Source organism: Anomalospiza imberbis, chromosome 16 (assembly GCF_031753505.1).
Source record: "Anomalospiza imberbis isolate Cuckoo-Finch-1a 21T00152 chromosome 16, ASM3175350v1, whole genome shotgun sequence".
NCBI lineage: Eukaryota > Metazoa > Chordata > Aves > Passeriformes > Viduidae > Anomalospiza > Anomalospiza imberbis.
In genome coordinates, this window is record NC_089696.1 from 1031580 (window position 1) to 1316606 (window position 285027).

Below are 285027 nucleotides of genomic sequence, written 5' to 3' on the forward strand. Positions count from 1 at the left end.
GAGGAGCAGAACAGCCCATGTTAATTTTATTATCTGTGTAGAAATGTGAAAGTTTGCACATGCCAGCTGGAGGTTTGCATGCCAGATTTGTGGCCAGGAGGAGAGGCAGTGATGACAGGACAGAGAGGGCTACCAGTGGTCAGGAGAACCTGCTCTGAGAGCAGGGAAGTGAGCACGTGCCCCACTGCTCTGCACGAGCTGCTCAGGCAATTAATCTCCCTTGCCTTGGGACACTGGAGCAGAGAAGCAGCAGATTGGTGGCTGTGTCCTGTGATTTACAATACATCTGATAGTTCTAGCCCATTAATAAAGCATGCAGTTGGCCATGAAAGGCACATCTGCCTATTTTAAAGACTATAATAATGGATAAAGCTCTGACACATGGATTTCTGTAAGAAAACTAGCACTGTAAATAGCATTCCAAAATTATGTATTCGATCAAATTCAATGGGACAGTTACGCTAATTAAATACTACTGAACTATTTGGCATTTGGATGGTGAATAGAGACACAATTTCAGAAATGCACAGTCTCTCAGAACACCCACAGACTCTCAAGACTATACTGTTGTTCCCAGCCTGCAATCCGTTCTGATAATGGGCTGCAGGCAGGACAGGGATTCACAGTTCAAGTGACCTGTCTATAAGGAGCTCTGGCAACATGGAGACATGGTTCAGTGGTGGACTTGGCAGTGCTGGGTTGAGGGTTGGACTTGATCTTAGAGGGCTTTTCCCATCTTAGCACTATGATTCTTTGAACACAGATCTAGTTCACTGTCCAGGTGGGTAATGATGGTGAACAAAGATTACTCATCCTGTCTCCTGGAATCAGACCAGGCCAGAGCTAAACCTGCTCCACTGCTGCTCTTTGTCCCTGGAGAGAAAGGCTCCACATGCTACTCACTGATGACTCTTCCCCCTTCCTGATAAGATTTCCTGACCACACTGCTTTCTGAGACTTCCTTCCCTTTAATTCACCTGGGTCTGTTGGTCTGTCCTGTGCCCTCCACGCAGTGCAGACCCATTTCCGTTTGGGTTACAAACCAGCAAAGGCATGTCTGCTGTTTGCAATGGAAAGAGAAGCTGGATGAAAGAAACGGGTCTTTTGCCAGCTCTAAACTGACCTGCTCCAGGCTTGAGGTGTTCCCTGGCAGGGATGGAGAAGCTGGGGGGATTTCCAGGAGTGATGTCATGCTCCATGATCCCACGGAAGACCCTTGTCCAAAATCCTGGGCTATAGCACATCACCTCTCACCCACCTCCTGCTGGTGGGGTTTCCTCCCCTTCCTCCTCCCCATCTCTTTCCAGAAACAGCCAGACCAGAAGCTGATGAAGCAGAGACAGACAGAGAGACTTACAAATCTTCACTGATGCCTCACATTATAGCCCAAAACTTGAGATCTGAAGAGGATCTTGTTCCACCCAGTCCCTTGGTCTGGGAGCTTTTGCATGACCCAGGACTGCCAAGCTCTCTGCACCAGAGCTGGGTATTGATAAAGCCTGTGGACACTTTCAAGTCTGCTAAAAAAAATGTTCCAAGGTGACAGATCTTAAGCAACACAGAGAGCTGAGCGCTGCTCTGCTCTCCACACCCTCCGCCGCTGCAAGGGAAAAGCAGCCACTATCAGTGATAGCTGGATCCAATTTATTAGGCGCTTCGAGGAGACATTCATCAGGCAGGGAGATAAATAATCTTCAGATGGAACAATTAAATTTAATTGCCTGAAGATTATTTGTCTCCTTCCCTGATGATTGTCTCTGCTGAGCGCCTTATAAATTGGATCCAGCTATCAGCAATATTAAAGGCACTTCCCCTCAGGACTGGCCCAGCTGCCCAGACCAAAACATTGGGCTCAGAATGAACTTTCACTGTTACAGACTGTCACTGTTATCGAAACTGAGGCTGCCTCAAGACTCATGGGTGTTTTTTCCTTGCAGTTAGACAGGGCTGTGCTCAAGGTGTCTGGGTTTTCTGGTCCCTGGTGGTGCATCCTGAATTCAATAGAACTGCTCCAACTCTGGTGGCCCTGTGGCAGTGATGTCCTGCTTGGCAAAGGCTTGAGGAGGGATGTGGTGAGGCCCAAGGTGGATCATGCAAGGTTTCAGTGTGTTAGATTTTGTTGTGGCTGCAGAAATGAGGAACTGAAGTTGTGGGGTCCATAGCACACCATGGAGCAGCGATGGCATTTTGTGCTGGCCATGCTTGTGCTAGCCATGAGAGAAATGGTGACAGAGCCACATCTCCAACTGAAGAGACCTTCAGGATGTGTGAGCTCACTAATTCCTGCCCAGCCAGTCTGCCAGCTCAAGGGCCAGCACACCACAGGAGCAAGGTTTTCTATGCAGAGACAGAGCCAGGGTAGCCACCTTATTCTTGTTACTCCAGGCCAGGACCAAAGCTGGAACCTCTTCAACAACCCAGGAGCCATCAACTCACTCCTCTGTATATGTCTGAAGTCTGGAAAATATCTTAAATATGGGAGAGGAAAGGGAGGGGTTTGATTCTCAGCTGGTGTAAATCATCGGAGCTCCATTGACGTTGTTGGACGCTTACTGAGACTTATGTCCTCTGACCCCAAAAATTTCTAGGGAGGGAGGTAATGACTGCAGAGCATTCCAGTGTTGCAAGAGATCTTCCTTCAGCCTGGCTTGAGAGGCTCCAGGGGCTGGGAAGCACAGGGATACGTGTCAGGGTGAAAGAAAGGGTGAAGGAAAGCCCCAAGGTACCCAGCTGAGTAGTACCAGCCGGAAGGCAAGCTGGAATCCAGAGATGCTGGGCTGTACGCACCATACACCATGGGGACATCTCATCCTCCTGCACCTTTCTGAGTGTGGATGGCTCTGGATACGAACACCATGGTGTTCTCAGCCCCTTCTGGGCAGTGGTAGAGCCTAATGCTTCTGGTCCAGCCTCACTGGTGCCCACCCTGCACCCAGGGTACCCCAGAGCAGTCAATGGCTCACCCCACACCGTCCACCCTGCCTGCCTTGGGAAAGATTTCGGCTGTTGGCAATTGCCAAGAGCCACAGTAACACACCCTCCACTCCAACACTGCCAATCCCCTGACAGATGAGCTGTGTGCAGGCATCCCCATGAGCGAGAGGCAGCATTTGGAGGTGCAGGCTGAGTGCCAGCGCTGTGCTCCTTCCTGCAAGCAGCACCGAAAAGACCCTGGAATCAACATGTTTACTGACAGACTCCTGCACTATTGGCCTGCTTTTCTAAGGAAATGAAGCTTGTGCAATCACATTGTCTGGGGGTGTCTGTTCCTAATAACTTCTCAGTCCACCAGCCAATTCCAATCCAATTTGTCAGATGGTGAGAGGTCTCAAAATATTGCATACTGCCCAGTCTCCCTGCAGTGTGCTGGGTGGCAAAATGGGGGGTAGGAAACTTGGACCAGGTGAGGAATAAGAGCACCTTCAACACAAAGACATGGAGAAAAGCAGCAGGGTCACAGTCGGTGGCCAGTAGGCAGCCCCAGCCCTGTTGGGAAGAGGACCTCTCCAGCTGTGGCCAGAGCTGGATGCACACCCTCAGCTGAGAGAAAATGCATATTGGGAAGGACAGATGGAGCTCCGGCTCCTTCGCACTCGTCTGGGCAGAGAAGACTGAGTCTGCACAAGCCATGGCTGCCAGAATGCCTGAGGCTGAGCGCCGAACTACCTCCAGCTCCCCAAAGTGCCGGGGCTGAGGGTCCTCAGCTGGGAGGCAAGGGCTCCCAGTGGGCAGAAGTCGCCCTTCCACTGGGGATGGACATTTCCAGGACCGGGCCCCTGGCCAAGCAGAGCAGGACCTGCAGCTGCTGGGCGTCGTGCTGTGTCTTGCTGCAGTCTGGACAGGATCTGGACAGCAGTGCCTTGTTTCTCCTTTGGACACTGGTTTAATTTGGTGAAGGCATTCAATGACCCACATGGTCTCTCCAGTTCAGCCCTGCCAGTAACATGAGCTTAACAGAGCTGGAGAGGACTATTTTTTTAAGTGCCTATACAAACACGATTTGTTTTGTAATAACTCTTCTTCTGTTCTGTTTTGAAGGGGATGATGGCTCTGGGATCTGAGGAGCTCTGAGACAGCTCAGAGCAGCTCAAATTCCTCCCCACGTGCTTTCAATTAACATCTTCATTAAACACCCGTTCAAAGCCACTTCCAGCCAGAGCATGACAGCACAACAGAGCTTGGCTTTGTGAAGTCTCCCAGAATCGATGACAAATCAAAAAGGGCTTGGTTTGTCCTGTACCAGCCACACGTGCAAATGGGAGATAGCTGCCAATGGAGGGAGTGAGTGTCCCTGCTCAGCTCCTCATCACCATCCAGACCTGAAAACAGCACCCAAGCCATGGGAGGGACCTGCTGCCTGTGCACTTGCTGGGAGAGGAATTGGCTGCAGTGGTAAATCACCTCACCTGGCCTGGCAGCCTGCTCCCAGGCCAAACCCCTGATCCCACCAGTGCCAAGGGCAGCTCTCCAGTTGACTTCAATGAGACCTGGCCTTCAGTTAACCCAGCAAGGCAGGAAGGTTGGGAAAGCCATCTGGAAGGAAACATCACTACAAAATTGTCCAGACTGGTGTTTCTTAGAGACTCTCCGTTGTATCTTTTCCCTCTAATTTACTTAAACTGTAGGCATCCAGGAATCCCAGCCCCCGGCAGTGTACAAACTGCCTGTCTGCATCGTCATGAACAGCCTTGTGTCCTCAGGGGTGACCACAAGGGACCACAGCCTTCTGCTAGTAGAATTCCATCTCGGCTTGCATGGCAGTAATGGCACCAGTTGGCTCTGAGCCAGCCAATCCCACATCCCAGACCTGGTACAAATATTTGTATTTCAGCCTAGGCAAAAAGGTATGTTTCCATTTTCAGTCAAATCAATGAACCCTGGGATTGAAATCCCTGTGAGAACTTGGGTGCACCGATAATCCATGTTGAGTGCTCAGCCATCCTCCTTCCTGGTCAGGGTGTACTGGGCACCGCCACCTCACCAAGGGTTTCTTACTTGGTGCTTGCAACAGCCAGGATGGCAGGACCAGGCAGCTCCTGCAAGAGGATAAATTGGGAATGGCCAGGGGCCGTCTGCCAGCCTGGGAGTGGGATCCACAGTCATGTTTTACAAGGATAACTGTGGGACCTTGGAGTATTCTCCTTCCCTTGGTTCTGTGCCCAAACACATATGGTATGTGGGGCTGTTCTACTAAATGTCACCCAAGGGACCTATTCTTTAAAGATACTATAAAATCATGGAACCACAGATTGGTTGGTTCCATGATTTTATGGTATCTTGGTTGGGGTTGGAAGGGACCTTAAAACTCATTTTGTTCCACCCCCTGCCACAGGCAGGGACACCTTCCACTGTCCCAGGTGGGATAGTCTTGTCCAACCCAGCCTTGGGCACTTCCAGGGATGGGGCAGCCACTGCTTCTGTGGGCACCCTCTGCCAGGGCCTCACCACAGATCCAGATACATGGATCTATAATCAACAGCTCATTTCCCACATCCTTTAAGGTAAATTTAGCAGACTTTGGCACCTGGTTCCAGTTTGATGGTGACATTGCAGGGCAAACCTTTACAAGAGTGACAATCCAGCACGGACTTCATCTCCGCCGTGCTCTTGTACAGAAACCTCCAACCATGACCTGCTGAGCTTTGCATCAGTGGATGGCACCAGGCCAGATTTCTTCTTAATACAGATCATTTACTGAGTGTGCTGCTCATGGAGGAGCAGGAACAGCAGTGGGAGTAAGGAATATCAGAGCACTTGGGGCCATAACACCTCCCAGTACTCTGTCCCACCACATCACTTGCCTGTGAACAACAGCACACACTCTAATCCTTTCCAGGATACTTCACCTTTCTCTGCCTCCTTCTCCATGCAGTGTGGCCAGGTGCTCAGCGGGATGTATTTCCATGACCTGGCACCCGGTGCATTTGTTTTCCAATGTTGAGGCATTTTTGGAAATCAGCTGTGTTAAAGGAAACCACCAGGAGTCACATTAACTGATACCAGCATGGTGACAGGTCCTGCTCAACTGCAAGCAAGAGCCATGACATTGGTTTGCAGAGTGCTCTGATGTGGTTTGGCTGTGGCTGGCTCCACACAGGGCTTTGGTGGAGAGAGGAATGTGGCTGGGTCCAGAGCAATGTGCACAGAATGTGGCTGGGTCCAGAGCAAACAGCACCTTGATGGAGGAGATGCCGTGATCCTCAGCAGGCCAGGCAGCCAGGTCCAACCTGAGATGTCCTGGGGGCTGAGACAAGTGGAAGGTGGGGAAACTGGTGAATGAGAGGCTGGACATGTGCTCACAGCCCAGAAAGTCAGGTGTGTCCTGGGCTGCATCTTCAGCTCTACAGAACTGCCTCCAAATCTGGGTTCCTTGGCATAAGAAGGGCATGGAACTGCTGGAACAGCTCCAGAGGAGGCCACAGAGATGCCCCAAGGGCTGGAGCTCCTCTGCTCTGGAGCCAGGGTGGGAGAGCTGGGGGGGATTCACACAGAGAAGGCTCTGGGGAGACTTCAGAGCCCCTTCCAGGACTTAAAGTGGGTCCAGGAGAGCTGGAGAGGGAGTGGGGACAAGGGATGGAGGGACAGGACAAGGGATGGATGGGATATTGGGAAGGAATTGTTCCCTGGGAGGCTGGGGAGGCCCTGGCACAGGGTGCCCAGAGAAGCTGTAGTTTCCCCTGGATCCGTGGAAGTGTCCACGGTCAGGTTGGACACTGGGGCTTGGAGCAACCAGGAATAGTGGGAGGTGTCCCTGTCCATGGCAGGGGTTGGAAGGAAGTGAACTTGCAGTTTCCTTCCAACCCAAACCATTCTATGAGTCTGTGAAGTTGAGGACTGCAGTCTATCCATTTAAAAACTATCAAAGAAAGAAGAGTGGAACCATATTGTGTTGCTATCTTCATGTGCAGATCAAATTAAACTACTTTAGGACAAGCACATTTGCATCTTCAAATGTTCTTTGAAGCCCATGACAGCAAAGTGCACACTCAGCTTTGAGCATGTGGTTTATGATCGATGGCATTAAGCTGGGGCTTGAGTGAATACTGATATAAAAACATTGTCTTAACACATTATCTCTTGGGTTTTCTTTTTTCTTCCCACCAAAAAATGCGATTTTATATGTAGTATAAATGTTCATAAAGGATTTTTGATTTCAACAGAAGGTATCTTCCAAAATTCTTGAGTTAAAATAAACTTGTAGATAGTCGCTGGTTTGTTTCTTTGTTTTGGTTTTTTCAGTGAAAGTGAGTTTGGTTAAAAAAAACACTCTGGTTTGCTTCTCCTTTTGAAATGGAAATAAAATAAAATAATGCACTATGCACTACTGCTTCCTCATGAATTTGTGTCTTTGTATTCTCAGTTCCTGTTTTCACATTTTAGAAGAGGACTTCCCTGTGTCCCAGGAATTTTCTTGGGATGGAAAGAGCTGTTTCCTGCCTGGTCAGTACATGGGTTTGGAGAACCTCAAGCCAAAAAATCCTAGACACACCAAAGTCATACGAAGCTTTCCGATGGTGCTAGTGTTACCCGGACTCTCATTTCCTCCAGACCAAGTGTCTTTGTGGTTGAGAAATTGCAGTCTTGCTCTAAGATCCATGCTGTCCAGCCCGGTTCCACATGGGAAGTGGTTTTGCCCACAGTGCACAGAGCAGACCAGTGTGGTTTCCCAGGGAAGACTGGGATCCTGAGCAAAGGCCCCTGGACACGAGCCTCAGGCCAAAAGGGTTCTGCTCAGCAGAGCTGCATCTTCTGTGGGCATCTGGGCAGGACATGAAAAGTCTGGGCACCCTGCAGCCCCTCATTCACCAGCATGAATCCCATCAGACCACCTTGCAATTATACAGCACAGCTATTCATAAGCTCCATGGGTAAACAGTCCCTGGCACTGCACAGGGAGGTACGGAGTTCCCACAGATGATAAGGAACTAATTAACTTACTAATTGCATGTGCTGGGACAGCCCTGGAACTTCCATGCTGTTTTGGATGGCTGGGATGGGTCTTGCTCGTGTTCTCGCCTCCTGTTTGAGGGGAGAAAGTCTTTCACTGCCTTCAATGGGGCAGGCTCAGAGCATCTCATCTCTGTGGCCATTGCAGCAGCTTCTCAGCCATCCCCTATAACCAGAATTAAGGAGAGAAGAAGTGCCCCAGGCAAAAAAAAAAAAAAAAAAAAAAAAAAAAAAAAAAACCCAAACAAACAAAACAAAAAAAAACCCCACTAAACAAAATACTCCCATGTCTCAGACTCAGAGAGCAAACTTTGGGAAGCACAAACCTGAATTCAAGTCTGATAAACGGAGCAACTCCCTATGGACAGCAGAAAAGCAAATCAGATACTACAGAATTGATGCCAACAAGCTCCTGATTTTGGGTAGAAAATTCAGTGTCACAATTTGGGTTTATTTCTCTGAATTCATACGATGTGAGCAGAATACCACTGAGGCACAACTCATTTGGGAGTGGAAATGAACACATTCCCATTAAGCTGTATGGAAGTACTCTGGTTTTCCCCGCTGTGCTTCTGGCCCTGGGCCTACCTCCAAGTGAAGGGAGAAGACCTGTTTGTCCACCCGGACAGGTTTCATACTTTGCTTCACTGTGCCCAGGAGCAAAACCCAATACATTGATCTACATTTTTGTGTCGTTAGTGATGAAATAACAATGACAAAGAGACAAAAAATCCTCCAAAAGTACAAATTGTTCTGCAGCATCATCTCTTGGTGCTCCACAGCACCTGGAAGAATAGAATGTCAGCTGCCTCCAAGGGAAGCTGAGAAATGCATCCCCCTGTGGGGTCCACTGCTGCCCTCAAATCCTGCTTCTTCCCACCTCCCAGATGAGCACTGCTTATACCCACCCTGGCCTGGATGGGATTTTTAAGGACACACATCTCCAGGATATGGGATTGTCCAGGGACAGTTGGTACCAAACTCAGGGATGGGGTGCAGGGTGTTGGGGTGGTGTCAGTGTGTCCAGTGGGACCCAGGCAGGGACAGTGCCTCTGTGCTGGGGCACTGGTGGGACCACAACCCAATCAATCCTGGGGTCAGTTCTGGGCCCCTCATGACAGGAAAGACATTGAGGGGCCGGAGCATGTCCAGGGAAGGGAACAGAGCTGGGGAAGAGGCTGGAGCACCAGGAGCAGCTGAGGGAACTGAGAGCAGCAGCTGAGGGAGCTCGGGGCTCAGGCTGGAGAAAAGGAGGCTCAGGGGGGACCTTCTCACCACCACAACTCCCTGACAGGAGGGGACAGCCAGGTGGGGGTCAGGCTCTGCTCCCAGAGAAACAAAGGACAAGAGGAGAGAAAATGGCTTCAATTTGCAGCAAGGGAGTTTCAGATTGGATCTTGGAAAAATTTCCTCATGGAAAAGTGGTCAGGCACTGGCACAGGCTGCCCAGAGGAGTGGTGGAGTCACCCCCCTTGGAGAGATTTAAAAGCCATGTGGATGTGGCACTTGGGAGCATGGCTTAGTGGTGGCTTTGGCAGTGCTGGATTTAATGGTTGGACTCCATGATCTTAGAGCGATTTTCCAACCTGGATGAGTCCCTGATTCTATGATACCAGTGCAGAGGGGCTAGCAAGCACTGAAGGTGCTCACCTGGATTCAGGTGGGTGCATGGCGCAAAGGTGGGGTGCACGGACAGGTACAGGGGTGTCTGAGCCTGGATACTGGCCGTGTCCCTGTCTGGCAGTGCTGGGGACACAGGGGCTGCAGGGACAATAGTGTCTGTGCCAGGTGACACAGCTCTGTGCAGGTACAGTGTCCCAGCCCTCCAGGATTCTCATCTGCTTTGCTCATTAAATACTGAGAAAAGAGACGCTACAAAGCCTCCATGGCAGGACACAGCAGGGCTGAGCTCAGGTGCTTTGGGGATTCTCCTCCCTAGCCTGTGCCATGGTGCACATGCCAGAGCGAGTGCCAGGTCCCCGTGGAGAAAACCCCTTCACCAACCCTCTACACCAGTGCAAGGAGACCTACAGGGCTAACTCTGAATCCTGGTGCTGCCAGGGCTTAGCGCCCTGGCTGCCCCTCACCCAACACCTCTTCACACCACCCCAAAGAGCCACCACAGCCCCAGCACTGAGATGGCAGCTTTAAAAACTGCCACAGACAGAGCCTGCTGCCTTCTGTTCCCAGTCCTTGACTGTGGGGAATGGCAGGAGAGTGTCTGAAGGCTCAGCAACCTGTTCAGAAAGAAAACATTGGTATGTGCCCATGAAACCATTGAGGGAGAAAAATACGAAAAGAGACAACCACCTTGCAAGAGCCACTGTTCAAGGAATGCTGTGCAGTAGGGGCCACAGAGAAAATGAAGGGTCTGGAGCACCTCTTTATGAGGAGAGACTGAGAGGGTTGGGCCTGGTTAGTCTGGAGAAGAGAAGACTGAGAGGGGATCCCATCAATCCATACAAATATCTCCAAGGCAGGTGCCAAGAAGATGGTGCCAGAGTCTTTTTAGTGGAGCTCAGCAACAGGAGAAGGAATAATGACCATAAACGAAAACACACAAAGTTCCACCTCAACATTAGGAAGAAGTTCTTTCCAAGAAGGGTGGCAGAGCACTGGAACAGATGCCCAGGGAGGGTGTGGAGTTTCCCCTCTCTCAAGAAATTCAAAAGCCATCTGGACACATTCCTGTGTCACCTGCTCCAAGTGACCCTGCCTGGGCAAGGGTTTGGACTGCGTGATGGCTAGAGGTCACTCCCAACCCCAAAACTTTTGTCATTCTGTGAGGAGTGTGTTGCATCAGGACATCACACATCCCCATGTCCCTGGTTGTGGGGCTTCCCACTAAGAAGCCGTGCAACTCCCGCTCTTCCCACTTTGCATTCAACTCTGCTCCTACCCAGGGCCTGGCTCCTTCTCCCTTCCTCTCCCAGGCAAGGAGAGGAGGTCCCGTAGTGTTCCCTGCAGCCAAGTGATCCAAGCTGCTGTGTGGCCAGAGCAGCTCCTGCAGAAAAGCTGTGCACAGCCAGCGAGACCCTTCCACAGGCAGAGCTCTGCACAGGGGGGTGGGCAGCAGCTCCAGCTGCAGACATTGTCCCAGGCCCACCTCAAAGAGCAGCACGGGGCTTGGGGTCATGGCTCCGTCTCTCTTGAGGGAACTGGGCTTCTAGGAAGGGAGAACAAACTCTTAAGGCAAGGGGAGGACTTTTTCCCTTCTGGGGTCAAATGAAAAGGCATCAGGATTGCATGGCTCCATGCTGAGGAGCATCAGGGACACAGATGTAGCTTTCTGTACATAGCCTTGATCTAACACTGAATTCACTCTGTGACTTCCAAAAAGGCACTTAGTTTTTCACCAGTTGTGCCTTCTCTCTGCCTCGCCTCAGGCTCTGAGCATCAATAGGTGACACATGCAAAGGGAAGGGCCACCCTGCAGCTCCTGCCTCTTTGGGATGTCAATGCCTGTGGATGCCCAACAATGGCAAACACCATGGGAACCTCTGCACTCACCAACCCACGTCTTCCTTGACCTGGGAGAGTGGGGTTGGTTTTAACTTGAGGCAGAAGACAAGCAAAGGAGAGAGGAGATGGGAGAAGTGCCTTTTAAAAAGTTCCTTTGTCACTTGCCTCCACATCCCATGGCGGTGCCTGCTCTGACGTCAATGTGGTGCTGGTTGATTTGCACCAGCTGAGGGGCTGGCCCAGGATCCTCCCCTCCACAAGTGGCTCTGACGTGGGGCAGGACGGGTTCATGCTGGGATATATTCCTGCCCCTGCCACACTGGTGGCCACAAGGTGAGGAATGAGGAACCTCTGCAGAGTGACAGCCAACCCTTATGGCTGCCCACAGAGCCCCTCCTGCATGCTGGCACCCAGTGACAGGGGCTGCTGCCCAGCCCTGATTCCTCCATGCCAAGGGAAGGACAGTGAGGCGGCTGCTGCAGGGACATCAGCATCAGGGGCCTCGCCTTGCCAAGGGATGCCAGACTGGCACCTTCTTCACGGTGTTTGTGCCAGCTGTGACACAGCTGTGAGCTCTAGCTGCCATCCCTGCTCCTCTCCAGGTGTTCTTCCCTCAGTGGAGGCTGCAGGACTTGACCTAGGCATCCAGCCCTACAGCTCTGGGGTTTCACCAGCCCATGGAGGTGATGCCTTGGCATGCCCAAGTTTATCTTGCTGCCTTACAGAGCAACAAATCGCAGAAGAGCATTTTTGGCTAGTACTTTGCTCCCACACATGTGATTTGTGTGTTAATGTAATGCTGCACAGCATGGAAAGCATCCCACTAAACACTCCTGGAGAAGAGGAGCCCAGCCCTTGGAATCAGAGCTGGTTTGGGAGATGGATGATGGAATGCTACACACCCAGCCACAAGAAGGACAAGTGATATGCAGTCAGCAGCAGCCGTCTTTACTATGGACCACAGGAGATCAGAAAAGTAACCTTGTTAACAGGAGACCTAGTGGCTAACAAAATGTCATGCTGTAGGACGTACTAGAGAAGCACAATCACCAGAACAAAACAGCACCCAGGGGGACAGGGAAGGCCAGGGGGTTGCAGGAGATGCCCTATAGCAAATCTCTAGTGTGGTATTGACACGTCTGTGAGTGCAGGGGGCTGGCTGCATGGGTTCCTTTAGTCTTGGACACAAGTCAAAGGGTCTTCACCTTTACCCAACTCCAGTGGCTCTAGCACAATGATTATTGACTTTTTTCAGAATAAAAATACTAACATAATTTTGTTCCAAGAACTTTGTGCAAGAATCATTTCTCCAGGTGCAGTGAAAGGAGGGCAGATAGGAAAACCCCCTTCCCAGGGTTGTTTTTGTGGCTCCTGCCCTCTCCTCACTGACACCACAGCCCTCCCTAGCAATCTTCATGGTTTTGCCTTCAGTGAATCCCAAACAAGGTTTTTCAGAAAAAAAAGGGAAAAAAAAAAGTATTGCTGCTTCTTCTTGTAATATTTTTCCTCTCTCTCTCTCACCCCTGTTTCTCCTTAAAAATGTTTACTTTCAAAAATTCCATTCCCGCAGAGATTCCTCCTGAGCTCTGAGGTCTCTGGACTCCACCCTCCTCTTCTCCAGTCAGAAAAACTGAGTCTCGATGTCTCTTTGGTTAAAAAAAAAAAAAAAAATTTAAAAAATAGCACAAACAAATAACACACAACCCAGTATGATCCCATTCCACCCCGCGGACGCCTGATGAGAGGGTGTCTGTGGAAGAAGGAAGCATCAGAGACGAGCTGTCTGCTCACTGGAAGCCGAGGTCTCCGCTCAGTCCCGCCGGCTCTCCTCCTCTCATACGGTGGTCGCTGGCCCGTACTGCAGCACCAGAGGGGATGTCTCCTTGATGCGGACGTAGAACCGCCCCTCAGGCTGGCTGGTGTGCAGGGACAGAGGCAGGAAGTCATCGGGGAGCCACCGCTCGCTCTCGTTGGCAGCGAACACCAGTCCGAAGTGCTCCAGCTGATCCTCGCCGTAGCAGACGGCGGCCAAGCTGCCCAGCACGTCCCGCGAGATGTCGTTCATCTCCAGCACCACCAGCTTCACCACCTCCCTGGCAGGCGTCTGGCTGGTGATGTGCAGCTGTGGAGAGATGGGAGAGATGAGAGAGATGGATGGTAAGGGGGAGGAATGAGGAGGAACAGGGACCAGAGGCAGCAAACGGCGTGGAGGAATGGTGAGGGTGGAGGAACAGCTGCCAAGTGGTGCCTGTGAGCAGGTGGCAGCAGCCTGGCACAGAGCCATGGGCACAGCATGCCCAAGGAATGCCCAAGGGGTGCCCTAGCATGCCACGGCCCAAACTTATGGACAATTCTCCTGCCTCCACTCCTGTCTCCAAGCCCTTGCCACTCAACCCTTGCATGTGCCACCTACATCTCTGCTGAGGCTGCCCCACTATCTCATCACCTGGAGCTGGAGAGGGACAGTCTCTGCCCTGCTCCTGGTACCATGGTACCCTCAGACCAGCTGGACTACAACAGCTCTGCCAAACTACAACTGAAACCTCTTTGGAACAGGGCAGTAAATTTCATCCTTACACAAGCTTGGAGTTCTCCCACCAACAGCTGCCCTTGCCCTCTGCTTCCCTGGGGACAACCCTGTGAATCCCAAATCCTGTCAAGAAAATGAGCTCATCAGGACCCTGGCTGCTAACACCAGGAGCCACTGATTGGCTTCAAAGGCTCAAAGGCAGGACATCCATCCTCGCCCAGGCAAGGCAACGTTTCCTTTGGCACATCTGTGAGGGCTTGTGGAGCGCCAGGAGTGCTGCCTCGGCAGGGTGGTCCCAGCCCTGGGCCCACGTGAGCACTTCCAGCCCTGAACAGCTGTGGCAGGGCTCAGCTGATTTACACCAGCCAAGGAGCCGTGCCTTTGAACTCGCCTTTCTTCGAGGAGAACATCGTAAAATGCTTGCAAGCAGGCGTGTCCAAAGCTTTGCAACTTCAAAAGCCACATGGGCAGCCCGCCAAGAACCTGAGGGCTACGCTTCAGTTCCATAGAAATCTATGGGCATTCCTCAAATGGAAAATAATCCAGCGAGGCACAGTTGTCTCGGCTAGGATGTCCTGGCTGGATGCAGAGACACTGGCTATCAAACCTCCCCAGCAATAAACCAATCAGCCTGTTGGTGCTGTTCTTCCTCTGCCATTACTTTAGGGTTGCTTTCAACCCATACCAGTCCATGATTTAATGATTTTCTGCTCCATCATCCTCAGTCCTGGGCACCAGGAATGTCTTGGAAAGGAAATTTCAATAGGGGAAGGATCTCCATGGCTGGGACCAAAGGAAGCCACAAAGCCAGAGGGGGACCTGCCCAAGATGTGCATCCTGGGGGATGGTCCTCTATGGGGGACCCCACCTGGGGCAGGTGTGAGTGATCAGAGCTGGTGGGGCCAGCTCTTGGCAGCAAAGCCCTCATGGAGAGGAGTCAGGTCACACAGCTGCTCCAGCACAGTCTGAAGGAGCATGGAAGGAGCTCTGCCTGCTGTGCCAGCTGGAACTGGAGTGGGCTCTACCACTGGAGTTGCCACAGGCTGGAGACAAAAGGCTCCTGCTCTCCCCTCCCTAATGGGGAAAGCTGGAGCAGAGACCACACACCTGGGAAGAGGAGGCTGTAGGAGAAGCATGGCCAGGGGAGGGGTGACAGCTGAATTTTGGCCTGGAAGGATGCTATGTTTGAACTCCAGGACGTGGCAAGGATGTGGCAAGGACACCATCTTAAACAATGGATTCAGTTATTATATCAGTAGCTCAGATATATCAAGGAAGATTTGGATTTCTGCTAATACACTCATCTACTATTTTGGTTGTTTCCCCCCTATTAGAACAGTCAGGTTTTTCTTCTCTCTTTATTTTAAACAAAACAACAAAAAAAAAGACCAAAAAAAAAAAACCAAAAACAAACAAAAAAATGTCCTTTGCTCTGCCTGCCCACTCTGGGTGGCACCAACCTCCTGTCACCTGCTGAACCACAGACTAAGAACTGAACTTCAGCCCCACTGCCTTGTCCCCAGCATTCGCTACGTGTGGCCCTGGCTCACCCCTTCAGCAGCAGTAGCCATCGCTCCTGCAGAGACACCCTGTCCTACCAGCAGCCTCATCTACAGCAGGGACAGACGGAGTCAGGGCAGGAGTGCTGCGGGTCTCCAGGGGACCTCACCCCGGGACGGTGGAGGATGGGGAGGGCAGTGCCAGGAGTGGGACACATGAGCCCTGCTGTCTCTGTCCCCATCCTGCCAGCCCTGTCCCTCCGGGCACAGCAGAGCCACTGCGCCACCCATTATAGGCTCTGGTACCTTGACACTGGTCTCTTTGGAGAGTCCCGTTTCGTACTGAGGGCAGACCCTCAAGGTGACAGAGCCCGGCTTCTTCCCTTGGTCGGCCAAGCCCCCAGGCTGCTCTGGCTGCTGCTCTGTCAAGTCCTGAGTCCGCTCATCTGAGCACGTCCGGCAGTCAGGCTCGGAGCCCTGGCCGCCCTGGCGGCGCTCGGGGCTGGGTGTCGAGCCAGTCCCCAGCCTGAGCTGGCCGCAGTGGCCCGTGGTCCTGCTCTCGGCCGGGGAGCTGTCCACGGAGCCGGGGCAGGACTTTCTCGGAGCGGGGAAGTGGGGCTTGGGGAAGTCCAGGCTGCTGGTCCGAACGCAGTATGCCTGTCGCTTCTCCGTGATGCGCAGCAGCTCGATCTGCCGGCTGGGCAGGACAAAGTCACTGTCATAGAGCTTGGGCGGTGGCCGGGGCTCCTCTGGCGGTGGCGGCACTGGGGGTGGGGTCTTGAGCTCGTGGCTCTGCAGGACGTCTGGGGCACTGTCCCGCAGGGTGCGGGCCACCCTCCGGCTGCAGCACTCGGGCCCCGAGGTGGAGTACACCAGGTCGAGTTCCTTCGGGCTCTGCGCCTGGCTGGAGTCGTAGTCGCTGTCGGTGGCCAGGAACACCTCCGAGGAGCCCTCCTCGTCCGACAGGCCGTGAGAGTCTGCAAGGGGTGAGAGAAAAAAAGAGCGGCTCAGCCTGAGTGTGGACAAACCCCGCTGAGGTGGAATCCAGGGAGGCCTCTGAGTTTACCCCCTTGTCGCACACCTGAGCTGCCCACGGCACAGGCAGGGCGGGTCCCGCCCCGGCTGAGACCGACTGCCCTGCACGGACCCGGCTCCAGCCCCCACGACCCACCGAGCACGGGCAGCCCCTGCACAGCCGGGTCCTTACCAGAGTTAAGCTTGCGGCTGGTCTCTGGTGAGAGCACTGGGGATGGAAGGTAGTCAATGTGGGATGAGGAGGATCGGATTTTCTCCTTCACTGTCCCCCCGGCCTCGCTGAGGAAGCCGCTGAGAGAGATCCCACAGGAGGGCTGCTTGTAGCGGGCGTGCTGCAGGACATCCATGATCCAGCGCATCTCTCGCCAGATCTCCTCCATTTGCTGCCAACAGAGGAAATGGAGGAGCCCTTTCACACAGCAAACGACAGCAACAAGAAAGTCCCATGGCAAAACATGGAGTCTGTACACACACGTCTCTCCAGAGCTTTGGGGGAATCCCTGGGCCAGGAAACGCAAAGGAAGTGCTCTCAGGTAGGAGGAGGACACAGCTGCTGGTTCAGCAGGGGTGCTGGGGACAGGGGTAGTGTGGGATGCTCTTTTGCAAGTCCATCCTAAAATGCACTTGCAGGCCTTTTCCTAGCAAGCAGGGCATGTGCACTTTGTGTCTCTCCCTGGGATTTTTAATGTGATCATTGCAGTAAGAAGTTGCTTGATAAAGCAACTGCAGCCTGGAGAAGAGGAGGCTCCAGGGACACCTCAGAGCCTAAAGGGGCTCCAGGGAGAGCTGGAGAGGGACTTGGGACATGGAGGGAGGGGACAAGGGCCTGGATGGACAGGACAAGGGTGAATGGCTTCCCACTGCCAGAGGGCAGGGTTAGATGGGAAATTGGAAAGGAATTCTTGGCTGTGAGGGTGCTGAGGCCCTGGCACAGATTGCCCAGAGAAGCTGTGCCTGCCCCTGGATCCCTGGCAGTGTCCAAGGCCAGGTTGGACATGGCTTGGAGCAACCTGGGATAGTGGAAGGTGGAACTGGATGAGGTTTAATGTCTGTTCTAACTCAAACTATTCTATGAATCTATGAAAGACCAGCCTGCAGCTGCCAATCAGCCACATCAGAGAAATCCCCTGAGGCCAAGACCAGGGAACAGCCCAGATGCAGATGCTGCTGCCTGAGTCCTGGCAGGTTAGGGGCACTGTCGAGCCTGGCTCCCACGCCATACCTGGATGTAGTCCTGAACCTGCTGGTGCCTCTGCTTGGCGGTGGAGAGCTCGGCATCGGAGAAAGCCTCCCTGAGGCTCTGCTGGGAGAGGAGTGACTCCAGCTCCAGCAGGGCGGACACCTGGCAGTACTGTGTGATGAACTCCCGGTTGTACGTGAAGAAGTGGACTGGGAGAGGAAACAAGAGGGGAGGGGATGAAAAACGTGAGGTCCCATGCTGTGGATGCCCTACAGCCTCCTTCCTATCACCCGAGATGAGGAGGCAACACTGTCCATTAGTCCACCTGGACAGCCCTCAGTACACCCCTCCATCCCTCCTCCCCAGGGAGTGAGGGAAGTCTAGGCACACCACTGCCCAGCCCAGCTCTCAGGAGGCCTCAGAGGACAAGGGGATCAGCAGAGTTGAGTTTTGGCATTCCTTCTCCTCACCCAGCTCGAAGATCTGCAGCGGCAGTGTGAGGAAGCCAGAGCGAGGGGTATAGGGGTTGTTCTGGCCTGGAGCAGTGCAGACATCATCTGATGGAGGCAGCAGCAGCAGGAAGGAGACCTGATCCCCAAAGTCCAGCACCTCTTGGCTGTACAAACGGAAGTCTTTGGCCTGCAAGAAGACAGTGCAGGTAACAGCTGCACACATCACCTGGTGGGGCCTCTGCCCAGTCCTCCTGCACAATTAGTCCTCAGGGACCACCTGCAGCCAGGGGCCACTGCAGCTTCAGCACACAACCAGAGGCCCCTTGCTTCTGGCATAATCTGCATAATCTCATCACTTCTTCTCTAATTTTTCCTAAAGTTTTTGAAACTTCTGGTCAAAGTCACCGTGGCAGGGTGTTGAAAACGTGTCACCAGTGATGGCTCAGCGATGAGCAGGGAGGTGCCCTCCCAGCTACCCAGCCAGAAGCACATACCTGTCACTGGGGCTGCTGGGTTGTTTCCCAGCAGATACTTGGCATGGTGGAAGAAGGTTTTTCCCCATGCAGTCTGGCCCCAGGGGCTGAAGCTCCAGCCCAGCACTGGCCAGGGACCAGCCTGCTTTGGAGGGGCAGAGTTGGGCTGGTCTCGTGCTGCCCAGGACCAAACCATTGGCAGCAGTAACAAACCCAGATCTGCCCTTGTTGCTTTGGGGTACAGTGTGGGAAGGACAAACAGCTCCTGTGGACACTGTCCCTGGGCAGGGCAGACTCACCACTCACCTTCTGCTTGCACAGCACTAAAACCTGGGTGCTCCAGCCCCACAAGGAGGGCCAGCCATGCAGTTCCCCACCTGCTGCAACCACCAGCACTGTGCTCACAGCCCCATCCCCTCCCTCTGCCCAGACCTTGGCTCCAGCCTCTACCTCTTGAAATGGGATGTTCACCAGGGTCATCAGTTCCTTGATGGCCACTTGGAGCTCCTGAAACAAGGGGTTCTGGGATCTGTCAGTCTCTGGCTCTGTGGGAACAGGCTCCTCCATGCTGGCCATCTTCTGCAGCCACTCCCACTCCTCCCTGCAGAAGGCCAGAGACAGACAGGTGAAGGAGGGAACAGTTCGTGTGGACGTGGACACAATTTCTCTGAGAGCTGTGTTTGCTTGGCTGTTCCTCTCCCAGACAGTGCAGCATCCCCAGAGGTATGGGAGAGGTGGAGGTAGACAGGGAACTTGATTTGCTCTAGGCTGAATCAGATCACAGAATATACTGAGCTGTATGGGACCCACACGCACTGTCAAGTTCAGCCCTGACCCCACACAGGACACCCTAACAACCCCACCCTGTGCCTGAGAGCACTGCATGGCAGGGACAAGAGGGAATATTATGCTGCTGCTGAAGCAGGAGGTGATGGATGCGGTTAGCCTGGGTGGGACAGAGCAGCCCTGGCTGAGCAGCCCTGCAAATCCCACCTGGAGATGTTGGGGTTGGAGCGAATCTTGACGTGGCACAGGATGTTGGGGAGCTGCTCTGGCACCAGCACTCGGATCTGATCCACGGCACTGCACAGCTTCAAGTAGCCCAGGTAGAGGCCCGGGGAGAGGGCATGGCTGCTCCGCTGGTGATAAGCCAGCTTGTCCTGGGAACAAAGCACTGCTGGACTGAGCAAGTCCTCACAGCAAGGCTGATGCTGCAGCACAGCCAGTCCAGCTGGAGAAGGGGAGCGGCACAGGAAGACAAGCCGGTGCTGCCAGGTTGCATCTGGCACCAACTTGATGCCTCCTCTTGAAACAACAGGACTTTTGGAGGCTGGCTGGGCTCTGCTCCCCCTCTGCTGTGACCTTTCCAGGCCGAGGGGGAGCAGGGAGCACTGGTGTTTCCAGGGGAGCCCACTGCCATCCTTGCCCCAGCACACACCTGGACGGAGATGAGCAGCGTGTCCAGAGCAGTGGGCTCCTCGGGGGAGGACACGGACTTGCGGCTGGTCTGCAGCTTGCAAATGGGGACCCAGCGGACGCTCTCGAAGGTCTGGTTGGTCTTCACCTCCTTCAGGGTGACGATGAGGATGTTGCCCTGTTTGTCTTTGATGGGCTCAAAGAAGACCTGCCCCAGGTCCTGGATGCCCAGCAGCCCCTGTGCGACAGGGTGGGAAGGCAGGAGAAAGCAGAGGGTCAGGGGACATCCCGGAGGCACGGTGGGTCTGGGCAGCTGAGATGTGCCTGCAGCTGCCTGCTGGAAACCAGTCTGCCCAGAAAAGCACCCTGATAGTCTCCAGCCCCTCTGCAGGAGAGTGCCATGACACCCGACACCTCACTGTCCCATGGCTGGAGTCCTGCCAGGGAGGACGAGGCAGGGACACACAAGTCATGGCCAGCAGATCCTGGGTTTATCCTGACTGTGGTACATCTGCATGCTGCTCCCAAGGGAGCTCAGCCCACAGCATCTCACTTAAAGTGTTTGATCCCTGCCCAGGCTGACCCTCACCTGCATCTGCGAGATGGCCAGCAGCATCTTGAAGCGCGTCTGCAGGATGCAGGAGCAGGAGGACTGGGACACGGTGACACACTGCCGCAGCCACAGAATCTCGTCCCACATACATGACACCTGCACACACCGAAGAGTGTTACTGCAGCTGCAGCTGGGTCACACCAGGGTTTTGGGGAAACTGTTTGCCTCTCTGAGTCAGGTTAGGAATGTGCATGGGCATGCAGCACCTCTCAGCAGGGGTGCAAATAAACCCCTGTGCCACAGGCACTGAGATGCCTCCAGAGTCTGTACCCGAGGGCAGCCCTGAGCCATGTCCACTCAGACATCTATCTTCATCTAGGACTGAAACCTTAAGTTTGAATACAAGTTGGCCAAGGTGGGGAGGGAGAAGAAAGCACTCTCCATCAGTAGATAAGGATCACCCAGCAAATTATTTTGACCCTGAGCTGCCCACATGCCCTTTCCTTAAGTCTGCTGACATCAGAGAAGCTGCCAGCAGCTCCCTGTGCATCCTACAGCAGAGGCAGAGATGCCTTGGCAGGATGCTGAGGGGAAACAGTTCAACAGCCACTGACATCCCTGTGGAGAGGCAGTGCCCACCCACCCTGGCACACAGCCTGCCCAGTGAGGCTCTGGTCTGTCACCCATCTTTGGGCCTCTAGGGGTTGGGATGAAATGCCATTCCCTGGAAGTTTCCTGGTCCATGCTGAACCCCAGCAAGAAGCAAGTCCACGGGCTGCCTGCACTGCCAAGCCCCAGTGTCCGGACCGGAGAGGCAGAAGTGTTGCCTGATGCCTGCCTGGGTCACCTTGGTACTCCTGGCCCTCTGCCCAAGCGCAGGGTCCCTCAGCCACCCACCTTGGTGAGCCAGAGGAAATCCTGCATGAGCAGGCAGGAGTAGGTGTCATCAATCTCCACCACGGGGATCTGGTCTTCGTGGGTCACCAGGATGTTGTCGTCCTTGTAGAAGATGGCTGTCAGGTAGAGGCCCCTGCATGGGAGCGAAGACAGACTTCAGTGCCACCCCCAGCTGCCAGCTCCATCTCCCAAAGGGTGTCTTTCCTGAGGGAAGAGGAGATGCCCTGCCCCAGGTCCCCACTTCTCTCCAACAGCCCGTGGCAGAAGAGGCTTGTGGCTGGTACGGGAACCCAACGTGTCCCAGCAGATACCACGGCCCATGACCCTGCAGCGCACGGGACAGAGATGGGCCAGGCTGTGCAGGGGACACTCTGGGTCTGGACAAGTTGGAGTGCCAGGTGAGCCCCAGAGGTGATGCAGGGATCTGGGCACCAGCACAGCTTGGCCAGTCTAAATGGAGACACCAAGAGAACCTCTGATCTCTGGGCCATGGGACTCATCTCCACGGACAGCACCAGCTCACTCCCGGTGCAGACCCTCCTCTGAGCACCCCCAGCCCCCAGTGTGCAGGCACAGCTCTCAGGATGGGCAGCTCTGCAGCCCTGCTGGGACAGGGGTTCTCACCAACCCCGTGCACCAGCCTCTCACCGCTTCAGTGTCTTGAGAAACTTGCTGCCAGGGTGGAAGAGGTGCTTGAGGCTCTTGGAGACTGAATGCTTTCTGCTCTGGGGCTGGTTCTTGCAGGGCTCTGTGGAGCAGAGAGCAGAGGGTGCTGCAGCAGGAGATGAAGAACTGATACCAACCCATTGGGAAGGCTGAGGTCTCCACTGCTTGAGCATTGGCAGTGAGGTCTCCACTGCCTGACCTGTCTCCCTGCTCTTCTCATCCATGGCACAGACCTGTTCCTGCACCACCCCAGCTCTGTGGATCACACCACAACCCTGGGGACTCAGCTGCCCCTGCCTCAGCCTCCCTGGAGCACTGTGCTGTGGGCTCACCGTGGCAAATGCAGTGCTGGTGGACGGTCTTCACCTGGCCCAGGAGATGGTCCAGAGCTTCAGCCTGTCCCCTCCGCCGTGGCGCCCGGCCGTCATACTCCCTCCAGTCTGTGGGGACAAACCAGCATCACCCCAGCACCCCTTTGCCTGGGGCAAAAAGGGTTTCCATCCCCTCCTCCCACATCATCTGGGTGTCCCCCCCACACCACAGCATGGCAGCAGTTGTGGGTGCCGGGCACTTCTGGGTGGGCTGGGAGATCCCCAGCTTTGTGCCACTCTTCCCAGGAACACCCAGCTCTGCACAGCACCCCGTGGCCACCCGCCTCCCCACAGCGTGGCAGGGACACACCAGGGGGAAGGAACAAGGTCTGTCTGTTGCTGCTGCACTTCACTGGCCTTAAAAAATAAAATTCTTTCCAGTCTCTTCCTCCAGGTCTTCCCCAGTTACTCCAGATGAGTGCTGGAAGCTGGGTTTACCTCGACAAGCACATAAATAAACTCCCGCCAGCTCCACCCGCTGTGGGCCAGCAGCAGGACCATGAGCAGAGCTGGGGACCTGCTGGCTCTTCTCCCTCAACTTTATATTAATTGCTTTAAACACCCCATGTCCTGCCCGCTGCTGTTTTCCATGGAAAGTTCAGCTCTGTTAACTTTGGCTAGAACTTGCCGCTATTTTTAGTACCTTTAAAAACACCCAGGGAGGTGCCTGACTATATTCTGCTGGGCCAGGGAAGGATCTCTACTGAAGGGAGAAATATTACTGGTAATAAAAATAAATAAACCCCACTCCTGTCTGATTCCCTTCAGCTACACTCAATTGCTGCCACCTGGATCTTGGTCACAGGGAATGTGACCTGTGTGAGGTGGCAAATGGGCTTTAAAGTGGGTGCAAATATGACAGGGACAAGACAAAGCCACGGTAGTAGACTGCTGTGCCCTTGCTATGTGCATTCCTAGACATGCAAATGGATTTTTGGTGATTTTGGTGCTCTGTCGATCTGCAGCCAGAGCTGTGCATGGTGCTGCACATCTCTGACCCATTACTGCTCACCTCCACCTGTTCCCAGTGCCCTCACTGCTCCCAGGAGCAGCAGCCCTGCTCCCTGGGTGCCTGCAGCATGGTGGGACAGGATGGGCTTCCATGGCCTGACCCTTGGGACGAGCTCAGCCTTCCATGGGGCTGTTCCTTACTCACACACACAGCACCAGTCCCATGGGACACCACACAGGCACCTGTTTTGGGACTGGTGACAAGTGGCAGAGGCCATTCTGGAGCCGCCTTAGTCCTGAGCTTCACCTTTGGGCTGCTCCTTCCAGCTCAGTCCTCCCGGCCCTTCTCCACCCAGCACCCCGGGGTGCCTTGTATGACATTGGGTGGCTGTTTCCTGACACTTTTCCTGGGGCCAGCATGGGGAGGAGAGTGCTAACAGCCCAGAGCTGGTCTCTGTTGGGGCTCATGTCCCCCATCCCAGCTCCATGCTGGGGAATGCAGGTCCTTGGGTCTGGGCTGGATGGGAGAGACCATGTGGTGGCACAGAGTGGGAGGCCACTGCCACCCAGGACCACTTTGAGTCCTGGCTCTTTGCCACCTAATAGCTTCCTCCATGGGATGAGCTGATCCAGGTGGCCTGAAATGGCTCAGCCTTTCCCAGGCAGCAAGGGTAATTCAAGGCTGAAAACTCACTCTTTGGCAAAGCACTTGTTGGCTGGAGGCAGCATCCCAGAACCCCAGGCACAGCCTCCCTGCCTGGCCTGAGACTCCAAATTCTGCTTCTGCCCCTGGCTCCACTCGCTCCCATCCCAGCAGTGAGAGGGACCTCTGGATGGCACAGGGAGCTGTCCTGTCCCCCCCCAGCATTGTGGGAGTGTTCCCAGGGGTACTCACTGGAAGGGATGGCGAAGGGGGGCGTGGAGGCTTGCGGGGGACCCCAGCCCTTCATGTTGTAGGCAGACACGCGGACGTGGTACGCCGTGCCCTGCGAGGAGAGCAGCACACTCAGCACGGCCCCACCTCTCCCGGCTTGGCAGGTGAGGCAAGGAGCATTCCCCCCAGCCCACTGCTCCAGTACACCATGAGGAGCGCTCAGCTAGGAGCCCACAGCCTGGGTCACTGGCTCTCACTTCCCCCCCTGTACAAAGTCCTTGTTATAAGGCACTAGAGAATCCCTGTGCCCCTGCTGGGTGGGTTTGGGGCACACAGAGGCAGGACTGGACATTGCAAATGCCCCTTGTCAGAGGTGCTCCAGCCTGAAAGACTCAGTGCTTCTGTGGATTGGGGTGCTGGTGATCCCCTGGGACATGTAAGGATCCAGCCCCTGGAGACAGGGAGCTGGCCCAGCACTGTCAAGGGCTTGTAGCACAGTGACAGTGATTAAAGTCTCTGATTAAAGCCCAGTCAAGCTGCCAGATGTTGCCAGGCCTCCAGGCACTCATGAAGGCGACAGGAGCCTATGAAGCAGCTCTGAGAGGGTGATTGATGGGCTTGGAGCCGTTCCTTGCAGCGATGCTGCTCCAGCCGCCGCTTGAGCCCCTCCTGCCACACTGCGGGCAGCTCCCACCCTGACAGCGCTCCTGGGCTTGGAACTGCTGCTGGGCCTAAGCCCCTCTCACCTCACCAAGGGGGTTCTCTGCTCCTCAAATCACTGCACCCCGGCTAAGGGTGAGCCCATTTATCCCAGCATCTGCCCGTGCTCCCATCCTGAGCTCCATCCCACCGCAGTCCCTGTGTCCCCAGTGTCGGCCCAGGCATGGCTCTTGTGGTTCTCAGGGAGATAAAAGAGCAAGGAGCCACAGTCCCACCAGCCATGACCTTGCCGAGCTCCCAAAGATGAAGATGGAGCTGGTCCCTCCTCTCGGTGACATCAGGGCTGGGGCGAGGGGTTGGACTGTGCAGGTAGCAGAGGACTGAGCCACTGATTTGCTGCCCAGGAAGAGCCTGGGTGGAGACAGGAGTGGGGAGGGGACAGAGGGTAAATCAGGCATTGGGTGAATGGGCCCATTCTGCCTGTCACTGCCCAGTCCCCAGGCACCCTGTCAGGGAGGTTCTTCTGTCAGTGGCTGCAGCCATGGGGGGACAGACAGATGCTTCTCCCAGCCCCACACTCTCAGCTCTGCCCAGGCTGTGCCCATGGCATGCAGTGTGGCACAATCCTATAGTTCCTGCTCAGAACCATCATAGAAACAAAGAACCATTAAGGTTGGAAAAGGCGTCGAAGATCACCGAGTCCAGCCATTGCCAAGGCCATCACTAAACCATGTCCCGAAATAGCAAATACACGTCTTTTGAACATTTCCAGGGATGATGACTCCACCACTGCCCTGGGCAGCCTGATCCCCTCCTCATGGGCTGCACTATGGCCTGTGGCCTTTCCCAGCTGTGGGCTCTCCCTTCCGAGCCCTGCCGGCTGTGGGCACCCCCGGCACTCACGGACACCAGCCCCTGGATGGAGAAGTGCAGGTCCTTCAGCTTGTCGATCACGGCTTCTCCCAGCAGTGGTGAGAAGGTGGGGGAGCAGCTCCATTCCACTGCAAGGAGAGAGACCCCAAGGTGCCATGAGGCCCTGGAGTGGGGACAGGCCACCAGGGCTGGGGCAGCATGTCACAGACAGCAGCTGCAGGGGGACTGCAGACAGCACAGGAGATGGAGGCAGCGGAGGGCAGGCATGGAAAAGGTGATTCATAGTGGGGGGAAGGTCATGGGGAGCTGCTGACGTCACCAAGCCACATAAGATGGGGTCAGCACCTTTAATTGGTGGCCCAGAAGTGGGGGGTGGAAGAAATTCTTCCAGAAGCCAAAAAGATCTGGTTTAAGTGGTTGAGGCGTGCATAACAACAAAGTATTCCCAGTGTGCAGGATGAGGGGACAGCCAACAAGTGACATTCCAAATTTTGCCTTGGTGCAGGATGATGTTTGGTCTAGCTCAGAGCATCTGGATGGTGGCCAGGCTGTCCAGCAGCTGTGGCTTCCTCTGTCCTCCAGTATAAAAGTGGCCTCACTGGGGCTGGGCAGCACTGGCCATGGCTGTGTTGTGTTGACACAGGGTACAAGGCACCTGCTGTGGCTGTGTGACCCTGCCCTGCTGCAGGGATCCTCATCCTTACCTTTGTACTTGGTGACAACAGCTGAGTTGACACTCAGGGGCTCCCAGAAGGTCACCTGCAATGAGGAGCTGCTGGCCACAGAGAGGTGGACGCTGCTGGGGGCATCCGGCACTCCTGGGGACAGAGAGTGCAGAAACTGCTACAGCAATGACGGTCGCTCTGAACCTCCCCGTGTCCCTCTTGGGCCCCGCCCCGGACCCAGGGACATATTCCCTGATGGAACATAGTCTCCCCACCATGCACCCACACTGCAAGTTCTGGTCACAGGGTACAGGTGATGGATGCTGGTGCCACGCACAGCCCCACTCCTTCCCCTGGAGCAGGGACAGCCCCCCAGCCCTCCTGTGGTCACTCACGGGCATGCTCAAACCCTGCCTTCATGCGCTTGTAAAGCCGGAATCGCCACTCCCAGGCCTTGAGCTGCTTCTCCTTCTCGGAGCAGTCAGCATTGGGCGCCTCGTTCACCACCTGTGCCATCAGCTCGTTGACACGTTGCTCCGCTTCCCGCACCAGCGTGGAGAGGTGCAGCGAGCGGCTTTCCAGGCTCACAACTGTGGGAAGGTGCACATGGCCACGGGCCCAGGAGGAAAGGGAGGAGAAGGTGGTTAGGGCAAGCTCTGCCTCTGCCCAGTGATCACCGCCCCACCTGCATCCAATGCCTGGGGTGCTCCACTGCACCACGCTGGAGACACAGGTGATGGGCACAGCACGACTCCCCGTCCCAACTTACAGTGTGGACTCTCCTTCGCTCCCGCCTGCAGCAGGGCCCTGGCAATGGGAGCGTTGTTGGTCATGATGGCGATGTCCAGGGGCAGGAGCCCCTCGCTGTTGGGGGTGTTGAGGTCCAGCTCCTCAGGGCTGTAGTGCTTCAGCATCTCCTGCACCCTGTCAAGATCCTGCAGTTCCACGGCCTCAAAGAGCGCAGCATTGCTCTGGAACTGGGTGAAAGGAGAAATGCAGCTGGGCTGAGCACAGGGCACCCTCCTCCATCCCACCACATACCCTGGACCCTCACTAACACCCCATGAACCCAATTAGGGAGAGGGTGCCCTCATGCCAAGGGCTTGGGAGCATCAGCTCTTTGCAGACACATCTGGATGATGCCAAGCAAACTCCTGGACCAGCTCCAAGTGAACTTGCTACAGCTTCACTTAACGCACTCTTGTGCTCCCACCCAGGTTCCAGCACCACCCACACAGGGACCCTCTGTCCCCATCTGGATGGAGCCAGCAGGCACTGACCAGGTAGGACTTGCGGAGCTTCTCCTTCTCGCCCCGTCCCACCAGGCTGCCCTCGTCAAAGGAGGTGTAGTTCACGCGGAATTTCCCGGACAGGTTTCGGTAGAGCCTCTTGGCCGCGTTTGGTGAGGAAGGGCCTGGTGGCTTCCTGGCCTGCGCCAGCTGCAGGTCCCGCATCTGCTGCGTCATTTTAGGGGAGGATGACCTGGGAAAAAGCCAGGAGGGAAATAAGGCATGGAGGATGTGCCAGAAAGGCAGAGGCACATGTGCATTGTCAGGACCAAGACAGGAATCGGAGAGCCAGAGCACTCCCAAGCAGCACCAATGTGAGTGGCTGCAAGGTGAATGCCAGCGCCAGCAATGCTCTCACCCATCTGTTTTCAGCTATGGCAGATCTATTCCTCCTCCTCACCACTGCTGCTGGCCCTGCAGGGGTGCCAAGGGGCTCATATGATCCCTGCAGGTAAGAGATTTCCTTCCAGACACAAGCTGGGATGCCCAAAGCAACCTCAGGCTGCTCAGCTCTACAACTGGTCTGGATCCATCCCACCAGGGCAATGTCTCCACATGCCCAGTCTCCACCATCCAGCTCCTACAGAGATGGGCTGCCCCACCAGGGATGCCCAGCCCCCTGAGCAGTGGAGGCTGCAGGGTCCGGCAGCCCCCAGACCCATGCTGGGTGATTGCTTCCATCACCACTGGCCTGGGATAGCCTCATGTACCCTCTCCACACCCACCCTTCTACAGGAACACGTGTCCTGCACTTACCACCATCCCTCAGCCCTTTTTGGGACATGACTTTTCTTGGAGTTGTTATTCCAGCAAAGGGCACTCTCTGGAAGTGGGAGCAGGGAACATTAAGGGCCATGTCTAAGGGCATCCAGACAATGCCAGGTCCTGACAGGGACCAGTAACCCTAGTCTTCTGCTCACCAAGAGATCCAGGCTTCACAGCTGCTCCTTACCTTTTCCATACATTAACCTACAAAATCTTTTCTCCTCTCTGATTATAGAATCGCATACTGGTTTGGATTGGAAGGGACCTTGAAGACCATCTAGTTCCAAAGCCCTGCCATTGGGACATGATTTTCATTCTTATTTTCAAGATCTACCAGTCACAAGGAAAGCTGGTGTCTTTTCTGGGGCTCTCCAGAGTGGGAGCTGTTCCTCTCCCTGCAGTCAGGACCCTCCTGTCTCCATGAAGACCTCATCTCACCAGTCAAAATCCCCTGCTTTGGCATGAGTGTGGCCTTGTTGCTGTGTGGGGCTTTTGCCCATGAGTCATCCCCTATGGCATGGAGGGTTTCCACTGCGTCAAACATCTGATCCCCTTCTTGCTGGAGCTCTGGCACAGCTCCCAGAGAGGAGCATCAAGTTTTAGGAGCATTTAGCAGGGATACACTTAACAGAGCTTCTCTCAGTTTTGACCCCATCCCCCGGTGTATAAGGTCAGATATTTAGGGGCAAAGTCTTCCTCCTCTTGCTTTATTGGTTAAATATCAAGTGTGATAAAAGCATGGCATTTGGCTGAAGGTCATGCCAGAACACCCCAGCGAGGCTGTGCCTGCGGTAAGGATGTTTATAAAGCCATCATCGTGAGACAGGATATTAATAACCCCTTGCTCTGCACTCTTTGTCGTTCTCATTTCAGATGAGGCTGCCGAAGGACTTTAATGGTTTTACCTTTTATTACTGTGATATTTAAGAGTGGAAAATGCTGCGAAGGCTGGCTCCTGGCAATCATTCATCTCATCAGTTTCAGCCTGTGGATTTAGAGGTCTCCAGTGTGGCCCAAGTCACAGTGTCAAGTTGCTGCCCTGGGTTGCTCCAGAAATGGACATTATCTGAACACAGGGCTTCATGGATCAGACACTGAGCACCAGCCACACCAATCAAAGGCCCCTTTGCAAAAGCAGACAGGTGTTTTGTCACTTCAGGTGGCAAAATACTCCTGAGCAGCCACGTGGGAGTGGGTGAGTTTTGAGCAGCAGAGTCCTGCTGGTTCTGATGGGGAGGAAGGGATCAGCACCCAGGAGTGTGTCACCATGGTGGAAGAGATCTGCACAATGCAAGGAAGGGCTGGAAAAACAGTCCTACGGTCTTCAGGACCCGCCTGGCTCTGGACACGGTGTCCTCAGCCTGTGCACACCACGTGTCATCATGGACAGGGAGTAGCTCCTGTCACAGCCTCTCCTGAGGGCTCACACACAGCACACACAGCCTCTGCAGAGGGCAGGGCACAGGAGTGGAGCAGCAGCACAGCTCTGCTGTCACTGGTGCACAGAGATGAGAGAAAAGCCAACTGTACCTAAGCAGGCAGAGCTGTTCTGGCAGGAAGAGACAGAAAGGCAGGTTCTGATGCTCAGGAGAAGCCTGAGATGCAAAGCACTGCCTGGCATATTTAGGAAAGAGAACTGACTTGAGAGGTTCTCCAGCAAAACCTTGCCCTTTCTCTTGTGTTTAAGAGTTCCCTGCTGCCCAAGTTATTCTCTCTCTTCTCTACTTCTAGCTGCTGCTCAGAGGTGAAGGTGGCTCTTTCAGCAGGCTCATCAACAAGATGTGTAAATTCCACTCTGGCTCCCCTTCTTCAAAAGAGGCAACAATGCTGTCCCACACAGAATGCTCTTCCCTCTACAGAAGCTGGAGCAGACCCTGTTGGAACAGATCCTGCTCCATTCGTGCCTGCAGCATCAGGGTTTGAAATGGAGTGGTGCTTTGGAGAGAAAGTCATTTGTTCTGCCAATTAAAATATACAGCAAATGACCCAGTGCAGGCAGACTGCACAGCTGGGAGGAAGCTCTCTCAGAGATGGCAGAAACAGAGACAGAGAGAAATTTCTCATTGTTTTCCCTCCTCTGATTTGCTTTTAATGAGAAGTAAAGAGATGGAAATTATTCAGGGCTCAGGAGTGAACATCTATGTATATTAAACCAGGTGCCCCCAAGATAAAAGAGTTTCCTGCCCTGTGGTTATGAGTCATCTGGACTCAGTGAAATGGTCTTGATTTATCTACAGCTAAACTTTGCCCTGGAGCAACTGATAGCTGAAAACAACACCTGCAGATGTCCTGCCCTCAGGGGCCAACCAGCCAACACCAGCTCACCCATGGCAAAGCCCCATCCTGCAGGGAGATGTGGGAGGAGATCCCACCTTCTCTGCCTGAAGGGTCTCAGTGCAGCCAAACTAAATTTATCTCAGGCACAATTGGTTCTTGTTGCTAATTATTTTCCTACAGTCTGCAAGCAGACTTTGCCTGCTTTGCCTGCCCCAGCAGTTCAGCTCTCTGGCCATGGGGGATGTGTCTGTGTCCATCAGGGAGGTGATGTGGACATCAGGTTTGCAGTGCCATAAACCCACACACAAGCACACTCCATCACTCTCTCCATAGAAGAGGCTGAGGTTCTGTGGAAGGATGAACTGGAGTTGGTCACATGTGTCTGAGGTCAGTTCTGGGCCTCTCATGGCAAGAAAAACCTTGAGGGGCTGGAGCATGTCCAGAGAAGGAACAGAGCTGGGAAGGGGCTGGAGCACCAGGAGCAGCTGAGGGAGCTGGGAAAGGGGCTCAGCCTGGAGAAAAGGAGGCTCGGGGGGACGTGGTGGCTCTGCACAACTCCTGACAGGAGGGGACAGCCAGGGGGGTCGGGCTCTGCTCCCAGGGGAAACAGCCTTGAGTTCTGCCAGGAGAGGTTTGGATGGGATATCAGGAAAACTTCTTCCCTGAAAGGATGGTCAGGCACTGGCACAGCTGCACAGGGCAGTGGTGCAGTCACCATCCCTTCAGGGGTTTAAAAGCTGTGTAGATGTGGCATTTGGGGACATTATTTAGTGGTGGCCTTGGCAGTGCTGGGTTAATTGTTGCATTTGATGAACTTAAATTTTTTTTCCAACCTTAGTGATTCTAACTATGATTCTGTCTCAGAAAACCAGTGCAATAGAGATGGTTTTCTTTTTTTAAAAAAGCACATGAGGATGCATGAGCATAAGGCATCTTCATTTTTTCCCTTCCTCCAGCATCAAACACAAGCAAATCGACTGGGTAGTTCACAATGTGGTTTATGGATACTCTGAATGTTAATGTTTGCAACACTGCAAATCTTGGCCTAGTAAAAAGTGTTAATAATTGTTGCAATTCCTTGATTTTGAGTGTGTTGTGGAAGGGCGTAGCCCCTCCGAGTCTCCAGCTGAGAACCAGTCCCTGACAGACACGGCTGCTGTGCCCCAGGACAGAGCCCAGAGCCCGGGCGGGCTGGGACAGCCCTGCCCACTCCGAGCCCAGCGGGTACCTGGCCAGGCAGGGAACGACCACCCTGCCCACAGGTCACCAGGACAGACATAAGGAAGACATTTTTCATCATGAAGGTGGGCAGGCCCTGGCACAGGGTGCCCAGAGAATCTGTGGCTACCCCTGGATTGCTGGAAGTGTGCCCAAGGCCAGGCTGGACAGGGCTTGGAGCAACCTGGGATAGTGGAAGGTGTCCCTGCCCATGGCAGGGGGTGGGATGAGATAAACAATCTTTAAGGTCCCTTCCAACCCAGAGGAGTCCATGATTCTATGATGTGGCTGGTGGGGGCCATGGTGGCCATCCCACAGCCCTCTCAGCACCAGGAGCCTGCTGTGAACAGCTCATGTGCCAGCGGCGCTGCTGCTGGGGCAGTGACCTTCCAGCCACATCCCGAGCCTCCGGGTCCCTGCTGCCCCCAGGCTGGCTGCGGGAAGGAAAAGCTCCCGGGTGCCTGCCCAAGGTGGCAGTGAGAGGCAGGCTCCGGGCACAGCAGCTGACATGAGCTCAGCTCTACACTCCAGTGCCTGGGGTCAGTGTGGGTGGCCGTCACTCCAGGGAGCTGCTCCCACCATTCCCAGCCTGATGCAGCTAACGGGGAAGCAGCAGAGCTCTGTGCATGAGAAAAATGGGGCCTGAAGGATGGGGGATGAAAGGTGCTGACGGCTTTCAAAGGACAAGGGTTGGTATTGGGAGCAGAAGAGGGACTGGGCCCTTGCAGAGTTTGCTGAAGCCTCACGGCCACGTGGATGTCAGTAGTGTGTTAGCACAGATGCCAGGGATACTCTCCTGAACCATGCTCCAATTCAGTCCACAGGGGTAGCCAAGGATGGAACAGGCAAAGGACAGAAGCAGCCTAAAAACCAGTTACCAGGGAGAGACAACCCAATGCAGCCAAGCTCACCCCAACAGGGAGCTCACAGCAAGAGGTGACCAGCACCAAGCGTGGGCAGCAGGGAAAGGGGGCAAATCTGCCCCTCTGCCCCACTCAGGAGAGACCCCACCTGCAGAGCTGCCTCCAGCCCTGGGTCCCCAGCAAAGAAAAATGAGTCCAGAGGAGGCCATGGAGATGCTTCAAAGACTAGAGCCCCTCTGCTCTGGAGCCAGGCTGGGAGAGCTGGGGGTGCTCACCTGGAGAGGAGAAGGCTCCAGGGAGAGCTCAGAGCCCCTTGCAGGGCCTAAAGGGGCTACAGGAGAGCTGGAGAGGGACTGGGGACAAGGGGTGGAGGGACAGGACACAGGGAATGGCTTCCCACTGCCAGAGGGCAGGGATAGATGGGATATTGGGAAGGAATTGTTCCCTGGGAGGTGGGGAGGCCCTTGCACAGGGTGCCCAGAGCAGCTGTGGCTGCTCCTGGATCCCTGGCAGTGCCCAAGGCCAGGATGGACAGGGCTTGGAGCAGCCTGGGATGGTGGAAGGTGTCCCTGGACATGGCAGGGGGTGGAACTGGATGGTCTTTAAGGTCCCTTCCAACCTGAGCTGTTCCATGGCTGTATGATCTTATGAGATCAAGTGGGAAGATCAACATACAGGTGTTTCCTGAGAGAAAAATCTGAGTGTGAGAGGTCTCTCCACACCTGAGCACACTTGGTCTGACCCACGCCCAGGGCTGTGCTCACCCCTGTGCAGCAGGAATTCACAACTATGGCCATGGACACTTGGACACCAACACTCTACAGCAGAGACCAACACTCAGAGCAGCTCCCCCACAGCCAGGGGGACAGGAACAAGAGGTGCTCTGTCCAGCATGAAGAGGAGCTGCTGATGTGTTTGCATTTTCCACTCTTTTTGCCCAAGCATAAGCAATTTTTCATGACTGGCAAAATAGAAGCTGGATTAAAAATGGAACATGAGTAGCAGAGCCCTTCCAAAGAGTGGGATTTCATAACCCACCAAAAAGCATGCTCAGAACTAGGAGCAAATGCCATGATCAGCATCCCTGCAAGGCAGCAGGGCTCATGGAGCAGCAGGCACAGCAGTTACCCACCCTGGCCTGTGCAGACCACCAAGGCATTTAGGTGCTGTGCAATGACTTGGCCATGTAGACATGGAGCAAAACACTCCTGCTCCATGGAAACATCTGTGTGCCTAGAAAATGCACTTGCCTGGGTCCAGGGAAAGGCACCAAAGCAGACTTTGTTTGTTTGTTTGTTTGTGTTTCCTCCAGCTTTTCTCTTTTCTCCCCACTTGGCAAACCTGCTGGGTTTTGTTTTGAGTGGAGCTGAAGCGAGCATGCCTCTTTTGTTTAGCAATAACAACTAACTTATATAGATGCTCTCCTGCCACGACATTTTTGTTGGAGCTGCAGAAGCCCAGTGCTGTTAGACCCCAATGCCTGGAGGAATTCAGCGTGGTGTCAGGCCCCTGGGTCAGTGCAGAACTTCCTGAGCACCAATGGCAGCACATGGTCCCTGCTGTCCCCAGGCCGGGCACACTGTGGTGTGTCTGTGCTGCCCGAGGAGCTCATGGCCTGTGGTAGCAGAGAACACCTCCATGGACACACAGCCCACCCTGGCACAACAGGGCTCTGGAGGGGAAAGTTGACTCCCAGCAGCTCAGTACCCAAATGAAAAGCACATCCTGGATGAGAGCTGCAATACCCAGCAGTGCCCAGCACCCTGCACCTCTCCAGGAGATGAAGAGCAGCATTCCCCCTTGGAGCACTTCCCCTCCGAGCATTCCCCCTGTGCCATCCAGGCTCCTCCCCAAATCAGAAGGTTTTTTTGCATCCTTTGAGGAACACTTGCACTGGGAGCACATGGCAAGGACACCCCCCCTCACCCCCCGGGGCCAGTCCTCATTCAGTTGTGGCAGAAGGGACTCACACGGGGCTGGACACATGAGATCCCACACCACAGAGCCAGCTGGGGGTCAGCAGTGTCCTCCTGAGGTACAGCCATGTCCCCTGGCACAGCACGAAAGAGCTTGCCCAAATGTCTCATCCCCACTTAAATCACAGGCTGAATTTGGGAAAGTCAGAGACTTCAGGGCTCCGAGAGAGGTCTGGAGCCAACCAAGTAGATCACTTGCTGACAGTGTCCCATAAAACACCCCACTGCTGCAGGCCCAGCAGTGCCTTTGGGAGGAAGGGAGTGGAGACGCTTGAGCAAACTCTGCTGCAACACAATAATGCTGCTGCTTCTTGCTTTTCTTTATTTTTTAAATTAGACCTCCTGATCGCTGCCTAAAAGTGAGACCAAAAGGATCTTGTGGTTCAACGGCCATTAAAATGCAGCCCAAATCAGACTTTGATTTGCAGTGTCCCTGTGACATCTGTCATCAGGGTCAGGACTGCTGTCAGGCAGGGCTGCCACCACAAAGTGCTACTGTCCCGGCCGTGCCATGCAGGGCACCCTCCTGCACACTGCCAGGGCATGGGGCCACCTCTCCCTGGGGACTGTGCTGAGGGACACGGCACAATGACTGGCTCATCAGCCAAGGCAGGTGATGCTGCCAACACCAACAGCCCATAAGCAACACCTTGGGCTGCAGTGAACGGGGCACTGGTGGGCACAGCAAGGCTCCAGACACCCCAAACCATCCCTTGAGGGAGGAAATTCAACATTTCAGAGCCTCACACAGTCTCCATCCACAGATCTGGCTCAGGAAGGAGATGCTGGAAGCTTCTACACCTAGCCCAGTTCTGCTGATTTTACTGTTTTCACAAGGATTTACCCAGCAAGAGCTGCTGTGTGTCCTGCCCAGAGGTTCCTACCTAGAAAATCCACAGCAAATCCACTTTTCTGCTTCTGCGCTGCCAAACTTTTGTGGGGATGGAGCTGAGTGGGTCTGTGCATTACAGGTTGAGGCCATCTCTGACTGGAGGGGTTCGGGAGCTGCTGCTCGGGATGCAGCATCCCTGTGTGACCCGCACGTGTCCCTGGGGCATCTCCCAGTGCCCAACGCCGCCGGTCCCTCCCCACCGGCACGGGCACGGGGGGCGGCTCAGGCTCAGCCCTGGGCTCCTATCTCCCGGCCAGGGCAAACCTTTCTCGCTGCCTCGCCACACAGCCTGCCTTTAATTGCTGCTTGACATTAAGTATCTGAGCAAGGAAGTCTTGGGTAAATGTTCTTGCTATGGGAACACACAGTGCTGAGTCTCTTTAATTACATTGTTTTTGTTTGGCTTTTTTTATTAGTTGTGCTGCGGCTTCCCCTCCCTGACAGGCCAGCGAGGCTCACGCTAAATATGGCCGGGTTTAGAGTCCGCCGTGAAACCCGAACCGCGGCACCAGACTGGCTGGACGCGGTGCAAGCCAGGGTTACGCGGGACACGCATTCCAGCCGCCGGGTCCCCGCGCTCCCCCCGCCCTGCTCACACATCGAAGCCTCCCCGAGAACAACCACCACGCTCCAAACCACCTCTACATCTTCCTCTTCCTTGCCCTGTGAACGGCCCAACCCTGGGCCCCAGGCTGCCCCATTTCTGTCGTGCTCATCACTTCCACACTGACCCACATCTCCACGGTACCCATCGAGCCCGTCCCCATCACAGCTGTCACTTCCTGTGCTCTCCCCATCCCAAACTGTCCTGCCCCACACCTGCTCAGCCCACCTCCAAGCTGCCCCTCAGGGCCAAAGAGCCTTCTTCCCACTGGCCACACTGCTTTCATCTTCCTCTGCCCTCCTTGTTATTTTAAAGGCATTCCAGAGGATGCTGTCAGGCTTGGATGTGGTTTGGTTGGGTTGTTTGTTTTCGTACTGGAGGTTTTATGATCGCATTGGGAACAAGCCCTAATTGAGCTGCAATTCGAATTGCAGTCCATGGGTATTTGTTTCATTTTTGGAAGGGCTCAAATGGCTCTGCAGCTTAGGCTGGAGAAGGCATTTGGTTTTAACTGGAACCTGATGGAGACAGGACAGAGCAGGACAAGCTGCCCCGAGTCATGATCAAAGTTCCTGGGGAAGTGCAGAGTGGTCAGCCCGGTGCCAGGTACCCACGACACAACAGGCAGTGCTGGTTGTGATCGCAGCCCTGTGACCACCCAAAAACCCTGGCACTGTCAGGGAGGAGGCAGACAGAGCCAGAACTCTGGTGCCAAGAGCCAAGCGCACAGCCCTGGGGCCTGGCTCGGTGGGAGCTTGCAGCCACCCTGCAATTCCCTGTCCCCTGCAACCTTCTTCTCCCTGTGAAGTCCTGCCCCTGCAAATCCCTGCAAATCCTTGTCCCCTGCAAACCTCTGTCCCCTGAAAACCCCTGTCCCCTGAAAAATGCTGTCCCCTGACAGCCCATGTTCTACAAATATCTGTGCCCAGCAAATCCCTGCACTCTGTAAACCCCTGTTCCCTGCAAACCTCTGCAGGTGTTTGTGGCTTGTGCTCGCCTGGCCCCCTAAGCAAGAGAGCTCAGCACCCCAGAGGGAGCTCAGCACCACTGCTGGCTGGTCCTTGCTGAGTCAGGAGCTGCTCCAGACCAGAGCTGCTCACAGGGAACAGGCAGCAAGAAAGGGCAGCACCTAAATGTCAGTGCCCAGGCTGCCCTTCATGGGAACTGCGTAGTGTCACCTTCCAGTGACTGTGTCCCACACCCACTGCCAGAACCAGTATTCAGCCCCACACCCAAATGATGCTTCCAGCACCAGCAACCAGCCAGACCTTTGCAGGTAGGGATGGGCAGACAGAGGGACCAGAGAGCACCTGCTCTGCTCCACTCCCATCCTGCCAGGATCTCAGCCTAGATGCTGGAGCAGGTCAGCAGAGCTCTAGGAGACACCTCCAAGCCACTGACACCATCTTAGTTAAATCAGACTTCCACATGGGGAAGCAGATGAGCCGTGGGGACTCGCTGCCCCTCTGTCAGGAGGAAACCCTATCCCAGCCTGGCCTGCCAGGAACAAGCAACACTCCTGCCACAGCTGCATGTATGCAAACCCTGCTCCAGGGGATCAAATGCAGGAGCTGAGTCATACTATGACTGAAATCAAAGACCACTAAAGGCAAAAGAAGGGAGAAAAAGGATCCCTGTGGGTTCTCAGGAGCCCACTTTGGATCCAACAAGAGCAGGAGGTAGATGCTCAGCATGGAGACACCCAAGGCACAGCTGGCATGCTGGGAAGAGTGAGAAGGGATGTAAGGTCACACTTATCCAAGCCTGGTCCTGTCTCCTTCCTTGGGTCCTGACACACACTTTTGGGGAGGGAGCAGGGCAGGGGGCTGGCAGAGCTCATGGAGCCAGAGGCTGCTCTAATGGGAGAAGGAAGGGGGCTGGGAGGGCAGTGTCCCAGCTGCTCTGAGAGCTGCTGCCATGTACCTGCACCCCACTAAAGAGCCCAGGACCTTCCAGGAGCCAGGAAGAAGCACTCACCTGTCTGTGCCCAAGATAGCTTGAGCTTATGCCAGAGGATGTCATGTGTTTTGTCATGGCCTCGCCCCAGGGTAATGTTCCAGTGTCTCCTCACTCCCCTGACACCACCAGGGCTCTCCCCTGGGTGTGGTCCCTCGGCATCACTGTGCCTTTCCTGGCATGGTGGGGTCCCCACGCAGACTCCCCACTACGGTTCAAAGGTTGGGTCAGCTCCTGGTTCTGCTGGAACGGGGCTCCAGAGAGCCCCCTCCCCACTGCCTCGCCCTGGGGCTGAGGCTGGCCTGGCACGGGGGCACAGCTCCACGTGCTGGGGGCTGAGACCTGCAGACTCATCACAGCAGTGGGAGGCAATCCATTTGCACCCAGACCTGCAGAGAACCAAATCCTTTAACCTCCTGCGCCACCTGGTGCCACCGGGATGCACCTCCCGGCGGGAACCACATCCTCTCCAGAACCATCAAATGGTAGAAAAATGGCCCAAGAAGGTCTTCTGGAGGTCCCCTGAGCTCACTTCCCCATGCCTATGGCTGGCCTTCATCGTCAGCCACCTACATCCCACGTGTACTTCCCAGTCCTCCAGTCCATCACTGGGATGTTCCTTCTGGTGGAAACCCACCTCCATTCCATTATCCCACCCAAGACATCCAGCCAGATGGGACCAGCATTCTGACCGAAACCAGGCTGAAGACTTCCAGAGCTGCACCCAAAGGGGTTACAAAAGGGAGCCCAGAGCCACTGATCTCAGTGGGGAGGAGGAGACATCGGCCAAGTCACAATGGAAGAGCAGACAAACGCACACACCCAGCTCCAGAGCTGTCCCAGCTGGTAAATGTTACTGGAGTCAGAAACCCGCTTCCCGCTGGAAGGCACACAGCAGGAGCCAGCCAGCAGTGCTGGGCACACTGGCCACTGCCCACAGACTGGCCCTGGCACGGCTACCAACAACAGCCACTTCCACTGGGCTCTCCCTGGACCAGCATGTCCCAGGCTGGCAAACCTGCCTGGCACAGCTTGCTCCAGATCAGCTCCCTGCCCAGCACCCACTGGGACTTTCTCTGACCACCCCACCACCTTGCCCTGGGGCTGGTCTCATGCCAGCACCACCCAACTCATGAGCAACACCAGAGGGGCTGGGTGACTGCCACCCAACTACAACAGCATTTCCATGGAATCAGGGTCCAAAGCCTGCAGTCCAAGAGAAGAAGCCAATTTTTTCCACCATTTTGCTAGAAAACATCCTGCAAGTGCCCGAGAACTGTTGTAACTGCACTAACTGGGGACAGTAACCACTAGCAGGGCCTCCTTCCAGCTGGGGCTTGTCTGCTCCTTCATCAGACCAGAGCTTTCCCAGCTCATGTGTCATTCCTCCCTCTGCAGAAAGCTCTGAGATACCATCAAGTAGAGAAACCCCAGATGAAGATAACAGAGTCTGTGGAGGAATTTACAAAGCCCCCAGGACAGCAATTAGAAAAAGTTTCCACTCAAATATAAAAGAACAACTTTGAAAACCATAGGGATCACCAGATCAAACCTCCACCTACCAGGACCTGCTCAGCCTGGACTTGATGGCCTTGAAGGTCTTTCCCAGCTGTAACGGTTCTGGGATTCCGTCCTTCCATGCATGGATGTGATGCTGCTGAGCTCACCCATGGGGCAGGCAGGTCTACAAACACCGTTTCCCAGGTCTAGCATGACAGGAGCATTTCCTCGGCTTCTCCTCCCCTCACCTGGCACAGCCCAAGCTGGCCTGAGCTCTGCTCCTTCTCTCTGTCGAGGGTGAGAGGCAGGTGATACCCACAGCCAGTGCCACGCATGGGAAATGGGGACAAAGACAACGTTGTCTTGGGTAAACTGCTTTTGAGACTTGTTAATTGGAAACGGCTCCTTCAGCCACTGCTCCTGACCTGGACTTGTCTGGGCAAGGAGGTGTCCCTAGAGAAAAGGACAGGAGGACACAGAGTGGCCAGAGTCCCTTTGCAAATGGGGGACAGCAGCTGGCCCCTGAAGAGCTCCTCAGGCATGCCCAGCCATTCTTTCCAGTGGCTAACCATTTGACCAAATCCATGCTGACTTCCAGCAGGAATGCATCATCCCTGCCAAATTTCAAGTCTCTTTTTCAATGAGTGGAGACACCAGAAGCTCTCAAACAAAGAGACAGCAGGAAAAAAAAAAAAGATAAATTGGCAAAGCTACCATTTTCCCCCAACCTTCTGCTTAAAATTGAGAAAAATAGAGGGAAAAAAAAGGAGAAAGTATAGCCTGAGGCAGAAAAACATGGAATAATCCAGCTCAAACAGTTAAAGCCTGGCAAAGGTAAGAGCAAACAAACTTCCACTGGGAAGTGCTGTACCCTTGGCCCTTCCAAGGGTAAGCTGTAGTGCCCTCCTCGTCCCTCCATGCAGCTCCCAGGGATGACTTCTCTGCAGCTGAAAAGAGCAAGGGTGGCAGGGGCCAACGGCTGCAGGTGGCCCTGGAGATGGGAGGTGGCAGGGGAGCAGGAGGAGACAGCACCTCCAAGATCTCCCAAAGCCCTTGGAACATCCCTGCTCACACAGTTACACCAAGCAGGACCTCTGAGCCACACACAGCCATCACCAAGAGGCTGGTGACCCCAACACATGGTGAGTGCTGCTGCCTCCTTCCTCCCCCTCTTCATCCCCTGAGCAGTGAGGTGAGGGGATACCCTCATGCTCCTCAGACACCCAGTTCTCCCCACCATGCTCCTCACCCTGCTTTTCACATGTGCTGCAAGAGCTTTTTCAGGACCAGGATGCTCAGAGATCTGGAAAACCCCACTGTGCCCTGCCACATGCTGGCCTAGGACGCCACAGCTTGTCCCCGTGTTCACACGGGTGGCTCACGCTGCAATCACACCTTCCCATCACTGATCCAACAAGTTCTAAGCCCTGAGGGCCTCCCTGGCTCCACTACCCCAATTTTTCTGTGGTCTGAATGCAGACAAGGGAGGTAGCAAGAGTGAACTCCAGGTGAAGTGTGGGAGCATCATGAGGAGGGGGATTTAACTCTCTCACAGACCATGTGGGTGACCCTGAGCATGCCACTAAAACCCTGGTGCTGCAGTGGGGTGCCCACCATCCCCTGGGACCAGGGAGAGCAAAAGTTACAGCAGCACAGTCCCAGTGTAACACGGGAAGAGCTCCATCTGTCTCCACAAAGGTCACAAGTCCAGCTCCTGGCCCTGCACAGACACCCCAACAATCCCACCCTGGGCATCCCTGAGAGCGTTGTCCAAACCCTCCTGCAGCTCTGGCAGCCTCGGGGCTGTGCCCATTCCCTGGGGAGCCTGGGCAGTGCCCAGCACCCTCTGGGGGAAGAAGCTTTTTGAAAGATCCAGCCTGACCCTGCCCTGGCACAGCTCCAGCTGTTCTGTGGGCCTGTCCCCGGTCACAGAGAGCAGAGATTGAAGCTGCCCTTGTGCTTCAGAAGGATGAGGTGATTGTGCTGGCGCACGAGGAAGGCAGCCTTGGGTCCCTGTGCAGTGCATGATCCTCATCCTGACCTGCTGGCATCATCAGGAAAGAAAATGGCCAAAGAAACTTTGAGTTCATGTGAAGTTCACCCGAGTTGAGCTCTGCTCCACAAGCAAAACTTTCCTGCCTGACATGAGCCTTCCAGAGCTCATGACCGGGGCAGAGCAGGGCCAGGACTGCACTGGGAGGATGGGATTGCTTGGCAGAATCCTTCTTCCACTTGCAAAGAAATCAGGCAGGATTCCACCGGGAATTCCACCTCCAGGCTCATGGAGCTCCAGGACTGTGCTCACTGCTGAGGTTCCTCAGACCCCAGCTGGACAGCAGCAGTACACCAGACACAGGCAGGGAAAGCAGGAACACTGACTAAACAACACAGCAGCTTATCTGTGTCCAGAAGCAGCCTTCTTGCTTCCCAGGATTTGGCCCGGTGCTTTGCAGGATTTCAGGGCACAGGAAACCCAATCCAGGTCCCCTGCCCGTACAGACTCGTGGGCACAGCAGGACTTGGCTCTGGAGCCCGACTCGGGCAGGGAGGATGGAGCAGGAGGATGGGGCACAGGACAGAACCTGCACAGCAAACCCTGGCCTTTGCCCAGTCCCACTTCCCAAGGGGATCCGGAGGCAGAGCGGCCCCTCCCGGGACCACAACCCAGCCCAGGTGCCTCTGCCCTTGGGGCTGGTGCCTGGCACGGGACAGCAGGGACTGATCCCCCAGGAGCCTCTGATGGGTCACTCCTTCAGGACTTGTGTTCCCTGACACAGGCCAGGCTTACAGAGGGTGATGCCTCCAGCACACAGGGGGAGTGAGCTCTCTACGACTCCAGGCCTGGCGCACAGTGACATCTTTAAACCCAAACGAATTTGGGCTAAGATTATACCTGCCTGGATCTCCCTAGATTATCTCTGCTCCTGTCACTGCCTCTGATCACAGTCACTGCCTCCTCCTCCCTAGTGAAGATGCTCAGGAATGAGAACACTGGGGATGAAAAAAGGACACTTTTTTTAGACCGTGCTCCCTGGGCAGAAGTTTAAACGTCTCTGGACACCACTTCCAGCGCAGAAATCTTGACCTTGGTGCTCTTAGCTACAGTGCCAGCACAAGCTGATGTACAAAGCCTACCGGGAAAACTTGACCTGCCAGCCTGGAGCTCAGAGCAAGCCCACAAGTCAGCCACGGGTCTGGGGCATGGCCAGCACAAGACCCAGATGCCAGGAGTCCTAGAGCAGCTCCTCCACCAGCAGCTCTCATAGAATCAGAGAATCCTGGAATGGTTTGGGTTGGAAAGGAGCTGAAAGATCATCTTGTTTCCAGTGCGTCTTTATGGGCAGGAATGCCAAAGTGCCTGAAAAAGGAGGTCAACATTGCCAAGCACCTTTTAAAGAGTGAGAAGCTGAGGGACAATGAGGGCCAGCTCTTGTCCTCTGCTGCTCAGTGGGCCAGGAGAAGCCACAGGTGCCACAGGTACCACAGGAACCCCAGTCCTCTCTGCAGTGGGTGAAGGTCAGAAGCTCTGGTAAGTCAGTTTGGGTTCTGACCTTAAATGTGGAGTCTGGGGGTGGAGAGGAGAAGCAAGACCAGAGGAAGAGGTGAGTAACCATGGTGCCAGGTCATCCTGCAGTCCCTGCCCTCTCAGGGGCCTCAACAAGCCCACACTCAGAAACCTGCAGGGCTCGTATGGGGACCACAGCTCAACAAGCCAGAGTCCCACCCAAGGTAATGGTGGCTCCTTTTGGGGCAGCGGGTCAATGCCCATCCTGATAACACCGAGATGTTCCTCACAGCTCTGCTCATCTCAGCAGCCGTTCCGTGGCCATGCTTAACAAATCCTATGTAATGTCTTATGTTCATTTTTCAAAGCTCATAAAATCCAGATTTTTACTGCAAATTAAGAACGCGACACAAGAAAAATGTAGACTTGTTGGAGAGATTCCAAAGGAGCCATGAAGATGCTCCAAGGGGTGAAGCCCCTCTGCCCTAGAGACAGACTGAGAAAGCTGGAGAAGACTCCTGGGAGACCTCAGAGCCCCTTCCAGTGCCTAAAGGGAGCCTGCAAGAAGGCTGCAGAGGCAATTTTTGGAAGGGCAGACAGTAATAGGACAAGGGGGAATGGCTTTAGGCTGAAGAAGGGCAAATTTAGATAGGGTATTAGAAAGAATTTCTTTCCTGCAAGGGAAGTGAGGCTCTGGCACAGGGTGCCCAGAGAAGCTGTGGCTGCCCCTGGATCCCTGGAAGTGTCCAAGGTCAGGTTGGACGGGGCTTGGAGCAGCCCGGGACAGTGGAAGGTGTCCCTGCCCATAGCAGGGGGTTGGAATGAGGTGATTATGAAGGTCCCTTCCAACTGAATCATTCCATGATTCTATGATTGAAAGCTAAGGAGAGCTCAGACCTCTCCAGTGCAGGGGTAGGCAAAACAAAGCCCACTCCATGATTCTGTGACTGTATGAAACCATTAGTAAGAACCCTGCCCTGACCACAGGCAGGAGATTTGTCTTCCAGTTACTGCCTGATGAGCCCTGGCAGGCCCTGTTGGGACACTTCTTGGATGGAAACCAGATTCTGAACAGACCTGGAGGGGGCTCAGGTAGAACCTCTGCACTGTGGGCAGGGTGAAGACCACATGCAAGTTCTCAGGGTGACACTGGCAGCTGCTGCCAAGTGTCCAGTTCCACCTTGGACACAGCCAGGCATGATCCTTGCCTTTTCCTGGCCTGAAATCTATCAGATCTGCACTATCTGGCACTGCCTACATGGAAAATTCTCCTCCACATTGCCCAACAGTTCCTTGTGGCAGAAGATCTTCATCCCTGTCTGACTTTCCCTGTTACCAGAGAAATAAAGGCAACAAAGGCAAAGTGAGACAGGGAAAGGAATGTTCCTGGGGCGGAAACTGCTGGGGTAGATGGATGAATAGTTTAATTTTGAGGAGAAAGGGAGGAAATGTGGAAGTCAGGAGTGGAAGGGAACATAAGTTCCCTCTCTGACCTCCACCAGGCATAAGGCTTAGCAGATGTGGAGGCTACTTGGGCTCACAACTTCCCTGAAAAGCATCCAGCCCACACAGGAAGGGTGAGTACGAGGGATGGGGAAGAGTTAGTGTGCAGTAAGACTCCATCAAAGGTGGAAAGAGGGCCTAGCACATCCAAGGACATGGTCCTCCTTGTCCCAATGTCCTGGGCTGGGGCTGACTCCTCCCTCCCATTTGGCCTCCCCACAGAGCGCTGCCCATCCTGCCAGCATCCAAGCCAGTAGATCCAATATCAACCTGGCACTGTGAGATACTCTTCAGGAAGATAAACAGGAGGAGTCTGAAGCCCTGGCAGGCAGAATTGTCTCTGCCAGAGGAAACTATCTAAGAGCAGAGGAAACCTGCCCAACAGTGACTGCCACTGCTCAAGGGACAAGGAAGTACTGGAATACCTTGGAAGTGCCAGCTGTCAGGACTATCTGGATATGTCCATGTGTTTCCTGACCCAATGTCTCCAGAAGCATCAGCAGTGGGACCAGTGATCCCTTCTGCTCCCAGGGATGGAGGGAGCCTGGCATTCCAGAACTGGAGTGTGCTGCTGCTCTAGACATGCAACTCCTCCACACTGCCCTTCCCCAAGTCCAAACTGGCTCATGGAGAAGGAGGTTTATGGCTGGAGATCTGAAGACCTGACCAGTAGTAGGAAACAAGGACTATTATGAATATTCCCATTAAAAGAAACATACTGAGATACTTTTGTGTGCTGGATAAGGGGACTGGGAGAGCAAAGACCTTTCAAATTCAGTGCACTGGCACCATGTAGTGATGAATAAGGGGGAATGGCTTCAGACCAAAAGGTTTATGCTGGATATTGGGAAGGAATTGTTCCCTGGGAGGGTGGGCAGGCCCTGGCACAGGGTGCCCAGAGAAGCTGTGGCTGCCCCTGGATCCCTGGAAGTGCCCAAGGCCAGGTTGGACACTGGGGCTTGGAGCAACCTGGGATAGTGGAAGGTGTCCCTGCCATGGCAGGGGTTGGAACGAGATGGGCTTTAAGGTCTCTTCCAACCCAAACCATTCTGGGATTCCACAGGGATAGCAGGTGGTGTGGAAAGGCTTGACTTGCACTGAGATTTAGATAGCCAGGAGGCTTGCCTTTCACACCAAGGATTGTGACATCTCTGCAATTCCCCCAGTATATCCATGGGGCTTGGGTTGCCTGCTGTGGAAATCCACTGGCACCTTCCAGGCAGAGGCACACTCATGGAGAAGAACCAGTGGAGATTCTGCAGGATAAAGAGCATCCTCCACACTCTTCAGCAGGGACCAAGGCATCCATCCTGCTTTGCCGATCCTGGCCACAGGAAATGGCAGAGGGATGATGACAATAGAAGAAAACAAATCAGGCAATTGGGCTACTTGAGAGAAATTAAAGTGTGCTGAGGGTATTGGACAGAGAAATAATCTTATTGGAGGTATCAGCTACCAGCAGAGGGAAGCGGCCAGAGCACCAAATCAGCACAATATTTTATATTTGTCTTTTAAATGTTATTTGTTGCCTGTGCTCTCAGAGAGGAAGGGATCTGGCTGAGGGCTCTGGTCCCAGACAGGGAGAACCTGGACATCAGTCTTCCCTGAACATTTTCCTTCTGTTGCTTCCCCAGAGGATGCAATTTCTCCCACTGCAGTGGCATGAGAAACAAATAGAGAAGAGAGTGATGGACCTGCTGGAGCCTGTGGCAGCACAGAGAGGCTCCACGCCTCGCTCTGCTCCCAACCTCTCCAGCCTTATTGTAATCACAAGCTGAGCTGCCTCTCCTGAAAAGAGGAGGAAAACTGGGCTCCCAGAGGCTTGTGGCACCAGGAGGGGAGGCAGAAGATCTCTCCTTTCCCATCTGCACCCATCTGTAGGTCAGGATACTCCCGGCTCCCTGCTGGCAGCATGAGGCAGCAGGAGTGGAGCTGCAGGGACTGTGGCTCCTCTGCCAAAGCTGCCTCTGGGTAAGGACTGGCTGCAGCACCATGCCGGTCCCACCGGGACCAGCAGTTGCCCTCCAGCCTCTGCCTGCCTGCAAGAAACTCAGAAAATGAGGATAAAAAATGATCGTTCTCAAGTAAATTATTCCTTTGCAATGCTTTCCTGAGGGTAATCTGACTTTCGGGGATGTTCGGAGGGCTCGCTCCTCCCCACACCATCAGGATGTCCCTCACAGTCACTGTTAAATCATTGTGCCTCCCGCTCTGGGGAGGGGGATGTGAACCCCTGCTCCCCCAGTACATCCAGAGGCACTGGCCATGGCCATTCTCAGGATGCTAGGGACACAGCCAAGCTCTTGAACCACATTGTCCTACGTGCAGTTCAAGAGCAGGAACTCTGGGGCTCCCTAACCAGCATCCACCTCACTCCCAGAGAGGTGAGGTGGGGAATGGCACACCAGGACAGCAAGCAGAGCCCCTGGCACTTGAGTGTCTCTGCACACAGAGTCCTCCTTGTTCGCTGGGGCTGCAGCTTCTCTTGACCATATTTATTGCCTCTAAACCAACTTTGCAGCGTCCTGCTGATGGCAACGTCCATCTGCCACGTGGGGGAAGCTCTGGCTGCACAGAGCCCCGGGCGAGGGGCCCTGCCTCCCTGGGAGCCCGGACACCCCAGCAGAGCCCGGTGCAGTGTGGAAGTCCAGCTCCCACCCGGCTAATTCAATAAGTCACAGATACCATGACTTCATAAGGCACAGAGGCTCCACAGCTATTAGGGGAATTGGGAGCAGGGGGAGGAGGAGTTGAAATGGAGAAGGGATGGAGACGGGGAGGGTGGAGAGGGGGAAGCTAAGACAAGCAGCAGAACAAAACATCCCATAAATCATGAGGAGCTGCTGAAATACCAGAACAAATGACCCCATAGCTTGGCCATTGTTCCCGAGCGAGGGCTTAAAGCGCTCCCAGTTGAGACAAAGCGCCTCGCGTTTCTTTCACCACCACGCCGGCCCGGTCGGACCTGTGCCGAGCTGTGCTGTGTGTCACCTCAGACCTGTGCTGTGTGTCACCTCAGACCCGTGCTGTGTGTCACCTCAGACCTGTGCTGAGCTGTGCTGTGTGTCACCTCAGACCTGTGCTGTGTGTCACCTCAGACCTGTGCTGAGCTGGGGGCTGTGTGTCACCTCAGACCCGTGCTGTGTGTCACCTCAGACCTGTGCTGTGTGTCACCTCAGACCTGTGCTGAGCTGGGGGCTGTGTGTCACCTCAGACCCGTGCCGAGCTGTGCTGAGTGTCACCTCAGACCCGTGCTGTGTGTCACCTCAGACCCGTGCTGTGTGTCACCTCAGACCTGTGCTGTGTGTCACCTCAGACCTGTGCTGTGTGTCACCTCAGACCTGTGCCGAGCTGTGCTGTGTGTCACCTCAGACCTGTGCTGTGTGTCACCTCAGACCTGTGCTGTGTGTCACCTCAGACCTGTGCCGAGCTGTGCTGTGTGTCACCTCAGACCTGTGCTGTGTGTCACCTCAGACCTGTGCTGTGTGTCACCTCAGACCCGTGCTGTGTGTCACCTCAGACCTGTGCTGTGTGTCACCTCAGACCTGTGCCGAGCTGTGCTGTGTGTCACCTCAGACCTGTGCTGTGTGTCACCTCAGACCCGTGCCGAGCTGGGGGCTGTGTGTCACCTCGGACCCGGCTGGCACCGTGGGATGGTTGTGGTGACACTCTCCAAGGTTGTCTCCCCCACAGAAAGCGCTGCCAATGCGGTGCCCGCAGCTCAGCCTACCCAAAGCATCTCCTTGCTCCCACATGCCCCCACAGCTCCCAGGCTCTTACATTCCTTCCCTTCCACTGCAAGGCTCAGGGCTTCATTTCCCTTGTTCTTCCTCACTCAGGCTAAGAGCTTCCTGGTCTGGGAAGAGAAAGAGCTCCAAGACTTTTCTGGAGTGAGACAGCTCGAGTAGGGCTGTGAAACCTGGAGGAGCTCTGAGCCCACCATCTTCTGCTGCTACTCTTTGCCTCCCAAAAAGTTGATGACAACTCACTTTGTGCTGGCTTACTTGGCAAAGGGACAAATGTCACACAGGGAATCCTGGGGACAGCCCCAGACGACTGTGGACAGCTGTGGGAACAGCACCAGGCTCTCAGGGATCTGTGCAATAGCAGCACTCCCATGCACTGGATCAGGAACGGTGGGATGGATCAGTCTGCAGCTCAGCACTTCCTCCAAGCCCTGCAGCTCCACCAGGACCGTGGCACTTGGTGCCAGGAGGAGAGGACCCCGTGGATGGGAACAGGTCACCTGGCTGCTTGCCCACAGCAGCAACAGCACCAGTGCTGGAGGCATTTCCACAGCAGAGATTCCATACCCAGCCATACAGGGAGAACCTCTGCACCACTCGAGACCACTCAGAGGGAAATATTACACTTTAAATAACTTCCATGAAAACAGTTCCCTTATAAAACTTCTCTACCACCAAACCGAAGCACAAGGCAGAGTGCAGCAGCAGTCATGTGCCACCTCCACCAACCAGATGGTGCCAGCAAGGTTCCCATGTCTGGGGGCTCCCGCTCACTTGGCACCCTCCACCCAGGCCTGTGTGGTCTGCACGGTGGCCACTGGGCAGGCAGCTCCCCGAGCATCCCAGCTGTTGGCAGCAAGGAGCTGGGATCCAGCGCCGAGCCAAGGGTCAGGCAGGAACACGAGCTGCAGCAGGGCTGAGCCCAAGGCAGGCGCCTGTCACCAGGAACTGACACGCTGCTGCCAGCAGGGCTCAGCCCCGTGGTGGGCAGCCAAGGAGCAGAACCGAGATAACGGCACGGGGGCAGACAGGAATGTGCTGCATTTTTCCTGACACCATGGGAATAGGCTATTCCAACCATGGATCACAGAGAGGCTGTCTGACAGGGAAAATGCGAGGAGCCCGGAGAGAAAAAGCAGCGAGTAAGCAATGAAGAAGAAAACAGAGGGAAATCAGTGTGAACAAGCGGTGAGTATGGGAAAAGGAGTGTGGGGGGAAAGCAAACCCAGGAACAAACAGAAGAAGGAAAACCAGAGCTAGAGCTAGAACTGAAAAGGAAGGGACAAAAGGATTTCAGAAGGACAAACCTGCAGGGCTGAAACTCCCAATGAGCAATGGAGCTGAGAAGATGAGAGAGGGAACAGAGGCTCCCAGCTCTGCTCACACAAGAGTAAACCAGGGATCACAGCCCTTCCACTGGATTAATCCTCACTTAAGAGGGAAGATGTATATGGAGCATATCTCAGGTAACTGGCACTGGAGGAGAGAAAGCCTCTGCTCACTCTAAGTGGGGAGAACAGGGATTGTTGGAGTTTTGGCATTGCTGTGGGACAGTGTGAGGCCTCCATGGGAATCACCAGCTTTCACCTTCTTCGCCCCAACAGCAGAATGTGGTGGGCTTCAAGTCAAGAGTGCTTTAGTAACCTTGTGCTGTTTAGGCTTGGGAGCTACATTAGGACCAGAGACCACAGAAAACAGAGCTTTAATAAACAAAATCCCAATTCCTTCCTTGTCTAAGTTACTTTTGCCTCATTTGGAGCATGAGCTGCCTTAGTGACCCAGAACACACCATCCAGCAAAGAGAAGAAGGGAATCAGCAAACATGGGCAAAACCAGACATGTGCAGCCCCAAGGTTTCTCCCAAAGACTGGGAAAGCTCCTCTCCAGCACCTATGAGCAGCAGGACACTGGCTCAGGGAGCCATGGGCTGAGGTGATCCAGCATATTCACAGGCCTGAACACTGGGGACTTTGTGGCACTGACTTTAAAAAAAATACCCTAAAAAACGCCTAATAATGAAGTATTTATTGCAGCAAACAACATATGAATGAAAGAAGTGTTTTCTCAGTACTTCACTTTTTCTCTGCCTTCTCTCCCTTCCCCCCAGCAATTTTGTTTTTAATAAGTGGAACTAACAGGGGCTTGCTGCTGGCCGGGCTGGAGAGCTGGCCGTGCTCTGCTGGCCTGGTGCAGCACAGGAACCTGTGCTGTGGGAATAGAGCTGCCTTGTGCCTGGGGGAGCACGGCCCATCAGGGTGTCCACTGAGCCAGGGAGATGTGCTCTGATGGACACACACACTGTGAGACCTGCCTCGGGAGCATCCCTGGGCTCGGCAGCAGCACAGGACATCCAGCCCCTCACTTACTGTGGCAGCAAGGAACTGCACCTCCAGGCCCAGGGCTCACTGGAGAAGGGCCAAGTGGAGGTGAAGGCATCTGTGTCCTGTCCTACCTGGCTGTGCTCAGTGCAGAAACAGTGTTAGGCTCCATGCAGCTCCTTCTCTTCTACCTCAGCTCCATCCACCCCTACCTGAGCATCTGAGTAATTGGGAACAGTGGAAAACTGGCTCAGCTTGCCCTGTGTGGGGATGGGTTGTACTGACAATGCTTTGGTAGGCATTTCAAGCAGGAAACTCTAATCCCTGCCCTAGACTGACACCCAGCTTTTCAAAGCAAAGAGCACAGATGATGTCATGCTTTTCTACCTCCTCCTTGGCAACAGGCAACAGCAGGTCGAGAAGCTGTCCTTTGCCTTCAAGCCTTGGGGTCAAGACAGGCGGGACTCTCAGAAGCTGCTGATTTGGGAAAACATGGTCCATTGCTTTTCCATGCCACTCCTACCCATGTGGGATGAGCTGAACCCATCACACTCAGTGTGGGTGTTCACCTCTGTGCAGAGGCAGGTGAAAAGATGAAGTGGTAACCCTGGGTTGTAAATACAGGCAGATTTGATGCAGGTAGTTATTTGCTCTGAAAGACAAATTAGGCATCTGTAGATTTGCCAGGATATGAGCCAAGTTTCCCATCAGCCAGAGCACTGAGGAGCAGCCTCACGTGCAGCCCAGGATGGTTTGGAGAGACTAACTGAGGGTGCTGATCCTGCTGTGATGAGCAGAGATCCCTGGTGATGTACAGGAAACACAGAGAAAAGCTGTTTCACACCAAGGAAAAGGCCAGGAGATCCCTTAGCAGGTCATGGCTGCAGAGAAGGCTGGAAAAATCTCCGAATGCCTCTCTGAGGTCCTGTGCTCGTGAGATGGATGGGAGCAGGCAGCGGGCAGGGTCCTCAGCCCACTGCCACCCTTCATCATTTTGACCCTCTGGGGTGACCCCTCCTCTGTGCTCTGCCAGCCCCTGAGCTCCAGCAGCCTGACCCACCTGATCCTGGCTGCTAGGATGATGTCTGATCCAGCCCAAGATGTCTCCAAGCCACGGGTAAAAGCTCAGTACAGGGTGAGAGTCCTGCCTGGCTGTGCCCGTGTCCCTGCAGAATGGGGACATCAGGGCTGTCTCCCTCAGCCTCGCAGCCCCGAGCTGCAGCATGACAGCACATGGTAAACCAAAGGCAAAGGCAGCCCCTCCTCACCCAGAGCTCCTTTCCAGGCTGCTCCACAGAATCCCTCTAAAAGAGCATCGTCTACCACTGCTGCGAGTCCTCGCTGCACAAGGTGGTTTGCCAAATGCAAGACAGATGGTTTCCCCCAGGAAAACGCTATGGAGTGGGGGAAAACGTACCAGAAATATCCCCCGACAGGGCTAAACTGGGACCCGGGGGCTTCAAAGACACATTTAGAGAGAAAAGAGATTTGCTGGCTTCTTGTGCTTCTTTGTTCTGAATAAAGACAAACTCTGATTGTTTTTAATGAGCTCTGTTGCTTCCCTATTTGCTACATTACAAATTCACATATTTGTCTCTTTGGGAGATTGAGAGTAATTGCAGACCAGGTTTTCTCATGACATCCTCTTAGCAAAGTGAAGAAAGTTGTGTAAGTGGAGAAGAAAGCAGTCTGTCCCCAAATATCCTGAATTCTTTGGTTCATTAATACCTGGTGAGCTTTGATGCTCAAGGAACCTCACAGATAAAAGAAGCCTTTGAGGAGGGTTCCACACTGAAGTGTTAGAAGACACAATAAATGCCAGAAAGATCTCCAAAAAAAGCAGGGAAATTGAAAACCAAATTCAACATTCTTGCAATTTCTAAGCATTTTTCTTTTTTATTTTTCTTTTTTTTTTTAAGTTTTTCCCTCCTTTATCCATCTAAGGAAGCAGAAAGCAATGGAATTTCCAGCTCTTTTAAGTATCCTTAGCAGGCCACCTCTAACACTGGGATGGCTGGCTGTGATCTGCTTCCAAGACTGTTGCATCAGAGCTCAGAAACCCAGGATGAATGACTCCCTGCCCGAGTGGGGACAGCTCTCTGAGACCTGTGCTCACACGAGGGGCCCCAGGCAGCACAGCAGCAGGAAGGACTGGGCATGGTGACAGAGGGCAGCCTCTGAAAGTGTCCCTGCAGATCCCAGAGCTCCCACAGCGGCTGAGGCCACCCCGCTGTGGCTGTCAGCTCCAGCTGATCCAACAGAGGAGCACTGGGCAGTGAGGGACCACGGCATGCATCCTCCAGCAGTTCCATTCCCTGTGTGTCCTTACTGCTCCTCCTGGGGGAAAGAAGGGAAGGGAAGGGAAGGGAAGGGAAGGGAAGGGAAGGGAAGGGAAGGGAAGGGAAGGGAAGGGAAGGGAAGGGAAGGGAAGGGAAGGGAAGGGAAGGGAAGGGAAGGGAAGGGAAGGGAAGGGAAGGGAAGGGAAGGGAAGGGAAGGGAAGGGAAGGGAAGGGAAGGGAAGGGAAGGGAAGGGAAGGGAAGGGAAGGGAAGGGAAGGGAAGGGAAGGGAAGGGAAGGGAAGGGAAGGGAAGGGAAGGGAAGGGAAGGGAAGGGAAGGGAAGGGAAGGGAAGGGAAGGGAAGGGAAGGGAAGGGAAGGGAAGGGAAGGGAAGGGAAGGGAAGGGAAGGGAAGGGAAGGGAAGGGAAGGCAGTGGTGGGGGTTGCCAGAGTCTGTGTGCTCATGTGCCCCAGCTCAGCAGACACTCCCATGACACACGTGAGCCCTGACAGATCTTCTGCTGGGGGATGGTTCTCGTTTGATACCTTGGGGGAGCCTCTGCAGCAGGTGGAGGGCTTTGGAGGGCTGCTGTCCCATGGGACATCGCTTCGACCATGGCAGCAGTGGGAAAAGGGGACAGGAGGGCGAATGGAGAGGCAGAAGTTTCTCCCCCCAGCCCTGTCCTGCAGCTCTTACCATTCAATGCTCAGAGACCTGGGCCGGAAGGCAGACAGCTCGGCCGAGCCATACTCAGCTTTCCTTCTCTTCTCCTGCTTCTGCTTCACCGACAAGCGGTGGGCAAACCTAGCGAGGCTGCTCTCTGACCTGGGGAGGGGAGAGGAAAGGCGTTAATGGCACTGCAGCCCTGGCCCCAGGGCACACCCGGGGCACAGCGCCAGGAGGTGCTCAGTGCTGAAAGGAGGGGGCTCCCAGCGGGGCAGTGGCACCAGCCCTGGGGGTGGGAAGTGGAGGAACAGCAGCAAGTTTGGTATTGCTCAGCAGGCCAGGACCAGCACTGGTCCACGTTAGCCAAACTGGAGCTGCAGTCTGGCAGGCTGAGAGAGCCAGGTCCTGCTCCCTGTGCAGCAAAATCACCTCTCCAGGCTGTGCACTCCTCCCCAAACTCCAACGGGTGACAGCCAGCACCGCAGAAACAGCCAGGGACGTGTAAGTGGAGAGAACCAAAGCAGACTGAATCAAAAGGCCACACACTCCTTCAGAGAGACCCTGGAGCCCCTGTGGCCTCCCAAGCACCAGAACAGCTTCCCTGAGGAGGACTGACATGGAAATCAGCCCACATTGGACAGGTTTTGGAGACAGAAAAAGAAATGTGTGGGAGCAAATGGATTCCACTGAAGGACCCATCTGTGCTGACAAAGCCCCTTCCCACCAGGTAGGGTGCTCCAGCATGGCTCTCAGCCCCTGGGACCTGGGAAAAGCACATCAGCAGGTTCCAGCACGCTGCACATCCCAATCTATCCCAGCCCTGCCCAGGGAGAGCTGCTGGCACAGGGCACACCTGCCCTGTCTCCAAGCCCAGTGGCTCACAGGATCACAGGCTGAGACTGGCTAAGGAGGCGCCTGCCCCACAGAGACCCTCGGCCCTCTGCCTCCCTCTGGCACACGGAGCCCCCAGAGCCCCCCGTGCCAAGGGTGGCACCCCCAGCCCGGGGCTGGACACGGCAGCACAGCTTATCCCTGCTGCCAGCGCGAGAGCAAGGCAGGACAAGCCCGGGGAGCTGAGACACCCAGACTTGGGCACAGGACCAGGCACTGGGGCTGTGTGCCAGCCCTGCCACACACGCTGTCACAGCCACTGCCTCCTGTCCTCCTTTAATGTGCCAGCACAACCTGCTCCCACCACTCAGCCAGCGCCGGGCTGGGCAGGGAAGGGGACAGGAGTGATTTGACAGAGGTCCCAGGGGATGAAGGACAGAGCTGGGGGGAACTTTGAGCCTACACACATTGCTAAAGCCAATCCTCTCCCTCTCCCTCTCCCTCTCCCTCTCCCTCTCCCTCTCACTCTCCTTCTCCTCTCCTCTCTCAACCAAACAAAATACCTCCAAAGAAAGAGAAAACGAGAAGCTGTTTCTCAGAACTGAGAGCTCCCTGCCTTTCCTCACAGTAATTAGGCCAGCCCCCACCAGCTAACAGTTTTTTCCCTGATACATTTTAAACACAGACATCTTCAATTCATTAGCTGGTTATTGATTTATTTTTCAGCTTATGAATTGCTGTTGCTGGGGATCGGGTGGAGACAGCTTTCTGGAGAGGGCTCTTGTCTCTCCGGTCCCCGCCGGCAAAGAGCTGTTCAAACCTTCCAGGGCAATTCTTTACATTCTTGAGGAAAAATCCTACTTTGATGTAAAGGATGAGGTTTGCCTTAAAAGAAACCCAACAAGAAACCCAAACCCTAGCTTTCCCCTGCTCATAGCCAGAGAAAGAGGCAATGAAGAGGAGTGATCCTGGTGCTCACAGAGCAGAGCCTGGCACCAACACCATCCCCACCACCTCAGTCTCCTTTGATCTGGTGTCAAAGCTCAGCTGGAATGATGACCCCATTTAGGGAGGAGTGAGAGGTGGGCATTGACAGCCAACCAGGCACGGTGTTGACACCAGGATGAGCAGGACTGACCCAGGAATGGGGCTGGGCAGTGGGAACAGGTGCTGCTCGTTCCCTATAGCCCCTCCTCAGTGGCATTTGGCTGTTCCTGCCCCTTCCGACCTGCCCAGGAGGAGCTCCTGCCACCCTGCAGGGATGAGGGCTCCAGCCCCAGCTGAAAGAATGCTGGGAGTGTTTATCTGCTGAGATCTGGGGACTGCCTGCAGAATCCTGACCTGTCTGCTGTGCTGACCCCACCTCCACCACACTCCCTGCACCATTACAGCCACCCCTCCAAACTGGTCATCAGCAGGGATGAGGGGCTGGGAAATCCCAGGTATCTGGGAACTCCCAGATACCCTGCACAGATGCAGGAAGGCAGCAGCCCCTGTCACAGGTGCCTCTGTGGTGCCGGTACATGGCCCTTCCAATGACTACCACAGGAACAACTCCACACCCAGGAGCTTTACCTGGATGAATCCACCTGCCCAAGCACAGCAGGAGCAGCCACTGCATCCTTCAGACTGGATAAAACCAACAGCATGAGTCAAGAAGAGCTGGTGGGCAAAAACAGGGCAATGTGTCACATGTCATCAGGGTTAGGGATGAAGGAGAGTTAGTCCTGGGGGAAGGGTGGGCTGGTGGGGCTGGAGAAGCCACCTGGGTGCTCAGGAACATGTGGCCTTGCTGTGAGTCCCCAGTCATGGCATCAAGGGGAAGGCAGAGGGAGACAGGGAATGGATGGTCTCCATTCCAGGGCAGGTGCTGCCCAGATCTGCCTGATGCAGGACAGATAAGCCAGTCCATGTATGAGTCAGAAGCTGACCAAGAACCTTGGGGTGCTGATTTCACCCCCCAGATCTGCTGGCCACCACCTCCAGCTGCTACAGCCCAGGTAAAGGAATGGCTGTGACAGCTCTGACAGCCCAACACCTCCCCACTGGGAGCTGTCAGCAACTCATCCAGCCATGAACCAGCCTCCCTCCCCTCTGCCAGACCCCAAAGCTTCAGCAGAAGCATCACTAATTAGAAGCCAGAAGCACATTACAGATCATCTGGCAATTTATACAGAGCTGCTTTACATAAACCATGCTGCAGAAGGGGAATGAATCATACCTGCTCTGCCAGGGCCCTGCTGGTGGGTCAGCTCCTCCCAGCTCCTGTGCTGAGCTGCCCCGGTCCCCTGGGGTCAGAGTGCTCCCGGGGCCAGGATGGTGTGCCCAGGGCTGGGATGCTCCCACAGCACTGGGTACTGTGCCAGGTCTGGGCTCTGTGGGGGGCAGAGGGGGTGAGCCTCCAGCACAGGGAGAGGGATGCTGTGGAGACCACAACGTTACTTCTCAAGTGCTTTCCAAACATTAACAGATGTCCCTGTCCCTTAATAAGGATCGGTGTTAGGGATCTTATGGTAGAAGCAGGGAAACTGAGGCAGGGAGAGGGCATGCAGGTAAGGCAGACTCCCTTTGGCTGTCAGCATCCTTCCCCTTGTGCGCTTATCTGATGGTCAAGATTTCAGTGCCTTCCCCCACCAGGACCACACTCAGGCCCACAATTGCTGGTCTGGGGAACAGGCAGCCCCAGGTGCCACTGTCATCCTGAGCCAGCTTCATCTCAGCCATGGGATGGGGACAAGGCCAGCACTGCTCCCCCAGCTCTGCCACTGCACAGCACTGCTCCAGGTCCATCCGGGCAAGATCCGGGCTCACCTGCCCAGCCCTCCCTCAGAGGCAGCATCTCTGCAGCAGCTCAGCACTGGAGCAGCAGGGCTGACACGGCAGACACAGCTGGCACCTGCCGAGGAGTCCCCTCACACCAAGGGGACACGTGGGAAAAGCCATCAATCGGAGCGTCAACCGCAGCACCGGGAAGAATTGTCTCCTAACAACCAGAGAAGGTTGTTCAGCTACTGTGCTGTATCATAAATCACACCTCTGTGACTTTGCCATCTGTCAGCCAGATTACACGTGTTCAGAGTCCCATGTCAGCATTTAAGTCAGAACACGGCATCTTTTTCCAGAAATAATTATCAGTGCTGAAGGCTCTTGCACCAATATCCGTTCTCAGCCCTTCCCTCCAAAGCTCTGGACAGAAGAGAGCTGGCATTCCCAGAGGGCAGGACCACTGTGGCACAGCGATGCACAGCGTCCATGTGACATGTCCCCCCTAAACCCACTGCTTCAGACACAGGGAGGGGCAGGGTCTGGCACGGCAAACTCCCCCCTGGCATCAGCCATGGCACCCAGCACCTTGAACAGAGCAGGCAGGGACAGGCAGAGGCAGAGGCTGCTGCTAAAGGGAGACAGGGACAGTGCTGTCCCCAGCCTGGTGAGTGCTGAGAGCCCGGGAGTGTCCAACCGGGATGAGCAGAGTGCCCAGAGCAGCACCTGGACACCAGCCTGGCCAAGGGGGGAGAGTCCAGCTAAGCACAGGGCACAGCTCTCAGTGCCCCAGTGTGCTGTGTGACACGAGCCTGTACCCATCCCTTCACCCCACAGGTTTTCTGGGAGCCCAGCCCCACAGAGGTGACTGCCAAAGCCCTCAGCCTGCCAAGGCAGTGGGAAGGCAGGCAGAACACGGACAGGGAGGGCTGGCAGCCTGTCCCCATCCTGTCTGTGCCTCCAGCAGCTTGCTGAGCCAGCACCGGACACGGCACCCCAGCGCACAAATCCCTCAGCTGCCTTGGGATGAGGACAAGGGGCTGAAGCGCCGTCCTCCGCCCCCTCGCTGGCCAGGCAGGCGGATGAGCAGTGACATTTCCCAAAGCTCAGTACAGAAATACTTGGGCACAGGATCCATCCTCCGGCTTCACCCGCCACACACAGGCGTGAATCCGGCCGGGGGTTCACAATCACCACCGCATTCCCCACGCCACAACTGGGAAGTGATGACAAGCAAAATCCTGATCCCTCAGCTCCGCATCCCTCCCACCCTCCCCTGTGGTGATCCGCTAAAAGCCTTTTGGCAGCTCACAGCCGCCGGGGTGAGCGTGTGCCCACAGGAGCCCGGGTGCCTCAGCGCCTGCTGGCACAGCAGCACTCTGCCATGGCCGGAGCTGCAGGGACACCAGGGGCCATGCAGGCACAGCTGCACCGAGTGAGGGATGCCCGAGATCACGGGAGAGCCAGCCCCGGCACTGGCACAGGATGACCAGCACCAGCAACACCTGTGCTCCACCACACAGCCAGCCAAAGCCCTCACCACCACATGCATACCAGCCATCCATCCCACAAGACAGCACATCCAGGCAGGAAAAGCTCCCACTTGTTGCACAGTCCTTAGCCTGAGACTCAGGAGCCAGCACGTGCCTGTGGCTCTGAACTAACCCAGATGTGGGCAGGCAGCTCCCAGCCTCTTCCATGAGCACAGGCAACAGTCCCGGGATGAGCCATGGGCTGCCGGCAGCATTTCAGCTGGTCCTCCCTCCTTGGGGAGCAGCCCCTGCACTAACAGCTTTGAGCTGGGCTTATCCCCACCAGCACCCTGGCTGCAGCTGGTCTGGGGAAGGTGGCTGTGCCCGGGGTGAGCAGTGCTGCGAGCACACAGCCCTGCACTCCCTGTGCTGTGGGGCTTGGCTGCTGTCAGTAGCTTATTTGAACAGGTACAGTCAGGATAAAATAGAAGGAAAATAACCAAAGCAGGAAAGGTTCTTCCCAAGCAGGGAGCAGTCTTTTGGGAGAGAGAGGGTTTGGAAACCCTCATGGCCACGAACACACAGTCAGCCTCCAGGCAAGTGCTGGCTGTGCACACCGCTCTGGCAAGCCCCGCTCACCGGTGGCATGCTTCCCACTGACCACGGTCCCGGTGACGAGAGTGTCTCCAAAGCAGCAGCCAGGGCCAGGACCCCAGTGAGCCATGCCCAGCTGTGCCCTGCAGGGACAGGGACAGGGACAGGGGCAGATGCCCACGAGCCGCGCAAGCGATGCTCACTCACCTGCACAGCCTCTGCTCCCTTTGCTCCTGGTGCTTGGCTCACCCACTGCCAGAGCAGCAGCTCATCCCAGGGCGTCTCTTCGGGAGAGTCCCTGTCCCCTCTATGCACGCTCCCATCCTGAGCGCGGTCCCCGCTCCCATCCGTGCCGCCCGACCTCCTCAGCTGCCACCTCCGCTTCCCTCACCCATCACCTCAGGTTTCTCATTTGCTCTGTGCTTGGCTCCTTTTTTCTTTTATTTTTTTTCCTCCCAATCTTGTTTCTATAGAAACGAGATTAGCAGAGGGGGAAATAAAACAGCCCCATGTGACTCAGATTCCGACACTGAAGAATCTCCTGGTTGCGCTTGCCGTGGCTTTACATAACCAGGAGCCTGTGTGGGCTCAGATGGGGGTACCGGGCTGGGACGAGGGACACAGGGCCCAGCCAAAGAGAACCAGGCTCAGGTGAGCGGCATCAGGCTCAGGTGAGGAGTACCAGGCTCAGCTGTGGAGGGACTACCAGGCAGAAGGCAGCGATGCCTCACCTCCACTTGCTTTGGGTTTGCTGTGACACCCCTGATGCAATTACATGTCTCCAAACCCTGCTGGCACCCCCATGAGCCCCTCTCACCCTGCATGGCCCTGCCTCACTACCTGTTCCCATTGAGAAGGGGAGAAAACAGAGACAGGGATGCTGGAAACTACTCTCGAGTCCCACCAAAACCTCTGGGGTCCCCAGGTGAGCTTTGGAGGAGGAAGCCCCAAGACTCCCCCATGCTGCCAGGCTGTCCTGCCCCTACCCTCAGCACTCAGCAAAGTGCTTTGGGCCACGGGCTCCAACCTTCATGGACTCATGGGTGACCATGCAGGCAGTCTGGTGAGCTGCAGACAGGCACATATTCCACTCTGCTGACATTCCTTTGCCTCAATCTCCCAAATCTATGAGCAGTGCCCATGCCTGGGGCACGCAAACCATGGACTGAGCTCTTCCATCACTCTTTTGTGGACCGACACAGAACACTGCCCACAGGGACTTCCCAAGCCCAATCCTTAGCTCCCAGTGAGCTGGGAAGTGCTGAGGATCCTGCCTGAGGACCCCCATGTGTTTCCTTAGCTTGGGGACAGATGCTGATTGCACATGACCTGTGCTGCCTGCCAGGGTCACCCACCCACCGCTTCTGCTGATGAACTGCCTTGTCTGTATGGCACACTGCTCTTCTGCTGCACCTCTGGAAGCTCAACCCCCCTCACCCCCCACTCCCCAGATACTGCCCAGGACTGAAAAAGAGGCAGCATGCCCTTTTACTTGGGTGCTTTTTATAGTGATAGGACAAGGAGAAACAATTTTAAAGAGGGGAGATTTAGATTAGATGTTCGGAAGAAATCCTTTGCTTATAGTGTGGTGAGACCCTACACAGAGTGCCCAGAGAAGCTGTGGCTGTCCCTGGATCCCTGGAAGTGTCCAAGGCCAGGTTGGATGGGGCTTGGAGCAACCTGGGATAGTGGGAGGTGACCCTGCCAACAGAAGAGGGGTGGAACAAGATTATCATGAAGGCCCCTTCCAACCCAAACCATTCCATGATTTCTAGGATTCTGTGAAAGGGCAGTCTAGGATGATGTCCTGCCAGAACACAGCAGTGAGGTGCCTTCCCCATGGAACAGCACAGGAGCTTGGCTGGGCAAGCAAGGCAGCAGAACATCTCAGGAGGTTTGGCTCCAACCCAAAGGATGGGGCATTGGCTTATCCAGTTCCTCCAAGTCCCTGGTTTTCCTTTGGGATTTCAGTGTCCCACTTCTCAGGCTGACTCAGCCATGATTAGCTGGTGAGCTCTGCTGCTGTGACAGCCCCAGGCCTGCCTGCAGGATATGACATTAGGAAACCTCTCCCCCCCTAGGGCACACTGGTGTTCAAGGGGGTCTCGGTTCCCTCCTTGACAAGCTCAGGACAGATCAGGCAGAATGTCAGAGCAACTGTGGGCAGCCATACTGAGAGCAAGTGATAAATCCGGGCATATCCACTTAACCAAACTTTTCCATGAGTTATCCCAGAGGGCTGGGGATCTGATGTGCAGGTTGGGTGGTGCTGCAGAGAAGGAGCCAAAGGCTCATGCAGTGCTGAGGGGATGAGCTCTGTGAGGGCCCTGGCTCACCCACCTGCTGAGGACACAGCTGCACACCCAAACCACCCTGTCTGGTGGGACAGAGCTGGGGATGCCTGTTCTGACCCAGCAAGGAGGGTGCTCAAGGGCAGGACAGCTGGACAGCAACCTGAGGCTTCCCAAGGCCAGGGAGAGGGACCCCGGGGATGCTGCAGATGGGGAAAGAGTGACAGAACTTGCATGCGAGGGTAAAGAATGAATGTAGAGGGCTCATCAAAAGGGAATAAAAAGAGATGTCTGACAGCCCTGGGATATGAGGCTGCAGCTCTAGACAAGTTGATCCTGAGACCCTGAACCATTCCTCCCCCTGCCACAGCTCACCTCAACATGAGCCATTGTTTTGATTACCCTAAAACAGTAAAGAAAAGATGGGTCAAAGTGCAACCCCCTGAAAACCACAGCCCAGGGCAGCCCCTTTCATTGCCCCAACACAGCTGTGGTCACTGGGTAGTTGGGAAGGGATTTTTGTAACAACAAAAGTCTCCGTGGTCACTGACATTTGCAGATATTGGGGGCCATAATCAGTGCTTAAAGCCTGTCAGTGAGCGCTGCTGTGCCAAGCCTGACTCTTCACAAGCTGAGCAGATGCAGGCACCAGGACTGATGCTAGGCTGGATTCCCTAGAAAGGACCAAGTTGGACTCTGCAGGTCCTGGCTCTGCAGCTAGAAGCCAGGCAGAGCAGACGGGATTCTCTATTTAAAGTATGCTAACAAGGTCACAGAAACGTCTGCCAGCAAAAGGACTTGGATACCTTGATCTAATTATAGCTGGCATTATCAGGCTGCATTACAATTAGCAAGTCAGTGGCCAGTCTCTATTTCTGGTCTGCAACACGAGGCAGGTTGGTATTCCAAGGAAGAAGGAGAAGGGAAGCAGGGGGAGCAGGACGGAGATACCTCACAGTGTGTTTAAATAAGCGGCACAGCTGCTTCCGAGTGCTGTGGACAGGCGAGTTTTATTTGGAGGGTGTTTATATGGAAAGCCAAGGAGAGAAACACAACCCATCCCTTCTGCACAGCCTCCGTCAGTCACCTGCCAGCAGCTCCTGACCCTGCACCCGCTCCTTCCCCCCGATGGCAAGGGCTGTCCGCCCCCTCCAGGAGAGCTCGGGGTCCCACCAGGCCTGTAGGGTCCTTTGCCTCAGAGCAGAACCCTAGCCCAGCTTTTCATGGAATTGTTGAGGTTGGAAAAGTCCTCTCAGGTCATCCAATCTGACCATTCCCCCAGCACCACCAAGGCAACCACTGAGCCATGTCCCCAGGTGACACAGCCACACAATTTTAAATCCTTCCGGGGACAGTGATTCCACCCCTGCCCTGGGGCAGCCTCTTCCAATGCCTGAGCACCCTTCCAATGCCTGAGCACCCTTCCAGTGCCTGAGCACCCTTCTGCTTCTTCCAGTGAAGAAATTTTCTTTAACATCCAAACTTTTCTAAGCTATTTAGAAGCCAAATTGAAGCAGCATCCAGGAAGGAACCCAACCACATGTCCTATTTGAACCCCACAAAGCCTACTCCCACCGGCCCGTCCAGTGTTCAGCACCAGACCAGTCACTTAAGGACAGCTGACAGCAGCCAGAATCCCTGGCATTTTTAGAACATCTTTTTGTTTTCTTTGAAAACCAGAGTTTTTTCAAACTTAGAGCATTTGATGAAAAGTATATGATGCTAATCCAACCATCTGATGAGTCCCAAATTAAAATGTTCCTTTATTTTGGCTTTCAAACATTGCATTTTAATACTAATGCACAATCAGAATGGAAGGTAAATTTGCATGTCCTTCCCCTAAAAATTCTCTCTCAAAACAATAATTTTACTCATTTGCATTTTGACAATAACAACTGTCCCCTCTCTGACCAACATCTGTGCTGTGACAGAGATGCTGGGCACATGTGCCACAGCCTGCTGACTCATCCTGCACCCCAGCATGACTGTGCCACTGGGGAGACTGGACCTGCATCGGTATCATCTCCCCCCAAGCAGACATCTTCCAGCTGGAAACCCACCCCCCACAGGAAGCATCCCAAGGGTGGACATTGCAAGGAGGCAGCAGGATGTGCTGCTGAGAGCCCAGGAGTATGACTGTGGTCTGAAAAGGGGCTACAGGACCTTGCAAGAGGTGGGATCCTGGAGACAATGTAAGACGATCAGGAAGTTTCCTCTCTCTCCAGATTCTAAGCAATATTTAAGCTGGGATCTGCACACCTGTACCATTGTCATATTAAGATCCCGTTGTTGCAATTTGGTGCTGTAAAACAGCTGAAAAGAAGAGAAGGGTTTGGGGGTGCTGCTGGCTGAGAGCTGGACCTGCCCCGGCCGTGTGCACCCAGAACCCCCCTGGGCTGGGCTGAGCCCCGGTGTGGGCAGCAGGGGAGGGGGGATTCTGCCCCTCTGGCCCCTCAGGTGAGACCCCACCTGCAGAGCTGCCCCAGCCCTGGAGTCCCAGCCCAGGAATGACATGGAGCTGCTGCAGTGAAATCCAGAGGAGGTCACGGAGATACTCTGGGGGCTGGAGCCCCTCTGCTCTGGAGCCAGGCTGGGAGAGCTGGGGGTGCTCACCTGGAGAGGAGAAGGCTCCAGGGAGAGCTCAGAGCCCCTTGCAGGGCCTGAAGGGGCTCCAGGAGAGCTGGAGAGGGACTGGGGACAAGGCATGGAGGGACAGGACACAGGGAATGGCTTCCCACTGCCAGAGGGCAGGGATGGATGGGATATTGGGAAGGAATTGTTCCCTGGGAGGGTGGAGAGGCCCTGGCACAGGGTGCCCAGAGCAGCTGTGGCTGCCCCTGGATCCCTGGCAGTGCCCAAGGCCAGGATGGACAGGGCTTGGAGCAGCCTGGGATGGTGGAAGGTGTCCCTGGACATGGCAGGGGCTGGAACTGGATGGTCTTTAAGGTCCTTTTCAATGCAAACCGTTCCATGATCCTATGACTGTGCGTAAGCAAAGATCTTTTACTGACTCCCAACCATGAACCAGATCATTAACAAGGACCATTTCATGACTGGCACATACCAGTTTGCTTCACTCTCAAAATTAACACTCTAAATCCAAAAATCCATCCATGTACAGACCACAAATAAATAAAACCTACAAAATAACATGGTCAAAAATTCCTTTCCTTGGGCAAAATTCCCATCATTTTGCTTGTTTTTAAGAATCCTATCATTTCCCTCTGTGACTGTTTTTAATGAAGATATCTCTCACTCCTTCCTGAGCAGCAGGACGGAGCACTAGGGCTCTTCTAAGCAGGCTGTGTGAGCATGATGGATTGTCCATGTGCCAAGTCAGAGGAACGTGCAGACTTGCTCCTGTCTTGCCAGGAGCCAGGTTTTCAGAATTCCCCTACTACCAATTACAGCTTTTATCCTAATTAAAAAGACAGCAGGGAAAATAAAGAAAAGGACAAAATCCAACCAATGTTTTTGTTCATGCTCCCTCAGCAACGATGAGTGAGGAGGTTCCTGAGGGGCTCAGTCCTCTGGGACCTTCCCTCCACTCCTGCCAGCTGAGCCCACACATGGAGAGGCAGCACTGTGGCATGCTGGCAGTCCTGCCGTGCCGTGCCGTGCCATGCTGTGCCGTGCCGTGCCGTGCCGTGCCCAGCCTGTGCCTGCAGCCTGCCCTCCCGGTGCGGTGCGGGGACAGACGCCCTGGGGGATGTGCCATTGTTTAGTCTGTGCGCAGCCCTGGCGCTGGAGCCGCCTCTTGTTTTCCATGGCCCCGCGTCCCACGCTGCGCACAGGAATGGAAAAGCTTGTTATTCTGGGCTGCTGGGCGGCCGGGCCCTTCCAGGAGCGAGGAGCAGGGATGTGGTTAGGGCGAGCCGGCCACAGCCTCCATGGATCAGCTCCGGGCTGGCACCCATCTCCTCCAGACCACACTGCCTGCCACCAGCGCCTGCCGCCGGGACAGGCAGGTGACAGGAGCTGGCTGTGCCGGGCACAAGGATGCGCTCGTGCGTCCAGGTGTGCTTGCACAGGCCTGGAGGGAGGGTGAAGGATGGGAGAAGGGTGGCAGAGAACAAGCCCAGACCCCAGAGGCACCAGACAGCTGCTCATAAATGAACCCCTCAGAATCCCACTGGCCTCAGTGCTCAGGAACAGTACCAAGCAGGGCGAGGACACGTCCCTTTGGGTGATGGAGCACTGAAACAGGCTGCCCAGAGGGGCTGGGGAGTCTCCTTCCCCAAATATGTTAAAAACACACCTGGGCACGACCCTGTGTAACCTGCTGTAGGTGACACTGTGACACTGTGCTTTAGCAGGAGTTGGACAAGATGATCTCCAGAGATGCCTTCCAACCCCAACCATTCCCTGATCCCATGGCACACACAGCCTGACCCATGGTTCTGCTGCCTCTGCACCATCTGGGTAGTTGGGGGTTCTGATGACCCCCAAGGGCACCCAGTACCTCTCTGTTTCACTCACAAAGTTCCTCAAACTGGTAAAGAACTATCAAAGAAGTTAAGACCTATAAAATCCCAACCTATGGAGGGGCCTGGGCAACCAAAGGGAAAAAGGAGAATGGCAAAATACCACAAGTCTGATAATGAGATGTAATACTGATGCTCACCAGCACCAAACAGGAAAAACTCCCTGAAGGACTTTAATGGTCAGAAGAACGTGACCATAAAATGCCACCGTGCTACCATAGCCCTATTCTGCCCTCTGCAGTTCCTCTCCTGCAGAGAGTAAGTGATTCTTAGGGACAGCTGGGCCCACACCACCATCACTGCCAGCACCTCCTGGTCCCAGGATGGGCTGCAGGAAGATGCAGGGCTGCAGGGGCACCTGTAGAACTTGTGTCCTGGCCCCTAGGTGGATGTGGCTGGGGGCTGGGGGTGGAGACCCTCCAGGCTGCAGCTCCAACCACATCTGTCCACGCTAAACAAAAACATCCCTCTCTGGCTTTCCCTTAGGATGTGTCAGATTTAAACTCCAGTCTCCTGGGCTTATTGCATTGGTGCAAGAATCTGCATCTTTTTCTCTTCCCTGTGTCCCAGTTCTTCCCAGCTCAGTGAAAATCCCTCCTCACCTTGCCCAAGGAACTTCAATATCCACAGGGATGCAGGACGCTCTTAAGCAGCCCTTGAAATGATGGGGAGCAGGAGAATGGGAAACACATCCCTCCCCACAGGCAAACCATGGCTTCTTCAAACTTCCTCCTAGTCCAAAATTTCCCTTGAAAAGGCATGACAGGGAGTTACAAAGGTCCCTCTTGCAAGAAGGGGAAAAATGCAGGAGAGAAAAGCCCTTGGCGCGCCTCCCGCACAGCCGGCTCCGGCCCCCGCGGCTGCCATGGAGGTTTGAGGGACTTGAAGGGATTTGCGATGCAATAAAAACATTCCTGCTTGCAAAGCATGAAACCCCAAAAGTTTATGGGAAACCACTGTCTTCGGGATGTCTGCATATCTTCAGGCATCCTGGGAGCTGTAGTTCAAAGAAACTAAGAAAAAGCAAGCAGCCGATAATGACGGTTTCTGGATGGAGGTTGTGTGACTATTGGCTCCCGCATGAAAGCCTGAATTTCTGGGATGCTGAGCCCATTTCTGCAGCCAAGTGAGAGGAGAGCTCCTTGGCGCCTGGGGCAGGAGGGACTCCAGCTCCACAGCGAGGGAGAGTGAGAGGCACCCAGAGAAGGCAACCCAAAAACCAGGTGTTGATGACTGGGAAGAGGGATGCACTGCAGCAGAGGCCAAGAGAGACAGGCCAAAGCCATTTCCAGGGCTGGGAACCTGGCTGGAACACGGCCTCCCCTGTGAGCTAAAACCTCCGTGCCTCAGTTTCCCCACAAACTCTTATTATCCCCCTATTCCCAAGGGCTGCAAGGATTGGCCTTTGCTGTTTGAACACCCATGGGGAGCTGAATTCCTCAGAAGGCAGCTGTTCACACTGCACCAGCACCATTAAATCACCTCCAGGCCCATTTCCTCTGAGCACACGAAGGACAGCTGTGCCAGCCAGGCTGCTGAAAGGCAGCCGACATGAGACGCCCTGCATGCAAGAGTCACCTCCCAGCAGGAGAACCAGTGGCATGTGATGTGACACCCTCCAGATGAGGCACTGCCCATCAGCAGAACTGCCCTAGCTGAAATGCCCAGGGGTGCAGGGGCAGTGGTGAGGGGACAGAGATGTGAGAGGCTCTGCATCATCCTGGACTGAGCGCGGAATGATGCAGGAGTATTACTTTCATTTCCAGCCAAGGAATTCAGCAGCAAAGACCACAATCAGGGTGAAGTCAGCACTGGAAACATGAGCCAGACAGGTGGCCTCCTCACTATCTGTTTTGTATTGTGGGCTTGGGCTTCACAGGCCAGAGCACGAGAGTGCCCCATGGCTGTGCAAGGCCCTGTGTGACACGGGACAACACCTGCCCACCAACACGCCAAGACACAGAACCACGGGGACAAACCCACAGCGTCAGACCTGGCATCAGCCGACACAACCAACCCCAGCACGGTGTGCTCTGCTGGCTGCTGTCAGCCTGAAGGCCTCACAAGGGGTTTCTGACACTTGGAAAGCAAAGATAAACCACAGAAGAATTTGTCTTTGTAGAAAAACGGTGGCCCTGAAGAACAAAGAAGAGGTGGAGCATTCACACTGGCAATAGCAGCATGGATGCTATTCCATGGATGGTCTCCAGCTGTGGCATCGTCCGGCTCCAGAGCAGAATATCTTGCACATTGCTGCCAAAACCACATGTTGGCGCTCACCAAACACTGCCCACAGGGTGGGAACACCACATGAGGCAGGTCCCCAGGACACAGCACTCTTCACACCTCACTGCCACTGGCCTTTCAACTCCTCAGCACCACTCTGGTGTGATGAGGCAGCCTGTCCACATGAACACTGCAGCCCAAAGCTGAGTTTCTGGAGGTTCTGCAGACAAACACCTTGGTTTTGCAGAGCTGAGCCCTCTGCTCTGAAGGAGACTGGCTAGAATGTTTCTGGGCCAGCTGTGCCTTCACAGATAGTGGAAAGGGCACCCTGAAATGGTAAAGGCCAGGGCACGTAAGCTGAAGACCTACCAAGATTTAGGACATCATGCTGGTGCCTCTTGCTTCCTTTTCCTTGACTGCCAAACTCACACAGCAATCCTGATTTCTCCCGGAACTAAATCCAGATTGACTGAAACCATGCAGTGGAGACAGCCAGCAGCCTGTTCTGAGGCTCCCAAACTCCAGGAAATACCCACAGGCCATGGGCCAAGCGTCTGGGGTGAATGCCAGCACTGCTCCACCTCTCCCAGGGCAGGAGGTCTGCCCTGTGGCCTTGCAATGGTTGTCCCTGCTCACTTCAAACCTCAGTTTGGAGCCCTTGTTCTGTACCTCAGAGATGATAAAACCCAGCTGATGAAGATGGTGGAGGCTTCAGCAGCAGAGCAGATGCTCAGAAACCAGGACTACCTCCCAGCCAAGCCCAGCCAAAGCACAGCATGTGCCTCTTGTACTGGAGGTCTTCTCCAGCACTGCCCGACCCTGACAGAGCATTTTCATGGCACCACAAGCCTCAGGAATGGACATCTTCAAAGCAGAACCTCAGGGAGAGAAGGGAGGAGCAGGAAGCTGCTGTTACAGGCCATTTCTGAAAGGCAAAGCAACCATGTGGGTTCAGAGAACCTCTCAGCAGCTGGGGGAACACACAGGCACTGCCATGGTTTGAGACAGGTTGGCTCAATGCCCCCCAACAGGTACTCTGGGCCTTCTGCAGTCATTTCCCTTTGAATTAATGCTGGTCTTCAGATCTGACTGACAATGCTGACGTCTGGCTATTACACCAGGAGTCGTTCCCAAAGCTCCTGTACCTTTTTCCAAAAGAGCCAAAGCAGTAATGGGTTATTAACCAGGGAGACAGCAAGCACAGGGAAGGAACGTGCTGTTCTTTGACAGGAACTGTGCTAATGAATGTTATAAAATTAAAGATCAGGAAAACCTCAATGACAATTCTACCCTAGAAAAGCTGCCATTCAACCCCAAGGAAAACAGCCAAGAATGAAAAATGTTCACTGTAGATTCTGGGTCCACATTCCACAACATTCACCTCCAGCACCAGGCTACTCCATTAAAGCAGAGTCTGGCTGTAGCCTCATCACAGAAGTATTAGCAGGTCCTCTGCTAATTCTGGGTATGATTTCAGCCAGCCACCACCTGATCCTGATGGAAAGCAGTTAGGTAATAGCTGAACCAGGACTTTGCAAGCAACTAAGAGCACCATGCAGACACAGATTCCTATCTTGAGGACGAGTGGCCCTGGTGTCCTCTCTCCTCACACCTCCTTGGAGCTGGTTAATCCACAGAGAAGAAGAGGAGCTGCCACACCATGATGTCGGTGGCCTTGCAAGTGGCTTTCAGGTTTGCTTGAATGGTTTGCTTGAAAAGTTGAGTGGTTTTCAGGCTTCATCTCCTTGGTCACTGCAGGGACTGCTTTAACAGGAGCAATTCCAATGAAACACTTCAGCATGTGCTCATGTCCCAGGTAAGAGCAGCCTGTGGAGATCAGTGCTCCACAAAAACACTTTCCTGGATGTGAAGGAGATGCCACCACCAATGCCCTACCTGAGTAAGACCTCCCAGGGCTGCTTCTCCCCAGGAAAAACAGCAAACCTATACTGAGTATCAACCTATTCTTCAGGCGTTTAAAAACAAGCACAACTCACTCCGCTCTACAAAGTAACAAAAATCCTGGAAAAAACAGAGCACAAACTGTACCTTCACGTGTGCCCCACCAAGCATCAATCCAGGGTGAGCAGAAGCAGCTGAGTCCAAAGAGAGTCACATTTTCTAGGGAACATTAATGCAGCCCTGGAGCTGGTGGTGACAGGTGAGCTCCGGGCTCCTGGCTGTGCTGGGCTCAGTGGGAGATGGGGCTGGAGCCCCATGGGATGGACGCTCTAAATTAGGAATGAAAACATTGCCCCCCTGCTCAGCAGAAGGCTACACTCAAAGTGAGCCCTTGTCTGGGACAGCCAGCGGGCGAAGTGAGGCGATAACAACAGCTCTGCCAGAGTCCAAAATATACCCGCAACTTGTTTTGAATTACTTTGTGCTGGGCTTTAAAATATGCTGAAAAATTTCCATCCAGCCTGGCTATGGAGCTGCAGGAGGAGCCTGGGGTTTGTTTCCACGTACAGTGATGCTGATCTGAATTTCTTCCCATGGGCAGTGAAAAGAGAGAACTCTCAGGGAGGGCAGTGCTGAGAGGAGCAAGGGGACAAGGAGCCACCCAGGGTGCTCTGGCAGTGATTTTGGGTGGGGCCTGCACAGGACCCACACCAGTGGCTGTAGGGGGGAGCGATGCTCCTTCCCAGCCCAGGGAAGCACCCCATGGACACATCAAGCCGAGTTAAACCACAGAGGGAGATCTGCTCTCTGAGCCAGCAGCACAGTCCCCTCCGGTGCTGGAACCTCTAGTTTGTGGCTCAAATCAAGGCAGCTCCATTACAAACAAACCTGTGGGAGGGAGAGGCAAAGAAAGAATCCCTCGAGGAATCTGCAAGGCACTGGAGGAGCTAAAAATAACCACCACCACCAAATCAATCTAGAAACAGAAAGCTAAAATCCCTAATAATAGAGGGTTGCCAGGTGGAGGAGGGAGGTGCCTGGCATCCTGCGCCCTGGGTCTGCCCACCAAGGATCCTGCAGAGAGTGGGGGGCACAGGAATGTGGGACTGAGGGGGCATCACTGCCTCTGCCTCCAACACACACCAGCTCCCATACAGGGAAGTGTGGCATTGTTTCCCTGTTGTTTCTTACCTTTATGGTTTCAGATTGTCTCTCAAGATGGGCTGGCTGACTCCAAGGACCCAAGGTGTTTCAGCCAAACTGCCCAATCCCTCCTCCACTCCATTCCAAGCTCTAGAAATGGAGCCAAATCTTGTGTCCTTTCCAGTTCTGGTCACCATCTTTCCCACATCCCTCTGGTAAGATCAGTCTGATCTTAGGACTCATCTCTGTATCTGTCAGTGCTCGGGTCTGATATTTCCCCCCACCCCAGACCCCTCCAAGGATGCATATCCCAATCCAGGCCTTCCACCCCTGAACATGTGCTATCACAGACAGAAACCCCAGAGTGCAGTCACCTTGAACTCACAACTGGAAAGTAACAGAAACACTCTTGGAAAGTGGATAAAAGGCTCTGGATGGCAACTCAATAGCAAAGTGAAATTCAGATGTGAATTTTAGGACTTCACAGGACCAGAAGAATCTGTCCTGTATGTGATAAGTCAGCAGGGTGGAGGAGCCCTGGGTTTGTTCACCAGGCACACGAGAATTCCCAGCCCGCCAGAAAGTCCCAGCACAGGGTCAGAGAGCTGCTCCTGTCCTCCACATCCCCTAGGCCAGCAGGGAAGAATGCATCCCAGGGGATTGGGAGAACCCCCACGCTCATGCCATGCCCACCCCGCAGGCTGCCATCTACACACGATGGCACGTCCACAGCCAAGCAGAGATGTGCCACGGGGGACTGCACCCATCCCCGGCTGTCCCCACCCCAGCCACGGCACAGCCCCCCTGGATCCGAAGGGCAGAACCGCAGGGACATGAGGCAAGGACAGGCCACCCAGGAGCAGGGACAAGAGCCGGGGAGGAGGCGGTAATTCGATGTGTTGCCCTTGCCTCCCCCAGCACAGCTCAGCTCAGCTCAGCTCGGGTAACGAGTGCTGCAGGCAAGGGGACGCTGCTCTCCTGACACCATACACGCTGCTAATCCCACGGCTTTATCTGTCACTTTATCTGTCACTTCATCTGTCACTTTATCTGTCACTTTATCTGTCATTTTATCTGTCACTTCCGCGCCGGCTGCGGGCCCAGCCCCGTCCTGCCTGGCTCCCGGGGGGCTGCACGACCCCCGGCTCCCCGGGCTCTGCTCCCTGCCTGCCTCCCGGCTGCCATAAAAACTCCAGGAGGGGAAAAAGGGTGTTTGACAGCGTGGTGGTTGAATCAAATGAGCTGGGAATGATGGGAGCCTCATCAGGCAGCGCTCCCAACTCTCCTGCCACAAAGCCCTTCCCTGGGCTGGGACGGGAGAACAGGCCCGGCGTGGGGCTGGGGACCCGCCCGTGGGGTCGGGGCTGACACGGGGCGCCCCTGCGAGGGTCTGTGTAGTAGGTTTAGCGCTGGGCAACGAACTGTGGGAGCACAGGAGCAAAGTTCCCCGTGGCCACCAGCCCCTGCTGCGTGCTTCCCTGCCCGCCGCTCCCTGCAGGGACCCCCACATCCCTCCAGGGTCCAGCAGCTGACCCTGACATTCCCATCCAGCACCTCCTTTCTGGCTGTGAAGCAAGAGCCCTGGACATGCCTGGAGGGATCTACCCAGGGACACAGACCCCAGCCCGGGGGTCTCCATGGCAGCGCCCACCCGGGCCAGTGCCAGCTCTCTGCCCAGGAGCCCCAGAGCAGATAACCTGCACTGTGCAAGTGCTGGGGCATGCAGCTCGGCAATAGCCCAGCTCTCCAGCTCAGGAATGTCCAAATAAATACAGAAATACATAAAAAGGCCATAAATAAGGTTGCCTGAGATGGCTGTTTGTCTCTCGCCTGGCCAGGACCCCTGCTCCCCCGCTGCTGTTTGCCTTGGCAGATGACAGCTGGGTAATTTGTTTCCATTGCAATGAAGTCCCAATTAACTGGAATAAACTTTTTACACTAAGTGTGTTTGTTTAACAAACTGGCTCTTTCAGAGCCTCACCGAGACCTGATTGATGCATTTGAGGGGAGTGGAAACACGCTGGGTGCTTGGACATTAAAGCAGCAGTGTCTGAGCAGGCTGGGGCTGAAAGGGCTCTCTCTGTGTTTGGGAAATCAAAACTGACACCTCAGCTGTCTGGACTGGGATAGGGATTTCAGCGTGGCCTTTGTGTACAAATATTGACAGTTTCTCATTCGCTGTGGCTGACACCCCTCCGGTGTCCCCACGGGCCGGAGATCGCCCAGGGCCACGCTCCGCTCTGCTGGGAGAACGTGGGATCCATCACTGCTAGGATGCACGTGGTCCCTCCTGGAGACAGCACTGGGGGCTCCAGCCAGCCATCTCAATCCCAAAGAAAGGTGGGATTGACTCCGCAGGGCACCCTCAATGAAGCAGAGCCAATGTCTGCAGAAGCAGCCACGCTCCTCCTCCCAGCCTTCTGAGATCAGCTTCATTGATTTACAGCAGCAAGGCCAAGATGGTGAGAGACCAGTCTGAGATGGCTAGAAACTGGTTGGGAGTCCGAGTCTGGTTTCTGGTTCACACCAGAGTTTTCAGCAACACGCTCCAGCTGAGGGGAGGTGAGAGAACAGAGAAATGTGATAAAAGCCCAAAAGCAGAGTCCTCAGAACCATCCAGTTGGGATGGAAATGGCAAAGCCAAGTGGACAAACTGCACAGTAGGCGTCTGGCACAGCTGGGAGCCAAGGCAGGCCATGAAGATGCTATGCAGGCAGAGGCACTGTCTGGACACCTCTGGAGACAGCAGCTCTCGTGCTGCGCCTCCTTTGGGAACATTGCTGCTGGGAGCACCCTTGGGACAAGCAAAACGAAGCCCCACAGCTGCCAGACGGTGGCCTAGGATGCAGAGGGACAAAAGAGGAACACCGCGGGGAAAAGATGACCCAACCACCCCTGGCAGTGGTGCCAAAGGCAGGCACCAAGCACCACTGCTGGCTCTGGTGGGATGTCCCACGAGGAGGGAAAAGCCATGGCACAGCTCCATGGCAGAGCCCACGCCAGGACCAACCCCACCCTGGAGTTGTGTTCCAGCTGCCTGGTGAGACACTGCATGGGTAGGTAATAAGCACTTCTGGAAAACAAAGCACTTCTGACATCCGAGGGGACAACGAATGCAGCTGAGCTTTCTCTCCCTCGGTGCTTTTTCCTTCCTACCTCCAACTGCATAGGAAAACCTCCAACAGACCCTGCTTGAGAACTGTCAGCTCCAGAGGTGTTCTTGAAGCATTCACTGGGAAGACTTTTCTATTTCTAATCTAAAAATGGGAATTTGCAGGTCCCAGAGCTCCTTTCTTCTGCTTCTCCAGCTCAAGCAATTTCCTCAAAGCAACACACACATTTCCATTTACTGTGGGACAAGGTGGTGTTTTCCTGTGGCTGGGGGTTGAGCTGATCTCCCACAATCCATCAGTAAAATGCTCCAAAGTCTGTCTGAAGTCAGCCTGCCACAGCTGTCCACAGCTTGATTCAGTCAAGTCTTTAATTTAGGTGTAAATACCATTATTCATTGTTCCAGGCCCTGGCACAGGGTGCCCAGAGAAGCTGTGGCTACCCCTTGATCCCTGGAAGTGCCCAAGGCCAGGTTGGACATCGGGGCTTGGAGCAAGCTAGGCTAGTGGAAGGTGTCCCTGTCCATGGCAGGGGCTGGAACGAGATGAGCTTTAAGGTCCCTTCCAACCCAAACCATTCTGGGATTCCATGATTCTTCAGTGATTATTATCAGCTCATCCTACATTCAGGATGTGTTGAAGCCACCAGAGGCAGCACTGATGGCAGAGCTCTGCACTGTCTGCCCAGGCTCCCTGTGCAGTCCATGGGGAGATAAGAATTCATTTCCCCATAAATTAGATGGAATGCTGGTCATGATGCCCTTTCACATGATGTCCTAAGCTTGAAGAGACAAATAAGCACCCTCATCCCTTCCCACTGCACAGCCACCACACTACCCTAAATGCTGTGTCTGCCAATGCCAGAAACCTGCAGAAAGCTGAAATCCTTGGATCACCCTCCATGCACACAGCTCTGCCAGGATGCAGGAAAGACAGTGTGTTTCCTCCTTTAACACCCTTAGTCACACTTTTCCCTGAGCAAATGAGCACTAGTTCCATGTCTCCCTGCAGCCTGCCAAGCACAGCCTGGTCCCACCTGATTATCCCTCCCAGAGAAGAGCTCTGGGATCCGGCTGATTGCTCACACAACCTGTGACATCCCTGGAAGTGTTCCAAGAATGGGGTTTGGAGATGCCTGGGACAGTGGAAGGTGTCCCTGCCCATGGTAGAGATGATCCTTAAGGTCCCTTCCAACCCAAACCCTTGTGTGACTCTCCAGCCCAGCTGTCAATCTGGCAGTGCAGGTGGGAGCATGGAGAGAAAATGCCACAATGGTATTTGAATAAACACCCAGATTAATCTGTGGCTGTTCCAATAAACTGTATCAGAGCCCGCCCATGCTGTGCTGAGGGCAAAGCTCTTGAGATGATGTGAGGCAGCAAGGTGGAGAACGGAGAATGAGGAAAGGGAGATTTTCTCTCATGAGCAGAAATTGAAAGCATTCAACACACCTGGAGCTGCTACGCTGCTGAACGTGATCACAGTGCCTGCGTGGGAGGGTGGCAGGGAGTGAAGAGGAGGGCACTGCACACTTACAGTACACACCATTATACATTTTTCTTTGGAATTACAGACCTTTTAGCAGTTGGTGCTTGAATAAACACATATTTACCTTCTCACCAAGGACTGGGGCGAGGCACAGCACATCATACCTAAGGCAGCTGCAGGAGCTCATCCCTAAATGCATGTTCCCAATGGATAAGAAATAATGTGTTAGCACACTGGGACACTCGCAGAGCCAACAGTAAAATCATGGAATCATGGGAGGGTTTGGGTTCCATCTAGCTCCAACCTCCTGCCATGGAGTACAGAATACAGTGGTCAATACAAATGAAATATTACAATATATAGGAAAATTATTAGGGAAACTAAAGAAAGGGAAAATGTGTGTCTGGACATGGAAAATCTGATATTGGGAGCCAAACAAAGACTAGCAATAGGTCTGGTTTTAAGGGTCACTGGGGCTACTTTAAAGCAGAGTCTGTAGGAGTGCTCAAATGATGCAGAAAAGGAAAACATAGTCCATATTTATTCTGTGTTTGGGAAAAAAAAACGTGAGTAAACTAATTCCTAGGAGAGATGAAGCACTCCTGAATCATTAGCGTCCATGTGTATCAAATGTGGCCAAAGAGCACCAAGCAGCCAGCACAGCCAACACATACCCAAAAGCTGGGGAGAGGTTTTTGGGCTCTGCTGCTTGTTTTGAGCCAAGTTCAGGCTAACACATCCAGATGGAAATGGCTCCTTCCCCCCAGCATTCCCACCCGGCAGTAAGGGTGACCTAGTTACCAAGCAAACGGTCAGCCTGATATAGGACCCAGAAGGCAGGGCTCATCTGGAATTAAATTAAGAAATAATTAAAGGATGTAAGTTCTAATTAAAGTCAGTCGGTGTGTCTTGGTGGAAGAGATCTTGTCAAATGAGCCTGATGTCACTCTGTAATGAACACTCGCTTGCAGGAAAGGCCTTGTGCACATCCTGGCTGCGCAGGCAGAGCTCTCAGTGCTCCTTGACATTCTCATTTCAGAAGATGGGGCTGTGCAGCCCAAATCAAGCACTTTAAATAGATTTAGAGCCGGCTGACAGGTCTCACACAGGAGGTGTCAATGGGGAATCGTTAGCGAGGCTCCACAGGGAACACACCGGTCGATATTTCCATTGATGATCACGATGGAAATACAAAATCCTCACTCAAAAAATTAGCGGATGACAGGAAGATTGATGGAATGGTAAATATTGATGAGGAGAGAGGGAAATGCCTGGTAATGCTGAGCCCATTCAAACACTGTACATGATAATGCAGCCCAGCCCGGGATAAGAGAGCTTCAGAGAGGGATTTCAGGCCGTATTTTTGAACAGGGACTGGATCCCAGACAAGAGGGAGCCTCCAGAAAGGGTCAGGGGTCACCACGGGTGAGCAGCCCAGCACAAGGCTCTAATGTGAGGCTGTGATGAAAAAAGCTGATGCAGTTCTTGGGGGAGAGCAGGAGAGCTGCACATACTGCACTGCTGGGACTGCCACTGCCACTCCTGCAATTAAGGTGTCCATGCTTAAAGGGGACACTAAAACAGCACAGCCTGGAGGGATGAGTCACAAAATTGATCTGACGGCTGGAGAAAATACCTTGCTGAAAAAGATTTCAGCTATATTGAGTCTATTGATAAAAATCTGCCACCCACCAAAATCCAGAGTGGTGCCAACTGCTTTTATCAGCAAGACATGCCAGGAGGCAGGGACTGGGAAGTGGAGCCCAGCAAATTCTAGCAAGTTTTGGGTCAGGATTAAATGCATCTCAGGGACACTCAGAGAATTAGATAACTCTCAGAAGGCAACCAAAACCTCTACATGAGCTTGTGGGCAATTCATATCCCTGCAACACATGGGAGGCCAAAGAATTGATGTAATCTACCTAAATCCCACCCAAATGAATCCCAGCAGACAACTGGAGCTCCAGGGCTGACTCCTGCTGTGCACAGGATGAAGGCTCAGGAGGGCTGTTTAATGGCTTTACACTGACAGAGAGCAGGTTTGGAGTGAATGCTATGAAGAAATTGTTCCCTGGCAGGGTGGGCAGGCCCTGGCACAGGGTGCCCAGAGCAGCTGTGGCTGCCCCTGGATCCCTGGAAATGTCCAAGGCCAGGTTGGATGGGGCTTGGAGCAACCTGGGACAGTGGAAGGTGTCCCTGGCATGGCAGGGAGTGGGACTGGATGATTTTTCAAGCTCCTTCCAACCCAAACCATTCTGGGATCCTATGAGATAGTCCTGGCCTTGGAGCCATGAGGAGCTGGGGTGGCACTGAGCTCCTCAAAGCAGAAGTTCTGAGCTGCAAGTCCAGCTACCTCTGAGGAGTCCCCATCAAGTCTTGTGCCAGCAGCAAAGCATAAGGAAAAGGATCCCTCTGTCTTGGAGAAAGCCCAGCAGGGATGGCTGGCTAAGCAGCTCAGGAAACTCCTCTCCCCACTTGTCCCTTTTGTACCTGGCTGTCTTGGGGACCAATGGCTGCTGTGGGTGGCAGCGGTGCCTCCCATGGCGAAAGCATCTCCGTGTTGACTCAGTGCAGCAAACATTTTGCTCTCTTGCTTAGGGGAGAAAGCAGGCTTGGTTATTTGTTAAAAATGCCCATCTTCCTACGCTCAATTCCCTTTCCATGATTAATGCCAGGCGCTGCAATCGTGGCAGGGCTGCAGCTGGTGCTTAGGTGGCTCCTGTGCCAGGCTGAGTGCTGAGCTGGCAGCATTGTCCTCCCAGCACCAGAGGGGAAGGCAGCCCCGGGCCCAGAGCAGCAGGGCAGGCAGATGCCATCCTCATGGTCCCACCAGTGGCCCGGGGAGCCCCAGTGCCCAGGCACGGAGGGGCCATGCCCACTCTGCTCCCTCCTTCTGGAAAAAGCAGCGAGGAGAGGGACTCCCATGGTGAGCAAGGAGTCTTGTGCTGCCCAAGGGCTGAGCCCCAGTCCCTGCTGGCATTTCACAGGGACAGAATCCCCTCAAAGAAGTGCAGGGGAACACACACCCTTCAGCTGGGACAACAGGAAGCACAACAGAAAGAATTTGAGTCTTTGTGTGGCAGTGCTGGAGACAGGGAATCAGGCCGGCAGGTTTTTAATTGGAATAGGATTGAAAGTACAGGGGAGACAAAATCCAACCCTGCTTCGGTGTAAAGAAAGGGGCTGGGGGAACAGGCAAAAAGCCCTGCAAGTTTCTATGACAACTGCCACTTTAAGAGCCTACACTGCAACCTCACTTAACACATCAAAAGCTGCAGGGAAACAATGAAACCCTAAACTTTATTTTATACCAGGTGCAGGAAGGCCATTCCCAGGGGAGAGCAGGCACAGGGCCTGGGGTTGGTCCAGTGCTCCATGGCCTGTGCAGCCAGTGCCGGGTGAAATGAGTTCAGCCAGCCCTAGCAACTCCTCCTGCTGTCCCCTGGGCTCCAGGGACCACTAAAACCAAATCCTTGTTCAAACCTTTCTTGGGCCAACCTATTTAATTCTGGTTATCAAGAGTCCTGATGCCATCCTGAAAAACCATGGATCCAGAATAGTTTGGGCTGGAAGGAACCTTAAAGCCCATCTCGTTCCAACGCCCTGACATGGGCAGGGACACCTCCCACTGTCCCAGCTTGCTCCAAGCCCTGTCCAGCCTGGCCCTGGGCACTGCCAGGGATCCAGGGGCAGCCACAGCTGCTCTGGGCACCCTGTGCCTGGGCCTCACCACCCTTGCAGGAAAGAATTTCTCCCTGATACCGAATTTAAATCTCTTCTCTTTTAATTTAAAACCATTCCCATTTGTCCTATCACTCTCTGTCCATGTAAACAAGACACTCTTCCTCTCTTTAATAAGCTCCTTTAAGTACTGGAAGGCTGAAATGAGGTGCCACTGAAGCCTTTTCGTCTCCAGGCTGAACACCCTCAGCTCTCCCAGCCTGGCTCCAGAGCAGAGGGCCCAGCCCTGGAAGCATCTTTGTGGCCTCCTCTGGACCCATTCTGTGTGCAGAGCATCCCACCATGACCCTCCAGGCCCAGTGGGCACAGGAGCCCAGGGTGGGCACTCTGTCCCAAGGAGCAATAAAGAAGAAAATGAGTAAGAGCAGTGTTCATCCAGACTTCACCAGAGCCACGGTCCTCAGCAGGACCCCCAGGCACATAATGCAGTGCTGCCCTCCCAGGCTGCAGTGGGGAGGGGACCAGAGCAGGACAGCCAGGCCTTTCGCAGGGGGCCCTGCCCTCATCCCCAGGTACAAACTGGTACCAGTTTCCAGCTTCCCAAGCAAACAGCAATGTTAGCCTGGGCAGGCAGCCCAGAGGCCACAGTGCAAAGCAGCAGGGTGATGGCTCCTCCACGCCTGAGCTCCTGGCGGATCCCTGCCAGCACCACTCCTCCTCGGGGCCCTGTCCCAGCTCCCTCCACAGCCCAGAGGAACAGCCTGGATCTGCCTGTTCTGAACTGGCAGGAGATCAGCTGAACTCCTGCACCCCCTGCAAAGGTCCAGGGCAACCCTCTGCCATGCCATGAGGTACCCCTCAGTTCATTCCCACTCCTGCTAATCCCCAGCTCCCTGCTGCTCCCCACTGCTCATGCCTGCTTCTCCTAACTCCCTGCTCCCAGGCTGCTCAGGGTCAGCTCTGCTCTCCATTCCCAGACTGGCATTTGTTGAATGACTACATTTCTCCAAAGTGCCTTTGCAGGATTCTCTTCCTTTCTCTGCACTCCAAAGTATTAAAGCCCCTCCACCTGCCTGGAGCTCAGACTGAATCCACTGGCCAAACTCCAGGGGGAATATTTTATAAGTATGCTATACAGTTTCAGTGACTCAGCCCCACTGCCAGGATATCCCAAACCAGCTCCAGAACCTTCCTTAAATATGTTGTGTGTAAAGGGATCATGCCTCATCTCTCCAGAGATCTGCCTTGGCTAGGATTTGGGGTTGGAAGTGAGCACACTGTGTTCATGATCCCTTCTGGAGGGCTACATTCCCCTTCAGCTTCCAACCTGCACCCGCCTGAAGAGCACCCACCCCACAGACCCCAACATTTCTCTTTCACCCTCCACAGCTCTGCCATCCCACTGCCACCAGAGATGTTGGTGATGGTGCTTCATCCTTTCCTACAACCAAAGCTGGGAGCATTCTCCAAACCTGTGCAGGTGATTTTAGGACAGTTTCTTGCATCACTGAGTATCCCAATGAGTATCCTTTATGGAGAGGTAGTCTTGGCATTGCTTCTCCTACCCCACAGCTCCCTGGTGTCACTGGCACCATCTCTTTCTCCCCACTTCCCATGTGTGTCCTCCCCTCTCTGCTCAGCACTTGGAACCTGAGCTCCCAGCTGAACAACTCTCAGCCACCACAGAAGAAGTCAAACATTGCCTATATGTGTGTGATTATCATCGTTACTACAGCAATAATGTCTGAGGGAAGGAGGCACTGAAATGAAAACCCGGCTTAGGAACACATCACGCTTATTATGATGGTCCTTAATGCTTCCAAGATGTAAATACTGATTTCTAGAGCCTTAAAACCACTAATGTTTTATGAGATAATGATTCAGCAAGGAAACACTTTCATCTAAGTGCTGGCATGGCAAGATTGGAGTCTGGGAGATGAAATGTTCTGCTGTAAGGGCCAGGTGACAAAGAATTAGCTGTGGAGACAGCTCCATGTAATGACTTTGAGGCAAAACAAACAGGAGCTGCTGCTTTCTGGGAGGTGGTTTCAAAGGTTCCTCATGTGTTTGCACATCTGAGGCTGGAGGACAGAGGGCCAGGGCAGCCTTTAATCCAAGATGGAGACAGAGCCATGAGGTGCCTGCCCGAAAGGGCTGTGGGATCCTGCTGCTGCAGGGCGGGCTCCGAGACAGCCGCTCTCTTCTGCACGGCCACCATCCCAGGGGACGGAGGAGCGGATCAGCGGAGGACATTTTGTCACTACAGCTGTGTCCCTCCTGACACCTCAGAGTGCCTAGCAGATATTCCCTGCTCTTGAGTGACGGCTCCCTGACAGCTGAGCATCGCCAGGGGGATGAGGGCAGCTCCCACTGCAAAGCAGTGACACTTTATTAAGCCCAGGTGTTTCAGTCTGCATTTGCTAGGGGGTTTATGAGTGTCATTACTACCAACAATTCTTTCTGCTTTAAAGAAAATGAGTTCCTGACACTGAAGAGCAAATATGTGCCGGGGCAATTAGCAAACACACCGGACAACCTCCTGTCAAGAGACTTCCACCCAGCCCTGCCAGGAGAGTTTTTACCTCCTGTCCCAGGAGAGCCTATTCCTGTCTTAGAGCATGGTCTCCTTGCCCCTGGGTCCTCAGCCAGTGGCTCCCTGCTGCCTTGACAGAGAAGTCAGGGCCCTGTGTTAGAAATTTGGAAAGACCTCTGGAAGCCTGGATACTCTCACAGCATTACAGCTGTATCAGCGCTTTCCAAAAGTGGCGTGGCAAAGGAGTGAGCAGCTCAGGGGCTGGACTGATACCACCCCATGTTTCTTCCCCAGTCCCTACGAACTCTGGTCAGAGCAGAGTTGCAGCCAGGGCTGCACCAGGGGAGGCATGGGCCCAGACAGCATCAGATGAGAGTTGTTAGGTCAGGATAAACCATTCTGACAGCTGAACACACTGTTTTGGAAACAGAGGAAGGCACCTGTACCTGTTCATGTGGGATGGCTGGAGCAGTCAGTGCAGGTGAGGATACCTGTGCACATGTTGACTAACAACTGGACTTGTGGCCACTCCCAACATGCCAGGTTCCTCTCTCAGGTATTTCAGCTGCAGGAGCTCTTTATGTGCCAGTGCTGGTCCTTCCTTGGTGGTCTCTACCCCTGTCAGTTCTCAGCTGATGTAACTTCACCTAAGATTAATGCTTCAGCGTTCCTGACTCAGGCTGCATCCCTCCATTTACCATGGAAGAGGGAACATTACCTCCCAGACTAAAAATCAGGAGACCCAGCTCCTGACATGGGCCAGCTCTTACAGGAATATCCATAAGCACCACCACTGAAGCCCTTGCAAGCAGAAGGGCATCTCCCAGAGCACGCAGCAGCTCCAACAGCTCCATTCTGGGCACCTCTGACTTCCTATAGCCAAGATCCACCTGCACTACACCTCCCTGTGTGCTTTCCACTGCATCTTGAGGCAATCCAGTGGGAGATCTGTACCTCATGGATGGACTGGGAGGAGGGGAAGGGCCATCAGAGGCTGATGGGCGAGGGTGGACATGTCTCCATGCCCTTGATCAGCACTGGCATGTTCCAGGAGCTCAGGAAACACCTGCCTGCTGGCTAAGGCAGACTGACAGGAACTGTGAGGTGAGGACACATTTCCATTTCTGAAGGGAAGAGGCAACAAAGGAATGAAAGGAGTCACTCCAGGAGACACAAGGAAATTCAACAGATGGAATAGCTGATGTCCATAGAGGAAGAGGGCACCCGATCAGAGAAGGCTGAACATGGCAGGAACAGAGCAGGAGTCACTCCCAGGACAAGCAGCGACAAAACTCACTGCTGAGATTTCTGGCATGTGTGTCTCCTTTTTCTGCTTTCAGGACCAACATCTGCTGTGGGAGAGCCCCAAAGCCTGACACAAGAGCAGGGTGGCTCCGACCCTGCTCCCACAGCTCAGGGCTTTGGTGGCAAGTGAGCCAATGCCTCAGAAGCCAGAAAAGGAAAAGCAGAAGCACAGTCAAATTTGCTCTGGCACATGGGAGCTGCAGGACCAGCTACACACTGCCAGATTTCTCTCAGCTCATCACCCTCATTGCACAGATGTGTCCAGGAACCACCACAGCTGGGCTCAGCTCTTCCCATGCTCTGGCTGCTCGCCACTGCCTTGCCCAGGGCTCGGGGAACTGTGAATCTGGGCTGTGGAACTGCTGCAGATGAGCTGAGCTGTCTCAAGTCCTCAGCAGGTCCACCCAACCCCTGGCATTTTCCAGCAACCTTTCTCTGCTGAGGAAGACGAGCTCCAGCCCCGCCTGAAACTGAAGGGCTCCATAGAGAGCACCTGGTCCAGCCTTGCAGAGGGGTTCCAACAGGCACACTGTGGCATCAGCTGGTGGATCAAAAAGCCAGATGGGATGGGGGCAGTGGCACCAAGCCACATCAGGCCACACACTTATCCATCACAACCCCTAAACAGCCACTGAGGACTGTAAATGGGCTGGGCATTAACCAAAGTCACAGTGTTATGACCTGGCACATCACAGCTGCTCAGCCAAACCATGCAGGTCCCGTGGCCTCGTGGCAGAGAGAAACAAACTCCCATGAAACATCCTCTATCTACAAGAGCACCTGCACCCCACTCTGACCCAGCAGCTCCACATCTTTAGCAAGATGGGAAGCCCATGTTCTCCCATTCAAGGTAGAGAAACATTCCTCATTTCTCAGAGGAGATTGGTTATAAATGCAGCACCACAAATTATTGCTACCAACCGCCAAAACCATAGGAAATCTGAACACTAAGAGCTCTTTAAAGATTTCTTCCAAATCTCCTACTTCAAGCCTCCCCAAAGCTTCAGCTGGAACTGAGACATAGGAGATGCTTCAATCTGCTCTAAACCTGCTTGTCAGACTCCTCACAAACACAGCACTACACTCAGGAGCACCAAAATCTTGGACAGCTGTTGGGAGAGGTCACAAAAACACAACCACTAGCTCTTTGCCAAATGTGTATTCACGTTGTTGTGGCATCCACAATGACTCCATAACCTCCTGTGATATTCCTCTGATCTCCCAGAAAGCCATGCAGGATTAAGCAGATACTCTGTATTTCCAGAAGTCTTTATCTGCCTGAGGTCTTGGAAAGCTGATGAGCCACACTGCCTTGGAGTGAACAGGCAGAGGAGCTCCCTCAAAGCAGACTTTCAGTATGGACCTAGAAACCAGCACCGAGTTTTAAAAGCTCTTGGTGGCACAAAGAGGAATCAGCAGGCAACTGAAGAGCATACACACACCCCACACTTGCTCTCCCAGGACAGACAGCGAGCAGGCAGATCTGTACAACATTCCCTGACACAGCCTGTCACCCCTGGACCTGCTCCCTGCGAGGCCAAGCTTGACTCAGACCAAGAATTCTGCCACACTGCTTGCACTGCTGGGAAAGCAGCAAAGAGTGAGCAAGAGCAGAGGGACAGTGAGCTTTGGAGGAGAAATCCTCAACCCAATTCCTTCTGAATTGTCCAAAGCCATGCTCCTCTGACAATCCTGCCCATCAGAGCATTGTCCCACAACTTCAAATCCACCTATGTTTTTTGGTTTGTTTGTTTTTTCAGAAGGAAGGTGATAACCTGAAGACCTTCACTTCCCCAAGCAAAGCAGGAGCAACACAAGGTCCCACAGGCAACATGCTCAGCAGCACAACACGTAATGCAGTGCCAGGGCAGAACCCAACCTCCCAGCAGGGCTTTTAACAGATTGCCATTATCCAAATGATGATGGGAACAAACCTGTCCATCCAGCAAGCACAACCTTCTTACCTGGAAGGTGCCATGCTGTGGCGAGGTTCTGTTACCTAATCCACACACCAAGCAGCCAACTGCTTGTGTTGGTGGAGTAGTTTGCAGTAACTTTCTCATGTCCATAGCTCTAAAAGCCCCTTGCCCCCCTCTCCCCCTGCAGCTCACAGAGCTGCACCAAGCACAGCGGGTGAAGACAGTGGGCACCAGCGTGGATACACAGCTGTGGGAGATGCACTGCGAGATCCGCCCGCTGTGACACGCAGCGAAATCCTTCGATTCTCCAAGGCAGCTCGGCTGTGCAAACCAGGAGCAGAAGGAGCCAGAGGTGGGAAAGGTCACCAGTGCACTCCCCTCTCCCGGCTCTGTCCCCCAGGCTCAGTCGAGCTGTCATGGTTCCTTCTGACCTGATGGAAGGATTTGCATATGCCCTGAAGCCAGCATGACTGACAGCCCTTCCACTGTTATCCTCACTTTTGTAATTGCAGCAGCTATTCTTGTACACCGAAATGTCTAATCTTAGCAAGCCATGGAGCTGCTGGGTAATATGGACCAGCCGGGAATTTCCATGCAATTACTCACCACTGCTACTGGCACTTACTTTGGCTGGTAAAAGTCCTTCTTGTCTGCCGACCCCAGGCTCTGCAAGACACAAAAGACAGATGTATTTATTTTTTTAACCCTTTGCCAAGCAAGTATCGCTGATGAGGATGTGTGGGGAAGCACTGAAAGGCAGTGCCTGTCATTTTCTGCCCGAAGGGTCTTAGTGGACTGGCTGGACAGGACAGATTGGCCCTCCAGCCATAGGCAATGCCCACAGCACCAAAGATGCAAAAATAGGGAGTTAAACTAGAGGTGAGAGAATGCATTAGATGTGAATTCAATGTACTTAGGCATGTCTGTGTCTTCTGCAGAAATGTGGCACCTTGTGTCAGGAGGGGACTCAAATCCTGTCAAGTCCACCCAGCTGGAAAGAGGACAAAGTGCAGGATTTGGTGGAGGGGCTGAGCCACCACCGCTGCAAAGACCCTCTGGCAGGTCAGGGGCTGAGCCCAAGGCCCCCATTTCCTGCCAGGAGCAGGACAACAAAATTCTTCTGCCAAGAAAACCACATCAGGTCTCAAGCACATGCAAAACTGGGAAGCAGAGACAGCCCTGATGCTCGCTCAGGTTCCTGTCCCTCCAACTCCACCCCCAGCATGATGGAGTATAAGTGTGAGAGCACCACAGATGGGCTGTGCCATGGTCCCCTGTGAGACCCCAGTGAGGCCAAGCCTCCCCATGGGGCCCCTGGGCACTGCACAGACCCCACCTGGGGTGCAGGGCCAGGTGTGTGCATGGCACACAGAGAGCGTGTGTGCAGCTCCTCACACCGTGAGGATGGGGCCGTGTACCCCACACACATCCCAGTCTCTCCCCCAACACACCTTGTCCCAGAGGCACCCACAGCAGGGACTGGCCCCCAGCCCTGCTCTGAGGCCCCAGTGCATGACACGAGCTCCCTGGGCACAGAATGGTACCTGCACCGAGGGATGAGCAGGGCAGGCTGTGCCCAACGCAGCGGGATGCTCATGGCAGGTGGCACCGGGACAGATAGACACAGACCCACCAGACCTGGGTGTCACCAAAGCTGTTGCACCGCCACAGCCCTCTCCTCCTGCTCCTCCTCCTCGTCCTGGGGATGATCCTTGTCTGTGCACCTTGTGGGGTGGAGGGCAGGGAGCAGCAGCGCAGGGTGGCCCCACCACCGTCCCTGTCCCCGTGTGTCGCTGCATGCAGGCTCGCGGGAGCCGCTTGGGCTCCAGGGCAGCTGTTGTAGTTTTGCTCTGTGGTTGCCAGGCAATGGTGAGCTCCAGCTCGGGGAGCGGCAGGGCCGAATGCTAATCAGGCCCACAATAGCAATCCCAAAGCTTCTCCTTGCCAGCCAAAGCCAAAGAGAGCTCCCACCAAAGCCAGCAGGGAGAGGAGGACCCCAGTTTTTAAGCAGGCAGGGATCCACTGTCACCAAAACATAACCAAAAGGGAGCTCTGGAACCAGCAAGATGGGGATGTGGTTCTGTGGTGGGTGACCCTTTCCATGGCACAGAGATGTTGGTTGGTCACCAACATCTGGTGGCTGCAGCCACCCCACGGCACAGGGTACGACAGTCTGCGTGTGTGAGGTCCTGCTGCTCAGCCCAGGGCACACAGAGGTCTGTGGGCAGAGCTGGGAGCACACAGGAGCAGCTTCCATTTGGGGTGAGAAGCTCATTGGGAATGGCTGGAGCTGTGCCAGGGCAGGGTAAGGTTGGAGATCAGGAAAGGTTCTTCCCCCAGAGGGTGCTGGGCACTGCCCAGGCTCCCCAGGGAATGGGCACGGCCCCGAGGCTGCCAGAGCTCCAGGAGTGCTTGGACAACACTGTCAGGGACAGGGTGGGATTGTTGGGGTGTCTGTGCAGGGCCAGGGGTTGGACTGGATGGTCCTTGTGCATCCCTTCCAACTCACGAGATTTTGTGGTTCTGTGGTTCTAAGATGTCACCTGCCCTGGTGCTGATTGTCAACATGCAAGAGCTCTGAGCAGCCCTGCCAGGTGGAGATGGGGACAGCCCTGGCTGTCCCTGCTGCTCCTCTGACCCCACAGCAGCAAGGAGCTGCACCAAAGCCCCATGAATAAATGGCCAGACACCAAATTGGGCTGATCCAACACTGGCACAACCTGCCCAGATAGGTGGTGGATTCTCCATCCTTGGAGACATCCAAGACCCGCTGGGCATGGACCTGGGTGTCCAGGATAATCCAGACTAGGTGATCCTGCACTGAGCAGGGGGTTGGGTTGAGAGATCTCCAGGATATCCCCAGGTCCCCCAAACCACCCCATGCATTCCTGAGGCAGCAGAAAAATGAGCACAGCAGTAACTGCTCAGAGTGAGTGATGGGACCTGAGCAATGGGAGCTGTCCTGCAAGCCCAGAGCACACCCAGGAACGGCTCCACTCCTTCCAGCATAGCATTCCCATATGATATTTCCTTACTTCCTTAAACTTGCACCCAAACCCCAAAGTGGTACTTCCCAAACTATGGATCAGTTTCAATGAAATTCATGAGCCATGACAAATTCAGTTCTTTCTGCTCTCTGTGCAAGTGGGGATCATGGAGAACTGCTGATATTTAAGGACAAATCACCCACAAACAGTGTTCTCAATGCCACTGAAACAACATCTGTATAACCTGCACCTCACATAGCCAGACCCTCCACCCAGCCACAGCGGAGGTCCATGGGAAAAGCTCCCATCAATGCCATAGCCAGTGAAAACTAAGATTTTAGATATCTGGGATAAAACAATGAGGAACTAACTTAGCAGAGAGAATAAAAAAAAACCCCACCAATAAACTGGGCAGTGATTACAGCAATGATGAGCCAAAATTACTAATTTTAACACTCATGAAGAAAATCGCCAATAAGGAGGAAAAGCAGAATTTCAGCAACATGTCCAAGGAATTGGGCCTGGAGCAAGACCAGGAGCTTTGAATCAGCTGGTGGTGGTACCACCATCCCAAAGTCTGACCTTGAGCTATTTCTTCCCACTTTGTGTCTCAGTTTCCCCATATTGCTCAGGCACAGCCCTTTGCCTCCTTACACTCTTTCCAGAAGAGAACAGGACCATGCCCAATAGGCAGATGGAGTTGCACAGGTCAATCCCACCATGCTGCATTTCTCTTTCCTAAGCAAGCACAAAACCAAGGTGGCCATGGATGCAGAGGGCTCTGGGAGAGTGTCCAGGAAAGCACAATAACCACCAGTGAATGGAGCAGAGCTTGCTGGAGGCCTTTCCAAGGGCAGGGACATCACAACGTCCTGGTAGGAGCTGAAGCACTGCCTGGGAAGATTCTCCTCACGGGGGGATTGGTGATGGCCTGAAGAGGTTAATGAGAGATCACACAGGGAATGGGGGAGGCTGTGGGCAGGACTGGCCATGGGCACTGCCCACTGTATGTCACACACAAAGGGACAGCAGCAGCAGGACTGGGACAGTGCCACCAGTGCCACCTCGGGACCACTGGGTATCGCAGCCTCAGCCACATCCACAGGAGGGGAAGATAAGGGAAAAGTGGCCGAGGCAAGGGTGGGACGTAAGGAAGCAGGGTCAGGCAAAGAGAACACACATCCTGGATCTTAGGAAAAAATGTCCTGTCACTGGGCTTGAGCAGAGTTTCAACACCTCCAAGCGGGAGGGACAGAGCAGGTTTTACAGCACTCACTAAACAAACCAGTGTAGATGGGACAGGTCCTGACCTTACTGGGAACTGGGACTGGCTTTTCTTTTCCTGCCTGCTTCTGAAGCCCGGTAACTGAAAGAGGCAGAGGAGCAAAAGGTGGCCTGGTGTTTTCCTGTGCCTTCTGGGAGGAAAGATCAATTCCTCCTGGACTGAGAGGGGATCTGCAGGCTTCTATCAACGCAGATAGACAATGAAAGCTCAAATGCTGGCCTGTGGGCATGCTCTGCTCCTGGATGGTCTCCAGGCTTCTGGAGGAGTGACTGCTCATGGCTCCTGTGCATCAAGGCACAGCTGCGGACGGCAGAGAGGTGCAACTACAGTGTGGCTCAGCTCCCAAAACAATCTGGGAGCCTCACAGACTCCCAGACACCTCCTGCTGCTGCTCAGGGTGCTGGGAGCCCCCAGCCATCCTGACAGAGGGAGAGAAGCATCACCCAGCTCCGAGTCCCTGTGAGCCCCACGCTGCAGCGTGAGTCACCCTCCGGTGGGACCCACTGCTGCTCCTCACTTGCTCACTTCACTGATGACTCAGGGCTGAGGAAGCACAGTTTAAGTCCCTTAATTAAATAATTTTTATCAGCTTGTCTTTCTAAAACAAACACCTCAAGCGAGGCTTGCACGCATCTCCACCCTTTCATCCTGAGACACCAAGGCAAGGGACTGTGGGCATGGGCAGCACAGAGGCACCTGTGGGGGCAAGAGCAGCCCCTGCTGCCCCGGCACGTGGCACTGGGCAGGGCAGCCACCAAAACTTCCCAGAACATGTGCTCCATCCCTCCAGTGCCCCAGCAAGGCCAGGAGAGGAAGGTGGGATACAAGGGTGCTGTCCCAGATGATGAATGCCCCATCCCTGGAAGTCTCCAAGGCCAGGCTGGATGGGACTTGGAGAAACCAGGGATAGTGGAAGGTGCCCATGGCAAGGGGTGGGAGAGAAGGAGCTTTAAAGTCCTTTCCAACCCAAACCACTCCTTGATTCTATGAATCTGGGCCAACAGGAATGCTTGAATTTGCTCGTTCGACTTCAGGTTTCAGGCACTAACTAAATAATTTTGTGAGTTACACAGGGTAGGTAAGAAAGCAGCCCAGATTCCCCAGGCCAGCTCATCTCCAGAGCCAGCCCTGCTGGTCCCTAGTCAGAATTAGCACAACATGCTGCAGACAGAAATGATGAGTGACTTAAAGGAGTGTGCTGAATTTCAGAATTCAGCCATGCTAGGAAGATTACAGACCTGGGGATGGAAACAAGGATGTTCATGGAGGGGCTAAGACAGAGGTATTGTTTTATTTATTTCTTCCTGCCAGCAGACATCAATCCTGTTGTACTTTTTCCTCCTGTAAATGTTGCCAAGCATAATCTTGGCTCATCTTTTTTTCTAGGCAGTGTCCCTGTGAGAACAAAGTTATTAGCAAGGCTGAAGAAGCCTCATGCAATTATTTAGCAACTACACCAAAATAATCCCCAAAGACCAGTGGCTGCTCACAGGTGGCAGCTTTCTAAGTCACTCCAATAAAATCTGGCTCAGTAACTCCCAGTGTAATCAATGCCCACACAAACAAACCAGAGGAAAACTGAGGGATGGCTGATTTTTCCATGCTAGAAGAGGTTTCTGCAAAACAAACTCACAAGCCATTGCTGGCTTCAGGCTGTGCTGCCACACTGCCACTGTCACCTGCTCACCTGCCGGGACCTCAGCGTCCCTGAGCTGCACTTGGAGCAGGGCTGGACAGACTCCAGGGGGATTTGGGCACAGTCAGGAGGTGCTTGGCCCCCAGGGCAGGGCAGGGTTTGGGGACCATGGCTGCACAGCCTGTCCCCCCCAGTCCCTCCTGGCTGTCACCCTGGATCCTGGTGGTTCTGCTCCCAGGCACAGCCATTCCCCAGGCTCTGTGTATCCGCAACATGCTGCAGTTATGAGTAATCAGGAGGTGATGCCTGACTGTTGGGAGGGGAATAAAATTCAGAGCCTGGGATATGAGTGGTTGTTCGGGAGGAGGAGGAGGAGGAAGGAGATGGCAGCCCCCACCCCAGCTCACAGCATCCCCCCAAGCAAGGGCTGGAGCAGGGCCAGGCTGGGTCCTCCATGGACCCGATCTCCCTCCAGCGCTCTGGCAAGGGCTGGCTCAGGAGCCAAAGGGCTCTGGGAATGCTGCCTCCCTTCTGTGGACTCCAGCACCCGTCCCACCTGCCACCTGCTCCCAACACTGCACTCCTCAAACAGCCCCAGCACTGCCAGGGCCCCCAGCTAATACAGCCCCAAGCAGGCTCAAAACATCAGCTCAGGCCAGATGAACCCTCAAATCCTGAAACTTGAATTTCAGGCTGGACGAACCAGATTGCTGAGCTGAAAATCACAGAGGTAACTCCTGCCTCCAGTGTGGGTGCCAGCCTGGAGGGAGCTCCAGGCCACCAAGCTGGGGACAGCCCACATTCCCAAAGGCCATCCTGGATGGAGAGCAGATCCTGCCTGTGTGCTGCAGTATGGAGCACAAGGAATGGAGACCTGGGGTGTCTTAATAAAGCGTGGATGACCCAGCAAAATGAATCTGGTGGCAGCGGAAGGGTCGGGGCGGGCAGGCAGTGCTGCCCAGATGAGAATGGCTGGCTCAAGGGAAGGAGGGAAGAGGACACAACCCCTGGCAATTACAGAAGGGTCTTTGACCCTTGGCTTGAAGATGGTATTTTGGCAAGGCCAAAGCACCCACGGGACCACAGGGAGGGGTGTGAGCCCTCAGCCCCAGCCTCTCACCATCGTGACCCTGCCTCTTCCTGCCTTGAATGCAAAGGATCTGAGGAGAGGGTGGAGATCCCCCCCAGACCCGACCCAGCGAGGGAGGATGCCAATGGCTCCAGCACGTTCATTCTTCCACAGCTATCTCATCCCAGCCAGCTCAGAGCGGGAGCCTGACCTGGCTCTCACACTCGCCTGCAGACAGCCCTGACCCCATGCGTGCGCCCAGGGCTGTGATGCACATCCAAGTTGGGCTTTGAGTCCAATAGAAGGTGAAAAACAAGCTGGAAACCAGAGAAAAGGGGGTTTGGACCACTGAGGGGGGAAGGAGGGAAACACGGCTATGCACATATGGTACACTGAAGCAATCCAGAGAACAGAACCAAGGCCCTGCAGCCACCCGCCTGCAGAGCAGCAAAGCCCACACTCGGGCGCTGGGGAGCTCGTGGTGTCCTCCAGACACCTGCCCAAGACACAGAGGCAGCAGGGAACAGGGGCTGTGCTTCAGTGTCTCCCTGATGCCACAGCCTCGCTCAGACACCAACCTGCCCCAGCCCCTCACAATGCCAGGACGTGTGAGCAGGTGAGCACCACCCTGCTCCAGCTCAGCTCAGCAGAGGGCCAGTGGCCATTCTGATTGCTCACCCACCCTCACAGCTGGGACCCAGGAGGGGAGGCCTTGGTGTTTTTCTAGGGCCTGAAATACAAACATAAACCTGGTTCTTCGGAAAATGGGGTGACCAGCAGAAGGTGGTAGGGCACTGCCCAGGCTCCCCAGGGAATGGGCACGGCCCCGAGGCTGCCAGAGCTCCAGGAGAGCTTGGACAATGATCTCAGGGATGTACAGGGTGGGATTGCTGAGGGATCTGTGCAGGGACAGGACTTGGACTTGGGTCCAGCTCTTAGGTTCAACTTGGGTCCAATCCCTGTGGGGCCGTTCCAGGGTATTCCATGATTCTGTGATCTCCACCCAGCCTCTCCCTGAGCCCCAGGGCAGTGATGGCATGGGCTCTCTGGGACAGCAGCCACATCACCAGCCCCTCACTCCAAAGCATGTCTCTGTAGCTCAGCCTGACCCTGCCAGCAGGTTGTACACTCTTCAGGGACAGACCGACCAGAACAGTGTCAAATTTCCCAACATCATGAATTATGTTTCCTCTTCCTTCTCCTCCAGCTTGGAGCTCATCCCTACAGGTGCACTGCACAGTGGAGCAGGGATCTGTGTTGAAGCAGGAGGAAGGTGCCAGGCCCTGGTTCCACACATCATGCCAGCATGGCTCCAGGGACCCCCCACCAATTACACCCACAAAACTGGGCTGGCTGCAGCACAGACTCTCACAGTGACTTGGGGCTCCTTGTCAGCTGTGAAGGGAGGACCAACTCCATCCCAGCCTGCCTTCCTGCGGGAGGAAAAGCGAGTCTGCTCATGAGCATCTGCTAGCTCCCTCATTAAACATGTCCATTTGCACTCCCTCCTTGCCTTCCCACCCCTTGCAGCATCTCCCCAGCCCTGCTTTCCCCAGCTGAGCCTCTTCCCAGCCACGCTCCCGGTGCCAAGGGGAGCTCACCCGCAAACCCCTCGCAGCTCGCAGCTCACACCACACTAAGGCTGACCCAAGCTTCAAAGCATTTCTTTACTGCGAGCTCATCCAGGAAACTTTGTTTTCTCCACTCCTATTGTACTGCTGCATGCCTGTAGGAATTCATTCATGCACAGACAGCCACGCAGGCACGCACAGGCTCTGTGCTGGAGTCTCCCTGTGGAAGGAGCTCCCGGAGCCCTGCCGGGGCTGCCACAGCCAGACCCTGCACTTGCTGCTTCTCCGGATGGAAGAACTTGTCAAATTGCTGGCAAAGCCACGGGAGCTTGTAAACCTGCCAGCTCCACAGCACCCAGAGTGACACGCACGCACAGGCCTGGCACCTTGGCTCCGTGCTGTCGTTCACCCAGCCCTCCGGAGGGACAGGGAGGGTGCAGGCTGTGCCAGGGGAGCTGCAGGCACGGGGCTGCAGTCACCATGGCCAGTACCGCCGGTGGGCTGCACACCTCCCTTCTCCACCTTATTTTTCCTTCTTTTTCATGATTAGAGCCTGCAAACTATTACAGCAGCTTGGAGCACATCGGGAAGGAGCTGTGCTGGGCTTAAGTGTTTGCAGGATCAGGGCTGAGCTGTGGAGCTGAACTTGCTGCTATTTATAGCAGGAAGCCCTGAGCACAGCACGTGCTAGAGGGGAGCGTGGCCGGGCCTGTGTTCCTGCTAAAACCTGGTGGGTTTTTTATTTTGCCTCATTTTGGGGATGTCAGCCACCTGATCTCATAATTGCATTCATGTGCTGCCTGGTATTTACAAATGGTTTTATTGTTTTTTAATCTTTGGGCACACCAGGTCATAATATCCCAGATTGGTTTGGGTTGGAAGAGACCTTAAAGCTCATTCTATTCCACCCCTTGCCATGGGCAGGGACACCTTCCACTAGGCCAGATTGCTCCAAGCCCCATCTACCCTGGCCTTGAACACTTGCATCCTCCTACATGTTTACACTGGTTTATAGGTGAAGTTCTATCTTTCATCACTGGTTAAAAAAAATTAAAAAGCAGGAAAATAAGCTGGATCCGAGTAGTAAACTCGCAGCTCCCAGAACCTGCAGCTAATTAATCACACCCTGTCCTATCACACCCTGTCCTGCAGCGTGCACTTCACACGCAGCCCTGCGTGCCCGCAGCCTGGCTGTATGTCAGCAGCCTGACAGCAGCTCTGCCCGCCAGCCCAGCTAATTATAGTGTGGGGAGCAAACGAGGGTGCCCTCCCTGCCCTCCTCTTCCCTCCCTTCCCCTCCTGTCCCCTCCCTTGCCCTCCCCTCCCTGCTGGCTGCTCCCCTGTCGCTGCAGCCTCTGAGGAAGAGGACACAGGGCCTCTGAGGAAGAGGACACAGCCCCCTTCCCTGAGGCTCCCAGGGGCACCAGTGAGGCGCACAAGGATGAGAGTCCCCAGGAGACTGTGTCAGGGGATGTCCAAGGGCCCTGACCGCCCCCAGGGGTACCTGGGCAGGGAGCAGGCCTGCCACCATAGCCCCACCACGACCTGACCCCAGTGCAGAGCCAGGCTGCCGGTCCCATGCCATCCCTGCTGTCCTTCCAGCCACCCCACCTCTCCTTGGACAGAGCTCTGCTTTTCCCTTGTCTGTCCCACTGCCTTCATACACCCCCAACACTGGGTCTGGGGGAAGCCCTCCAGTCTGCCTGGAAAACCAAATTCATGGGCAAGTCTCTCTCCCCCGGCAGCCTCAGCCCCCTGAGAGGGACAAGGCACAGATGTAAGAGGACCACAGTGGGGTGTCCCACCTCCACTGCCTGGGGTTTGCTGCCCCACAGGGGAGCCTTGCAGCACAGACCCCCCAGCAGGCAGCAATGCTGTCATCTCAGTGAGCAAGACCAGGACCAACAAAGCACAGCCCCCTCAGGAAGTGTCCTCTGTCATCAAACCACTCCTGGGGTAACACACGTGGAAAATGGGGAGGATCTGAGCAGAGCAGGGATCCAGGGGACCTGGCTGGTCACCCACCACAAGTTATAAACAACCACAGCACACACGAGACCTGCAGGGACGTGAACAGAACCCGGCCCTCGCACGAGACACAGAATTCTACAGAGCTGGAATGGGTTGGAAGCGACCTTAAATCTCATCTCATCTCATCTCATTCCACCCCCTGCCATGGGGACACCTCCCACTATCCCAGGTTGCTCCAAGTCCTGTCCTACCTGGCCTAGAACACTCCCAGGAATCCAGAGGCAACCACGGCTTCTCTGGACAACAGTATCCACCCAGAGTTCAAAACACCATTGGAGAGCAGTTCTCTCATGCTTTTGGCCCTGAAGGTGGCTCCCCAAAGTCACACAACATCTGACTCAATCAGTGTAAATGTGAATCCCCACTCCCAGGAATGTGGCTGCCACCACAAAATGACCTTAACTGCTCCTGGCCCTGGAGGAAGAGCAGGGCTGTTGGCAGAATGACAAGCCTACCACAAAACAAGGATGCTCCTGACAGCTGACCTCTTCATCATACTCGTCTTCCTCCTCAGCACCCAGCACTGAGCCCAGTGCACGGGAAGCCTGCTCCTCCTGCACTGCTCATCCCCGGGGAGCTGATGGGGCTGGGCAAGCTGGGTGCTACAGAAGGCTACAATATGCTCCTGGGATGCTGCCTCAGCTTTATCTCAAGGCAACAAGAGCTAAAATATGGTTTGGTCAGGACTGGGACAGATGTGCCTCAGAGGGAGCACCTGAGCTCCACAATACAGAGCAAATCCACTGCTCAGACATAGCAGGAACCATTTCCCTACCTGGGTAACAATGAAAGGCCTGTTCTGAGCACCCTTTGCCACCATCACTGGCCCAAGGTAACTCCTCTAGGCCTAAAAATTCACTTTTACTCTCAAGTTAGAAGTGTTTGTTTGTTTTTTTGAATAGGGCTTATAACATATCAACTGACCCATTTTGGAGCAGCAAGCTCTCTGAAATTCATATGAAGCTGTGGGTGCCTCATCCCTGGAACTGCCAGGTTGGGTGGGGCTTGGAGCAACCTCGGATCATGGAAGGTGTCCCTGGCCATGGCAGGGGGTGGAATGAGATGAGCTTTAAGGTCCCTTCAAGACCAGTCCCTTCCATTCCAAACCACTCCATGATTTTAGGATAATATGCCACAGGTTTTGGGGAGCATCACCAATGTAAGCAGAGAAAAATCTACAATAACTTTGTCTATTTTGGTTGCAGGTGAAGCTTTAAGAAGAAAGAGCCCCTAGAGCTTTGCACGTTTCTCTTGGAACAGACTTTCCTGAGGGATGGAGGCACTGGTTCAGTCCTGGCCACCCATTTCTCATCCAGACAGGAGGGAAGAAGGAGCCAGGGGATGAGGATACCCCTCCATCTCCACAGAGCACGCGGCTTCCCACAAAGCCACCCCATCTGGTAGTAAGACTGAGGTCAGCAGTATGGTGGGGACAATGATGACCTTGCTATGTCCCCAAGTCCACCTTCTTAAGTGGAAAGGGACCAGGACAGCCAGTCCCTCACTGCTCCTACAGCTGCATCCGTACCCTGAGCACTGACACAGGCTCCAGCCAGCCAACCACCACCAAATATTTAGGAATCAAACTCCATAAAGGACGCATAAGACACACTACAGAATAAATTGAGTACATTAGAAAAAGCTCAGAGAGGAAAAATAGATTTTTGGAACGTGTTCTCAATCTCATTAATTGGGAAGACAGCCTTGGAGGGGGAAAAAAATGATTATATCCTCCCCAAACCATTATCCGCTCTTCAGAGTGTATCATATGAAAACAGTTATATAAAAGAATAAATTATATTTGGAATGGCAAGAACCCCAGAATAAAGCTAGGAACTCTGATGTTCCCATATAAAGATAGGAGACAGTTATCTGTTCCAAATTTTCCAGTTTTCTGCTGCGCCAATTCAAATTCACTACATACCAGCATGGCCATATAAAGGGGACTCCACCCATGTGAGCTTGGAAAGAGCAGTAATCCCCCAAACTATCAATTTAATGTATGGGGATAGAAAATGAGGGAAGAATGTACTCCCAGAAGGAGCGCTCTGTTAATGACATGGCACAGGGCTCCAGAACGTGCACACAGGAATATCATTTACAGGGACTTCTGCCTTGTGAGATCCAAGCTGAAATCGAGATTTCTGCACGCAGACACCATCGATGCTGCAAATTAAATGTCCGTTTCCAGATCCAATGGGAACTTTATTTTTGTTTTATTTTCTACTATTTGCTCAGTGTCACGTTTCTTGGCCGACACTAGGAAATCATCTCTTCCTTGGGGGTTTTTTAATTAATCTTCAGCCCATCTTGCCCGGGCTCTTCTGAACAGCAGAGGAGTGAGGATGTCTCAGGCCAGGGCTAGCACCAGGCAGAGTGCTCTCAGCCTGACCCCTGTCGAGGTGCTCCAGCCCCAGCCTGGGACGTGGGTGCTGACCACAGCACCCAACCACGCAGGAACCCCTACATGGGCAGCCTCAAGCTTCCCCTTATCCTGCACTGGCTCTGAGGTGACTAAAAATCCTCCTTTTTCCTGGATTTCTGCAGATGTAACACAACACTGGGAATGCTGTTAGCATGGGCCCGTGGCACTGGTGTGGGCTGGGGCACAGCAGCAAGGGGCTGGTGACACAAACATGGGAGGCAGGATATGACCCTGAATCTGGCCACACACTCCCGAGCCCCCAGGAATGAGTTGTCATGTTTGAAACCTCAAAACAAGCTGGTTCCTCACCTGAACTACACAAACAATACACAAAGTGCAGGTGGTATCTTTCCAAGTTTTCTTTCCTGTTTGGAATTCCTGCGCAGAAGACCCAGCTCCATATTCCTCCCACCAGACCCGTGGAGCCACTGCTCACAGCAGGAGGTGAGCAGATAGGAAGGATGGCTAGGAGATGGAAATCTGGGCCAGGAGATGAAAATTAGGGCTACAGCCCATCTTTCATCAGTTTTTAAACCAGTCAAGGGCCAGGCACAGAGACCCCTTGTCACTGGTCTGAAGCTCCCAGGGCCCCCTCCCTGGAAGTGTTCATGGCCAGGTTGTACAGGAGGGCTTGGAGAAACCTGGTATGGTGGAAAGTGTCCCTGCCCATGGCAGGGAGTTGGTACAATAAAAGCTTTAAGTATCCTTCCAACCCAAACCATTCCATGATTCTATGGAGAAGCAGCCTGAAGAAGAAAATATTTTCTCCATCTCTACCAATCTTATAAAAGTCCTTATAAAATTAAAAAAAAAAAAAACAAAAACAAAAACAAAAAAACAACATTAAGAACCTTCTAGAAAGCACCTCTTCTCATGCCCTGAGACCCTGATGAGGACCAGCAGCTCCACGTCCGAGCTCCCCCCGCACCATCGGCACCGCGCGGCGCTGGCGCCGGAGCCGGCAGCGCCCTGGGAAGGAGCTGGCAGCCAACAGTGAGCCCTGTCCAAGCCATCAGGATGGATATGCAGATAAACCAGGTCAGAGAAGTGTTTCCATCCTGGCCAGACAGTGACTAAGAGACGGCATTAATTTGTTACTCAGCCCAAGTTTAACTTTTCAGACCAAGAAGAGCCAAATGGTCGTTCCAAGTGAAAAAATACTGCAGGATGCATTCCTTTGCCCTGTCCCAGGAATACCCAGGGATTCATGATTTCAAGATGGAGTTGACAGCTCTTTCATATATCACTAAGAATAACAAACCAACCTTTCTGTTTTTCTTTTCATTCCCCAAATGCTATTTACTGGTCACAAGAAGCCACACGTCATGTTCACAGAGCGCTCTGGGAAGGTGGGGCTGGACGAGCTCCACATGCTCTTAGTGCAGCACATCAAACCACCACAGACAACACAAAGCTGTTTTATTGGCGCTCCTGCTGTCAGCAAGGAGAATGAAGTGTGTATGAGGGAGCATCCACCTTCCACCCCTTTCTGGACTCAACGTGAAAGCTCCTGGGAGCTTTACCAAGGATGTGAGACTGAGAACACAACTGACAAACCCTTTGGAACTTGAAAGCCCTTCTAAATTTATTCAGAATTTGATAACCTGCTACAGCACTTGTGTCTGTTGCATTGTCTGGTTCGGACAGTCCCCACATCACAGCAAGTACAGGGCAGCACCTCTGTGCCAGGGTGCAGGAAGAGACCCACATGCCCAAGTGAAGGGACAGCAACCCAGTGCCTCACTGCAGGGCCCAGTGACCCCAGCACCTCACAGAGGGATGGGTATCACCAGAACGTGTCACACAACAGCTTTTATTTAAATTTTTGCCTTTTAGGGCCTCCAGAAAATGGTGTTTTCAATGACTGGGCTCAGAGACTCATCCAACATCATGCCAAGATGGTGGCAATTTTGCCCAGGGAGAGGCATCCCAGCCCCACCGGTGCCCTCCTGTCCCTGGGCTGAAGCTGCAGGGCGTGAGGCACCACAGGGTTCCTGGGATGCTTCACACCACTACAAAGTATTTGTTTCTGCAGGCAGAGATTTGATGCTGTCAGCCTGGCCAAGTGCAGCACAGCAGAGCTCTAAACAAACACTGCCACGGCACTCACATCCAACTGCGTCCGCAGATGGAGCAGAAGGGATGCCCATGACATGATACAACCTCAGTAAATCCTGCCAGAGAGCTCAGACCACGCCATACCCACATCTTGTTTTATAAAACCATGTACTATCTCACAGTAGGTAAGGTCAGAGCTGTGCAGAGCTTTCAGCCCCAGCAACCCTCTCCTGAAAAATTCCCAACCAGCTCTGCCAAAGGGCCATGATCCACGGATCCAAATCCACCTCCTTGGGGCCACCCAGCACAAGAGCTGGTAACACACACTGCTGCCTGGCCCCTCTGGAACCCAAACAGTCCCTTCTCCTCCACCACTCAGGACCTGAGAACCATTTTTAGTCCATAGCCAAACAAGCCTAAGGAATGCCTGTGGGACAGTGGCGTGCTGGGAGAGTCCACAGAGACCCAGCCCCACGAAGCACCTCGGTGGCAGCATGCTGTCACTTGAGGGACAGCACGGCGACAGTTCTCACGCCCCCTGGACATGGAAACCAGGAGACAGGACCCACCTGGTCTCCAGCAAAACCCCAGCCAGCTCCAGCTGAGCTGGGCTGCTGTAGGAAGGCAGCCCAGCCCAGCATCCCCGGGCAAGGCAACGCGCACGGACGGAGCGCTCTTACACTGAGGCACGGCATCCTCCCGCGGCAGCAGAGGCGAGCTGGAAGGGCTGTGCTGAAATGCAGCAGACACTCGGGAGGCAGGTGACACATCCTGCGTGCGAAAGGCACATCTCCAACCCGCTGGGGCGCTCAGGGCTGGGCAGGGCTCCTGCTCTTCCCCGTGCCACCCACAGCCCTTCCTTGTGGCACCTACTCGCGGTCCCACCCTGCAGCTCCTGCCATGTCCTCATGCTCACCCCATCCCACCGGCTCCTGCCCAGCTCCAGCTCGGAGGGCATGGGAATCCTGCAAAACTGGGGTAAGGATTGGGCCAAACCCACACCCCACTGAGCCGTGGCTCAGAGCCACGGCAGCTCAGGGCTGGCTGCTGCAATGCCACTGGAGAGGTCCCTTTTCTGATGTGTCCCTTGTTAGGCACAGCCCCTCCTCTGGCACATCCTCCCACACGCAGGGGTCCGGGCAGAGCTCACCTCTGCACTCCACAGGGCAGCAGTCTTCCAGGATGCTTGCTGAGCCCATCTGGCCTTCCCCATAGCCAGAAACACACAGTGTCTATGAACCTCGTGAAAAAAACAACTGCCTTGAATGCATTTTAGCTTTTTCCTGGTAAATCTCTTTGGTTCCCCCCTAGTCTGATGTGAAATCACTCACCATCTCTACAGCACTCAGAGCTGCACAGAGCTCCCTGCTTCTTCCCTATCTTGTCTTCTTGCCTCTCTATCTCTGTTTCTTCGTTCTCGTCTTCTTCTTCTGTCTTCTCTCCTTGTCTTCCTCCTCTCCCTCCTGGGTGGCCAGGCTCTCCCTGCCAGGAGGGCAGCAGCCTATTCCAAGATTCCTATCCGGCCGCCCACAGCCTCTCCCAACAATTACAGGCCTCTGCAGCTGTCCCAGGTAAGCAGCAATGACAGACCTCGAGGCAACTTCATGGAAATCTGTTCAGAGGCAGGGTTACCTGTCCCTGCCAACTCCTGCCTGGAAAGGAGCATCCTGCACACCCTGGCAGCATGATGATCCCAAACAACTGGATGGAGGGAAATGAAATGACACCAACCTGTCCTAGAAAACAAGGGTGTAAGTATTTCCTAGGGTCCCTGCATCCTTCCAGTGGCCCCGTCCCGAGTTCCATGGCTTCTTCCCAGCACAGACAGGTCTGTGGGGTTGGAGTGCCCACCCCAAAAGCTTGCACAAGCCCAGCATTTGCAAAGACAAAGTGATCCTTTAATGCCACATCCACATCCAAAGGTTATTGGTGAAAACCCACAGGACAAGCTTTGGCGGCCGCACTCAAAATGTGGGTGCTAGGGCACCGGGCAGGGCAGGGCAGGGCCCTGGGCAGTGGCTGCAGAAGCCTCAACCCCTGAGCTCAGGGTGCAGCTGCTCCCTAAAGAGGCACAGCCAGGCAGTGGGGCACAGATGTGATGGGCTGTGGCTCTCCCCAAACACTCGCTTCCTCTCTGACCTCCTGGGTGTGATCATAATGCAAGCCCAGAACCCCCATCCAAAGGGCAAAGCTGGGAATTCCCAACTGCAGCAGACACCAAGCCCATGCTGCTGACACAAGGTACAGCAAAATTACAGCTCCTCTCACCACAAACCCCTCCATACAAGCAACAAATGACATTGCTCCCCCTGTCCCATCCCTCAGGAGCCACTGAAGGCATCATTCCCCTTGCCTTATCCCCATGTGACTCCCAGCCCTGCCCAGCAGCACCGGCCCTGCCAGATTTGACACTCAGCACATACTCACCCCAGCTTCCCTGTGCTTTGAAAACAGCAGCCTCTGACACCAGCAGGGACTTGTGCCCTCAACAGGGTCCCATGTTTCCCACTCCCACAGTCTGTCCATAAAAGCCCTCACATTTCCCTGCTAAGCAGGACAACCAGGACCCTCAGTCCTGTCCATCCACTGCCCAGAGGCAGCAGCACTGCAAGGAGCTCCCCGGTCACTTCCTGCTGGTCTGCTTGTGTATTTTAGGGACATGTGGCAGATGGGCACAGCAGGGAGGATGCAGGAGCCCCTGGTCCAGCACAAGCTTGTGGCAAGTGAGCAGCACCCATAATCTTGCTGACTACAGGTGTAGAAAGCAACTTAGAAATAAATATGAGCATAGATCTTTGGGAAGGGTGAGGAGGAAAAAGGCTGAGGAAGAACTGGCTGAACTGGGATAAAGAAACTCTTGCATCCAGACCCCATTTCTCTCCAGAAAGAGTCAAAACTTTAACAGGAGTTTGTGTTAAAGCCTATGATCTTCACTGGAGTTTCACCCCGGGCTTCACATGTTCACACAGCCAGAGACAGCCAATGCCCAAATTCAACTTTAATCCAAATAACATTAAAAAGATACTCCAGGGATTAAGTGACTTGACAAGCTCCAGGCACACCCAGGGACAGAAAAGTAAGGGTGTGTGTCACAACAGGGCTGTGATCATATGGCCCTCCTGGCATTCACCCCATGTGCCTCAGTTTACCCAGTCATCATGGGCAGGTGTGGCACTGCCCAGCTCCTGCAGGGCAGGAGGAGGTCAGATGCATATCATAGAATCATGGAAGCATGGAATGGTTTGGGCTGGAAGGAACATTAAAACCCATCTCATCCCACCCCTCCCATCCATCCCACACCTTCCACTACCCCAGGGTACTCCAAGCCCCGATGTCCAGCCTGGCCTTGGGCACTTCCAGGGATCCAGGGGCAGCCACAGCTTCTCTGGGCACGCTGTGCCAGGGCCTCACCAACCTTCCAGGGAACAATTCCTTCTCAAGATCCCATCTAATCCTACTCTCTCTCAGTTCAAAGCCATCCCCCTGTGTCCTATCGCTACATGCCCTTGCAAATACACACATATATATATATATATGTATGTATATATAGACACACACACACTCCTACACACACATATTATATACGCATTTGTGTTTTATGTTTAATAGTGCTGTTCCCAGGACTGCTCCCATGGGAAGCACAGCCCCATACTGCTCTGGCTGGGGGTCGGGATGAATAAGCAAGAGGAGGGAGGAAAGCCACGGCCCTGGGGGGTCTGCCTGCAATCAGGCAGCATTTCAGCAGTGGTGAGGGAAGAAATTAAAGATATAAATCGTATTTTGTTCGTGCTTAGTGAACACTCACTAGAGAGTCATGATGAAACCACACATATGCTTTTCCAGGCAGGAGACAGCAGTGCTTGGAATCAGGGCTGGTCCCAGGGTGGCACAGAGATGTGGGTACTCACAGCAGGAACAGGATGGATGCTGACAGGGAAGGAGGTGTCAGGGCACAGGGAGCTCTGGCTGGGGATGTGGGGTGAAGAATGGATTTGCTATGCCTGAAAAGCTGGGCTGAGGTGGGATGCTGGGAGAGGAGCTGAGGGAGGAGGGGGGAGGTGCAGCCTGAGCCCTGCAGCTGGCACAAAAGGGGTAGCAGAAAACCCCCTTCAGAGGACGTGCCCTGCCCAATGCCACGATGGCACTGCTGGGGCCGGGGATCACCTGCTCCCCTACCTGTCCCCTGACCTTGGGAATGAGCTGGTCAGGAGCATGCCAACACCTTGGGATTCCCAGCAGCAGCAGAGTGGGCATGGTGCCTGCTACAAAGAATGAATTGGGAGAGCCAGTTTTGGGGAAAAACAGCCATTTTTGAAGAGGAGGGGAGAAAAGAAAATAATTTTTTTTTAAAAGAAAAGAAAAAGGAAAGACAAAACCACTATGTAAGAGATGAAGGGAATGGGGGGAGAAAAGTTTAAAAGAAATCCCTGGGGAATTGTGGAGAAGAAGAAAGAGCATAGACACGCCAGGCGAGCTGGAGTGAGAGCCAGGGAGCAGGAAGCGCCTAACTAGGATGGAGACAGAGATACTACAGAACCCTGGTGACGTCATGCCGGAGTCGCAGCGGTTTCCAAAACAACTCAAACTCCAGCGCCCAGAGAGGGAGTGAGGAGTGCAGGAGAAGTGGAAACGAGATGGGGCTCGGTGCTCAGAGGGAGCTGGAACAGGAGCTGGAGGCGTCTGCGGAGCTGAGCCTGCTCCCAGCTCCCCGTCGGTTTGCTCTGGCGGGACGGGCTCTGGGGAGCCGGCAGCCACGGAGACAGAGGTTATTGTAGAGCCAGGCAGCATCAGAAAGGAAATTCCTGAGGGTGTTTTCCTAATTGACACGTACAATGAAGTTACAGTCCCCCAAAGTCCCTTGCTGTAAGAAGGTAAATGCTGGATGCTCCCAGAAGTAGAGCCAAGGAGTGAGCAACAGCAGAGCCGGCGACCCAGAGGAAATAAATCTGCACTAAATGGGAACCACACACAGAGAGTTGTCCCGATGGCAGCAGGCAGCTCTGCCCCAGCCTGTTCGGATTAGACGGTTTTATGGCTGTGCTGGCCTTGGGGAGCCTGGCCAAGGCGGCTGGGTCGGCTCAGGGCTCTGTGAGGAGGGTGGAGAACAAAGTGAGACGGCAGAGTGAACCCCCAGGGTCAGGCTGCGGTGCCCTTTGTCCAGGGCTTGCAATGTGGGGCTGCCCCCAGCCCACCCCACAGCTGCTGGGTGGGTCTGGCAGCCCCAGCACCCACCCTATGGATGAGGAAGGGTAGCACAACAGCCATGGTGACTTTTCCTGTCTCCCAACCTCAGGTGTGTTTCTGCCAGAGGGTACAGGAATTCCTGCAGGTTCTCCACTGCCAGCCTAGCCAGAGCCAAGCCCAAGGCAGCACCTGGGTGCTCCCACACCTTTGCTCTCACAGCTTCACCTCCTGCCAGGCTGGAGCCTGCCTGTTCTCATAGGCTGTGCTGCTCGATAATTGGCACAGCCATAACTGAGCTGTCCTGGGGCCGGGGCTGATGCTGGAGGTCTGGTATCCTGCAGCAATCCAGGCCTGGATCCTGCTGGGACACAAGGATCCTCACTCCGTAACACTGCTGCACATGTGCTGAACCTGCTTGGTCTCAGAACTGTCCTATTGTCCTTGGCTTCTGCCAAGGGATGCAGCACGCAGGGAATACTGCCAAACACACTGGTCAGGGGGATGGGTGTCAGGGTACACCTGCAGGCTGGTGGAGGGGTCCAGGGTGGGAAAAAGACCCAAGAGGGGTGAGCAGGGCACAGTCACGTCTCTGCCTCCAAACCTGTGACAAGCAGCAGGAAGGCACAGGCTGCACAAAGCAGGTTTGGCCATGAGCCCACCTTGCAAACCACCCAGGGAAATCCATGGGAAGGCAGCGAGACCCCTGAGCTGGCGAGACAGGCAATTGTTAGGATGGAACTGCCAAGAGATGTGCTCGGTGGCGGCACAGCCACGTCCCCTCTGCACACGCTGGATGGCTCAGAGCCGGCAGCGCGGGGAGCGGGCTGGCCACAGCAACAGCCCCTGCTAGTCACCCTCCCCTGGGCCCCTTCCCGGCTCCCTGGTTAAATCCCACCACGGCTGCTTTCCTGCCCGGGGGCGAGGAGAGCCTGACTCACACACTAGCAGAGATTAATAAGCGAGCAGAGGAGCCGGGCTCATCCTCTGAGGCGGCAGCTGAATCACCGGGCTCCGGCTGCCTCGCGCATTGTTCCAGCGCTGAGTCAGTGCTGCTGCGCAGGGAACAACGGCAGCCAGCAAAACTTGTGGCCTGTGAAATGCAGTAGCACGGAGAAATCAAAAAAGAAGTGTTGCTGTAAGCAAGCTAATAGGGCTACCCACGGAGTCCCACAAAGCAGTGCTCTGGGCTCCAGCCTCCCCTCCAGAAATCCAAACCCCCAGCCTCTCACAGGGGCACTGCGCTTGGCATCAGCAGCTTTCCTTCTGCTTAAAAGCTGCCACCTCTGTATTTATCAGTTTTTGTCTTTAACCTTAACTGGATGATGTGGTCTGGTTGTTCCTCCCACCCCAGCTGGGCTGCACGTGCGCTGCACACAGATATCCCCAAGCCTTTCCCATCCCTGGAAGTGTCCAGGGCCAGCCTGGATGGGGCTTGGAGCATCCTGGGATGATCCTGAGCTTTAAGGTCTTCCCAACCCAAACCTATGCTATTCCCACAGCTCCCAAACTCACAGTCCTGGTCTATCACTTCCTCCAAAAGTACAAGATGGGATTTTGAAGGATGAGGGAAACATTGATTCCTGGAGAAAGTGCTGTCTCAGAGCACGTGACAACTACCCTTCTCAAACTCTCCAGATCATCCCTAGCTGCCAGGCTGCCAGGGTTCTCCATCTCTCCCAGGTAAGGAGAAAGTCCCACTCCAGCCAGGTGTGCCAGTCCCCTTTTGTGACCCCAGAACAGCTCCTGCCATACAGCAGTGTGAACAGCCACCACTTCCTGGGCCTTGCAAAATAAATCATATTTCACCTCAAAATTAAGCAAAATCCTCCTTGCACTCAACATCCTGCTTCCTGAGGTTGGGACAGAGTGTCTCAAATCCTCTTAAGGTCCTTGTCTACCCACAAGCCACACACTTGGCAATCTGGAAAGTACTTTGCTGATACACAGGATGCAAAAACTTGGAGAAACAAGGGACTAGAACCTGGATTCATGGAGCAGAGAGACAGGAATCAACCTGAGAAACAGGGTCAGCTGCTGGCCTGCCCTTAAACACAGCCCTGAATTACAAACATCACTGTGCCCTAAGTGCCTCTTTCTGATCATATCACCCCCAGACACGCCTCAACCTCCCCTGACACCAGCTAATGACTGGGCTTTGAAGGTGCTGCATGGCAGCAAGTTCTGCAGGTTAATGGGAACAAGTGGCAGCGCTGCATCTCCTTCCTTCCTTCCAGCCTAGAGTAATGTCCTACCCTAGAGAAAGACCAAGTGCCCAAGGGACACACCAGGAGTCACAGTGTCATCCCACAGCCATCAACCCCCCAGTGCAGCTCTGGGAGCCTCTGCATCCCAGATGGATGGTCCCAGCCCTGAGTGCTGCCAGCAGCCCCTCCACCCCCCAGGTCCCAGTCTGGGCTGACCGCAGTGGTGGTGGAGCTGGGCAGGTCCCACACGAACACCACGGGAAACCTCCTTGCCCATGATCCAGCCTAGTGTCATCCAATCTCCAACCACCCCAATCTCAATGAACCATCAGCCTGAAATAAAACAAAATCCGCTCAAAATCCCGGGGAGCACCAGGTTGCCTCTGTTTGCTCTTACAAGGATCTAATTCAGGTCTAATGGGACAGTTATTATGATATATTAAATGAGTGGCAATTGATTATTAAGAGCTTATTCACTGGACCTGGGCAGATGGGTAATCAGATACCTGCCTATTACATAGCTGTGAAACCACTCTGAATATGCTTCTAATGACCAAGTGATATTTACTTAACATTCAATATCCATCACTAGGAAAGGTCTCTCTAGATTTAATAAGCCTCTGTTATTTTATGTTTAATTAAATACCATCCAGTATTAAAAACATATTTAACTGAGGTCAAAACCAGTAAAAACTGTATCTTATAACATAGCTGTTAAACCTCAAATATCTTCTTAATGATTAATTGGGATTTAGCACAAGATCGTTGTCCTACTGAGAGCGGACGGAAAGCGGAAGCTCAACGATTCAGGGACCAAAGTGCTTTGCTTCTGCAAACAATTCTGCTGGTTAGATGGTTTGGCTAATAAAAATAAAAACGAGCAGTGGGAGCCTCAGTTCCTACGTCACCCAACTTTGGAAAATTCAGAATACAGCACAGTCACTTGCACAGTGCCCAGCAACTCGCACAGCCACGCAGGGAGCCGGGACCATCATCCTCCTCCCAGAGATCTGCGTGCCACAGGTGCTTTCCTGCGGGTCAGGACATCAGCAGGACCTTTCCAGGCTGCTCTGCCCCAGCTTCAAGGCAGAAGCTCTGGAGAAGCATGCTGGACTCCTGATGGGGCATTTCCAGTAGGGATTGTGAATGGCATCCTTTCTGCTTCGGCTGGCCAGCCGGGGCAGTTCAGTGGTCCATCACACTGACCAGTTTCCCCAATGGAAACAACAGTGCCTGGAAGAAGCTGCAGACAGATTTCATAGAATCATGTAATGATTTGGGTTGGAAGAACCTTAAATAGGTCCTTAATAGGACTCATCCTACTCCAACCCCCTCCTACAGGCCAGGACCCCTTCCTTAGACCAGACTGCTCCAAGCCTCATCCAACCTGACCTAGGCCACTTCCAGGAATGGGGCAGCCACATCTGCTCTGGGCAACCGGTTTGCCACAGTGGTCCAAAACCTCAGTGTTAGAAACAAAGAGATGTTTTCAGGCCAAGAGAACAGTGAGCTCCCAGAACGAAGGGCCCTGGAAGCACAAGTTCTGCAGCAGCAGCACACTAAGGACAGATGTTTCTGTCACTGCCCTGCACAAGTGTCCTCCACGCCCTCCACTACAGGCAGCTGTGAACACACACAGCACCACACATCACATGCTTGCTTCACCTCGGCACAGGGACAGCTGATGGGGGAAAAGAGCCTCTAGGCAAGAGGGAATAAGTTTGGACAGGGAACAGGGAAAAGTCCAAAGCATGTCAGCACTTGGGAAAAAGCCATTCCACCTCAGTGACCTCCTGCAAGAAGATTTATTTTTATTGGTTTTGTTTTGAAAGACCTTGAAAGCAAAATCTGATACTAGCAAAGTATTAAATATAGCAGTACAGACCCACATGGATTGCACAAGAAAACAATTTCAGAATAGAAACAGTAAGAATGTCTACAAACACTGAGAAAAATACCAAGAGACTGAAGCCAAGAGGGTCCCTTCTTTCTGTTGTTCCCCTCACAGCCTCAGGCACACTGGGGAAATCGGGCTTAGACCGTGGGCTGCGTGCTTCAGTCCTGGGAAATGAGTCAAAAGCCTGGAACGTGTGCTCAGCACCAGGCACAGCCAGGGTAGCCCTGGGCTATGAGATCATGAGCTTCCTTGGAGGGACCCTGGTGGGTCAGACCCGGGCTTGTGGCGCTCCCATAGAGGGAGCATCCCAAGGGAACTGCTGGATGGGCTTGGAAACAACCAAAGCTCTTCTCCAAAGTCGTGTCCCAAGAGTGACTCATCATCCTGCCATGAATGACATACCAAAGGGATAAGAAAACATTCCCAGTGTCTGACAAGACACGGTGTTATGCTGAGGGGGGTTCTAAATATCCACATGGAAAAGATGTTTTTGGAGGAAAATCTCAATGCTATTCAGTGTTTCCAAAACCAGGAGTCTCTGGGAGTCACAGAATCCCAGGATGGTTTGTGTTACAAGGGACCTTAAAGCTCATCTCATTCCACCTCCTGCCATGGGCAGAGACACCTTCCACTATCCCTTTTTGCTCCAGGCCCCAATGTCCAACTTGGGCTCAGACACTTCCAGGGATGGGGCAGTCACAGCTGCTCTGGGGAAGAAGAACAAGTCTTTGTTTTCTTTTTCTTCACCAGAGAAGTCCGAGAGCATCCAAGCACCAGAGATCCAAGAACCTCAACCAGAGGGAAGCAGTTCAGAGCAGACTTGGGCAGTTGGCCCTGCAGGCCAGGTAGAGGCTGCCTCCACAGAGGCTCCATGGAGAGGACACTCATGGAGTAACCTTGTCATCAAAAATACGCTACCACCCCCCAAATTGCAGGACCAGGAGGAAAGTCCAGCTGGAATTCATTTCCTTCCCCAAGCACTGCTGTGTCGGTATTTGTATATATACAAATACACAAACTACCTCCTCACCCTCAGCACCTCCCTCCCATGCGGGAGCCCCAGCACCAGGGCAGGCAGGCCCAGGAGATATCATCTGGGCTGCTTCAAAGCCACGCAGCTCATTAAGGAAATAGCAGAGGTGCCTGTCTGGGGGATATGGTGATTAAGGATGTCTCCATCTCCAATCAGCCCTGGAGACTTTGCTGGAATATTGACTAGTGCCCCACAATGTCATGGGAGCAGCTCCACACCTGATGTGTCCTATCTCATTCTGGAGAAGTCAGAGGATGTGAAGAGTGAGGAGGAAGCCTCTGGAGATGGCTCCCTCGTCCAGTGGAAGAGAGCAAGACATCTGCTCCCAACACATCTGTCTCCACTGGACAGGGCTGAACTTTTCTCTTTCCTCTCATTCAGACAGAAACCACTGCTCATTCAGAGTGAGCTAATCTCACTTTTGATCAACTCTTCACAAGAGCCTTACAGCCTACAACTGAATTTTGGTATCTACAAATGACTGCTACGAGTAGGGTAGGCCTCAGGAGCTGCTCCAGCACGAACACAAGGGTTGCCTGCTTCAAATATTCTCTTTGTATCCTTGCAACCCCAAGGTTCCCAAGAAGGAAAGAAGCACCTTTTCCACCAATCCAGTCCTCCAGCTGAGGCTCCAGACCACATCCTGTTGAGTTTGAGTGTTTCCAGGACAAACTTCAGAGCTGTACAGAGGAGGGCCCAGGTGGGCATCACGGATGCATGAGATAAGGACACAGAGGTGGGCTGTAAGAGCTTCCACAGAGGTCCTGTTTCCTTCCATAATAACCAGGACACGCCTTGCTCAAAGCTGAGGTGGGGCTGGCCAAGCCCCCCATGGAATCAGACAACTAAACACACACAAGGCTCACGACAGCCAACTCTCACTTCTGCTTCTGCTGGATGTTTCATCACCAGGCCCATCTTCCTTTCCATGCCTGCAGCAGAGGCATCTTCTCCAGTCCATGGCAACACAGGGGTATCCAAATGTGTTCCTCTCCTGCATCACACCCCCACCCACACAAGCCATGGTGCTCTGGTGATGCCCATTTCCCTCCATCATCTGTGAAGGCACTCCAGACACCCAGCCCAGACACCACTACATCTCTATTTGGAACGGCAAATCCCATCCCTCCCCTTCCCATGCCTCAGTTTCCCCCGTGGCAAAAGCAAACCAGCCTGTGGGTGCCATCCCACCCCAACCCCAGCAACACAGCGAGGCTTAATTCATCCCTGCAAAGTCCCTGAGATCCCCCCTCCACCACCACATAAACCCCAAGCTGGTGTTTGTTTAATCCCAGTGTGCAGATGGAGGCAGGCACCCAAACCCACAGCCCTAGTGCCTTCCCACACAGCCCCACAGCCCCACCACAGCCCCAGTGCCTTCCCACAGCCCCACCAGCCCCCCAAGGGGCAGCACATGGATCGGCTGCTGTGAAACAACGACTTCCTTCTTTCTTTTTGCTGGAGTTAACTGGGTTTAGACTGGGATTTCAGTTACATTTGTGGGCAGCCTTTCTGGAGACATCCACCCGCCTGATGCCGGAGAGAGCTCTCTGAAACCACGGGCACTTCATGTGTGTTTGGATTCCAGTCCTGCCGTGGTTCAAAATCCTGGGAAAATGGATCTATGTTGCTGAGGTAAAGTTTTTGGTTTGGAAGTTGTAGACTGGAAGTAACTGGCTGTCCAGCCAAGCTGCTGGGGCTTTGGGCTCCCTCCTTTTGCTCTCCCACACTCCCCTGAGCAGGAGTTTGCAAGGACCAAAGTGATGTGCATGGCCTCCAGGACATTTGGGGGCTTGCAGGCCAGGGAAGCACAGGCACACACGGAGCCTGCCCTCCGCCAAAACCCGAACCCGCTCAGGAATGTAGAAACTGCAAACGATACTTTAATTCCACCGTCACTCAACAGTAGCTCCGGCCTTGGGAAATACTGGGAAAGCACACGCTCAGGAGCACTGAAACGGAGCACATCCAGCCCCAGCCCAACCCATGGGCTGGAAACCATGCTATCTTTATCAGAACTTCCCACCCCGGCCAGTCCCCCCACGTGCCTGCCCTTGAATCGGCAAGAAACACTGGTTTGGGCCAGGCCCAGAGCCACAGCTGAGCTCACCTCAGCTCCCTGCCGGTGCCACGGGAAGGGACGATGGCAGTGGGGACACTGCCCACAGTGCCATCCTGCCACCCACACCTCAATGGCCACAGAGCTGTGCTGCCATGCCATACCTCAGTGGCCAAAAGGGCCTCTCATCCAGCCTGGGCACTGCCAATGTCACCACTGTCCTCCCCGCCCAGGACACGGATGTGTTGAGTTGTTTTGTCCAGATGCCCCTCTCCCCACAGGGACCATCCCAGAGCACACCCCAAGCCCCCAGGCACAGGGTGCCTGCACAAAGTCCTGCTGCCTCGCTGGCTCCCACCCCGTGTCTGGTGCTGACGGGTCAGCGCTACAGGAGCTGTGTCCCCTGTCCCACGGCAGGGATGTGCTCACACACAGCACCTAAGGAGCCAAGACAACCTGCAGGACTCGGCCCCCAAGTGCTCTGCTCCCCTCAGGAGCCCACAGCTTCTGAGTTCTCACCCTGCTCTGCACCTTCAGCCTCCCCTGCAGGGGGACGTGCATCACCAGCAGATCCGTGGGGACCGCATGGTGGTGAAGGGTCAGGACAGACCCACAGAAACAAAGGTCAGAGGATATGGTAAACTCAGGAGAGCCACAGAAGGAACTCAGCAATGGCCACAGTTGGATCTATTACCGGGAGGGAGGATGTGAACTTGAGGAGAGTTTGCAGTTAAGATTTAGCACCTCTCAGTGCTCAGGCGATGACGCTGGAGAGGAGAGCTCAGCACATCGGGATGAAGGCTGTTCTCACCTTTCAGGAACTTCCTGCTCTGGTTTCAGCTCTTTCTTTCTTCCTTCCTTCCTCTCAAGCTGTCCCCTCTGAAGTGCATGGTTTTGGAGACCAAAGGATAAAACAATTTGCTTCTCTGTTCCTGAAAAGGGGCTTTCAGCTCCCTGCTGTCATACTCCAAAAGCTCTCAGTGGCACAAGGGGCGGGATTGGGCATTCCCAGGGCAGGTGCCACATCCCACTGCTCTGGAGACTTTCCTGGGCCCCTGCCGGTGCTTCCACCTCCCCCTCTCCTGCTCACCCACCATGAGCAGCAGCAGATGGGGTCCTGTTCCTGTCTGCAAACTCCTCTTGCCCTCCAGCAATGCACTGTACATTGAGAGCTGTGCCACGGGTTACTGCTGGCACCTGACATGTCACACCATGTACTGTGTGTGACACAGCCCAGACCTGCAACACGAGGTCCCTCTCCACATCACAGCCTACCTGGATGGAGACACACTGTACCTGCATGTCAGCACAAGAATTTGGTGCTTCTCCTGCCCTGGGTCACACAGCTACTGTGACCTTAAAACCTCACCTGCCCCAGAGGTGTGCCATAGGTGACCTGCATTGGATTAATGCCATCACGATGGAAAAGACCTACAGTATTTAGTGTAAAACCCTCCTCTAACCTCTGGCACTGAACCAGCTCAAGGCTCTGCATGGTGGACACGCAGGGCTCTGGACCAGGGACAAGTATTGCTCTCCCCACCCTGCTCCCCAGTGTCTCTGTGTTCAGACAGAACAGAAAAACAGGTTTCTTGGTATGTCCTTTGTCAAATACTGGTTCTTCTAAGGCTCTGTATGAGCTCTCATTGATTCTGCATGTAGCTGGTCTCTGAGAATTCCATAACATCACAGAGTGACAGAATGTTATGAGTGGGAAAAGACTTACAAGGATCATCCAGTCCAGCTCCTGACTCTGCACAGACACCCCAACAATCCCACCCTGTGCATCCCTGGCAGCGCAGTCCAAACCCTCCTGGAGCTCTGGCAGCCTCAGGGCTGTGCCCATTCCCTGGGGAGCCTGGGCAGTGCCCAGCACCCTCTGGGGGAAGAAACTTTCCTTGATATTCAATCTAAACCTGCCCTGGCACAGCTCCAGCCGTTCCTGGCTCCTGTCTCTGTGACAGAGAGCAGAGATTGGAGCTGCCCATCGGGATGAAGCTGTAGCCACTGATGAGGTCTGACCTCAGTCCCCTCCAGCTGAACAGACCAAGTGCCCTCAGGCCTTTGTTTGCTCAGGTGAGGTCCCTGCACCATGAGGACAACACCCAAAGGTGAAGGTTCCCATGCCCTGTGGTACCAGTGTCCACCTATACCATCTCCAAGGGTTCTGACTAGTACAAGCTCTGGCTTGGTCAGGGAGCTTGGCATAGGGTGTCCAGGAGTACAACCATCACTGCAGGAACCACTGACCCCAAGGTGGCTCTTTGGGAGGCTCAGATCCCATACACATCCACTGGAGAACATCGCTGCCTGAGTGCTCCTCCATGAAGCTCTGGTTTCCTTGGGAGGCTCAACCCAAGACGAAACCCCCCACAACCACAAGCCAAAAGAGAGCCCTGGCTCTTTTGGGGTGCATGTCGCACCAGGCAGTGGGGAGAGCACTGCTCTCCCAGAGCCACCTGCACTGGTTTCTCCTCCCAGAGAGCCCCATTTGCCACCTGAAGTGAGCAACCCCCACCCTGCCTGCACACTGCCACTTCCCAGCGGCGATCCCTCTTCCCACAAAGCTCCTGCAGGCCAGGACGGGACTTTGTGCTCTGTCTTAGCAAGGCAGGGAGGGAGAAGCCCCTCGTGCAGCCTTGCCAGAGCACCATGCCGTGCCTGGAACAGGGTAACCCGAGCTGTGGCTTCCCGACATTCCTTGTGGCTCTAGCTCCCCAGCCAAAACAAAACCAACATTTTCCTTTTTTTTTTTTTTTTTTTTTTTTTAATTCCTTCTTCTCCTTGAGGCAAATCAGGAGGAGGGGGTCCCCCACAGCACTTAGCCAAAGTTGCTTTGGCTGGAAAGCAGCTATTCCTCTTTCCAGCTGTGTTCCTGCAGCCCATGCCCACAGCAGCCCTTGGGAAGCAGGACATGTGGGGTGACACTGTGGGATGACACCTTGGAGCAATGCTGTGGCACCAGGGCACACAGCAATCACACAGGGACACTGTCTGCTCCCAGCCCATGGAAATCACTGCTGCTCCTGGAGGAGCTGGGGAAGCACTGCCGGGTTCCACAGACAGGGAGCCAGGGCGTCCCTCTTCAGAAACCTTCCTGAGAACAGCAAGCGAGAGGAAGGACAATGCAGCTCCAGGGATAACACCAGTCATGTTCGTGTGACTCCACAGCCACATCAGGAGCTGCAGGCCTTCCCAAGGAACATGAAAAAAAATCTGGAGGCTGTCCCCTACACAGTGTGAACACAGCAAGCATGGCCCAGGTAGAAAGGAGGGAATCACACCTCGAGGCTGCAGAGTGGACACAGATTCATCCAATATTCTGAGTTGGAAGGGCCCCACAGGGATTATTGAGTCCAGTTCTTAAGTAAATGGCCCACATGGGGATTGAAGTGAGCCCTGTTTGTGCCACTCTGATGAGCCAGTGGCATCCTCATCTGTCACCTTCACAGAGGCTCCTGCTATTCACACCACCCACATCAGGGCTGGTAGCCATGGGACAGTGTCAGGAGGGCACAGCTTCTCTGCTGTCACCAAGCATCCAAATCCACCATACCGTGCCATCCCACTCTGCTACAGAGCACAGTGAAATGCAACTGGAAGGCAGGCTCACTCTCCAAAACACTGGGACACAGGGACATGCTGAGCCCTGTCCCCAAGCAGAAAAACTAGCAGGGAGCAGTGAGGAGCCCCAGCTGCCAGGGATGGCTGAGGTTTACCTTGGCTGGCTGCCCAAAACCCCCCAAACTGGTCTCTCGCTTCCCCTCCTCAACAGCAGCCCCAGAGCTGCAAATCCCAAACAGCTCTGAGCTGGCTTGGAAAGCTGCATGATTTGCTAAAGCAAAGCTCAAAGCCCACAAGACCATGGTGTTAAGACACCATGCAAAGGTGCCAGCCCACACCAGGCAAAGGGACAGTGCTGGGCTGTCCCATGCAGAGCAAGTGCTGCGCAATGTGGGCACATCAGTCCATTGTGCCAAGGGACTCTGGGGACGGCAGGAGAGGAGTGTAAGCACAGTGCCCTCACCATAACAGGTCTTTTTCAGACTCACAGTGGGCAGAGCTGTGAAATTTAACTTTGATCACCCCAGGGCAACCCTGGCACTGCTGCTCTGCAGCTGAGTGTGAGCAGAGTGAGAATGGGGTGAGAGCGGGGTGAGCAGGGGAGGGGCTGCCAGCCTGGGTATCCTCCTGCCCGGGTGTCTGCTGCAAACACCGAAGCTGAAATTCTCTGCTTGCATTAGAGATGCACAGATTCAACAATTATAACAGCTGGAGCAGTGGGTCAAGCCCCATAGGATGAAGTTTAACAAGGCTCAGTGCCAGGTCCTGCGCTAGGGTCACCACAACCCCCTGCAGCTCCAGGCTTGGGGCAGGGTGGCTGGAAAGTGCCCAGCAGGAAAGGCCCTGGGGGTGCTGGTGAAAGCAGCTGAACCTGAGCCCAGGTGTGCCCAGGTGAGCAAGAAGGTCAATGGCACCTGGCCAGGATCAGCCATGGTGTGGCCACAGGCCCAGGGCAGTGACGTGTGCTGGGCACTGCTGAGGCACCTCCAGTCCTGGGGTCAGTTCTGGCTCCCTATGACAGAAAACGCACTGAGGGGCTGGAGCAGGGTCAGAGAAGGGAACAGAGCTGGGAAGGGGCTGGAGCACCAGGAGGGGCTGAGGGAGCTGGGAAAGGGGCTCAGCCTGGAGAAAAGGAGGCTCAGGGGGGAGCCTGTGGCTCTGCACAACTCCTGACAGGAGGGGACAGCCGGGGCGAACAGGGCTGCTCCCAGGGAACAGGGGCAGAACAAGAGGAAACAGCCTCAACTTACACCAGGAGAAGTTCAGATTGGATTCTGGGAAAATTTCTTTACAGTAAGGGTGGTCAGGCACTGGCTCATGCTGCCCAGGACAGTGGTGGAGTCCCTGCCCCTTGAGGGATTTAAAAGCTGTGTGGACCTGGCACTTGGCTTGGCAGTGCTGGGTTAATGGTTGGACTTAACCAAAAGACTGAAAGGTCTTTTCTGAACTTAGTAATTCTGTGACTCTGTGATTCTCTGCTGAATGGCTTACAAAGCAACTGCTGCCTGCTGGCCATAGCAGGGAAGCCTCCACGATGGGAAAAAAATTACATTCATCATGGAATGGGAAAAAGGAAATGCTGTCCTGGTGAGCAGGAAATGTCACCAAGGACAGGGCAGGACCACTGTGAGGTGGGAAGTGGTCCCAGCTGGGCTGGTACAGCCAAGAGGCAGAGGCACTTCCCATGTGGGGAACATCCTCTCTGGAATTGCTAAAAGCTGCTCCTCAGTCACCAGGACAGGGAAAAAATCAGAGATGTGCCAAATTTAACAGCAAGCAATGCCTTGTCAGTTAACGTGACTTAATTGGTAAATTCCTAACTAATTCAAAAGTTCTGTGCTAAAATGTGCCACACTCTGCCACACTCAGCCAGGCTACCATCAGATGGGGAAGGACCAGGCTCCCCTCATTCTTGTCCCCGTGGCTGGGGCATAGGGAACAACCTTGGGACGAGAGATCCGCCGGGGCTGGGTTTGAAGATCCACAGCGCTGCCCATGGGACCGCAGCTCCTCTGCAGAGGCTCCCACAGCGAGCTGCAGCCTAGGGAAAGAGTTAATGCTTCCCCCGTTTCTGACAGTGTTATTCAATACATTATTGACGTTGAACAGTCGTCATGTTACAAGCCAGCAGTCCACGAGTATTAGGGGTAAAATAGAGGCACGCAGAGACACACAGAGCGTGGAGCCGTGGGCCCCTCTGAGCTACGGTTACGTTACCGCACACAAACTCCTTTCCCAGACTCGTTTTCTTCCCCCATTTGGGGCGAAACCGACTCGTCTGTTATTTGCATTTAATGCCACAGTGAATCCCTAAATCCAGCTCAGGGAATGGATTACTGAGGGGGGAGGGATGGCTGGACTGGGCTTTTTCTCAGGCTTCAGCAGTGTTGATGCTCTATGAAATGAGGAGTGGCACAGTGGTGCCGGGGACTGGAGTCCCCTCATGGCTGCTTGGCCAGACCCATGTCCCCAGACTGGACGGACCTCCCCAGCTGTGCTGGCCTCAGAGCCTCTCCCAGCAGAGCCCACGAGCTCTGCCCAGCACATCCTGGCCCTGCTGCCCAGCACATCCCTGCTGGCTCTGAGTGCTGAGGTTCCCACGGAGCCAGGGCTGGCAGCTGTCTGTGCCAATTTCACAGGATTCCAGGATGGAAGGGACCTTAAAGCCCATCTTGTTCCAGCCCCTGCCATGGGCAGGGACACCTTCCACTACCCTAGATTGCTCCATGACCTGTCCAACCCAGTCTGGAACACTTCCAGGGATGGGGCAGACACAGCTTCTCTGAGCGCGCTGTGCCAGGGCCTCCCCACCCTCCCAGGGAACAATTCCTTCCCAATATCCCATCCATCCCTGCCCTCTGGCAGTGGGAAGCCATTTCCCCTTGGCCTTTCCCTCCAGCTCCTTGTCCCAAGTCCCTCTGCAGCTCTCCTGGAGCCCCTTTGGGCACTGGAAGGAGCTCTAAGGTGTCTCCAGAGCCTTCTCCAGGTGAACACCCTCAGATCTCCTAGCCTGACTCCAGAGCAGAGGGGCTCCAGATCTTGGAGCATCTTTGTGGCCCTTGGAACCATCAATTGCAGAACACCAACATCACGACGGTTCACAGGAATGGCTGTATTTAATTCCCTGTCTCTTCCTCCAGCCCACACCTCATATTCCACTCCAGATCCCATGATGGTGATGGTGCTTCTCTGGGGAGGTCGAGTCCAGCAGCAGGAAAAGAATATTTTAAAATAATTTAAGGAGTGTCACTGATCCAGCCAGTACTGAGGAGAAGAATCCCACCGTGGTACAGACCTCAGTCTGCCACGAGGCCAGAGCATCCCGAGGGCTTCAGGTTCCACCAGCTGCTCCAGCCTTGGCCATCTCCACCCTATCAAGCCTACGGGAGCCCAAAATTACACCCTGTCCCTCTGCCCACCCTAGGTGCGCTGGGAAGGTCATGAGGCCCCACATGATGGCAGGTGGAGGCCAGCAGATGCTGCTGCCAGGGCAGGCAGGGGTCCGGCAGCACCTGCACACCACGGGGTCGGCCACGCGCGGGGCAGAGGAGGCTGGACGGGCACAGGGAGCTCGCCAGGCACGTTCCCTCCCTGCTCATATTTTATTTCATCTCCTGATGGGTGAAATGTGTCCTTAATTTGTTCAGAAAGAAAAAGAGAGTGAGCTGCATTCTCACACCCCTAACGAAGACAACACGCAAAGCGCTTTCAAAGCCGGCGCCACACATACGATGCGCTGCCTTGTTCTAATTAGCGATGTCTTTTCTCATTAGCCACGGCCGTGCGTGCTCCGGGCCACGCTGCCTCTCGGGCGAGGGCCCCACGATGGCCACTGCTGCCCAGCAGCACCGGCTGAGCACTCCTGGCCCGGGGCTGAGTGGTGCCTCTGGGCTCCAAGGCCGAGCAGGGGCAAAGCAGCACATCCAAGCCCTTCCCAGACTATCTGTCCCCAGAGGGCTGTTTCTGGCTTCGCTGGCGTTTGAGAGAGAAGGGTGCATCTGGTTTTAATCTCACCCCTCGCGGTAGCTGTCACCATGGGTTTGCTGTCAGGGTAAAAGATGCCTTCAAACAGCCCTGTGCCAAAGCTGCAGACATTGAAACCCCAGGCCACAGCAAAGCCCCAATGTCCTGGGCTACCCTGGGCTCTTTCCTTGGCCCAGTGGGCAAGGCAGGGGCTATCATCCCATGCCATTGCTCACAGGGTGGGGACAGTGAGCACAGGGGCCCAGGGACGTGGCCCTGGGGAGCACACGCCTCCCTTTCAGCCGGGGACCCACGGCAGCACCCTGGGCTGGGAGCACCATGCCAGGCCAGGCACTGCAACCCCCCAGGGCCACTCGCCTGACCTGGAGCGTGCTCCAGCTGAGAGTCTGTGCTCCAGTTGCCTCTTCCCTTCTCACAAAAAACACAGGGAACCACAAGAACCACAAAAATGCCTCTTGTCCACAGCACAGAGCCTGTCTCTCTGAAGAGCAGGGCGCGCTGCTGGGGGACTGGCCACACCACTCGCTCTGCCCGGGCTCCTGGAGAGCCGCCAGCCTTTGGAAGCAGCTGTCACATAAAAGCAAACACTGAGAGCCATCGCACTGACAGCGGAGCAGCTCTGACATTGCTCCATCCTGGTTCAGTTCAATGGTTCCCCCCGCAGCCCCTCCCGCATGTTCACGCCTGCCAGGAGCCTCCTCCTCCTTGGGATCACGGTGCTGTGACATCACCCTGCCATGCCACCGTGACAGCAGTGACATCACAGCTCACAGAGGCAGGCAAATCTACCACCCCCTTCCCAAGCACGGGGAGAAGGGGAGAAAGCAGGGGAAAAGGCACAGGATGGGGTGGACATCACAGAATCATGAAATTGGAAATTTCATGGTTGGAAAAGCCCTCTAAGACCATCGAGTCCTACCAGTAACCAAGGACTGCCAGGTGCCCCACTGGACTTTGTCCCCAAATGCCATATCCACATGTTTTTTGAACACTTCCAGGGATGCTGACTTCACCAGTGATGTCAGCAGAGGCTGGAGAAGAGAAGCACCCAGGTCGTCCAAGCAGAAACTGACCTCACTCCATCCCCAGCCCATGTGGTCATCCCACTGAAGGAACCTGCAAGGAAAGGGGTTGGAAGCAATCTTGGAAGTCAGATAAGCATTCCCCAGCTGCACCTGGGAATGCCAGCCAACACCACTGTAGGAAAATCTGCTCCCCTTGCCCTGTCTTGGGATGTCCTGGCAGGCACAACTCCTCCTGCACTATGCCCACCTGGAAGAGAGGCCAGCTCCAAAACATCTCCAGCCCCATGGGCCATGTCCTGTTCCACACCAAGGGGCTCCAAGGGCATCCCCACTGCCACCCCTGAGACTGGCCGGGGTTTCATCCTCCAAATGGGACAACAATCCAAGAAAGCCAACAGCATCGCTGGAATTTCTCAGATGGGCTGAATCAGAAGCAGGACAAACAAGGCCAGTAAATGCCAACTGGCAAATACAGGGCCTGGGTCTCATGAAATGCTCTTATGGATATGCATCCCAGTAATCATGATAAAAAGTGCAACAGGACAGGATTCATTGCATTTCATGGCCTGGTGTCTCCTCTACCTCTCACAGTCACTGAGAAACGAGCCCTTCCCCAGGCTGCCACGCTCACAGCGAGCCTGGGAATGGCTGATGGGCTGGGAAGCAGCTCCTGGCTAGTTGCAGTGTCCCAGCAGAGTTGGTAGCAAAGAGCTCCAAAGCACAAAACCCCTGACCCCGCTGGCTCCTCTGCCTGGGCTGAGCAGTTGGAGTGGGGCAGGGGGAATGGACACCCCAAGCACCTGACGCTGCTACACGGACACTCCTGCAGCTGGGGATGGAGCAGCACTGCAGGTGCCGGCACAGCACGCTCCCTTAGCAGCTGGAGTCACGCAGGGTAAGGAGAGGTCACGCTGCCAGGTCCCCCATCCAACTCCCAGGATGATCCTCAGATCCCAGTGGGCACAGGATCTGGGAATGGTGCTGGCTATCCTGATAGAAAACCTGAGCCGAGGCAGCACCTGCCCTGAGCTGCCATGGCAGAGGTGGCCAGAGGGAGGGTGTGAGTGCCACCACTCTGGAGCTGGACTGGCTCCTCTGACTCCCAGAGACTTCCATTTTGCCCTTGGGTTTGCCGAGGGTTTGCTGCCTCGTCCATAAGCCAGAAGAGTTTTATGGATCTCAGACACAACTGGCACAGCCCCAATGGTCGGGAACAAGTCCCTCGGAGCCGTGTCCCTGCCGAGCCTGCAGACCGAGGCTGGGAGGTGCCAACTGCCCCCAGTCCCGCTTAATAAGGTGTTAACTCCTGGCCTAATTGCCACCACTTAATATGTCAACACCCTTCACCTCACTGCTGCTGAACAAGAAGGTTTGACCCAGCACAGCTCAGTGCACACTCACATGTTTGATCCTCGGCTGTGTTTTCTTTCCACCTCGCTCCCCTCCATCGCTCCAGGGTGGGAGCACAGAGTGCCCCCATCTCACCAAGTCCCTCTCCCCAGGCAGGGGAGCATCTCCCCTCCGACCATTCATGTTCAGCCCTCCCTCTTTCTCCATGCATCGCCAAAGGGAACTTCACTTCCAGCATCCTAACTTTGCACAGGGAAATAAAAAAGGCAGGAAATTAAAAAGGTGCTTATAACAGCAGTAACAGAGCTGCAATGCAGAGCTAGGATGTATATAAAATATCTTCTAAAATAACATGCCAGCCCAGCCCCTCCCAGAAGGGCAGGACATGCCAGTGCTGCTATCCACACAGCGCGGGATCAGCACAGAAGGCAGCACACAAATTTGCCGTGATCACAGCCATGTCCTTCCAGTTTTTTCTAAGATTTTTTCCAAATTTGGCCATTACCGTGTTTTATGTCTATTCACGTCACTCCATCTTTTGCTTTTTAAGGCACAGAAGATGGAAAAACAATAAAATCAGCCTCTGAGTTTAGCCCTCTGCCCCATTCACAGACAGTTTCAGCAATTTATTTGAGGTTGATGTCATAAATGCCTCTTGCTCACATCCTAACAAACTGGCAGCACAGAACTCTCCAGAAAAGGGCAATTCATGCATTATTTTTCTTTTAAAAGGCTACTTCCAAAGGCATGCAAAGCAGCTTTTCCCTGCTGTAGTGGGATACAGTTCCCATCCTTGCAGAGGTGAGTAGGAGGGAGGGAATGGGCTCGGGATTGTGAGAGCCAGCATCAACACTTACACTTGCAGAGTATCTGCCCAACCTCCCGAGGCTCAGCCAACACCTTCAGCTTCCAGCAGAGCAGAAAATTCACCTGGTCTCCAGCTGGTCCAGCCTCCCCACAGTTCTCTTTCCAAGCACTCCTCTGCAGAGTCCCAAGGGATGAGACGATTCCACCCTGGCACTGTGGGCCCTTGGATTCAGCGTGGAAACCCATTTTGGGTGATCAGGCTCTTTCCTCACCCACCTCACTCCCTGACTTGGAACCGGGGAAATCTAAGCAGTGGTATCTCCCCATCATGACCTCCATGGTCTCCCTGGCTTAGAAGGTTACTCCAAGGCTTGCAGAGTTATCTGTGCTATGGACTGGCAGCAAATTCACACCCTGAAGTTACAGGGCAGATGCCAGCATAGCCATGAGCTTCCATGCAGATGTTCCCACTCAAAGCTGGGGTGACCTTGGGAAGCAGAGGATCAGGCTCCAGCCACGTCTGCAATGATGCTAATGAGATGGACATTGATCTACATGCGTTGGCTTCAGCTTTTGGAGACACACCTGGGCTCTCCCAGGACTCTCCCTTGGATGGGTGGAGGTGAGGGGCCACAACCCTGATTGTCACAGCGAGCTGTGGCCTGGGACATAGCCCAGCCTGGTGCCAGCCCTGGGCCTCTCGCTGCACATGAACACCCACCAACCCTAGAAGAGGTCATTTTCTGCAGGCTATGGCTGCCCTGGTTCCCCCACCCCTTTCTCACCAGGGAAAGAGCCAAGAGCTGAGCAAGTCAAAGAGTGTCCTTTTCCACGGGTGCCCAACAGCCATGTGCAGACACCCCAGAGCCTGGCAGACCCTCTCATGGCCTGCGTGGAGTGGTTGAGATGACCTGACCCTCCACTCTAGTCACAAACACCCTTCCAGGGCCGGTCCCCCCACCAGAAGGTCCGTGAAGGATAAACAGAGAGCCAAGTCTCTTGGTCGAACACAGCCTGGTGTCCTTCCTCAGCTGTCCACCTTCCCTGAGGTCCTCCCATGAATGAGGAAACAGAGATGAAGGGACAGGGGGAAAATAGCCTGCTCCAGACTCTGGTTTTCTGCCAGCACACCCCACTGGAGCAGAGCAAGGGTTCTGATGGATGTGATGGTTCATCTCCAGCCTGATCCACACGCCAGCAAGGGGACAGGAGCTCTCCAAGAATCCCACACAGCAATGGCCCCAACCAACTTATAGCAGCATCAAAAATTAAAGCTCAATTTGAAATGAGGAAGGGGATGGAGAACCTGCAGTGTGGTCAATGCCATGGGGGAGAGGAGGGAGCGCTTGGGAAAGATCAAAGAAGAGGAATGGGGAAGGCCAGGTTTGGGAAAGCAAAAGCCAGACAGCCAAGGGATTTCGCTCCATCACCAGCTTTGGAGCCATGGCCCTGAGCGCTCAGTGGGGATGTGAACAGCGAAACCTGATCGGCTGTTAACCCAGGAATGCGTGGAAATGGCAACTGCACATAACTCCAGGGAATCCGCCAGCGGTGCCCCAGCACCCGGAATCACACGGATAACCCGCGCGCTTCGCGCATGAGCTCATCCTGGGGATAATGCTCTCACATGAGCCCAGCCAGCAGGAATTCACTGCACGCTCAGGGGATGGGGGGGGGCTCAGGGGGATCCCCTTCTCCCCCTGCTCCTTTCCCCTTGCCCTCCTGCAACCATCCCACATTTCCCACGGATCGCGCGCTGCACCCTGGGAGTGTGCGGGTGCCAAAGCCCTGCGAGCTGTGCCTGGTGCTGCAGCCTCCCCGAGCAGGGCTGCAGAGGGGCTGGGGAGGAGGCCCATAGAATACTGTGGAGTCAGGGAGGGGAGAGGCACCTGTGCTCCCACATTTCTAGCACTGAACCTGCTTCTTTCTGTTCCTCCAGCCTGCTGGGATAGGGTATGAGAATGTCTTCCCTGTTTCACCAATATCCTGGCTGCTGGTGGTGCTTCATGTACCCAGCAGGGACCAGCAGCCCTGGGAGGAATCGTGCTCCAGCCCTGGGAGCACGCTGGTCACCACTGGGTGTTGTACCATTCCTCACGGCACTGCATCCATGCAACTCCTCTCCTTGCCTCTGCCTTCCCCTTTCACCATAGTCAGCCTTGTGGAAAGAAGCTGGAATCCATGGAGGTCCCCTCCCCCTGGGAACCAGCAACCCAACACAGCTTCCTTCTCGCAAGCAGCAAATGACCCACAGAAGAACCATAAATAATATTTGCTTATTCTGTTCCTCCCTCTCCCAAACGCATCAGCCCAGAACTTGCTGTCTGCTGAGAGGGATGGTAAAAGTCCCACAGAGCAGGAGCAGGACTTGACCTTTGGTGGAGGATTAGCTGTGCTCCACAGGGCAGACATCCAGGTGGCCCGGGAAGCCAGCTTGCTCACAGAGGACACGTTTGTCACCGCTCAGGCACTGACACCTCCTGCCCATGGTGGCTTTTCCGGAAACCACCTACAAGTCAAAGTCAAATGCCTGCCCCTTCAAGGTGCTTCAAGGAGACACACTTCAAGGTGTCTCCTCCAGAAGGCAGCTTCCCGGTATCCATCTCCTGGTGGGAATGAAGGAGAGATAAAACCACCACAGGTGGAGGAAGAGCTCAGACCTGCAAGGCAGGAATTCAAGCTGCATTGCACGTGGCACAGGGACTGCTGCAAACCAGGGAGCTCCAAGGGCCACCGGGTTAGGGGGACCTGGTTCAGCTCCTCAAACAGCACCCCAGCATGTCCTGAGGGCTGGGCTACATCCTGCTGGGATGAGATCCCTTCCAGAGTCTGGCAGGGGTGCTTTGAAGGGGGCACAGCATTCATGCCCAAGGTCAGGTAATTGGAATTTTGGAAGCAATTCCAGGCTTTTTTGAACTACCTCCAGAGAAGCAGGATTTTCTACCTTTGATCCAATCTTTCCACAACCAAATCCCTCCCTCTCCAGTGGCTAAGCTCTGGAGCCTCTGATGTCACTCACCCTGGAAATGTCAGGGCAGGGACAAAATGAGCCAGCCCAAAAACAGCCTAGCCAAGACAAAATGAAGGCAGGGTATGAGAGTTTGGGTCCATAACCTGTCCTCCTCTGGTTGGACAGGTCCCCAAAGAGGACTGTCAATGCAGTTTAATGTGTCAGCAGAAGGATACTTTACACCTGGGCAGCTCTGTTCAAAGAGGTGCCACACTGGGCTTTGGGTCTCTTGGAGACTCCCCCTCCCCATATTCCCCTGGAGCTTCCATCTTCTCTTCCAGGCAGGGCTCTCGCCTTCCATGGGGCAGCATCACCCAGGAGCTGGCTCAGGACCCAGGGGTGGGATGAGAGCTAGCAGTGGGAGGAGAAGGGACCAAGGCTCAGACTGCAAAAGGAACACGGAAATGCAAAATTAGGCCAAGAAAATGGAAAGCTGAGAGGTAGCACAACAGTGGGGCAAAAATCCCAGCGGGAGAGAGACACGGCAGAGGTCAGAGCCAGCCTGCCCTGGGGGAGGGGGGTAGGAGCAGATGCAGAGTGGGGGTAGCTTCTCGTTTTGACCCCTTCCAATTCTGCATCCCACCCCAGGGCTGGATGTCTGCTTGATCACCAGTGCACGGGACATGGAGCAACAGGAGATGTGTGTTCCTGTCCCAGGAGTTCCCAATGTTCCCCAAAACATTGCCCACACCGTGTCACCGTCAGCCAACTGAGATTTTCCCCAAAGCCGGCCAAGAGCCCTGAGCAAAGCGTCGGCATGTGAGACAGCACCGGCCCTGCGAGGAGGATGCCTCGGAGCCCGGGGTAACCGGACACCGGCGGCTCCTGCAGGGACAGTGATTTGTACCTTTCCCGGGAGAGCGGGGAGCAGCGGGAGCCCCCCGCGGGCGGGGGACACGGCACCAGGCAGCACCCTGGGAGATCCCCTGAGATCCCAAAGATCCCAACAGATCTCCAAGCAATTTCCAAGTCAAAGACTAGAGCCGTGCCAGCCCTTTCCGTATGTGCCAGGCGATGTGGTAGGCACGGCTCCGCGTGACTCGTCCGGAGCCAGACGCCGGCAGACAGAGCAGGAGCGGGAGGAGGAGGAGGAGGAGGACGAGGAGGAGGAGGAGGAGGAGGAGGAGGCCGAGGGCTCGCGGAGGACTCGCTGTTCCAGCGCGACATCTAAAGGGCTCCACAGGCGGCTGCACGGGAAGGATTTCCCCGCCGCATCCCCGCTCCCAGCGCGTCCCGGCGGCTGCAGGCACCGCTGCTGGACACGGCTGGAGCACCGCGCTCGGAGCGGGCTCGGAGGAGACAGACGCGGTGCTGGGATTAAAATCCCGCAGTGGCTGCACAGAACTCGCCGGTAACAGCACGGATTTTCAGCGCCAGAGGGGACGAGGCTGCGGGGGCTGCGGGGATGCAACGACATCTCCTTACCAGCTCTTCACCTTCCCCAGGGGCTGCAGAAACAGCAGCTCTGCCCCTTGCAGACACATCCAAACCTGGCCCAAGTATCGCAGAGCTTAGGGATGGAGGTGCAGGACACTTGGGAAGGTGAGGAGCAGGGCTCAGGCTGCAGGATCAGAGCGGGGGCTGCCTTTTATCCTCTACAGAGCCGTGGGCTGCTGCCGCACTCTCACTCCAGGCAAAGAACAAAACTACTGCTGAAAAGGAAAATAGGCAAGATGGAAAGGTGCAGAGCACAGCAGGTGTGGGCACAGAGCCATGAGCAGCCCCCACATCCAAAACTTCTGATTCTGCCTGCCCTGCCCTCCCCTGCTTCCCATCACTCCCTGACACCTGATAAATGCCTTGTGGCAAAGTCCTGCAAGGAACTTCACAGGTATCAAACCATTAGGCTGCTCAAGACATTCCTTTGAAACCTACAGAGTTTATTATTCTCAAGAGTTTTTGCTGTGCTTCTTCTATACCAGCCCAAAATACTCCCCAGCAGGTGCAAAATTCTTTCCTGAATTCCAAACAAAGGTCTATTCCTAACAAAATTACAGTCATTGCTGTGAAGCAGCTGAGAGACTGCAGTGCAAGGGCCTCAGCCAGCTAAATCACTGGGGTAATCACAAATGGGGATCCCCATTTGCCCCACTCAGAGCAGAACATCTGTTCTATTGATGGGAACAGGATTTTTGGAGCAGCCGCAGATGTAGGGAGCAGAGCAGTGGTACCATTTGGCTTGGTACCACTCCCAAATCCCTGTAGGTGTTAAACTGGCTGCAGACAGAGCTCTGACACCAGACTTCAGCCAGAAAACACCCAGGGGTGCTGCCAGGGCTCAGCACGTCCTGAAACAGCTGAGGGATGGAACACCTCTCCTGTGGGGGAAGGTTGATGGGACTTGGAGCAACTTGTTCTGGTGGAAGGTGTCCCTGCCCATGGCAGAGGGTGGCATGAGATGGTCTTGAAGGTCCCTTTCAATCCAGAACATTCTGGGAGTCTGTCAATACCCTTCCCTTGGCTTCCTATCCAGCCCCTCTCTGAGCCACCTCGGCACAAATCTGCTCTTGGAGGGGGGAATCAAGATGTCCCGAGTGCTTCAGAAACTTATCTTGTCACTCTCAGTGCCTTTTCCTCGGCCAAAGCTCCTCACCAGCTCTCCTGCAGCCCCTTTAGGAACTGGAAGAGGCTCTAAAGTCTCACCAGAGATTTCTCTTCTCCAGGATGAATAACTTATTGGAGGGGGAGACAGACCCGGGAGCCAATGGGGCCCACTAATTACCCCGGCTAATTCCCTGGGGGAAGCCCCAGGTCGGTCCGGGTGGTGGGAGTGGGAAGGGAGGCAGGGACCCCTCGCCCCCTCAGCAGCTTTCCAGGCAGTGTGGGGGAGTAGGGCAGCTCTGCCTCCCCTGCCAGCAGTCTCCTGTTTCCAAACACCTCACTCTCATCTGCCAGGGTTGCATCAGCTCCCGCACTCGTATTTATAACCAGGCTTTAAAACCTGATATTCCATTTCCAGTAGCTCAGTGGGGGTGAGCTGAATCCTCAGGGCCCCCAGCCAAGCAGCTGCTGCCAGCGTGATCCCTCTTCCCTTCACATCCTGCTCAGAAAAGCTCCCCACCGTCAACCTGGTGCCACGGCTTACTGGCATGGGCTCCTTAATTAGCCGAGCGAGGCAAGAGGCAGGCTCTCATTAAAGGGAGAGCTAATTGAGCCTGAGCAGGGGGACGGGGAGCTCGGTGGAGTTTGACACAGCGCTGGTTAACTGAACTGAGTGCACACTCAGGCACATCGAGTCTCATCACCAGCCTCAGGCTGCTGGGATTAAACGACCCCCAGCAGCTATTTTTAAACTGATGGATGGGTGGGAAGGGGTTGAGTGAGAGAGGGAGGGGAGTCCCTCTCCATCCCGACTGCTGTCTCTCCCAGCACAGCCTCTCCTTGCCAGAGAGCCTGCGGGCCGAGAGGAGCCGCAGGTCCTTCTCCAGAGCTGCTTCTCTGCTCCTTCCCCATGCCAGAGGGAGGGAGATCCCAGCTCCAGCCACCACGGCTCCAGGACTCACCCTGAGGCCAACTCACAGCAGGCTAGTGACAGCAGCAGGACTGACCCTGCCATGTCCCTGCCAGTGCAGCTCCGGGACCTGTGCTCCCTCCAGCAGGAAACTTCCAGCTGCTTTAGGTTATAAATAAAGAATGACCTGATGAGAACGGCCAATCTCCTGGCACCAGGATCAGTCACACACCTATTAAGTGTACAAAGCTACCTCTCAGATTAACAGCAATCCATAAACCCTGGCAGATTTGGATCTTGGCTGGGACCCATCACCCAGTCTGCTTCCATGTACCATCTAATTCCAAATCTATTTGGCCTTGGCTACCTTTTGTGGAGAATTGTAGACCCAAATCTGGCAGAAACAGCATAAAAAGGAGAACTCAAGCCTGGGACTCTTAAATGAATCCTCTCTCAGCCTCAGCTGCACTGTATGTGTCTGCAGAGGCCAAGCAGCTTCCATGAGCTCAAAACTGCTTCCATGGAAAAGGAAAATAGCATTTAGTAGCCTGAAAGGGGCAGTAAAAAGAAAAATTGCTTATTATTTGAAATGTGCTTTGGGAACCTCTGCTGAAAATTATTTGGGAAACACAAAATAAACCTGAAATTATCCACGCTCCCAGCTGGCTGCTGCAGCACTGCTCCAACCCCACCTTGAACATTGAGCACCAGCTCCTTTTAGAGGGTATGTGGGACAGGAGGGGTGAGTGTCCAGCAGGCAGCAGCGTATTTCCCTGCCTTTACTTCCAGTGCAGCTGTCTGACCCCTGTCCCATTCCTGGGCAGCCGGTGCCACCTCAGTAGCCCCAAGCCCTGCTCCTGGCCAGCCCTTGGAGCACAGCACAGGGCACTGGCTGGGAAGAGCCTCCACACATGAAAACAGTGCACAGCTCCAGCCCCTGTGCCGTGGGGACATTCCAGCCCCCCGGGACTCACGGCTGCTGCAGGGACAACCCCGACCCTGCTGGCTGCAGGTGTTCCCTGTGGAGCAAAACCATCACCTGCTTTCATGAAGGCCCAGACAGAGGGAGGGGAGGAATTTCCTGGTGTCCAGCATGGGTTTCAAAGCACTTATTTACAGGAGGAGAGTTCCCCTCCATAATCAGCCCTCTGTCATCCTGTCCCCCTTCATTTTGGGACTCCCAGCAGCTGCTGTTCGGGGTGGAACAGGCTGGAACCACCAGACATCCCGTGACATTCAAGGCAGGGATGTGATCCCATTTTGGAGAAGGTAGTAGTTACTGTCTCCCTGATAACCCCAGAGAAGAATCTGAGCAGATGCTCAGTGAAGATGAAAAATAAATGCAAAACTCAGTCCTGCTGTAGACTGGTGCTTGAGGCCATGCTGAAACCCATCCTTCTCTGATGGGAAGCTGTTTTAGACAAAGCTTTTTCTGGCACCCACAGAGCAAGAGAAACTATGGGGGTGTCCCAGCAGTCACGACAAACTATTTGGAGCTGAAAATCCATTTGCCTGCAGCAGGGAGGCCAGGCAGGGCTTAACTCTGATCCACCTCCACCTCATTACCCCACCACAGCATCCCCAGCAGGGAGGCAGCCTGTGTAAGAAGGGACAAAAGAGTGCCTGCAGACCCCCCGGGCAGTGACAGCCCCTGAGCCTCAGCCCTGTCACTGGGGAGAGAGCAGAGCATCCTCAGGAGCCTTTTCCCGACCACCTTCACCTCTGAGAGGCAAGGACAAACCTACACCCAGAGCATAAACTCTATCATAGGGTGGGGCGAGTTGAAAGGGACATTCAAGATCATCTGGCTCCAACCCCATTGCAGGGACACCTTCCACTAGACCAGGCTGCTCATGGCCTTGGGCACTTCCAGGGATCCAGGGGCAGCCACAGCTGCTCTGGGCACCCTGTGCCAGGGCCTGCCCACCCTGCCAGGGAACAATTCCTTCCCAATATCCCATCCATCCCTGCCCTCTGGCAGTGGGAGCCATTCCCTGTGTCCTGTCCCTCCATCCCTTGTCCCCGGTCCCTCTGCAGCTCTCCTGGAGCCCCTTTAGGTACCTGAGGGCTGTGCTCATAATTTCTACTTCAGTCTGGAATTATTTAATCTGCTCTATCCAATGACTCCACTCCTGCTGTGCCACAAGTGGGGAACACTTGTGCGATACACGGCAAGAGGGGAGGGATCCCATCCCCAGACCTGTGTGGGTTTGCTGAGCACATCCCAACCCTACTTCAGAGCTGCCTCCTCTGCCAAGGAGCACAAGGACTCTCTGCCTCCCCGCTTGCTGCCAGCTTGGAGCTGGCTCAGCTGAAAGGCACTACAGCACTACAAACCATGAGTGTGACTGAAGCTGGAAGGACTTAAGAAGCACTCATCGTTATCAGTTTTAATATTGTGAGATAAGCCTTGTACCTCACAAGCTGAGCTGAAGAGATCCCAGTGCCAGGGGCAGGGAGGTGCTGTCTTAGATCCTTATTTACAACAGCAAGACGCTTCCACATGATACCACCACCAAATTTTGGTCATTATCCTGCAGCTACCCAGCAGTCAAGTTTTGTGTGTGCAGAAGTGGTAAGGAGCCATTATTTCCATTCCCATTTCCCCCCTGTCAGAGGCATCATCAGAGCATGGTTCTCTACCTTCACAGCAAGCTGGTTTTGGGTATCCCCACACACTGTGGTTAGCACTGGGCAATCCAGCAGCTGAGATTTGGATGGGAATTCCAGGCTGAATTAAACCCATTAATCACTCTAACCCCAAATCTTGGGAAGCTGCAGGACACAGCAGCAGGATGTGCAGCATCTGCACTCAGACATCTGCATGCTCCTTTTCACAGGGAAATGGGATTTTCTTCTCACCCAGCTGTTGTGTGAAGGGAATACATGGGAGCACCCTAGGAAAGGTGTGTGCCTGGTTTCCAGCTGGTCCCAAAGACCCAGATCCAGGAGAGCCTGGAGGATAAGGGATCTTCCTGCACTTTCCACTGAGCAGCAAAGGAAAGTGGAAACAGAATCACAGACTGGTTTGGGTTGGAAGGGACCTTAAAGCTCATCTCATTCTACCCCCTACCATGAGCAGGGACACCTTCCACATTGCCCCAAACCCTGTCCAGCCTAGCCTTGAACAATTCCAGAGATGGGACATAGAAGCTGCCTTGCTGCCATTGCTGCTTGCCACAGGCAAGAACAGCAACAAGGCTTGTGACACTTTCAGTTTGATTGCAGGTTCCCTGTAATTAGGAGCAAGAGCTACTGCAACGAAACAAATTGCAGAGCAAATCACCTGCATGAGCAATGAGGGCCCAGGCAGAGTCATCACCACATGTGGGGAGGGGTGTGGTGGCAGCCCTGCAGGGTTCAGCAGGTTGAGGGTGGCCAGGTGATGTTGCCTAAATTAAAATCTGGTTCTCACCGGGTGGAATGCTAAAGAAATGCAGGAACTGGCAATCCCAGCTTGCCTGAGCTGCTGTATCTCAGCCATAGGAGCCAAGGAATCTTGAGGGTGGCCACTCATTCTTGCCCACAGACTACTCCTGCCCAAATGCAGATAATGGTTAACAGCCAGGGAGCCCCAAGGGCCTTGACAAGTCCAAAACCACACCAAAAATCCCAGGGATGCAGAAAGGATGCTGTGAAACAGGTACATTCAGAGCAGACCTTGTGGCCCACCGGGAAAGAGGTGACTCAAGCACACAGCCTGCAGCTCATGCTGGCATTCCCAAAAAACTGCTCTCTGCTTGTCCCACAGGTGAGCCAGCTGGGTAAAGCAGAGCCTGTTTTGCAGAAGACAGGCACCTGAGAAAGGGATAAGGGCATGAAAACCCCCAGGGGTTAAGAGGGAGACATTTGCTGTTGATGAAGGTGTCTGGTAATGCCCAGCTCTCGGCTGGGGGAAGGAGGCAGAATGTGCTTGGGCTGTGTTGAGAAGAGCCCGCAGGAGCTCCCTCCAGCACAGCAGCCAAAAGCGGTGAAACCCAGCATGAAAATGTCGGAAAAGCCCTTAAATACAGAAGTGACCCCTGCAGCCAGGACTGGACAGAGCACAGATGGGAGCCACGGTCTGTGCCAGCCAGTGGCTCTCCGTCTCTCACAGACAAGGAGCACCAGGAGACATCAGAGAGCACATCCCAGGAGGAATGGAGAAGCCCTCCGGTGGATTCTGGCAGTTGGCCCAGCAGCCAGGTGAGAGGCATCTCTCCTGCTCTGACCAAGGAGGGATAGCCCCCTACCTGCTGCTCCCAGAAATCTCTGGATGAGCACAGGTGGTTTAAAATTCCACCTCTCCTCAGGTAAATCTTCCTGATCTGGAGAACACCCAACAAACCCAGAGTCAGCGCACACCTTGCTCAGCTGGACGAGGGCAGCACTGACCCCAAGAGTCCAGCCCCATGCCAGGCTGGAGCACACCAGGAGTGCTGGGACCACAGGGTCACTGTGTCCTGCAGCAACGAGCAGCTGAAGGGAGAAACCTTTTTCCTGTCCCTTTGGAAACAAGAATCCACCATTTTCCAGGACTTTGGTGAAAGTCTTGGACCAGGAAACACACAGGAGTGCGAGTACCTGCCTGGCTGAAGGACAACCCACCTGCTGAACTTTCCCACAGGTGAGATGTCTTTTAACTGCCTCCATCTTCACTCCTGGCTTAATCCTGGGCAATGGAGCACCTAAACCCCACAAAGATTCCTAAGAACCAACAGATGCAACACCCCTTGGAATGAGACACTGAATAAGAGGGAAAATCTGATCCTTTGGATCTTTCTAAAGACATAAAGAACCTAATTTTAGGAATAAAGAGACTTTTAACAATTATGACTGTTCAGTCTTTAAACAAAGAAATTTCTAGAAACAAAACAAAACAATCTTCTGGGTCTTTCTCAGTTATTGAAGAGAAAAAAAAATCAAAGGAAAAAAACAGAGGCAAAAATCCATGTTTCTAGTGTAAAAGCAAGTGTGTGCAAACACACATGAACCAACACACAGATAATGACAGCCTCTGACCAGATTAGTGACCTGCACATATGTGTGTGGCAGAGCACAAGGTTTGGGGGTTCTGTTGTCATGCCAGAGGCACAAATTCATTGATCTCTTCCTACAGAGGCAGAACTCCAGTAATAGATTTCTTCCCTGCTCCCTGATCAGCACTTGTGCCATTGGAAGATCTGCTCCCGAGGGAACCAACCTTCCTTGTCACTGCCACATTCCCAGAAATGATGGGGAGTAAAAAGCCACTCAGCTCATTTCACAGGCACGTTAGCAACAAATTCCTGACCCAAGGAGACTGTGGGAACAGAGCTCCACAAGGGTTATTATTAAAGCACAGCAGACACCAGCCTGCCCTGGGTGTGCCTGCTCAGGACTGCTGTTCCAAGGGCACTGGAGTAGCCGTGGAGGACAGACCAGTTCCCTCCACCCCAGGCAGGTGGGAAGGGAGTGGGATGGTCTGGTCTTTCATCACAGTGGGGAACAAAGCCTTCCTCTCCACACCCCCCAGATACCCAAGAGAGAGCTCTGTAGTGCAACAGCAGCACCTTCTGCAGGGTGACAATGCCGGGCCCTGGGCCCCTGCCAGTCCCTGTGCTCCCCAGCAAGGACAGACTCCTTCCCATAGTCACAATGAGCTCGGCAGTGTTTGCTCTCCTTTGCACCTCCAGCTCTTTGCTCCATGCTCCCAGGCTCCTGGCCAAAGGGGAGCAGCCCTGAGAGCTCAGGTGGGATCTGTAGATCCCAACTCCTGTCCATTGCCTTTGCTCTCTGGGATGTTCTGTCAGCTGGAAATCCTTGAGCAGCCAGAACACTCCAGATCTGCTCCAGCAGGAGCAGTCCGTGCCTCTCCAGCAGCATTCCTGCTCCCTTCCAAGGCAAGAGGCAACAGCAGGTCCTGTCTGAGGCCAGCAGGATGCAGTAGGTATCATGGAGCCATCCACATAGCTCCATGCAGCCTTTAGATGCTGGTGCGTTTCCATTGGTGGCCTGGGCCTCTCTTGCACCTCAAGGAGGTGGGACCATGTCTGAAGTGGAGAAGTCCTGGCTCCAGCTGCCCCTCAGCACTGCTCTCTGCACAGCTGTGTCCAGCACAGCTGTGGCTGGGGATGAGGCCAGAGCCAACCTGTGACATCTTTTCCAGCTGGCCAGACCTAGCGTGAGAACCTTCTCTCCCATGACACCGGAGATTCTGGAAGTGTTTTGAAGGTGATCCCTGCAAAGCTCTGTGGTTCAGAACTTTCTGTTGAAGCACATGCTGGTGAGGATGCTGCCAGCCCTGGGCAGCTCTTCCAACTTCCTCCCAAAGCCTCAGTGGGAAGCGTTGGGTGCAGCAAGGGTCAGGAACTGGGGGGATGTCATGGCAGGACCATCACTCCCCTGTGAGAAGCAGGGGACACTTGCAGGTCATGGCCAAGTTGAAGCAGGAGTCCAGGTGACGAGTGAGTTGGTGGGATGGGGCATCTCTGAGGTCATGCTGGGACACCAAGCCACAGCCAGGGGCAGGATCAGGCCTGGAGCTACCGTGCAGGTGCACAGAGATGAGGGCAGGGTCACTCTGAGAATCAGCCCATGATTTACAGATGGAGCAAGAGGCTGAGCAGGGCACGTCTCAAGGCTAGATCTCCTACAATGGCAGGACCCATTCAGCACAACCCATGCAGCATCCCTGCCCCCAGCCAAGCAAACACTTGGCTGTGGGTTGGCTCCAGGGACACGTCAGAGACTACTGGATCTTGGGATAATGCTCTCTGCCGCGGCAGGGGCTGCTTTTCCTTCCAGATGAAGATCTTTTGCCTGAAGCTGCCCCTTGTGCACAGCCACATTTCTCCAGCACAACACTGCTCCGTGGCTGGGGCTGCCCAGCCTCCTGCCCCTTGGCATTAGCTCTGCCCACTCCAGAGCTGAAGGACCCACTCAGTGCAGCATTCAGTGACTCTAAGCAGCTGCACTGCCAGATCCCAGGGCACAGACTGCTTCCAAAGCCAACCAGCCTCGCTGCTGGCAGGCTGGGACTGTGCTGATTCAATGATATCTGACTGCAGTGCTCAGGAGCAGCCCTGCAGCAAACAGGACATGCAGACGTTCTTCTGCTCCACAGCATTCCCAGTCCAAGGCAGACAGACTCAGGCTCGGGAGAGCCTGAAGTTCACAGGGCTGAGCAGCAGTTACAGTTCTTATCTGAATGTACTGATGCCAAGAGAAACGTTGACATTGGCTTCCAGGGGCTACTGGGGAAAAGCCTCTGCCCACCCTGCCAAGGCCCTGGAGCAAAGAGGGATGATCCATGTAAGCAGCAGGGTAAGGCCAGCCCAGGGCATGATCCAGGCCCAGCTGCCTAGAGGAGGAGATGCTTGAAAACACATCACTGGTGTGGACAGCCAGGCCCAAGGGAAGCAAGGACCAGCCGCTTTCAAAGGTGACTCCTGGGGCTCTTGGGGGCTTTGGAGGCCATGGCCACCTCCTCATCCACTGGGCTCCTGAGGCAACCTGTGCCTCGACCTCAGAGCAAGATGATCCTCCTTAGGCTGCGGCTGCTGTCCTTGAGCTGGTCCCTCACCATGACGCTGCCAGCCGGGGGGAGGTGGCCTGTCTGGCAGCCACCCACGGGCAAACGACTGCCCTGCACTGCCCAGGGGAGCGGGCCCTGACAATTGCCACGCTCTGCTCTGATGGACCCCCAGGAGAGCACAGAATCCCAGGATGGCTTGACTTGGAAGGGACCTTAAAGCTCATCTCTTTCCACCCCCTGCTATGGCAGGGACACCTTCCACTATCCCAGGCTGTACCAAGCTCCATGCAACCTGGCCCTGGACACTTCCAGGGATGGGGTAGCACACAGTAACTTGTGCCAGGGCCTCCCCACCCTCACGGGGAGGAATTTACTCCTAACATCTGGTCTAAATTGCTCCTGCTTCAGCTTAAAGCCATTCCCCCTTGTCCTGATAGCGTACCTTAAAGCAAGATTTTACAGCAAGGTCCCACTGGGGGTCAAGGAAGGCAGGTGACAATCTCCACTATGAGGAAGGTTAGCAGTGGGACAAAGATTTTGACTCAGAAGATCATCTTGTGACGTGGTGGGTAAAACATCCTCTAAAGTTTTGCATTAAGCCTGGTCCTAGCACTGTACTGAGCTTAAAATTATGCAAACCACTCCTGCATTCCGTCCTGAGGGGTGTTCTGGTGGAAAAAAGACTTTGCAGAGGGCAGAGCAAGATCAGACTAGAGACTCCCTGCAGGCAGAAAAGCCAAGTCCTGGTTTGGTTTGGATCACGCTCCCGCTCCAGCATTGCTCCACCCGAGCAAAGTGTGCAGCAGCTCCAGGCTGGACATGAGGACAGCCAGGCAGCTGCCACGGGCTTGGCGTGGGAGTGTGGAGACAACTCTGCAGCCCTCAGCAGCCAAGTGGCTGCCCAGGGCCACCAGCAGAGCTGGCCATGTCTCCTGCAGGCATCACCCTGCTGCCTCCTCCCTGCACACCCCAGGGCTGTGGGCATCAATCTCCCCACATCCCGGGGCGTTCCCTCCCAAGCTGTTCCCAACTCTCATTGCTCTCCCAGGCCTGGGTGGGCAGTTTCAGATGTTTGGGGGCCATGGTGGGGGGAAGCAGAGCCTGGCTGAGCCCTGGGCTGCCCTGCAAGCACCAGGGATGTGCCTGTGCCCAACTCCACCAGTGCTCACCTGGACGCCAGGAGGCAGAAAGGAGCCAGAGCCCAGAAGCCAAGGTTTATTTTACCCAGCCTCTGTTGCAGCTGCCCAGCTGGGAGCTGGTGGGAATTCCCTCTGAATACCCAGGGGCTCATCCATACCCAGCTGGAAACCAAAAAAGAGACATGTCCTGTCTTCAGGCAGCGCTGGGCACAAGCACAGGTACCAACAACAGCTTGTTGTCAGGGCTGGGGCTGCCCCTTCCTCAGGCCCAGGGGGGAAGACAGGAAGGGGATGGAGAGCAAAAAGGCCTTTGCAGCCTCCTCCAGGATCCCCGCAGCTCAGAGGGGTGGGAGCAGCAGAGCTCAAGCCCAGAGTAACACCCTGGTCCCTGGGCAGGAAGGACAAGTGAGGTGGTGTGTTGGTGAGCCTGGAGATCCCAGCCAGGTGTGCCATGGGGATCACAGCCAGATGTGGCAGGACACACAGCCACCTGGAGATTACTTCATCACAAACCCATTACTTGGCATGACACCACGAGCTAAACGATCGGGCATTGGAAGTGCCAGACCAAGAGCTGGTAATAAGGGCTTTAGCCAAGAAGAAACAGGGTAGGGAATTGGTGTGAGCACTGGGACTCATCCCATGCACGGGAGAGAAACTAAAGAACCATTTTGTCTGTATCCTGCTGGAAGAAAAAACACAACAGAGGAATAATAGAGAAACCCCTGTCACCCTTTGGAAAGGTTCAATCCCTGCAGCTCAAGCACTACCACAGACAAGCTGTCCCCTAGGAGAGGCCAGAGCCTTTCCCAATGGAGGTGCTGCCCACAGAAGTGGCCATGTCTTACCTCTTCCCCCAGACTTCCCCACCCACATATCCCAAAGCAACAGAAGATTTAGGGCACAAAGGTTTATGCATTTCAAGGGTGTTCTACCACCTCCCACCATGTCCAGTTCTACTGGAGAAAAAAAATATACCACCAGATCCTTTAAAAAAGTGCCAGGTTGGCACACTGGAAACAGGGATTTTGCTCAGGTGAGTGTCAGAGGAGTGAAGGTACCTCATCCCTTGTCCATTTACACAGCACCTGCCTACCTGCCCAACAATGTGCAAACCAGAGAGCATCCTTGAGCAGGAGATGGGCCCTGGAACCTCCTGTGGCATGGGCAGCTAGCTCAGTGGCAAGGACACTGAGGTTTTTAAGCTGAGCAGCAGATACAGCCATGAGCTGCCAGGCTAGACACAGTGCAGGGAAGGGCAGCAGGAAGAACAACCCTGCAGCTCACACACTTCTGTTTCTTCAGAAAACTTTGGAGCTGGAAGGTGGTCGCTGAGGTTGAAGTGTTTAAAATTCCATCTGGGAGGAGGCTGGGGAGGCAGCTCGGGAGAAGGGACTTCGCTCCCGAGCGTAAATGAGAGCCAGTGTTTGAGCTTGGAGGGGGAGCACCACACGGGAGGCATCCCTGGGCCTCCCCAATCCCCTCATCAAAACCTTCTGGGTGGGCTCTGCTCATTGCCTGCGTTCCAAGGAAAGATCAAGTCCACGCTGGGCGAGGGCACAGAGAGCTCCACGATTTACGGAGCTGCTGACAGGCAGCCCGAGGGTGACCTGGGCTGTGCAGCCCGGCGTGACCGAGCCTCGGGGGTGCAGCAGCACCAGCGTGGGGCAGCCCTGGGAGGGGCAGGGCTGGCCCCAATAAACACATCGGGTTCTCCTGGGGGCTCATGCACAGTAACCACTAAATATACACCCAGCGGAAAGTGTGGAGTGATTTATTTTTGTTATTGTTGGTCTGACATCCTGCTGGCGCTGCTGAGTCCCAGGGACTGCCTGAGCACACACCAAGCACTATCAGAGGAGCGTCATAAAGCAAATATTAGCAGGGCCTGCACTGGAGGTGACATGGGGCCACCGCAGCTGAGTGCAGCCACCACACAGCGGGAGCCACCGCAGAGGGTGACATAATCCTGCAGGTCCTCCAGTGGCCCGGCCACCATCCTTCAGGGTGGAGGAGGAGGAAGGCCATGGCATGATCCTGCCTTGGGAAGATGCCAAGGTGCAACAGGCATCAGACTCCTGGCCACCACGCATGGGGCAGGAGAAAAATCCTCCCTGGAGAAGGGGTCTGAGCTGCCTAGCTTTTCCCTGGAGCCCATCTCTGGCAGCAAAATGGAATTCCCTCAAGAGCTCCCACCCGGGAGTTATTAGCCTTTCATCATCCAGCGTGCAGATGAATGTTATAAAAATCCCAAGGCCACCATGGACTCTAGAGACCAAACCGCCCAAACGAAGGGGTGCGTTTCTCTGGGACATGCTTCCAGAATAATTTAGTGGTGGAGGGGAGAGCACTGACACCAGCAGGATCCTCCCCATTTTCTCACAAGGGTGTTTCCCTGCCATCTTTCCCTGTGGTGACCATGACATTGTCCTGTGTCCCCATCATCCTGCACGTGCCTGACAGTGACTGCAAAGTGCAGTGACCCTTTGCCACTGGGGTGGGCTTTGAAGGGCAGCAGTGACCGAGAGCCCTCTCTGCTCCCCACTCTCTCTGCTCCTTGCCCAGTAGAAATGCCCATGCGTGAAGAGATTGAGAAAGAGGACAGGAAGGTCCCACCAGGACAGGACAGATTCACAGCAGAGCTCGGGCCAAGCTGAAGAGTTGCACTGGCTGCACGGCGAGCAGTGGTGCAGGGCCACGGGTGCCTGAGTGGACCCTGGAGGGTCAGAGCTCCCATGTCCCCTGGCAGTGGAGCAGAACCTGCACTGCCCCACAGCTCCCCTGGCCCTGTACAGGGAGCACAGGTCAGCAGGTTCCTCCTCACCAGAACAGTGGGGACAAGGTACTAAGCCAGCACCACACCTTGGGAAGCTTTGCCCTCTGAAACAATAATTTCCCCTCTACAGGCTGCTTCAGGTATGGAGCAGGATACAGTGGGATCCAAGCTCAAACTCAATGAAGTTTTGGTAAACCACGGGCCAGGCTGAGTTTTAGGCAGCATCATATTGTGCAAGCTTGAGCCCTGCAGACACACAGGTCACAGCTCCTGAAATGTGCTGATCCCGGCAGCCCGAATCCCTGGCACTGTGCAGATCCAGCACCCGTGGCAAGGGTCGGGGCAATCCCAAGCACAAGAACAGGCTGTGCAGAGAACGGATCAAGAGAAGCCCTGAGCAGGAGGACTTGGGGCACTGATGGGTAAGGAACTGGCCATGCCCCCACTGTGTGCACCCAGAAACCCCCCTGGGCTCATGCCACAGCACGGGCAGCAGGGGAGGGGGGATTCTGTCCCACTCAGGGGAGAGCCCACCTGCAGAGCTGCTCCAGCCCTGGGCCCCCAGCACAGGCAAATAAGTCCAGGGGAGCCCATGGAGATGCCCCAAGGATGGAGCCCCTCTGCTCTGGAGCCAGGCTGAGAGAGCTGGAGGGGTTCACCTGGAGAAGAGAAGGGTCTGGGGTGACCTTAGAGCCTCTTCCAGGTCCTAAAGGAACTCCAGGAGAGCTGGAGAGGGACTGGGGACAAGGGATGGAGGGACAGGACACAGGGAATGGCTTCCCACTGCCAGAGGGCAGGGTTAGATGGAATATTGGGAAGGAATCCTTCTCTGCAAGGTGGGAAGACCCTGGCACAGGGTGTCCAGAGCAGCTGGGGCTGCTCCTGGATCCCTGGAAGTGTCCAAGGCCAGGCTGGCCAAGGCTTGGAGCAACCTGGGACAGTGGAAGGTGTCCCTGCCCATGGGAGGGGGGTGGAACAAGATGAGCTTTAAGGTCCCTTCCAAGCCAAACCATCCTGGGATTCTGTGATGATTCTGTGATATGGTGCCACTTGGGGACATGGTTTAGTGGTGGCCTTGCAGTCCTGTGTTTATGGCTAGACTTGATCTTAAAGGGCTTCTCCAACCTAAATGATTACAGGATCCTACTTCAAATGCCATCACAAAGCTCACCCACCTGACGGTCTCCCTGCCCTATCCCAATCCAGCTCAAGAGCCAGCTGTCTGCAGACAGAACATTTCAAACTGCTTACTCAGTGCTGCTGACTGCTGTCATTTCCTCTCTCCTGGGGGCAGAGGGGTGCAGAGCTCAACGCTTCCCCCTCCCATGGCCCCATCTCACCCCCAGCCATCCCAAAGCACATCCTGTCCTATTAAACTTGCCATGCTGCCCTCCTGGTTCTCCCTCCCTCAGCAGCTCCTGCACACTCGCACTCGCTCCATGCAAGAGTCAGGAGAACTGAACAAGCTTCATCCACACAAGGGAAAATTAAGACAATCAACTCTCCCTACAGATCATCTTTAAAGTTGGTTGGTTTTTTTTTTTTTTTCAAGTTGTCCTTCTTTATTAGTCCCAGACAGAAATCTGAAACCCCCTTTAAAAAAAAACAGAGATACATAATGATTTTCAAAGCTGTGTCACATAATTAATGTCACATTTATCTCTTCAGTTGTAGAGATAAAAAGAAACCATCTATCCATGTCCTCATTATTTTTTATTCTCCTTTTAAAGCCAGAGTTTAAATCCATGGGATGGGGTACTCTAAAGGAGGGGGAAGGTCTGGCTTTCCCTTTACCCCCCACAACAATGGTGACAGAAAGATTCTCCCTCCCCTCTCCCTGCTCCCTTTTCACCATCGTGACTGATCCGAGCGTAGAGTATCAATTAAGCAAATCCTGGGTAACTGTTTCTCTCCCTCCATCCTCTGTCCGAACACCCTAAGTTCAACAGTGACATTCCAGCAGCCAGGAGCTTTTCTCCCATTTTCTAGGGCCAAGCCAAGGGCCAGCCTTTCAGGGTGTCCTGTGACATGCAGCCCGAGTCCCGCAGCAATATTAGTTTTTAAAAGCCACGGACATTTTCCATCATTAACACAGCTTTGATTCATCTCATGTTGCGTTTTGCTCCATTTAGGGGCTGCTCTCCCATTAAAATGACATTTAACACCTCGGAGCGGGACCACCGGCGCTTTTCCCCACGGCTCCCATTCCCACCCCTCGCTCCCCTCTGCTCAGAGTTCCCTCCTCCTGGACCAGCCAAGGATGTGGTGGTCACAGCCTCACAACAAAGGCCCAAGAAGTGAGAAGGACCCTTTAAGATCTCTGATGGATGCAGATAATCTGGTTTTGATCAGTTTATGACAGCTCTGAAGATCACAGCTGGAGCTCTCGGGGCTTGCAGCGTGTTTTGTGTCCCACACATCCACACTCAGCTTTCACTGAGCCCCACGGAATCCCTCTGCCCCCAGCCCCTGTCAAGGACCCCTGTCACTGGGTGTGCCCCAAAAAGCAGGGGTTGAATAACAGGAAGGTTCAAATGCAGCAATCAGGGAATGAGCTGGGAAGAGAAAGGGCTGCCGGACCTTGGGAAGCACAGGAGAGCCAAGGCCTCGCCAAGGACACCTCTCCCAAGAAAACCCCTCCTTTCCCACCCCCTCTGCAAGCACCCAAGCACACTCTGCTGATACTGAGGAAGTTTCTCCTCTCCCAGAATAGCCCAGAGAGCTGAATGGCATTTGGAAAACTCCAGGAACAGAGAGCATCACGACCTCCAGATCCTGTATCCCACTCAGGGCAGCATAAACAACATGGCTCCTCCACACACTGCTGGCACCAGCAGCTGGGCACAGGACGTGGCAATTCTGCCACCAATGGCACTGGCCAAGGGAAAAACACCCCACCCCCTTCTCCCCACTGTCCAGGACTCTGCCATGTGTCCAGGACTCTGTCCACGTCCCTGCCACGTGCTTAAAAGAAACCCATCAAAAAGAGCAACCTGTCCCACTCCTGGTGCTCCAAGGAAACATTTTTGGTGGCAGCTACCACAGCCTCAGGTGGCAGCTCTGGCATGCCAGGCTGCAGCTGCTGCTTTCATCCCAGCTCGCTCCCAGCAGGTCCGAGCCCTTTCATCCTGTGCCTTTATGTGAACCAGGGTCAAGCAGCTGCCACACACCCACGCAGGCACAGAGGAGGACAGGTCACTGTCCCCTGGACCAAAGCAGTGCCCAGCTCGAGAAACACTCCTCTGCTGAGACAAACCAATCAGCACAACCCATGGACAGCTGTCAGCATTTCTGTGCCAGAAAAGTAGAACCATGAAAGGAAAACAAACCTGGAGCATCCTCTGGGTTGGGAGCAGCCTGGGGAATGCAGCCCAGCACCCACCTTTTGCCGGGGTGGGGCGGGGGGGGCATTGCCTGCCAAAATCCAGCTCATATTCCCATTTGCTGTGGGATGAAGATGCTGACCTCTGAAACAGGGTCCTGGGACAGCTCAGGAAGGGGCAGTGTGAAAAGCAGGGAGAGCTCTGCTGTGTCAAGGCACATGAGTACTGCCAGGCCCTGCAGCTCCAGAAAGAAAATAAATCTGTGCCCCCTCTTCCAAAGGGGTTCTTTTGCTCCATAACAACTTGAGTGGTTGTCTAACCCCCTCTTCCTTCCAATCTCTCTTGAGAAAGGGAAAAGCAAAAGCAGGGCAGTCAAAGTGCCTCTTCACTTGTTCCTGCTGAGCACGTGGAGTCTTGAAATCAAACAGCTGCTCTGGGTAAGGGATCTTCAACACAGCTCCCAGCACACCTGAGCATCAGCTCTTCCCTCTGCCCTGAAACATACACAGTTAGCCAGGGAAAAGCATTTTATGGAGGAATTCCAGCCCACAGAGCCACTGACAAACAAATTACAAACTGAAGTTGTGGCTTGTCCACAAAATTGCTTCTTACCAAGCTGGTGAAGGGCAGGAGAAAAGCAGCACCACTGAGGGGAAAGCGTCCCCGTGCCTCGGGGTGAGCTACACATGCTCTGAGCATCCTGTGTGGGACATGCAGGGAGAGGCAAGAGTGCTCCCCAGCGTACAGACACACAAGTGGCACACGGGAATAAAGGACTCTGCAGGGAGCTCGGAGCTGAGAGAGGGCCCAGCTGTGTCCTTGTGCCAGCAGAGGGGCTGGGCTGCTGTGACAGCTCTGCTCACAGAGCAGGGACTGAACCACCTGGGAGGGGATGGGGCACTTCTGAGTTGCCAGCTCCCAACACCTGAGAAAGAATCATGGAATGGTTTGGGTTGGGAAAGACCCTAAAACCTCATCTCACTCCACCCCCTGCCATGGCAGGGACAACTTCCAGTCTCCCAGGTTGCTCCAAGCCCCATCCAGCCTGGCCTGGAACACTTCCAGGGGTCCAGGGGCAGCCACAGCTTCTCTGGGCACCCTGTGCCAGGGCCTCCCCACCTCACAGGGAAGGATTTCTTCCCAGTATCAAATCTATCCCTGTCCTCTGCCAGTTTAAAACCATTCTCCTTTGTCCTGTTGCTACCTGCCCACACAAAATTTCCTCTCCCTCAAGTTTCTGAGTCCCCTTATGGTTCTGAAAGATGCAGTGACAAAGAGAAGTGATGGGAGCCCCTCCACGGGGGTTCCAAATGTGGGCTGCTCCTCCTACTCATCTCAAGCCACTCTGCTCCTATCCTCCTCCTGCCCCAGGGACTCCTGCTGTCTCAACACCCCCTTCTCCTTTCCACCTTCTCTTCCCACCTTTCCCCCCAAACCCTCTCCAGCTCCACCAGCAGAGGCCAGAGCCACGTACAGCAGGCGCCGCCCTTCGCAGCCCGCTTTAGCCAAACAGCTGCTTGGCTTCACTCAGCAATTCTGGGAGCATTTCATCCCCTTTTGGGAGGAACCACAGGACATCTTGGCTCCCTGGGCTCTGGGCTGGGAAAGGCTCTCCTGCCCCAGTGCCCAGGTGCTGCCCTCAGGTACCAGGGAAAGCCACCCCTTTCGTTTGGCAGTGGTACAAACACCTGCACGGGGCAGGGGAAGCACAGGAGCAGACTGGCTCCAGATCCAGGAATCTGCATTTCACCTTCTGGAAGCAACCCCACACTGCATCCCCTCCTGTGGGCAGCAGGCCCAGAGGGGGATTCTGTCCCTCTGCTCCATCTGGAAGGACCTCACCTGCAGAGCTGCCTCCAGCTCTCGGGATCCCAGCACTGAAGGGATGTGGAGCTGCTGGAGCGAGTCCAGAGGAGGTCATGAAGATCCTCCTAGGGCTGGAGCCCCTCTGCTCTGGAGCCAGGCTGGGAGAGCTGGGGGTGCTCACCTGGAGAGGAGAAGGCTCCAGGGAGAGCTCAGAGCCCCTTGCAGGGCCTGAAGGGGCTCCAGGAGAGCTGGAGAGGGACTGGGGACAAGGGATGGAGGGACAGGACCCAGGGAATGGCTTCCCACTGCCAGAGGGCAGCGATGGATGGGATATTGGGAAGGAATTGTTCCCTGGCAGGGTGGGCAGGCCCTGGCACAGGGTGCCCAGAGCAGCTGGGGCTGCCCCTGGATCCCTGGCAGTGCCCAAGGCCAGGTTGGACAGGGCTTGGAGCAGCCCGGGACGGTGGAACGTGTCCCTGGACATGGCTAGGGGTGGAACAAGATGAGCTTTAAGGTCCTTTCCAAACCAAATCACTCCACGATTCCATGATCTCTTCACGTCCAACTGTGCTTCCCTTTGGGCACGGTGAGCTGTGTCTCTTGTGATCCCATGGTCACAGTCAGGAGCAAAGCTGCCCCTGTGCCCTGGTGGCCTCAGGCTCCCCCTGACCTGAATCTGCTCTGAGTCACGGCCACATCCCTTGCGAGGGACAGTGGGAGCAGGAGCAGCTCCCACCAAACCAGCTCCTTACCAGCAAAGCAGGATACCAGAATTCCCTTCTCCCTTTTTGGCTCTGTCTGAGCCATGGTGTCACCAGAGGCAGGGCCACCATTGGAGCCCACCCCCTTCATGGATAAACGCTCCATCCACCTCAGGGAGATGAGGGAGGCTCAGTACCTGCTGTGGGCTCTGGAGGAATTTACATGCTCCACCATCCCACCCTCCCTCCACAGACCCCTCCCCAGCCAGGCCACTTTGCCCTGCTCTTGTCAGTGAGGTTATTTACACACAAGGGTTTGCAGACACACCAGAGCCTCTGTGCAGGGACATCCCACAGCAGCAACCCCTTTCTCTGTTTATTTATTTATAGGAAACTATTTCTGCAGGTAACACACCCCTGGAGACACAGCCCCCCCGCTCAGACACTCCTGGCTCACAGGAGCAGCCACATACACAGCTCCTACAGGAGGATGTTTAACTAAACCCACTCTGGGCTCACACAGGGAACACCCCCAGGCAGCACAGGCTGCTGAGTAAACTTGGATCTAGAGCACCTGGAGACTTTGAGTCTGGACTCTCTGTGCATGTGGTCTTGGGCAAGATACTGAGCTCATGGTCCCCTACAAGGAATGACAACATCTGGGTAGCTCAGAGTGGGGACAGAGGCTCCAGGCTGGTATTTGCCACAGCTACCCCTTGAAAAAAACCCTGAAGAAATCCCTTCTTTATCCTGCCCTACCTTGTGCAACTGTTACAGGGCACTCACTACCCATCATGCAGGATTACTCGCTTTGGGAAAACCCCAAAAACCAGGTCAGACTACAGCAACTCTACTTTTCCTTGTTGTGGTTGCACCTACAGGTCCATTTTCTCCACACAGAGCAGGGAGAAGCAGATGATGGCAGGAGATGCAGCCAGGTTAAAACACAAAAAGCAGCAGCACTGAGGAAATGAGACCCAGGAAGAGATGTCCCAGACACCACCTTGTGCAGGGACACATTCTGTGGTTCTGCCCATGAAAAACTACACCCCTCTACTTTTATAAGAGGAAACACAGGCTCCTGATCCAAACAGGATATTTGGGAAGGCTCTAGAGTTGGGCACTTTGTTTCTTAGAGAAAAAAACTCAAGTTTGGTGGGAGAGCAGCCTGTTTGCTTCTCCAATAAACATGTACTGAAGCCATCAAGATCTGGGCTTCCAAAAATCCCGTCCAAGTCCCTGACCTGCTTGCCTGGACAGGGGCAGGATGCCAACCCATGAGCCCAGGAGGCACCTGAGCCCCACAGCTGTGCTGCTGAGCCCCCTGGGTCACACAGAGCCGGGACTTTTGCCCTCAGCAAGCCCAAGCCTTTGCAGTGACGCTCTTCCAGCTGGGGAAGCTTTGTCAGTGTAAGGTTTTGGAGCAATCTGTCTAGTGGAAGGTATCCCTGCCCATGGTCCAGGGTGTGGAACAGGGTGGGCTTTAAGGTCCCTTCCAACTGGGACCTTAAAGCATCCTGGGATTGTGTCCCAAATACCAGCGTCTTCCTCCCAGCACAGGGATCAGCCCAGCTCTGGAAGGGGCTGGCAGAGGGGAGGTGCTCCTTGGAGGTCTGGAGGATGTGAAAAGAGAGAACAAGAAGAAAGAAGCACCACCTGTTGCACAGACTGGGTTCAGGGTTAAACTCTTCCCTTTCTACCAGTGTAGGAAAGGGTGAAAGGCCACAGGAAAGCTGGACATTGGGAACATGATCAGGAGGCTCTGCCAGTGTGGAGAACGCTGGTCTCAGCACGAGTGAAGACAGCAAGGGAAGAAACAGGCACAGAACAACTCCAAAGCCAAGGCAAGAGCTTCCATCAGCCACCTGGGGCTTCCAGAATCTCTCCCCCCTGCAGCACAAGCCACTGGGAAACGCTTCCCCACCAAGGCTGGTCCCAGAGCTGAGGCTGCAGCCCCAGCACCCACAGCCGCTGCTGGGGACCCCACGGAGTGCTGGGGACCCCACGGAGCCCCACAGGCCCTCGCATTGTTCTCCTTCCCCAGCCCCACTACAAAGCTCCTCTGTTCCACTTCAGAGGAAGGCAAAGCACATCCTCCATCCCTGGGCTCTGCTCTCCATCTACATTAACTCAGGGAAGTTAACCCAGTCTCCATTCTTCCTCCCACTTCCAGCCAATACACTTCGGCACAGCTACTCCACAGACAGGAAAAAAATAACCACAAATTCTGCTTCTTAACATTCCTGCACTAGAAATCCTAAAATTCTAAAAGCAGAAGGAAGTGCACAGCACCTCCTGCTGCCACCAGCAAAGCCTCTGGGGCAGCTCAGGGACAGCATGACCCACCACCAGAAGCACATAGGGCCACCCAAGCCCAACAGCTGGGTCAGCACTGACATCTGCACCAGGTCACACACTGCTGCACTGGGAAGTGTGCAGGCTTTAGACTGATGTATATTCTGAAAGGTGAATTGTGAGTTAAATTAATTAATTTGTAATAAAGAAACCTGCTAAGGTGTGCAGATCACCACCTTATGGCACACTGCAGGCGAATATTGAAAAGCAGTTTGTCAGGAATTCTGCATCCTGAATTAAATTAGTTCACTTTAACAAATGCAGTCAGTGCTGAATCAGGGACCCTTTGCAGCCCAGCAAAAAATTAGTGTCCCAGTGCTCAGCCACCACAGCAACCCCACGGCAGGCAGCTCCTGAGCAGCAGTGGGGCCATCCAGAGCCAATGAAACCCGTCCTGCTCACCCAGCTGAACACACAGCACTGAAGATTCCTGCACAGCTCCCAGTGCTTGGGTTGGACCGTTCACAGCAGCCATGCAGGACTGCAAGATGACATCCAGAGGGTGGTCTTCTCCCACAGCCCATCCCAGGGATGCTGGCACAGATCCCGGCCCATCCTGCTCCGGCTGCTCATCCCCAGGGGCTCAGAGCTCTGACAGGCCAATCTCTCTCTCCAGAGATTCATCCTCTGTGAAGGAAGACAAAGGCCTGAGCTCTGTCTCACCACAGGGACAGGCTGTTCTGCCTTGGTGCTGCTCAGCATCTCCTTTACCCCCAGAGCAAGGAGCAAAGCCAAAAATCACAGAAGCCCAGAATGGTTTGGACTGAAAGCGCCCTTAAAACTGATCTCATTCCAAACCCCTGTCACACGGAGGGACACCTTCCATGGACCATGCTGCTTCAAGCCCCATCCAACCTGATTCCAGTTGGCACAGGGTGGGAAGGGACTGGGATACTCGGCTCTTTGCACCCCTTCATGACGTTTGCACACCTGGGGGGTGGTTTTTGCTTTGCCTCTCCTGAAGCCATCCCCACGTGCTCTCCCATTGCTGCTGTCTTCTGCAAGTTTTCCCAAATTGTGACCAAATTCCACCTTTCCCAGTACCACCAAAATGAAGAACTGATGGTAGAGCTCTCAAGTGTGGCCACTACCATTCTTCTTATTACTTGGAATGGAGGAATTTTCTTTAATTTGATCAACTGTGCATTCCCCACCTATTTTTCCATCTGAAAAGTGAGGCAGAGTTGACATGTCTCTGTTAAACTGCCCCAAAGCAGCCAGAGAAAATGCCCTGAGCTGCTGCTGCTGCCCAAAGCCCCGCTGTGACTCACCTCCTCACATGCAATAACACTCCCTGCGTGGAGCCACCAGCCAGCCCCGCTCCATGAGACCGTTCTGGTGGAACTGGTGACACAGCTCACTGTGTTTTTCTTGGAGGGAGAGCAGTGGGATATGTGGACATTACCGAATAAAAAATCATTGCTCCACATGAACAACGAGCTAGTCATCCAAAGGCAAAATATTTCCCCCAAAAAAAGCAGATAACTCTTTAGACACTTTGCTGTGTGGCTCTTCGAAGCCCATGGAAATGGGCTGGGCCTCGGCCTCCCCTGCACATCAGGCCAACACAGGATCCTTGTGCAGCACAGCTCGGATGACAAAATCCTTCCAAGCACCAGGAGATATCATCAACACTGCAAAGTAATGAAGCCTTCAAAATCCCACTGGAAAAGGCCGGTGCTTTTGCTGCCAAGCCCACCAAGAAGGGATGAAAGGGGAGCCCTGATGGCTGTAATTCACACCAGGCTGGACAAATGGAGGGCTGGGTGTTACCAGTTCTCATCCCAGATACTCTGCATGGATGGGGCCAACCTTGGAGCCACACCTGCTGATCACATGTGAATCCCAGAATGGTTTGGGTTGGGAAAGACCCCAAAACTCATCTCACCCCAACCCTCTGCCATGTCCAGAGACACCTTCCACTATCCCAGGGTGCTCCAAGCCCTATCCAACCTGGCCTGGAACACTTCCAGGGATCCAGGGGCAGCCACAGCTTCTCTGAGCACCCTGTGTCAGGGCCTCCCCACCCTCACAATCAAGAATTTCTTCTGAGTATCTCATCTAAATCTCTCCTCTCTTAGTTTAAAACTGTTCCCTCCCACTTACAGAGGTGAAAACAGAATTCCTGCTAGTGGATGAGCCAGACTCGGGCAGAGCCAAGCTCCATGGTCCCCAGCCATGCAGGTCTCTGCTGTGCCAAGCACCCCAGCCAGAGCAGGAACACCCTGTCCTGTCTGTCCCCCTTCCCCCAGGATGCCAGCCCAGCAAAGCTCTGCTCCCACCGCAGGACCCTGACGGGACTCTGAGCCACATGGAGGGACAACACCAAGGAACTCTCCCATCCAGGCACCTGGAGCCAAGCACCGACACCATTAAGAAAAAATAAATAAAAATAAAACACAGTGTGTTCTCTGACCGCCCACTGGTTCACTCCTGCCATTCCTGGGCCTGGGCTGTGCAATCTGTCTCCCAGCTTGGCGCCCGGGCTTCCCTCAGAAATGCAAGTCTTTACCCAGGAATTCATGGCAGGAGAAATCAAGAAGAGAAAGGGGAGGGGTGGAAAAATGAAATACACTTTTTGTATTTTATCCAAAGTGTTTTGCAGGTCTACTTCCCCTTGGCTCACTCACTCTGCTAGGTCTACCAGCATATTTTGGGTAATGAAATACACATTTGCTGGTCAGCCCTAATAGACCCAGAGGGACTGGGTTTCACGTGTGTTTGTTTTAAACTTAAGGGTGTTGTAAAGTCTTTCCAAGAGCCTAGGCTGGGATGATAAGCCATGGCAGCCAGTGCCTAGTTAGTGGGTGGTTGTGGTGTTAATGTTTATCCCATAACTGAAGGAAGACGTGACAACATGAGCGAAGCAAACCACCACCACCACCACCACACTTCCTCACAGGGCACACACGGAACCTCTGCAGGGACCACCACACAGGAGGCATTTCATACAATCCTTGTGTACTGTGAGAGAAAGGGCAAGTTCATTAAAAAAAGAACAGAAAGCAGAGTTCAGAGTGAGAATCAGGCCTTCTAGTCCCAGAGCCTTTCCAGCCAGATCCTTCAGGCATCCATGTGTGGGACCTGTTAGAGTGGATCCAGAGGAGCCCATGGAGATGCTCCAAGGGCTGGAGCCCCTCTGCTCTGGGGCCAGGCTGGGAGAGCTGGGGGTGCTCACCTGGAGAGGAGAAGGATCCAGGGAGAGCTCAGAGCCCCTTCCAAGGCATAAAGGGGGGCTATAAAAAGGAGTGAGAGAGACTTTCCATGCCAATAGACAGCAACAGGATCGGGGGGGGGGGGGGGGGTTGCTTCCCACTGCCAGAGGGCAGGGATGGATGGGATATTGGGAAAGAATTGTTCCCTGGCAGGGTGGGGAGGCCCTGGCACAGGGTGCCCAGAGCAGCTGTGGCTGCCCCTGAGTCCCTGGAAGTGTCCAAGGCCAGGCTGGATGGGGCTTGGAGTGACCTGGGTTATGGAAGGTGTCCCTAGACATGGTAGGGGGTGGGATGAGACAGGATTTACGGTCCCTTCCAACCCAAACCATTCTATAATTCTGTCTCCCTTGGCCAGAGCTCAGGTCCCAGCTGCACAGTGGACTATTTCTGTGGAGCCCATCCTGCCTCCGCCCTGCCAGGCTCAGAGGATGTGGCTCCATCCCTGCACTGTCAAACCCCCACAGGCAAAGTCTGCTTCCACCTCCAGGCAGCCTGCAGATCACGAGTGGAGCTTACCTCCCAAAGCTACAGGGGAAATCTTCTCATGTAAATCGATTTTGTGCTTGGAAAACTAAATACACCTTATTCTCCTTGAACAGCAGGAACAGGCATCCTGCCTGGAGCAGGCACCACGAATTCTGCAGAGCTGCAGATCAGCAACACCAGGAGGACAGAGTAAGGGCAGGGAAGCTCCAGCTGATGGGAAGGCAGCACTGACCAGGCCGTGGACCCCTGTGCCCTGGGGGAGCAGTGGATGCAAGAGGGACAGGCCCATCTGTGCAAACCCCCCCTGCAGAAATGACAATGTGATCTACAATCACTGCCCCACTTTGGGGACATCAGGGCCAGCTTTCCATTGCTTGAAAAATACAAAAGAGGAAGAAAAAGGTTTCCTAAGGCACCAAGCATAAGGAAAAGTGAGGTGAAACACTGTAGGGAGATCCGGAGGCCACATGCCTGCATTTGGGAACACAGCTGGAGACTGACTCCATCTCCATGACTTACCCACCCCTCTGCACTGGGGTAACTGCTCAGGTTCTCAGCTCAGTGACAGGAGAAGCCCTGTCACCCCTATGGCAGCCTCTTCCCTTCCCAGCTCCCTTCCGCTCCACACAGACTGACAGCAAGAGATGGAAAGGAACACAATTCCCCATAAAATCTCCCAGCTGTGGGCAAGAATCACAGCAATTAATGACACTTAATGCTTCTTGGATATGGAACATGGATGAGGAAGGCACGAGCTAATGTGGCCAGGCTGCTGCAGAGCCAGGGGGTCCCACTGGGACCTCGCTGGTGGGCAGCAAGAAGTGATCTGGTACAACCTCAGGACACAGACCCATACCAAAGCCACCTCTCACCTTCTCTGGTCACTTAACTGTAAAGCAGCTTCTTCTACCCATAACCTGCCTAAAACCCAACAGAGGTTGCCTTTACTTCAAGATTTCAGAGGCCATTTAGTAGACCAAGTCTGTGCAAAGCTGTAGTATTTGGGTGGTACTGTGCCAAAAGTAAAAGGGGAGTTGGAATTTCTCCCACAGCCATGCACATGTGTCATCTCAGATTTGCCAGTCAGTGGTTTCACTCTCAGATCTGTTGTGCAACACAGGTCCAGGCTCCTACATGGAGAATCCCAGATTGTTCTCACATCTGAGCTCCCTTGGCACAGCAGGAGATGCTCAGTTCAGCATCCTCCCACAGCAGTGCTGTCCTGCACTCCAACAATCTCCACGTTTCCCACCCCTGTCCTTTTTTTTCCTTTTTTTTCTGGTATTATTTGGCTACTTGCAGAAAGACTCATGCTCACCTAGGCAACCAGAAATCCTGAATGAATTGGGACAGAAATTCAGTTTATCCCAGTTTTAAGCACTAGAAGCTGACACAACCTTGTACTGCACAAGGTGCTCGGTGATGCAGCTGATCTCCCTCAGCTTCATCTCTTGTTTGGATGAAAATTTGGAGGTGACTGAGCACCAGTCCTCCCTCTGCACACAGTTTCTGCCAGGCTCATTTATAGAGAGGCTCTGGGAAGAGGCAAATACATTATTTAAATCAAAATATTTTACACCAACAGCACAATTCCAACTATTCCAACAGCACACAAGGCTTGTCCGCGGCAGACAACATCCCTGCCCAATAAACCCTTTAAAGGTTCACTGATCACAGCTAGATGTGTCATAAACTTCCCTACATAGTTTATTATCCCCATAAATCTCTATAAAACTATTTTATCTCATCTGGGTTGGCAACAAAGCAAACTTTCCTCTGTTTATGGCTTCCCAAGCCAGCCTCTAATAACAACATATGTGCTGCCTAAAAAGGGGGATGAAGATCTCAGCCCTGCCCAGCCCTCCCCACCACAGATCCTTCCAACTCTATACCACAGGCACAGCAAACACCCGACGTGCTCCATGTGCTTCCCTCCAGGAACAGACCTACTATCAAATAACAGCTCTCCTACTTCCTTATCTTCCAAATGTGCTGTTTAAAGGGGGAAAAAAACAGCTTGGAGGCTTACTCAACTCACTCTTCTCAAATGTGTGCCCAGCATTTCATTCAAAGAGAATTTTTGTTTCTGGGAGCTTTGCAGCAACTTTCTCAAAAGCTTTTTATTGGGAAATGGTGATGCTTTATGGTTTCATTTAAATCAGATGGATGACTGTAAAACTATAATCTGTTTGGCTTTCAAGTAGAAAACACAGAAATAAAAGTACTTTCCACGTTGTCCTACCTACTACATGACTTGCAGCTTTTCCATGCAGCCATATCCATTTTTGCTTTAGAATCCTAGGATGGTTTGGGTTGGAAGGGACCTTAAAGTTCTTCCTTTCCACCCCTACCATGGGCAGAGACACCTGCCACTATATCAGGGAGCTCCAAGCCCTGTCCAACCAAGCCGTGGACACCACTAACATCATGACCCAGTGGCTCTCCTTCCACCCAGCCCTGGTGCCTAAAACAACACTGCACCACGTATCTGTCACCCACCAGTGCCACAACAGCCTGTACTAGCTATGGTAGAGCTGCCCTTGCCCAGGCCTTCAGGCACGACCACTAACCTCCTGCAAGATATGCCCACGAGCCCCCTGCCACCACCGTGCAGCAGAAGACAGAGATCACCCCGAGAGCTCCCAGACACTGCCATCCCTACAGAGGGACCCACAGAAACCTCAAGTCCCCCACTGAGCCCTCCTCTCATGCTGGAATTCTTGGGGCTTCAACGGTCCTCAGTGGAGCTTGGGAAAAACACTGAATACCAAAACCACTGAATCGCATCCGCACTCCTCTGCTTCCCCAGCCAGGCAGGTCCCACAGCCCTGGGGATACAGCTCCTGTACCACCCTCATGGCCTTGGGCCAGGGCTCACCCCGAGCTCCACCTGCCCTCTGCCACCACTGCCACACACACCCTTCATGCCATGCCAGGAAAATGGAGCAACTGCCTCTAGCACCACCCTGGGAAGGGACCAGGAACCTGTCCGGCACCCAATGGAGAGGTCCCAGGCATCCCTGGGGTGTTTTTAATCAGTTAACAGCTCACACTCTTGTCGCTGTTGAGGCAGGACGGGAACAAAATGACTCCAAGTCAGAAGGCACAAAATGAACTGATTTATTTCAAATGCACTGCTCTGTATACAGAGAACATCGTGCAGATTAATTTCATTGGTCTTAGAGTAAAAACATCTCACACCATTGGTGTGCAGTGAATGACGCACGGCAGCAGAACCTATCTTGTAAACAATGTGAACAACAAGAGAGAGATAGTGAATTATTTACATTCTTTCCCAACTGTTTCCCAGGCTCTTGCCTGGCTAGAAAAACCTTTCTCTCTGACTGAACTGAGAATACCCATACACTCTCAGACTCCAGGAGGGTGAGGACCAGAAGCTGCAGTCACTTCAGGAACCTTTAGCATGAGCTGAGTGTGACTACTGGAAGAACCTCACCCTAAGGCACTGGCAGCATGGATGTAGGGTACAACTCCTGGGAACAGAAGGATGCAGAACTGCTTGGTCATGGGAAAACAGGGGCCAGGGAGTGACCGACCACCCACACTGCCACCAGCAGCACGGGCCACCACTTCTCCTGACCGTTAAACTTTGGACACCGACAAAAAGTCAAAGCCATAACTACAACATGTCAGATAGGAACACTGCTGATGCCACCTGTGTCCCAGTCCCCTGCTACTGCAGGGCACGTGCTGACCTCCAGGCACCACGGTCCCAACCCGAGGTCCAGCAGGAACTGTGCCACCTCCCCGCCAGGTCACCCCCGGCTCCTGCTCTCCAGCAGGCAGATGGCAATTTCCATGGCAACACAGGGATGCCATGGCAGAGGATTAAGCTCCAGCGGGAGGGGAAGCGGGACCATGGGGAGGGAGCTTCACAAACAAGCACCCGACAGGGACGCTGAGCAGGAACGGAGGCCCACGGCAGCGATTTTCACGCCCATCTTCCCCTTTCAATTCTTCTCTAGCATGAAAGTCCCAATTTAAATGGCAGAATTTGACACCATTAGAAACTATCAGACCATTTAACACACTGCCCCTTCCTCCCACGTCACTGCACCCACGGCTGCCACGGGAATAAAGAGCACTGCAAGATCCAGACATCTCCCAGCAGCCCCAGCATCAAAGTGCAGCAAATCTGCGTCACACAGAGACCCTTTGAAAGAGGATGAATGTGAAGTGCAGGGAGAAATGATTACTTTATTTGTAAAGACCATGTCTCTTGTCATTCTAATTCATCCCAAATCCTGCCGGCACTGGACAGCTGCAGGTTTAATCATGAATATACAAATCAGCAACACAGGAACAACAAAGAGTCTCCAAATGCAACAGACAAGGCCCAGAATTCGGTCTGGTTCAGCTGCTGCTCTCCCTCCTTTGCACTGAAAGAAGGAGGGGATGGGTAAAGCCAGGACCTACCACCTCCTCCTGCCACCACAGTGCCCCTCCCATTGAATCCTAGACATGGGAATATTGCCTGCACCTCTCCTTACTGACAAAGCTGGCCCAGCACTGAGCAGCAAGTGGCAGCTGCAAGAGGAGAGCAAAGGGAAGAGAAGAGGGAGAAGCGAGGACAGGGGGCAAGGGCTGGAGGGATGGAGAGACTGGGGACAGAGAGGGGCTGGAGCTGCACAGGCACTCAAGTTGGCAAGGAAAAAACGGGGTTAAAACGCTGCAGAAGATGGGAACTGCCTGCTTTGTGCAGCCCTGGCCGGGCAGAGCGCGGGGGTTCAGAGGGGCATGCAGCCCAGGGAGGGGGTGCAAGTCCCCAGGAAGGCACTGCCGCTGCTACACTCAACATCAAACACCAGCCCTGCTAAAGAGGGGTTCTGCAGGGGCTGCTGCTGCCAAGCAGGCTAAGGATCCTTCCCAAGCATCCAACACCTGCCTCTGCTGCCTCTCAGGTGTTTTATGCATGCTCAGCTGCTCCAAAGCTGGTGAGCAACTGGACACGGGGCAGGCATTGATGCCCATCAGTGCAAAGCACTGCATGCCACATGGGAAAGAGAGCTGGGAAGCAGGAACTGTCCCGAGCTTCCAGAGGGTTGCTTCACAGAAGGAATCTCATCAGGTCTACAGCTTCCTCAGGAGGGGCAGCAGAGGGGCAGCTTCAATCTCTACTCTCTCGGAGCAGGGGCAGGACCAGGGAACAGTTGGAGCTGTGCCAGGGCAGGTTTAGGTTGGAGATCAGGAAAGGTTCTTCCCCCAGAGGGTGCTGGGCACTGCCCAGGCTCCCCAGGGAATGGGCACAGCCCCGAGGCTGCCAGAGCTCCAGGAGTGTTTGTACAACGCTCTTCAGGATGCCCAGGGTGGGATTGTTGGGGTGTCTGTGCAGGGCCAGGAGCTGCAATAATGATCCTTGTGGATCCTTTCCAACTCAGGATATTCTATAATTCTGTGAAAAGGACAGGGACTGAGTACAAGACAGGGCTGAGCATCAGCCCAGCACAAAGCTCGTCTCTCCTGCTGCTGGGAGCTGTGCAGTGCTCACCAGCTCCCAGGCCCGCTTGCCAAAACTCAGCACACATCCCGAGGAATTTGCTTTCCAAGGGCCTGAGATCCTGCAGGACATTGTGTCAGAGATGTGGACTGAGGTCTCAGTTTCCAACCCAATGCTATTTCGGCAGAATTACCTGCTTTAACTTCAACCACTCTGTGGAATTATTCATTTGGTCTGGAGTATTGCTTGCCTAGAAGTGATGGGGTGAGGGTGATGTACTTCCAAAGTGCAAGATTTAGAAATAAAAATAACCAAACCAGTCAGGGAAAGAAGTGGTTTTTGAGCCTCCCAGAGCACACCCAGCCTCTCCTTTGGTCTGCCAGGCCGCACTGGGGCTGTGGGTGGGACAGCAGGGTGGACAGACACATGGACAGTCCTGGCAGCCTGGGAGACCAAAAGCTGTGCCAAGGCATGGCTCCAGCAGTCAGTCCCAGCAACACCTTCCTGTGTTACAACAAACTGCTCCACATCAAGCTTCAAAGCTACATGGTGCTCATATTCTCATGCAGTGGGAGAAACAAATCCATTTTGCTGCCCACTGCAGTGTAGCACTTGGATCCCAACAGGGCATCTACATCCATCAGGCTCCAGAAGGGAGGGTCCCAGCTGCCCCACGCTGGGAAGGGCTCCAACCTCTTCTCTTGCACAGGGACCTTCTGGCTCTTCACTGACAGGAGGGAGCAAACAGGTGAGGGTCAGACACTGCTCCCAGGGAACAAGGATGAGAGGAAATGGCCTCAAATTGTGCCAAGGGAAGTTTAGATTGGATATTGGGGATAATTTCTTCATGGAAAGAGTGGTCAGGCACTGACTCAGGTTGTCCAGGGCAGTGGAGGAGTCACCATCCCTGGGGGAATTTAAAAAATCTGTGGATGTGACACATGGGGACATGGGTTAGTGGTGAACACAGTGCTGCTGAGTTAACAGTTGGACTCAATGATCTTGGAGTTTTTGTTCCAATCTTTAGCATTCCATGATCCCCAAACAGGTTTGCACACGGAGGGAGAGGGGTGTTCCAGGGGGTTCACCTGAGCTCTCGAACTTGCAAACTCTCTGTATCCCCTTCAGCAGACTCCCCCACAATATTTGATATCTCTCTGGGGATATTTGAGCTTTCCAAGACCCCCAAAGCACCGCTCCTGGTGCTCTCCCTCTCTCCAGCCCAGCTCCAGGGCCAGCCCACTCCTGACACCCCCTTGCCTCCCCTCCATGTCCACCACAGGCCCACAAGACAAAGCTCCCTCCAAACTTTACATCAGGTTCCCAAGTCGATCCTGGGGCCACCAAACAACACCAAATGCAGAATGCTGACACAATAAAAATCACTGTACCTAAGGAAACAGGCCAGTTCCCTATAATGGAAATAATCAGACAGGAATAACCTCTCCCCTCTACTACCACCACTCTGGAGCCTCCAGGATTCTGCAGCTCATCAGCTTTGGTCCTCTGGGCAGAAGCAACTCATGGCAATGCCAGGACCCCGCTCTGTGCCATAACCCTCCCAGCAAGCCCCTCACCTGCAGGGTACCACAGGAGCCTGCTGTGGAACTGGAATTACCTGTGCAAATATCCTGCAGGACAAAGTCAGTGCCAAAATAAACAGCACCAGAGATGCCCCACCAGCCAATCCCATTCGTAACTAAAATTTCAGAGTTTCATTCTAAGCCAAGCACTTGCTCCCCATGTGATAAGTCCTGAGCCCAAGCCCAGCTGGGCTGTGACATCTGGGACAATTGTGACATAACCAACACAAGCTGGGGATCCAAGGACAGGACATCCACGTCCCTACAGTCACCACCAAAAGGAGACCTTAGAGCCCCTTCCAAGGCGCCTAGAGGAAGGCTGGAGAAGGGCTTTGGATGAGGGCCTGGAGGGACAGCACAAGGGGGAACAGCTTCCCACTGCCAGAGGGCAGGGATGGATGGGATATTGGGAAGGAATTGTTCCCTGGGAGGGTGGGCAGGCCCTGGCACAGGGTGCCCAGAGCAGCTGGGGCTGCCCCTGGATCCCTGGAGTGCCCAAGACCAGGTTGGACGGGGCTTGGAGCCACCTGGGATGGTGGAAGGTGTCCCTGGCCGTGGCAGGGGTGGAACGAGCTGAGATTTAAGATCCTGTTCAACCCAAACCATTCTGTGATTCTAAAACCCCTCCAATGGTTCACCTGGTGAATCCAAAGGCCAGTGAACAGGAAAACAAAAATATTGATGCTTTCATGGATAAACACACCTCCAAGACTGCAGGCAAACTTGTCCTGCAGCCTTTACACCATGGGGTGTCTGGGCTCTGGCGAGGGGCCGCCAGCCCAGCCCACAGCTGGGGCTCCCCAGGCAGCTGTGCACACCAGTGGGAACTGTCACCTCTGCCACAAACCACAGCCTGGGGCAGTCAGGGCTGCACCCAGTGGAGCATCCACCACTGAGAAACACAGACACGAACCCACAGCCCCCTGGGATGGGTTTGTGACTTTTCAGGGCTGGCTTCAAACCGCATTCTCGCTGGGAAAACCTCTCCCCGTGGGCACAGGCTCGGTCCCAGCCCTGCAGTGCCACACTGAATGGGCTGGCAGGAGGTGGGACGGGGACCCAGGCCCCACAGTTGGCAGGAAGCAGCACCCACACATGATCCATTTGCTTCCCACTACAGATACGGCTGGATTTCACATTCCCTGCCTCCTCCACAGCCTCAACAAGGAAAGATAGGGAAACATTCACATTCCCTCCCAGGCATGAAGCCTGAGTGACCCTGGGAACAGCACCAATGACAAACCCACTCCTGTGCCCACCTCTGCCCACTGTAACTCATCTGTGCCTGCAGCAAGAGAAAGGGGTGTTGTACCCCCCACCCTCCTTTAAAACTGCCTTTCTTTGTAAAAACATTCCTTGAACAAATGGCAGCAAATCCCAAGGCAGAGCTGCACAATGGACACTTCAGCCTGCCCAGGGGAGGAGAGACAGGACCTTCAATGCCTAAATAATTGCAATTTGCTTGTTAAGAGGGGGCTGGGGAAGGTTAGGCAGAGGGGAGCCCTGGTTATTCACTTCCCCCAATTAACATTCCAGCAGAGCTAGGAACAATAACTTTTTGGGAAGGGGGAGTGATGCCTGTGGGGCATGGGATAGTCCTGGAGAAAGGTCCAAGGGTGTGAGGGTGCGAGTCTGTGTGTGATGGGAACTGTGAAACAAAACCAAGACTAAATAAAGGTCTACCCTATGCAAAAAGAACCTGCAAAGTAAAACCTTCACATCCCTGGACCAAGATTTGCCTTTGCTGCTGATCTAAATGCCTTTCTGTGGCCAAGGAGACTTGCACAGAACAAAGGTGGCTTGTCACTGTTTGGAAGAGGTCTCCAAATGCAGGATATTTTCCACCACCACTCTCTGGCAGTAACTTTGTCATCTATTTCCTTGTCAGGATGAAAAAGCTGCCTTTCCTCAGTAAGGGCATTGACTTCTTCAGTAAAGACTTTGCAGCACACTTGGTGGCTCTCATGGCTTCCCCAATGCTCTCCTAAGGGAAGTAACTGGGCTTTTGTTAGACCCACACACCGAAAACAAGGAGAGTGAACCAAACCCAACTGTGGCTGGGATGGAAAAGTAGCAGAAGTCTGCATGCCAAGCACTGCCCAACCAGCCAGCAGAGCCCCGGAATGCTCCCATGACAGCTCCCACAACGCAGGACAAAGCCTGACCCCAGAGGAAGCCATGCCTGCTGCTGCCTCAAGCACGGCAGGCCTGATGGGAGCAGGCTCACCCTGGCAAAGCTGCAAGGAGCTCCCCAGGAGTGAGCAGGTCCATCCATACCCTGGGCACGTGTGCTGGGGCACACCCATTTCACCACACTACAGTTCCTGAAGGTTCCCATGAAAATCCAGCTCCAGCAGAGAGATGGTGCAGCTCAGCACTCCCAGCCACCACTGTGAGCAAGAACAGGGCACCCAGGAGCATGACCCTGGCTGGACAAACAGCCACCCCAGAGGGAGGACAGACAACCCCCAGCAGGAGCTCAGGCACCACAACCACAGAGCTCAGTGACACCATCTGTGGATGCCAGGGTAGGTAAGGAAAACACTCTGATTTCTGAATGTGCCAGGAATTGAGCCCAGTTTGGTTGGCTGGTTTGGCACCTCGAGGAGAATGTGCCCAGCTGACAGAGCTCTGGTCACGCCGTGTTCGGCTGCTCCAGCTCCAGGTGTCCTGCAGGACTCCGAGCAGGCCATGTCCAGGGGTGCTCCTGTTATTAACTCACTCGCAGCAACACTCAAGCTGAAGATCTGCAGCTTGCCCACCTGACTTCCCAGATGCCAAAGCAGCTTTGCTGATTTTCCAGGCAATGCATGATTACATCCAAAGGCTCTCTGGTGGCAATGCAATCTCAGGAAGAAGATGAAGGATGGCAGAAGGGCTGTACCTTCCTGAGAAGGTGCCTACTCACAGGCTCTGTGCAGAAAGGTTAGGAAAGCTGGATCAGACCACCAGTATTGTCACAGAATTCCATAACAGTTCAGGTTGGAAGGACCACTGGAGGGGTCATCTGCTCCCACCTCCCTGCTCAAGCAGGGTCATCCCTGCACATGGCACAGGATTTTGTCCAGGTGGGTTTTGAATAACCCACACAGAAAGAGAAAAGCACACAGAACCACAGACCAGCCAGAGCTGTGAGGGAAAGGCTGGATTCACCTGCAGCCCACTGGAACTCTCCAGGCACACCTCCTGCTTCCTGCCCAAATCCTTCCCATTGGATCAACAACAGAAAGGCTCCCAGGAAACTGTTGTCTGTGTTCCTTTTGGAGCATCACAAAGCTCAGTCTCAGGGCAAAGGACCTGGTGCCTTTTCACAGCAAGCAAAGGGCTGCAGTCAGAACAAATCCCCTCCCAGGCCAGCACCAGGCACTAGGACTCTGCTTTCCCTACTTTTGGGGCAGGCAGCGCTCCCTGCTACCACCCCTTGTACAACATATTGCTGCAGAGCCAATGCTGCAGATGGCACCAGAGGTACCTGGAGGCCACAGGGAACAGTGAATGGTCATCTGGACAAAACCTGGATGATCAGCAGAGCTGTGGGCTGGGTTTGCTGCTGACTTTCAAGCCTGAAAGAAGAACCCACCCACAAAGATGCAGAGGCCAATTATTGAAAGAGAATGACACCCCCCCTCAAGAGGGGAAGCAGCACAAACCCCAAGCAGAGTGGGCACGAGCTCCCTCCCAGCCCAGGTACCACAGCCCAGCGTGTCCTCCCTGTGCACCAGTTACTGCCAGAGGCAGTAGGGGCTGAACCAGGGCCCAGGCATAGGTCCAGCAGGGACCTATCAATGTCCCTTGGAGCTTCCTGACATGAAGCTCCATCCCTGATCTGCTCCAGCAATCCGTTTCCTCCCTCTCTCCCCAGGGGGGAACAGAGGTCTGGACAAGAGTGTCAAGACCCCAACAACCCAAGCTGAAACTGGGGTCTTTCCAAGACCCCACCACCCCACAGGGGCACTGGGAGCATGTAGGGTCATTCCAGGACAGCTGTTTCATCCTGCTTTCCTCAAAGTGCCCAGAAGTGCTGAAACTTATCACAAGGCTGGACATTTCCTCTGTCAGGAAACAGGGACATCCAGAAGGTGAATGTTGTCATGCTGATAGCTGGACATCTCAGAAAAGCTCCTCTCTACCCTGGAAAGCCACCTCTGTAACAGCCAAAGAAACAGGGAAATTCTCTCCTACAAAAACACCATTCAACCTTCCTGCTCCCCTGCCAGTTCCTCCTGGTGCCAGCCAGGTCCCCTTCTCCTGGGCTGCCTGGAGGCTTCAGCAAGGAGAGGTTCAGCAGGCCAGCAACAAACACACCCCTTGCCTTTAAATGAGCATCTAGAGCTCCACAGGCAAAGCATCCATCCCATCCCTCCTCATCCCAGCCCTCCCTTCCCTAGGGTGTGGGCCTGAGGGTCTCACAGAAACCCCTCTACCACCCCACTGTGGCTATTCTCAGTCTTCTGGTGGGGCTGGGCTCAGACTGGAGATGTGACTGCAGCAGCAGGAAGGAGGAAAACCAGCTTTACATGTGACATGTAAATAGTCAGTGCAGAGAGAGATTAATCTCCTTTTTTTCCAGGAGATCAAGAGCCAATTATGCAAGTGGGGCACCTCCAAAAGCACCTTCCTCTGTGCAGCAGCCTGGGCACCCTCTGCCTCTGCAAGTGCTCCCTTACAGAGAGAGGGCTCAGCTGCTGAACCTCACCAACCCACCATTAAAAAATAAAACACAAGTGAGATTAACAAAATGCTAATAGGAGCCCCCAGGTCAAACCGCCTCCCTGTCACCAGGGCCCTCCTCCTGCCAGCACATTCCTGTCACTAGAGAGGTCCCATCGCTTCCTCCTCCCTCCTCAAATTGCTCCTGGTGATGCAAATCCATCGTCTTTGTTTCTATTCTTAGAGTAAAACCAGAACCAAAGTAAATAGCAAAACAGCTCTTGGGTTTCAGAGGCCTTTCTTTTTCCATCCTCCCCAACTGCAACAAGGCTGTTGCTGCAGTCAAAGGGAGGTGACACCCGACCCCAGACCCCAGCCTGTTCCCACAGGAAATGCTCCACTTAATCTCCAACCTCAACATCCCCTTTGAGATTGCTGCCAGCTCCTTCCCCAGCCCAGCCTGCTGTGCTCCAAGGGAAGTGTCAGGCTCCTCTTGGAGAGGGAGAAAAACTGTGGGGCCTGCCAGGGACCCTGGTGTGGCCGAGCTCTCTCCATCCCCAGTCTCCACCAAACCTTCCACTGGAGCTGAACCAGCTCCACTGGAACTCCAGTGCAGTGTGCAGTGGAGCGAAATCCAGCTCCAGTCTGTGCCCCAACTCTCGGTGCCCATGGGTTCCCATGGGCCACGGTGGGCACTATGCAACAAAGGGGGGAAGGAGACACATGGCAACCCCAGTGGGACCGTCAGGTCTGCCCTGTACATGCCAGTGTCCCATGGAGCAGGGTGGCACTGTCCTGCCACATCCCACTGCCAGGGAACCACTGAGTGTCAGCTCTGTCACGGTGAGCCCCACGGGAGCTGCAGGGCAGGAGGGACAGCTCTGTGTCTGTGTGCCACAAAAAGCTATGTTCACATGAGTTCTGGTCTGTTACAGCATCGCTCCTAAGTCCCTCCTGCCCCAGCTGACATCAGCAATAACCAGCAAGCAGCAAACCCTGCATGAGGTGCTGGGACCTGCAGCAGGGCAAGCATGCCCCAGGAGCACCAGTGTCGTGTCCCACCACCCACAGGTCACCCTGGAGAGTGGGCAGCAGCAAAGAGCTGAGCCTTGGCTCCATGTGCAGGGATAGCACAGAGCCCTGGCAGTGCTCACTAATGCTGGGCAGTCAGATGTGACCACTGGGTGCTGACACCGTGACCCCCCAGCGCTGTGGGGAGCTTTGGGAGCTTCCCACAGAGTCCCAGGCATAAGGAATGGGGAAATTGTGAGGTGCAAGAGAGCTGGAGAAGGGCTTTAGACAGGGACTTGGAGTGACAGGACAAGGGGGAATGGCTTCCCCCTGCCAGAGGGCAGGGATGGATGGAATATTGGGAAGGAATTGTTCCCTGGGAGGGTGAGGATGCCCTGGCAGACGGTGCCAGAGAAGCTGACCCTAGACCCCTGGAAGGATCCAAGGCCAAGGCTGGACAGGGTACGGAGCCAGCTGGGCTATGGAAGGTGACCCTGCCCATGGCAGGGGGTGGGATGGGATGAGCTTTAAGGTCCATCCCAACTCAAAGCAGCCTGCAATCCCCTGATGCAGAAGCTGAGAACACAGACCTCTGCAGCGAGAGCAGGGGCAGGTACAACACAGCCCTGCAGGCAGAGGAAGGTTGGAGCAGCCGAGCAGCAGCAGCTGCGGGGCGGCTGCTGCGCGGTGCTGCAGAGACCTCTTGCAGCGCTCAGCTGCTACTGCAGCCATGCTGCAGCACTGCCCGGCAGCTCGGAGCTCCACTTCCTCCTGGGAGAACTGCCTTCCAGCCCCCTGGTGATTTCTCCAGCACATCCCAGGCAGGCTGCACCTGGAGAGGCTCTGCAGCCGCAGCTGATGGCACCCGGCACGCACAAAGCGCCACCTCCACGCAGCCACTGCACTCAGGTGCTCCCAGTCCTGCAGCTGAATCCACCTGAGTCTCTGTGAAGCCACAGCCGTGTCCCAAAGGGCTTATTCAGGCACAAGCTCCTTCCTGCAGGGATGTGCTTGTAGGGAAAGTGCTCGGAAGGATTTAAACCTCAGGCTGCCAAAGCGCTTTCTTCACCGGCACGCTCCAATTGCGCAGGAAAGGCACATGGGGATGGCACCATTTGCTCACAAACCTGGGGCACCTGCCTCCCTCACAGCAAGAGAGACCCAAAGAGCTGCAGACTGTGGGTCTGAGCTGTAAGAGGACACACTGCAACAGCCAGACTTCCTTTCTGAGATCTGGGAAACAACTGCAAAGGGCTCGAGAGGAAGAGCAGAGGAACATATCTCCCAGGGAAACAAAAGGAAGGACTGCAGGTGGACTAAGAGGCCCCACGGGCAACAAAGGATAGGATTTAATACACCTGGTCTAAGCAGTGACCCAGCTGGATCCAGGGACCTGCCATCACAAAGCCATTCTTACTGGCAAACCCCAGAAGAAAGGGAAATCAGGACAACAAAACCCACCAGAGTGTGCACTTTGGGATTAACAGGAACAGCCCCAGCAGCCAGGACCTCTCTTGCTGGATGTCAAGGCCAGGAAGGGCCTGGGCAGCAGACATGTGGCCACTGTCACCATCACAGGCAGCTGTTGGGAGGGGACAACCAGTCAAAGGCAGGTGGAGAAGCTGAAGCTTCCCCTCACACCAACAAGACACTGATCTGGGTCGTGCCAGCACAAGCCCTCATGCTCAGAAGTTGGTGCCAAAAGCATTTGATTTTCCACACAGCTGGACCATTGCTGGCTGCAGCCCAAAGCATCCCCAGCCCACCCTGCACTGCCAAAAGCCCAGACAGGCCTGGAGTTCCAACCCTAAAAACCTCTTGAGTTTCACGTAAGGCTCCAGTCCTGCCACGGAGGAGGAATACTCCAGCTCACAAAATAGTGTCTCACTTATTTTAAATCACTGTGGTTATTTTCTTTTTTCACACAAACTTCACAAACCAAAGGACACAATGCACATTTTTGGTAAGTCTCACTGGTAGAAGCAAAGTAAAATTGGAAGTTGGCAAACGACTCTGCTCTCCTCCTCCTCCACCTCGCCTGCAGCTCGCTGAGCATTTGATGTTCCTTGCACAGAAACATAAATGGTAACACAGCAGAGACTGGAAACTTCACAGAATCATAGACTGGATTGGAAGGCCTGTTAAAACTCATCCCAACCCCCTGCCATGGCAGGGACACCTTCCACCATCCCAGGTGGCTCCAAGCCCTGTCCAGCCTGGCCTTGGGCACTGCCAGGGATCCAGGGACAGCCACAGCTGCTCTGGGCACCCTGTGCCAGGGCCTCCCCACCCTGCCAGGGAACAATTCCTTCCCAATCTCCCATCCATCCCTGCCCTCTGGCAGTGGGAAGCCATTCCCTGTGTCCTGTCCCTCCATCCCTTGTCCCCAGTCCCTCTCCAGCTCTCCTGGAGCCCCTTTAGGCCCTGCAAGGGGCTCTGAGCTCTCCCTGGAGCCTTCTCCTCTCCAGGTGAGCACCCCCAGCTCTCCCAGCCTGGCTCCAGAGCAGAGGGGCTCCAGCCCTTGGGGCAGCTCCATGGGCTCCCCTGGACTCTCTCCAGCAGCTCCAGGTCCTGCTGCTGTTGGCCCCAGGGCTGGGGCAGCTCTGCAGGTGGGGTCTCACCTGAGGGGGCAGAGGGGCAGAATCCCCCCTCCTGCTGCCCATTCTGGGGTATCAGCCCAGCCCAGGGGGCTTTTGGGTGCACATGGCCAGGGCAGGTCCAACCCTCATCCACCAACATCTCTAAGCCCTACTCAGGACTCCTCTTGATCCGTTCCCTGCCCTGTCTGTGCTTGTGTTTGGGATTGCCCCGACCTGGGTGCAGGATGTTGCACTGGGGGCTTGTTGAAGCTGCTGCTTGTCTCTCTGCCAGCCCATGGGATGCCCCATGCTGCACAGCATTGGCAGCCCTTGGCAGGTGGATCCAGGCTCTCCTCCCCAGAGCGAAGCCAGCAGAGGGAGCAAACACTGCAGGTTTGCAGAGAGAGTGTGATGGATTCTCACTGTGGTTGTTATATTTTGAATCTAGAGGTTATGTCGTGGGAGTTTGCACAAGTTATTTGGAAAGGTGGTGGAACCCTGGCTGCTGAGAATTTCAGACTTTCTGTGCTGACAGGCACTGACCCCCAGGAGAACACTGCACTTCACCTGAGGCCGTGGAGAAGGCTTCCAAAATGGAATGACAGCACTGGGATTGTGGGTGTGGAGTTTGAATAGAAGAGTGTAATATCACATGGGGGGAAACTCGGAGTTTAAGGCTATAGAATATAGCAAGCAAGATGGAGGTTTTAGGGCAGAGGCTAGTCCTCCTCCTCCATGGGTGTGGGTGGTTTTGTGTAATTGGATAAAAAGTCCACATTGCAGGCACTGGTGGTTGGTTATTGGGTTAAAAGTAAAAATAATTTAGGTGTCATTTCTTAACTGGACAGTTTATCCTTAAAAGGTCTTGTAGAGAGAGAGAGAGAGATGGGGTTCTCTCTCTCTCTGAGAGGTGAGATATTTTAGTTTGTTAGAGTGAAGTGCTGTAGAACTCGGGGTTTGTGAGACTGTGACATAGGTAAGAACTAATAAACATCTGATTCCCAACAAGAAATACCATCTTGCAATTTAATCCTGACCCTGGCAAAAAGAAGACAAAAACTCAACAGAAAGGCCCAGGTTAGGACCAAAGCCAGCCTGCATATTTTCTTGGAAAATGACATGTCAGTCTCACTAGTACCCACCCTGCAATGACAGCACTGAAATCAAACCCAAAGTCTGGTCCTCAGCAACAAACCCCTCGAGTTTCAAGCTCAGGATCCCACATTTTCTGTGTGTCAGTTGTAGATTCCTGTGCCTTAAACCTTTCCAGCACTGGGCCCACGTCTCTCACAGCAAACAGGAGAGGCCTCACCCACCCCAGCTCATTCTGATTGTCACAGCTGCCTGGTCCCAGCCTGGCTTTGACAAAGTGGGATGTATCACACTGTCCCCAGCCCCACCAGAACTGCCCTCTACCAGCATGGCCTGCTGCATTCCCCACAAACTGCTCCTCTGCTTCCTAATTCCTCCCACAGGAGACATCTCCCTTTGTGTGGGATGCTGAGAGAAGTCCCAGAGCATGCTGTGCTCTTCCCAAGCCATCCCTGCTTTCCTACAGGCACCACAAAGCACCAGCTGGGACGTCATAAGCTGCTGTTGTAAATAAAACCACATTCACCAGAGAAATGAGCCGGGTACGTTTGGGTTTCGAGCTTTGCTGTGCCTGTTCACTCCCACACTAATTTGCAAAGTGGGGTGATTCACAGGGAGCCTCTTCCCGGCTCCCAAGGACTGCTCTCCAGGGAATGAGTCGCTCTCTGGCTCCAGCAACACGTTATTTATCAGGTTTGGGTTTTTCTGTTGAGCACTCAGTGAACAACAGTCGGCAAGTGAGCAATGTGTAGAGGAGGGGCTGGGCACAGGAGTGATGCACAGAGCTCAAACATCACCTGCCTTTGCAATTGCCTCCCTCAGGCAGTCACTGCCACTCTGCTCTGGAAGCTGAGGCAGTCTGTGTGGAGCTCCAGGATGACTCTCATCGCTCTGCTCCACCTCCTCACCAAGCACAGCTGACCTGCCTCTCACATGGTCATTTTTTTAACTCAGAGAAGCTGTGGCTGCCCCACCCCTGGTAGTGTTCAGGTTGGATAGGGCTTGGAGCAACCTGGGCTAGTGGAAGGTGTCCCTGCTCATGGCAGGGGTTGGGATGAGATCGTTTTTATTGCTCCTTCCAAACCAAACTACCCTAGGATTCTATGATTCTATTTTTATATATGTATTTCTCTTTTATCACACTGAACTACAGACACAGCCAGGAATCTTCTGTCTGCTTGCTGATCCTTTCTGCAATCAAGTATGGGAGCACATGGTTCATAGCAGTCAGAACAGAACCCAGTAAAATACAGCAAGGAGAGAGGTACCAGCAGCACGGAGAGAGTGGGATGTCACTGGACCAGAGGGATCACGGCAGGGTGACATGACCTCCCTGCCACCATAAACATCACCCCAGAGCCTCCAGCACTGGCTGCACACAGGACACAATAAGCTGCACCCAGCAGGCTCGGGGAGGTCCCTGCACACTTAGGAATGAGACCAAACCACTGGGATAATGCACAGATGGGTTCTACCAAGGTCCTACCTTGTCTCCAGCTCACCTGGCACCCACAACCCAGACCAGGATAACCACAGCCCATAACCAGCTCTGGGGTGAGGCAGTTTCTGCACTCCTCATCACTGCAGTGATGACCAGGGACAGGAGGCATTTCTGGGTTGATCATTATTCATTGGAATAGGAAAACCTGGACAGGTACCTGTCAGCTAGTGCCAGCCCAGGTGCTGTCAGTGACTCCAGAGAGCACCAGGTGTGACCAGGTCTCTGCCACACAGTGAGTTCCTCCCCTCACTGCCTCCCTTTCCAGGCTCTGCTATCCCAATCCACCTGTCTCTGTCATCATCGCTTTGTCAAGCAGGGATTTCCTCTGCTCAACTCCTCTGTAGAACTCCCAAGACAAACAGAGTCTAAGTGTTTCCTGCAGGGCACAGACATTTCATATCAGAATCACTGCCTGGAAAAATACCGTACACAAATGACAATAATTAAAAAATAAATTAGTGCGTGAGAGTACAGAGAAAAAATAATTAGTGCAGAGGCAGGAAAGCAATACAACCTTGAGTCACCTACTTGAAACCTGCAGGAACCACAGCGAGCAGAAGTGCCAGGGCAGCTGGGGCAGCACCAGGGATGCCATGGCAATGCCAAGGGCTGCTCTCCTCCACCTCCACTGCACAAATTGGGCAACTCCTCCGCCATGCTCAGAGAGCAGCACATCATTTCAGAGCAGCAGAGGGGTCAGGGTAGAGACCTCAAACCAAGCTGGGTCAGCATGTGAGACCCCGGGCACTGCTGGCTCCTCCTCTTCAGAGGCAGCAGGGTCTGTGCCATAACACCACAAAATGAGTGGGCAATGCCAGAACGACTGGCCTAGATACAGAGAACTTGAAATTCCCATGGGGAAAAGGGAAGAGGATAATTCCCTCAGAGCCCCGCTGCACCCTGCACTGACTGTCCCAGCAACCACCACAGAGAGTGACTCAGCCCTGGTGACCTCTTTTAATGCTCCATAAGGTTAATGCTGAGTTTAACAGGGTTAATTCTGCCTTTAATGACCAGTTTTCCAGTGAAGGCAAGGAGATCAGCACAGTCTGCAACTCAGCCATGTCTCACTTCTCCTCCCCCGGCAAGGCACACTGCAGAAGGTCCCATCCCTGCTCCTGCAGCCCACCTCAGGAGCCAGCTGGGCACAAAACCAAAACAGTCCCTTGGCCATCACCGAGTGACCCAAACAACATGCCCAAGGTCTCAGAGCACGGTCCCAGCCTGGCCATGGTTGTTGTCTCTGTCACAGCTGGAGTGACTGGGACAAGGCAGGGGATCCGAGTGAGAGACAGATGTCAAAAGCAATCAGCTGCTCCCCTGTCTCCAAGGCAGGAATGCTGACAGCACTACAGGCCTTGGAGGAGTTAAAAAGAAAGGCTTATTAGAAAGAAAACTTGTTCTGACAATCACAAAAATTGGAATTAATTTAAAATTCAAATTATGCAAATTCCAGTAATCTGTACGTGCAGATCCATCACACAGCAGAGCGGGACCACAGACACATGTCACTAGTGACATGGTTGGAGAAATGCCACCCTCCCCAGTGCTCTGGGAGGAGGGCAGGTGTGCTGGCCTCTGGCAGGCACGGGAGGAGCGGCTGCTCCAGGACAGTGGGGCCAGGCAGGATTTGCAGGTGCTCCCTCTGCACTGAAAGATGCTTTGGCAGCCCTGGCAGCATCCAGCATGTCATAGCCAGGGGAGCAGGGAAGCCAGATTCCAGTGTTTTCACAGAAATTATAGCAAATTCTCCCTTGGACAAGCTCAGGTGCCCATGACCAGCACAAAGCCCTTGTCAGGGAGCATCTAATCATGTGGATGTGAGGTGGCCTCACAGCACTGGATGCATGTGGGCAGCAGGTCTGCCCTGTCAGCATCCACCTGCCATGGGAGGGTCCCACCCAAAGACTCAAGAGCCTCTCCCCTCTCTCAGCAATTCCCAAAATTCCATTTTTGGGGAAATTTAAAACCAAGCCAGCAGCTGCATCACACAGCAAAGGTGGCTCAGACTGTCAGCACAGAAAGAGCAAAGCCAGAAATCAACATTACAGGCTGGGGAAGTGCAACAGCCCAGAAAAATGAATCCAGCTTCTTCCTAAAAATGAGCCACTGACATGGCAAATTGTGCTCTCTCCTGGAGTGCTGTGCCATGCATGAGGAGAGCAGATCCCACCTGGCAGCGATTCCTCCCCCAGCCAGGGCTGGCAGAGCCCGTGTCATGCAGGGCCAGGGCACAGCACCAGTCCAGAGGAAGCTGCAACACCTCCAGCACAGAGATGGAAACTAACTAACCCAGCCTTAGGAGGATACAGAGTCCAGAACTGTTCTTGGAAATAATTTCCTGAGCTTGGCAGGATCTGTTCTTTGAACTTACAAACCCAGCTCTGGGGCTGTGCTGGGAATGCTGGTCCTGTACTGGCCCAAGCCTCAGCCAAGCGCTGCCAGTTCACCTTCCTCCACACTTTCTGCCTCTGCTGAAGGGCCCTCTGGAAGCCCTTTCCAAGCAGGACAAGTCTGTTTTTCTCAGCAGGTCTCACAAGGTCAGAGCCCATGGCTGAGTCTACAGCAACAACTTTTGCACTGGAACGAGCCAGAAATTATTTAGCAAGGAAAAAAAAAAAAAAATCCGTATCCCCACATTCTACAAAAAAACCTGCTCTGTTCCTTGACAGACAGCCAGCTCTGTGGGTACACCAAGAAAGCTACAGGCCCCCAAAACCTGAGTAAGTCAAAGGCCAAATCAAACTGGCCACAGACAGCACAGAGAGGCGCTGGCATGACACCAAGCAGGGAGGGACAGGGGGCTGCCCCACAGGAAGCACAGAACCCAGTTCTCTGCAGGTACCAGGACACGGTGCTTAAAACCCAAGTGCTTCCACACCTTTTGTGCCCATCTCTACTGCAGCACAGAGGCTGTGGGGAACAGGTCCCACAGAGATACTGGAAAAACATCCCCAAATGACAATGGTACCCAACATCTCAGTGCCCTCCTGTCCCTCCTGGGTACAGCTTGGAGCCACAGATCCAGGCAGACAGAAAAAGCAGACAATTCCTTACCCCACAGCAGGGCCGCCTCATCTTAAACATCTCCAACATCTTTCAGCAGCTCATCAGGTGTCCCATCCTGCTTGTGCTCATCTCCATCCCTGATGTTCTGCAGCGGTTCCCACAGAGAAGGTTCACTGGCAGGGCTGGCACCTTGAGCAGCTCCCACAGACGCACCCAACACGCTGTGAGACCAGAGCTGCTCTCCTGGGGCAGAAGTGGGGGCTACATCCACCAATGCAGGCACAAGCAGCGAGGGTGAGCCCCCAGACCCACAATGCCCAGCTGTGACACTGCCCAGGTGCACCAGGAGAAACCCCCAGAGGTGTGACCCCAGAGGGACCAGTCTTTCTTCTGGGGCAGAGGAAGCCTGTGCTCCCAGGGTGCCAGCAGACGTGTCCGTGCACAGCTTGGGGCAGGTGAGCTGTGCTGCCTCAACTCCTTCCCTGCTCCATTCCCATTGTACCTGCTCGCTCAGCCATTGCCAATCAACACCGAGTGCTCCTCATCCCCACGGCACCTGAGCCCTCATTACAACCCCGAGCCGCTAACGAGGCGGGGGAGGGAATCCGAACCCCGGAGTTCGGTGTCTCTGGGAAAGAGAAGAGGCAGAGCCCATGAAACATTGATCAGAGGCTCCCTCCCACAGCTGCGGTGCAGCCCTGGCACATCCCTGCTGTCCTGCCACCAGGAGCTCCCAAGGGCCAGGAAGGTCTGAGCTGCCCCAGGGACTCAGTGCTGGCTCCTTGTTGCCCCAGCCCCTCCCTGCTGGCCCCCGGCAAACATTTGGGAAGGTGCGGTTCCTCACAGACAAAAATCTAAGGGCAGGAAAACTCCTTTCCTCCTTTCAGCCTTGTTCCATGCTTTGGACAGCAGTGCTCAGCGGCCAGGCCCTCATGCCACGCATCACCTGGCTGAGCAGCAGCCGCCCTGAGCCCCTGGGGAGCCGGGGGGACGGGACCCCCGGAGAGGGGCTCTGTCACAGGCTGGGCAAAGCCGAGCTGCCGCCACCATCTGCTCCACCACTCTGGAGCAGCCTCTCTTTCTGTTGTTTTACTAACGTTGGGCACAAAAATAGCTCTCCAAGATGTCAGTGTTTTTGGGAAGCCGCGTGCGCGTGAGCGTGGGCGGCCGGAGGCCGATACTCACGAACTGCCGCCGCAGCTTGGTCCTGACGCGCTCGGCCTTGCTCTCGGCCGGGTGCACGGCGTAACCCAGGGAGCCCAGGTGGTTGTCCACAGACAGGCTCTTCCTCATGTAGAAGGAGCGGGTGCGGAAGTAGCTGAACGGGGCGTCCTCCACGGCCGTGCCGAGCTGGGGGGCCCTGGGGGGCTCCGAGCAGTCATCCTCCAGCCGCCAGGCCTCCCCTGCAGAGCAGAAGGAGATGTGTCCCCATCAGAGCATGACCCAGACATGTCCTAGCCCCCGAGCCAGCTCTGGGGATGCTCAGTGGGCATCCCTGGACCCTCTCTGGCCATCCCACAGCTGCAGGGTACAGATGCTGGGAACTTATTCAGACAGCAGGTCCCTCCCACAAATCCCCACGTACCCCTGCCCCAGGCAACAGCCCCTGCACTCAACCTGCCCACCCCAGGTACCCACAGTCCCCACCATCTCCTGGCAGGAATCAGTCAAATACAGTTAGAATCATGGAATGCCTTTTGTTGGAAGGAAGCTTAAAGCTCGTCTCGTTCCAACCTCCTGCCATAGGCAGGGACACCTTCCACTTCATCAGATTGCTCCAAGCCCTGTCCAGCCTGGCCTTGAAGTCCTGCTTTGTGAATGGGAAAAATGAGGCATCACAGGTGTTAAAAACTACAAAAGGATTTACTGCCATCTCCTCCTGCACAAAAAAACCTAAAACCTTTTATGGCACAGCCAGGAGCAAATCAACAGCCCCATGAAGGACAGAAGCCAGACCTCCTTTCCCACCTGCCCGTCGCCAGCAGCAACAGGATGCAGCAGTGCAGGGCTGAGAGCCTCAGGGACAAACCTCACTGACACTGCCACAGTGGTGACAGTGGCAGAGCACAGCTGGCACCATGCAGGGCTGGTGATCCCAGGGTAGGACTGGCCACATTCATTGCAACAAAAGGGAAAAACAACAAAACAACAGGAGATGTTTCCAGAATATCACTGCTGCGCTCTTTTCCCTTCGGCTCGGATTGTCGCCTGCTTTTTGTTGCCAATCTCCTCTTTACATGTGGAGCTTGCCCTGCCTCCTCTCCTCAGCCAAAATAACTGCTCAAGCCATGACAAACAATCAATAAAAGCCTCACTCTTGAAAGCCTTCTCAATTACTAGCCCAAAAGGGCATCTCACAGGATCTCCAGGGGCTCTCCCCCTTCTGCAGCCTCTAACCAAGGCAACATCCTTTGCCTCCCATTTCAGAAAAAGCCAGCACCTTCGAGCATGAACGACCAGGATCCCAATTCACCAGGGCTGAGGAGCAAAACACTTCTGGGGTTTAAAGCAGATAATGGCCCTAAGCCCCAGTTCAGCAGTGCAGTCCAGTTACCCAGCAAGGTTTACATGGAATATGGTGAGACACAGGCTGGACTACAAGCCACCAGAACAGGAACCACCTACACACACTGCCAGAGGGCAGGATTAGATTGGACATTAGGAAGGAATTCTTCCTTGTGAGGGTGGGCAGGCCCTGGCACAGGGTGCCCAGAGAAGCTGTGGCTGCCCCTGGATCCCTGAAGTGTCCAAAGCCAGGCTGGACAGGGCTTGGAGCAACCTGGCATAGTGGGAGGTGTCTCTGCTCATGACAGAGAGTGGAACAAGATTATCTCGAAGGCCCCTTCCAACCCAAACCCAAACCATTCCATGAAAGAGGCAACCCAGAGCACAGCACTCTGAGCATCGTGTAGATTTTTCCTCCCCTACTTTCAATTTAATAAGCTGCTGCTGCTCCTCTCCAAATGTCACCTCACACAACACAGGAACTGCTGTTTGAAAGCTGTGATTATTCCATGCACAAACACATCAATCGGAGGCAGATCCAGACTGCCATTGTGAGATAGCATCGCTCTGGGAGCGCAGCAGGGAACACTGGCACAGGAGAGCAGGGCACATGCAGGGAAATCGCACACGAAAGGAGGAACACGCCCCCGGTGCTCACCTGGGATGGCCCAGCCACTGCCTGTGCCATCCTGTGTCCTCGAGATTGTCCCCTCCCAGCCCCACAGTTCACCCAGACACAGCCCCACTGCTCTGCTGCCCTAAGCAAGGAAGGCCAAGGCCATGTGCTGAATGAGGGAAAGGACTCACCCGCTGTACCCACACCTCTGTGCAGGGCACCTCACCCAAGGATGAGGAGTTGGGTTTCAAATCCTACAGACAGCTGGGCCACATCTGCTCTCACTAATCCCAGTTCCCCAAGGATTTTGCAGCTATTGGTCTTGTCTCTCATCTACAGGAGCTGCGTTCTCCAGCAGGAGCTGGCCTGCCCAAGGGGTGATCCTCACCAAACTGGGTCCTTCTTCCCTGTACACAGGGAGCCACCACAGGACCTTGTCTACCCCAAAATGCTTTTCTACCTGATTGCTACCAAAGAAATAAATCAGCGATCAAGCCCAGAACAGTCAGAAGGGGAAGATCAAGAAGTCAGAGAATCACAGACTGGCTTGGGCAGGAAGGGAAATAAAAGCTCATCTTGTTCCAACCCCTGTCACAGGCAGGGATGTCACTCACTAGATCAGGTTGCTCAGGGTCTCGTCCAACCTGGAGAGGAAACGCCAGGAACAGAAGCAAGCCCACAGACTGGAGGCCAATAATCCTCATGCTCTTGTGTCTTGGAGCTGCTCACCCCTCTGCCACTCAGAGCTCTGCCCTCAACATCAGCACCTCTGTAAGATCTTCTGACCATCTCTTTGGGCTTGACCGTAACAATTCCTGCAAACCCTTTTTTCTTTCTGAATTTGAGGTGTTGGGGAGGACACACATCAAAGGATGGAAGGGACAGCAAGGACAGTGCCTCTCCAGCACATCCTCTACAAGCAGATGAAAAATTAATTCCAGGGTCCTGGTCTAAGCTCAAATCCAGCTGCTTCTTTGTGGCTTCTTTATTTTCCTCCCATGGGCACAATTCCCAATAAACTCACCCCAACCATGCTACAAGTTAACTTCTTCCCAGACCCACAGCAGGGCATGGAGCCAGCTCCTGAAGAGCTCTGTGTGCTGCCTGACAGACAAGGGAGAGTTGAGGCAGGGAAGTGCTCCAGAGTGGTCTGCTTCTTCCAGGCAAGAGGAGGGAACTGCAAGGGACCAGGCACGTAAACCATGCAGGGAGTTTCTGTGCAGGCTGCAGCTGAGGGCTGCAGGTGGTCAGAGGCTGAGAAGCCCCTGCCTGCTGTAGAAGGAAGAGGTGAGAGAGCAAAGGAGGGCTTTTCCTCAGTCCCACTCCTAAATCTTCACAGGGGAACAAGGGATGAGAATCAACAGGCAGCTCATTGCTCTGTGTCACCAGCATGTGTGAGACCTCCTGGCAGACTGCAGTGTGACACCCAAGGGATAATGGCTTGGACAAGGCAGGCACTGTCCCTGTCCAATCAAGCCCCATTTGTGCTTGTCTTCCCCTCTCTAGGGCTTATAGCCATAAGGATTTGGGGTTAATCCTGGAGCAGCTCCAGGCAAGGAGTTGAAGGATCTAGGATGGAGAGGAAGAACCCATAGCCTGTCCCAGCTGACCATAGCACTGTTATGGGAGTCCTGCAGAGGAAAAATAAAACCAGACCAGCAGGAAACCCAGACCTGCTGACCAGCCCAGCCAGTTCCTGAGCTCATGGAATGAAGTGGAAGGTTGTTTTGAAGGGAAAGAAGGGGTCTGGGAGGCTCAGCAGCCACAGGCTCAGCTCTTCTGCCCATCTTCAGGGCCCCAGATCCCCACCAGGCACCTTGGCATCCTCACAAGGACCTGCAGAAGAGCTGTGGTGCCACAGCAAGACAACCTCCTGTGACCTGCCATCAAGTGCCAGGGCACTTCCCTCCTCCAGTGCTGCCACACTGGAACCACGGGACACGAAGGAAAAGGTTGAGGAACATGTCCCAGTGGGCAGATGAGGATGTCACATCTCATCCATGCCAGACATAATCACTTCTTCCATCTTGCTTGATGATTCCTCTGCTCATGGCCCCCAAAACAGCAGTGAGCAGAGTGTAGTTCCTCCCCAGAGCTGTGAACTCTCCCTGAAGATGAGCTCATCACCTCTCCCAAGGACAGCCCTGCTCCTGCCATGTCCCTGTGCATGAGCCCCTTCCTGAGCTGGTTTTGGTCCTGTGTCCCCCCACTTGAATGGGGAGTGGTGGTACCTGCTCACAGAAAATTCATCATTTCTTTAGGGAAAGGACCTTATCCGACAATCCCAGAATGGTTTGGGCTGGAAGGGACCTTAAAGCTCATCTCATTCTACCCCATGCCATGTCCAGGGACACCTTCCACTAACCCAGGCTGCTCCAAGCCCCATCCAGCCTGGCCTTGGACACTTCCAGGCATCCAGGGGCAGCCACAGCTTTCTGGGCAACCTGTTCCAACTTCTCTCTGTCCTGATACCCAGCAGCCCAGCTCGTTTTCATAAATCCTTATGGGAATCCTGCATTCCTGGTCAGCATCCCAGGGATCGTTAACCTGCAGCACCGCATGCTGCTCCATTCCCTTCGTGCTGTCCAAACGTTCCAGCCTGCCAGCAGTGCCATCTCTTCTTTTTCTCCTCCGGGACATTCATCCTGACAGCCTTCATAAGTAAATAATTAGCAGTTCCTAATTGAGCCAGGAAAACAACGTGGGAGAATCTGGACTGAAAACAACATACGCATTCACCCACTGCTCTGGTCTCCAGTCTCCAAGGGTTTTCCTACTCCTTCTCCTCTTGGCATCCCCGGCCCCTTCCAGCCACGAACAAAGATCTTGAACGCTTCTTACGTGTCATCAGAGTTTCCGTGGCTCCTGCTGTGCAGGGAGGGCTGTGCAGGGAGGGCTGTGCACAGGGTTTGCTCCAGGACGGCTGTTTCATGGAGCACGAGCCTGCCTGCACTGCCAGGACAGGAGGTGTCTGCAGCAGAAGGTGAGGTGTTTGCAGTGGGTCTGACCCACATGGCAACATCACCCCACAGTCTCACACCAGCGTCCCACTCCCTTCCTTCACCTCCAGCACAGCTCCCTGGAAGCACCAACAGAGCAAATGGGGACCTGTAGGTGTGCAAGGGAGCTCGGCATGTCATGTCCTTCATGGTGGAGGCTACACAGCTTTCCCGCAGGTTTCATCCCATTCCAAGACCCACTCTAATAATGTGATGGGCTGAAGGAAAACCCACGGGTCCCACACGTGGAAACAGTGGCTCAGGTGCTGCAGGACACCCAGGAGCTCTGTCACGACAAGAGTGGCAGGAAGGGTTCAGCGATGTGCAAAGATCCGCTCTGTGCACAACTTTTGGGAGAATTAGTAGCACGAGGAAATGAAATGCAGCCTGCAAAGCATCAAAATTAATCCAGGGTTTGGACAGCTGCTCTGCTGAGCAACACAGGGCTCTGACTATGAGAAGGATAATTTTAAAAAACCCATAAAAATAAAAAAAAATCCAAGGGTGCTGTTTGAAGGGAGCTGTTTTATAAGGATTTTATTCAGCACTGGATTGTCAGCCCTGGCTTCCAGGCTTTATCTTTGTTTCAGTGTTAATAATCCCCATTCCCATCACTTTTATAGTCCCAGCGTGATTCTGCTGGCACCAAAAGCACTGAAACGCTTTGGCCATCAGCGGCTTTGCCAATAAACTTGCTCAGAGCAGCTGGCCCAGCAGTATTAGTATTTCATCAGGATCAGCATGAGAGTAGAAGAACATGATAAAAATCCTTAGGGCTGACCCAAAGGCCAAAACACAGTGCTAGGCTGGGAGTATTTGCAAATCTCCAAGGCCAGGGCTGTGGGAAGAGCACAGCAGTGATGTTCCTGCCACCACTCCCAGTGGAGGCCAGCTACAGTGCCCTGAAGTGACAAAGGAAAGAGGCACCTGGGCCTGTTGCATTGGCCAAGGAGGCCCCAGGGTGGTATCTCACCCCAGCACCCTCAGGCAGAAGGCTCCAAGCATCACCTCTCCACCTCAGGTGGCTTCCTACAACCAACTCTTCTTTTTCACCAGCATAATATGAAGGATTGGGAAGTTTAAGTATCAAGCTCAAAGAAAGACTCAACCAGGGGCAAAACCCCCAAAAGTTCACCAAGAAGGGCTATTTTCAGAGCAGAATAAACTCTACATGGGCTGGAGTGGAATTTGTGCCCTGGAGAAGCGGGGAAGCTTTGCTGGGATCCTGTAGGCACAGAGGGGTGGGTGCACTCACCGGCAGAAGGGACCGTGCAGCCTTTCTGGGGCTCGGAGGCTGAGTGCTTCTTGTAGGGTTTCTGCTCCGGCATCGCGTCCCTGTAGGCTGCGGGCTCGAGCAGGGGCAGCCGGCTCAGCACTGGCGACTGCGGGATGCTGGGCAGCGTCCGCGACTTCCCCAGGAGCGGCCGCTGCAGCTTTCTGTCCAGAGACCTGCCGGGACACAACGTGGGACAGGGGCGTTCAGAGCTGGGACAGGGGTGTTCAGAGCTGGGACAGGACACGGGACAGGGGCGTTCAGAGCTGGGACAGGACACGGGACAGGGGCGTTCAGAGCTGGGACAGGACACGGGACAGGGGCGTTCAGAGCTGGGACAGGACACAGGACAGGGGCGTTCAGAGCTGAGACAGGACACGGGACAGGGGCGTTCAGAGCTGGGACAGGACACGGGACAGGGGCGTTCAGGACAGGACACAGGACAGGGGCATTCAGAGCTGGGACAGGACACAGGACAGGGGCGTTCAGGACAGGACACGGGACAGGGGCGTTCAGGACAGGACACGGGACAGGGGCGTTCAGGACAGGACACGGGACAGGGGCGTTCAGGACAGGACACGGGACAGGGGCGTTCAGGACAGGACACAGGACAGGGGCGTTCAGAGCTGGGACAGGACACGGGACAGGGGCGTTCAGAGCTGGGACAGGACACGGGACAGGGGTGTTCAGGACAGGACATGGGACAGGGGCGTTCAGAGCTGGGACAGGACACAGGACAGGGGCGTTCAGAGCTGGGACAGGACTCAGGGCTTTCAGGAGGTGGGAGGGGTCCCTCAGGCCAGGACCCCCCTGTGACATACACGCAGCCCCTGGCTGAGCATAGCTATGCCCTTCATGGAATTATGGAATTGTTCAGGTTGCAAAAGCCCTCTAGGATTAGCAAGTCCAACCATTACCCCAGCACTAAACCACGTCCCTAAGTGTCACATCCACAGGTCTTTTCAACACTTCCAGGAACAGTGACTCCACCACTGCCCTGGGCAGCCTGTTGTGTGAAGAAATTTTCCCCAAGATCCAATCTAACCCTCCCCTAACAGCACAACTTGAGGTTGTTTCCCCTTGTCCTGTCCCTGTTCCCTGGGAGCAGAGCCCGACTCTCCCTGGCTGTCCCCTCCTGTCAGGAGTTGTGCAGAGCCACAAGGTCCCCCCTGAGCCTCCTTTTCTCCAGGCTGAGCCCCTTTCCCAGCTCCTTCAGCCGCTCCTGGTGCTCCAGCCCCTTCCCAGCTCTGTTCCCTTCCCTGGACACACTCCAGCCCCTCCGTGTCTGTCCTGTCATGAGGATCTCAGAACTGACCCCAGGACTGGAGGTGCCTCAGCAGTGCCCAGCACAGGGGATGGTCACTGCCCTGGGCCTGTGGCCACACCATGGCTGGTACAGGTCAGGTGTCACTGGCCTCTTGCCCACCCGGGCACACCTGGCTCAGGACCACACTGCACTCTCTGGTAGCAAAGCTGCTTCTGTGCCAGTGAAGCCTTCTCCCCTGGCCAGGTACTGTAACCAGGATTAGCATCTGGAGCTGCAAGGCACAACCAGCACAAAAAGAGTTCAAGATCCCAGCCCACCTCAAAACTCCCAGATAATCTGAATTAACCAAATAAAGAAACCAGACAGTTCAAGACTGAAGGGATAAAAATTTCCTTTGAGACAGTGAAACCCCCATTAAACACCATCCACAGCACCAGAAAGGGATTTGAGGTAGAAAACAGGTCACTAGCAGGTACTAGGGAAGGTTCAGACTCCAGAAAGCCAGACTCACACAGCTGGTACTGCAGAGGTCCCCAGGGTGTCATGGAGCATGTAGAAACATAAATCCAGTGTCTCTGTGAGGTCAAAACTCAACTGAGTTTGATGCTGGGGCTCCAAATCTGCCGGGGTGACCAGGACACACCCCACGTGGCAGCGTGACCGCGCGCAGCCACGCGTCCCAAAGCCCAGAGGCAGCCCACGGCCACAGGGGCACGGCAGTGTGGCCCCCTCCTCCTGCTCCAGCCCATCCCCACCTGGGCATGGTCCCCAGGTGCCCTCCTCGGGGATGACACTGGCCCCAGCAGTGCTCCAAGGAACCCAGAAATGCAATAAAAAGGAGCAGAGCCCAGCACTGGTGTGGGCTGCCCTGTGCTGAGGGTTACCCCAAGGCTGTCCCTTGTCCCCTGCTTTCACAGAACCCACAGCTGAGCCCAAACGAGCTCCCCAGCACACCCCAAGGCTGTTCCAAAATCACAGAACCACAGAATGCTTTGGGTTGGAAAGGACCTTAAAGACCATATTCCAATGCCCTGCCATGGGCAAATCTCATAATGAACAGTACAGTTCACTCAAATTTCTGTCTAGAACTCAATTCTTCACTGCTTATGCTCATTTGTTCTTGTGCCAATATTAACCTTTAGCTTAAGTAATTATCCCCCCTCTACGGTGTTTGCTCCCATGATTAATTTCCATTATAATGAAGTCCCAGCCCCTTTCTGCCTGCATTTTTCAAGGCTGATTAACGCAAATTCTTTCACTCTCCTCTCAGAAAATTAGCTTTCATTTCCCCACGGATGTTTCCACACCCTTCACTGCCCTCCTTCTCTCTTGGACTCAGCTTTCTCCACCCATCCTGAAGCATCACAGAATCCCAGGATAGTCTGGGCTGGAAGGAACCTTAAAGCCCATCTCGTCCCACCCCCTGCCATATCCAGAGACACCTTCCACTGTCCCAGGTGGCTCCAAGCCCCATCCAGCCTGGCCTTGGGCACTTCCAGGGATCCAGGGGCAGCCACAGCTGCTCTGGGCACCCTGTGCCAGGGCCTGCCCACCCTCCCAGGGAACAATCCCTTCCCAATATCCCATCCATCCCTGCCCTCTGGCAGTGGAAGCCATTCCCTGTGTCCTGTCCCTCCATCCCTTGTCCCCAGTCCCTCTCCAGCTCTCCTGGAGCCCCTTTAGGCCCTGCAAGGGGCTCTGAGCTCTCCCTGGAGCCTTCTCCTCTCCAGGTGAGCACCCCCAGCTCTCCCAGCCTGGCTCCAGAGCAGAGGGGCTCCAGCCCAGTGATCATGCAGACCTGAGCTCCTGATGCAGACAGCAGGGCAACTCCTCTGCCTCCCTGCATGTTCCACCACTACATTTTATCCTATTTCATGCTCCAGTGCTCAGGGTCACACAGGCAGAGTCCATCATGCCAAAGCTCCTGAGCCTCGGTGCTGGCCTGTCACGGGGACGTTTGTCACAAAAGCCCTGCACTCCCATTCCAGACACAGCGGCAGCTCCCAGCGGTGCCAGTCTGATGCCACTCAGGAGAGCAGGCACAGAGCCAGAGCGGTGCCACAGCCGTGCAGCCACCTCCTGGACATGGTCACACTGAGCCCTGGGGCACACGGGCTGGGGCAGAGGGCAGGCCTGGGCAGCCCCACACAGCACATCCCCAGAGCAGGGCTGGGCAGCACATTTTGACATCAGGTCAGCAGTTTACGGGTATAAATCAATCACATTGTCTCTCAATTCCCAGGTGCTGCTGCTCCGCTGCTCTCTGGGGCTGGGGCAGGGACAGCACTGCCCTAGCCCGGGGCAGCAGTGCCTCAGCTGTGCCAGGCGCTCAGCACTATCCTGCCCACCCCAGGCCCCACGCTTCAGTGGGATCAGCATGGAAACAAGATGTGCCAAGAGATATAAAGCCAGAATTAGCTTCCCAAGCAGTTTCCATTCCAGCAGAACATTTGTACATCTCATCGTAACATATTTCACTGGCACAAGGCAACAGGGAGAGAGCTTAACACATCGCTGTGCTGCATAAATGAGTTCAAAACATTCCTTTTTCTGTGCATGTAAATCCCAGGATACCTGTGTACAGCTCCATCACCTGCAGAACCCCATTAGCATTTTAGTGCTCCCGTTCCTTTTGGGCTCACAGGGCCACTCACGAGAGTCACATGGGGAAAATAACCAGAAGAATTCACTCCATCATAGAAGCAATTTTCAAGCTATGTATCTTCAGGCAGCAATTTATATTGTCAGAAAAAGCAAAGCAACTAGAAACCTGTTTAGCACTGAAATCTGAACTCAAATTCCCAAGCACAATTCAGCTCCATGGATTTACTATCCCACTTGTCATTGTTGAACCACAGCTGGCAATAAGTACCACACAGCCCCTCGTTCATCCCAACCCCCCCGGTGGGGTGGGGAGGAGAACTGGGAAAAGGTAAAACCCATGAGTTGAGGAAATAATTGAAGTACAGTTGGTGGTGGTGTTTATTATTATTATTGTTATTATTATTATTATTGTTGTTGTTGCTGCTGTTATTATTGTAATGAAAATGGAGATAAGAAAAAGAGAGAGAGGAATATAATCCCAGCTAGACAAGTGGTGCCCAACAGTCTCTCACCAACCAAAAAGCCCAGCCTGTTCCTCAGCAGCAATAGGCATCTCCCAGCCAGCCCCCCCTGTTTCCATACTGGGTATGACATCCCATGGTCTGGAATATCCCTCCCAGTCTTTGTCACCTCCCCAGTGGCAGAGCATGAGAAATGGGAAAGTCCTTGACTTAGAGAGAGCGTTTTCCAGCAACAACCAAAGCAGCAGTGTGTAATCAACACTGTTCTCATCCCAAATCCAAAGCACAGACCTGGACCAGCTCTGGGAGGAAAATGAACTCTATCCCAGCCCAAGCCAGAGCTGGTGCACAGCTCCAGAGCCCTCAGCAGCCACTGCCAGGCAGGACCTGAGAGCACTGGGAAGTCACATTGCATCTCCGTCTGCTTCCCAAGCAGGCGTCCCAGCTGGGTGCTATCAAGGATGCCACATCCCATTAGTAAAAATCCCTGATGGAGTGTAAAGCTCAATTAGAAAAGCCACAATCAACACTTTACAGCCTATATTTAGCTGCTGTTCAGCATTTGGGTAGGAAGGAGAGCGCATAATCGAGTCATGACAGGGGTGGAAAAATCCTCCTGGCTGGGTGTGAGAGCTCAGGCAGGAGCCCAGTGACAGCTCTGTCACTCCAGCCCACAGCCAGACAGGGAAATGTGGGAACGTGGTCAGGGCCAGGTCCCTGCCCCAGCCCCAGGGAAGCCGTGGGGCAGGGGTGACTGTGCCAGGCAGGGGGCAAGGCTGCTCCAGCACCCCCAGCCCGGCCACAGCCTGGCCACAGCCCCACACACCCAGCAGAACTCACCTCCACAGCTGTGCTGTGTCCAGCACCTTCCCCATGCTGATGTCCTTCTCCAATCCACGAGAGAGAGGGGAAGGGCTCAGATAAAGGGGAGGGAGGGAGACAGAAAAGTTCAATGCCAATTAAAAGCCAGCTCCTGCAGCCCTCCTGCAAGCTGGGAACAAATTGCACACACCTCCAGCCTCCCCTCCCAGCTCGTTTTTGTGTGGGAGAAGCTGCTCTCCCGAGAGCACTTCCAGCCCAACCCAGAGAGTGTGGAGTCTGCAGCTTCCCAGGGCAGGATGGGGGAGTCACCCCAGCAGCCCCAGCAGAACCCCAACAGCACCAGAGAGAGCAGCAGGAGGAGCAGCTGCTCTCACAATCCAAAAAGTACCCTAATAAGCCTCACTGATTTTTATGATTTGCCCAGGAGCAAAGCAAGGAAACCTCCTGCATGTGTCCTGGAAATGCCTGAGGATGGTGACCCTCCAGAGATGTCCCACTCCTGAGAACAGGGAAGCCTTCATCCTGCAACAGCACCCAGTCCCAGCACCTCTGACACAATCCTGAGCAGCCACTGTGCTACTCCCTTCCCTGAGGCAGGCTGCTGCTGGAACACAGCAAGGAGAGGAGGTTAACCTGGGCAGGAAAACTGAGCAAAAGGAGCAGAGCAGCAGGGCAGCAGCTACTCCACCTGCTCCAGAGCTGTGGCTTGGTGACAGCCATATGCCCTGTGAGGAACGTGTGATGCCACTTCCAAGATCCAAGGGGGACGACATGTGCCCCAAAGAGCTCACAGCCCCAAAACTCAAACCAAAAACAGAGTAGACAAAGGGCTGCCCTTCCTCCTGCAGCACCGCCCAGCATCCCACAGGTAACTGGAGAGGGCTCTTCTACCCCCTCAGCTAATTAATTCACACAATCTACCGAGCAAAGGAAGTTGATAAAGCAGAAGGTTTGGGGAAGAACAGCTAAATGTGGTACAGGCTGAGAGTGTGGCAGGGACAGGGGCCAGGAGAGCCCAATTATTGCAGAGGAATAGGTCTCCCAGATCTTCCTAGCCTGTGGTTGCTCACTCACTTCCCAGCCCGCTCCTCCAAGGAGATGTAACTTAGCAACCTGACCTTAAAAACTCGGCAAGGGTTCCAGCTGGATTCAGAAAACCAGAGATGTTACAAGCCAGGAGGAGCCATTCCCCACCAACACCCTCTCAAAGCGGTGGGGTGCGGGGAGGGGGGTGCACAGCCTGAGCCCCATGGCAACGCAAACAATGGCTGCAAAATGGAAACAAATCAACAGAATACCCATATCCATTCCTGAAACAGCTTGTGGAGAGGCAGCCGGGTGTGACAGGTACAGGGGGCAGGATAGATGGGATACTGGGAAGAAATCCTTGGCAGAGGGCTGTTAAGGCCCTGGCACAGGGCGCCCAGAGCAGCTGTGGCTGACCCTGGGTCCCTGGAAGTGCCCAAGGCCAGGCTGGACAGGCCTGGGAACACCCTGGGATAGTGGAAGGTGTCCCTGCCCACGGCAGGGGGTGGGACTGGATGGGCTTTAAGGTTCCTTCCAACCCAAACCCTGCTGGGATTCTGTGAGGTTTCCCCACAGGCCTCAGCTCCACGGCACAGGACTCACCGTGTCCTGCCATGGTGTCTCACCCCACGCGGTGTCCCAGCCCAGGGCAGACACAGAACTGGCTCCTGCAGGAAGCAGCTGGGACACCCCACCAGCCCAGCCCAGCCCCCAAAGCCCAGGGCAAGGCTCGGCTGTGCCTCTGACCCCCCAGGAACGCACAGTGCTCACTGGCTGTGAGCTCTGCTCTGAGCCACCGGGCTGGGCAGAGATTGGAGCAAGGATCTTCTCCATCCCCACCCTGACAGCAGCAGGAGACAAGCCAACATCTACCTGTAGCTGGTTTCTGCAAAGGGGCTCTGCAGGAGAAGACAGCAGCAGGAGGAGAGGGGAAGCACAGGAGGCTGTTGTGCCTCTGGACAGAAGCTCTTTCTGGACAGAAGCTCGAGGCAGCAGCCCCTGGGATGTGCTTCAGTGCAGTCCAACACCCAAAGCAGTGGCAGGACCCCACGGAGGGTAGGCAATGCAGTTTAAGGGGATCACACAGTAGTGGTGAAGCCTAGGGAAGGAGCGTGAGAGGAAGAAGTCAACTGGTAACACACAGAGTAGCCTTGGAAACCAAAGCCTGAGGATTTTGGCAGAGGAGAGCCTTCGCGGGGCATCCTCGTCTGTTCAAATCACCAGTTTGCTCTGCAAACCTTATAGCTCCGAGCAAACCCGTGAGTCACTGGCACTGTTTCCAGTGACCCTGTGGATGACAAAGCCAGAGAAAATCACTGAGAAATCTTCTCTTCACATTCAAAAAACACCCAAACAAAACACCTTCCTTTCTGGCTGGCTGGTGTATGTGTGTGAAGAGTGGAAAATGAGAGCTGAAACAGAGCATCTTTCATCTGACTGTGAGACAGTTTCAAAGCAAAACAAAACCCAGAACAGCATTCACTGTGCAAGTTCAGAAAAGGGGAAAACCAACTATGTGAAGCTATAAAAATACCTTCCAGTGCTCAGCTGTGAACTGGTAAATACCATGATTTCCACCAGCTGCTTTCCAAAAGCTTCTTCTCCTGCCTCCTCTCCTCTTGCAGAGCCTCTCTGCAGCAGGGCCATCACCCCAGCGCTGAACTAAACACCACTACAATCCAGGGAATAAATGCTGCTGTCCCTGCAAACTGCATTTTGGTTTGGAGGGGTGTGGGAGGGCAGGACAGGCGGGTCACACACCTCTTGTGTTGAGGGCAGCCCTCAGGAAAACATTTCAGAGCTGCCTGGAGGAGAATTCAGCACCATTCCCTGCTATGAGCCCCCTGTGCCTGAAGCCCAGCCCTGCTCCCAGCACCCAGGACATTGGGAGCCAAGTACCAAATGGCCCTGAAAAGGGCCAGAAGTTCTTTTTGTGGCAGATGCTGCCTGAAAAGCCTTGAGTTCTTGGGTGTGTGACAGCTGGTGTCACACCAGCCACTGCCCACAGCCTCTCTCCCACCAGGCATTTATCGAGTGCTAAAGAGCTGCTGCTGCTACTCACCCCTGGCACCACTACACCATCCCAGCACACCAAGCTGGGCAAAGCCATCCCCAGGGAAACAAGGTGAAAAAACACAAACCCTTCATGGCAGCACTCATTATGAGCTGTGGCTGTGTTTTGTAGCAACGCCTCCATTTCACCATTCACTGGAATCCAATTGTTGAACAGATAAGGAAATACATTGGAGCCAGACACTGCCATTCATTCATTCATTCAGAAGTATGTTAGTTTCTTTGTTAAAAGAATCTTTTTTTCCAGCTCTGTTGCAGGCAGTGAATGACATCCCCAGCCAGGGGGATGCTCCCTCCACTTCCCAGCCCAGGAGCATCCCACAGGGCCCTTGCTGGTGGCCACCCTGCCCTCTCTGTCACCCTCTGTCCCTGTGGTGCCACCAGACCTCCCCTCCACATCCTGGAGTGAGAGGAGCCCTGTGCACTCCCTGCCCTCCTGCTGCCCTGATCACACCGGGGCAGAGCAGGGACCAGGCGCTGGGGAAGGCTCTGGCAGAGCCCAGCTCAGACCTGCTGGAGCTGCACCCGCACAACAAAAAGTCCACAAAGACAAAAATTCCCTAAGGCCAGGGAAAGAAGCAGGAATATTCATGGAACATGAACATTTATCCTGCTCACTGAGTTCTCTCTGATAAATGGGGAGAGATGGCAAAGGTGAAATTAATCCTAGCACAACAGTGGAGCAGATGAGCACCCTCCCTCCTGGCAGCTCCAGAGCGTGACCTGCATCCTCAGCCACCAGTGTGGTGACTGTCCCAGGGTCCCTGTGCTTACAGCCAGGCTATGCCATCCAAATGAAGAGGAGAGGATGGCCAAAGGCATCTGGGATGCTCCACAAGAGGCTCAGGGATCAATCTCTAGATGGAGTAGCTCTGAGGCTTACAAAGAAGGCTGCTTGAGATGCAGAAGGAAGCTCCTTCCAGGCTGACAGTCAGCTCACGAGCAGGATGTGACCCCCAGGGACACAGCAGTGCCTGGCCAGCCCCGAAGCAGGAGAGACACAGCAGAGCATGGCTGGGAACACAGCACAGCAGAGACACAGCAGAGACAAAGCAGAGCACGGCTGGGAACACAGCACCGGGCAGAGACACAGCAGAGACACAGCAAAGCATGGCTGGGAACACAGCACTGGGCAGAGACACAGCAGAGACACAGCAAAGCATGGCTGGGAACACAGCACCGGGCAGAGACACAGCAGAGACACAGCAGAGACACAGCAGAGCATGGCTGGGAACACAGCACCGGGCAGAGGGAGCAGCCCCAGGAGCAGCTCCCAGCTGAGAAGGACAGAGCCCTGGAGTCGCCCTGGCAGGAGCCAGGTGACCTGGTCACTGGTCACTCCTGTGACCCGGTCACTGGTCACTCCGGGGACCTGGTCACCGGTCACTCCTGTGATCCAGTCACCGGTCACTCCTGTGACCCAGTCACCAGTCACTCCTGGGACCCGGTCACTGGTCACTCCTGTGACTGGGCCACCGGTCACTCCTGTGACCCAATCACTGGTCACTCCTGTGACCCGGTCACCGGTCACTCCTGTGTCCCAGTCACTGGTCATTCCAGGGACCCGGTCACTGGTCACTCCAGGGACCTGGTCACTGGTCAATCCGGGGACGTGGTCACCGGTTACTCCTGTGACCTGGTCACCGGTCACCCCTGTGACCCGGTCACTGGTCACTCCTGTGACCCGGTCACCGGTCACTCCAGGGACCCGGGCACTGGTCACTCCGGGGACGTGGTCACCAGTCACTCCTGTGACCTGGTCACCGGTCACCCCTGTGACCCAGTCACTGGTCACTCCAGGGACCCAGTCACCGGTCATTCCAGGGACCCGGTCACTGGTCACTCCGGGGACGTGGTCACCGGTTACTCCTGTGACCCGGTCACCGGTCACTCCTGTGACCGAGTCACCGGTCACTCCTGTGACCCAATCACTGGTCACTCCTGGGACCCGGTCACCGGTCACTCCTGTGTCCCAGTCACTGGTCATTCCAGGGACCCGGTCACTGGTCACTCCGGGGACGTGGTCACTGGTCACTCCTGTGACCCAGTCACCGGTCACTCCTGTGTCCCAGTCACTGGTCACTCCAGGGACCCAGTCACTGGTCAGTCCGGGGACCCGGTCACCGGTTACTCCTGTGACCCGGTCACTGGTCACTCCTGTGACCCGGTCATCAGTTACTCCTGTGACCCGGTCACTGGTCACTCCTGTGACCCGGTCACCGGTTACTCCTGTGACCCGGTCACTGGTCACTCCTGTGACCCAGTCACTGGTCATTCCAGGGACCCAGTCACGGGTCAATCCGGGGACCCGGTCACTGGTCATTCCGGGGACCCAGTCACTGGTCACTCCGGGGACGTGGTCACCGGTTACTCCTGTGACCGGGTCACTGGTCACTCCGGGGACCCAGTCACTGGTCACTCCTGTGACCCGGTCACCGGTCACCCCTGTGACCGGGTCACTGGTCACTCCGGGGACGTGGTCAGTGGTCACTCCTGGGACCCGGTCACCGGTCACTCGGGGACCTGGTCACCGGTCACTCCAGGCACCTGCCAAGGACACAGCAAACGCCTCCCACTGCCCAGCTTCACCAGACGCTGTGCCCCAGCTCCAGGCTTTTCTTCCCCGGTGTTTATGTATCTCCTGTCTCCTCTGAAAGATTTCGGAGACAAAAGCTAATGAAGCACGAGTAATGGATGACAAACATCCGGCTCCGATGGTAAAAGGCTGGCTAATTTACAAGATAAATAACGCAACTGCCTCCTGTGCATTTACAAACACCTTTCAGAGAGGATGTGAAGGGGTTCAGCATCACAGTCACCTCCAGCACCCACCTCCTGCCCTTCTCCCATCAACCCTGCATTCCCAAGAGAATCCCTGGGCAGGACTGGAGCCGAGATGCTCCTGCACCACAACCCCCCCAGCTCCTGGTCCCGTTCCCAGTCTCATGACACAGGACTGCTCTCCCCTGTTGCTTCAAAATCCAAGTCACACGACAGAGGAGACAAAAAGCTGCTGAGATCATCTTGGAAAGGACGCTGCTGCTCCTGACAACCACAGGGGAGATGCTTCAGGCCTGAATTTGATGTGCTCCAGCACAGGAAGACACTCCAGACAGCTGGTGTAGCTGCTTGGTTTGCTTGAAATCCTATAATTTCTGCAGCGTGACCAAGTTTTTCAGCACTGGAGGCAAACAGGGGATGAGCTGATCCATCTCTGACTATTAATCCCTGGCAAAATAATTATTCATATATGTTTTGGTCAAAAAGCAGATTTATAATCAATCATTGGCATGTTGTTGTTTTAAACCTCCCTGGGCACCGCCTTTCAACCAGAGCCTTAGGCTGGTTTTCATTTTCCTCTGAAGCACAAGAGGCAGGTCACCACCATGGTCAGAGAGACAAGCTCATTGAACAGAAAAAAATTGTTATGTTCCCAGTGTACCACAGTAAAATTCCTTAAAAAGAGGGTTTTCAGTGCAAGAGTAATGGGGGCTGAGGGGAGCTGGGAGCAGAGCTCTGGCAAAACCCAGCTGCTGCTCGTGGCCGGGGTAATGGATTTTATCTGTCTTGTGAGGGGAGGAACTGGAGCAAACAGCCCCAAAACAGCCCAGAGGAAGCCCAGCCTGGGCAGCAGCACCTGGGGACAGGATTCCTCCAGGGCAGATTCAGGGCAGGGTCCCAGGCAGCCCCAGGGCCCCACTGCACAGCAGGAACCGAGCCACAGGGCTGGGCTGGGGCTGGCCATGGGATGCAAGGAAGCAGAGCCCAAAAACTTCCTACTTCCAGACAAGAACCCTGGCACAGCTTCAGCTGCCAGGCTGTCTGGAGAATCACAGAATCCTCAAGGTTGGACAAGACCTCTAAGGTTATAAAATCCAACAACCAATCCAGCACCACCACCATTTTCCATGTGCCACATCCACACATTTGTCAATGCTTCCAGGGATGGGGACTCTGCCACTTCTGTGAGCAGCTGCAGCTCAGCACCCACAGAGGAAGGCACAGCCAGGTTCTGCCAGGGAAACACCTCCCTGCTGCAGGAAAAACATCCCCTAAAATCTTAGCTGGAATAGCTGGAATAGCCTCCCAGTCTCCCAGTGAAGAGCTTGTCCCTGCCCCATCCCTGGAAGTGTCCAAGGCCAGCTTGGATGGGATAGTGGAAGGTGTCCCTGCCCGTGGGGTTGGAATGAGGTGAGCTGAAATCTCCATTCCAGCCCAAACCACCCTGGGATTCTGTGATAAATTTTAGCTATTTGTTCTTTAAAGCAACATAAAAATGCACCGGAGCTTTCCAGTTTTTCTACAAACATGGTTTTGCAGCCAAAGCATAGATGTGCTAGAGACAGCCACACAAATCCTGCACACAGGGCAGACAGCAGAGGGCCCGGGGCCTCCAAGCAGCCAACAGGAACAAATGCCAGATCCAGTGGCTTCCAAACACCCGTGGAAGCACATGGAGGCAGCAGCAGCAGCAGCAGCAGCACACCCAGGGGCTGCCTCGGGTGGGGGACCTGCTCTGCTCCCCCCCCGCCAGGGGCTGCTACAGCCAGGGAACCAGGAGGAGCTGCTCATTCCCATCTGCATTCTTTCCATCAAAAAGCCGAAAAATGCAAACTAAAGATATCTTGCATCAATTTGTATAATTGCCAACTATTCCTACAGGAAAAAACACAGAATTTTTATGGGGGAAAAAACCTTTTAATTATTGAAGTATTCTAGTTTTCTCATTTGAAATATTCCCAACAGTAGTGTCCTTTTTTCCTTTCCTCTTTGAAATGCTTCTTCCTGGGTCCAGAGAAAATCTCTTTTGTTGATCTATCCCCTCTCCCTTCCTCCCCAGCTCTCCCAGAGCTGGCTCAGCCCACCTCCTGCAGGACAGCATCACATGGGTGCTCTCCCTGGAGCAGCCCTCTCCTCCTAGAGGGGCTCTTCCCCCACCAAGGGGCTGTTTGAAGGATATAACCCACCCAAACTTCCCTGCGGGAGAGTGCCAGGCTCCTGCCCCAGGGGTTGGACAGAGGATATTCTGTGTCCGGATGCCTCCAAATCCCAGTGGCATCTCCTCCCTGCTCCTGGGCTCTGCCAGCAACCCACGGGCACTCACAGCCCTGACACTTCCATCCTTCAGCTCAACATGATACAAGGACACCAAGCCCCTTCCCCTCAGCCCCAGGTGATGCCGATGCAGAGGGACATTTCCCAGGTGTTTTGGGGCAGGCAGCATGCCACAGCTGCCCTGTGCCTGCCAGGGCCCCCCCAAATCCCACCTCCACCCGGAGCACACAAAGCCACCCCTGCCACCCAAGCCAGGACCTGGGCTGCCTAGTGTCCCCTTGCACCCTGGGGGCTCACAGGTGTCCCCCCACTCCCCAGGGACCGCCCTGCACAGTCAGGAGCAGGCAGAGAAGGGCATCCAGGAAGAAGCCCACTGGGAATCTTCCCTGTGCAGCCACCCTTTCTCCCAGAAGCTGTTAACATTCCCACTGCTGTCTGGAATAACCGTGGATTGCTGGGGCTTGTGTTTCCTACCTGCGCCCCCACCCAGCTGTGACTCAGTGCCAAAGCAATGGGAATTAGGAACCCAACAGTCTTTTGAGCAAAGTGTGACTCACAGGCCAAGGCTTTCTGCTGGAGGAGCCGGCTCTGCAGTCACGCTCTGTCTGTAATTCCCCTTAATAATACCAGTTTCATTCCCTTCCTCCCACTACCCATCCAACTACCACCCCAAAATAAAGGATGCCCATTCATCTTTTTCTGCCTAATCCAGGCAAAGATGAGCTTCAGCTTGTGCAGAAACCAGGCAGCTCCCAAGCTCATGTCCCATCCCAAAGATTGGTCTTCAAAGGAAACTGGAAGCCAGGCAGACAGGGAGAACAGCGGGTGCAAGCCTTGTCTTAACCTAAAACATGGCCCCAAACCCCAAGAAGATGACCCTGAGGGCTTGGATGTGCTTTTCAAGTCTGTCAGATCCAGGGGGCTTTCCCCACCAGCTTCCAGGCCACACATGCATGCACTTTTACGGGACAGATCTTAAACATCCCTTTACACACAGCCACTGGAGCAGGTTTTTGAGGAGCAAGAAGAGGCAGAGGCCCAGAGCATCCCTGGCTCTGTCCACATCACCTCCCCCTGCACCCTAACAGCACAGGAGGGGACAGAGCCACAGCCCGGAGCGAGACCAGGAGCTCTGTGGAACTGAGACCACACTAGTGGGGGCTGGAACTGGGAATGCACCCAGGTGTCCCCCGGAGCACAGAAACGGAGAACCAGGGTAAGTCAAGGTTTGGTGGAGAGGCCCCTTGCAATGACACGTTTGATGGGGAGACAGATTTTTTTTCTCTGTGCTGCTCCCCAAGCCCCTTCCTGCCAGATCCCAGGCACGGTGCTGCAAACAGGAGGGAGAACAAAGCCAAAAGGCTTCTTTAGGTTTAATATACAAAACCCAGGCAGCTCAATCAAGCAACAAAAGCTAAATGTCATTTCCTCCCGTGGCACTGCCACTCTGCTCACAGTTGTGCACGTCTGACAGCTTGTCATTGTCATGAGACACCGGGGACACAGCCTGGGGAGAGGCTGGCACAGAGGAGAGGGGAGGAAGGCTCGGTCCTGCAGCCTCCACAGACACCAGCACCAAGAGAGATGGGGCACCTGTGTGAGCTAAAGGGCACAAGTGACCCCACCAGGCACAACCACACAGGGCAGGTGGGAAACAGCACAGAATCATGGAATGGATTGGGTTGGGTTGGGTTGGGAGGGACCTTAAAACCCATCTCATCCCACTCCCTACCATGGGCAGGGACACCTTCCACTACCCCAGGCTGCTCCAAGTCCTGTCCAGCCTGGCCTTGGTCACTTCCAGGGATCCAGGGGCAGCCACAGCTGCTCTGGGCACCCTGTGCCAGGGCCTGCCCACCCTGCCAGGGAACAATTCCTTCCCAATATCTAATCTAAATCTCCCCTCTTGTAGTTTAAAACCATTCCCCCTTGTCCTGTCACTGTCTGCACATGTAAAAAGTCCCTCTCCTCCTTTTTACAATCCCCCTTTAGGCACTGGAAGGGGCTCTAAGGTCTCCTTAGAGCCTTCTCTTCTCCAGCTCTCAGCCTGTCTCCATGGCAGAGGGGCTTCAGTCTTTGGAGCATCATTCCAAGCATGCCTCACCCAAGAGGACACAGGCTGCCCTTGAAGACAGCCCCACACAGAGCTGTGCAGCCTCAGGCACCCCAAAACCTGTCACCACATTCCCAACCTCCAGCTGAATGAGGCTGAAGTTTCCAGCTCCTGGAGCTCTTTCCCTCATTCTTGCCCAGCCAAGCTGCAAAAGTTAAGAGGATTAATGGGTGCTCAGCACCTCTGCGAAGCAGGCACGGGCTGAGTCACCAGCACTGGATTTAGGACTTCCAGCACCGGCACTGCCCACTCCCAAGCAGTGGCCATGGACATTGACTTGTTAATAGGTTACAAAAATGATCTGTTGCAGCAAAAAATAGGAATCCACGCAGCCGCACACATTTTCCTGCTGGCATCTCAGCAGGCAAGGGAGGTGTGAGCACTGGGAAGTTTGGAGTATAAGTGTCACTAACACTTTATTGACTAATTCCAAGTGGAAACTTTCCACTTAACCCAAAACACTTCCAAGTTCCTTGCTAGTTTTCTCCTTTAAAATGCAGATATCTTTCCATATGGACGTGTCATTTGGAAGCACAAAGGTTTTGTTCAAAATGCCAAAAACACAGCAGGAAAAGTCAGTCAAACTCTTAGCCATGTAGGACAGCCCCTCAGAGTCACCCCTTTGGCCATCTTTACGTGCCATCTTTACCTGTCTCATGCAGTGTGCTGCTAACACAGGAGCTGTTCTCTCAGTGCAATTTCCCAGCCCCAAAACTTGCCAGTTCCTCCTGTCCCCCAGCACAATCGTGTGCTTGAACGCAGACGTGCTGTCAGAGCTGAGGAGATATTTTTAAGCACCCAAAAACAACTAAGCACAATCTTGCCAGGAAAACATTCCCCACTACCCCTCCCCACCTCAAAGCCCATCACACTGCACAGTGAGGACATGAATCAGGATATCAGTGTGGAACAGACCCCTAAAGGAGAGGAGGTAACAGCTCCCCATGGCAAAAAGCAGCTCCTTGGTCCAGCTTCCCACAAGGCTTGGGACAGGCTCTGACCCTGGGAGCAACACAAACACCTGGACCCACCTCTACCCCCCAGGAGTGCAAAGATGACCCCAAGCCCCCCTTCTTCAGCTGGATATCATCTAATGACATGGGCAAAAACAGGCCCAGCAAGTTGGAATTTTTATGTAATTTAATTCTTACATAATCTAATTTATTGTTAATTAACACCAACTTCCAGCTCAGGTACTGAGAGGAGAAAGGTAGCGGAACCCTAAAGATGCCACCCTGCAGGCCCAGCACAGAAAAACTCCTCTCCTCCTCCTTTCCCATGCTGAGCTTCCCTGGCCACCCCAAGCCAGAGAATATCTCCTCTCCTGGAGCCCACTGAGGACATAGGGCCTTCACCCTCAGGTTTTTGGGGTTGTCAGCCCTGCTGCCTCCAGGGCTGAAGGGGCCCCCAGGAGCAGAATGCAGGATCCAAACCCTGGCACAAATTTCCCCCTCTATTCCCCCATCCTGAATATCTTCTTTTCCATAACTAGGCAGTGATCTCCTGAGGAGTCATCAAAGCCCCTCTGTGGGGACCCTGGGGGGCTCTGGGGACCACAGAGAAGGGGAGAGGTCAAAGAGGGAACAGGCATCAACTTCCTGAAGCCAGGGAATGGATCTATCTCAGAAGAGTCCTGGGCCAACAGTGAAAGCCACTGAATCAGTCCCCAAGTCCCTGTCTAGAGGAGAAATTTCTCTCAAAAGCCACCTCTGGACAGGACTTGGGATTTTTAATGACTTTCAATTGGGATTTTTAATGATTTTTAAAATGAATTAATTACTGTTGCAGGTCACCTCTGTGGTGACAAAACTGGCCTTCTCAGGCAGTTCTGCTTTCCTGCATTGTACCCAGACTGAGAGCAGCTCCAAGAGTGCCCTTGACAACTTCTCCCACACCCGTTAACTCTGACTTCTGTCCTCCCAGAATCCATGCAGGCCCCCAGGGTCCCAGCCCAGTGCTCTGCTGCCACTATTGGACACGAAATGAGTACACAGAAGCTTGGTACGTTCAAAAGAGAAAAAAGAGCCACTTTTATTCAAACATCTGGTATTTACAGAATTCCAAAGGTGACTGTGGATTGGAGGATGGAATTGCCACCTCTCCAACCACACTGGTCCAAAGATCAATCCATCGTTTCTCTCCACCCACAGAGAAATATGTAAACTACTCTATTTACACATGAAATTGTGTGGGAACTCTGACTCTCAAATATGTAAACATTATCAGAAGGCTAAAGAAGTTTTATGAGAACTTTAAAGTTTTCAAAAGAACTATAAAAGAAAACGTAACACTTTTAAAAATCAGGGCAACACTCTGCCAGGCTGGCTCACTGCTAAGCAGCCCTGGCAGTGAACAGCAGCCTGGGAAGTGCCATCATGCTCCAGACAGTTCCAGCCTACCCTGGAGCCCCCCTGGCTCATTCACAGCAGGCAGGACTGCTCTCTCAGCCCAGTGACAGCACAACAACACAACACTGATGCTCTGATCCACTTTGCAGAAGCTGCAGGAACCCAAAATCAGTTGTCCAGGCCTTTCAGGTTACAAACAGCACACTAAAAGAAGAACTATTTAGTATAACTTTCCTTTCCCTTCCATTTCTCCTCCATGCCAGAGCAGAGCTTCTGTGCCTTTCCAGACAACACACAGGGCTGGGCACAAGCACCTCAAGGCTGGCACCACAAGATAACACAAAGAACAACCCCCCAGACCTCAGCAAGCACCTCCTGTGCTTCACCCACAGGCGCCTGCACCCAGAACTGCAGACAAATCCTCATCTCCCTGCCATGCCCTGGGCTCTCATCCCTCATGGGGCAGTCCTGCTCCAAGCCTGTCTGTCACCTGGAGTTTCTCCTTCATCTATCACTGCCCCTGCTAGACAGAAAAAAAGTTGCTGCAAATAAATCAGCTGCTCCCCTGGGCTGGGCTTGGCTGGGGTGCTCACTCACACTGCCAGCCCCTGTCCCAGCACAGCTACACACCAGGGACACCCTGATCCCCACCTTGTCACACCTCCGGCCTCCCAGCCCCAGGGACAACTGTCCAGGTGATGGATTTAATAACAGGAGGCAGCCGTGCCACAGCCTCTCCTGCAGCACAGGGCTCAGGCTGGAAGAGCCTCCAGCTGACACAATGCAGAGGGACAAAGCGGGACACACTGTGCCACAGGTGGGGGCAGAGCAGGGGGGCAGAGGCTGAAGAGCTCCTGCAAGCAGGACCTTTGCCCAAAAGCACCCTGAGTGAGATGATCTCCTGCTGGGCTCCACTTCTGTGCACAAGTCTGAGCTCACAAATTCTCAAGCCCAACAGACTTACTCATCCCAGCTCACTCATGTTGCTTTATCTGGAGGCGTAGTTTAAAAATGCAGGAATATTATTTAAAACCGTAACTGCACACCTGCTGATTTCTGTTAGGTCCTATGAGAATGCGTGGGACCACTATATTTAGAATTTAATAACTCCAGTCAGTGGAAGCTCTCGACTGAGTACCTGCCTACGTCTGTTCCCTGTGGTCCTAGGGGATTATGCAGCCTTGGGAAGCATGGTGGGAGCCTGGCTGCCCTGAGCAAGACCAGGGCAGGGCTGTGCTGAGGGCTGTTAGACATCACCCTGCTGCACCTGGGCTGCAGGACCTCTGGAACCTCCATGCGCGTGGAAATGTGGGAGCTGAGGAGCTTATCTCCATGCTTCACTTGCCCACAATAGAGTAAAGAAAGGAAGTAAAAGCAGAAAGCTGATCAGCTGAGCTGGAAGAAGCACCATCTAGAGCAAGGGCAGGGCCAGACATTGCAGCAGCAGCATTGTGTTGGCTGTTGGATCTCAGCCATAGAGATTTCCTGGGGTTTCTCAAGGTACAGACATTGGGGAGGCAGCAGGGGAACAGGCAGAAGCTCAAGCAGCTGGGTTGAAAAGTGACACTGATTTCAAAGCATCCCACACTTCAATCAACACTTACTTTTACTTTCCTAATCAACCATAGCAATCAAGGGAATCGGCTCAGTATCCACAGGTGCACTCAAGCCCTGTCACTGTGGGGGTCAGGGACACCAGGAAATCTGTTCACACACACATCCAGGCTGGAGGAGCTGCCCTGGAGCAGCCGCATGGCCCAGGGGGCAAAACAGGCAGAGCACAGCTCCATGCAACTCGAGCTTGGCCACACCAGAGCAGCCGGGCACACACAGGGTCTCTGCTTGGGGGAAGGGGGTCCATCAGCCCCACACAGCACTAAGCCCTGACGGGCACTGGCCTTGGTGGCCATATCTGATGCAGAGTGAGCCACAGTCCTGCATGAGGGGACAACTCAGACACAGAATGGTTTGGGCTGAAGGGACCTTAAAGTTCATTCCATTCCATTCTCTGCCATGGGCAGGGATGTCTTCCAGCAGAGCAGGCTGCTCAGAGTCCCACATCCATAGCCAGCATCCCCAGGAAAATTTGGTACGTGAGATACACACCATCAATGCCACTTCTGTGTGGCTCACGTCCCAGAGCTAGGAAGGCACCACGACATCTCCCATTGCAGAGGAAACCACCCAACTCGCCCCACACCCCAAGGTTCAGGACAATAGCACCCTGTGCATGGGGGTGGCACCTCCTCCTCTCCCTTGGGCTAGGCACTGGCACACGCTTGGCTGCACACTGCAAACCCCAGGCACACCCTGCGCCCAGCAGCACCTGGACAACAGATCTTCCTCACACCCAGCTCCACAGCAGGACAGCAAAAACCCGAGGGCAGAAACCAGGGTTTCTGTCCACGACACCAAAAAAGAGCAGGACAAAGCTCCTGGCTCTGCCAGGAATGTTTCTAGAGAAACGAGTGAGCGGGGAAGAGGCGACTCCTCTCCAGCCACCGAGGGAAGAGGGGAGACAGCGGCAGCTGTGCACGCCTCACTGTCTCAGCAGCAGCACAGGCAGCAGCAGGAGGGGCTCCAAATTCATTTGAATCTGTAGATATTTTAAGTGCCTTTACAGAGTACAAAGTGCTCACCAGCCAGGGAGGAAGGTAAGTGAATGCCTTGGTATTATTTTTTTGCCCTGTGTGTCCCTATACAGACCTACACCCCACAGCAGCAGGGAGGCACCAACTGCAGGTCAGCAGGAGAACTGGGGATGCAGTGCTCAGGCTGAGCCCACATAAATGGGGAAGAGCCCAGAGCAGCACTGAATGCTAGCTCTGTCCTACATGCTGCACAAAACATCCAAGGAGAAGCCACCCAGGCACAGAGCAATTTTCTTAATTGCACTAACTGTGTTTACATGCAAAACAAGGACGTCTGCAACCCCGCTCACACAACTCTGAGCACTCGCATGCTCCTCGAGAATTTCCAGTCAGCCCAAAAGCCACCTTCTCCATCCCCACTGTGATCCCCTCATCAATCCATACCCCAGACAAGCTGTCGATGAGCCGTGTGCCTGTCTGCCCAGAAGAGCTCCCCTCTCCACTGCCCAGACCCTTCCAATGTGACAGGAGGCTCCATCAGCACCTCAGACACACGGATTCCACTTCACCTGAGAAGCCACGTCTCGGTGCCCCTGCAGAGAGGGCTTTGCACGGGGCAGATGGAGGGAAGGGCGATTTTGGTGCAGTGACCTCGCTCCTCTGATGAGGGGACAGTGCAGTGGCACAGCAGAGAGCACCAGGCAGAGAAAGGCAGGCACAGGTGCATGTGGTCACCCATCAGACACCCAAGATGTGCCACTGACACCTGGGACGTGCCCTGGGCAGGGAGACAGATGCCTGGTCACAGAGCCCACCAGAGACATCCCGCAGCGATGAGCTGTGCGGGAGCCCCACACGGGAATGGGGTGATGCTCCCAGAGCTCTTGGCTTGCTCCCAGTTCCCTCCCAGCCCCAAGAGAGGTAAACAGAAAGCAAAGCACCGAGGATTGCACATGCCATCCCGCAGCCCCCGAGCACATGCAGAGGCACCAGGACAGTTGGGTGGCTGCCACCCCGTACCTGCACTCGGTGACACTACAGCAACAGCTCCCGCTCCGCCGGCCCCAGCGCCTGGAGCGCAGCTCCGGCCTCGACTTCCTCAGGCTGAAATACTCCGTCAGCTTCCCAAACGAAGCCATGGCTCCCGCCGGTGTCCCTGTGTCCCTCTGCACACTCGTGCATGCTACACCCCAGCGGTGCCCGCTGCCCCGTGCGCTCCACCAGCCCTCGGCACCGGGAAGGAGCGGGGCCAGAGGGACCCAGCGCAGGGCAGGAGGAGTTCAGCCACCACCAGTTACTTGGACAGTCCACAGCGTGCTCCAGTGAGCCCTCAGATCTGGAGGGTGCTAAGTCCTGTCTCCCTGAGCCAAGCGATGGTCACAGCTCTGAGCAGCTGGTGGCTGCACATGTATTTCATGTGATGCTGCAGAGCTGAGTGAAGGAGGAAGAGGAAAAATTAAAAGTGTTCGCTGGAAAGGGTCCCTTGGTAGCACTGGCACTGGTCTGTGAGCCCCAACGGCGAGTGGCACTGGGCAGGTGGAGGAGCTGCCCTCTGAGTAGGTGGCCCAGCGTGGCTGTGGTGGCCCTCGGATGAAGAAGGGGATGGGGTTTGATCTCAGAGGCGATGAGAAACCCCAAGAAATCAGCTGCTCAGATGAATTTCCAAAGGGTCTGTTCTTACAGCGTGGAGAGGATCCCTGCTTGCTCTTCCCAAGGCTATTCAGAGTCCACCAGTTTTCCTCCCTCCCTGTTTTCCAGAGCAGAAGGCACCCTCAGCTGCCAGCAGCACCAAGCTACCATGACTTTCCAGCCTGTCACCAAACACCTGAGCCCAAGGAGAGGCATTTAAAGCAAGAGAGGCTGATCCAGTTAGAGGTCACCTGTGAGCTCTGCTCCCCATGCTCCAGCACAAAGCCTTTCCACAGCAGACAGCAGACACGGGGATGCTGCGAACCCGAAGGGAAATCCTCCTGCCAGCCCTCCCCTAGTCAGGAGCACTTGTCTCTGCATCCTCAGCGCCTGACGCCAGCTGGGCGGAGAAAAAACAAGGGCTTCAGAAAAAACCACCCAAACCTTGCTCCAGCCCCACGGAGCAAAGCCAGATCAAGTCAGTGAAGCTTATCCAGGGGAAGGGGTGTCTGACGGCGACTGCCCACCATGCCAAGAGAGGAAACAGCAAGGAAAACTGGTGGCAACTCAGCTGGCAGAGCCCCGGGCTGCCTGAATACCCTTTTATCCCTCCGGTGTGGATGCCATGTTAAAAAATAAACAACCTGCATTCATCGCTATTTCCCTGCTTAGAGCCATCCCCTGCAAGCAGCCCCCTCGCCACCAGGGACGGCCATCCGCTGCCGAAAGCCCTTCCTGACCTCCGCTTCCCTCCTCCCTTATTTTCTTGCTTTTCCTCTAGACTCTGGCTCAGCTTTCCCCTTGGAATTAAATGCCCGAGCAGCTGGGTGCGCCCCGCGGAGCACGGCCCAGGACACCCGGGCAGCCGCCCCCGCCGGCGGCCTGTGGCCGGCCGAGTCACGGTCCCCGTCCCGGTCCCCGTCCCCGTCCCCGCCCGCGCTTTTTGGGGGGGATCATTCGTCTGCACCATCCCCACTCCCTGCTCCCGTTCCGGGCGCTGACATTCATGCCGGCTAACAGGGCGAGCCGCCGCAGACCTGCACACAAAGCAGGGGGCTGGCGATGCTCGGGGGGGACCCGCGGCCGTGGGGGACCCTGCCAGCACCTCCACCGGGCAGGCACTCGGTCCCCGGGCACCTTCTCCTCCCTGGCACACACGGCGAGGGAGAGCTGCTTCCCTCTCGCAGCTGGGGAAAGAAAGCTGCTCACGCACTGCTTCGCACAGCCACCCTCCCCCGGCTCCCACCTGCTCCCTCCGATGGGCTCCGCTGCAGCCGGCAGGGGTCCAGGGCGCTTCCCCAAATCGCTGGGTTTGTGCCGAGGGCACAGCATCCGCCGGCGGGCTCCGTGCGGCGCAGCGAGAGCCGCTAACACTGTCACCCCTCTTATCTGCCATCGGCTCCCCGTTACCGAGCACGGTGAAATGTAACACGTCAAAGGAGGTCAGAGGAGCCGGAGCAGAGCGGAGGAGACGGGGAGAGCAGAGGGGGCTGGCAGGAGGCAGCGGGAAGCAGCCGAGAGGGAGAGCAGAGAAGGGGAGGCAGAAAAGGACAAACTCTTGTTTCCCTGCTATGGGAAAAGGCACCGCAGCGGCTCTCCCGGAGGAAGCCGGGCTCAGGCACACACACCTTGGAGTGTGAGCAGGACTGCGGGGTCACCTGGCAGCGGTGATGTTACCTGCTCCTGGCTATGCCAAGGCAACGGGAGAGGGGGCTGGACAGGGCAGCAGGAAGAGTGGAGAGGAAGAGCGGCGTTAATTTGAATCCCTCACTTCCCCCCTTCCTCCCATCACCTGGGAGGGCAGAGGAGCAGGACGCTGCCCCAGGGATCCTCCTTTGGCATTTGCAAAGCAAAACTGTTTGGGGACAAAAGGGCAATTTGGAAGACAGCAGGAAAAAAACCAGCAGGAGGATTCGACAGACTGGTAGACACAAAATCCAAGGAGCAAGGCAGACTTCCCCAGCATTCCAGCTACAGCCAGGGACACCACACATTCCTGCAGTTCCCTGCGGTGGGGGGCAGGTAGGAACCACAGCTCTTGGCAGGGAGTCAAGCTCCCTACAAAGTTGCAGAGTTCAGTCCGTGAGCCCAACACTGCCAGTACTTGGAAAACAAACAGGAGGAAATGCCACCTTCATGAAACCTCTGGATAAGCTGGGGATGGTGGCTTGGAAGGTACCAATGCCTGAAAGCTCAGACAACTCCATAAACACCTCCATCTGTGCCCAAAAAGGGGATTCAAGCCCCACAGCCCCCCCAGTCACCCTGGACCTCGCTGACTGGGACCCATCCGGCTGAAAGCACAACCAGTGTTGGCACAGAGGCGGCACAAGCTCCCACATCATTCCTCTGAGTTACAGCCTCTGCTTTTGTGCTGGTGCCTTGGGGCAAGGGAAGGGCAGTCTCCTTTGCCCTAAGGACATGGAACAGCCCTCAGACCCTTCCTTGCTCAGAGTGGTCAGCCCTTCCAACAGGGCTGTTACACCAGCTGGCTCCCAGAGGAGCTCGGTGCCTCCTATTAGGCAGCAGAGGCAATCTGCCAAGATATTGCTGAACTCTCTAATTTCACATTAACAATCTGCTGTGCTGGGGTTTGCAGCCACACACTCAGCGATGCAACAGCTTCCCACTTCCACTTATCAGTAGAATGAAACACTTCATAAGCAAAACAGTGGTTTAATTTGCAGAGACATAAACTGATTTTTAAGAGGAGCTGTGGAGGAGATGTAAAAGCAGGAATCAGAACCCGCACGGCGCTGAGACTTGAGGGATGCTGAGCACGGCTGCACAGCTATCACCCAGCCCTGGCACAGGCATCTCACACAGGCTGCAGCATTTGGGAGGAGAAAATACCCACAAGTCAAACACAGCCTGGTTGTCTGGGTCATCTCACACCCAGTGAAATGTTCACACCCAGTGTTCCTGTGTACATACTGCTTTAGGCCCTAGAGACCAACATTCCCCATTTCAGAACCCTCCAAACACAATGAAGCCATCACACATATGGGAACCAGCCCCGGTCCCAGCCGGCAATCAACCACAATGCTTTTTCAGGCAGAAATCATCAGAGCTACATCCCAGCAGCTCAGACATCCTAAGTGTGAACTGAGAAGCTTCTCTGCCAGGTCTTGTGGCGAGCCAGTACAGTGGGACAAGCCAGACAGCCCTGGAAGGTGGCCCTTGTACCATTCTTGCAGCCCCCAGTCCCTATGCTCCTGAGCCCATTGTGAGCAAAACCAGATCTGGTTATATCTCTGTGGCTTCCCCAAGCAGTTTTTGCTCCAATTACACTTCTACAATATGGATAGGCAGAAGCAGGGAAAGAGGAGAAGGAGGTTCTATTGAGCTGACAGCTGCTCCATCCACTCCTACAGTCCAAGAGGACCCTAACTGTTTTTCTCCCGGGCTCCAGTTTCCCTCCACACCTAGACTACTCAACACCAGTTAATCAACTTTCCAGCCCTGGCTCTTCTGGGGTGCTGCATCCCTAAAAGCCACCCAGCAGCTGATGCAGAGCCCATCCTGTTCCTCCTTCAGCCATGCTTCCCATAGCTTATCCCTCCCCCAGGACAGCATGGGGCATGCTCACCAGTACCCGGCCTCCCAGTGAGTGGGGGAAGCAATTAAAGGTTCAAGCCATTGTGGGAGCAGCCACCCCATCTCTACAAGCAAAACCTTGGCTGGTTTAAGGCTCCCTTTCCCTTTGTCCCTTTCCCAGGCTGGCTGCTACCTGGAGAGCAGAACTCCAGCAATGCAGAGAAGGGAGCCCAGCAGGATGCACAAGTGCAGTCCTAGACTGGAGGTGTGACACTGAGCAGTGAGAACAGGAGAAGAGTCTAGAAAAGCTGCCAGGTGGGCCAAAGGAGGAGCTGGAGCCTGAGCAGCTCATCGGGAACAGAGCCAGAACAGGAGGCACTGCTGCCTGCTCCTCCCAGGATGTCCTGTGGCAAAGGGGTCATTTCAGCATGGGAGTCCTGTTTCCATCTGCTGTCATCAGAGTCCCTCTCCCCATAAGGGAAAAATACCTGCAGAGATCCCCAAAACTGGGTGAGAGGAAGCTTCCTTAATCCCCCAAGAACATCTGTGTCCTCGGGTCAGGTGGAAGAGAATTTCTTATGATCCTTCTCTTAGTGCCAGCTGGGGAGGGTCTGGCCTCTCAAGTTACCTGGGAAGTCACCTGAAAGCACCATGGGGACCTAAAAGGACCTTGGGGCAGGAATTTTCCTAACTGCTGCAAACTGGCCACTGTCACACATCAGCTGACGTCACACATCAGCTCCCAGCCAAATCTTTCAGCCAATTCAGAAGAATTTTGATAAACACTATTTTTTTTTTCATTCTGAGCATTAATCCTTGGGGTTTAGGAAGTAAACTTCTTCCACCCTATTTTAAATATACTCACAGTGACTGAGGCCAAATTTTTCGCTGCTGGTTAACCCAGCATAAAAGAGAATCAACAAATGATTTGGGATAGTTATAAAAATAAAAATGTAATACATTATTTCACAGAATGTTCAAAACAAATTATGAACAAGTGCATGTTAAGAAATATGTTAAATGCAAGTATGACCTGATTAAAGAAACAGATGCACAAGAGACATCAGAACAAATCTAGAGGAGCCCATGGAGATGCTCCAAGGGCTGGAGCCCCTCTGCTTTGGAGCCAGGCTGGGAGAGCTGAGGGTGCTCACCTGGAGAAGAGAAGGCTCCAGGGAGAGCTCAGAGCCCCTTGCAGGGCCTGAAGGGGCTCCAGGAGAGCTGGAGAGGGACTTTGGAGTGACAGAACAAGAGGGAATGGCTGTCCATTGACCAAGGGCAGGATTAGATGGGATACTGGCAAGAAATTCCTCTCTGTGAGGGTACCTGAGTGGGCTTGGCAGTGCTGAGGTAACACTTGGACTCAATGACCTTGGAGGACTTTTCCAGCCTAAATGATTCCATTCAGAATTCATCAAAGCATTTCATCTTGATTCTAAATGTGCCCGTGCTGGGTGCAAACATGAGCCCACAGTGGTACAACAGGCTGCAGGTCCCCTCTGATGCCCAGTGCTCTGGAGGAACACCTTTGGAGGCTCCTGGAGCTCACTCCTTGGAACAGCACGGATCTGGGAGCAACACACTTGCTGGCAGAGCTGTGGGGCCCTCTGGGAAGTGCTACATCTCAACACAGCTGTAATAAAGTGCAGAGTGTGCAAGAGGCTCAATAATTTCAGTCTAAGGAGGCACTTTGCTGTAATTGCCAGCTCTATTGCATTACTCACACACTTCCGTGCCGGTATCTACCACGAGCCAACCACATCAATTTACTGATTTACCCAATGTATCACTTAGCACAACCACTCTAATTCCAGCAGCAAACCCAGATGTGCTGCCCAAATTAAGGTAAAACACCCTCATTCTCAAATTAAATTAAAATACCCTCTTTCTTGGAATAACATAGAATCACATAGGGAGAGCACTGCACTACAAGGATGGGGAAGGGTCTCAAGGGGAAGCCATAGGAGGAGCAGCTGAGGGCACTTGGTCTGTTCAGCTGGAGGAGATGGAGCACAGAGCTCACCAGGGGCTGCAGCTCCAGTCTCTGCTCTGTGACAGGGACAGGAAACAGCTGGAGCTGTGCCAGGGGAGGGTTAGGTTGGAGATCAGGAAAGGCTCTTCCCCCAGAGGGTGCTGGGCACTGCCCAGGCTCCCCAGGGAATGGGCACAGCCCCGAGGCTGCCAGAGCTCCAGGAGGGTTTGGACAATGCTCCCAGGGATGCCCAGGGTGGGATTGTTGGGGTGTCTGTGCAGGGCTGGGAGTTGGACTCGTGATCCTCGTGGGTCCTTCCTATGAAAATTCACCTTCCCAGAGAAGCACCCAGGAAGCAGAGGTGGAATCACCACCAAATTGAGCGCGGCAGCACAGACACAGCCCCAGCCCCCAGCACAGAGATGCCAGTGCTGATGCAGTAACCCACCCGCAGCAGCTGATCAGCAGCTATTCCTTTTTGGAGCAGCATGGGATGTGCATGCTCCTGAAATCCAATTCCCTTTTTAACCCCCCAGATGGAAATTGCCAGGTTATTTCATCCCACTTCAAAAGTTTCTTCCCACTGGCAGCACTGTGCAGTTAAATCATGGGCACACAGGGATAATTACCTTCCAAAGCAGGGCTGTCCCTGCTGCTGCTCCCTGACTGCTGCATAAAAACCTGGTCAGGCTTGCAGGGAAGAGATAAGGGCAGGGAAAAGCAGCCAGCAACACAGGCAGCTGGAGGTCACAGAGGCCTTTAGACACTTGCTAAGTGAAAAAAAAAGAGAGAGAAAATTGGTTGATACCTCCTAAAATAGTTTGTTGAGTTCAAAAGGACTGAAGAAAGTCTAAAACATCAACAGTGAGGTGATGAGAGTGAACACAGCCAAAGGAGAAACTAAGGCAGGATAATTTGAGAACATCTGGAGCTGGCAGGGCTGGGGTGCTGCCTCTGCTGAACCATTCCCCAGTGCAGCCCCACTGGCACTGCCCTCACACTGCTTGAGATCCACCCAAAATTCATTGGATCCCCAGGGAATGATCTCAGCCCCGAGGCTGCCAGAGCTCCAGGAAAGTTTGGACAACTCTCTCAGGGATGCACAGGGTAGGATTGTTGGGGTGTCTGTGCAGAGCCAGGGCTGGACTCAGGGATCCTCGTGGGTCCCATCCAAGTCGGGACATTCTGTAATTCTATGATTCTTTCAAATCAAAAGGGACAAAACCCCCAGATCCTGCCCAAGTGGGGCAAACTGGGACATGTATAATCCCCACTTACTCAAGCAGCCTGGGAACAGACCCAGCTCACTGCACACCAGTTGTTCTTTTTCCCTGAAAAACGAGCCCTGGCAAAACCCAAAGCAAAAATTGGAAAACTCATTAACATGATCAAGAGTTTCAGAAAATGGAAAGGAGAATAATTCATGCAATTAGAGCCCAGCAAACTTCATCAGTCTTCAGGAAAAAAAAAAAAAATTATAATCAATATGGAGCAAGCAGTCTCCAGACTGGGAGAGCAGGGGACTGGATCGATGCAGCTGCTGACATCCCACAGACAGCGGAAGAGCAAGGAAGACCAAGGAAGAGCAAGGAAGACCAAGGAAGAGCAGCCCCCTCCCACAACTGGCTCCTGACAATTGTGTCCCCCACCACCCCTGTCACACCCAGGGGGACTGTTACAAGGGTTTCCTTAGCAAGCACACAACCCTCAAGTCTTCCCAAAAGGGGCCAGGACTCGCAGCGCTCTGGCTGGGGAAAGACAAAGCAGGAAAGGGACGGAGGGGTTGTGCCCAGCTGCCAGCCCATGGGGCAAAGCCACCCCAGCCACACAATTTTCACTGTGTGTTGTGCTGTCCCCACTCCTCCTGGTCCTGTACACATCGTGGTGGCTGTTCAGTGAGCCCCTGCTGCTCCCTTCACCCCAGCCTTGTGCCCACAGCTTCCTAAACCACCTGTGACTGCTGGGCACTGCCCATGGCTGCTGTGTCCCCTCATGGGGACCACCAGGGTCGGGAGGGGGCACCAGTTGGCACAGGCTGGAGAGGGATCAAAATTCAATCAACAGCCAGGCATAAAAGATCACCTCATACACAACAAAATGAGCTGGATGAACAGCTGACCTCTCAGCACTTGGCATGGCCTGCTTGGAAGGGAATTATGGATAAATCACAGAAACAGGGAATCAAAGAATGATTTGGGTTAGATGGGACCTTAAAGCCCATCCCGTTCCACCCCCTGCCATGGGCAGAGACACCTCCCACTGCCCCAGGTTGCTCCAAGTCCTGTCCAGCCCGGCCTTGAACACTTTCAGGGGTCCAGGGGCAGCCACAGCTTCTCTGCGCACCCTGTGCCAGGGCCTGCCCACCCTAACAGGGAAAAATCTCTTCCTAATATGCAACAGCCTCTCTGGGAAATGACTCATGCACAGGCTCAAGCTTCCCTCTGATTTGTATGAAGTCCTTCCACTGATCCCTTGGCCATGGAGGCACAGTCCTGAGCACCTCTCCTTCCCAGAGCTTCACAACTCAAGCTCAACCTGGACCTTTGACCACTGGCAGCAGACCCAGCCTGGCAGCTGGGGTTGGTGTGGTGGAGATGCTGTTCCAGGAAGGAGATGGTGCTTGGACCCATGGGAATTTGAATCCTCCCTACTCCCCAAAAAAGCACAACATCCCTCAGGAAGCACTGGCCCAGAGGGGCACACACATCCTCAACAAGCCCAGGATCCAACACTAGGCACCATTTCTACTTCCAACCATTTTCTTTTCACCTCTCAAGCAGTAATTATCTCATTTCTGCATCAAAAGAAAATCTGTTAAAATCTTACTTCTTTCCCAAACAATAGATTAACGTAATCCCTTTACACCACCGAGCTGGCCCTGCCTGTTGCAGTCAATGATTGCAAACTTTCAAGCCTGAAGTAAAATTCTAAATTTTCCTGTCAAAACTCTGAACAGCACAATCACCAGCTAGACAGGGATGTTGGATTTACGCAGAATAAGGCTTTCCATTTAAATTAAGGCCAAAGATTTCCCCCAGGTTATAGCAATTTAATTAAAACAAAGTCAAAACAAACCTCTACAACTTCTGAAACGCTAGTTGTGTAAAATTAAAACCTCCAGGACTGCCAGAGTATAGAGCCCAAATAGCACCCAAGGGAAAACAAATACTTTGACTTATTTTAGGAGAATAAGACAACTGACAAAGCAAATCACATGCAATCCTTCACAATATTGGCAAAATATTTAAAGCCCCATTGGGCAGGACAATTACCCAGATGGTCAGTGCCATCAAAATGAGCAGTTGCATGGTGAGACTCCTCACCTGAGAGGAACTCTGCTGCCATACAGCTCCAAGGCACTGCTGTCCCTTCTCACACCCCACGTGCAGGCAGCAGGGACAGAGCTCCAACCATGGAGCTGCTTGGAGCACTCACATCAGCTCCCTAAGCTCTGACAGCTCAGGGACACCCACAGGTCTGGAAGATGGTGGGATTAGCTGTGCATGGGACAGCCATACACCGGGGTTCAGGGAGACTCTCCATTTTCCAGCATTAGCCCTGAGGAACCCGGCTGCTTCCAGGACTCTGCTCCACACGCTCACGCTATGCAGGAGGACATGGCTCAAACCCAACACTACAGCCCTGTGTGGTGAGACCAAGGCTGCTGCTGAGGACAAAGGATGCAGAGAAAGAGGGAGACCCTGCCATCCTGCAGCATCAGCTCTTCTCACCTCCATTCCCACCTTTACCTCACTGCTGCCTTCAAAGGATGCTGCCGTGCTGACAGAGGGAGGTGTCTGTGCAGGCTGATGGGAACTGGCTGTGGGACAGGTCTGTGTCGCACTGTGAAACTCACACCACCAGCAGAAAGGAGCAGAAATGAGTCAGCTCAGCTGATGTGCTGAGAGCCAAAACACAACCCAGTCCAACCTCACTGCCTCAGCACCGGAGTGAGCTGACTCATCCCACGGCAAGCGCTGGACCTGACACAGGGGCAGGGGAAGGAGGGGACTCCTTCCAGGGCTGGGGGCTTTGAACCTTGCCCCAGCACCCACCAGGATACAAGCAATGTGAAGTTGTGCCCTGAAGAACCGGGGGGAGAGAACACTCCAGCCCTTGCAAAGCATCCTAGGATCCTGCCAGAGCCTGGACCACACCAGGAAAGGCTCTATAACTACTGCACATCCAGCACATTCAAACCCCAACATTTAAGTGCTAGCTGGCCAGAGGGTTTAGCCAAGGGGGTTTCTGCCAAACAGCTGGCGTCAAGGATCCACTGGGCTCCCACCAGAACTCAGTGCCCTTCCCCAAAGAGAGGGGGGCAACAGCTGTAAGGCATCACCTTTTACAAACACCCCACTGGGGTCTGTCATGCTGTGCCAGGACACAGGGGAAGCAGAGCACACCTTGCCTGCAGTGTGGAGGAAGGAGGTCCAGCATCACAGCCACGTCCCACAGCAGAAAACCCTCCAAACTTCCAACCTCATGATGTCAATGTGGTGAGAAAAATAACTCACAGCACGTGCTCTGCACAGGCACTGCTAGGAAACAGCAACCGCTGACAGGAGGGGAACTCCTTTTGCTTAAAAGAGAAAGTGAATTAGAAATGGAAATTTCTACATCAGTTACCAGCTGCCATAGGAGAGGAGATGGTGGAGCACAAGGCACTGAGGTCAGTGGCTCTCCCTGTCAAATACCTAAAACAAGCATCACAAATGTGTGACAGAACAGGCTACTTACGACATCTGCTGTCATCAGCATACAAACACACAGGCTGTGTTCAGCTAAAATGCCAAGGAATCCATCCCTTAGTATCCCCAAATGAGAAAAAAAGCTTGAAGTGCACCAAAGATCTGTCCACGCCCTTGCTGTGAGCCGCTGCCCAGCCCAGCGTGCACCCTTGCACAAGCAGAGACAGCGGCACACCTCAGCGCCTCCTGCGAGCGCGCAGGTAGGGCCAGCACCACGGCACCTGCAGGCCGAGCAGCTGCGCTGTCCCATGCGGCGGCCAAGACACCTCTGCCACACCTCAGGCAGCGCTGGGAGCGCTGCTTTGGCCTCCCAAATGCTGGAGAGCCCCATGCGACGCGTCTGCCTCGCCGCGGGCAGCACAGGCGGCTCTCCCGAGGCCTGCAGCAGACACGGCTGGGAGTCACGGCAGCATCGCGGCACAGCACAAACCTGCACTGCGCCTCCCTCCTGGCCGCAGGCCCCCAGGCTCAGCCGTGGCAGATGAACTGAGCGGGGCAGAGACCAGGCCTTGGGCCACGGCGCTGGGAACGGCCGCGGGCTCAGGGCCGGCTGCCAGGGGCAGGCAGAGCTCCGCGCTGCAGCCCGGCATTGAGCGATGCCGCCCGGTGAACATGGGCCACGTCCCCTCCCGCAGGCCTGCAGCAAACTCAGGCTGCGGCCTTCCCGCCCAGGCAGGGCTCAGGAAGGTCCCTGGGCTTCTTCCAGGGCTGGAGCCAGGCTGGGAGAGCCGGGGGTGCTCACCTGGAGAGGAGAAGGCTCCAGGGAGAGCTCAGAGCCCCCTCCAGGGCCTGAAGGGGCTCCAGGAGAGCTGGAGAGGGACTGGGGACAAGGGATGGAGGGACAGGACACAGGGAATGGCTTCCCACTGCCAGAGGACAGGGATGGATGGGAGACTGGGAAGGAATTGTTCCCTGGGAACAATCCCTGGGTGCCCAGAGCAGCTGTGGCTGCCCCTGGATCCCTGGAAGTGCCCAAGGCCAGGCTGGATGGGGCTTGGAGCACCCTGGGCTAGTGGAACCTTGGAATGGGATGAGCTTTAATATACCTCCAACCCAAACCACCCTGGGATTCTACTTTCCTGCCTGGTTATCCCAGGTGCCAACAGTTGCCCACCTGGTGCCAGGCTGGCTTGAGGGCACAGGAGATGTTTCCCCAGGTGTAACACCTCAACAGAAAAAGGGGGAAAACAAGAAAAAGGAAGGAAAAAAGGAAGATTGCGTCTTAGCCCAAGGTGTCTAGTGCTGGATGTCACTGCTTTGGTCCCCAGCCCCCTGGCAGCAGCTCTCTGCCCTTCTGTCACACCATGGTCTCATCCACTGTCAGACCCTCAAACCCACTTCAGCCTTCACTTCCAGTGGAAGAAGTCAGCACCTTTGTGAGCCCCCAGTCTACATCCACAAGTGTCAGGGGCCTGGGACACGCAGGGAAAACTCCTCTCTCCCAAAGGCCTCAAGTTCTAGAAAAAGAAGTCACAACCTTACCAAAATCAGGAGCCCTCACCCTTCTCTTCAGAGTTGTTTTAAATCACCTGAATCTGCCCACAGCAGCCCTCTGGCAACACATAGAAAGCAGAAGCTGAACACAGGCAGCCACATTTCAAACGCAGAAGCTGATGGGTTCCCCTGGTGCAGCCTCACATGGCTCATCTGCACGGGTTCCACCACAGCATCCCCACAGGAAGCAGCAGTTTTGGGTTGTTCAGCAAATCCCTGGGGCTCCTTCACATCAGCCCCTGCAGAGCATGGACACAGGAGGGCCACAGAGTGAGGGCAACCAGCACCCGTGAATGGGCAAGGCCACCCCACCCTACCCTGCAGCATTCAGGCTGCCAAAATCAGTCTGGGACTTTTTCATTGCAATATCCTCAGGCTCTGCCCCGCTGGGCCATGGTTCCAACTCAGCTGTGTCTTTCCAGCCGTTCATTTTCCAACCAAGCTTAGCTTTCCCCCCTGTGCAGTGAACCCCACGCCCCCCTTGCTGTGGGGGCTACGGCAGGACCAGGCACTGCAGTGGCACATGGCAATCCATGCCCTCAACCTCCTTGTTGGCCAGAGATTTGGCCACAAATGGGTGGGACCTAAGAGGTCAGGGGATGATTTTCTGCTTGGTGCTCACAGCAGGGCTGGGAAGGTGTCCCTGCCTGCCTGGACAGGTGTCAGGATGCTGCTCAGAGCCACAGAGTGACCACGCAGGAATGCTGCTCGGCAGGACCAGCCTCCCCAGCCCTGCACCAACAGTTTAAAGCAGAAATAATGCACCAGGGAAGCAGCCTCTTGTCCGGCAGGAGTGACAGTCATCAGGACAATGTCCTCCTCCTCCCCAGCACAAACAGCTTGGCATCCTTGTGCCACCCCCAGGGATGTAGAGCAGGCAGGGCACAGATGCCTTACGGACAAATCTTCACCCACGTCTAGGAGAACACGTTTTAAAAGGTCAATCTGCATTCCATGCATGGAGCAAGGAAAATTGCAAACAAGCAGTGAAGGTAGGAAGTACCAGAGGACATCAGACAGGCCACACTGTCACTGCTGGCAGGCTGGTGCTGTCCCAGCCAGGCAGAGATGGGAGCTGCCAGCAGAGCAGCCAGACCTGTGAACACTCATGGATGAATGCTCTTGGAACAGCACAAGCAGCCCCACAGGGCTCAGGAATAAGATGAAGTGATAATAGGGCAGCTCTGGCACTTGGAGCAGCTTTCCTACTACAGACACTCAGCCCAGAGCACGGGAGTGGCAGCGTCTGAGCCAGGTGTCACCCATGGGGCACATCTGCCACATTGGGTGCCACTGCCTGGGAGGTTGGTCATGGCTGAAATCCACCTGAATCGCCTCCAGATGTAGGCAGTGAGTCCAGCCCTGGAGGAGGATAAGGGCCAGGATTCCTCTGGCCCCAGATGAAGTCCTGGTGTCCCAAGAACCCAGCCATGGGATCACAGACAGGTGCTCAGAGCTAAGGCTTTTTCAAGGAACCATGATACAAATAAAAATAGATAAACTTGAAAATTAAAAATAAATAAATAAAGATGCAAAGAATCTTTTTCATCCACAGAAAAGCCTCCTGCAGAACTACAACTGCAGGAGCCAAGCTGTGCAATCCAAGCTTAATAACCCTCCCTCCAGCCTCACAGCTCTGGTGACCAGTGACATCCAAGCTCCCCAGGGAATTGTCACAGCCCCAAGGCTGCAGAGCTCAGGGATGCACAGGGTGGTATTGTTGGGGTGCCTGTGCAGGGCCAGGAGTTGGACTCCATGATCCTTATGAGTTTTTTTTCCCTCTCAGGACATTCCATGATTCTATAAGTCTGAAGATGTCCCAGCCATCCTCAGGCCCCTTTTCTTTGGGAAGCTGCATCCCTGCTGAACTCAGCCTGATTTGCAGATGTGTCTTTCTTACCTGCCAAGAAATTATTTGCAGAGGAACACATGAGATTAAGGTGCCTCCCAGGCACCAGCTTTGAGTCTTTGATTTACTCTTTCACGGGTCACTGTCTCTGAAAATGTCTATCAAAGGCAATTGCCAGCACAGTCAACAGCTGCACCCATGGTTGTGCACGAAAAATGAATGAGGCTTTCCTTCCAAATTACTCCTGCCTCACAGAGAACGCTGTGAGGGCAGAAAGCTGGGGACAGGAAGGCAGAAAAGGGCAGATCATGAAGTAAATGCAACATAAAAGTCAAATCAGCACAGGTAGGAGGGGACAGCGTGAGCTCGGTTAGCAGAGCCCTCCCTCTCCTCTGCCCAGGAGCAGGGCAGGTAGCACCAGGCTAAGCAAAATGTCACCTCATTTCCAAAAGGCATTTTATTTAAAAAGCTGCCAAAAAATGACAGTCAGCAACCCTGAAACTCTTAAGAAATTGGGACAAGCAAGGATTTTTGAGCATGGAAATAAAAGAAATCACAAGCAGAAGCAACCTGCTGGAACAGGGTTTTTGGTAGCAGCCCAGCAACAGCACATCCCAAATCCTATGCAGTTTATCTCACATTGTTCCAGCTGATGTGACACAAGTACAAACAACAGAGAGAGGATCCTGCTTCCCTGGCACAGAGTGGATGTGGCATTACAGCAAAGGACTGGGAGAAAGCAGAGGAGCAACAAGGCCCTTTGCCACCCCAAAGGCTCCAACTGCACCAGCTCCAGCTACTCCGAAGGGGAAAGCCTCTCGGGTAACATCAGGGCAGTGCAAGAGCTCCACAGCAAAGGCAGGGAGACTGACTCTTCTCCCTTAGCAGCTGGCTGGATTAAAGATTTAATGCAATGGGTCCCTTTGGAAAAAATTACACAGGCAATTAAGAAAGATGCGCCTTTCATCTGATGAAACCCAGCAAACATTGCAGCTATCCGGGCACCCGAGAGGCCCTGTGGAGCAAAGGAGAAGCTGCAGTTGCTCTCGTGAGCCCTTTCTGGATGCAGGAACCAATGGGTAAAGCAGCAGCTCCATTAGCAGTAAAGCAAATGTGCAGACACAGCCGTGCCATGCCTGCGGAGAGCAAGGCAGACCTTGATTCCAAGGGAAGAAGCAAAGGAACGCTCACTGCTTCCCACTGGAATCCAGGGGCTCCTAAGGCTGCAGGAACAGGACAAACAGCCCCAGGCCAAGGGCAGCAGGGAGCTTCAACACCTCACAGGGTCTTCCTTCCCAGAGAAGAGTGAGTGACACAGCCATCTCCCTCCAGACCATGGCACTTTGGGATCCAAAACACTTACTGGTTCTGACAGCAGGCAGGAATTAACCCCAGCTCCCTCACCAGGGCTGAAGGGACCAGAGGAGCAGAGGCTGTCACAGCATCAGGAATATATGCTAAAGAATCTCATGGCTTCGGGGAGATAACCTAGTTTAGTACAGCATTATTGAGGGTGTAGCAAATGCCACTTCCTAAGCAGCACAGACTACATTAAACACCTCCTCACCTTCACAATGGAGCCTGAGCCATAAAACATTGGACTTGTCCAGGGGAAGCAGACACAGGGGAAGAGTTCACACAGCAGAGATCCCATTGGCATCCACAGAGCCCTTTCTGCAGAGCAAACCCATCCACCCAGCACAAGGCACCTGCAGATAATTTTCCCAGGGAACCAGAGCTGACACCCTGGGCTCGCTCACAGATGCAGGGAGCATTTCCAGGTCCTGAGTGTGAGTTTCCAGGTCCAGCCACCTGCACATCTCACACTCTTTCCTGCTCTCTGGGCTTACAGCTGCCAAAGGGAACCTGTTGGCTTGGATGCTGTGCCGGGGTCCACTCCAGGTGCTTTCACAAGCACACAATGTCTGGAGGAAGGTTACCCTCATGGATAACACTCCTTTGCAGTGGATCTCTGGTGCAGTTTGCTTCCGACAGGCTGCACACACCTGGAGACAGGTCCTTGAAGCAACGCCCCCACTACCTTCACTGCTGTATAGTGCTTTGCTCCTTGGGAAGGCCATTCCACAGTCCCAGCCTGGCTCTGGAAACATCCCATGCAGCCAAACACTACGCTGTGGTGTCATTCCTCATGCCACAGGGCTGGGCTCCGTTCCATAAACACAGCCTGTCCTTCACTCACTCCCCACCATTGTCCTCATCCTCCAGATCCTCCCAGCTTCCCGTAGCAGGGTGAAGCTGAGCCACTCACATCCTCTCCCAACCCTTCCCCATTCCCTTTAAACCCCTCATGGTTCAGGAGCTTGTGTGAAAGCTTCTGCAGGACCCAGATGAAGGTGGACTTACAGAAGGAAATAACAGCAAAAATTCAGTTACTCTGATCCAGTCAAGGATGCCCACAGATTTTCAAACTCCAACGGGGAGAGAAGCTGGAAAAACTGGAAAAGAGATGCCTGCAGACTGCCTGAGATGATGACTTGGTGTGAAATGCCAACTCCTGCCATCAGTGTGGGAGGCATGGGCAGGCTGCAGGGCACTGGCCTGGGCTGGCCCTTTGGGATGAGAGCAGCTCCTTCCCTGTGTCTCCCAGCACTCACAAAGCTCATGGGGCTGCTGCAGGCAGGGCACTCCTCACCTCCACATTCTTCTGCTGTGAGCACCAGCATGGATCCAGCAAAGCAACCCTCCCCAAAGCCACGGTGCTGCCCCATGAACGCAGCTGGGCTTGGGGAGAGCCTCAGCACTCACTGACTGCAGTCCCAGGAGCAGCAGCTGCACACCCCTGTTTCTCAGCTGAGCGTGTCAGCTTTGAACGCTGGTGCTACTGGCAGCTCCCTGCGGCCAAGGAGAGAGAGCAAACACATCCTCCTGCTCAGCTGGTGAGCAGCTATTTGCAGGTTATTAATAAATCATTGACTGTTTATTGCAGTCATTCTGCCAAAACACAAACAAAAAGCATTGCAGTCACTACCAGCAAAGCTGCCTGTTCACACAGGTCAGGGAAACACGTTCTGGGTACTGCCTTCTGAAAAGGGGGTTTGCAGAACCCTGGGTGGCCCGGACTCCTCCAGCTGTGACAGATGTACGATGGTGTCCGGGAAAAACTCAGCCTCCTGCCAAAGCCCCTGCACTGAGCAGCAGACAGCAACACAATCACTCCCTGCAGAAGGTCTCCTGAGGAACTCATGTTCTCTCCAAGCAATTTTTGGCAGGGCTGCAGGGAACCCAACAGAGCTCTGGCTCTATCCCCCACTTTCCCACAACTGCAGTGAAGGACCAAGTCCCCGAGTCACCCCCCAGCACCGCAGATGGGTCCAAGGGCTGCTGACAGCCTCTTCACACCACACTGCTTCCTCCCAAAACACCACGGGAAAAGCACAGAAAGGAGCGAAACTGCCAACCTGCCCTTACTTTGCTGGTAAACAGGGAACCCACTTTCATCAGCACATCAAGAGCCTGTGGAGATCAAGGGAATAAATTCCTCCACACACTCTCCAGGGCATGGAGCTATTTACAACGTGAAAAACAGCTGCTGTCACTGCACATGTGAGGAATGATCCTGAGCACAACAACGTGGCTTTAAAGGAACAAGTACTACCCACACTGCAGCTTGTTGCACGCTCCCTCCAAAGTGCCTCTGGATAGACTGGGAAGCGATTTGCAGGGAGGACCAGCACCACCCCACCCACAGAGACAGGGCCCAAGGATCCCCCAAACCCCAGCATTGCCACCAGATCTCTGCAGCTCTGCTGCTGACAGCCCCTCCCCAGGGCACTCCAGAGATCCCTGTGGCCAAGGCCCCACTGTGAAAGCCCTGGCCAAGGTGGAGGTGCCCACCCCGAACTGGGAGGCTGAGACAGGGCCTTGGGGACATCAGTCATAGGGACCTCCAGGGAGGAGGAACAGCAACATGAGCTGAAATTGTGCCACTGAAGACCAGAATTAAGTTTTCTGCTTGAACAGAGTGAAAACAAATAAAAGGACCAGAGCAAGACACAACTACATCTTGATGTGTTCCTCAATAGGCACCTGCACAGCAGATCTGCCCTTAGGACACTTGGGGACAGACCAGAATCTGTCCCCAAGCCAGGAACCCTGAGCAGGTTGGCCTACAGTGCTAGGAGTAGACATTACCCTCCCTCCCCATATTCTCTGAATAATTAATCCTCCAGAAATTAGTCGTCTTTAACTAAGCCAGATCAGCAAATGTAGTAAGGAATTTCTAGGTCAGAACTACAAGCATTGGGGAGGGGAAAAAAAGGAAAAAGAGCCGTAGTGCTCTGCCTCCTGTTCATTCCCAAGGGATTAGCACCCTGCTCTGCCTCTTCCTGCCAGAGCCAGCACCTTGTAGCAAAAGCTTAGATGGGAATCACACCTTGTCATCTGACATCTCTGACACCACCAGAGCACGTCTCTGTGCAGAGCATCTCCTCCATCTCACACAGCTCACTCCTAGCACCGAGAGGGAAGCACCCCATGACAATTATATTTGTTACGTCCCTCCCGCTTCAATGCCTTTGATGTCTTAACCGCTATCTTCTGCAGAGGTGTTTTCCCTCTCCCCAGAGCTGTAACCCAGGCAGAGCTCACAGCAGAAGCCCCAGGAGCATCAGATTTCATAGCACCAGAGAAAGAGCAGCCTCTGTGAAGCCTCTCTCAGCCCACCCTTGTGGTACCATCCATGACTGTGCCCAGCAGCACAGAGGGCAGGCAGGTGACCGGGCACAAGGGACAGCAGCAACTCCCACAGGCCGCTGGAGGACAGATCCTCCTTCAGCAGGAGCTGTACCCAATGCTCCAAAAGCATGAGGTCTGTCCTCCTCAGGAGACAACTCTTGTGAAAATGAAGAATACTTCAAGAAGATGGAACTTCCATGAGATAGATACAGATATTTGGCCACCCAAGAGAGACAGATGCTGAGTGAAGAGAGCACACAGAGGTGGGGTGGAAGAAGGCAGTGGGATCAAGACAGGGTGGAGGGTTGAGCACAGATGAGGGGTTCCAGCAGTGCACCCCAGTCCCACAAGTGCCAGAGCCATAGGAGCAGCAGCGCTTAGCCACCCTCTTGTGCCCCTAGCCCACACACCATGGGGACATAAATCACTTCCCCCCTGGGGACCCACCCTGCTCCAGTCTCCTGCTACTCCCTCCTCTCCTCCCAGTTTGATCTGGAAATCGGGGGGTTGCATGGGGGATCAGAGACAGGGGCAGTGCTTGCAGTTTCCCAGTTCTCAAGGAAAGAGTTCACCCTGAAACTCCACTGTGGGAGCATGGAAGAGGGGGCAGAGGGCTCTAGTGACAGCTGCCAGACTCCCCTGACCATCCCCATGCAGACAGGATGCAGGAAGGAAAACACAGAGGGACCGGACTCCTGCCAGGAGCCTGGGGAAGAGGAACCCATAGAAACCTGCTCTCACCTTTGCTCAGGCATTAAAACAACCCTGACCCCCATTCCTACAACCTCTGGGCAGCCAAGGAGGTGTTCACAGGCAGACCCAAGGAGGGAGGGTGGCAGGAACCAGGCAAGGTTCCACCTGCCTCGTGCTGCTTTGTGCCACCTCTTCTCACAGCAGTCACAAAGACCACGTTGTCCACAGGCAGCTGCTCCCAAGCTCTCCCTGACCACACACCTGCTTGTCTCTTCCTTCAGGTTACCCTGAAGGACGCTGCAGTCCATACTTGCACTTGGAGAATGTACAGCACACGCCCCCCAAGGCCCTGTGTGAATCGACATACACCGAGCCCCTGTCCCAGCTCCAGCACCCCCAGCTTGCCCCTGCACTATTCACAGGTTGGTTTTTCCGCCTTTTCCTTCCGCAGTCTGAGACAGACATGGACAAAGGGAGAACAGAGGGCAGGGAGTCAGGGAGCAGCAATGCAGAGGGTTGGTCCCTACACCTGGTGGGGTGGACACTCTCCAGGGGGCTCCATCCCTCTGTCCCGTGGCAGGAGCACTAAAACCTTGCTGGAATGGGGATATCCCATGCTCCTTTCTCTCACCCACACGGCAGCAGTGCAGATGGCAAATGCTGAGGTGGGTGCAATGCCGTCTGAGCAGAACCACATGCTCTTGGTATGAGCCCTCCTCCCTGCTCCGAGGGGCTGGGCAGCCAGAAGACAGGTCCCTGCAGGAGCAAGGGGACCATGGGGACAGACGGGGTCAGCACAGCAGCTCTGTGCCCCCAGGCAGTGCCTGGCTCTCAGGGATGCTGGGGACCCAGAGCAGCAGCAAGGGGGGCACAGCCAGCACCCCCTGCCCGTCCCCCCGCGGGAGGCAGGGTGGCCACGGACAATGCCGCATTGACAGCCACTCGCTGCAGCCCATCTGCAGCTCCGGGAGCCCGGGGCACACAAAGCCACCACGGCAAGCCTGCCAAGGCAGGGACACAGACCCGCCTTTGTGTCTGCAAAGGCAAAGTTAGCTTTGGGGAGAAGATGGGGGAGAGCTCCACCACTGGAGCAGTGCTTTGGCTGCTTTTCACTTGGAGATGGTAACCCACGGGCAGACAGCAGCAGAAGTGTCCAACACGCCCCTTTTCCACTCATGAGACCAGGTAGGGGGCCCATCCCAGGTACCCCCTCGTGCAAGGGCCTGGAGCACACAGAGGGGCCATGAGAGTACTCTCATAGCAACAGAAGACCAAGACAAGAGGGGTTTCATACAGTCACAGAATGGTTTGGGTTTAAGTTGGAAGGGACCTTAAAGCCCATCCCATTCCACCCCTGCCATGGGCAGGGACACCTTCCCCTACCCCAGGTAGTGCCAAGCCCTGTCCAGCCTGGCCTTGGACACTTCCAGAGATCCAGGGGCAGCCACAGCTTGTCTAGGCAACCTGTGCCAGGGCCTGCCCACCCTCACAGCCAAGAATTTCTTCCCAATATGCCATCTAACCTTGCCCTCTGGCAGTGGAAAGCCATTCCCTTTGTTCCATCACTCCAGGTCCTTGTCCCAACTCCCTCTCCAGCAGCTCTCTTGTAGCCCCTCCTCTTGTATGATTTGATACATCCCAGCTTAAATCCCTTTATCATCCCTGTATTTCTTTTGCCCACTGACTGGCAGAGAGCCAGGGGCTCCAAAGAGTTCCTTCAGGGGACCAAAGAAAAGCAGGGCCTGTGCTCCTGCCCTTGGACCTGGCCCATCCTGTTCCTCCCCAGCACTTGCACTTCACATGCCTGCCAGCAATGATTTCCATATGCAGCAAAACAAATCCCCAAGGACAACAGGTTTTATCCCACTTCCTTCATTTCCCAGCTCTGGGATGAGAGCAACTCTGCTGCCTGCAGCAAGCCAGCAACCTGTCCTCACTGCTGCCCATGTCACACGACAGCACTGCCTCCAGCCCCACACCCCTGGGGTCACTCCCAAGTGATCGCAGCATGGATCTCACAGGTGGGAACATTTAGCAGTGGTCACTGATGCCTGCTGAACAGGCAGGACAGCTCAGCCAGCACATGCTTCCAAAGGGATCACCGTGAAAAGGCAAATTCTCCCCTCAACTTAATGCAAAAAACAACACCAAATATAAAGGGAATCAGGAAAACTGCTTTCCCCAGTCTGGAAAGTGATGTCATGCATGGAGATTAAGCAGATGTGTTAAACCACTGCTGCAGTCAGACTGTCAGATGTGACAGTACCTGGCTCTCACTCCTCAGGCAGCGTGGCCTGACTGGCCCTTTGCAGGATCCATCCCACCCCTCACTCCAGGACGTGTCACAGCAGCTGCTCCTGTGCCAGCACACAGCCACCAATGCTCTGCCTCCCAGCCAGCCTGTGCCCCTGCAAGGGACAGAGACACGGAGACCCTGCTCTGCAGTGACCTGGGTGATCCCCACACACCAGCAGCAGTCAGTGACAGGTGAGTGACACCTGAGTCCTGCACAGGAGAGCAGCCCCATGCCCAGCACAGCTAAGCTTCCCCCCAACACAGGGACATGAACCCCAGGGACCTCTGGTCCAGCACTGTCCCACCCAGCAGCTTCAGCTCACCCCCTCTCTGAGGCCTGAGCAATGAGCTCAGTTTAGAGAAACTTCATGGCCTTAACATGAAGGATGGAAGGTTTGGCTTGGATACTGGGAAGAAACTTCCCTGTGAGGGTGGGGAGGCCCTGGCACAGGGTACCCAGAGAAGCTGCGGCTGCCCCTGGATCCCTGGAAGTGTCCAAGGCACTTTTTGGCAGGGCTGCAGGGAAACCAGCAGGGCTGTGGGTCTTGGTTATGTCCAGGTTGGACAGGGCTTGGAGCAGCCTGGGATAGTGGAAGGTGTCTGTGCCCATGGCAGGGGGTGGAATGAGATGAACTTTAATGTCCCTTCCAACCCAAATCATTTCAGATTCTATGATCTCAGCAGCCATGAGCCTGAGTCTCTGTGAGGAGACAAACCTCCCTTCTTTGCTCTGACATTAAAGCAGGACGTGCTGCCCTCTTTTGGGATGATTATCAATCACTGGACTGATGAGAGATTGCATTAGCTAATGGACTACATGAATTTCTTATTCAGCAGTAAAATGCAGATGTGTGAATAGGAACTACGGGCTTCTACATTCATATATCCTTTCTCCCCTCTATTTGGCACCAGCAGCGAAAATTCATTTGTGCTTCCTCCTGACTGCAGCAAACATGCACAGCTTGGCAAGAGTGCCTGATGCATTCACTCACTGCCACCTGAGTGGCAATGCTGATGGTCACTTATTAATTACATGGCTCCATGCTCACTAGCCTGCAGCCTGGGGTGTTAGGAGAGGTGATGTGCCCTGTTCACAAGGACAAACTGCTGGGGAAAGAGAAACCCTCCCCCAGGAGTGGGAACTGGTGAGGATCAGTCACACTACAGGGGGGAAAAGCCCAGCTTTGTACCCAGGCTGTCCTTGGCCAGCCTGCACTCTGGAGAGCATGGAGATGGGAAGGATGAGGGCTAAATGGGGTGAGACCATCAGCAGACACTGCTGTGGGCTGAAGGGGCTGCTGTGCTAGGGAACAGCTGATGCACAGGGAGCCTCGGCCAGTGGGAGCCTCGGCCAGTGGGAGCCACAGCCCCTCTCACGGCACTGTGCAGGCTCCCCTGAGGGGAAGCTCACTGGGATGTTGTTAGCAAAAACTAGGGAGTACAGGGAAGTGCCAAAAGCTGTCTGGACAGAAACCTTCGGCATCAAGTTTTCCTCCATTAGGGATAATAGAGGGAAAACTCACCCACTAGAAAGAGGCCTCCCAGTGCTTTTTGTGCACAACTGCTATATTTTCCTCTGTTTCAGCTCATGACACCTGTACTTTTAGCCCCCAGGCCCTGACATGCCTGTCACTCACTGCCTGTTGCACATTCGCCCTGTGACAGACAGAAAAAGGCAGCTGCCAGCTTTCAGCATCACTGAATTTCAGACTAATCTGAGCCTGGCTTCAGTCTCCACAGTGGAACTGCTGCTGCTCCAGCGTTTACATTCAAAGCAAATTTGTGAGGGAAAAAACACAACTTAGACCATGATGTGCAAATCATTATTTTGCTTCACTAGAGCTGGACACTGATGCAAAAGGAATAGCTGCATCACATCCTTAGTCATACCTGCTAATCAGGGCTCCTGCTCTCAGCCAGCCAGGACTGAAACTGGATTAATGCACACAACCAAGTGAACTGCTTCCCTCGCTCCTGGCCCAGCTGGGGCTGCCAAGGCAGCAGAAAGCATCCTCCAAAAATTACTTACCCTCAGAAAACCATAAAAACTCCAGACCATTATGTCCCTGCCTGTTGCAAGGGAGTGGAATGAGATGATCTTCAGGGTCTCTCCTGTGATTCTATGTCAATTGACAGGTGGAATCTGGAAACCCCAGTTTCAGCCAGAATTATTTATCTGGTTGTAAATTGGAGGCTGCAATGTCAGTCAAGAAGTTATGGATCAAATCACTGTGCCTGACATGGAGAAAGGTGTCAGGGAAATTTTATTGCAACACAGCAAATAGGGTTTGCCCTTAAGCAGTGGACAAATCTTCCAGTTCATTACCCAATGTTTAGAAACACTCGGACAAATTAGAGATTGGAAAGTCGAGGCTGCAGAGCAGCTCTCTGATTTACCTTAAAATGACCTGCAAAAGAAAACATTCCATCTGCCCCTCCTGGTCACCCTCCCCACTCAGCACCCCTAGTGCTCAGTAACATCCTGAGTGCAGGGCAGGGGTAGGCAGCTAATTACAGAACTGCTTTCCCCTCTCACTTGGTGAGCATCTCTCAGCCAAGTGTGGATCTTCCCTGGTTTGTCTGGAAAGCTGAAACAAAGCTGAGGCATCCCTGGGCTCCCAAAGTACAGGGAGAGCATCAAATTTCTGACAAAGAAGAAAGTCTGGAAGAAAACTTTTGTACACTCGAGTGATGCAGATTGCAGAAATTTAAAAGGCAAGATGCAGGCAAAAAGAGTGCAGCAAGTGGGATGAGTGTAACAGCCAAGGCCATCAAGGGCATCCTGACCAAGGAGGAGCCTTGGCCATCACTTGCCAAAGGGAAGCTTGGTCATCACTTCTCTCCCAAGCGACTCTGTTCTTCCACCAGTGCTGCTCTTGCAGCCAGGGAGGGAGGTTTGCTGGAGCAGAGGAGAACACTGAAGGGAACTGGGCACTCTGTGATAGTCCCACACACCGACAGACATGTGGGGCCTGCACTGCTGAGGAGCAAAATCATACAACCGTGGAATATCCTGAATTGGAAGGGAGCCACAAGAATCAATTTCCAGCCCTGCACAGACACCCCAACAGTCCCACCCTGGCCATCCCTGAGATCATTGTCCAAGCACTCCTGGAGCTCTGGCAGCCTCGGGGCTGTGCCCATTCCCTGGGGAGCCTGGGCAGTGCCCAGCACCCTCTGGGGGAAGAGCCTTTCCTGATCTCCAACCTAACCCTCCCCTGGCACAGCTCCAGCTGTTTCCTGTCCCTGTCACAGAGCAGAGACTGGAGCCGCAGCCCCTGGTGAGCTCTGTGCTCCATCTCCTCCAGCTGAACAGACCAAGTGCCCTCAGCTGCTCCTCCTATGGCTTCCCCTTGAGACCCTTCCCCATCCTCATATCCCTCCCCTTGGACACTCCCTAACAGTTATAGACCTTTCTGAAATTGTGGTGCCCAAGTGTGCCCCAGCACTGGAGGCGAGGCTGCCCCAGGCAGGGACAATCCCTTCCCTCACCCAACGCACCCCAGGACATGGCTGTCCCTCCTGGCTGTCAGGGCATGTGGGAACCCAGGACATCCCTCTGGCTGCCCTGGCTGACTTGAGATCCTGGCAGGGGGCTTGGAGACCTTGGCACAAAGTCAAAAAATCTGTGGCTTCGATTTTAGCCTGTGGAAAAAACTGCTAACTTTGTGTGAAGATTTGCAGGTCACAAGAGTTTGAGTTAATGTAACACAGGGTGAAAAAGTAGAATTTTGGGGTTTTTTAGAATGGGGTTCAGGAGGCAAGATGGAGGAATTTGGGTGTGTCTTGTCCATCTTTCACTGTGATGGTGACACTTTTTATTGGTTTAGAGTAGAGACACACTGTCCAACATAGGTGATATGTATTGGGAATTAATAGTAAATAAAGTACACGTAGTTCATGGTATAAAATGGAAACACCGCCCTAGAGGGCAGACAGAATGCGACAATCCGACTTGCTAGACAGAGCTCAGCAGGTCAGAGAAAGAATGTGATAGATAAGAGAAAATAAACAACTTGAGAAGCAAAACCGATGCATCTGAACAACTTCTTTGGCTGTGGGGCTGGGAGAAAAAGGCTTTTTATGATTTCAGGGTCATCTTGACCGCAGAACCCTGAGAAGGGCACACTGACTCACATTCAACTTGCCAGTGACCAGCAGCCCCAAGCCCTGAGGCAAGGAAGGAAGATAGGGAAGAGCCAAAGCAGCAGTTCCTCAAATGGTGGCAGTCACAGGAACCAGCTTCACCTGGTGCTTCAGGAATGAAGATCACGGTATGGCTGAGGGTAGCAGGGGCCTCTGGAGATCCCCCAGTCCAGACCCTTCCCAGCAGGGCCAGCTACAGCTGCTCAGGACAGCTTCTACCTGAGTTTTGAATATCTCCAACGCTGAAGACTCCACAACCTCTCTGAGAATAGTCCAGTAAAACAGCATTTTTGATGTTTTAAGTATAATTCCTGTGCTTTAGTTTGTGCTCTCTATCCCTGTCCAGGCACCAGCAGTCAGAGATGAGCCCACCTGAGGGCAAACCCCTTCACACAGGCAGGGCTCACTGCCAGGATCTGACATCAGAGCTACAGACAAGACTCCTGTGGGTGCTGAGCACTTCAAAACCCACCTGTGACAGCTGTGGATAGGGAACCACAGCACCCAGGGTGGGAAGGAGTGGTTCCCAGCCCTCATCCCAAATCCATGCAAAACCAGGTTTTACCATAGCAACACATCTCCTTCATAGCCAGGACAAGGCTGAATTGAAATTCTCATGGAATGGAATGAAAATTGGTTTTTTGCCCTTAAAGGACAGAACTAAAAGGAGCTGTGATGGGGTGGTGCTTCTTGTCTCCCCCAGAGCCTGTTTCAGCACCTCTGGCCATAGGTTTGCTGTCCAGAACTTGTCCAGCTGGGGCCAAGAGGCTGAGGAAAGTACATGCAGAAGGCTACAAGAACCCACACTTCTGACTTTGGAGAGGCACCTGGCTTTTCCCTCTGCAGAGAGGGTGCCTGGGCACAAACCCACCTTGGGCAAGGTTCCCTGTTGCTGTCACTGCAGGACAGAGCCAAAGAGCAGCAAAGTTCCGCTACCACAAAACCTGGCTTACTCCTTCCATTTGTCCAGTGTTGCCTCAGGACCTGGGAAACTGTTCTATCAGACCAAGTAAAACTGTCCAGATGTGCACAAGACCAAAAGGATGCTTGCTGCAGGTTTGGTTCCGTGGTCTGGCAGCAGCTGCTTCCCAGAAGAGGATTTATTCCATACTCCAACACATTAGCACTGACAGCCAGGATGCAAACCCACAGCCCACACAAGATCCCTCAGAGGAACAGCCCCACCTGTCTTCTCTCACAAAGGAGGGTTGAGCTCATACAGGGCTCAGTCACTGTGTTTTTAGCCAAATCTTCTGCAGTATTTGCAGAGTGAGGATCATTGGCCTGGCTACCTCAATGATTTTGACTTCTTTGCCTGAAATGGTCCCAGCCAAGCAAGCCAGGAAATGAACAACTTCAGCGGGTTCCTTCAAAAGAAAGGAGAGAAAGCCTCCTTTTGCCAAGAGCAAATATAGACCATTCAGGAATTCTTGGGATCTTGGGTTAGTTTTGTTTGTCTGGTCTTCCTTTTAATTCATAGTCACTGAAAGAGTTTTGTGCCCTTAACTATTGCATGTGCCACCAGCTAAGCACTGAATGAGGAGGAAGTGAGATTTGCACAGTCACTGCTTGGACAGGAGGAGGGACACACAGCCATGCCAGCCTCTGCAGCCATCCAGATCCAGAGCAGCTGGCAGGAGCTGGCAAAGGGCAGGACACTCAATCCCTGCCCATCCACCCCGCTGTAAGAAGGGAACGCTTCACACCACACCAGGCAAAAAAAACCATAGCCCACCACACCAGGAGCCCCCTGTCCTGGGCAGGGACAGCACTGATGCCACAGGCACTGCACAGCCCTGCAGCCCTCAAAGGGGCTGCCCAAGCTGCCAAATTCCCCCTGCCTTTCCAAGAGCAGGCACCTGGGAAAGATACAGTGTGAAAACAACATACGGAGAAATTTTCAGGCTCCATGTGGAATAAGAGCAATGCCTTAAACTCTCACCACAGCCCGCTTGGGGTGGGGATCTGGCAGAGGACTAAAGTTTCCCCCAGCTCAGGGAGGAAGCAGAGCTGCACTTGTCCACAGAAAGGGATACAGACACACTACTCACAGGGCAATACAACACAACATCTCCTTGATACTACAGCAGAGGGGCAAGAGACCAGCCAGTGCTGCACACTCAGCCTTTAAACCCCTTGGGCGGGGCTTTGCTCCCCAGGCTGAGATCAAAGGGACCTTGGGGTGAGAAGGCTGCTGCTCTGCTGCGGGTTAGACCCTCCAAGAGCAGAGCAGGCAGCACCAGACCCACAGCACCAGCACAGGGGATGAGCCAGAATCCAAGAAGAGGAATCAGCCCACATCCCACAGAGGCAAAGGCCTTTGCAGGAGCTCAGTGGTGGGGACTGATAGCTGCCAGAGACTGCCTGCCACCCTCCAGCTCTGCCAGGCAGGGAGGACAGAGCCCTGCTCCTCTGCAGCCTGCCCTCCACGCTGCTGCCCGGCAGGAACAGGGATTGCTGCGCAGCCCATGTAAAACACTCACTCTGTTAGCATTGGCAAGCACTCAGGAACAAGCTACTCCCTTGCCTGCCAACTCGAGGGCATGGAGAAAACTCATTAAAGGCAAGACACAGTCTCTCTGGATGCAGAGCAAGGCAGGATGAGCCATCCCAGGCACCCAGCAGCCTGTTAGGATGGGGAGCTGTCAGCCACACCCTGGCAGATGCAGGCAGGGTGGGCTGCATCACTATGTCCCCAAAGCAGCAGCAGCTCTTCCATTTCATTCCCAACCAGCAGCCGTGCCTCCTCCTCCCCACAAAGGCAGACAGCCCTTTGCTTTCAGAGCTGGCTCCAGACATTGCAGACCCCAGCTGGAGCTGTGCAAGGGGACCAGACCATGAAGAGCAAGGACCGTGCCACACTATGGCAGTCGCAGGCTGCATGAAAGAGCCTTTGCTGCTTTTGTGCACAAACACGAATTCTCTCTGTCCATGACCCAAGCCACAGCCCTGGATAAGCTGTCCCCTGCACCATGGCAGGACACGGCCCCCACAAGTCACAGCTGCTGCAAGGGGCACCTGCCCATTGCTCCAGCACCTGGCACACCAGGCTGCCACTGCCCAGGGTTTGCTTCAAATTGGGTTCTTCTGCCACAGACACAGAAGAGACATCATAGGCACAGAGAAAATTCCAACCCTCATGGAAACACGGCTCCCAACAAGGCACCAAGTGTCTCCCTGGGCAGAGCCCGGCTCCCCGAGGAGCACATGGTCTGGAGGAGCGGGCTGGGCTGTCTGCCTGATCAACACAGCCAGCACAGCCAGATCCTGGTCACCAGCATGGCAAGGAGAAGAACATTCCTCAGTTTTCAGCTTGGCTTTTCACAGCATCTCTTCTTGGTGGAAGAAGAAAAGGGGCATCACAGGAGCTGTCAGTGATTCCTGGCCAGAGCCAACACAAAGGAGCCTCACACAAACCCCACCACCGTGCCACGCTGCCACACAGCCCTGTGGCTCCTCGGGAACACCCCGGCCCCCAGGGCACAGCAAAGGAGTGAGAGAAACGGGGCTACGTACTCATCCTGCTCCGGGAGCCCGCGGGGCCCACGCCAGGCTGCGGCTCAGCCCCGTCCAGGTCCAGGTCGGTCGCGCCGAGGAGGGCTGGCCCGATGGACGGGTGCGGGAGCCACCTCAGCCTGCCGTCCTCATCACCACCAGCACCACGCAGCAGCAATTTAATTCACTGATCCAAGAGAGGAATCGGGAAGCTCTCCCTCCAGCCAAGGCTGCTTAACAGACACGGCCTGGCACAGCTGCGCTGCCCCAGCACCCGGAGCCCTGCTCCCTACAAGACTCCAGCATGTCAGCAAGCAAATCCTCTTTGCCTATGGGCAAGAGAACTGGAGGGGGGAGGAAAAAAAAGCATCAAGAAACTCTTTGTCTCCAAACATCCCAGCCGGGCGCACGTGCAGCGTGAGCTTCCTGGCAAGGGCGGAGGGGGGGTCTGGACTTGAGAGCCATCATTTCCGCCCGAGATCCCTCCGCTCACTTATTGTCCTCTAAAAATAAAAGTAAACACTGAAGAAGAGCTCTTTGTTTTTATTTCTGCTGTGTCAGAGAGATTTCTCTGATAGGAACAAGTTGTGGGGCCTCTTCCCAAACCTCTAGGAGCTTCCCCTGAGAGCAGAGCAGTGCTGAGAAGGCAGTGGGTGTCCCAGGGACTGGCAGGGAAGGAAAGCTGTCCTCGCTTCCCTCCAACCTGCAGCTGCTCATGGTGGGAACCATAAATCCCAGAATGGTTTGGGTTGGAAGGGCTTTAAAGCTCATCCCATTCCACCCCCTGCCATGGGCAGGGACATGTTCCACTGTCCCAGGTTGCTCCAAGCCCCATCCAGCCTGGCCTTGGACACTTCCAGAGATCCAGGGGCAACCACAGCTGCTCTGGGCACCCTGTGCCAGGGCCTCCACACCCTCTTAGGTAAGAATTTCTTCCCAATGTCCAGTCTAACCCCACTCTGTTCCAGTTGGAAGCCATTACTCCTTGGCCTGTCACTCCATGCCCTTGTGATGGTGAGGATTACCTACCTGGGGTCCCACCTGCACTGGGCAAACCATTTTCCCGTTTCAGCTCAGAGAGGAGGTCATTGCCCGAAGTGCAGGGTGCCTCAGTTTATACCACAACACTCCCCTTAATAAAGCAGCAAAGCAAAGCACAAGGAAAGCCAGGAAAGCCATTTTAACACATAAAATACATATTTAAAAAATAAGATTGAGATATGCATGTATATCTCTCTTCTTGACAGGCCCAGAGGCTGATGAGGCCAAGCCTGAGCCCTACACAGACAACATCACTGATTAAACACAAGTACAAACTTCCTCACCAGGCAGCTGCCCTAATCTAAGGATCTCACAGCTTTCCCAGTTGTTTGTTCAGCTTCTTCCTTTACCATGGAGCTGCTCTGCAAAACTGCAGGGTAATGAGACACACACACACACACACAATTATGGTTTTTTTACACTTTAGGAGTAAATCCAGCATTAATAGCCCAAAACCTCAGGTATCCTCCATGATTTGATAAAGTTGCTTATCTAAGCAAAACCCTGCAGGGACCAGCCTCATTACTCAGAGCAAAGCTCTTCCTCCACACCCTGATTAACAATGTTTCTTTAAATTTGCCAGCTCCAAAAAACCCCACAGATTAAAACAAAAAGATAAAAAAAGAGGAGACATTTGTTTTCTTCATTTGAGTGCTCAAATGGCTTCCCAAGGAAAGTGCCATGGGACCTGTCACCAGGCTTATCAGGACACCTGGGCCCTGGGGAATGGCACATGGAAAGAGCAGTGGTGCTCCTGGGAGACAGGAGTCACCCATCCCAAAGGCAAGGGGCAGCTCAGAGGGACAGAAGACATGAGTGGAGGCATGACTGCCATGGCTCCCTCTGGAGCAGCTGAGAGATCCCAGCCCTGTCCTGTGCTGGGACAGGACCTGGCTCCACCCCTCATGGGGACGGATATGTTCAAAGATAATGGGTTTGACAGGGCCCCAGCTCCAGAACAGCAGCTCATGATTGCAAACATCCTCCCCAGGGCCTGATTACCCCTGAGAGTAATGAGTTGCAATAACCAGTGCTGGACCAGTACAGCAGCCCAGCCCTGTGCAATAAAGCAGCCTGGGAACACACACACCAAAGTCTGCTGATAAAAATGCTGTTAATTCCCAAACCATCCACTTCTTGGCTGCCAAGTTACCCACTGTGTATGCCTGGGTGGTTTTTCTCCCTGTAGAGCCCTGACAGTGATCTGAGCCTGGGTGCAGTCTCCAGGGCACTGCAGGATCCTCCTGCAGCTCAGCACAGCTGGAGGAAGGGCAGTCTTTCCTCTCCAAATACAACTCAGCCCCCCAAAAACCCAACAGAACTCTGTAGCCTCAGATGTAACAATTTATGACTACCAGAGGATGAAAAAATGGTCATTACACCCATCATATGTCAGGCAGGGAGTCTGTGGGCTGGGCTGGCACCATCATCCTCCTCTCCCCGTGCCAGGCCCTGCAGCACCATCCTGCTGCTTCAGATAACAAGCTGCAGCATGGAGGGAGAACTCAGCAGTGTAACCTCCCTCCAGTCTCTGCCAGCATTTTTCTGATCCAACAGTTGGGTCTAGCACAGGAGATCTCATTCTCCTCAGCCATCCAACCTCTCCCTCTTCTAGTGGCTCTGTGAGGCTGGACATCAGCTCTAGTGACCTGTCACCATGTCACACCACGCAAATAAAACCCAAATCAAATCCATGAAGCAAGAAAAGAGAGAAAATGGTTTTGTTTCTTGTTTGTTCATCTATGAGCCAGAAAGACAAGTCACACCAATAAAATCTGTGGGTAAGAAACAGCTCGTGTCTGACTGCTGAGCTTCCAGCATCCTCCACTGCAGCAGGACAAACCCAGGAGCCAGTGGGAGCTGAGATCCAGGCAGGGCACGAGCCCTGCACAGGGGACACCTGGACAGTCAGCTCTCACCTTTGCCCGGCCTGGCACAGCACACCAAAACCCCAGAACCTGAGAAGCAATGCCAGGCACAGCACCAGGGCCAAACTCAACAGCAGCCGTGGCACGGTGGGGCTGGCACAGGGACATGGCCTGGATGTGCCCGTGCTGCTGGCAGTGCTGCCATCCTGGATGGCACAGGCTGGCAGACAGGGCCAGGCTAAGAGCTGGCAGGAGCAGAGTTGTCATTTAAAGCACACTGTAACCAAAGAAAAGCCACATCCCTGTTCAAAAGTGACCCGCAGCAGTGTGAAAGAACACCCCTGTCCTTACAAGGCCCAGCCATTACAGCTCTAAACTCTTCGGACACCCAGCTCACAGAGCTACCAAGATAAGCTGCAATGCATTGTCAGTACATTGCACAGCTACAGCTTTACAGGTGTATGCACCGATTTACTCCATGCACGTCTCCTGGAAGCCCAGAGAATGCTCAGCAGCTTCCATCTCAATCTGACTTACAGCCTGGAGCTGATCCAGGCACAGAGGGGCACTTCAGGCCTTAAGCATTCTGGTGGGAATGCCTCCAGCAGGAGCCATGGGGAGACTTTGGCTTTCCTCTAGTCATCTTAATTCATTTCACTGTGCTTCCTGATGCTGGCACTGGAGGCAAAATCAACAGTAAGAACTTGCCAAGACTCTCAGCACTGCCATGTCTCCCAGCAGCTGCCTGTAGCCAGGGCCGGGCCAGGGAGCCCCCCAGGGCAGGGCTGGGTGCTGGCAGTGTTCAGGCCATGTCCTGCCAGCCTGGCATCTCCCACAGCATCCAGCACCTCATCCTGAGCCTTCTCTGGACAAATGGCCAGCCCCCAAACCCCCAGGCACAGGCACTGCTCTGCTCTGGGGTGCACACACACATCTGGACTGGGAAAGCCTCACAACCACTCCATGCAAGGAGGCCATGTCCCTCTCAGCTGCTCTCCCACCCAGCTCTCCTCATCCAGCTCCCCATGATGAGCCAAGAGCACAAGAACAGCCAGAGCTCCCACAGGACATCCACCACCCAGGGCAGCTGTCCCCTCTGAGAGCACAGCCTATTCTCACCCACGGGGAGGGGAGGAGTGGCAGCCTCAGGAAGCACTGTACCCAAAGGCACTCCACATCCACCCTTCACTGCCAGGACATGCCCAGCATTCCCTGGAAAATATTAGGGAAGGCAAAAGCCAGTCCTCACCCCCACTGTCCCTGGCATCAAGCTCTGTGCAGGCAGTGCAATGCACCCAGGAGGGGTAATTCCTGTCCCAGTTATTTATCACCTGGCCAGCTATCAGTGTTTCTGTGCAGGGACAGCCTTGGTCGAATTCAGGGAAGAAGGTAAAAGTGGTTTCCCACGTGCTGAGCCCCAGGCAGCCTGCCCAGCTCATCGTGGCCCCTCTGCACACACCCAAGGGAAAGCAGAGCAGGACTCCTGTCCTGAGGAAGTGGGGCACAGAGGGGTGACATAACCTGCCCAGGCAAGCAGGGTCACTCTGCCTCTCCCAGGGGCCCTACCCACTGATCCTCATCAGCTCCAGCCATCCACAGGAGGGGCTGCATCAATGAAAAGCAGGACAGCTGTGCTGGGTTTGAGCCCCAGCAGCTCCAGCTGTTCTTTGTCTGCCACCACAGCTCATTCCAGCCTCTGAGGCTCTCTCCTGGAGCACACTCACCTGCTCCTCTTCTCTTGCAAGTCCACCTCCATGTGCTCCATGTGCTGCAAAGCCAAGCTGCACCAGTGCCCGTGCTCGGCTCCAAGGCTGGTCCCAGCACACTGCCTGAGGCTATGCCAGGAACAGAGACCTCCCTGGGGCTCAGGGGCTGGAGAAGGAGCCCAGCAACCAGGCACACAGAGGGCAGGGCTGGCTTTGACCTCCTCAGCTCTGCCAAATCTAACAGCACACCCCTGCTACAAGAGGAGGTCAGACTGCAGACCAAAACCCCTCAAACCCTTCAAATCTGAAGTTATTTCTAAGGCATGTACAAGGTACAGTGCCACAGTTACAGGCCAACCCACAGATCTAAGCAGATCCTACTGCATTTTGCACCTCCACTGAAGCATTCCTAGAGAGACAGCAGTTAAAAGAAGTTGCAAATCTCATCTGCACCATTATTAAAGGGAGGAAAAGGAGATTAGGAAGATATGATAAGATTAAGTGCTGTCAGCCTCAAGCAAACCTCAAAATTAAGTCCCGAGGTAAGAGGAACAAAGTAATTACCTCCCTGAAAAGCTTTTCTTTTACCCATGAGGAGAACATTCAGGACTGGGTGTGTTCAGGGGAAATGGTCTTTGATGCAGTCAGTGGTACCAAGGTAGGGCAGAGGCAAGCCCACTGCAAACCTTCCACAGGCTCATGTTTTGGCATGGTGCTCACAGTTCCAGCTGCCATGTTTCCCCAGGACAGGGAAGGGATTCTCATGTGCTTTCCTTTCTGACAGCTGCAGCTCCTGGAACCCTGCTGAATGCGGGCTCCCCACAGCAGCCTGCCCAGAGGCGCTGGGCAAGGGTATGGAGAGTCACCAGTTAGTGATGAGGCAAGTTATGTCATAAATGCAGCCAGGAATGTCTCTGCCTGGAGGGTAGATCCATCCAGCGACCTTATTGAGTCACTGCCGGCTGACTCACTCACTTGGGCAGCCTGAGCTGAGTTGTAGACAAGATGTCATGGTGGCAAGGACTCAGTGACTGTCCCCTAACACAGAAGTCTTACAGGTTCTCCAGGATGGCAGGAGCTTGTTTGCAACAGCAATCAGCCCCCCCTCTGCTCTTCTGCACTCACTCCCACCTCCTCATGCCACAGGCCATCATCACACAGGACAGGACTTCATCTGCTCTTGTGACAGGACAGCTCCCAGCAGAAGCGAGGGAAGTCGTCTCACTGTTCAAACGCACCAAGGAGTCAAGTGGACAGGAGCAAAAGGCCACAATGCAGCACAAAGCAGAGAACTCGGAGCCAAAGCAGCAGCCAGACCCCAGGCACCACCCCCTGACCTGCTGCATGGCAGCCTGGGCTCCAGCTGCCACACAAGCCACATCTCCCTGGCACCTGCAGGGCACACGCTGCCACCTGTGCTGCTCTGCCCTCCGCAATCACTGCCTCAGCCCCGCCAGCAGGGGAGAGGGATGCGAGGCTGGGCCAGCTCCCTCCCCCTCACAAACACAAAGATCTCTTCACAGGAGCCATGTGAAAGGGTCGGTGTCAGAGCTTGCTCTGGGAGCAGCACACAGGGTCAGTGCTCTAATATTAGAGCACAGATGATGACAGGGAAGCGGGGAAGGAGCAATAAAAGAACCATATAAATAGCAGCATTGTCCTTACTGGGTTTCACGGGGCATTTGATGTCAAATAGGATCGTTCACTCAGAGATGAAGTCTGTAATTGATTCCCATCTGACAGTTTCTTATCCAGCACTCGTTCACCAGCCAAACAAGCTGAGTAAATATGCTTTGTTCTACCATTAAAGCCAGTGACAAATCATTGGCTTGCAACAAACCCAGTGTAAACAGCATCCTTCCTCCTGGGCCTGATCTCCTCCTATTCCCCTGGCTCCCTCCCACTGCTGCACTTGGATGCTCTGCCAGCCCTGGTCCTGGCACGGGGTAAAGACCTACGTGATGGGGACCAGCACACACTTGGCTTTGGGAAGAGAAGTTGCTCTCTCAAGGGGGTTTGGGCTCCAAAACACCTTTGCAGATCTCAAGTGAAACCTGCTGCAGCCCAGAACATTCATTGAGTAACAAAGATATACAATCTACAGCCTAGAAAAAAGAGTCCTTACAGGAGGCAGATCCTGACCTGAGTAGAGCCAGTTTAGCCTGGCAGTGCCACAGACACATTTTATGGTCAAGCAGAGTTCAAGACAGACTGGGGATGTTCTTGCCCTAGACACATTTCTCCTGACCTTTGGAGCGTCCCCAGAAGATTTCAGTAACCTCAAAGACCATCAGTAACTGCCAGTTTTTCTGCTCTTCTTCTCCAAAGAGGCTGCTTAGGGAGAATACGAGAGCCTGGGTGCTCCATGGTCCATTCTTGGCATCCACAGCTATGGGATGAGGTATGACAGTGGCTATATCCCGGGTGAGTCCTTTTTGGATCCATCTATAGACCTGCCAGCCAAGAATGTGTGTAGTGCCTTTCAAATGAGCCACCTGCCTCCCAAGCCTACTGCAGCACCAAGGTGCAGGCACTCGTTACCTGCTCGGGGAAGCAGAACCTCCCTTCATCCTTTTTCCATTAACTACCCCCACGTTTTACTGCCAGCTTCTGGTTTTTGTGTAGAGAGATGAGGTGAGTGACAGTTACACCTTCCTCTGACTCAGAGCCTTCATGATTTTGTAAGCCTGGACCAGGTTTTCATGTCCATTTTCATTCAATCAATGCACATTTTATTTCACTCCCATTTCCAGACTGCTGATGGAGCCCCCACACCAGTCCTGAGGTGTTACCACCACAGACTTCTCCATCCTTAACACTCCAAAGGTGACACACAGCTGACCCTTTGCCTTCTACACACAACTCCTTTGCAGCACCTGAAAGACCCTTCTTAGAAACACAGAGTTGTTAAGGTTGGAAAGGACCTTTAAGATCACCAAATCCAACCACCCACCCAGCACCACCACCATGTTCACCTCAGCTTTGACTGCTGGAGCACCAGCAGTGAGAAATGGCTGAGCTGAATCCTGCAGGGCCACGTGGGGCCAAGGCTGCTGCTCACCCAAGAGAGCACCTTTCCAGATGCATCCCACCACCCAGCCAGCACCTGGACCCATCAGCACATGCCAGACTCCATGGTGGCACCTGAGGGAGTGGTAAACAAACACATTGTACCTTCTGGTGTCCTGCTGCTGGCTGGATCAGGCTCAGAGACTCTCAATTCTTCCATGCTGGGGGTGCAGCATCCTTCACTGCAAAGCTCCTGGCTCACTCTCCTGCTCCTGTGACCAACAGCAAAGCCACAGTTTGGGCAAACAGCCATCATCCATCCCAAGAGGAGAGCAGCCCAGCAAAGGAAACAAACCCTGCTGCCTCAGGTCATGCCTGAGCATCGCTGCGGCAGCAGCTTCACCAGGAGGCTTTGCTTAAACACCCTGTGATCCCAGTGTAAGCTACATCTTTGCTTCTCGACATTTGCTAAAGCCCAAAGTGCCCGGCTTGGAGGAACTCCAAAGAAAGGAAAAAAAAACCTCAGCAGTTTTCAAACAGATGATTGCTGAGAGCTAGGGAGACCTTGTGGTTTTGTGAAAGGGCCACTCAAAGCATATACTGTTTTACAAACCCAGATGAGAACCACTGCCAAAACAAGAGTATTTTTTCAATTTTGGCCCCAGTAAGGATTGGGGAGTAGAGGGTGAGGGTAGAAATTTAGTGCATATATTTGCTATAAGGGCCAAAGTCCTACCTTAAAATGTGCCTGTCAAGGGACACATCTGAAAACATGTGAGGAAGCAAAAGTATAAACTTCTACCTGAGCCCTACTCTAGGATGGTTCCTAAATGTTGACCTCAGTGCTGAAGTTTGGAATTTTCCTGAGCAAAGCTGGAATCACACGTTCATCACACGACTCCACAGGAAGTGGCACTGAGAGCCCCAGCTCCAGCCCAGAGGGAAGGGATGGCTCTAACCAAACGGGATGAACAGGATCCTTGGAGTTGCACACAGAGGATCTGTTTTCTTCCCAAATCCACTGACAAATGCTCTGGGGCCAGGGCATCTCCAGGTGGTGCCAGACCCATGCCCTCAGCAAAACCTCATGAGAGAGTGCCACAGTCACCACTCTGAAGGTAGCCACAAGGCCATCCTGAAGGACTGACTCCCAGCCCCCTGCTCTGGAGGACTGCAATGCTCTGTTGCTTGAAAACATTGTTGTCATCATCTGGGAAACAAGAGGAATGATATAATCACATGTTTCTGATATCTCTGTTTACAACTAAATTTCCAAGTCCTCCCAGAAAACATCTCTTGGGAACATTTCTGTAAGCGTAGCTTAGCTGGAAAACCTTGGGCTCTGGCTCAGAGATTATAGCAAATCCATCTCACGTGGCTCACAGTGAATTGGGAACAAGTGACAGCTTGGGGCTCAGCTGAGAGCTCAAACAGGAGAAGGGGACAGAAAGTGGGAACAACCTCAGATACACTTAGCTGGTCACAGACTCCTGGTTTAGCACATCCTGAGCTCATTTTTGTATGCACACGGCAAGTATTCCCAGCCAAAAACCATTCAAGTCCATGGCAAGACCCACCCCCTCAACTCTGCTGCCACTGGACCTGGCCCCAGGCAATCCCTCTGATTATGCCAAACCAAGTAACTCACACTAAGCCCTTATTCCAGGATCACACCTGCTGCAATTGTCACTTCTGCAGGAGAATTCCTAGTTAGGTTTGAATTTTAATGTCCCAATAAAAAGGAGAGTTTGTGATCCTTTAAGCAGTGTTCCCTGCTCAGGGTTTGAAGGATACTCTTCACATTTCCAGTATGGGTGGAGGTAAGATTTACAATGTACTTAAGCTGTCCACTTCCCTGCCTTTAAGTGCCTGGGGTTTATGAATGATGCAGCACATGACTGCACCCCAAACCACCATCCCTCAGAACCCTCACAGCCTGGGAACTTCCCATCTCACCCCACCTGCTTGGGGTAGACGTGGAAACATTTCTTCCAAGTTTCCAAAGGTGGAATGGAAACACTACAGAGTTCACAGCAGCTGATGTGTGAGTCAGTGAACAGTGGCTGAAACCCAAAATCCTTGGGCTCCAACTTGAGGTGATCCTAGGGGGTTGGAAGCAGCACCCTCACACCCATGGTGAGCCAGCACCTCACCTTCCCCTCCAGCCAACACTGTCAAGTATGGGCCTTTCTCCTGTGCTGTCCATGATAGAGAAGAAAACTTGACTTCCAAACACCTTAAACCATCCCTGCCCTGAGGAATGGGTCTCTCCTGTACCACATCATGCCACCCTCTACATGGAGACATGCCTGCTGGCTCCTCTGTATTTCTACTCACCATTTCTCTCCAACCAGACCCAAAGGATGGTCCAAAAGGACAGAAGTCCCTGCACAAGGTCACTTGGCCAAGCCATGGGATTTCAGTGGACTCCACACAGGGCTGCAGTATCAGCCCCTGGACACAGGGTTGGGGGGGTAGCCCATTGCCTGTGCCCACCTCCATCCCGGGCAGATCCTGGTGCCATGCAGATTGCGAGAGTCACAGGTGTGAGGCACAGGACTGGCAGAGGTGACAGGGCCCTGCAATTCCCTGGCTGTGGAAGATCAGCCTTGCCCCTCTGCCAAGCAGTTCAAGATCTAAACCTGAAAAGCAGAGCAATAAAGGACCACATGTAACACGAAACCTCAAGTTTCACCGAGCTCTCTTCCCAGGGAACTGCAAATATTTGCAGTGTTTTATCCAATATCCCTCCGTGTTTGCCCAGTGCCCAAAGATAAATGAACAGGTCACGTACACTTAAGATATAAAGATTTCATAAGACTTCAACACAAACACCAGCAAGGCACTGTTGCCACAGGGAAACAATTGGCATCCATGAGCAGCCAGGGACCCAGCGTGCCTGTGCCACGGCGGGCTCCCGTGCCCACCTGTCACTGCCCCCTTGCCAGTCCCAGGGATGGATGGTCAGATCACATTCACCAATTGTCAATGCCCACTGTCCCCACAGCCCAGCAGAAGCCACCCCAGAGGACTGAGCCAGCATGGGCACAGCCATGGCTGGAGGCGAGTGCACTTCCAGGAGGTAAGATTTGCAGCAAACACCTCTGGGAGTCTCTTCCAAAACCTCCCCAAATGCCAGATGACAGCATGTTCTTGAGCTTTTTGCACTGAACGATGACACAAGGGATTGTGACCCTCATGTTCAGTTTGTGTGGCAGCACCCCAGAGCCAGGTCTGTATCTCCACACAGGCAGGCAATCCATCACCAACAGCAAAATCTATTCCCTCTACATGCTCCTTTTTCTGCTCTGTTTCTCCTACAAATGCTCCTGACCAATCCTAGTAGCCCAATTTCTAAGCTTTGGCTCCCTCTCCCCTACAGCCTGTTTTCAATCATGTGTTAAAAGGGCAAGTAATGCAGAAACAAATCTGCACTAAAGGTCAGGCAGCTTCCCCCACCCTGCAAGGCTGAAGAAAAGCCCCTCTGGCTCCAGCAGAGCAGAGTCCCCGATCCAGCCCCAGCCATCTCTGCCTCCCCCACCTCAGGCCCAAAACAGTCGGGCAAGGCCAGGACCAGATGGGTTATGGCCAGGAACTGGGTGCTACCAGTCCTTGTCATAGCCACTCTGGGAGATGTCACTCCAGAACATCACCATTACAGTTCTGAACTTTTTCTGTTTTCCTGGACATTGTGAGCTCCCAAAACTGCTCAACAGCATCTCACCAGCACTCTGTGCTGGTCCAGCCTCACCTCAAGTCCTGGGGGCAAGTTTTGGGTGCCGCAATATCAGAAGGACCTAAACAGGAAAACATCCAAAAAAGGGACATGAGGTTGGTGAAGGGTCTGGAGGGGCCATAGGAGGAGCAGCTAAGGGCTTCTTCAGCCTGGAGGAGACTGAGGACAGACTTCATCAGGGTCTGCAGTTTCCTCTCAAGGGGGCAGCTTCAATCTCTGCTCTCTGTGACCAGGGACAGGGCCCAGGGAACGGCTGGAGCTGTGTCAGGGGAGGGTTAGGTTGGATATCAGGAAAAGCCCCTTCCCTGCGAGTGTGCTGGGCACTGCCCAGGCTCCCCAGGGAATGGGCACAGCCCCAAGGCTGCCAGAGCTCCAGGAGTGCTTGGACAACACTGCCAGGGATGGCCAGGATGGGATTGTTGGGGTGCCTGTGCAGGGCCAGGGGCTGGACTCAATGATCCAGAATTGGATGATGTGCCCAGTCCATCTGGAGTGCTTTGTTGAAGCTATGGCAGCCCCTTTCAGCATCTCCTGCAAGATCTCCTCTGCTACACAGGCAGCAGCCATCACTGTCATTTCAGAGACAACAACTGACCACAGAAATAAAGAGCAAGAGCACTGCTACCAACCCTTCTGCTTCTCCAAGTCCCCCTTGTGGGCTAAGGAAATAACAAGCTCACCCTTAAGGCCTGCTCTTCCCCCAGTAAATTTGCTCTTCCCAGAAAGAAACCCCTCAGTCTCAGGTAACACAGCTGCTAGATAGAGGCAGAAAACAGGAAAGCTGGATGGTGACCATGGTGAAGCCCCTGCCAGTCTCTGCACTGTGAGATAAGGAGCTGGGAACCTCACAACCAAAGCTTCCCACCAGAGCAGGGGACTGCTGGGCCATCGACATCAATCCGGAAGGGCAGGCTTGGATCAGGATTCAGAGACACCCATGGGTCCCCACATCTTGGGAGCACACAGGGAAAGGAAGCTCAGCTATTTTCTCCCCCCTTCTCAGAAGATTTGGCTTCATCTGAAGTCAGCCTCGCAAGGTCAATGCTCTGGCAGGGACTGGGAAACTTCTGAGATGATGTCTGTTGTTTTAATTTTATAACATTGCAGGACTGGCTCAAATACTAAGCCCAGTCGTTCTCTGGGTACTCAGCCCCCCAAGCTGGGGACAAGGAGCAGAATGAAGACCCCATCAATTCCAAAAGAGGAAAAAGTCAGCAAAATGTTACAGCATTCAGACACCCACAAGTTTCTCTGGCCGCATGGGATCCACCCAAGGGTGCTGAGGAAGGTGCTGGAAGAGCTCACTGAAGCACTTTCCATCATTTACCAGCAGTCCTGGCTCTCCCAGCTGCCTGGAGGTGCCAGGGTGATGCCCATCCACAAGAAGGGTTGGAAGAATCTGGGGAACTGGAGGACTGCCAGTGTGACCTCGGTGCAGGAGAAGTTCGTGGAGCAGATCATCTTGGGGCAACCACATGGCACACTCAGGACAACCAGCAAATCAGGGCCAGCCAGCACAGGCTCACAAAAGGCTTGAGCAACCTGAGCTCCTTCTGTGACAGGGTGATCCCTTCAGCTGATGGGTAAAAAAAGCGTGTGGATGTGCCTACCTGGACTTCAGTAAAGCCTTTGTCACCCACAGCATTCTCCGAGCAAAAGTGGCTGTTCATGGCTTGGACAGGGGCACTGTTTGCTGGGTGAAAAATGGGCTGGAAGGCCGGGCCGAGAGGGGTGGGGAATGAAGCTCCATCCAGCTGGCAGCCAGTCACTAGTGGGGTTCCCCAGGGCTCAGTGATGGGGCCAGGTCTGTTCCAGATCTTTGATGAGCTGGCCAAGAGGGTCGAGGGCACCCTCAGATCACAGCTGACACCAATTTGGGCAGGGTATTGATCTGCTGGAGGGCAAGAAGACTCTGCAGAGGGATCTGGACAGGCTGCATCCATGGAGCAATGCCCCTGCATGAAGATCCAACAAGGCTCAGTGCCTGGTCCTGCACTTGGGTCACAACAGCCCCATGGGATGCTCTGAGACTGGAACACAGTGGCTAGAATGTGCCCAGTGGGGAAGGCCTTGGGTGTGCTGGTCAAATGGTGCTGCTGAACGAGACAGGTGTGCCCAAGCGGGCACAAGGACTATGGTACCTGGCTTACACCAGCCCCAGTGTGGCCAGAGACCCAGGGCACTGACCACTCCCCTGCACTGGGCACTGCTGAGGCACCTCAGATCCTGGGGTCAGGCGTGACCTGCCTGTGCTCCCTGGGTGTTGCAGCAGGGAGCCTTACACAAGAAAAGACTGCCCAGGAAAGATGAAGTTCTGCACAAACACACAACCACAAACCCAAATTACCACCTCCAAAGGCAAGCCCAAAGCCACAAGATGAGTTTTGTACCCAGAACTCCCTCCAAGATGAAACAACACAATATCTTGCACTAAACCTGTGGATCCTGCTGCATTTCCCCCTTGGAGTGGCAGCAGCAGAGCCCCCTCAGCACACACCCACACAGAGAGACCAGACCAGCTTCACCACCCTTGTGGCTTGGGGTGTATTTGCACATTTTTATCATATTATGTATGTTTACCCAATTCATTTCACTACAATGGGAGAAGAGCTAGAAAGCTATATTAAGCTGCAGAGGCAAGAGTGTTAAAAAAAGATCAAAGGTCTGTCATTTAAAATTAATTAATTCAAGCTTGAACTATTAACATAAATTAAAAATTCAAACACACACAAGAATATACCCCTTTCCAAGTAATTTTCAAGAACCTCTAGTGCTGAAAGATAAGGTAATGGCACATTCTATTAATTTGCAGGATGCACAGCGGTGGTTAACCTCCACTTAATTAGAACTAATTGTAATTTTGCGGGAATAGAGCAAGCATGCATTGTAAGAGATCCTCTTGACATTACACCTCACAGGGAGGAAGCAGAGCTCTTTATGCCACCTCTCCCCCTCTCCCTACACACACACATTATCCATCTGCAGCCTCCCATACAGGCTCAGCTGGAAGAGCAGAGGCATTTCACACAGGGCCACAGTCACCAAGGCAATAGAGAGAAGAAAGCATAGGATTTCACTTCCACAGCACCCTGCTATGGGCAAAGGAAAGGCACATGGACAATTAACAAACACCAGAGTCACTGGAGGAAGGGCTGCAGAGAGCTGAAGGACCAGACTGACATCGAGTGACATGCAAAGAGCACACAAAGTCACGGAGGAAAACCAGCACTGAACCCTGCTGGAGTTGTGCCACACGTTGCAAGGTGAAACATCTTGAGAGGATGTGGGAAGGCTCAGCCTTGGACAGCCCTTCCAAGTGGCCTGTGGAGCGGGGTGAAATCCCACTGCCCAGCTCCCTCCCACTCGACAAGGCTTGGAGCCAAACCTGCACCTGCCAGGGCTCCAGGGGTGGCCAGGGTCGGTCACAGCGTGAGCCCTTGGCTGTTCCACACACAGCCCTGCTGCTCTGCCCTTCCAAGTTCACTGTTTCCTGAGCACAAGGCACACCTCCTCCTCAGGAGCTTCACCGTGAGTCCTCACCCACCAAACCAGTCCTAGCCAGGAGCCAGCACCTGAGTCGGAGCCTGGGAAGGCTCCTGGCACCATCGTGCACCCCCAGGTTCACCACCAGCCCTGCTCGAGCCTTCCCCCACTGGCTCTGCCTCTTCCCCAGCCTGGCCCAGCTCCCAGAACAGCTCCATGCACACTTCTGGTTTAACCCATGCAAAAAAACCCACACTATGGGATGGCCTCCAGCTCCATTAACCCAAATTGATGCAAACCATAATTCAAAGGGCGTTCAAGACATCAACCCTAAATTGTTTTAAATTTGCCTAAATCATCTTAAAAGACTCCAATTCCTGTTCTACCTGAAGCTTCTCTGCAAGTGGAAGGAATTGCTGCAGGGTCACAGGGGCTGCACTTCTTCTACCTGGGCCAATGCCACCCCTGCAGCCCCAGGAGCCATGGGGACACCCATGCCTGCCTTCCCCGGGGACTAACACCCACCTGAGACCCAAAGCACCCCCACAGCTTGCGTTCACAGGACACAGCTGGTTTCACTCACCCCCAGGGGAGGGAGGGGAAGGACCAGACCCTAGAAACCAGAGGTCCCTCTCTGTGGCAGCTATGTTAACCCCACAGAAGGCGTTGGAATGAGATAACCTTTAAGGTCCATTCCAACCCAAACCAGCCTGTGGTTCTATGAAGCACTGACCTCCCCATGTGTGCACTGCGCAGCAGCTGCCAGCCCAGGGACCGTGCCCTGCACACAGCACATGCGCCCCTTGGCTTTTTACTACCTTCAACCTGAACTCCTCACCCCCAGCACCACTAACGACACCTCCTGCCACCAGCAAGCCAAGCAAAGCAGTGACTTCATCGCAGCTTCCTTCACCTAAATTGTCTCAGGAGACCCCACTGCTGCTTTCCAGCGGGCGCAGCATCCTCCCCACGCAGCTGCACGCCCCCGCTTCCTTCCTCTGCGCGGCCTCTGCCTCACATCCACCCTCCCTCAGGCCAGGCTTTAACGTCCAGCTCGCCCGTGTGCTCCAGGACAGCCAAACCAGTCAGGGATTGGGACCCCTCCCTGGGGTCCTCCTCTCCGTGCTTGCAGCAAGCAGCTTCCAGAGGCTCCTCAGGGTCAATGGGACTGATCAAGAGCCAAGCTGAGCTCCTGGGGAGAACAGGCAGGGCAGGATCCTCACCAGCTCAGGTCCACGCCCACAAACAGGGAGCAGCAGCATCACCACTCTCTGCCCTGAGCTCAGAAACTTCTCTGAGGATCAGGCAGGGACACATCTGCACCCAAATCCCCTTTTTCCATCCCCAAAAAACATGGGATGGCATCAGCACGCCGAGGTGGGGAAGCACAAGCAGCCAGGGAAGGAAAACATCTGCAACACTGACAAAAACCTGGAAATATTTTGTAAAGAGATGCCCTGAATCCTTTCATTCTGTTTTTCTGTGAGGCACAGCAAAAATAAGGTGCTTGAAATAATTTTATTTAAAGCTTTTTGAAGCACCACGTTGCTCAGTCAACTCCACTAGACAGACACCCCCCCAGCACCATCCTCAGCAAGCTGGTGACATTCCTGAGGGTTCCTCTGGCCGTGGCCAGGTCCAGCAAGTGCAATTAAAGCAAATCTAGTTTAAAAACAATACTACATTGCTTTCAGACTCATCTGGCCGCTTTTAGCCTGTGTTCCTAGTCCTATGCTGATCTATCAATGAAAGTGTCTCCACTGATTTTGAGGGACTTTAGATTGGCACACAAATTGTAACATCCACCTATCCTCTCACAGGCCAGCACTGCCGGCCAAAACTGTTCTTGAGATCATGTTTTTGTCCTCAAAACACCCCCCATGTTTCAGCCAGGCTGCTCTCTTTCATAGAGCCATGCAATGGTGGGAAGGGACCTTTAGGACCATCTCATTCCAGCCACTGCCATGGACAGGGACACATTCCACCATCCCAGGCTGCTCCAAGCCCCATCCAGCCTGGCCTTGGACACTGCCAGGGATCCAGGGGCAGCCACAGCTGCTCTGGGCACCCTGTGCCAGGGCCTGCCCACCCTGCAAGGGAACAATTCCTTCCCAATATCCCATCCATCGCTGCCCTCTGGCAGTGGGAGCCATTCCCTGTGTCCTGTCCCTCCATCCCTTGTCCCCAGTCCCTCTCCAGCTCTCCTGGAGCCCCTCTAGGCCCTGCAAGGGGCTCTGAGCTCTCCCTGGATCCTTCTCTTCTCCAGGTGAGCACCACCAGCTCTATCAGCACTTGGGATGCTCCTTGAGAGTGGAAGGGGCACAGATTCAATCAGACCAAAACAGCATCACACATGGCGTTTGTTACTTCATATTTTCCAAATTTTTAGGTTTGATAAGTTTGAACAGCTCTGTTTCTCCCTTAATTGGTGCAATTGTTTTTAACCCTGCTCCTGGAGCCACGTTGCCATGGCTACCCCACACAAGCCTGGGCGAGAGAGGTGTATTTTTAGAATTGCCAAAATACATGTCTCTAAGAGAGCTTTTCTGGACAGAGCTCTCCTTGTTCCGTGATACAGGAATTAAGGGCATTCAATGGAATTAAAATGTGGGAAATTCAAAACAGATTAAGAGAGAGGCCCACGGTGCAGCCGGTGCATGGCTCAAGCCCTACACCCAGGATGGTGCCTGGAGGCAGGGCTGGGGCACAGCTGGGGCTGCAGCCTCCCCAGGGCCACAGGACACCATGGGACAGCCAAGCGACCACGTGCTGCCATGGATGGACATGGGCTCTGTGGGTCAGCAAGGAAGAGCTGCTTAGGGCCCACCAGGCTGCGCCTCCCATCAGAGCTGATGAGCCTGTTGAGAGTTCAAGGCTGCGGGGACAGACCAACACAGGTGACATTGTGGTGGGTGTCAGGAGATCACCTGCTCAGGGCAAAGTAGATGAGACATTGCGGCAAATGGTAGAGGTCCCATGTTTGCAGAGCCTGATCCTCACGGGATTTCAACAACCCAGATATGTGCTGGAGGAACACAGTGGGACACAAGCAAGTCAGGTGGCTTCTGGGGAGCACTGGTGACAGCTCCCTAACACAGGAGAGAGGGGACAGCAGGAAGAGACACTCTGCTGGGCCTCACTACAAATGAGGAAGAACTGGTCAGGGATGTGAAAGCCTTGAGCAGTCTTGGCTGCAGTGCCCACGAGGTGTGGGGGACACTGATGGAGCAGCAACCCCAGCAAGGCCCCTGTGAACTCCTGACAAGTCCGCTGGTCGTGGCCAGGCAGACGGGCAAGCCCTAAGGTGCAGAGATCCAGCCCTCAGACTGCCCCAGCTCCAACACTCCTGGCACCCCTCCAAGAGAGTCACTGCCCAGCAGCAGCTCCCTCAGCTTCAGGAGAGAAAACACATCTGAGCTGAGCCAGAAGGAAACACGAGGAAGGAAATGGAAAGTATAGCAAAGATTAACACCATTTTTGCTGAAGTCAGCAAGTGGATTAAGGGGAGGGAAAGCTGGGGGCTCCAGCATAAACTTGTCCTTTAGCAGGAATGAACCACTTAAAAAGAAACTGCTGAGCTGTGGTACTGTGAGCCCGACCCAGGTTCCTGCAAGGACCCATCAAGGACAAGGGAGAGCACAACCAGAAGGAGGCCACAGTGCCAGCAAGAGCCATTCCCTGCTCCAGCTCCACAATGCTGCAGCTCCATTGTCCCTGCACTGCACTCCCTGGGAGCTGCCAGGCAGATGCTAGAGAGGAACCAAAGAACCTTTCACCTCCAGCATGGCTGGGATGGTTGAGCTCAGCCTGATTTTTGATCAGAAGCTGCACCCAGACTCAGTTCACAGGTGCAGGACTAGTGAGAGAGGCCGAGGGCACAGCAGGTCCTGTGGTCTCAGCCCACCCTGAGCGAGGCACAGGAGAAGGTCTCCATCACCACAGCTCTGCTCCTGCTGGGCAGCAGCTGCGCATGCAAAAGCCACATGCACAACCATCACACCTGTAAGGGATGGCATGGCCTGCTGACAGTCATTCCTCCTGAGCCAGGGCACCGCCACAGCAGCAGCTCTCAGCACCCTGTCCATCCACCCTGGTGGCCACAGGCTGTCTTTTCAGGAACACACCAACGACATCAGGAAACACAAAACAAAAAATAAAAATAAGACTCTAGAGGTGCAAATACCCAGGAGTGAATCTTCTGGTTTACAGAGCAGCTGTATTTGAGAGCGCCTGGGGTCTTGAAAATTTGCATAGACTAGAGAAAATAATCGTTCAGAGAGACATTTACATGCTGCAAGTCAAACAGGATCATAAACATGAAGACAACAGCAGAGTCCAAAGATGTTCCTGCTGCTAATGCCTCTCTGAATCCCCCTGCGGACACGCTTTCCACAGGAGCCATGCTATGCACCATGACTGTTCCTGGCTGAAGCTGGGCTCTGCCAGCATCACTCCAGAGGCACTGTGCAGCTGGAAAGATGCCCTCTCAAAAAAATCATCTGCACAATTCCTTTCAGAGTCAGAGCAGTCTGCCAGCAGCTCTAGTCATGCTGTCCCATCCCTTTCACAAGGACATGAGTAATTATTGAGCACTCTAGCTACTAAAACTGATTAGAGCAAAACAAACTAATTTTGTTGCAAGGCAATGCTGTGACCTCGTTAACGACGGTAGTAATGGGCTAACAATATTTCTCTCTTACACAGTGATGTCTTTCATTAGCGCTCAAGCTGTTTTGTAAAGGAGCTTAATACATTCCTATAAACTCATTTGCATAGGAGGAGACCCAAGCCAACACCCGAATATCCAGAGGCTGTTCCCTGGGAAGCAATCTGCATTGAGAGCATGGAGAAACATCACTCTGCAGCCAGGAGCAATAACCCGAGATGCAGGGCCGGTGGGGGCAGCCCTCCCTTCCCTGCCTCTTCAAAGCAGGCACCGGGTCAAGCTGCAGCATCCCAGCCCCGGCTGATCCCTGCCAGACCTGCACAGCAGGTTTGCTCCCCCTCCATCACAAACCTACATCTCATCTCGTCTTTGTGAATGAAGAGAACAACTCCGGGCATCCAAACTCACTGCGAGGGTCACGGAGAATTGACACATTTCACACCACAGTCATGAACCTCCCTGTGTGTGGAGCTGACCAGCAGCTCCTTAAAGCTCTCACACCTCCCCTCTTACGAGGCATTAGCCACTAAACAGAGCTACAGCTGCCCTCGAGTCAGTCTGGTGTCCACGAGGCACTGGCACACCAGCAAGGATCCTTCCCAAGTACTTCCATGAAGAGCCACCTTTTCAAATTATGTTTTCCCCTTTGTGTCCCTACAGACACGCCAGGGACGTTCAGCATGTATCAGCTTCAGAGCAAGCTGCCCCAGCAAGGACATCCCTCCTCATGCCCGAGAAAGAGAAGCTGGGATCTGTCAGGTTTCAGGGATAAAGCAGAGGGAATAGCCCCTGTCAGGTTTCTGTCAGGGATCTGTCAGGTTTCAGGGATAAAGCAGAGGGAATAGCCCCTGACTGACGCCCTGAGGGCTGGGACAAGGATCCTGCTGCTCCGGAGAGGAGAGTGGCTGGGATGCCAGCGGGCAGCAGGAGGCAGACTGGGAAGCCGGCTGTGGCACAGGGAAGGCTTAAACACTCCTCACTCAGAACCACCGCAGTCAGGGCCTGATTTAACCCACCCGCTGTCACAGAGTCACCTGCTCAGGGGCTGTGCTTCAGCACCCCAGGCACTACACAGCTCCCGCTCCCAGGCCAAGCCGAGATTTGCCCTGCACTTGGAACAGCGAGGACAAGACTTCAAGATAGTGCTGCCACAAAACACCGGCATCCCCCAGCCTGCCTTTCCCCCTGCCCTGCAGCCAAAAGCCTCAGAGCACTTGCTAATCACTAATTAACAACATCTTACAGCTCTGCTTTTGAGGAGGGCTGGGAAATCACTTCTCCCCATCTCAGAGATAAGGAAATGCCCTGCACAAAAGGAGATGATGCTCTTTGAGGTCCTCACAGGCTTGTCTGGAGTTCAGCACCTCAACCCTCCTGGCCTCGCAGGGCTGCACCAGGAGTGCTGCCTGCACCTGCTGAGAGGTGATGGGGGCTTGTGGCCGTGTGCCTTACAGTTCCCAGCCAAGGCTCACACACAGGTTAAATGCATTTGAAGAAAGGATTAGTCCACTTACCCCTCTGCACTGTTAGAAAGGGACGTTTGTGCAGCAAAACAGCAAAGAGGTCCGATCCAAGAAGCTCAATCCCAGCCAGAGGGCAACTGCTCTGTTCCCAGTGAGCCGGCACAGCACTGTGTGGCAGGGGGGAGCTTCACGTGAAAGCAGAGCTCACATCCCAGGGACTTCTGGGCTCTCTTATGCAGGTCGTACATTCTTAGCACTCCATGAAATATTAAAAGCAAGACAGGCAGCTTCCCTGCCCGATTCTTACCACTTGCAGGCTCACGTGGGCACGGGCAGCTCTCACAGTGTCACTCGCGATGCTCGAGAGGCAGTCACCCTCTGCCAGCTCTGTGCTGCAGACAGGGCACAGAGCACCTCGAAGTGATGTCCCCAGGTGCCTCCTGTAAACAAACAGACCCAAACTGGGTGTTAGACTGGTTACACATGTCCAGAACCAGGCTGGATACTGGCACCACAGTGACGTGCAGGCACACAAAGAACATTCATCGGAACGTTCTGTAACCATGGGGAAAATGGGCAAGTTCTTGGGACAAGTAGGTTTCTGCCTCTCTTTTGGAAGAAGGCTTATAAATGTTAACCCCAAATTACCCAGAACAGGGACAGCCCAGCACTACATCCCTGGCAAGCTAGAAGAACAGCAAGGGGAGAGATGACAGCTCAGAGGCAGCTGCCTCGATGCCCACGGAGCAACACTGGAGCTGCCAGAACTCTGCTCAGCACAGCAGGATCAGACACCAGTTGTCACCACCAGTGGGAACAGCATCAGAGGAGCCCTGCAGAAGACCAAGCAGTTCTCAGCCTCCCTCATTTTAGCACTTGTTTTTTCCCTTCAAGTTACTTTCAAGTCACTGAAATCCCTGTACAAGTCTGGAAGCCCCTGTGCCTTAGTGTCTCTCCAGGAGCTTCCAAGTCATCAAAAGAAAACAATTCTACCAAATTCTCCCTGCTTCCCTTTTTAACTCCCTGTCATGCAGGCACCAAATCTCTGAGGCAGAGGAGCTCAGCCCAGGACCCAAGCCTTGTTTTACACTACATTTGGTCTGCCAGACATCCAGAAAAAAAATCACATCAGTCATTCTGCTTCAGAGCTGGTTTCTCAGCATGGAAAATTACATTTCCTACATGTAGCTAATGCATGAAAAGCTTTGAAAGGTCAAAAAATGAAGCCATCAATTTATCACAAAAAGTAACTTCCTATTAAAGCTGTTGAAAGCCTGGGCTCCCCGGTGCAAACACTCCACCTAGAGCCAGCTGTGCCAGCCCTGCTTGTCCAGGACTGCCAGCACCAGCAGGTGACTCGGCAGTGCCACTACAGCCACCAAACATCAGCCACTGCTCTGAAGGGGACCCAAGCAGGCTTTTGGTGGAACAACCTCCCCTGCTTGTGCAGGGGGTCTTGGCAGAGAGGACCCTCACTCCCAAAAAAAAATAAAAAAAGAACCTGAGCTCTTGCATTGGCTTTCCTTTGGGCACCATCCTGCAGAGAGGTCACCCATGAGGTGAGCCCAGCCAGCCACATCCTGATCCCGTCCCTTTGTCCTTAGGGACAACATGTGGCTGAGCAAAGCACGGGTGCAGTCACAAAGTGTGAAAGCACTGGGATGGCAGCAGAGCTCCCAGACACACTGCCAACACTTGCTAATACTTCCTTCTGGAAGGGAGAGGAGCAAGGGAGCTGAGGGCCCGAGCCACACAGGATCCTCTCCCACCCAGCAGCTGAAGGGGATCAGAGACCACAGTCACTGGTTCCACCTGAACAACAGCATCCAGCCCACCCATAACAATTCAGTGCCACTGAAATGGCATTGCTGTTCCCTGCTCTGTGTCCATCCTCCAGCTCTGTAGTCGTTCCTCATACCTTTTGGGATCCCCAATAAAAACCAAGCAATGCCAACCAAGGCAGGATTTGGTCCCTTTGCTCTCATTCTGGCCCAGTGAGACACAGGTCAAGTGTCTCACAGGCAACTGAGAGACTCCTGCAGCTGAGCAGGACAGGCATGGAATACAGGAATGCAGCGACAGGATCATAGGGCTGCCCAGGACCAGGAGCCACAGGGGTTGGCACTTGTCCCTTTGTGCCTTAGGGCTGCAGCAAACAGGCTGTGGCACTCCACAGAGCCTCAGCAGGACACAGCATCCCTCACCTGCCACAGCTCACCACAAAGGTGTCATTTAACATCTCAACTTTAGAGCTGGGAAAGCTGCCAACACGCATTTCTCCTTTTGGGACAGAAACAGCCCCACAGGGAGCAGCTGCCTCAGTACTGCTGCACCTGAGAGCAGCCAGGCCCTGCCAGCAGTGCCCCAAGGCTGTCCCCATGTCCTTGCCAGCTCCCGCTGCTAGGAGCCAGGACAGAGGGCTCTTGGTTACGCTCTGGATCAGCTTCCCCAGCAGTGACATCCTCTGCAGCTCTGTCTCCAGACTCTGCCTGGGATTCCCCAGGCACTCTGCTGCTGGCTCCAGACACACAGGCTCTGCCCCAGCCCTGCTCCTGTGCCACTCCCAACGCCAGCACGGCTGCACATGGATGGCAGGGATGGGAATTTCTGCAGCTGAGCTCTGTGCAAATGGTGATCATCTGCCCTCTTACCTTAGAGATGACAAAAAGGGCGTTTGCTCTTAAGTTATGACTCGCTGGAGTTAAAGGGCTAAGAATTGACATTCCCATTGCCATAATGCCCACCATGCTGGAGAGAACATCTGACCCCTCTCTGACCACTGTTCTAATCATCCTGGAGGAGCACACAGGACGCTGTCACTGAGTTCTCTTCCAGAACGCCCCAAGTTGCCCATGAACATTACAGCAGGTGTCACTGGAGGAAGTTGTGATAGCTCCTGGTACTGCACAAGGATGGAGATGCCTGATCCCAATGAGGCTGTTCCCCAGAAAGGGACACCCAGGTGACATCACTGTCTCTGCAGGGCCCTGGCTCTCTGGGGAACAACCTCACCAATAGCATTTGCCTTCCCTACACTGGGAAAGACCATCCGAGCCTGACACAGCTCCAGGGTACAAACAGGAATGGACTGTAGGTTCCCTGGGCTGGCAATCATTTAAACAACTGCTGTCAGCATAAAAACAGATGTGGATTTTCACTCAGCAGAAGTGGAGCAGGAAAGTCTCTACTCATCTAATTAATTAATCCAACTATTATGAGAAATATCCATTTTTCATAATTTTAGATGAGACAATTCACTTTTTAAAAAAGATTTATCAGTCCAGCTTTGCTGAGGTGAAAGCTGTAAAAGTCAACTTTCAGGTACCCAGGGACAGGCTGGGATAGGACATTTCCCACCTCTATTTCAGGGAAGAAAACATCATTAATCAGCAAGTTCTGAACTTTTCAAAATGCAGGACAATGTCCAGAGACCACATGGGAGTTCTCAGTGCCACAATAAAATTAATTCAGGGAAATAAAGCAGAAGAGCCAACCCCAGAGCATGATACCATTGGAGACAACCCAGACTTAAGAGGCACAAAGCAAATTTCCCTGGGTTTAAATATTTTTGAGGTTACTGTTTTAGAGGTAAAATATTTATTAAAAAGAAGGAAGACAAATTGCCCCCTCCTTATTTCACTGCTGGAATTGCCAGTTGAGAGCAAAAACAGTGCCCTTAGGAAGAAGGTAACAAGGAAAAGCAGAGTTCCTGAACACCACACTGCATCATCCCCTTTTGGAGGGGAATACACAGGAAAGCTGAGCATGAGACAAACACAAACTGGTCCTTCACTTGCAGATGTTCCAGTGGTGTAAACATGCATCCAACCAACCCAAGGACCAACTCCAACTTGCTCATCCCCACGCTGAAGCAGCCTGCTGACTCCAGGCCTCAGGAATCAATGCCCAGCACTCGCCTCCTCTGTCTTTATTTCTATAAAACACACACAACTTGTTGCTCATATTCAAGAATAAACTGTTCAGGGAGCACATCTGCACATACTGTATTCTCAGGGAAGCAATTTCTGCTGGTTTGGCTGGCTGAACTTCAATGTCACCCGCACAAGAAATTTCCCTGTTCCCCCACTCTCAGACAAACCTGAAGAAATCCAGCTTTCACCAACAGAGGAGAAAAATCGAGGCTGCTCTACACAGTGACAATCCATGGCTGCAGGAGCCAGGACACCAGCCAGCAGGCTGGGAAGCAAACAGCCCGCTGCCTGCATCGCTGCTTCCCTGGAGATCACATATTCTACGGAAATCTCGAACCTAAAGGAGAAAAGCCCTAGTGATGGAATGAACCTGCCAGATAGGAAGCCTCTGGGTACACACCATGGAACGGGATTAGCGCGGGACCCGCTGTTCAAAAGGGCAAATATCCTCTGAAACCAAGGCAGCAACAGAGACAACGAAATCGTCCTTTAAAGTGAAAGCCTGCTAAGAAAAAAGGCGCTGGCGGCAGAGAAGTGCCCGGCCCCCGCCGCACTCCAGGGCAGCACCGCCAGGCAGGCTCTATTCACGCGAAAGGACTGAAATCGAACAGCAAAACAGCATTGCAAGAGCATGAAGTAATCCCACCCCTGCAGTTCGTGTTTTCCTACCCAATTAGCTACTCCAAGTGTAAGAGGGAAAAGGGAAAGGAAAAAAAAATTTAACGTGCTGCAAAGCCAGGAGATGTTTTGCAACTCCCGGGCTCCTGCAGCAGAGCCCTGCGCTCCCAACAGCCACGGCCGAGGCGGGGGGACCCACGAGGAAGGGAGGAAGGAAGGGGGAAAGGGAAGAGAAGAGGGAAGAAGGGGGAGAAGCCCGCTCACTTGCTCCGCCGTCCCTCGGGCCCGTCCCGCAGCGCAGGCGGACCGCACGCCCGGGATGCAGCCCCGCTGCCGCCAGCAGGGAGGGCAGCGGGCTCCAGCCGGGACCCGGGGGAGGAAGCGGGCGATGGGGGCGGCCCCGGAGCCACCCCCGCCCGCCGCACAGCCCGGCCCAGCCCGCCCCGCCCCGGGATGCTCGGCGGCCGCGGGGGACGGGATGGAGCTGCCCGGGCCGGGAGCCCCGCGGAGCCGGTGCGTGTCCCCGGGCCCGCCGGGGGTTCCGCCCCAGGGGCACAGCGGCGCTTACCGTGGCTCAGCCGGGATGGGAACGCGCTGTTCCGTGGCAGTTCGTTCCCGAGTTTAACCAAACCGGTTTGAAATCACTGCATAGAGCGCTGGGAAAGAGCGGAGAGCAGCACAGCCCCCCGAGCCTGCTGGAGGGCAGGGGAAGTGAAGTGCTCGGAGCTGCTCCGAACCGCGCTGGGCACGGGCACAGGGCAGCCCCTCCGCTTCCCGCTGGAAATCTTCCTGCGGCTTTTCTTAGTTCTTAAGTGGTTCTAAACTCAGAGTCTGGAGACATCTGCTAGAGCAGGATGCCTGGAGAAAGTGAAATGCCGTCCCAAGCTGGATGTTAATTTTAAACCGTGCAAACCCACAGAGCTCGTGAACAGAGGCAGGACACACACTGCTCCTGAAGCTCGCGTGTGAGGTCCCCTTGCATCAAAGCAGGGAGCCAGAGCCGCACTTTTGATGGCTCTGGGACTCCTGCTACCCTAAGAGAAACCAGAGGATCAAGGAGTAACACTGCTTTGCCATCACTACAAACTCCTCTTTGAGAGTGGCTGCTCCTCCCTGTGCTGCCTCCATCCCTGCTGATCATTTCATTTCCCCTCCACCGCTTGTCCTGCTTTCCACTGGTGATGCAGCTGGAGCCGGTAATGCTTCCCAGCTGGAGCCTGCAGCCCCAGCCCCTGCACCCCTCTGCCAGCTGCCTGGGGGCACCTGCAGCTCCAACCCACCCATAGCCCCAGCCCAGCCTGCCACACCACCCAAATGCACTAAGGCCAGGGAGTGCAGACAGCTCTGATGGGTTTAGGAAAGTGCTTTTGTGCACCCCTGTGTGCTGGGGCTGCACATCCCTGTGTGCCAGTCATGGAGATCAGCTCCATCACCTGCCCCAGTGACAGACCCCTGCCACCACCATTTCTCTGCAGCTCAGTTCTGCAGTGCAGGACAAGCTGCAGGTTGCTCTCTGTTCCTGCTGTGTTGCCCCAGACCTGTGCACAGCGATGCAGATTGAAGCAGGGTCAGGGCCTCTGTGTAGACTCATCAGCCAGCCCAAAAATTGGTTTTGTCCATTCACTGAGGCTAGATAGGGTTTTCTCAGTGAGGTGCAGCTGCATGGGCAGTGCAGGGTGGGCTGGAAACCATGGGAGGTTACAGACATAATGTGCCCCTGGTGTTCAGTCCAGAACACACTGTATACACCTCTGTCAAATTCAGGCAGGGAACTGCCTGTATTTCCATGTCCTTTCCATTAGTATTTTGTGCACATCTACCTGCCATGCTGCAGAGCCATAGAGCATTTCATTTCAGTTTAAAAATTCTAAGAACACTCACACTGTGGTGATACTGTGGTGATACTGTGGTATCAGCAGCCTCTGCTGCCAGCCCAAAGTTTATGTGACTGCCTCTCATTAGCAAGATTTGGAGGTTAAGGCTTCTGGAATTTACCAGTGGAGATAAATGAGCTGATGGGCAGCCCAAGGAGCATCTGTGAAACCCTGTGTTAGCATTAAGCTTTTTACTGAGAATAGCTGGGCCTCATCAGTCTGTCTCTGAAACAGCATCACCCTCTTTCTTCACGTTTGCCAAAACATAAGCACACAGAGTAAAACACACAAGTTAATTGGGGGAGGGGAGGGGGGGGAATATACAGTGGGATGAAGAAAGAGACACCACAGTCTGCTAAGAATGGCAAATGCATTTTTCTTTGTGTGCTTAGACCGAAAAAAGTCTTATGAAAGGCCCATGTCTGGCAGAGGACTTGTGCTATACACTGAGCTCCCAAACTAAAATACTTGAGGCATGCTCTGGATAAGGAAGGAAAAATGCTTTCCCTCTCAGTCAAGAGCACCTTGATGCAAAGCATCAGCACCAAGAGAGAGCTGGTGGGTGGAAAGTGGCTCCTCGCAGGGGTTCAGGCTGAGCAGCTGCTCTGGGGAGGCTGAGCCTGAGCCTCCACAGTGCACAGAGTGCAGGTGCTGACCCACATAGCAATTAATGGTCACAGGGGTGAAGAGGAGGGGACTGAAAGCCTCTTCTGGGAGCATTTCACAGCCCTGGGGACATGCTCTGCCCCCCTAGAGCAAAGTGCAGGTGCTGCTCCTCTGCAGGAACTCTGCCCCAGGCGCTCCTGATGCTGTACAGCTGTGAGGAGGATGCCACACGGGGAATGGTACTGGGCACTCCCAGCTGCCCAATCTGGAGGTCCAGAATGTGGATTTCCTGAAGGCCAAAGGAGGCCCAAAGGTCTCAAGACAAGTGAAAGGAAGCAAGGAACGCCGATGGGCTTTTCAGCTTCATTCATTTTAGATTACATCAAATATTCCTACTCAGTGAATATTCCTATTTAATAGAAACACAGAGATGCTTTGAGGACTGGTGACCCTCACCTACAAAGCCAGCCTGAGAGCTGGGCTGTTCAGCCTGGAGAAGGTTCCAGGAGACCTTAAAGTCCCTTTCACTGCCTAAAGGGGCTCCAAGGGAGCTGGACAGGGACTTTGGACAAGGCCCTGGAGTGCCAGGACAAGGGGAAATGATAGAGGACAGGATTAGATGGGATATTGGGAAGGAATCTTTCCCTGTTAGGGTGGGCAGGCCCTGGCACAGGGTGCCCAGAGAAGCTGTGGCTGCCCCTGGATCCCTGTCAGTGTCCAAGGCCAGGCTGGACAGGCCTTGGAACAACCTGGGATGGTGGACGGTGTCCCTGCCCATGGCGGGGGCTGGAACTGGATGAACTTTTAGGTCTCTTCTAACCCAAACCATTCCATGATCCTGTGATTCCCCACTCTGCCTTTGCAGGGAGTAAAAGCTGCTGCAAAGGACTGTTATGGTGTCATGAGCATCCTTCTCCCTGCAGTCAGTGAGTGCCACTGCCCCCAGCCTGGCCAGTCATGGCTGGCTTCCCTTCCTTTCTCCTGTGCAGGCTAAACCCCACCAGGTCTGCGTGGTGGCTGTGGGGGCATGTCAGACCCCAGCCAGTGAGGGCTCACCTGGCTGTGTCTGACCTCAGATCAGAGCCAGTTGGGATGCAAATGTTGGGGAGCCACTTGAGTCAGCCCCCTCAGAGCAGCAAGCTGGTCTGCAGTTGGGATTCTTCCATTGTGTCAGGTTGCTGTCTCAGATAACTCCATGAGACTGAGACCCTCACCTCACTGGGGTAACCCAGCTCATTCTGAGCTACTCTTCTAAACCTTAAGAAATCTGAAGTAATTTGAGTAGAACCAACTCCACTGGACATCATGAATCTGTATTCAAATGCTGATGCAGCTTAATTGGCTTAATTTATTGAATTGGTTAAATAAAACCAGTTAATCTGGTTTAACTGATATATAAAATAAATCTCATTTGAATATATTATGTGTCTCAATTTTAGAAGCCTCTGCAACACTCCTTCATCACACTATTTCTATTTTAGATTGATTCTCCAGAGAGTTGGACAAAGTAGCTCTTAACCTCCCTTTAGGCAGCTCTAAATGTGCCATAGAACAGTGAGTTACCAGAAAAATGAACTATAATTAACACTGAACATCTCTCACTTTCCAGTCCTCTATAAGCTTATGAAGAACAATGATTCCAGGGTGGCAGGGCAGCCTCATGGACAAGTCTTCTGGAGTGAATTGCTTTTCCAGAGTCAAGACAGCAGCTGTGGTTTAAAGTCCCTGTCTGTGTGGTGAGTGAGGCTGACAACACCAACACTGGCACTGAACCCCTGAGGCCAAACCCTTATCTGGCAGTTCAGCTCCAAAGAACCTGGTGCAGGTGCAATCTTGTTTATCTATCCTGCTTCAAACATGGTATTGGTTACCCTGGTCTGGCATTTGCAGATGGGACAATGACAAATCCCCCTGTTTAACACACCTGCTTCACTTCTGGGACACTTGCTAGGCCTTATTTTCTGCTTATCAGTGACTGCACCTTTCCTACAGTTTATAGGAAGGGCTCCTTCATATAAGCTATGTTTGTGTTTATGTGTCTATAAAGCATGAACCATGTTTATGTTGTCTATGGTTTGAGACTCAGCTACAAAACCTTGTCTAACTCCTCTCTTAATTCACAGGCTTCCAGTTCAGACACAGCTAACAAGCAGGATTTACAATGAAGGCAGCTCCTAATGAGCTGACACAAGATGCAGCATTGATTGGATCATACTTGCTTTGAGAAGCACAGATCAAAGCCCTGTGCTTTCTGGTTGGAGAGCATAATTAACAACAATTTCTAAAAAGTCAAGTTTGGGTTGATTAAAAATGCTATCTGACAGCTCAAGAGTGTTGCGATGTCTCAAGATGTGCTGCGCAGATACAGCACAAGCTCAGCGTGGTGTCCCTCCTCCCCAGGCAGCAGAAGGGCTTTTGTTCCTTTCCCTGCAGGCTCAGTCCCTTGGGTTTGCCCCGGGAGGGCTCTCAGGGATACAGGACCATCCCTCTGTGGGCAGCAGGCACTCAAGGTTCTTGTGCTGACCCGCTTGCAGAGAGGTCTGGCACATCTGGTGCATCCCCACATCTGGTGGGGATGGAGGGGACTGATGCCATCAGCAGCAAAGTGGAGAGCCTGCTCCAAGAAAGCAAACAGTCTTTATAGTTTTGGGAGATTCCTGCTCCAAGGAACCAAACAGTCTTTATAGTTTTGGGAGATTCCTGCTTCAGAGGAAGAGAAATGAAAGGAATGAGAGCTGCTGAATCCTTTTCAATCTTCAATAACAACCAGGTCAAGGCAGTTCTTTGGGCCCGAGTTTCTTGCCAGGACACAGACTCCTAGGTTATATCCAAGCCATTACTTCCTGGGGTTTACTCCTGCCCCCGGCAAAACACAGGGGCTTAATCCCCACGTTCTGGACTCCCATTTCACCTTGAGATCCTCCTGCTTAACTCCTCAGCCATCTGAGGTCTAGAATATACCAGCAGAGACGTTTGACCAAACAGTCCCCAATCACAGCCCGTGCAACAAATTTCTGAGCACAGCACTGACACCTCCCATGCCTGTCAGGGAGAGGCAGCCACTGGAGAAAATCACAGGCACCTGAAAGCACCACTCTGTGCATCTGTTCTGCTTCGGGAAAAGAGCCATGGCCTTGGCCGGTCCTCTCCTGCCTCCTTGGCCGGTCCTCTCCTGCCTTCAGCTCCTGCTAAAGCTTATTTCACCTGACACAAGAAAATTCTTTATTCCCAGTTTCTAGTACTTCTCCTTGCCCTCTCTGTCCACACCCTGCTCCAGCTTGCAGGAGAGCAAAGTCTTTTGCCAGGTGATTTCATTGTCAGGGGAACGTCCACTACAAACCACATCACCACAGTCGCAATTAGCTCCTTATCCGGAGCTTTTGAATCTGAATGGAGCCTTTGGCCACTCAACCCCTGTAGTAGGGGAACTACAGAACAACTTTGTCGGCTCAAATTAGAGATAAAAACTGAAAACAAAGGCAGTAAAACACCTTCCTGGAACCTGATCTAGTGAGTGGCATCCCTGCCCATGGCAGGGCACGGCTGGAACAAGATGAAATTTTAGGTCCTTTGCAGACGAAATCATTCTGTGATTGTATGATGAAGTACAGGAGGATGTTTTGGGGGCATCATGGTCTCTGAGACCTTCTCAGCCACCCCATCAGCAGCTCTGCACTGATTCCTGCACTCCCCTCACATTACAGGAGCTGGACCAGACCCTCCCTCATTCAAGCCAAAGTTGGGTTCAGCCCTAATCAAGATAAAAACCCAATTCACAGGGAATTCACCTTGTATTTTTACAGATGGATGTGAAGCAGATCCCGTGACGCTTTCTGAAATGAGGTATCTAATTTATTATGATGGAAACAAAACATCTTCAAAGTTGTGGTGTCTTCCAGAGTGTTAGGCATGACCAAACTGCCTGGGGAAATTAGGAGTTTATGGAAGAGGGTCTCAGTGGCTGGCCTATCTTTAAAAAAGCTGATTTATAAAAGCCATAGGTGCTGATTTGGACACAGCACCTCTGATGGCTCATAATCAGCCCTTGCTTCAAAGCACAGAGGAGAATTGATCAACTTATTGTTTTTCCTCTGCAGGCTGATCTGGCTCCCTGCTGGGAACCAAGGGTCAGACAGAAACTCAAGCACTCGGTGCAGATGTTATCAGTGTGGAGCTGCTCAAGAGATGGAGAGCTCCTGCTCTGGGCAGATGACATGGTATGGCAACAATGACCCTTCCTAGATGATCTAGGTGCCCACCACTACTATTTTTTTCCAGAGATGAGGCATTAAAATGCTGATACAATACAGGAATTTTTATTTCTATAGCACCAAAAACAGCAGATGGGGATTTTTTTCCTGTAAAAATCTGCATACCATGCAGATGACATGGTATGGCAACAATGACCCTTCCTAGATGATCTAGGTGCCCACCACTACTATTTTTTTCCAGAGATGAGGCATTAAAATGCTGATACAATAAAGGAATTTTTATTTCTATAGCACCAAAAACAGCAGATGGGGATTTTTTTCCTGTAAAAATCTGAGAGCTGGACCTACCTCATAGCGTTGACATTCTCCACAAGGATGAGAAGTGGAAGGTGATTGTAGTACAAACATCACTAGTGAAGGAAAGGATGAGCAGACATGTGAGTTAGAAACTGAGTGTGAGATACAAGTAGAAATCAGAAGCCTTTCTAGAGATTACATGCATGTGTTTGCTCATCAGGATTGCTGTATATGAAAGACTTTTCCTCGGTTTCAGCTGAATGCCCTCAGAGAGATGCAAAATGGACAGCTGAATTTGTAAGTGAATTTCAAATGCCCTGAAAAACTACAACTTAGGTCTTAAATCAGGTTCAGGAGTAATGAAAATGAGGTTTCCAGCACAGGAAGACCTGCAGTAATTTTTGAATTCTAGAAGAGGAAGATGAAAGTGAATAAAGAAAAACAAGCTCAATTCTGAGCTTGATTGCTGCCCACAGGGAACAGGATGGAGCTCATCAAATGCTCTTACCTGAGCAATAGATGATGTGATGGCCTGGAGCTGAAAGGTCTTGTCTGAGATCAGCAGCAAAGATAAAGATGATGCTAATCTGCATTGATTAATCAGTTTAATCTGGCAGTGATGTGTGCAGAAATTTAGATACCTTTTCTCCACCTGATGCAGTCTTCTCCATCATCACTTTCACGTATCATTTGACTTAATCAGTGTTATGCAGAAGACTGAGACACAGCGTCAAGTGCTTTAGTAAAATCCAAATATATTACTGCAATCTCTTCTAGCATCAGTCACCACACCCCAGACTCAGAGCTGACAATTCCCTTCTCATCTAACTCCTAATGTTTAACTAAAGAGGGAAAATAATAAGAGACAGGAAGGAGAAGCAATCAATAAAGCCATGGTTTACTGTCCTTTCTTTGCTACCAGCAGGGCCCTGTGGACACTGATTGTGGATCTCTCGACATGGATACAGGAGCATCCAGAGGTTTTTCTTTCTCAGTCTTTACTCCTTTTCAGTTAGCACTGAAGCAGATTTATTTGTACAGTTACTGCCCACTCACTTCTTTCTTGTGCCTTTGCACCACATGGTTTTCCAAACTTCTGGACTTTCACCAGTTTTAATTTTCGGTACCACAGGACCACACATGGTCCCATCAGGCCCTGCTCACACAGCACAGGCATCTGCTCCTTCAGCAGGCAGCTGGTACCTGGGCAGTAGCCAGAAGGAAACGAGAAGCACTCCTGCTGCAGTGCCCAGTTTGACCAGTTGCTGCCAGCGGGCAGAAAGGGGCCACCGGGCCATGGGAAGATGCCTGCAGAGCTGGCAGGGGCAGTGGGGCAGTGTGGTGGTCAGGCTGAGCCCACCTGTGCTCTGCTCCATCCCCTGCACAGACACCTCCCAAACAGCCCTTACTGTGCTGGCCCAAAATGTCCTGAGATGGAAAATCTAGGCCATGTCAAAGTTAAAAGCTTGGTGTTCTTTTCTTCAGGTAGAAGGCAAACATTTGGGAATAGATGTGAATATGTTTGAGACTTGCCTTGCCTCTCTAAGGTGTGCATGCCCCATGTTTGAACATTCTCCAAGAAGCAGCAAGCAGTGTTTTAGCTTTTATCCAGGAATATTATAATGGAAGACAAGAAAATACATTTGTTGCACACTTTATTAGCAATTCTAAGGGAAATAAAAAAATACTTGTCTTTGGCCCTTGCTCCTCTCCATCCTCCATAGGGTTCAAACTTCCCCAGAGCTCAGATCTTTGCATTTCATTCCTGGTGGTGTTTGTTTTTTGTTATTTTTTTCATTTGAGTTTTGCTAATAGATTTTTTTTTCCATTTAACTCACGCAAACTTCAGTATCCACACCCTCCCCTGTAGATGAGCCCAGAGTTCAGCCCCCATTCCCAGAAGCTGCACTTTCCAGGGAATTAATGGTGCTGTGCAAACACTCAGAGCATGAAACCATCAGGCAAATCTCAGAGCCACACTTGGTCCCAGGATTGTTTAAGGCCTTGCATGAAGCCTCAGCAGGAGAAGCCCTGGTCAATGGGTGGGACAATTCTTTGGGAATCCCATCTCCTTTTCACAACAGTCTGTCCTGTGAGTAGGCCAGAGGGAAAAAAAAACGGAAGATCCCTCAGGTTTCCATTTGGCTGCATTTTCCCAGACTGTAAATCAGGAAGCGAGAAGCCTGGAGGGCAAAACAGCCCCATAAATACCTCAGTGCTGTGGATGACGCTGCAAACAACTGGGCAAGGCTCTTCCCTTGTCCAAAAGTGCAGAGGGACATGGTTTTCATATGGTGTGAACTGAGACCTCAGCCTGGGCTCAGGATTTTGAAGATGTGTTAATGTGATGATCCCTAACACATTCAGTCCCCAGGGGTGGTATTAATCTACCGCTTTCCCTGTGGTTTATAAACTCCTGGCCTGGCTTTATGGGGACTTGCATATGTTAAATGCATCATTTTCTACAGAAACAAGGGAGGAAAGACCCCCTTGTTACTGCAGCACATCAAAGAGCCCCACTGTCAGAGTAAGACAGCGAAGGCACAAAGAACACTGCTGCCCACGGTGCTCACAGGGGCTGGTGATGAATTGCTGCAGATGTTTTCCAAACAGCCTGGCCAAATCTCCAGGTTCACAGCCTTGCCTCTGCTCAGGTGTCACTCCACAGCCCAGCTCTCCTTGCTGAAACATCAAAGCACGGGTCCTCACCTCCCCACACGGGCAGACGTGATCTCCTGAGAGCCGGCCCGGATGTGCGCGGCCCGGCCAGGGATCGCCGGCCCGGGGCTTCGGCCTCTGCCGTGTGCAGGACTTCTTGTGGGACAGCGGCTCCTCCCGTCCCTGCCCTGCTCCAGCAGTGAAACCAGGGCCTCTGCAGAAGGCTCCTCCCAGCAGCTCCGGTGTCCCGGTGAGGGAGCTGCAGGCGCGGCAGGGCCGCACCCCGAGCCGGCAGTGCTGGAGCCCGAGGGATGCAGGACACGGGAACCCAGCTGCGCTCCCACACGGGCTGCTCCCACACTGGGTGTTCCCACACTGGGTGCTCCCACTCTGGGTGTTCCCACTCTGGGTGCTCCCACTCTGGGTGTTCCCACTCTGGGTGTTCCCACACGGGGTGTTCCCACTCTGGGTGTTCCCACTCAGGGTGCTCCCACACTGGGTACTCCCACACTGGGTGCTCCCACACTGGGTGCTCCCACACTGGGCGCTCCCACACTGGGTGCTCCCACACGGGGCACTCCCACACTGGGTGTTCCCACACTGGGTGTTCCCACTCTGGGTGTTCCCACACTGGGTGTTCCCACACAGGCTGCTCCCACACTGGGTGCTCCCACTCTGGGTGTTCCCACATTGGGTGTTCCCACACTGGGTGTTCCCACTCTGGGTGTTCCCACTCAGGGTGCTCCCACACTGGGTACTCCCACACTGGGTGCTCCCACACTGGGCGCTCCCACACTGGGTGTTCCCACACTGGGTGTTCCCACACTGGGTGCTCCCACACTGGCTGCTCCCACTCTGGGTGTTCCCACACTGGCTGCTCCCACACTGGGCACTCCCACACTGGGTGTTCCCACACGGGCTGCTCCCACTCTGGGTGTTCCCACTCTGGGTGTTCCCACACGGGGTGTTCCCACTCTGGGTGTTCCCACTCAGGGTGTTCCCACACTGGGTGCTCCCACACTGGGCGCTCCCACACTGGGTGCTCCCACACTGGCTGCTCCCACACTGGGTGTTCCCACACTGGGTGTTCCCACACGGGGCACTCCCACACTGGGTGTTCCCACACTGGGTGTTCCCACACAGGCTGCTCCCACACTGGGTGCTCCCACTCTGGGTGTTCCCACTCTGGGTGTTCCCACATTGGGTGTTCCCACACTGGGTGTTCCCACACTGGGTGCTCCCACAGTGGGTGTTCCCACACTGGGCGCTCCCACACTGGGTGTTCCCACACTGGGTGTTCCCACTCTGGGTGTTCCCACACTGGGTGTTCCCACACAGGCTGCTCCCACACTGGGTGCTCCCACTCTGGGTGTTCCCACATTGGGTGTTCCCACACTGGGTGTTCCCACTCTGGGTGTTCCCACTCAGGGTGCTCCCACACTGGGTACTCCCACACTGGGTGCTCCCACACTGGGCGCTCCCACACTGGGTGTTCCCACACTGGGTGTTCCCACACTGGGTGCTCCCACACTGGCTGCTCCCACTCTGGGTGTTCCCACACTGGCTGCTCCCACACTGGGCACTCCCACACTGGGTGTTCCCACACGGGCTGCTCCCACTCTGGGTGTTCCCACTCTGGGTGTTCCCACACGGGGTGTTCCCACTCTGGGTGTTCCCACTCAGGGTGTTCCCACACTGGGTGCTCCCACACTGGGCGCTCCCACACTGGGTGCTCCCACACTGGCTGCTCCCACACTGGGTGTTCCCACACTGGGTGTTCCCACACGGGGCACTCCCACACTGGGTGTTCCCACACTGGGTGTTCCCACACAGGCTGCTCCCACACTGGGTGCTCCCACTCTGGGTGTTCCCACTCTGGGTGTTCCCACATTGGGTGTTCCCACACTGGGTGTTCCCACACTGGGTGCTCCCACAGTGGGTGTTCCCACACTGGGCGCTCCCACACTGGGCGCTCCCACACTGGGCGCTCCCACAAGGGCTGCTCCCACACTGGGTGCTCCCACACTGGGCGCTCCCACACTGGGTACTCCCACTCTGGGTGCTCCCACACTGGGTGTTCCCACACTGGGTGCTCCCACACTGGGTGTTCCCACTCTGGGTGTTCCCACACTGGGTGTTCCCACACTGGGTGTTCCCACACTGGCTGCTCCCACACTGGGTGTTCCCACACTGGGTGTTCCCACACTGGCTGCTCCCACTCTGGGTGCTCCCACTCTGGGCGTTCCCACACTGGGTGCTCCCACACTGGGCGCTCCCACACTGGGTGTTCCCACACTGGCTGCTCCCACACTGGGTACTCCCACACTGGGTGTTCCCACACTGGGTGCTCCCACACTGGGCACTCCCACACTGGGCGCTCCCCCAGGCCCAGTTCCAGACCCGACACGTGAGACCACGGTTGGAAAGAACTCCCCTTTTCTTCTGGATCTTCTCACATGAGCTGCAGTGTTTTCCAACTTGGACACCCCCTGTAGCACCATCTTGACAGGAAGGAGGGACTTGTCTTTACAAACAAACTGTGGATCTGCTGGTAAATAAAGGTAGATACTGAGAGGTAAAAGAAACAATGGGAAGGACTTCACTGATTGATAAATGGAATGAGAGATTTGTCTTTACAAACAAACTGTAGGTCTCCTGATAAATAAAATTGGATACTGAGAGATGAAAGAAACAATGGGAAGGACCATAAATTCCCTAAGGAATTCCACTGAGTGACAACAAGGAAAAGACAACGGTGGGGAGTTATACATTTGAAGGTGGTATTAGGTATTAGGTATTTCAGGTATTGGGCATTTCAGAAAGTCTGTACCTCTCAAGTACCTCAGCCAATGTGTAAAGAGAGAGGGACATGTGGTCAGGAAATAAGAATAAAGAGGAGGATATGTCCTCCAAAAATTAGAGAGACTCCAGGGGAATTCCCCATGGCCTATCCCTTAATTTGAATAAAGTCACAGGATTCCTCTGTCTTCTTTCTGGATATAAATCTCTGGTGTTTGTGGATTAATTTTCCTAACAGTCTGTTCCATGATTTCACACCAGGAGACTTTGTCCTCCCTGGTTTGTTTCAAACAGGGCTGATCCAATGTAACATTCAGGAAGAGGAGGAGGATGCAGACTATTCCCCAGTGAAAGTGTCCCTGCTGTCAGCATTTTTCACCTAGCCAGCTGAAGCAGTGAAAGCTGAAGCAGGTTCTGCCAGGCAAGGTTTAGGTTGGATATTAGAAAAAAAAAAAATCATCACGGTAAGGGTAGCCAGGCACTGGCACAGGCTGCCCAGGGCAGCAGTAGAGTCACCAGCCCAGGAGGTGTTCAAAAAACATGTAGATGTGGCTCCTGGGGACATGGTTTAGTGGTGAGTTAATGGTTGGACTTGTACAAAAAATCACACTATGAGAAGCCAGGGTCCATAAAGGAGACAGAGGAGTCCTGAAACTTTATTTGAATAAAGCCAGAGAGTCCACCAGGGCACACACCCATGGGGTTTCCTCTCCCAAAGTTTCAGAGAGCACAGCCTCCTTTTATCCCAAACTCCCAGCTGCATTTTGTCCTCTTCCTTTCTCCATTGCTGAGGATCTGGGAAGGTACAGCCTTCCCGAACTGCCTACCACATCTCCCCCTTGAACCTGTCATTTTACCCCAAAGTTCAGAAACTCAAGTTTGTGCAGACCCACTTGTCTGTTTCAGGAGTCAAAACTGCCTGGGCTCTGTAACAAACCTGCTGCTCGTGATGCCCTGTGAAGGCTGACCTAGAGCAGAGACAAGACAGCTAAAGAATAAAGCAGGGATTTATTAAAAGGCCTCAGTGGATCCACCTTGGGCAGCACAAGAGCCCAGCCAGGGCTACACCCAAGATGAACCAAAATGGTCACAAAATGCACGACTGGTCACAGGGTCTCTCACTTTTGTAAGTTCTGCTCCATTTGCACATTGGAGTTCATTGTCCAATTACAGCTCCAGCCCATGAAGTCCCATCCTCCTTGATTTTCTCTCTTCATCCCACGTTGTTTTTGCTCTTGGGGCTGAGATTTGGATCATTTGTCCTTGGTCCCCAGCTAGAGCAGGAATTGTTTTGTCTCCCTACTCTGTGAAGAGAGCTTACTACCTGCTAATATGAAGCTCAGAAGTACACACTAAAGCAGCACAGAATCTGAAAAATATAAAACCTAAAACCTGAGGCATCACTTGAAGCTGGTAGAGACATTAAGATGCATTTGAAAGATGTTAACACCCATCCCCAGACCCATGGAATTGTTTGTAAAGACATTAGCACACACCTTTCCTGTCACAAGGAACTGTTACCTGTGACAGCGTCCTGCTGCCCTGGTGATGGTTGAATACCTGCCAGCCCAGGAGAAGCAGGGAATGAATTCCTTGTCCTGTTTTTCTTGCATGGCCTTTACTTTCCCTGTTAAACTGTCTTTATTTCAACCCAAGAGTTCTCTCACTTTTACAATGCTCTCCCTCATCCCACTGGAAAGGGGTGAGTGAGCAGTGTGGGGCTGAGTTGCTGGCTGGGTTTAAGCCACAACATGCCTATCTACATAGGGAGGATTTTCCTGTGTCAGTTCAGCAAAGAGCACTGGTCCCCATGGGCAGCACACAGAAGGAGCACAGCTCATGGAACAATATAATCTAGCAATAACATAGAAAGCATGGGGAGGTGTATTGGTGATGAAGTTTATCTCCTGGTTGAATTCTTTTCTCTTCTTGTTGCTAAGTGATGTCTACTTGAATTTTACCCCAGGGAATCCTACCATGATGGGTTATGGGCACGGCTTTCAGAGAGCTTTAGGCACACAGCAGGAGATCTCAGCGCCTGGACAGTTATTTTTATTAGCTGACAGGTATTTGAGAGTTGGGCTCTCAGGAAAATAGAAATACCAATTACATAATATCACCTGGCACCTGTCAGCCTGAGCCGTGAATGGGTGCTGACATTGTAGCTTCTGTTACATCTCACCTGTGCAAGATTCTCATGACTTCAGGCCCAAAAATAACTGGTGCCAGAGCTGTGTACCAGCAGCAATCCCTTGTACACCACACGAATATTTTAACCTGTCTTTTGTAACTAAATTTTTGCACAAGTTGAAATGTTACTTAGCATGGGTGCCAGGTTGAGGTACCCAGCATTTTCCCAGCAAGCAATGTCATGAAGCAGAAACACAGTTCCTGTGTTAGCTCAAAATCCAGGCTCTGGCACAAATGTCTCCTGTGCCAGCTGTGCCATATCTGGTCTGTACTCGTGCAGGAGCTGTTGCTACATGAACAGAATACAGCTCTTTGCTGCATTTACCCCTTCCAGCACAAGCTGCTCTCAGTGAAAAGAGTTAGATACACACACCCGGGTCTTTTTCCTCAACTGGCTTTGTCAGATGATCCACTGGAAACCCAACCACCCACAAGAGAAGGCTGCTGATTTACCCAGCAGCTGCCCTGTCGCAAGACCCCTTGGAAGGTGAGGCAGCAGGAGCCCATCACGGAGGTGTGCAGGGAGCAGTTGAGCTATAGTGTCCAGAGTCGGCATGTTTGAGCCCTGAGCGTCAGTAGAGGAGTGGTTTTATCTCTGTCAGGCAGTTTCTGCTCTCCACCTGCCAATTATCACCTCACCCCAAGGTCTCCACCATGGTTTCACCCACGGTTTAACCAGTGCTCGCTGCAGCTGGAAGGGGCAAGGTAAAGCCTTGCCCTCCCCTGATTGCTGCCCCTCCTGATTTTGTGATGGCAGCAGCCCTTGTCTCACCTAAAACTTTACTCTAAGCCAACATGCAGACAGTCATCTGTCCTTCCCAGCAAGGTGCAGCTTAACAGCAAAGTGCTTGCATTAAAGCTTTCCTGTCTGTTGGGGGGAATTCTACTGCCTGCACAAATCCGGAGGCTCAGGAGGGGCACAGACTTGATTCATCTCCTGTACAAAGGGATCCTTGGGTTTTGGGGATCATTTTTAGCACCGCCAAACCACAGACACTTGATGGGAAAGGTAGCTGTGTCAGTAGTGCTGCTCCAGCAGGCTTCATGCCTCAGGTGACTTTCCCGGATTACAGCAGCCTGATCCCTATTTTAGTTTTTTTAATAGTTCAATGCCGACAGCATGCAGGTGCCAGAGGAGAGGTGTCACTCTCACGGCCCAGGCTGTGCCCAACCTGGAACAGCAGGTGATGCTGGAGGCTCCAGGAGTCCAGGGCTCCATCTCCTGGCCGGTCCCAGCCTGCAGGAATCCACCTACCCCAGGCACAGCTTTGGGCACCACAGTATCAGAAGGATCTAAAGTTACTGGAGAGCAAAGGAGGGACACGAGGATGGTGAAGGGTCTCGAGGCAACTAGAGCTGTGTGAGGAGTGGCTGAGGGCATTCGGTTTGTTCAGCCTGAAGGAGACTGAGGGCAGAGCTCACCAGGGGCTGCAGCGTCTTCCCGAGGGCCAGCTCTGATCTCTGCTCTGTGACAGGGACAGGACTTGAGGGAATGGCTGGAGCTGTGTCAGGGGAGGTTTAGGTTGGATTTTAGGAAACGTTTCTTCCCCCAGAGGGTGCTGGGCACTGCCCAGGCTCCCCAGGGAATGGGCACAGCCCCGAGGCTGCCAGAGCTCCAGGAGTGTTTGGACAACGCTCTCAGGGATGCCCAGAGTGGGATTGTTGGGGTGTCTGTGCAGGGGAAGGAGCTGCAATAATGATCCTTTTGTGTCCCTTCTGATTCAGGATATTTAATCATTATAGAGAGGCAGCTGTCTGAAAATGAGCTCTTCTGCTGCTGCTGCTGTGCTTCCCAGGGTCTCACAGCATTGCACCTGGTGACTTTGTTGATGAAACTATTTTCTGAGTGTCTGATATCCCCGTCAGCCCTCCTGAGCCCAGGGATATCTGTCTGGGCTCTACCTTGGCTCATGCCTCAGAAGCATAACTGTTCACAGAGTTCTGACAGTGAACTCACACTTCTCAACAAGATTCAGGGCAAGAAGGGGCCAGCCTGTGTGCCAAATCGGTTGCAAAGTCTACAGAGAGAGAAATCATTCTTTGCCTGTGCCAAAAGTGCAAATTACAATTGGAAAAATGTTGAGTTTCTGAATGTGGAAACTCACGATCTGTGATGATTTTCCTGATTTTTTATAGCATTTTATACAGGGTTTTAAAGTCCTGTCTCAATGAATCACCTGGAATTCTCAACTTCTCTTTTAAATAGTCTGTGGTCACGTCACTGCAGAGAATCACGAGCATCTCAACCTCAAGATTCAACCATTGAAGGCAAAGAACCACTTCTTTCCTCCTTTCTAACTTTTTGCTAACTTTCATTCTGCTGTGCAAGGGGGAGGGCTAGATCCCTGCTCCTCAGCTGCCTGAACAGACAGTGCCGAGTGCCAGCTGCGGGCTCTTCTGGAGAACTGCACTGCTCCGCAGCGAGAGCTGATCCTGACGTGATCCAGCAGCACTCGAGTCCGTGGTACCAACCCGGCAGCTCCGACAGCCGCAGAGCAAGGCAGATTCCCCTCTCCATCAAAAACAAAAACAAAACAAACCAAACCAAAACAAAACCACCACCCACAAATTCTCCTTTATGCCGATGCAAACCACGGGCGGCAGCAGCAGTTTGCCGTGCGCGGGGCCGAAGGTGGTTCTGCCGTGTTCCCGGGGAAGCGGGCCGACACCCGGCCACCGGGATGGGCCCGCTTCCACCTCCAGCTGCGGGGCTCTGCGCTCTCGGGGCGCTCCACTGCCAGGGCTGAGGGGAACAAGTCCCGACCGTGTCCTGACCCCAGGAGAGGCCGGGTACCTCAGGCTGTGGGACGGGCCCGCCCGAGCCCCCTTAGAAGGGACAGGAAAGAGAGGGAATCGCCGAAGGCAGCGGAGGGAAAAGCAGTTTCCCCGTGCCCAGCGGGGCATCCTCGGCACCGGGAAAGGCACAGCGACCACAGGGACCCCCCCTGCCCGACACCCTCCGCGCTGCGGCGGAGCGGGACCCCCGAGCCGCCCGGAACGCCTCAGGCCCGGGCCGCTCCCGCCTCCGCCGCGCGCGGGCCACGCCCCGCCCGCAGGTCCTGGCAGGGCCGGCGGGAGCGCGGGGCCGCGGCCAGGCTGATGCTGCCTGCGGGCTGCGGCCGAAGGTGAGCGGCAGGGGGCCGGGGCCCCGCCGGGCCGGGCCGGGTTCCGCGGGGCGCTGACCGCGCTGGGCCTTGCAGGGCGGCGGCGGCGCTGAGGGCGGCGCTGGGCGAGGGCGCGGAGCGGCGGCGGGAGCTGGAGCGGCGGGCGGCGCGGAGCCGGGCGCTCCTGGGGCGCTGGTGAGTGCGGAACCCGGGCGTGTGGCGACCCGACCGGCGCCCTCCTCCCGGGGCCCTCCATCTGCAAGTTGTAAAGATTTTATGCCCTTAATTTTCACTTCTAAATCGATTCTTTTAGCATTCTAATCACTTTGGTGTCATTTTATGCTTCCGGAGGGAGGAAGGAGGCCCGGGCGCGGGTCCTGCAGCCGTGTCCGCGGCTCCGCGGGCCGGGGCTGCTGGTCCCGTCCCGCTGCAGCAGCGCTGGCTCCGTCGCTGTTTGTTCCCCCAGGGATGATGAGGAAGAGGAGCGGCCACAGCCACAGTCAGGCTCCAGTACTGAGCACGGTGAGCGCTTTCCCCGGTGCCCCCTCACGTCCCACCGGCCCCGGGCCAGTTCTGGTTTTAGGAGTCATGCCAATGCTCTGCATCCACCTAATACCCCCTCTGCCTTTTTGCTCCCTCTCTCCTCCTTGGGGTTAGCTTGGAGTCGTGTCTCGTTAGCCAAGGCCGGCAATAAAGTGACTGTGGGCCTGACCCAAGTGTGGGAATGTCATTTGTTGAGGTTGGCTCGGGAGAACTGTCCTCTTGTGGGTCACATCCATCCTGGGTCTGCAAAGGTTCTGGCAATCCAACCTGCATCCTCTGCGCAGTGGTTGTTCCCACAGCTAAAAAAACCCCCTGCAACAGTCATTAGGTTTCGTTTCCTTCTGTGCCACCTGGAAGAGCAAGTTAGTGAAGAGTCAAATAGCAAACATCCAGGTTTGAGCCTTCTGACGTCTTTTCTCTTCTTGCAGAAGATAGGCCTTCACCCAAGGAGCTAGAGGAGTTGGAACTGCTGAACAGGGCCTTAGAGAAGGCACTGAAGGTCAGGAAAAGCATCTTGAAAACTCCATTAGAGACTCAGGGAGCTACAGGACAAAAATGGGCAGGTGAATCACATGCTCCCAAGAAAGCTGAAGAACAGCAGGTGCCTGTATCTGTTGAGGATGTTCCTGAGTGCAGGAAGGTGAGAGCTGGAAGCAAAAAGCCTTTGTTGTTGAAGAAGCCCTCTCCATACCAGTTAAGAGCCCCTTACAGGACTGACCCAGATGTGAAGAAACTGCAAAGGAAAGTCCCAGCCAGATGTGTTTCTCAAGGCCCCAGGACAGCTGGGAAGATTTCCTCAAAAGGGATGACTTCCAAACAAGGAAGGAGTCACAGGACAGCAGCTGGTGCCAGTGGCAGAGAAGTCTGTGCTGCAGCTGAACCCCAGGAGACACCTGGCTTGTCTGAATCTGCCCCAAATGAGCAGCAAAGCTTTTCTGGAGGGGATTCAGCTGCAGGAAAGAATTCCTTGGCTACTGACAAGCAGTTACATGATGCAGGGAAGAAAAGTTCTGGTTTCCTAGCAGAGTCCAGCAAAAAGGACACTGCAGGTGCATGGGGAAGGAGCATCTCACCAGGGACAGGCACCCTGCAGGAAAAGGGGTAAGTGTGGGAGGTGGGCACCTCTCCTGTTCCGCTCCACACTCACAGGCATGTGTACAGAGCCTGGTGGCTGTAGCTGCTCTGGGGGTCCCAGCCTGGCTTCATCCTCCTCACATCCCTCTCAAGAGGAAGGATCCTATACAGTTTAAAAGCCTTTATTGTGATTAAGTGTTTTCATTTTAAGGGCTTATTCTTGGATGGCTGGGACTTTGAAAGCCTTTCAATTAAGACTTTTGATGTTTCACAGTCCCCTGTGAGTGTTTTGGAAAGCTGTCTCTGTAGAGCTTTCTTGAGCCTTAGCTTTCCCCTGTGTGTACTCTCTATTATAGCATATTGATTTTTTTTATTTATTCTGGTTTTTACACAGTAATAATACATAATGCATGAATTTTCTCTCTCTCTCTCTAAACCATGTGCCCAGTGCTGTTTGGAGTGATGTCATCCCTGTTAACCTGTGATGTACTGCCCACATAACTACACAAATCAGGACTGGCTAGGGTGCAGTTGTTTCAAGGGTTTGGTGCAGGAAGGGTTATGGAAGGGAATGTTTGGGTTTCAGGAGAGTCTCCACAGAGATTCTCTGTGGAAAAGTGGCAAAATAATACTTGGAAGATTGGCTTTGCATTCATGCCAGTCTGTCTTGTTTAATTGCTTTCCTCCTTTGCTTTAACAAAACACTGAAGCTCAATCTGCATCTGGAAAGTTTTGAGGAATGTTTCTCTCAGCCACCACAACCTAACTCTTGTGTTTGTGCAGGGAGGAAATGATCCCTTTTCACTGGCATTGGAAGGGCCCCAGGACACTTTAGTGACAGTTGCTGTAGGAACAGGGATCTGGATTCAAACATTTACTTAAATTCCCAGCTGTGGCCTTGCATTCCTAGTCTGCATGTGACTAACAACTGCCAACCCTCCTGTTTTTGTAATAGCAATTTAGAGATTATTCTGCTTCAGGGTTAAGAATCATATTCCCAGTGGGAGCTGGAATGTCCCTTTCCTATTTCTTTGAGTGTGATATGGTGCTAAGCAAAGCTGTCTCATCCAGCTAAGGTAGGGCAAGAGGGTATGGCAGACCAGTTTCCCTGAAGGTGTTGTTTCCATGTCTGTACTCTGCTGTGCCATGGCTTTGCTCCCAGCTGCCCACCCTGCATGAACCTCTGGTTGGTGCAGGATGCAGGAGCTCTCCCAGCTCAGCTCCATGATGCCTGTGGAGTCGAATGAGCAACTTAATCTTCCTTCCTGGAGGACAGTCTGAAGGCAGTGGTGGATCCAATCTCCAGAGTTGCTGACATCTCCCATTGCAGCTAAATTAATTTCAGATTTTGACAAAGCACCGTCTTCCCTTTTGGAAGACATGGCTCAGTTAATTGCTTTCCAGCTGCCAGGACTGATCCTTCTCCTGTTTCACAGATGCCAGCTGAAGCTCCCCCTTCCCTACAGGAAAGCCTATTCCAGGAACTCCAGGTAAGACCAGTCAGACAAGTTCAGTCCAGAACTACCCTCAGCTTCAAGGCTGTGAGGAGAGGTCAGGTGTGGCTGCTCTGTGGGCCCCGGGAGGCAGTGACCCCACAGGGCATGGGGCCCGAACTGGGAGCAGGAACAGCTCCCATACTGCAAGGCTGAGGATGTGTTCTGTTATTGTAGCCACTAGTGCTACTTTTGTTTTCCGAGTGCTAATTACTGTTAATCACCGAGAAGTTCCTGGAATGCTTTAATCGTGGGTTTAAGGGTGCAGCAGAAGTCTGTGCTGGTGCCACACAGCTGTTGAAGTCAGGACACCCCGTGGGATGGGTGTGTGTATACACTATCCAATGAGAGTTTCCCAAACCATCCCTGCCCTGCCTTTGCAGCCTGGAAGCACCACAACTGTGTGAGTTTGAGGCTGGTTCCTGCTGCTGAACACTTACACTAAGCCAGCTACAGTGTTACTGCAGGGATGGTGCAGGTGGTTGGGGCTTGCATGCTCTGGTCCATTCTCCAGTCTTCTGGAAGAGTTTCCCATATTTCCTCTGAGAAATCTTGCCATAATTCACCAGATTGCTCATTATGTGCTTTGTTCAAATATTAAGCATAAACCCTTTCTTAAAGCTAACTGTAGCCCCTTGTGCTGCCCTCAAGAATTCCTCCTCCTCTTGCAAACTGTCATTTATCAGACACCAGTTTGTTAGTTGCCCTTCTGCAAGTTGTAAAGATTTTATACCCTTAATTTTCACTTCTAAATTGAGCCTTTTAGCATTCTAATCACTTTGGTGTAATTTTATACTTCTCACTATTGCTTTCAACTCAGTAACAGATTGAGAATAACCTTTGCACTAAAGATCCCTTATAGAGGGTTTGCATCTTGCCTGGGAATTTCTATTCTTTCCTGTTCCATTAACCTTGCCACTTCTTTGCATAAGGTATTTGTGAAATCTGCAGATTCTAACATGATTTAAAAGACCCATTAGGCTAGAGAGAAGACACATGCACACTCGAGTTAGTCAGGCACTGCAGAACTATTTTAAGCTTCCTCCTGATGGCTCTCGCTTACTGCAGCAAGGTTTTGGGAGACAGTCCTTGAGGAATGGATATCATGGGGACTCTGCATCCATGAGGATTGTTGAGCTCTGTGAGAGAAATGCATCTCTGCAGTAATGCTGTTATTTGTGCAGTGCTTTATCAAAAAACTGGTGGGCTCTGGTGTAAGTCCTGGCCAGCTTCCTCATGATATTATATTGTCCTTAAACCTCTGCCTTGCATCCCTGACATGCTGCCGTCATTCTGCTTGCCAGACATACCACTTGCCCCCCCCCAAAAAAAAATTAAAGAAGAATCTCAAGGAAGTTTGGAATATGAAGTAGTTGGGGTGAGAGTTTGTCCTGTCTGCTCCTTTTTTTTTTTTGTACACCTATACTAACAGAATGAATGTAGAGAAATTCAAATGACTTAGTCCTAAGAAAGGAAGAGAAGGTTTGTTGTTTCCTGTTGGGTATAAATACAGGCAGGACAATAAAACAGAATGAGGGATGTGCTGCAAGTTCACATTCTGCTTATGGAAATGTGCTGTCTGTGTTCTGATCCTTCCCCTCAAAACAAGAGGAGAGAGTAACGGGGGCTTTGCAGTGTCTGATGCTTTCTGCAGGGTGTCCTCGTTGATCTGATAGCAGCCGTGGGAATGAGGTGGGAATGGCTGGTAAATAACCTGTGAGGGAGAGGAGGTGGGGAGACACTTGTAATTAAAGCACTGCTATGCCACACTGGTGTGTCACAGCTCAGCGTGAGCACTGTCTGGTACAAAGGAGCATAACTTCCACCTCCCGCCCCTTTGGAATTTCAGGGCATGGGAGAGATGTCGCCTGTGCCAAACAAGTGCAGATGCAACAGCTGCAAGGACCCGATTTATGGAGAGAATCCAGACAACTGTATCCTTTCCTAGCAGGCACAGGGTGCAGTGAGCTCCAAGCTGGAGAGAGTTATGCCCCCAATAACAGCAGTTCCACTTGGGTCTCTAGGCAGTGGGTTTTTTCACAGTAGAGCTGTTGAGCACTTACAAAACTTCTCATCCAGCCAAATGTGGCCACAAGGCAAGCATGCCCTACACACTTGTGCTGTGCTGTGCTGTCCTCACCTTCCCCCTGCAGTGCCACTTCCCTCTGCCCTGATTCCAGCTGAAATCAGGCCTGGGGCTCAGGATTCTGTGGAACCTTCCTTAAGCTGCTGCTGTTTGAGTTTTGCTCCCTGAAGCTGAGCCCCAGTCCTGCAGAGATAGAGGAGGAATTAAGGGGCCTCCAGGATGTCCCTTCCCGTCTGAGGCAGTATGTGGAAGCTGAGCCTGCAGGTAAGGAGGGAAAAAGAAAAGGGCATTGGGAGGGCAGAAGGTAGAATAAGGGTGATTTGGGCTCCAGTTCCATGTGTTTTGTGTTCTTGGCATGTGCTGGACACAAAGGACAGTGTCCCTTGCGCCAAGAATGATTCAAGGGCAGATGAGAGATGCAGCGTAAAAAGGAAGAAAAGAAGGCTTTAATGGAAAAGGAACTTTGGCTTAAATAGGCCGACATGATACATTCTGTTTGATTGGTTAGTTAAAAAAAACATCCTCCTCACACACCATCCTTGAGAGGAACAGAAAAGCAAGGTGGGAAAACACCACCTGCAGATTGTCTAGACGAACAAGTTAGCACATCCCTACAACTCCCTAAAAATTCTCAGAAGCCACTGTGAGAAACGATTGCCATTTCTCTCTCCCTGACCAGGCTGGCATCCACAGGACAGGAACACTCTGCCTGAAATGAAGGCTGGTGAACTCGAGTCCCTTCTGGAAGTTGTTTGGAGAGGAAGGTTCCAGTGTTCACACCTTTTCTCTGCTTTACTTGTAGACCCTTCCACTCTGCAAGGAGAGTATGAAAGCCTTCTGACCTTGGAGGGTTTGCAAACCACAGTGTCCCAGTGCCTGCAGAAGCTGCAGCTGCTGCGAGAAGGTGAGACAGTCCCTGTGTTTGTGCTCAGGTATGGACGTGGCCCTTTGCCACCTGTGTGCAGGACACTGGACCAGGGTCATTTTTCTCCTGATTATCTTTTTGGCAATGGAGCACTTAATTCTCCGGTGGCAAACAAATCTGTGGTACCTGTGTGCCACCCCTCTGTGTTCAGGAGAGACTTGGAGCTTTGAACTGCAGTTGCAGTTCAAGAGGGCTGGGGAGGGGACAATGCAGGCCTCAGCTTAGGGTGTCCTGATTGTGCCATGTGTGAGGAGCTTACCCTGATTAATACAGTCTCTAGTCATTAGTTTCAGGGAACAGTAAGTAGATCATAAAGTCTGCAAGTACAGATTTAAGTTGTATGTTTTTGTCTCCTGCCTTTTCTTGTACCCTGGCAGCTCTGGAGTCCCAGCTGAGGCTGTGCCCGGACTGCACTGGGGATGTGGGGAGCTGCTCTCCAGCCTGTGTCCCTGTCAGGGGACAGACGTGTGACAGTCCAGACATGCTGGCTGTGCCTCTCCTCTGTTACTCCAGTCTCCAGGAGCTCAGGGACCTGTTTGCCTTGAAGCTGCAAGTGTCAATGCTGCACCAAGAGATTGCCTTACAAAAGGTGAGTCTGGAGAAGTGTCATTGCTCCCAGAGCAGGGAAGGAAAAGGACAAATTTGGGGCAGCAGCTGCTGTACAAGGTGTTAATGGGCAGCAGCAGCATGGCAAGTTCCTCCTGTGATGTTTCTGTGTTTATGCTTGTTTGCTTTGTTGGTGAATGGGACTTTTTTTGTTGTTCTTGTTAGGGCCAGAGCAGAGGCTCTTACATGCCTGACCCTCTCCTGATAAGATTTTATTTCCTTATTCTGAAAGAATTTGGCAGTGGAGGATGTTGTTGGTAATGCCCCTTTTGTCAGGCCCTTACAGCCCTAGTAGGGCACCCACTCCCTCTTTCCCTTCTGTGTGACTTCCAGCTCGTGAACTCCTCTGTTCTCTGTTGCTTTCCTTTCAAATCTCAAACCACTATGCTGCTAATCTTGCTTTTACCATTCTGAGACTGTAAGAACAGGGTAGGAGGTGTCAGCTTCTTCAGCAGCCTGAGCAGAGAGTTTGCCACACAGGGATTACTTGTTCTTCTCAGCCAGCAGCAAAGGGCAGAGAAGATCTGTGAGATCAAATCTATTCCTCTGACCTATTCTTTGCCATTGACCTGAGTGATAGAGGCTCTGGAAAAGTATTTTTTGTAAGCCAGAGAGGCATTATTAACTGTCTGCAGCCCTGTGGCTGAAGACACATTGTTACCTGACTTGAAATGAGATTTCAGCATTATGATCCTGAGTTATAGATTATGAAGGTTTTGGGGTTTTTTTTTTGTCTGCCCAAAATAAAGTGGTGACCAAAGCCTGATTCCTGCTGCTCTGCTGGTTGACTCATTTCTGCACATGTACCCAAATAGATGCTTTGTGCCATGTGAGCTCTGAAGGTCTGAAGCAGCTCTGTGTAGAGTGTGCAGGATAAGTGAAATTCTTGGGACAGGTGAAGTAAGTGGGCATGGAACAAGATAAATACCCCAGAAAAGGATGTACCTGTTTCTGGGCCAAGCCTGTCCACTCCCTTTTCATGGAGGAATGCCAAGTATCCTAGAAATTCCTGGTAGCTCTTAGCCTGTCTTTGATGGTGAAGATCTGTTTCTTCTTAGGTGTCAGGAGCAGAGCAGGTGGATGGAAGTGGAGCAGTGCAGCACTCCTTCATGTGCCAGCTTTCCCCTTAGGTAGCCTTCATGTCTGTAGAAAGGGACTTCCCAGAGATGAGCAGCTGTGTCCTGCTCCCCAGTCACAGAAACTTGTGTAGAACAGGAGAGGGAGCCTCCTGCAGATACCCTGTACTCTGTTCTCTGTGGGTCTTCCTCTGTATCCACCAGGGAACAATTATGGAATCACAGAATAACTTGAGTTGGAAGAGACCCAACTCCTGGCCCTGCACAGACAGTGCAAGAATCCCACACCTTGCCTGAGAGCATTGTCCAAACACTCCTGGAGCTCTGGCAGCCTTTAGGGAAGTGGCTGACACATGCAGTTGTCCTCTCCCCGGGGCAGGCAGTGTGCAGCAGGCTGGGTGGGTTTTGGTGTGCAGGCTGCTCAGACTTCATAACCTCATGCCAGATAAAAAAAGAAAAAAATAAAAATCCCAGGCAAAATGTCTGTCTGAGCATTAATTCAAGAGTGGGGCACCAAAGACCAGTCTTTGTCCAGTGATTGAAGTGACCTGTGCTTGAGTTGTCAGTCAATCCTAATCCCAGAGCTCATACCGATGCTGCCCTGGTTTGACAGCATGGGCTGAGATCCCAACATAGGCTTAACGGAGCAGCAGCCAGGCCAGGGAATGTTGGACAGCCTGAGCAGTCCCTGTAGCCTGTTTGGGCTGGAGTTGGCCACTTACACCTCTGGCAGAACTGGGAGGTGATGGTAACAGTCCTGAGTGAGGGGTTGAACTTTGGGTGAGTGAGCACTTGACTGTGTGGCTGCAGAGCTCCTGAACCAGCACCAGCTTCAGTTTCTTGCAGGATGCTGATCTCATCCCAGTGCTGGGTCTTCCCTGCAGCAGGGCAGCTGCACTGCCACTTGACTCTGCTCTGGAAATGCTGGGTGACTGCTGAGGTAGCTCATGAGCAGAAAATGAACCACTCTGCCTTTATTAAATATGACAAAAGAAAGTATCCATCAATCAGTTAGCCTGTTATTAGTCATACTGCTCTGATTCGATTTCACTTGTTATGCAGCCACTACAAGGAATACTGGAGTGCTGCTGGGTCCGGTGACAGTGTCTCCTTTGCTTCTGCCCAGGTGATGATGGCAGAGCTGCTGCCTGTCCTGGAGGCCACGCCATTGCTGAAGGGCTCTGCAGGGCTGTTCCGGGCCATCCAAAGCCAGCTCTGTGAGGGGGGCCGGCGCTTCCCTGTGC

General features: G+C 53.9%; 2 protein-coding genes and 1 long non-coding RNA gene across 3 annotated transcripts in view; 1 reads left to right on the forward strand and 2 right to left on the reverse strand.

Annotated features, from left to right (window-relative positions):
• Positions 1-12336: 12336 nt before the first annotated feature.
• LOC137483411 (ankyrin repeat and fibronectin type-III domain-containing protein 1-like) lies at positions 12337-204586 on the reverse strand. Its single transcript, XM_068206435.1, has 23 exons — positions 203184-204586; positions 181786-181979; positions 175596-175813; positions 86227-86267; positions 53890-54018; positions 27785-27986; positions 27274-27481; positions 26900-27094; positions 26544-26657; positions 25870-25967; positions 24328-24418; positions 22443-22550; positions 22093-22192; positions 21445-21577; positions 20584-20703; positions 20017-20232; positions 19572-19738; positions 19029-19179; positions 18124-18292; positions 17696-17862; positions 16646-16856; positions 15745-16415; positions 12337-13531 (listed from the first exon to the last, which is right to left on the reverse strand). Exons 1-23 carry the CDS (start codon positions 203300-203302, stop codon positions 13244-13246), a joined length of 4110 nt encoding a protein of 1369 aa, XP_068062536.1. The 5' UTR covers positions 203303-204586; the 3' UTR covers positions 12337-13243.
• Positions 157336-160855, reverse strand: LOC137483409 (uncharacterized). The gene is made up of 3 exons (XR_011004461.1): positions 160604-160855; positions 159179-159892; positions 157336-157927 (listed from the first exon to the last, which is right to left on the reverse strand). It is a non-coding gene; the product is annotated as an uncharacterized lncRNA (long non-coding RNA).
• Positions 204587-275948: 71362 nt separating the features above from the next.
• Positions 275949-285027, forward strand: part of TEDC2 (tubulin epsilon and delta complex 2) — a 9177-nt gene continuing 98 nt past the window's right edge. Inside the window, exons 1-10 of the mRNA XM_068206434.1 lie at positions 275949-276001; positions 276077-276175; positions 276447-276502; positions 276952-277624; positions 279034-279087; positions 280940-281024; positions 281332-281440; positions 281979-282080; positions 282479-282690; positions 284910-285027. The exon at positions 284910-285027 is cut by the window's right edge and continues 98 nt beyond it. Of these exons, the coding sequence (XP_068062535.1) occupies positions 275976-276001; positions 276077-276175; positions 276447-276502; positions 276952-277624; positions 279034-279087; positions 280940-281024; positions 281332-281440; positions 281979-282080; positions 282479-282690; positions 284910-285027 (1534 nt within the window). The 5' untranslated portion in view covers positions 275949-275975. The remainder of the gene's footprint in view (positions 276002-276076; positions 276176-276446; positions 276503-276951; positions 277625-279033; positions 279088-280939; positions 281025-281331; positions 281441-281978; positions 282081-282478; positions 282691-284909) is intronic.

What these genes read in the sequence shown, in the direction of transcription:
- LOC137483411 (XM_068206435.1), bottom strand. Translation starts at nt 203,302, where the DNA reads ATGGCTTCGTTTGGGAAGCTGACGGAGTATTTCAGCCTGAGGAAGTCG. An exon ending in CTGCACGGTCCCTTCTGCCG is followed by an intron (nt 175,814 to 181,785) that starts GTGAGTGCACCC and finishes TCTGCTCTGCAG; the next exon opens with GGGAGGCCTGGCGGCTGGAG. An exon ending in ATTTCCTCTGGCTCACCAAG is followed by an intron (nt 20,704 to 21,444) that starts GTGGGTGGCTGA and finishes CGGTGTGTGCAG; the next exon opens with GTGTCATGTATGTGGGACGA.